At 41.6% G+C, this 288,358-nt stretch overlaps 1 protein-coding gene across 1 annotated transcript; it reads right to left on the bottom strand.

Moving 5' to 3' along the window:
• Positions 1 to 42,320: 42,320 nt before the first annotated feature.
• PLPP6 (phospholipid phosphatase 6) lies at positions 42,321 to 161,973 on the bottom strand. The gene is made up of 2 exons (XM_044072694.1): positions 160,357 to 161,973; positions 42,321 to 43,295 (listed from the first exon to the last, which is right to left on the bottom strand). The coding sequence occupies exons 1-2, from the start codon at positions 160,856 to 160,858 to the stop codon at positions 42,934 to 42,936; spliced, it is 864 nt and encodes a 287-aa protein (XP_043928629.1). The 5' UTR covers positions 160,859 to 161,973; the 3' UTR covers positions 42,321 to 42,933.
• Positions 161,974 to 288,358: the final 126,385 nt, after the last annotated feature.

Below are 288,358 nucleotides of genomic sequence, written 5' to 3' on the forward strand. Positions count from 1 at the left end.
CTCCTTCAGCCAAGCATGTCTTCTCAGTACAGAGACAGTGACATCTGCCCGGCAAGATGCTTCTAGGGTGTCAAAGCCACACTGCAAAGTATGCTTGCTGACGTGGCTTGCAGACTGCATAAGCATCTGCAATTCTTTATTTTCTGCACGGTCTGAAAATGTTGCCACTTTTTGTTTAATAAGTTCCATGATATGTTGCTGGTACTTCAGCATTTGAAACTGACAATTCAATGCCCTAATAGCAAGAGTTGCAGAAGTATATACTTCTTACACCATCTGTCCAAAGCTCTGGAATCCCTGTCCGAAGGGGTGGGATTTTTGGCTGTAGTAGCCTTGATACTTTTAGGCCCTGGGAAATGATCTTGGGGTCAGTAGTAGGATTCTTGAAAATAAACTTGTGAGAATCAGGTACTCTGTAGTACCTGTCTGGTTTCCTAAGGGCCGGAGGTAAAGTATCTGGAGTAAGACTGGATTCCATGAAAACATCATCCACAACATTCAGGACGGGGTATAGCTAAAGGCCTGTGCTGAGACAACTCTAAAAATGTTCCGAGTCTCTTTTTGGACTGAGGATAGTCTTGGCATTCCCAGTGGAAATGTTCTCGTAAGGTATGCAAGGTTTCACCAACAGAAAAATCCTCTAGAGGGGAAGCAGAGGGAATGGATTCCTCTGCATCTGAATCCTCATAAGCAGATAAGGGCATGTGTCTTCATAATAAGAAATTTCAGAATCATCGGACTCCCGGTCTGTAGAAGCTGAAGGGGAAGGGACTCTTTGCCTCTTAGCAGGGGAAGGCTGACTTCCCCTAATCAGTGTATTAAGCCATTCTAAGCATTTGTTTTTGTGGTTTGGAAGCAGGTGCATGCGCTTTGGTTGTCGGTTTTCTAGGCATAGTGAGTACTCTGGGCCTAGGAAACTCTGTAGTTTTGGTCAAAAAAGAAGTCATCGGTTTGAGTCGAACATCAGTTGAGCGAATAACTGCCTCAGAAGCCGGTGCCTGCTCAGCGGCTCTGGACCCATCCAAGGTAAAGACATTGGTAGGTCCCATAGTCGAAGAAGAGTCTCGCAGGATACTGAACTCCGAATGGGTCTCAGTAGAGGCCTGCAAATTCAATGAAGCAGGCATCAGGGGCTGCGAAAGTGCCTGAGTACAGGCGGACTTGGTGACTAGCTTAACAGAAGCTTCATCGGCAGTTTTGGACCTATGCGGTCTGTCACTGTCTTTATCTTTATGTTTTTTCAGAATATCGGTAGTCGGATGACTTAATGAAGGCAATTAAGAATATGGAGATCGAGAGCAAAACAATTTAGCAACAATGACAACCCGACGATGAATGGTTCAGGTGTTAAGGCACAAAACCAACATCGAGGGACGTCGTGGTCTGGGCCTAAACAGGTGATGCAGTAAGAATGAAAATCTCTGTGAGGTATTTGCTTCCCACAGGCAAGACAATTGTTAACTTTTTCTGACACTGGTTAGAGCAAGAAATAAGGATCCCCAAGGGGGACTTAGCTTTAGAAGACTTCAAGATTATTACATTTGTAAACGAAAATTCAGGTAGCGGCCGGCTGGCACTTGCGAACTTCTTCTGCTTCGGGCTCCTCGGCAAGAAAGACTGATGTAATGGCGTTGGCTGCCTGTTTTTATACCCCTGACAACCTGACATCAGTCCTGGAGTGAGAGCATCCGATGCAGAAATACTAAGTCTCTGGTATTCAGGCCGACAGGGTTACCTGCAGGCAGATAACCCAAGTGTGATGACTACAACAGTGAAACACAAAGAACATCCATAAATATCCATTCTAAAGACTTAAACCTTGGCTGTAATGTAAATAGGATATGCTGGACAGACATGTATGTATCCCAGAGACTACCCCTGCTCTGTGACAGGCTCCCTATCCATGTGAAGCAGAGTTCCTTCCTAACCCAATTCAAGTGTAACTTGGACAACTGGATGGGGAACAGGAAATTTGTCCCTCATTTGGCACTTATGTCTCTAATGGACACAGGCAGCCTGTAAATGGTTCATCTCCCAAGTCCCTCCATACACTCATCAAAGATACTAAAACTTGACAGAGATATGGGATGCATGGCTAGGCTTAAAACACCTCTTATGGTCATTAGCCTAGTACACATCTAGGAACCTAAGCATTGATGCTGGGCTGGGGGGGGTGGAGGTAGCCAAGTAGGCATGTCTGTCCTACACCAGAAGGTGGGGCACACACACACAGCATGGCCTCTCATATTCACCTCAGTCTACAGCTAAGGTGCATCAGCACAGAGGAAGTGCTAGACCAGCAGAAAACTTATGTCAAACAGACTTGTGAAGAATCATCTGCTATACTATCTCGTCTACCTACCTGGCAGAAAGCAGGACTTTCCTTGGAAGAGAGAGAGAAAGAAAGAGAGATCAACCTTGTGAAGGAACGTCAATGTTCCACTAGTATGGGACTTGCGGGGGGAAGGCATTGAGCTGACGGAGAGGGCTCGACTGTCAGCCAGTGGGGAGGGAAACTAAAGTGAAGAAGACTAAATTCCCTTCCAAGCCTACCCAAAGAGAAGGATTCTTTGTTCAGCAGAGGGATGACAGGGCTATGAGGAGTTGAAGCCTTTTTCAAGGTAGCCACTACAATGAAGTTCCCCACCGGGGTACTAGCTAGTTTTGTCTGGTCCTTGGGAGGTACGACAATCTGTCTGGCAACTACTGCATGAGAACTATCATGATAGGGCTCCTCCTTGCTGACTGAACCAAGTGGGTGACTGGACGGCATTCTCCAGTATCAGTTCAGATGAATAGGGCTCTCTGTGAACCATTAGGCTTTTAGAATATTTCCTTACCATAGCATTCCATGTTGGTGGTCCATCTCACCCTTCATTTTTATATATGGGTTCGAAGCAGATTCTCAGCTCCGACTCGGCCGATTTTCAAGCTCAAAGACTTCTGGTTGGCTCATGGTTAAGCAGGTATCCCATGGAGCACCAGTGCAATCCCCAGATCTTGTTTGCCGCTCACTAGCAAAAGAAAGAGATAGAAAGAAACCCTTAAACAACAAGCCAATACTAAAGGGTTGCCAACCAAGAAATGTATAATATTATCTCCAGATCTTCCAGGATGGGGGCAGGAGGGAAGGTTGGTAAAAATGAAGGGTAAGATGGTCTACCAACATGGAACGTTATGGTGAGTACATAATTAGAAGTTATGTACTCACCATAACGTTCCATCTCGTAACCTGTGGTATTCATTTGTTCTGTAACTGGTGGATGGATCGATGCCATCGATCGACAACCGATGGAATTTTGGCTCATGGCTCCAAGCTCCTCTCTCATGCTAGTGGGAAATAAGCGTATGAGATGAAGCGCGTGGCTGCTGCACAAATAAAATATCTATCTATCCTAATCCTGAAGGCTGCGGCGTAGAGATACTGACCGGGAATTGAACACCGTCACCCTCCTTGCCGGCCTTCCTGAAGCGCCTGATAAATAAAATAATAAATCCAGCGGGACAGAGAAACTTTAGAAACTTGAAAGAGAAACTTTGAATTTGCAAAAAAAAAAAAAACGATTGGTAACAGCTGGTCGGATTGTCCTGTTCAGAATATAAAATGCCTGTGAACATCTAGTGAATGTGTGAATGTAGCTTATTTTTTTTCATATCATATTTTTCAAAACAGGGAGGTTAATGGATGGGAGATGGTTGCTTGGATTATTGCTTTAGGAAGAAAAGAACGGGGAAGTAAGAAGAGACACGGTCGATGAAATCAGAATACGGACCAAGTAAGGAGGATACCAAGCTAGCTAGCTCTGCTCTGGCTGATTGGCTGGCTACCACTCTCTTGGCTGATGTATGTAAGAATGGGACTTGCAGAGAGGATGAACAAAAGAATTTGAGATCCACCGTAGCGGCCTGGAGGGAGGAAGGAGGAGCTGGGAAGGGTAGAGGGAGAGGGGGAGAAAAGAAGTGTTTTAGAAAAATTTGAAATTTTTTAAGAAGATTAAGGAGAAAGTATTAAGATTTATTTGACATGATAGGATTGGATGAAGTACTGCTGTGAGCGTGAGTGGAACTGTGAGAAGAAACTGCTTAGATCGAAAAAGTGACTAAAGGGAGGAACTGGCACCAAAGGGAAAAAGGGAGCGCCCAAGGAAGAAAGAAAGAACCGTTGAAGAATTCAGGCCTTGGATTCAGGCCTTGCCGAACGCTTCCATTTGCACCGTAAAGTGAAGAAATAAGGTTGGGCGATATGCCACCAAAATAGCCTTCCAAGTGGCGCCAGCAAAGCCCGGCGTCAGGAGGTCCAGGAGTTGGGAGATGGAATGCATATCAGATCAGCTTCAGATTGTCCAGGTCCGAGGAGGAATGCAGGATGGATAGGGACATCTCCGGAAGGGGAGAAGGAAGGTCAGAATAGAGAATGAAGAATGGAGAAAAGGGAGGGAACCAGATTCGTGCCGAGAGCCAGAATGGAGCAATGAGAATTATTACAGAACCCAGAGAGCAGGCTTTGGCCGAGAAGGGAGCTCTTGGGGTACCTCCGGATAGGCACGCAGAAACCCTGGGACACCCAGACACCAGAGCTTGGGGGGGGTACCTCCGGAGGAGGAGGTAGAGCCAAAAACGGGAGCTGCTGCGCCTTTGAGAGGGAAAAGAAAAAGATCGCATGTGAAGGGTCCGACTGCGCCGTGCTGCTTGCGCTACTTGAGACCCAGATTGGCCATGTAAGGTCAGAATGGTGCTGAGCACTGAGCTTGTCCGCTTAGGATGTTGGACTCTCGGAAAAAAGCAAAGACCTAAGATTGAAGATTATTGATTGTGTTGTCCCATGTCAGAGACTCTCACAAAATCTCGAATGTGATTGTTTTTGTTCCAGTTCCTTGTTGCTAGCAATGCTAACAGACTAAGAGTCCATCTCTCTCTGAATACGAAATTGTTGCAAGAAGGAAGAATCGCTCCACGGCCTTGGCAGGTCCGCCGGCTCTGCTCATCCCACCGTGGTACGAGGTCTCCGTGGCGACCGGTCCGAGGGGGAGAAGTCCAGGGCAGACGAGGTGGAGATCCGAGTGGTCACCAGGCCTTGGCAGGAAGAGCAAAGTAGGCTGGGGAGGAGGGATGGGATGATGCATGGGAGGAGACATCACTGTGGAGCCACAAGCCTTGCCACTGCAGATGGATGCAAGGAAGAAGCAATGAAGAAGTATGGGAGTAGCCACGAGCCATGAGAGAATGACCCCTCAGGACCAACTCCGAAAGAAATGGGCATGCCTCCAGCCAGAGCACTAAGAGTGCTCAGGTGGATGCCATGGACCCTAGGAGCCTCAGGACCAACTCCCTGGAACAGAACTTGAATGGAGAATGGCTCCCCTGAGGCTGGGCAGATTTAGAACTCTGTCCAGCCCAGAAGGAGGGAAAGAGAGCTTGTGTCTAGGCTGGCCTTTGGAAAATGAATTGTGATGTTGTGTGAAGGCAGAGTCAGGTAGTTGGAGCGGTAGCCGCAAAGGAAGCAAGAGGAGCAAGATGTGTAAGGCTAATGAAGAAGCCAACTGCTAGGGGCTGCAGGTGAAAGCAGTGGACAAGCCAGGGGTGAGTGACTGGCTCCCAGCCGCACCCGGTGAACACTCTGGGGCTATGGCTGAGGGCCCGGGGGCCGAACGTCCTTGAGGTCTATCGTGAGAACATCCAGAGATTTCTCCAGAAAGGGAGAAGAGATTACCAGAGTGACCATTAGGAATTTTTCTTTGGGGGATAGGGATCTTCACGAGAGAGGAGGTCTATCGAGAGGGTTCCAGTGATTTTCTCCCAGAAGGGGAGCCAGATTGAGAGGAGATCGATTTGTCTTCTTTGGGGAGATTATCTTTCTCTCTTTCTTTTGGCAGGATTCAAATTTCTCGGAACCACATCTTCTTCTGACCCTTTTCCTTTCCTAGGGCCTCTGGGGTGCAGAGAGAAGCGGATTCGGGGCAGAGACAGCGTCTTCCGTCCTTTAAGCTCGCCCGCAGCTCGGTCTTGCCAACAGAGCAACAACCAGGAGAGGGCAATTCAAGCGGCGCAAAAGACGCTTGAAGAGGGAGCTGAGAAAAGGACAGATGGGCCAGGTGGACCAGTTTGTAACTGACCTAAGAGTGGCCACCGGGGTGGAGTGCAGAACTCTGTCCTCCTCGAATGGACTCTTAGGGGATGCAGCGTGATTCCTAATAAGATCTCGGCATCCGGCTGTCCCAGGGGCGATGGTGGAAAAGCTGGCCCAGTGCAGAGGGAGGCGGGCGGCGGAACCGAACAAGGGCCGGGGGAGACGGTCTCCTCCTCCTCAGGACCCGTGAAAAAGCACAAGGGGACCGGAGCGAGGAGGAGGAGGACCAACAACGGAGCCGGGGCCGGGGGCTTGCTGGCGGGCGGGAAACAGAGGTCTCGTCCCGCGCGCTTAGGTGCTTCTCCTCCCCTCCCTCCATCCTCTCTCTCCTCCCCTCCAGAGGCTGAGAGCAGGAGGAGGTGGAGGGGGGAGGGGGGAACAACTGCTTATGTTAGGTAGTCCAATCTCACCTTCATTTTTACATATGGGACAGCGTCCATAGCACCTAATTCTTGGGTGGCTCATTGGAAGATACTCCTGAGCCCCCTGGTGCCAAAAGATGCTCTACCCCTAGAAGTCAAATCCAACTTATAATGAGTAATAAAGGTGTGAGGGGTAACCTACGTAGCTGCTGCATAGATTTGGCTTGGAAGTCTGCAGAGGTAGACAGAGACCTGGTAGAGTGAGCTTTGATCCTGTGGGGTAAGGGTCTCTCCTCCGAACTGTAGATGAAAGCTATGCAACTCGAAATCCAGTTAGACAATGTCACCTTAGAAACTGGCAAACCCAATCTGGAATCAGAAAAGGAAGCGAACAACTGGTCTGACTTCCGAATTTCTTTGGTCCGTTGCAAATAGAAACGTAGCTGTCTGTGAACATCTAACTGGTGAAAACGGTATTCCGCTGTATTGCTATGATTGGGAAAGAAGACTGGGAGTTCAATGGACTGATTCAATGTTGCAGAAGAACAAACTTTGGGGACAAACAAAGGATTGGTACGTAAAGAAACCCTGTCTTTATGAAAAATTAAATAAGGTGGTTTAATAGACAGAGCATGTAGCTCAGAAACACGTCTGGCTGATGTAATAGCTACCAAAAACACAGTCTTCCAAGACAAATACTTTAAGGAAGCTGAATGAGACGGTTCAAATGGAGGGGATGTTAGTTTGGACAGCACAAAATTTAAGTCCCAAGAAGCCACAGGTTCCTGTAAAGGTGGTCTCAGCTAGGTGGCTCCTCTCAAGAAGGTTTTATATAACTTATGCGACATAAGGCTAACATTTGGAGCTCCCAAATAAAAATGTGAAATAGCCACCAATTGTACTTTGATGGTGGCTGTGGCAGATCCCGGCTGAAAAATCTCCGAAAGGAATTCCAGAATTACGGGAATGGGAACGGTGTAAGGATCCACATTCATTTTCTGTGCCCAAATAGAAAACTTTTTCCACTTGCTGTCATACAGCCTTCTGGTTGATGGTTTGTGTGAGGATAAAATAATATGGGACACTGACGATGAAACATCATGAAGCCTGATTAGAGATGGAACTGGATTAGCCAAGCTGTCAATTTGAGGGTGTGGAGAGAGGGGTGTAACGAGCCTGACATGTGGGTCAGTAGATCTGGAACTGGGTCCAGGGTCCAAGGATCGCCCAGGAGAAGAGGCTCGACGAAGGGAAACCAGACCTGACAGGCCAGTAAGGAGCAATGAGGATCAACTTGCTTCCCAGTCGGTTGGCTTTCTGTATCACTTTGGGGATTAGAGGAAAGTGAGGGAAGGCATAGAGAACTCCCGTGGGCCAAGCGTGTCCCAGAGCATCTCTGGGTGCTTCCCACGGAGGGGGAATTAGGGAAAAATAGTTGCTACACTTGGCATTGACAGGACTGGCAAAAAGGTCGCAGCAAGGCTGTCCCCATTTTAAGAAAATCTGTTCCACTATTTCCCATTTCAGAGACCACTCGTGGGGTGGCAAGATTGCCCAGCTCAGCTTGTCGGCCATCACATTGATTGTCCCCGGAATGTGCATTGCCACCAGAAAACGCTGGGAAGAAATCGCCCATTCCCAAACTTGCATGGCTTCTCGACAGAGTGGGTAAGATCTGGTACTGCTCTGTTTGTTGATATACCACACAAATGACATGTCTGATTGTATCGCAATCGTCCCTGGAGGAAGAAGGTCCTGAAGTGCTTGAAATGCCAGAAGCACCGCTCTCATCTCCAGAATGTTGATATGCAGATGAGCCTCGTGTTCCTGCCATGTGCCATGGACCGTCCTGCCCAGATAATGCCCCCCCACCCGACATGAGAGCCATCCATGGTCACAGTGGCAGCAGGTTGGGCAGGCACAAATGGAGCTCCTGTGAACAAATTGTTGTGGGCTATCCACCAACGAAGGTCCTTTTTGCATGATTCTGTCAGCAGAATAGAGTGATTCAGCGGTAGGTATTGGAACGACCACTGGGAGAGTAGGAGCCACTGAAGTATTCTCATATGCAACCTGGCTAAAGGTATTAACAGAATGGTTGAGGCCATCGTTCAAAGAAGTAGAAGAATCCACTTTGCTTTGACCTTCCAAAGTGGGAGAAGTCGCTGAACTTGTGATACGAGGTTTTGTGCTCTTTTGACGGGAAGACGAACTGTCATATCCACTGTATCTACCTCTGCGCCTATGAAAATCACAGATTGCAAGGGCAGTAATGCAGATCTTTCCCAATTTATGAAGAACCCTAGTTGAGCACAAAGCTGGATGGTGATGTCCCTGTTTTGGAGAAGTAGATGCCTGGTGGGGGCGGTCAGGAGCCAGTCGTCCAAATGCGGAAACACCTGGAATCCCTGACGTCTCAGGTGAGCTGTCACTACTGCCATGCATTTGGTGAACACCCTGGGGGCTGTGGTGAGACCAAAAGGCAGAGCACGAAACTGATAATGGCTGGCTCCCAGCCGAAGTGTAGTCACCTCCTTGACGCCTTGTCCATTTTTATATGGTAGAAGGCGTCTTGGGAGATCTAGAGAGCACATCCAATAGTCTTTCCCTAACAAAGGGAGTATCGACTGCAGTGTTACCATCCAAAACGTGTCCTTTTTCACGGATTCGTTTAATCTGCTGAGATCCAATATTGGCCTCCAGTCTCTGGTTTGTTTTGGGACTAAAAAGAACCTGGAGTAAGTTCCGGATCCTCTCTGGTCTGTTGGCAAAGGCTGGATGGCTCTTTTCGAGAGCAACTTGTTGATCTCCACAGTTACCTGATCCCGTGTTTGGTTGGAACATCTGGGAACTTCTTGGGAACAAACGATGGAAGGGAAAAGGGTACAATATATCCTCCGGTAACGACTCTTTGTACCCACTTGTCTTGGGTTAAATTTAGCCAGACTTCTGGATACAAAGAGATGCGACCCCCAACTGGTCCCAGAGAAACGCAGTTGGGCCCCACATCAGGAGCACTGATAAGGCCGCTCTCGAAAGGAACCACGGCCTTGTTGGTATTGCGGACCGCCCCTGCCTCTAGGGCGACGTCTACCATTTCCTCCTCCTCTGCCTATAAAGGAGGATTCACTCTGTGTGTCTGGAAAGGCACTATGGGACTTTTTGAACCACATCTTATCTCCCCTTTGACCTTTGGGGTATGGTCGAGAGGGGACGGTAAAACGGACTCCCACGGCAGAGAGAGTCTTTCCTTCCTGTTCACACCGAGTGAGTGTATCTTTCACCTTAGAACCAAACAAGGAGGAACCATCAAATTGGGCATTGGTGAATGTGGACTTGAACAGCTCCGCAAAATTACACAAGCGCATCCAGGAGTGGCGCCCAAGGGCAACTCCTGAACCTGCTGCTCTGCTCGCTCCATCAGCCGCATGAGATATGAGGCGCATGGAGGAGTTAACTATGGAATTTAGGGTGGATAACTGAGCAGATATCCTATCTGGGACTCCCTCAGGACAAGCACCCTGTAAGGAATCTACTAACTCCTTGAGGAGATCCCTCTGCAACCTCGTGAAATGGGTAAGATTGTTCAGTGATCGAAGTGTAAGGGCCGGTGAACTAAAAATGTGCTTCCCAAATCTGTCCATCTGTCGAGACTCCTTGTTTGGTGGATGTACAGAGGAAGAAGTCTCCGCCAACTCCTTCTTCGTGGCTGCCGCCACCAACATGGCATCTACAGGAACGCCCTTAGCCAAGAGTTCTTTCCCAGGAGGGGCAGACAGGAACTTATTTGGTCTTCTAGGTACTGGCTCCATGGCATCGGGAGTATCCCACACCTTCTGACTAATGAGATCCATTAGTTCGTCGAAAGGTGGAGACACCCAAGAGGCAAAGGGTTGAGACCCGAAAGCCTTCAGGTACACTGACTCATCATCAGAAGGTTTGACAGTGGGCCAGTTGCACCTCTGTTTAAGGATATCTAGAATGTCCACAAAGGAGACATCAGAGGATGACTTGAGGGAATCCTCTGACTCATCGAGGTCAGTGTCCGATGTCAGAGACTCATCCTGGGAGTCAATATGCTTCCTCTTGCATACTCTCTTCCGCATGGGCTCCTCAAAAGGACCTTCTTGGGATGCCCCGGAAGAGTGGGGGCCACCAGCCGGTGGCTCCTGAGGCTGTGGGTCTCTGCTGTCTTCGGAAAGAGTAGGGACTGAGACCGAAGTGGGAGCCCTGTGGGGAATAGTGCTTGTACCACTGGCAGAGGCTGTAGATTGTGACAGCACACTCCTCATCACCTCAGAAGCAGATGTCTCTGGCTCCGAAGACTGTCCCCACTCTGAAGAGACAAAGGACAGTGCCAGAGCCATCGGCTCCGAGATAGATGCAGGGTCCGAGCTCACCCTGGCAGATGCACCAAGAGGATGGCTCGGAACCGACGAAGATCGATTCAAAACCTCCCCCTCGGCACTGACAGTAGAGCTTACGTCCCTGGAAACGACAGATGGAGCCAAATGTGTTGGAGCCGAACTCTGCTCCAATGCAACAGCAAGGGGAGCCGGAACCGAGGGTTCCCCCATTGGTAACAAGCACTCCTGCTTCAATAACCCAACATGTCTCAGAGGAGGAATCACGGATGGAGATAAGACTGGTTTGAGTGGCTCCGAGACCGACTGGGTCGGCGCCAACAAAAATGTAGGCAGGGCAGACGACTTGAGGAGTCTCAGTACTACCCTCTCCACATCTTCTTCAGAAAGACTCCTGGAAGACTTGTAAGATAAGGTTGGGGATCTCAACCTAGCAGGCACTGGAGATTTGACCATAACAGAGACCTGTCGGGACTCTACAGACTGGCTCTGAGAAGCAGAGTCAACTATTAGTAAGGATTCAGCAGTCGGCACCGAAGTAGCTGTGACCGACTCCGAAACTACAGTAATCTCCTTCAGCTCCAAAGACTAAGGAGTCGAGGAGGCAGGTTTTATTAATTTTGCAGATGGCTCCGAAACAGTAGCCGGTGCCGGAGAAGGCCTTTTTGCACCTTTAGATTTTGAGTCAGCTCTTGACTTGGAAGACTTAGATGAGGAAGCTGAAGAACCAGACAAAGCTTCCTCGAAGGTTGGCTTCAAAAGACCCCCCGGGTATCAGTTTGTTCTTTCTCTTCTGCAACACTCTAGGAGAGAAAGCATGACAAAACAAACATGATTCTTGCAAATGGATGGCTCCCAAACAGTAGAAACAGCTACTGTGGCCATTAGTCAAAGACATTTTCTGGGAGCACTTTATACATTTTTAAACCCAGAGAGTTTGTGCTCCTTGTATCCTTATACATTGAAATCCACAAGCAATCAAAAGGAAAGAGAAGAAGATGACTGAAGACTAGGTCCTCTAACTAAACCGGTTCTAGCCCTACAGACAAAAAAAAAAACACGAGGACTAGGTCCTCTGAGTTAAACGGGCCTAGCCTGGAGTAAGGTAGAAACCTAGATTTTCCACTAAACACTAGAGTCAGTCACACAGGAGAATATTTTAACAATTACAATGGAAGCAACAGGAGGACTAGATCCTCTAAGTTAAACGGGCCTAACCCTGTGAAGAACCAAGAAGGCAACACACACACACACACACACACACACACACACACACACACACACACACACACTTGCTCAAGGGTAGGGATTTAACAGAATATGAAATTACGACTTCAGCGGATCCCCACTAAAGACCACCAATCAACAAAAAAAGCTTGACAGGAATAATCAATAGGAGCCACTATTGATTAACAACGGCAAACTCACCAACTAATACTCTAGACAAGAAAAAAAAAAAAAGGCAAGCTCGTCTAACTACTGAATACAGGAAACTACTAAACTTGTCAACAAAGCCATAAAGCAGTTTAGGTAAATCCTAACTGAATAACAGGAAGAAGCGAAACCACTAAAACTAACGGTTTAGGGAAAGTGCAACTGTGCCTAACTACTGGTCCACAGGATACCACTAATAATGTGACACACCAACTACAAGACAATAGAGATAAATCCTATAATGCATAAATTCAATAATTATGCAAAGATACTAAATAATAAGAATTGAAAGGCAAAATCGCCAAACTAGCGGTTTTAGGTAAAGCGCAACTGCGCCTAACTACTGGTACACAGGATACCACTAAAAAGATCACACAACAACCACAATGCACTGAAGACAAGTCCTATAATGCATATATACAATAATTATGCAAAGATACTAAAATAATGAAAGTTTCAAAAACTTAGCCAGAGCCAAGAGAAGCACATCCGAACTCGTCGACACGGCAAATGAGAACACTTCAGCATGGATGGTGCTCAACTTGCCCCAATGTTAGCAGGGGAGGAGACTTGGGACCAGGCATGTTGTTTATCAGCAAGAACAGTTGTATAATTTTGCTACTATCCACCTCAACACAGATGCAACATCCATATCTAAATGACCTAACTAAATTTGGTCCAAGGTTTTTTAAATCAGGCAGAGGGCACAGAGAAAACTGGTAGGCAAGAGTCTGGAGGGCCAGAGATTCTCTAGAAATCATAAATCAGGAATAGAGTAGAAACAAGAAGTTATGTACTCACCATAACGTTCGATGTATGTAGTCCATCTTGCCTCACATTCTTACCCGTGGGTTCGGAGCCGAATATCGGCTCCGACTCGGCCGACTTTTCTAGCCCAAAGTCTTTTATTGGCTGGGTAAAATCAGGTATCCCATGGTGCACTGCTCCATATCCCCAGAACTAGTTTGCTGCGAAAACACATTCGTACCCCATGCATACACAACATCCAGGTAAAAGAATAAGCCAAGTAAGGGAACTCTGCAGATGAACAACCTAACCTCCAAATCCTCCAGGAAGAGGGAAGGTGGGAGGGTAAGTAAGAATGTGAGGTGAGATGGACTACATAAACTGAACGTTATGGTGAGTACATAACTTCTTGATGTTATGTAGTTCTATCTTGCCTACATTCTTACCCGTCGGACAGTGTCCCTAGCACCTACATCCTGGGTGGCTCATAGGAAAATACTCCTGAGAACTGTGGAGCCAAAGGACGACCTGCCCCTAGAAACCACGTCCAATTTGTAATGAGAAACAAATGTGTGAGGAGAAGCCCAAGTAGCTGCAGCACATATATCATCCATTGACAATCTGGCCTGATAGGCTGTAGATGTAGAAACAGCCAGAGTAGAGTGAGCCTTGACCGGAAATGGCAGATCTTTTCCTCCTGCGTGGTAGATGAAAAAGATACAACTAGATATCCATCTGGATAGGGTGACCTTGGAGACCGGGGACCCCATTCTGTTTCCCAAAAAGGAAACAAAAAGTTGATCAGACTTCTGGATATCTTTTGTTCGGTGTAGATAGAAGCATAATTGTCTGTGTACATCCAACTGATGAAATCTAAATTCTGCCTTGTTCGAAAAGTGAGGGAAGAACACAGGCAACTCAATGGATTGATTAAGATTAGACACGGAAGCCACTTTAGGAAGGAACAAAGGGTTTGGTCAAAGAGAGACCCTGTCCTTATGGAAGATTAAGTATGGAGGTTTGATGGAGAGGGCTTGAATTTCTGAAACTCGCCTTGCTGAAGTGTTTGCTGTTAAGAAGGCTGTTTTCAAGGTCAAGAATTTCAATTCACAGGTAGCTGCAGGCTCGAAAGGTGGTAAAGTAAGGGCTTGTAGAACAAAATTGAGATCCCAGGGCATGATTGGTTTGGAAACCGGGGGACGGAGCAATAGAGTACCCTTCAGGAAAGCCTTGCATAATCTATGAGCCATGAGACTAGGCTCATTAGCGACATGAAAATTAGAGATCGCTGCCAACTGAACTTTGATGGTAGCTGATGCGGAACCCTGATGGGAAAGCATAGACAAAAACTCCAAGGCTGAAGCGATTGGAGCTGTGTAAGGATCAATGCCTCGGGTATGCACCCAGATAGAAAACCTCTTCCACTTACTAGAATAAATCTTTCTAGTAGATGGCTTATGAGAGGACGATAATATATGACCCACTTCTGGTGAGAATTTATGAAGTCTAACTAACGATGGAAGTGGAGTAGCCAAGCTGTCAACCATAGGGTCATCAGGGAGGGGTGGAACTGTCCCGACATGTGTGTCAGTAAGTCTGGTTGAGGGTCCAGAATCCAAGGAGTGTCCACAACGTATTGCTGAAAAATGGGGAATCAGACTTGGCGAGGCCAGTGTGGAGCAATCAGAATCATTCTGCTTCCCAAGGATTGCACTTTCTGAATCACCTTTGACAGCAAAGGAAAAGTACAGTTTTGTACCTACCATAAATGTAGATGTCCGAACTGGATAGCATCTGCAGTCATAACAAATGGGTTGTCCTGTCGTCAGGCAGCCCTTCGGTCGGCCGGATTCCAAAGTCTGGGTCCGGCTTCGGCCGATGTCGCACTTCACCCGACGTCATCTCTGCTGGTCTTCGGGTATAAAGGCATCAGCCAACGCCATTTTCCTCAGTGTTTCTTGCCCCAGATGCCAATTGCCCTCTTGGAAAGCTAAATTTTGGATAAATGCCAATGTTTCCAAAATAGTAGAAGGCAAACACAAAATAAACATGTATGTACATATATACAAACAAATACACCATAAGAGACTCCCCCCCCCCAGCTAGCTATTAGGAGGGTAAATACCCTAGGAGTACCACAGAGGGGAAGGAGGGAGGGTAATCCTGACTGCAGATGCTATCCAGTTCGGACATCTACATTTATGGTAGGTACAAAACTGTACTATGTCCTTCATGGATGCATCTGCAGTCATAACAAATGGGTAGAATACCATAGCCAACTAGAGGAGGAGGAATAAAAATTATGGTGTAGTCAGGATCCCTTGCAGTACAGCAGTGGCAAACCCTGCTCGGGATCTAGAATATAGAGGTAAATTATAATGCTTGGCAAATGTATGCACGGAGGTCCAAGTAGCCGCCTCAATAATGTCCTTGGTTGCCACTCCTCTTAAGAAAGCTGTTGTAGTGGCTGTAGCCCTTGTAGAGTGAGGTCTTATGTTCTGTGGAATTGGTTTTCCATGGTAGGAGTAACAGAATCTTATGCAATTTCCTATCCATTTGGAGATTGTCTGTTTGGAAATTGCTTTTCCTTCCCTTCCTGTTGCATAGGCTACAAAGAGCTGGTCAGTTTTTCTATTACCTTTGGTTCTGTCCAGGTAGTAGCGTAATTGTCTATGTCCATCCAAGGTATGCATTATTCTTTCACCTCTGTTTTGTGGATTGGGAAAGAAGGTAGGTAGGTGGATTGCCTGGTTTAAAGACACTCTGGATACCACCTTATGCATAAATGTAGGATTAGTCCTCATGGACACCCTATCTTGATGGAAGATTAGGAAGGGTTGCACTGCCATTAAGGCCTGTAGTTCCGAAACCCTCCTTGCTGAAGTAATAGCCAGTAGGAAAGCAGTTTTCCATGACAGGTGTTGTAGATCTGCTGTTGCTGCTGGTTCAAACGGAGGGAGTGTCAACTTTTCTAGTACAAAATTCAAGTCCCATGCTGGTAATGGTGGTTTCCTAGGAGGTTTTACATTCTTGATCCCTCTGAGGAACTGCCTGAGTAGAGGATGTGAAAAGACAGGAGGATCAAAGCTGTATTCTGCTGAAATAGCTGATGCATGTATCTTGATGGAGGAATAGGACAGGCCTGTATGTAGAAGCTCTGCCAAGTACTCCAGAATGTTAGCAATATCTATGTTCGACACATCTTTTCCTCTTTCAGTACTCCAAATGACGAACCTTTTCCATTTTCCTGCATAGTTCCTTCTTGTTGAAGGTCTGCAGGCTTCAAGGATAATGTCTTTAACCCTTTGTGAAAGGTCTGGGTTAGTTACTGCTATGTGATGTTCCAGGCAGTCAGTTGCAAGGTTTTTAGGTTTGGATGTATGATGTTGTAGTTGTTCTGAGTTAACATCAGAGGCATCAGGGGTATTGACCACATTTTCTCCCGAGACATGCTCCTCAGCAATGGGTACCAGTGTTGTCTTGGCCAGTTCGGAGCTATCAGAATTATCCTTGGACGTTCCTCTTTGATTTTCAGTAGTACCTTGTGTATCAAGGGAAGAGGTGGAAATGCATATGCTGTTAGGCCTTTCCAGGTGAAGAGAGTCCACCTTCCATGCAAGTGGGTGGAATGTCCTTGTGCAGAATTTTTTGAGCTGGTGATTTTGTGGGGAAGCGAATAGATCTATTTGAGGCATTCCCCATTTCTTTGTGATGGCCTTGAAGATGTCCGGGTGTAGCATCCATTCGTGAGCATCCGAGGTGGTTCTGCTTAAAATGTCTGCTAGGGTGTTCTCTTTTCCCGGTAGAAATATTGCCTGTAACTGGATGTTGTAGCTGAGAGCCAGATTCCAAAGGTCCAAAGTCATTCTGCATAGGGGTAAGAATGAGTGCCTCCCTGTTTGTTGATGTACCACATGACTGTGGTGTTGTCTGTCCTTATCATCAAATGGCCTTCTTTGAGGAATGGTCTGAATTTTAGGATTGCCAGTTTTACTGCCAGCATTTCTTTTTGGTTTATGTGCAGGTGCAGCTGGTCCTGAGTCCACAGTCCTTATGCATTTGTCCAGCATGTGTGCCCCCCATCCTAGGTCTGAGGCGTCCGTTGTGATGGCTTGGTTTGCTCGAAAGTTGTGGAAGGGTAAGCCTGGGTTTGACTGGCATGCCCGAGCCCACCATAGGAACTCCTGTTTTAAGCATGGGATTAGTGGTATTTCTGTTTCTAAGCTGTGCCTGTGTTGAGACCATAAATTCTTTAGGTACCACTGTAACTTTCTCATATGCAGTCTGGCATGTGGGACCAAGATTATGCATGATGCCATGAAGCCCAAGGCCTGCAGAACTTTTCTTGCTGTTAGTTTGTTCTGCTTTGTTAATGCCAAGAAGGAAAGAGGGAGCTCTTTTTGTTTTTCTGCAGTTAGGAATGCCATTTGCTTTACTGTGTCCAATTCCGCGCCCAAGAAGGTTCTTGTCTGGGATGGTATCAGCCTTGACTTTTGTAAATTGACTGTGTATCTCAGGGCTTGTAGCAAGTAAATGACCCTTTGTAAATCTGTTGTCAGCTTGCTTTTGTTGTCCGCTTGTAACAGGCAGTCGTCCAGGTATGGATAAATTTGAATTCCCTGTACTCTGCAGTGAGCAATTACTGATGCCAGGCATTTTGTGAATACTCTGGGTGCAGTAGATAAGCCAAAGGGCAATGCTGAGAATTGATAATGCTCTGATCCTGCAAGAAATCTGAGGTATCTTCTGCAATTTGGTCGAATGGGGACGTGCAGGTATGCCTCCTTGAGATCTAGAGTTACCAGCCAACACTCCTTGCCCAGCATGGGAAGAAGTTGCTGTAGGGTCAGCATTTTGAATTTTGGGACGATGATGTATGTGTTTAAGATGGACAGGTCTAGAATAGGTCTCCAGTTTTTCTCTTTTCTTGGTACTAGGAAGAGTCTGGAGTAGAATCCTTTGCCCTGTTCTGTTATTGGTACTCTTTCCACAGCTCTCATCTTTATTAATTCCGCTATCTGGTGCAGGGCTTCTATTTTTTGATTTGGGGGCAGGTTTGGCATTCCTCTTTTTACTGGTAAAGTGTGGAAGTGGAACCGGTAGCCTTGGTCTATGGTTTACAAAATCCACTTGTCTTTTGTGATATAGTGCCAATTTTTCGAGAATAAGGCTAACTTTCCGCCTAATGGTGCTGCTATTTGCTCCCTGGTAGGCGGAGTCAGAGCCAAGTCACTGTGTTTGTCTTGTTGCAGTGGCAGTGGTTGTGTCAGTGCCTTGGTTATTGCCTTGCCACTGTCGTCCTCTGTAGGCACCTCCTCTGGATTGATTCCTGCCCCTAGAGCGTCTGTTCCTGCCCCTTTGTGATCTTGTGGAGTCAGGAAAGGACCAATTTTTGGCAGGCCAGTTCCTGCTAAACCTTGGGGGCTGAACCTGTAGGAAATCTTTAACTGTTTGTACAGATTTTGCCTTCTCTTCCATTTTCTTCATTACCTGCTGGGCAGGTTCCCCAAATAGACTGGCCTTATCCATAGGAGTATCCAATAGCTTAGCTTTAACATGATCCGGTAAGACCTGTTCTTTCAACCATGCATGCCTTCTTATCACTGTGCCCGGCATGGCTGATCTAAATGAAGCCTCCAGTGCATCATAGCCACATTTTAAAGAATGGTTACTAACCTGTTGGATGTTATTCACCATTTCTAATACATATTTCTTATCTACAGATTCATCAGAGGACAGCTTTTTAATTAACTGATCAAGCATAAACTCTTGGTATTGGATCATGTGAAACTGACAGTTTAAAGCTCTAGCTGAGAGAGTAGCAGAGGTGTAGACTTTTTTCCCCCATCTCTCTAAGGACATGGATTCCCTTTCAGAGGGAACAGGGTTTTTTGCTGTGGTCGGCGCTACTGCCTCAGGCCCCTGGGATATAGTGTCGGGGTCTGCAAGTGGGGCCTTGTATAGGTGGTGATGAGTGTCTGGCACCCTGTAAAATCTATCCGGTTTGGCAGGGGCTGGAGGTAAAGAATCAGGTGCAGTGCAGACATCATTAAATGCATCGTCCACAACAGACAGGACAGGAGGTATAGCTAAGGGCCTATGTTGTGGTAAGTGCAGGAAAGTCCTAAGCCTTTTTCTTGAATCTGAGAAATCTTGTCCCTGCCATTGGAATTGTTCTCTCATGGCATGTAAGGTTTCCCCAAAGGAGAATTCCTCTGGTGGAGAGGCAGCTGGAATGGATTCTTCAGCATCTGAATCTTCATAATTGGAAAAAGGAGCCTCTGGCTGGTCTGTAATGTCTGAGTCATCTGCAGAATCATCAGAGGACACAGGCTCGGGGGGGCTCTGTTCTAGGTCTCTTTTCTGGGGGCTGAGAGGCCCTGTCTGGGTGAGATTGGGATCCCCTAATTAAGGATATTAAATCTTCTGCCAGAGTAAGCATTTGTGAACTAGAAGTGGGCCTGAGTGAGGGTGGTTTAACAGGCACTGATTTAGCTGATTTGGCTGCTTTAGCCCTAGCAAAGGCCTTAATAGACATGGCTGCAGGAGGCCTAGCAGCACCACGTGCTGGGGTAGAGATATCCAAAGGGATGGTGTCTGATAAATCAGTAGGAACCACAGTTGTAGGCAAAATTTCTGAGGCTGATTCAGGTAAGGTAGCAGGAGCCTCAGTAGTAGTCATGGATTCGGCTGAAGTTTGACCAGTTTTCTCGGTTTCGGCCGAAACCGAGACACTCATGACTTGCTTAACAGTGGTTGCGGCCGAAACCCCGGACCACGAGTGTCGGTCTTTTTCTTTGCGTTTTTTAACAATTTGGGTAGTCGGAGGATCCGACGGCATAATGTACGCAAAATCTGAGCCGAAAAACTGTTCAGCAAACTCCGACCGACGCCCAAGCGTTCGTCAGTTGAATGAAGCACAGGCCGAACAGGCTGCTACGTCGTGGTCTGGGCCTAAGCAAGGCAAACAGTAAGAGTGGAATTCTTTATGAGGTATTTGTTTCCCACAAGTTAAACAGTTATTGACTTTTTCTGACATTGGCTGAGGCAAGAAAGAGTCCCCAACGGGGTACTTAGCTTTTTAGAAGTCTTCGAAGTAGTATTCGGTAGTAGTAATCTCTGGATCTGACCGACCGGCACTTGCGAACAGCTTCTGCTTCGGGCGCCACGTGGCAAGAAAGACTGAGGAAAATGGCGTCGGCTGATGCCTTTATACCCGAAGACCAGCAGAGATGACGTCGGGTGAAGTGCGACATCGGCCAAAGCCGGACCCAGACTTTGGAATCCGGCCGACCGAAGGGCTGCCTGACGACAGGACAACCCATTTGTTATGACTGCAGATGCATCCATGAAGGACATTGGAGGGAAAGTATAAAGCAGATCATAGGGCCAATCGTGAGCCAGAGCGTCCCTGGGTGATTCCCCCTGTGGCAGGATCAGCGTGAAGTAGCTGCTGCATTTTGCACTGAGGGGGCTGGCAAAAAGGTCGCAGCAAGGCTTACACCATCTGCTGAAGATTTGCTCTGCAACCAGGCGATTCAGGGACCACTCGTAAGGCATCAGAATAGCTCTGCTTAGCCTGTCCGCAATCACGTTGGACTTCCCCAGAAAGTGCGTTGCCACCAGAAATAGTTGGGAAGTTACTGCCCACTGCCACACTCGCATGGCCTCTCTGCACAGAGGGTAAGACCTGGTTCCCCCTTGCTTGTTTCGATACTACACTACTGACATGTTGTCGGAGTGTATTGCAATCGTCCCTAGAGGTAGAACACTCTGAAGTGCCTGCAACACGAGTAGCACTGCTCTCATCTCTAAGACATTTATATGCAGATGTATCTCTCTTGCCACATGCCTTGGACTGTCCTGCCAAGATAATGCCCCCCCACCCCATCTGGGAGGCGTCCGTGGTCACCGTGGCAACCGGGATGGGTGGAACGAAGGGCCTTCCCCCGTACAAGTTGTTGGTGCAAAGCCACCAACCGAGGTCCTGCTTGCATCTGTCCGTGAGCGAAATGGGGTGAGAAAGTGGAAAGCTTTGGAGAGACCATTGAACAAAGAGGAGCCATTGGAGAATTCTCATGTGCAATCTCGCTAGAGGGACCAACATGACAGTTGCTGCCATGGTCCCTAGGAGTTGGAGAACCCATCTTGCCTTCACTTTCCTCAGGGGCATCAGCATGTGTATCTATTGTTGTAAGACTCTGACCCTCTCCTGTGGTAAAAATGCTCGCATTCGAAAGGTGTCTAATTCTGCTCCTATAAAGGTGACACGCTGCGAGGACAATAAAGCAGATTTTTCCCAATTTACTGTTATATCTAACTGGTGACATAGAGTGATGGTAGCGTCCCTGGTTTGAACTAGTTGATGCCTGGTGGGGGCGGTAAGGAGCCAGTCGTCCAGATACGGAAACACCTGGAATCCCTGATGTCTCAAGTGAGCCATCACCACCGCCATACACTTGGTGAACACCCTGGGGGATGTGGTGAGACCAAAGGGCAGGGCTCGAAACTGGAAATAACTGGCTCCCAGCCGGAAGCGTAGGTGACTCCTGGATGCCCTGTCCATTTTCACATGGTAGTAAGCATCTTTGAGGTCAATGGAACACATCTATACCTCCTCTCCCAACAATGGGAGAATCGATTGTAGTGTGACCATACGGAACTTGGACTTCTGTACATAGTTATTCAGTTGGCTGAGATCTAATATGGGTCTCAGGTCTCCTGTTCTTTTTGACACCAAAAAGAATCTTGAGTAAGTCCCTAATCTGATTTGGTCTGAGGGGACACACTGGATGGCTCTTTTTCCTAGCAGCTTTGAAACCTCTGAGGCTGCTTGATCCCTTTGACTGGGTGGAACGTCTGGGATTTTTCTGAAGGAAGGGGGGGTCTGATGTAAACGGAATGAGATTACCTCCGGAAATTATCCATAATACCCATCGGTCCTGGGTGATGCTTTCCCAGGCTTTCGGATATAACGAACTTTGACCCGCGACTGGCTCCGGATAAGCACAGCCGGGAACTCCCTCAGGAACGAGAGTATGGAGAGCCACGAAAGGAATCACGGTCTCCCGAATTGCGGGGGCTCCCTCTGCCTCTAGGGCAGCGTCTCCCTGAGTAACCTCCCCCTCCTCTGCCTCTGGAGGGGGGCTCACCTTCTGCGGCAGGAAAAAACCTCTGTGATTTTTTTTTAACCACGCCCCCCCCCCCATTGAGCTTTGGGATAAGGCCTAGAGGGAAGGGAAAAATGGACCCCTATGGCAGACAGGGTCTTTCCCTCTTGCTCGCATCTGGTGAGGGTGTCTTTCACTTTGGTCCCAAACAAAGAAAAACCATCAAAGGGGGCATCAGTGAAGGAAGACTTAAAGGCCTCCGCAAAGTGACACATACGCAGCCAGGCTTGCCTTCTAAGGGAGACCCCTAAGCTTGCTGCCCTACTCGCTCCCTCGGCTGCATACGAAATGAGAAGCATGGATGAGTTGACAATGGAATTGAGGGTAGAGACCTGGGCGTTAACAGTCTGGGCCACTGCCTCAGGAACGTTACCCGCAAGAGTATCTCCTAACTCTTTGAGGAGATCTCTCTGGAGCAGAGTGAAGTGAGACAGGTAATTCAGTGACCATAAGGTAAAGGTTGCTGATGAGAGGGTACGCTTCCCATACCAGTCCATGGTCCTAGACTCCTTGTTAGGAGGATGGACGGAGGAAGAAGACTCTGCTACTTCCTTCTGAGTGGCTGCCGCCACCACCATGGCATCAACAGGGACTTCTTTAGACAGAAACTCTTTGCCCTGGGGGGCGGAAAGAAACTTGTTGGGACACCTGGGCATGGACTCCATGGAATCAGGGTTTTCCCACACTCTTCGACATATCAGATCAAGGAGCTCGAAGGGTGGAGACACCCAGGAGGCGAAGGGCTGAGCACCAAAAGCCTTAAGGAATATGGACTCCTCCTCGGAAGGGGCTTTGGATGGCCAGTCACCTCTGTTTCAGTATCTGCAGGATGTCGGAGAAGGAAACATCATCAGAGGATGACGTAGGGGACCCTTCCGATTCCTCGAGGTCAGTATCAGAGGTGAGGGACTCATCCTGGGAGTCTATGTGCTTCCTCTTGCTCGTTTTCTTTCTAGGGGGCTCCTCAGGTACAAACTTTGAGGGGTGCTCAGAAACTTGGGGACCACTCGCGGGGGTATCCCTAGGCCCTGGTGCTTCGCTGTCCATGGATATGCGGTAATCAGAGGCTCTCACCAAAGTGGTGGGGGACAGAGTGACCAACCCGCCTGATGTAGTTGACGATCTGGCCAGTGCAGTCCGCATAGCCTCGAAGGCAGGCCCCCCCCCCCGAGTCCAAGGAGCGACCAGCCTTCGAAGCCATGACGGGGGTCAGAGTTCCCTAAGCCGAGACGCCGAGAGGAAGATTCAGAACCGAAATAAGCCCAGAGATGTCCCCCTTGGGCCCGATCGAAGAATCCCGAGTCCCGAACCCCGAGGAAAGAGTCGACGGGGTCGGAGCCGATGTCCGTACCGATGGAGCCAAAGGGGCCATCGGAGCTGACATAGGAACATCACACGGCGCGGGACACTCCGGCTCCGAAGACAGAGATGTGCTCGCAGGAGGAATGATCGAAGATGGAGTCGGGAAAGGCTCCAGAGCCGAATGGGCTGGAGCCAAAAATAATTTTGCCAAAACCGGTGACTGTAAGAGCCTCTGGACCACCCTATCAACATCCACATCCGAAAGGGTCCTGGAGGATTTGGAGGACAGGGAGGAAGATCGAGATCTCCTCTCAGGAGAAACTGCTCTGAGACTGAGCGATCCTAACAGGTTCCAATATAACTGGAGCCGACGCCGGTTCTGCCAACACAGACACTTCCTGTGGCCCCGAGGACAGTGGAGCCGAGGAGGTCGATGCAATTTTAGAAACTTTCTCAGGAGGCTCCGATGAAGCAGACGGAACCGGAGATCTCTTTTTAGACTTCACAGATTTTGACTTACCACTGGGAGACGAATCCATAGCTTCTTCAAAAGAGGGTTTCAAGAGTCCCTTTAAAATAAGCTTATTCTTTCTCTCTTGGAGAACTCTAGGACTGAACGCATGACAAAAACTGCAGGACTCCTGTAGATGAACAGCTCCCAGGCAATAGACACAAATGGAATGCCTATCGGTGATGGACATTTTGTACCCACATTTAGAGCACTTTTTGAAACCCGAAGGTTTGTGCTCCTTGGAATCTTTGGACACTTTCACACTACAGCAAAAAAACAGACTGACAGAACTCACAGACGCTCACACCACAAAACGCAGGAACAAACAATTAACAGTGAACACACGCACGCACTAAAGAAGCAAGCCAAAAACCTCACAACAACCCGGTTTATGACCACAAAGAAGGGGATAGCCCAAACCTCTAAGTTAAATGGTTTAGACCGTACACACACACAAGGCAATAGGAGAAGGCCTAGGCCCTCTAACTGAAACGGGCCTAGCCCGAGGGAACCGTCAGCGGGATACCACACAAACAATCACGCGAACACAATCCCAATAACACTAGACAATAGCTATGAAAACAGCTTTTGATTATGAACCCAAAAACTTTTCTTGAAGACCAGGAAAAAAGGTACTTAGCCACAGCCAAGCGAGACCACGTCCGAGCTACACGAGCAGCAAACGAGATCTGGGGATATGGAGCAGTGCACCATGGGATACCTGCTTAGCCCAGCCAATAAAAGACTTCGAGCTAGAGAAGTCGGCCGAGTCGGAGCCAAACCCACTGGTAAGAATGTAGGCGAGATAGGACTACATAACATCCCCAGATTTGCTTTCTTACAGGAAATTTCAGGTTGCGCTGCTGCAGGTACAGGTTGCTTTTTAACTTCAGAAACTTTTTATTTACAATAGAAAGAACTGACCAACCAAGTTTAGACTAATGTGTAAACATTTATAAAATCTACAATGCACTCTACAACCAAAAAATTGATTAACAGAAGAGCCCCAGAGACCTCTGAATCCACAAACATCAGCAGTATTGCTGAATCACCAAAAAAAAAACAATATTGAAAAGAAACAAGAGTATGATGGATTAGACCAGATAAAATCACATTAGCTGGCAAATCTAGGAGACTCTGTTTCTGATTCCTTCCCTGCAAGAGGAGTAAAGATGCACTGATGAAGTTTCAAGAAGCTTACTTAGTTAAGTAGGTAGATGAATGACTGCTTCTGTTTTAAGAATGTTTGTTCACCTGCCCACGTCACTGAATTTCTTGAAACTTCAACAAGGCGTTTTTATTCCTCCTGTAGAGAGGGCATTAGAAAAAAGAGCCTCCTAGATCAGCTAAACTGATTTTATGTGTTCTAATCCTTTATACTCTTGTTAGTCCTGTCACCCTCCGGGTCACATATGGGATACCAGACCGGACTAAAGCTTTCTGGATTACCTTTGATTTGTCCATTGTTAGGAAAAGGGGAAACACAGCCAAAAACTATCTTTGATGGCAAAAATGACTGCAGAACAAGATGGGAGGGGGAAGCAGCAAAAGTCAGGCAGTAACAACTTCTCTGTAAAAGAATAAAACGACAGGCAGAACTACAGCAAATTATTATCTCTTAGAAGTCTAAGGCAATAATAAACAGAGCAAAAAAAAAGTACATAGAAAAGCATTTAGACTAATCGGTAGCTTGGAGCCATTCTTCTTCTAAGGTGTCCTGGGAAGTATAGCATTATGGGTAAAAGGGGAAGGGCCAAATAGCACCTCAACAGAATATTTCCAGGCTAAGTCTCACCAATCGTAGTGTAATAGTAATAAGGATGGAACTCCAATCCTAGATCATTACAGTTTTGAGGAGAAGCTTACTAACAGTCCCTCTGCATAAGTGAGCTTGCCAAAATAAAATACTCTGTACTGCGTAATCCCCACTTAACATTAAATTTTACACTCATTTGGTAACCTTTAAGATACCAATGGCTAACCACTTAACATGTGATGTGATATACAGCACATGATGAATATAAAAATGGCATCTAAATATTCTGAGTTAACTGCTCGAAGGGTGAAATACTCAGTTCTAGCCCATTTCTTTTCAACAGCTAACATTACAAACAGGAATATGGTGTGGAACAGTGTAATCTAGTTACACCAATCCTGTTTATAAGGTAAAGGGTTAATAATATTTTAAAAACAGTCTGAGATGAAATACATTTCTAGGGACCTTTGCTGATGAATGTCATACTTTTTTACATTAACACCAACAGCTTAGAAAAAAAGATTCATAAAATCAATGAATACGCTTATCAGACTTTTTAAGATGTGATGCTGTATTAAAATTATGTGCCACAATTCCCACAAAAAAAGACAAAACAACATTTAAAATTGCAGTAGTTTCCAAACCACAAACATTACAAATGGTATTCCAAATCAGCTTGTGAAGGATAGCAGAAGATACAGTATGTGAACTAGAATGCAAGGATGTTACCCATCATTTATTTCTAAAGGATGAGACACAGAAATGGAAGTCATGTGTGCCAGACCACAGAAGTCAACACAAGGTTCAGGGACACTTACACGCAGTGGTCCTGCTTTCAGTAGTAATCTCCAGTAAAAAAAAAAAAGTGATTTAAAAAGTTCTAAACAACAAATGGTTCAAGTTTTAAAGACACTTACACACAATGGTCCCACATTCAGCAATCTGCAGTAAAAATAACTTACTAGTTCTAAAGAACAAATCAAAGTTCTTGAGACCATAAACCAATATTAGTGTTGTGGTAGAACTGATATTAAACAGCATTCAAAAGAAAAAAAATGTATGTGACAAAAGCAGTGTATTACTGTATACTGACAATAAGTGAATTTACAGCAAGCACAGTTCAACATGAGAGATGTGGTTATTGCATTACACTAGTGAAAATTAATACATTCACAGAACCATAAATCATGAATGAATACACAAAATATAACTTAGTGTTGTCTACCAGTGAAATAATATATACATATTATATTACACTTATTTATATACCGGCAAAAGTAGAAATTTCAAGGAAAGGTCAAGACAACATAAAAAAGACAACTAAAACAAAACACCCACCAGGTAACACCATATGAACAATGAACAATCATTTTAAGATTTAAACTTCAGTGAAACTAAAACTAGAAAACTAAACAATGTGGAAAAGCAGATTAGGAGCACATCTGGCACTCAATTACATTTTCATTCCTAATATTTCTTGTTTAAAAACAACACAATTTAATTTTAATTGTGTGCAGCATTTGTAAGGCCATGCCTTTTACAACATATCACAGCACTGTATATGGACAGCAGTAATGTGTAACAAAGTCCTAAAAAGTATCACTAGCTGCAGAAACAATATACTGACATTTTCTAAAAATAATCTGTCTATACTTGCTGAGCTGGTGTGTTGTCCTTTTATTTTTGTACGTGTCATAAAATGATAAACCTAAAGAGCTGTATTCAGGAACAATTAGAGTAAACTGTTTCCTGATACACACATTGCTTGAGCCTGAAGTAAAGCACTGCATATATTAGTTAAAACAGCTTGTATCTCAGCATATGTCACAATGATTTTTTTTTCTATTGTTAAGTGTAATCCACAAGATGTTTGAATGTTTTCTGACAGACTCAAAAGAAATGACTATGGAATCAACTACACGAGAGTCAAACTTGAGCATTCAGATGTTTGTTTATACATTAAAAACAAATTAGCTTTACATCACTTTAAATAGAAAAGGCCATACATGCCAGTACGTACCTGTGAGCCATTATTGCTTATCCTTGCCACATGATATCACATGTAATTTTAATGATTTCTGACAGCAGCGTGCTCTGCATGCAAGTGGATAAACTTAGCTGGATTGCTTGGGATATTAGACAAAGGCTAGGTAGCAGAGGGCCTTCGTAAGAAAAGTTTGAAAGATTTGTGATGGCCTCATAAAACAGCAATCACAAAACTGCGGAAACATTTGAGTACAAAGCACATTTGAATGCTCACTCCTGCTGCTTATATACACCAACTCCAAGACTTCATTATCTCAAAAAAAAAGTGAAATTCCCAAAACAGCACAATCTCTCTCTTTAGTGCAACATTCAGCGATCACCAATAAGTGAATCGAGTTTGGCAGTGTTAAGTCTTGTACCAAAGTACAGCATATTCTAAACAGAACCATGACTTATCTCTCAATCAGGTGACATCATGAGGGAACACTAGTCATCAGGGTAATATTTAGGGTTACTGTACCATGACAAAAAGCAAAAACCCCAAAAGCAAAAAATAAAACAACAACCAGGAAAATGTATTGCACAAATCCGCTAAAACACTCTAGTGCTTCAGATCAAAAAGCCTTCAATGATTTGTGCAATAAATTTTCCTGGTGGTCTGGCCATTGTTTTATTTTTCTGATATTTAGGGTTATTTTATTCTTCAGAACCCTGCCCGGGATGGCGACTATTTCATAATACGATATATACTAGTCTCAAAGTTTTGTTTTATAAACTAAAGCATTCACGTGTTAATAAGTGATAAAGCATTAAAGATAATGCACAAAGGTGTTTCATTTTGTACTAACTATGCTTTTGTCAAATAAAGTGAGTAATTTCTAAAATACTTAGCTTGTACTTTAGTTTCTTAGCTTCTTTTCTGGAACTTAGATTAAGTGTGAGCTATGTTCTGTTAAAAAAAAAAAAACAGATTTAACTCTGTGGTGGATTAGAAAATCCACAAGCCCATTCATCATCTTGGATAGGAAGAATGTTGGCTATGCCACCTTACATGCGGAGATCATGCATCAGATACTCTCACAGCCAAGCAGCTCCATCTATACATCAAACCTGGTTCCCTGACTGCAATACCAGGTCTGTCATACAGGTGCAACAACTGCATCAGAGAAAATCAACCAGACTCAGCTTCCCCACCAAAACAATGGGCACATTTGGATGATAGTCAGAAAAGGTAATAAGAATCTGACACAGAATGTTATAGATTCTCAGCATTTCTTCTTGGCGTTTTCATACGGAAACTCCCTTTTATGCAATACCTCAAGGTTTTAAACTATACAGTGTTTCTTCCCCTTATGACATCATCGGAGGGTGCTACCAGACGATACAGAATGAAGTAATTTGACAGGTACTCAGCATACAGTTCGCACAAACAACAGAAGTTTTTTAAACTTAGTAAATATAGCTATACTGATGTAACTAAAGTAAAAATTATACATCATAGAATAATAAACCCTACTTTACAGGATGGCAGCACAATCACAATAAAAAGAAGTAGTAAAAAAATCTTTGCATATGACCTTTATGTTCAGCTCTGGGACTGGATCCTAAGATTTTACATCAAAACTCACCTAATGGACTAATTTATCTATTCACGTATAAAACAATAAGACAATGAGAATAAAGTATTGCAGCATGTAAATGTCATTTGTCACTGGTTAGTGTATTTTAGTTAATGTTCCACAATGGTGCTACAATGCAGATGCAGTATAAACTTTGAGGCAAGTGTGTAATTACTGCTGTACACAGCAAATGGTAATGGAGTTTGAATACATATATCAAAATATTTTACGGACACAAGGAATTATCTACTGTTAGTCCAGCAGTATTGTACTTCAAAAGAACTATGGATTGTTTATTTTATTTTTTTTTACGTATCAATGCATGAGTAATTTATTTTTAAAGGTTTGTAATGAGTAATCAAAGATGGAAGCAAAATGCATTTCTGTTAATCAAATTTTGTATCTTTGTAGTTTGAATAATGAACTTAATAGGAGGTCCACTGAGTTTTATTTTTGTATGTGCTCTTTACTTCTTTCCCTTCCCTTTGATTATGTTGGTAAAGTAATGAACTACTCGCATAGAAGTCCATTTTCCCTTTCCTTTTGTTTCTGTTGGTGAACTGACTACTTTTACATCACCCACGTCTTACCATGAAGGCATATGCAAAGACACCAGTTATGCTAACAAATTTATAGCCGATGTTATGTCTTAATTTGGGCTCTTATTTCATGTGTATTAAGTGATGAAAGTGCTTGAAACCAATAGCAGAATTGTTGTGAAGTACCTAGATATTTCAAACCACAAAATGTAAGACAATCAAAAAAAGTCTTCTTATGCATAGCTACATCAGACTCCAGCTAAATTTTTATGCAAGCCACTCTGCATAAAAAAAAAAAATCAGGTAAACATAATTCCGTTATCTACAGTTTTAGTAAAATCTAAAACACTATCTAACAGTACTCCACAGAGAAATGGGGAGTTCCTTATGCGTCTATTATTTCATCATGAAACGTCCTCTAAAAACCTGCAGTTACAAATGCAAGGAGGCTAGGTAACTGATAATCTGGGTATGCAACTTAATTTAGCTTCCAAGGAGCTAGCTGAGAAAAAAAAAAGTTGAAATGCCCCATGGACTGCCCACTGGCTTACCTTTATTTATAATACAGATGTGCATAAAGATGTGCTCCAGTGCTAAGGGTGATAATTACTGAAAAAAGCAGCCAAAGCAACTGGACAGAATCACAGATATCAACCATCATTAGACCACTGGCCATATTCAAACCACCTACTATTAAACAATGGTTCCACATTAAAATGTCAGTTTCAGAGCCTGAAGGGTCCTTTAGATCAGAAGGGTAGCAGCATCCTACTAAAGCAATCACAGGACACCTACATATAAAGCAGAGAGAAATGAGGCCCTAGCCTGGACTAGGAGGGAGACTAACATAGAAATGAAAAGACACCCAGTGAGTGGAAGAAGTAAGTGAGACAAATGGGAAGAGAGACTAGTGGAATACACTTAGAGAGAATGAGAAAGTACAGTTGTGTACACTTACCATAAATGTAGATGTTCGAGTGTGTTCTCTGCTGCAGTCATTACATTTGGGTAATCTGCTGGCAGGTTGCCCTCAGTCGGCCTGAATAACAAAGTCTTGGGTCCTGCGTCGGTTGCGGTCTCCTCTTCCATGACATTAGGGGTATAAAACATGCAGCCGACGCCATTTTATTCAGTTTTTCTTGCCCCAGATGTCAGGTGCCCCCCAAATGGGGAGAAAAAAAAAAAAAATATATATATATATATATATATATATATATATACACACACACACACACACACATATATACATATCTCAATAAACAGAAATATATGTAAATGCACTTTTAGCAACATAAACTTTACCTTCATCTAAAAGCAAATACACCACAAAGGCTTTAGTATATAGTGAAGGAAAGAAAAGGTATAGAAAAGGGGGATGGCGGGTGAGTAACCTGGACTGCAACAGTGAATAAACTCGAACATCTACATTTATGGTAAGTATACACAACTGTACTATGTTCTTCGCGTTTCACTGTTTTTGTCATTACATTTGGGTAGAATCCCAAAGTTATGGATCGGAGGATGGAAAGTACAGTTGTGTACCTTCCATAAATGTAGATGTTAGAGTGTATTCACTGTTGCAGTCATTACTCTAGGGTTATCCTGTTGGCAGGCTACCCTCGGTCGACCAGAATTCCAAAGTCTAGGTCCGGCATCAGTTGCTGTCGCCTCTTCCCTGACGTCAGTGCGCCAGGGGTATAAAAGATGCAGCCGACGCCATTTTATTCAGTTTTTCTTGCAACAGATGTCAGGTACCCCCAAATTGGTATGCTGAAAAATATGCCAATAAAAAAGCATGCACCAAAATAACATTTCCTTCATCTACAAGCAAATACACCAAATAGGTTGTATAGGATAGAGAAGTGCAGATAAGTCCCAGCAAAGAAAAGGGGGATGGTGGGTGGGTAACCAGGACTACAACAGTGAATACACTCGAACATCTACATTTATGGTAGGTACACAACTGTACTATGTTCATCGTGTTTCACTGTTGCAGTCATTACTCTTGGGTTGAATCCCAAAGCTGAGGAAGGGTGGCAGGGCAAAATAGGATTAGGAGAGGCTATGAGGCCCTGCAGGACTGCAGTGGCAAAGCCTGCTCTGGACTTAAGAGTAGAGAGGTAAGTGGTAGTGCTTTGTGAAGGTGTGCACTGAACTCCAAGTTGCAGCCTCTAAGATATCTTTGGTTGGTACTCCTCTGAGGAAGGCTGCTGAAGTGGCTGCTGCTCTGGTGGAATGCGGCCTAATGCCCTTAGGCACTGATTTGCCATGTTGAAAATAGCAGAAACTGATGCAATGGCCTATCCATTTTGAAATAGTCTGTTTTGAGATAGCCTTTCCTTGTGATCCTGCAGCATATGACACTAAAAGTTGCTCAGTCTTTCTGAAAGCTTTAGTTCTGTCCAAGTAGAAGCGCAACTGCCTGTGTATGTCCAAAGAATGCAGAATTTTCTCACCATTGTTCTGTGGATTAGGATAAAAGGTTGGTAAGTAAATGGTTTAGTTAAGGGCCACACTGGACACCACCTTAGGCATAAATGTAGGGTTTGTCCTCAGAGAAACTCTGTCTGGATGAAAAATGATGAAAGGTTCCACAGCCATGAGTGCTTGTAACTCCGAGACCTGCCTTGCAGAGGTTATTGCTAGGAGCAGAGCTGTTTTCCAGGATAAGAATTTTATGTCTACTGTTGATGCTAGCTCAAAAGGAGGCAGTGTGAGTTTTTCCAAAACACAATTGAGGTCCCAGGCCGGAATTGGTGCTCTCCTTGGAGGTCTAATGTTTTTGGCCCCTCTGAGGTACTGCCTTATTAAAGGATGAGAAAAAAGAGGTGGTTCCGTGTTGTAGTGGGCTGAAATGGCAGCGGCATGAATCTTAATTGATGAGAAGGAAAGGCCTTTGTTCAGCATCTCAGTTAGGTATTGCAAAATCTGAGGGATATTTGGTACACACGTGTCAATGCCTTGTTCCTGGTTCCAAGCACAGAATCTCTTCCATTTTTCTGCATAAGATTTTCTGGTGCTGGGCCTCCTGGCCTCCAAGATAACATCCATAACAGCTTTTGAAAGAGGAGTGTTCTGAATGGTTACATTATCCACTATGCTACTAGATAGGGGCCAGGGGTACTAGCTGCTAGTAGAAGGGTCTAGGGAACTACTAAAGGGGAGGTGAATACTGCACAACATGGCTAGGCTAATATACGCCTTCGGGCAGATAGCCCAGTACCAACCTATGAACCTATGCTGCCAGATTTAAGGTCCTGAGTTGGCTGTGCAGGATCGGATTGTTTTGTTGTGTCAGCAAGTGAAAAGTTTGAGGCAATATCCATGCTGGACCTTGAGACAAGCTCTTTAGGACTGGGTACCAGTGCTGGCATTGCCAGTCTGGTGCAATCAGTATCATTTTTGGCTTCTCTTGTCTGACCTTTAGGAGTACCCTGGGAAGGAGAGGCAGTGGGGGAAAGCCATATACAGTTAGATTTTTCCAGCTGAAGGATAGGGCTTCCACTTTCCATGCTTGCTTGTGATAAATCCTTGTGCAAAATCTCTGCAATTGGCAGTTGTGAGGGGAGGCAAATAGATCTATGTCTGGGCATCCCCATTTCCTTATTATCATGCTGGAGACTTGTGGATCCAGTTTCCATTCGTGGGGCTCCATGAGGTTTCTGCTTAGTTCGTCTGCCAGAGTATTTGTTTTTCCTGGCAGGAATTGTGCTTGCAGGTGAACTTCAAAAGCAAATGCTGTGTCCCATAAGGTCATTGCTTGTCTGCAGAGGGGGTAGGAATGTGTACATCCCTGCTTGTTTATGTATCACATGACCGTAGTGTTGTCTGTCTTTATCAGTAACTGTCCTGGATGAAGCAGGTCCTTGAAAGCTGTCAGAGCATTTTGAACAGCTAACATCTCTTTTTGGCTGATGTGAAGATGCATCTGGTTTGCAGGCCATGTGCCCTGAATACATTTCCCTGCCATATGGGCCCCCCAGGAATAATCCGATGCATAGTGTCTGTCTGGCTGTGGGTAATCTGAATGGCAGACCCTTGTTGTGGTGACAGGCCTCTGACCGCCATCGAAACTCCTGTTGCAGGCAGGGAATGAGTGCAACTACTGTCTCCAGGCTGTGGCAATGCTGAGTCCAAACACTTTCTAGATACCATTGTAGTTTCCTCATATGCAGTCTGGCATATGGAATTAGTAGAATGCAAGATGCAATGAAACCCAAGGCCTACAGGATTTTCCTTGCAGATAAGTGGGTTTTTGTTGCCAATTTCTTGAAGTGAGTAGTCAGTAGCTTTTGTTTGTCTGGTGTGAGATAAGCCATCTGGGCAGCTGTATTTAAGCTTGCACCCAGGAATATTATCTCCTTGAGAGGTCACTAGTTTTGATTTATTTTCGTTTACTGTGTACCCTAGGCCAATTAGTAATCTTTTTACAAACGCCAGATGCTTCAGAATAATGTCTTTATTCTCTGCTTGAATTAGGCAGTTGTCCAAGTAGGGATATATTTGAATTCCTTTTTGTCTGCAAAACACAATTACTGGTGCCAGGCATTTTGTGAAGACCCTGGGCGCAGTAGATGGCAGTGCAGAGAATTGGTAATGCATTGAGCCAGCTATGAATCTGAGGTATGTTCTGCAAGATTGTCTGACTGGGACATGCAGGTATGCCTCTTTTAGGTCCAAAGTTACGAGCCAAGCCTTCTTGCCCAGCATGGGCAGTAGCTGCTGTAGAGTTAACATCTTGAATTCTGGAACTTCCAGAAACGTATTTAGTATAGACAGGTCCAGTATTGGTCTCCAGGTTTTGTCCTTTCTGGGTACTAGAAAAAGTCTGGAGTAAAATCCTTGCCCCTGCTCCTGTTGTGGTACTTGCTGAATGGCCCTCATGTCCACGAGGGCTGTAATTTGTTTTTGAGCCTCTGCCCATTGATTGTGTGGCAGGTCTGGCATACCTTTTGACCTTGGTAGGGTGTGAAAATGGAACCTGTAGCCTTGGGACACTATGTTCAGGACCCATTTGTCTTGGGTAACCATTTTCCAATTTGATGAAAAAAGTGCTAGTTTTCCCCCTAAGGGGGCTGCCAAAAGAAAAGTGCTTGGATCTGGTACAGGAAAGTCATTGGGACTGTTTCCTGTAAGGTTGTGATTTGTCTTCTCCGCTTTTGGAGGTAGGAGCACCCCATTGTTTAGGCCTGTATGAGCCTTGGGGCTGAGATCTGCCTCTGGGATGCCTGTATCTGCCTCTTTGTGGTCTGTCTGACACTGGAAAGGACCAATCTTTAGACGGCCAGTTCCTGCTAAACCTGGGTGGCTGTACCTGTAAGAAATCCTTGACTGTCTGCATGGATTTTGCTTTATCCTCCATTTTTTTCAACACCTCTTCTGCTTTAGTACCAAACAAAGTATCATGCTGTAATGGTGCATCTAATAATTTTGCTTTAGCATGATCAGGCAGATTCTGTTCCTTTAGCCAAGCATGCCTCCTAATAACAGAACCTGTAACAGCGGCCCTGCAAGAGGCCTCCAGTGGATCATAACCACATTGCAAAGTATGCTTTCCCACTTATTCAGCTGCATACAATAAATCCTGCAATTCCTTGTTCTCTGAACATTCAGTATTTGTCAACAATTTCTGTTTAAGCAGAGACATTAAATATTGCTGATACTTAAGCATATGAAACTGACAATTTAAAGCCCTTACAGCCAGGGTAGCAGAAATGTAGACTTTTTTTCCCCCCATCTGTCTAGAGCCCTAGAATCCCTATCAGAGGGGACAGGGTTTTTTGCAGTGGAAGCTTTAACCCCTTTGGGGCCTTGAGATATAGTTTCTGGGTCAGCAGCGGGGTTTTTATATAGGAATTTATGAGAATCCAGGACCCTGTAGTATCTGTTTGGCTTAGCAGGTGCAGGGGGTAAAGAGTCAGGGGACAGGCCGGACTCTGAAAATACATCATCTACAATGTCCAGAACAGGTGGAATAGCAAGGGGTCTGTGCTGAGGAAGTAGCAGGAAGTCTCTGAGCCTTTTCTTAGATTCAGAATAATCTTGGCTCTCCAAGTGGAAATGCTCCCTCATGGTATGCAGGGTTTCCCCTAAAAAATAATCCTCAGGAGAAGAGGCTGAAGGAATGGATTCTTCAGCATCAGAATCCTCATAGGGAAGCATGGAGTAATCCTGTTCAGAAGAGGAAATAGAAACCTGATCAGAAGAATCATGTGTCTCTTGCCTAGGCCTCTTATAAGGAGGGGGATGTGAGCCCCTGATCAAACTAATTAGGTCTTCGGCCATTTTGAGCATCTGTTTTAGGCATGGAAGTCTGAGAAGGAGAATGCTGTACTTGTTTCTTTGTCTTTAGAGCTGCTTTAGTCTTTGTCTTTTAAGCGGAAGATGGCTTAATATATAGTTGTGTAGGTCTGAAGACACCCTCAGAAGCCGATGCCTGCTCAACGGCTCTGGACTCATCTGAGGGAATGATTTCCGAGTGTCCAATACCTTGAGTTTCCAGAGGCCTAGTCGGCTCCATGTAGGAGTCGGAAGCGGTCTGTGGCTCTGAGGTAGCGGGCGCCAGGGGCTGCGAAAGCGCCTCAATGAAAACCGGCGACTGGCCTAGCAGAGGCTTCGTCGTCGGTTTTGGACCTCGGATGCCTATCCTTTTCCTTGTCCTTGCGTTTTTTGTAAACTCCGGTTGTCGGCTGGTCCGACGGCATTATATAATTAAATCTTCGGCCAAAGTAATGAAATGCAAAATCGAACCGACGCTTGATAGTGCGTAGGGTTAAATCTAGCAATGCGTTGGTTAAATCTAGCACAAAACCGACAGCTAGCAACGTTGTGATCAGGGCCTAGGCAAGGAATACAGTAAGAGTGAAAATCCTTACGAGGTATTTGCTTCCCACAAGAAATACAATTGTTAACTTTTTCTGACATCAGTCTGGAGCAAGAAAAAAGTTTCCCCAATGGGGTACTTAGCTTTAATGAGGACTTCGGTTCTGAAATTCGGATTTGAAAATCTCAGGAGTCGGCCGACCGGCACTTGCGAACTGCTTTTGCTTCAGGCACCGCACGGCAAGACTGAAGAAAATGGCATCGGCTGCATCTTTTATACCCCTGGCGCACTGACGTCAGGGAAGAGGCTACAGCAACCGATGCCGGACCTAGACTTTGGAATTCTGGCCGACTGAGGGTAGCCTGCCAGCAGTATAACTCAACAGTAATGACTGCAACAGTGCAACATGATGAACATCTAAACTGCATTAGGAGCAGCTATAAGACCCTGCAGAACTGCAGTGGCAAAGCCTGCCCTGGATTTGGAGAAGACAGGCAAATAATAATGCTTGTGAAGGTATGAACAGAGCTCCAAGCAGTAGCCACCAGAATGTCTTTGGTTGGAACCCCTCTGAAAAAAGCTGCTGAGGTAGAGGCAGCCCTGGTGGAATGAGACCTATTCCCCTTGGGCACAGGTTGATCATGATGCAAATGCAGTGGCTTATCCACTTAGAAATAGTCTGCTTTGATACAGCCTTCCCCTCTGACCCTGCAGCAAATGCTACCAGTAGTTGCTCAGACTTTCTTAGAGATTTGGTCCTGTTTAAGTAGAGTCTTAGTTGCCCAATGAATGCAGAATCTACTCCCCCCTGTTCTGCGGATTTGGGTAAAATGTTAGCAGGTGAACTGTCTGGTTAAGAGCCACACTGGATACCACCTTAGGCATAAAAGAAGGATTGGTCCTGAGGGACACCCTGTCCGGGTAAAATGTAATAAAAGGCTCCACAGCTATGAGAGCCTGTAGTTCTGAAACCCTTCTTGCTGAAGTGACTGCCAAGAGAAAATCTGTTTTCCAAGATAGAAATGTTATATTCGCAGTAGCTGCTGGCTCAAAAAGAGGCAGGGTGAGTTTTTCCAGCACAAAATTGAGGTCCCATGCAGGAGTTGGTGATCTTCTGGGAGGCCTTAAATTTTTGGCCCCTCTAAGATACTGTTTAAGCAGAGGATGAGAAAAGAGGGGAGGCTCTGTGTTGTAATGAGCCGAGATGACAGAGGCATGGATTTTTATTGAAGAAAAAGATAGGCCCTTGTCAAGCATCTCAGTCAAATATTGCAAAATCTGAGGAATATTGGGCTTTGCTGTGTCTGTTCCTTGTGCTTGGTTCCAAGTACAGAATCTCTTCCATTTATCAGCATAAGATTTTCTAGTACTAGGCCTTCTGGCTTCCAAAATGACACCCATCACAGATTTACTGACAGGTGTTGTTTGAATAATTAAATGATCAGCCAAGCTGCAAGATTCAGAGTTTGGAGCTGTGTGTGCAGAATTTGATTGTTCTGCTGAGACAGTAGATGAGGTATTTGAGGTAAGTACCAAGGAGGAAGTCGAGACATATTCCTTAGAATTGGGTACCAGTGCTGGCGAGGCCAGTCCGGAGGAACTAGGATCATTTTTGGTTTTTCCTGTCCGACTTTTAGTAAGACCTTGGAGAGAAGAGGCAGAGGGGGAAAGGCATAGACTGAACTGAAGGATAGGGCATCCACTTTCCATGCTTTTTTGTGATGAGTTCTTGTGCAGAATTTGTCCAACTGATAATTTTGGGGAGAGGCAAATAGATCTATGTCTGGGCTCCCCCATTTCTGTGTGAACATGCTGAAGATTTGTGGATCCAGTTTCCATTTGTGCGGGTCCATAAGATTTCTGCTTAGGTCGTCTGCCAGAGTATTTTGTTTTCCTGGCAGGAATTGAACTTGAAGATGTATTTGGTAAGTCAAAGCCGTGTTCCACAATGCCATGGCTAGTCTGCAAAGGGGGTAGGAATGTGTACCCCCCTGCTTGTTTATGTACCACATAACCGTGGTGTTGTCCGTATTTATTAGTAGTTATCCTGGATGAAGTAAGTCCTTGAAGGCTGTCAGAGCATTCTGAATAGCTAGCATCTCTTTTTGGTTGATATGCAGATGCATTTGTTTTGGGCTCCATTTGCCCTGAATGCATCTCCCCGCCAGGTGGGCCCCCCAAGCATAGTCTGATGCGTCTGTAGTTAGGGTTTGGGTGGCAGGGGGTACAGTGAATGACAGTCCCTTGTTTTGGTGACATGTCTCTGCCCACCAAAGGAACTCCTGTTGTAGGCAGGGAATGAGAGGAATCATTGTTTCCAGACTGTGACAATGTTGACTCCATAAACTTTTTAGGTACCACTGAAGTTTCCTCATATGCAGTCTTGCATATGGAATTAGTAGAATGCAGGATGCCATGAACCCCAAAGCCTGCAAAATCTGTCTTGCAGATAACTGGGTTTTTGTTGTCATTTGTTTGAAGTATGCTGTCAGTTGCCTTTGTTTGTCTGGCGTAAGGTAAGCCATCTGGGCAGTTGTATTCAAGCTTACACCCAGGAATGTAATTATTTGAGAGGGTACCAGCTGGAATTTCTTTTCGTTTATTGTGCACCCTAGGCATGTTAGAAGCCTTTTTTTACAAACGCCAGATGTTGAAGAAGAATGTCCTTGTCCTCTGCTTGAATGATTCAGTCATCCAGATAAGGATACATTTGTATGCTTCTTTGTCTGCAGAATGAAATTACTGGTGCCAGGCACTTTGTAAAGACCCTGGGTGCAGTAGATAAGCCAAAGGGCAGTGCAAAGAATTGGAAATGCAAAAAACCTGCCTTGAAGCGGAGGTATCTTCTGCATGATTCCCTTATTGGGATATGCAGGTATGCCTCTTTTAAGTCTAGAGTCACTAACCAAGCATTCCTGCCCAGCATAGGCAGTAGCTGTTGTAAAGTCAGCATTTTGAATTTTGGAATGTCCCAGGAACGTGTTCAGAATCGATAAGTCCAGTATTTGACGCTAAGAATTGTCTTTTCTGGGTACCAGGAAAGGTCTCGAGTAAAAACCTTGTCCTTTTCCTTTGCTGGTACTGGTTGAATAGCCCCCATATCCATGAGGGACATAACTTGTTTCTGAGCCTCTGCCCACTGATTTTGTGGCAGATATGGCCATCCGTTTGGAATTGGCAATGTATGGAAATTAAATCTGTACCCCTGGGATACTATGTTTAATACCCACTTGTCCTGGGTAATTAACTGCCAATTTTGAGTTTAATACCCACTTGTCCTGGGTAATTAACTGCCAATTTTGAGCATGAAGTGCTAGTCCCCCCCCCCTCCAAGGGGGCTGCCAAAAGATAAGTGATTGGTGATGGTAGAGGAAAGTCATTGAGACTGCTTACTGTAGGGTTGTGCTTTGTTTCCTCCAGATTTGGAGGTGGAGGCACCCCATTGCTTTGACCTGTAAGAACCCTGTGATTGGTATCTGGAGCCTTTTGAGCACCTGGATTTGCCTTGAGTGGCTCTGTTGGACACAGGAAAGGACCCATTTGTAGTAGGCCAGTGCCTACTGAACCTGGATGGCTGCACTTGCAAGAAATCTTTTACAGTTTGCATAGATTTAGCTTTGTTTTCCATTTTCTTTAAAACCTTTTCTGCCTTATTACCAAACAGAGTATCATGCTGCAAGGGGGCATACAACAATTTAGCTTTAACATGATCAGGCAGATTTTGCTCCTTGAGCCAGGCATGCCTTCTAATCACAGATCCAGTAACTGCGGCCCTGCAAGAGGCCTCCAAGGAATCAAAACCATATTGCAAAGTATGCTTTCCAACCTGCTCTGCTGAATGCAATAATTCCTGTAACTCTATTTTCCACACAATCAGAAATCAACATCATTTTCTGTTTCAGTAAGCCCATAACATGCTGTTGATATTTAAGCATATGAAGCTGGCAGTTTAAGGCCCTGATTGCCAAGGTTGCAGACGTATACACCTTCTTTCCCCATCTATCCAGCGCCCTGGACTCTCTCTCAGAGGGGGTACGATTTTTGGCTGTAGAGGCCTTGGGACCCTGTGAAATAGTCTCAGGATCAGCAGCAGGATTTTTGAATAGAAATTTGTGGGAGTCAGGAACCCTGTAATACCTGTCTGGCTTACTAGGAGCCAGAGGTAGGGAATCAGGAGCCATGCTTGATTCCGAAAACACATCGACAATGTCTAATACAGGAGGCACTGCCAAAGGCCTATGCTGAGGAAGAAGGAAATCCCTAAGCCTCGTTTTTGATTCAGAGAAGTCCTGACTCTCCCAGTGAAAATGTTCCCTTAAAGTATGCAAAGTCTCTCCAAAAGGGTAATCCTCAGGAGGAGATGCAGATGGGATGGATTCTTCTGCATCAGAATCCTCATAGGGTGGAATAGAAAATTCCTGATCAGAATAAATGGAAACCTGATCTGAAGATTCATAATCAGCTCCTTGCCTAGGCCTCTTAGCAGGGGGGTTGGGAACCCCTGATCAAGGTAATTAAGTCCTCAGCCATTTTGATCATCTGTTTTTTAGGCATAGTGGCCTGAGCATGTGGCTCATGCGTCGGTTTTTTAGACATAGAAGATGCTTTTGAGGCCGGCGTCAGTTTAATATAAAAATGTTGAGGCCTGAAAACACCCTCAGAAGCCGGTGCCTGCTCAGTGGCTCTGGACCCATCCAAGGGAGAGACATCCACAGGTTCAATTCTCTGAGAATCTCGCGGCATACCGGACTCCAAATGGGTCTCGGTAGAGGCCTGCGACTCAAAAGTAGCGAGTATCAGGGGCTGCGAAAGCGCCTAAGTACCGGGGAACCGGCGACTGTCTTAGGAGAAGCTTCGTCGTCGGTTTTGGACCTCGACGGTCTGTCTCTGTCTTTTCTTTGCATTTTGTGTGAACTCCGGTAGTTGGATCGCTACCCGACAACATTTCAAGATAATTAAATCTTGATCCAAAATATTTAGAAGCAAAAATATACCGACGCTTAATAGTACGTTGGTTAAATCTAGCACAAAGCCAACAGCAAGGCACGTTATGATCTGGGCCTAGGCAAGGAATACAGTACAAATGAAAATCCTTATGAGGTATTTGCTTCCCACAAGTAATGAAATTATTAACTTTTACTGACATTGGTAAGGAGCAAGAAAAAGTTTCCCCAACGGGGTACTTAGCTTTAGTTTGAAGACTTTGGTTCTGAAACTCGAATGCGAAAATTTCAGGAGTCGGCCGACCGGCACTTGCGAACTGCTTCTGCTTCGGGCACCGCGTGGCAAGAAAGACTGAATAAAATGGTGTCGGACGCATGTTTTATACCTCTGACGACCTGATGTCATGGAAGAGGAGACAGCAACCGACACAGGATCCAAAACTTTGTTATTCAGGCCGACTGTGGGCAACCTGCCAGCAGATTACCCAAATATAATGACTGCAACAGTGAAACATGAAGAACATCAAGACAGAGAGTGCACAAGAGAGAGAGAAGCAACATTTTTTTTTAAATACATAAAAAGCAACTAAAACATCCTATGTTAAACAAGACAGATAGAACTTCATGGAAACCACCATGCCTTAACTATGAAATCGTTTTTTTTAATTAAACTGTGTCAGTCATCTCATGAGATTCTTTCTTGTTTTGAAATTTAAATCAATATGGCCTCTTTTACGATGAGCAGCTGTGCATTCCTTGTTCTATATTCTTACATGAAAGCACTGTAGCACACAACAGCATTATGATGATTTTAGTTCTAGGAAATATCTTCAGAGTAATATTTTTTTCTTTAGATTTTCTGTTTCATACAAGTGCACAGCAATAGTTCCAACAGGGAAAGTTATGTGATATTGAATGAAGGCACTCTTCTTTTGCTAACCATCATGTTATTAAACATTCTCAAAGTCTCGGCATGGAAAGCCGTTTAGTTCATGGGTGAACTGAGGTTCATTAAAAACAACATGCACTTTGACATCAAGTGATTTTTGCAATGTCCACATTAGCCAGTCACATAAACGTACTGCAGATTTAAGGAGATGTCAGCAACACAAGTAACAGATAACACAAGCACATGAAAGAGACCCGCAATTTTTCCAAAGTATGGCATAGCTGAAGCAGCTGCATTGATTGTAATCCAATATTAGTTAGCATGGAATGTTAAGATGAACATCAGGCACTACAGGTCTGTGTCATGGTTCAAAAAACAAATTAAGAGTACTTGGTGACAACCACAGATATTCAACTAGACTGTATTGCAGGTATCCGATGAAGAAACCACAAACCACATCTGTTACATTATGTCTTCCAAGCATCACTCTGGAGATCCCCAAAACAAATGCCCACAAAACAATCAGAATTCTTACAGGAATGGCAAGTACCAAGTGGTTAAGGAAGAATCTTGCACCCATTGCAGCCCTGGTTGCATGCCCTGATGGGAAGGAATACTTATCCACTGATAAGGTAACAAACATATCCATCTTGTTATGTGACGGACGTCGTCTGCGAACTAAGGCTTTCAGCACACCCACCAAGATCAGGTCCAGTATCAAAGCTAGGAAGAAAAAAGGTTAAAATCAGTCTCAAACTTATATTAACAAAAAAAAAAAAAAGATGCAACATGATACTGTCATAGTTGTAATAACATTTTCTTTTCATTAAGACAAGGAAAGCACATTTTTGCATCTTGTCTATAGGCACATCTATCAATCCATCCATCCATAACCCCTTTTCCCACTTTGCACAACATGAGGTCAGGGTGTCACTTCAACAGTGACAATCATCCACAGCCAAAGTTTACATCACTGGGTAGCTAGCCCTGCCACAGTAGTTCTTCCACAACACACACTCATATGCACAATCACACCTATGGCCAGATTAGTGTGTCCAATCCACCTACTGTATGTCTTTGGAAAGTGGAAGAAAACCGAAGCACCCGTAGGAAACCCACATTAACACAAGGAGGACAAGCAGACTCCACACAGAGGGCACCCCAGCAGGGACTCGAACCAGGGAACATCTTGTTGTGACGCAACAATGCTAGCTGCTGTTCATGTGTGCCACTGTGCTGGCCAAACAGGTGAACGATTTGCATAATACCAGCTCAATAGATGTCACACTCTGTCAGGTGGACTGCTTTCTCTTCTGTGTAACATAAAGCTGAATTCTCCAAACACTTTATTTTTAAATAATGCAGATTATGTTGAGCAATTAAGTTAATTTCAGTACAAATACACACACAAGTGCAACAATCTATTTACACAGCAACCCTTCCTTCAGGGTTGAAACAAATTTGTCATTCTAATGCCATATACCTTCAAATCAGTTCAAAGTCAACTACCAACAGAATACTGAAAAAAGAAACTGCAACAGGACAGTGTAACTGCTGTTCTTGCTTTAGTAGTTTCTAGCATATACTACTATCCACCCTGATATATAATACTCAGATGGGTGGTTCTCGGGGATTTAGACTTTGTTAACAGACCATCCATGTATCACATCTGCACAACTGATATTAGTTACAATGTCAGTGTCGTATGTTGCTAACAAATGCTTACTTTTCAGTTTTAGTACTGGCTCCATGATCAATCAATGGCTTAACAGATCTATTCTTTAATGTAGACAATAAAATCTAAATCACCAGATCTGCAAACAAAAGGTACAGCAGGGTGAGATATCTTCTTCTTTCGGCTTTTCCCGGTTAGGGGTCGCCACAGCGGATCACCTTGTCCGCACATTGATTGGCAGTGGAGTTTTACAGTGTCGAAGTTGGCCCCCAGCCCTCCCAACAGCACACAGAACACACACACCTACCACACCACAGAGGAGGTCCAATCCACCTGAAGCATGTCTTTGGGATGAGGACATGCAGACTCAGAACAGAAGCACCCCCAGCGAGGATTGAACTGAGAACCTCTTCTTGTGAGGCGCGCAATGCACACCACCGTGCACCGCCCCCACAGCAGGGTGAGATATAATTAACACTAATCACATTTTGAGAAAATAATCCAAAATTAAACGCTGGGATTCAGAAAGGCTTACTGCAATGGAGAAACCTGATATTGGAAGGTTTCCTCATCAAATTAAGCCTTTCAAATTCACAAACAGTTCTACCACTGAAGTATTCCTCTCACAGGGGCTTCAGCTCAGACAACACTCTCACAGGCAAAACCACATGCTAATGAGGTAGTGCCTAATACTAATTAGCCATGTGCAATTCCACAGAAATTTTAGGTCCAGAATTACTCAATTAAGCAAAATTTTTACTTTGGGAGGAAAAGTGAACACTATCAAAGGACAGTGGTCGTTGATTCACTGCTGTAAGTGTACATGTGATGCAGGTAAATAGAGCAGTCATGAGGGTTGGGTGTGTCAGTGAAGAGTGTGTATGCATGTCTGTAGGGGCATGGAGGAGGCTTAAAGAATGTGTGTGTGTGTGTGTGTGTGTGTGTGTGTGTGTGTGTGTGTGTGTGTGTGTGTGTGTGTGTGTGTGAGACTGTCTACTTGGATGGCTATATCAGGGAGGGGTGAGGTAGGGAACATCGAGTCTGGATGTGCAAGCGTTTTTGTGAGTGTTATAGTGTGTAAGGGGAGGGCTTGTTGCAGAGGACTGGATGCAGGTATGTGTGTGTGTCTACAGGGTGCTTCTGTTAACATGATACATGGGCCTCTCAGGAGAACACTGGTGCTGTCAGCTCTGACACAGCAATGCTCAATTCATACGCATGGTAAAGAGCCAGTAATGAAGTCTTTCTCATTGTATCTATATCCGCCTCTGAATCAGATTTTCTCACCGTTTAGCTAACATGTTCTGTGAAATTAGAAAAGATTGTGCGACTTTTTTTGAAACTTCGTGGCAGTCTTAAAATAAAGTTCATGTTGTACAACCAATACTGCACTTTGACACACTAGCATCTAGGATGTCGAAAAAACACACTCAACCCTTGAGGAAAAGGGAGAGATGACACTGAAGAGGATGCCAAATATTTGTTTGGGAACAAAATGGCTGATTAGCTGATAGCCAGCATGGGTCTTATGCACTGATACTAAAAAACAAATTGGAGTAATTTCTTAGCTGTGCTGGTCCTAGGCGATAGAAAAAAGATCTCTCTTTTACTGAGAAGCGTTCACACCTCCACCACTGAGCATCCAGCAAGGGAACTGTTTACTGGGGAGTTGAACAAATAAGTGGACAACTGGTAACTTCTATGTCCACTGCACATCTATGGTGTCTTGCCAAGTTTTCTTGCTAAAAGAGAACCTCCCTCCAACCACCTCCTGAAGCAGGTAAGAAGGGTGTCGAATAAATTATTCTGTCTTTTGTAGCGCGTGAAGGGCAGCAAGGGGGTACTGTAAATAAGGAGGACCTCCAAATCTGTTATAGCTACTTCACTGCCTAACTGTACTCCAGCTCCTGTTGTCAACTTTGCTAGGTCTTGTGAAAGCAAGTTTTACATTGGCTCCTTAGCAACTTAGAAAATGTATACTGAGGAAGATGAAACCTCACCCCAATGCTGAAACGGTTTGCCATCTTGCTTTCATGGTCTTTAACTGCCCAATAATTTGTTGGCCAAAAAAGGACTTCAGAAATGGGTACCCAGAAATGACACCCTTATAGCCTTGGTGTAAGGAATGAAGGATGAAAGTGTGTAGCAATGCCAGATCCTGCTCTCATCTGCCTCATTTGCAGAATAGGATGTACCATGACAATAAGGAGAAGCCACAGTGTTGGCAATGCCTGCATGAGCCTGGAGACTGTCTGACTTCACCTTCAGGTAGGTCACCTACTGTACATACAATTTCACCCAGGAGATCCCAGTGAAAATACAGCTTTAGATCCATATAGTTCAGTGATTAAAGGTCAGACTGGAGGACACATAAATGAGCTAACCAGCTTTCCTAAAGTCTTGGGCTGCTTTTCTGGAGAATGGAGTGTTTGTGTCTTCAGGGTGGGGTTCCTTGAACTGCAGCTGATAATACAATCTCTGTCTGGTCTTGGCATCTCAGCTCAGATTAACCATTCAAATAATAGACAACAATCTATCAGCCTTCTGGAAACTGGGGCCATGAGACAAGAATACTTCCAGTTCACTTTAATGAGATGCCAGATGGTATAAATTAGCAGTGCTACCACTCAGAGGACTGCTCTGTAATGCAACAGTACTGTTGCTTCCATTCTACACTGAGAAGTGACAGTACAAAAGGCTTTCTCCTTCTATAGTATACCATATAGACAACCTCTCCAGTCCTGGAGAAATCAGGAGGAGAAGCAGTGTAGCTTACCTCCTTCTCTTGAAGCTCTCCAAGGTACTGTCACATTGAGGCTCAGGTGAAATACGCCACCTCTCTTACAGGTATGTCCTAATTTTTTGAGTTACAGCTCCTTCATAGAGGATAATGGCCTCTCAAAGGATCCCAACTGTGTGTGGAGAGTATAACTGTTAGAAGATACTTTTCTGCTATTAATTCACTCTCAAGAGCCTTGTTTTTCAAAAGACTGCTGGCTTCAAAGAAACACTGACAATCCTGGTGCTGAGAAAGATGCCAAGACAGATAATGAATCAGTCAGGTGCATTTGTTTGCTGTAAGTCTGGAAGTCAAGATGTTCAAGAAAATATGTTTTGGCTTAAGGCCTCAAGCCTCAATATACATGGTGATTCCCAAGTGGACTCTTCTGCACAAAAAGGGCACCTTAACCACTAAAAACATTATTCTTAAGCTTAAAATGCAGGAATAAAAATACGAATTTCATTAAAAAAAACTAAAACGAAAAGTGAAGTAGTTTAGGTCCTCACAGCTCCAAGTAAGTTCTTAATGTAATGGGAAAGTACAACTGTGTACGAACTTGCCACAGTAAAAGATGTTCCAAGAGATTACTGCTGAAGTAGTCCTTACTACAGGGAACTTCAGCCTCAGAAGTCCTCATATCCATCCTGGCTTCCAAAGCTCAGTACACACCAAAGTTCTTGCAGATTTCCACCCCTTATGAATATCAGGTCATTCCCAGTACAATGCTGACATCTGCCAGAACCACTTTAGCACCTTTTTCTCCAGACCCTAAAGGTCCTAAGGATTTTAACCAATTTAACCAATCAGGGACATGTACCCTCTCCACGGATCAAAGACTTGGAGAAATAGGTTCCTCCAATGCTATCAAGACCTAACAAGGCCAGAGGGGAGAAGAGGGCATGCGTAATTACTCAGGGATTAAGTTAAGCCACCCCAGCCCAGGATGCCCAAGAACAAAACAAGGAATAATGGACTAGAACCAGTACTGCAACACGTGATCTATTCAAACATATACCATTATGGAAAGTTATTAGACAGTTGTACTATGTTCTTCATATAAATCCACTGTTGCAGTAATCTTTATTAGTGAGATAGTTCACACAGCTTGGAAGGCTACTGAGGTGGATAGATTGAATGGGCTATAAAATGCCTAGCAGAATGGCAAAGCAAGTACAGTCCTAGCTCTGGAAGTGAAGTCTAATCTATAATGCTTGGGAAAGGTTTGGACTGATGACTAAAATAGCTGGTGCTCTTAGAAAGGCTGCAGTGGCTGCTGTACCCATAGTTCTATGGGCTGTCACTGTTTTGCCACCCATTTTCTTTACATGATAAGATACATCAGAACAAAATGCAATGTGCCAGCAATTAAAAAGAAAACTGTTTGCTTGGAAAATAATTTTCCTTCTTTCTAGGATGCAAAGGATACAAGTAACTGACCAAAGGTTTTGATGTTTTTGGGTTTCTCTAAATAGTATTTCAGCTGTTTGGGGAGGGGGCAGCAGGCTCAAACATATCCTGCACCAGCTAGGAAATACAGCAAGCAGAATCCACTTACAAAGAACCACACTCGACCAAAGCTGAATGCATATAAATCCACTTCTATAACAAGGTTATGCTAAGCGCTTTCATCCATCCCTCGCAGACTTCATCAGAACACTTTAACTCCACTACTACTCTCTCTTTTATACCAATTTAAAACAGATTTGCAGTATTTAAAGGCATAGACTTCTTACGGAAATTCATGGTAGTACTATCTTATACTTATAAATGCTTTTGCTACCATATATCATAAAATAATAAAATAATAATATATATTATTTACAATAATGTTTAACCAAGATAGTTGGTAACTCTACAGCAACTCTACAAAAACTAAATACATATTATACATTTTATACATTTGATGACTGTAAATAGTGTATGATTGTATATTACTTAGAATATAATACTTCTAATCCTATGTACATTCTTCATAATATGTAGTATATAAAATCCCATATCTATTATGTAACCTACTAATATTTTATGTACAAAAGTATGATATTATTTAAAATTAAAATTAAAATAATGTATTAAACAATATATATCCTAAAAACTGGACTATGGACATACTACTTTCTATCAAATCTCATAATAAATAGCATATAATATAATAATGAATAATATTAATCATGGATATATTTGATTAATAATAGAAATTATGTAATAATTAATATAATGAATGTAGAATCATAATTATATACACATGTAAATTAATCACTTTAAAAACTGGTACAGTTTAAATGATATTTGCCTCCAATGTAATATATACAAATGAAAGGCATAAACTGGTAATAAACAATAATGAGAATAATGCAAAATTATTATTATCTCAATAATAAGAATGGCTTTATGCTAATGTAGTCATTGAGGCCTGGTTTCGTTGTGGCATCAGCTAGAATTTGCCAATTGCTCTCTCTACATGCCAGTTTGATTTTCCAGTCACCCCCCATTGGGTTTATATATTCTTTATCTATGATTAACATAACCTTGTTATAGAAGTGGATTTATATGTGGTCGTGAATTTTATGTTGTAACTGTCTCAATAAATAGTTTTACAGAGGAGCTGCGTATATCCTGCACCAGAGTTTCTAGTGCATAACTCAAGTTCCACGTAGGATCAACAGCTTTTACTGGTCTCAGATGAAGGACTCCCTTCAGGAAGTGTTTAACAGGCTGTAGGGTTGCAGAGATGGTTCTGCAGGCTAAAATGGCAGACAGATGTACCTTTGCAGTGGCATATCCCAGGTCAGAGGAGAACACCTGGTAGGATGTTAGGACTCTCATCCTTTCTGTGGCATCACAATGAAAACATCTTCCATTCATCAAAGTAGGATCGCCTTTTGGAAAGCTCCCTAGCCTCCTTAATTATGGACAGCAAATCTGCAGTGAACTGGTGCCTGAAGAACAAGGGAGTTAAATCACACAAGCTGTGAACCGCAGTGTCTTTAGATTCTGGTGTATCAAGGCTCTTTTATCTTGAGTTAGGAGGTCAGTTTGCAAAGGCATCACATGATGTTTCTATCTGGACATCTAAGTAAGAAGGGAGAACCAATATTGTACAAGCCAAAAAGGGTGTTATTACAAATACACCAGTCCTTCCTCCCTTGCTTTCTGGAAATACTGGAGAAAATGCATGCAAAAAGAGAAATGGCCATTTGAAGGAGGCAGGCATCCTTTTCCCAGTTTCTTTGTGCAGTGTCCTGGAGCAGAATTTCTTGAGCTGTCTGTTGACTGGAAAGACAAAAAACATGTACTTCTGGGACACCCTTGCTGTGAAAAATCTGAAGAAAAATTCAAGGTACAATAGTCATTTGTTGGTATCTATGAATGACTTCCTTAATTGGTCCACCAATGAGTTCAGCTAGGATGGAGTGCAGACTGCACTTAGCCCTTCAATACAAGATGACCACAACTCCAAAGCAGCTATGACCACATTGCTAAGGCATAAGAGCAAGTCCTTCCTTTTTTTGCTGTACACATTACATTAGTGTTATCAGCAAAGCCCATTTTTCTTGGTGTGTTTGAAGGATATGAGCACCTTAATCCTGGTCATCACATCCTTTACATATCCTTTACATATTCTTCGAGTCACATTTCAAACCTCTCACATTTTGAGGTCTTCTCAATATGCCCTCCAAGTTAGGAGTGCAGCACCTATTTAAGGTTTAATTCTGGGATTTGTTTTGAAGGCATGCGTTGCTTCATTCTGACCTGGTAGAACTGCCATTCTAGTTCTTTAGTGATACATACTGGCATTAAGGATTATAAAGCACTACTAAATTTGTTTCTAAATATTAAATCTCTGTAATACATGATGCATACATTCATAACCAATGGTTTCATATTGTGTTTAATATGATTTAAGTATTTAAATTGTAAATTGTGTTATTTTAGAAGACTGCGAAATTACTGTTCTTAAAATGTTTTTGCAACACTTTGGAGCTTTTCTCCCCGGGCTTTTAATGAAAATGGGCATCTACCCAGTCGGACATTTCCGGTAATCAAATGTTGTTACAAATAAATAGGCATCTGGTGCCTCTTTGGCATCCCGTCTGAAGTGATCTTTCATCCTACAAAGAGTTCCAAATGAGATATTCTCTGCAGATGAAGCACACTGCATTAGCAGAGTCTATGTCATGATGGTGGTGGTGGACTTCTGAAAGCAATATTCCATCCCCCCTTCTCTCTCTGAGGGAAACATCATTTCTTATACCTAAAAGATTCAACACAATTACCAGACATTTACGGTCAAGGGAGTTGACCCTGAAGAAGCACTCGAGATTAAAGCCCTATCAGGAGTGGGTATGAGACTCTTAAATTATTTTCCTGCCACAAAAACAAATTATTATAAAATGTCACAAGCATTTTCAAAAAGTTATTCATTTTAACAATAAACATACAGGGGGGTGTCTGTTCTGCAGTGGTATTTTCAGACTGTATTTAAGCTTTGTAAATGCTTTGCTATCCGCAATGATCATCTCTCAGAACCCATTGCTATAAAGTGCAATGCAATGTCACAGGCCAAGTTGAGAAGTCCCCCTCCCCATCAGATATCTCAGAATAAGGGCTATCAATGTGCTTCGTTATTAACAATATATTCAATATTTTAATCCAGGAATTCATTATTAAATGTTGGTCTCTGCAGCAATTTTAAAATGTTGTACCTTGACACATCACACATCCAAGCCAGCAGAAAGTACAGTTGTGTAAAATCTGTCCGTAACAGTAGATGACCTTACAGTATTCTTAACATAAGGGATCTCCTGCCAACGATAGCTCAACATCGACCAGTATACCAAAGCCTTTGGAATTTATAGACCTCATACATCACATTTACACTCCCAGTGCAAGACATAGGGCATAAAGATGGCATATAGGCATACATACCTCAGAATTGAAAAGCCCCAAGGGGAAGGAGGAACATATGCATCCAGAAGGAGAAAAGGAAAAAAATCCCTTGCCAGGAAGGCAAGAAGAAGAATACAGCAGAGCAGAAGGGGAAGGAGGGATGGAGTAAATACTGAAAAAGTGAACAGAAGGACATCTACTGCTATCCTAAGATTTTATACAACTGTACGGTGTCCTTCCAAATCACTGTTGCGGTATTCTTAACATAAGGGAGAGTACAAAAGCTCAACAGGAGACTTGGGAGAAGGAAGGTACAGAAGAGCCATTTAAAAACCCATGCAGGATATCTCTGGCAAAGCCAACTCTTGCCTTGGAAACAACATCCATTATATAATGCTGAGTAAATGTATGGACAGAAGTCAGAAGTCCAAGTAGCAGTCTCAAGGATGGAACTGGTATCTAATCCTTTGAAAAAGGCACTACAGGAGGCAGCAGCTCTAGTAGAATGAGCCTTTACAGAGATAGAAAGACATTTACCACAAAAGAAATAACAAAAAGAAATGGCTTTGAAGATCCAGGAAAATATGTTTGCTTAGAAACAGCCAAATCCAAAGATCTGGGATGAAAGTAAAAAAAAGTTGCTCAGATTTGCGAATGGTCTTAAGTTTTATCCAAATAATATCTAAGCTGCCTATGCAAATCAAAGATCAAAGGTGTGAAGAACCTTCTCACTAGCATATTGCGGAGAAGGGAAAAGACTGAGTAAGAGACAACTTATTAACCACCATGCGTTTATATCACATTATCGAAAGATGAAAATAGCGAACGCTATTTCATCAGCCCCAAAACATCTAAACATGAAAATATCGAACATTCAGAACAGCAACTTCTTCCCATGAAAAAAAAATCACTGCTCCGAAACACATACACAAAACACAAGCACAAACAAACAAACAGCAACCACACACATACACTTAAAATTCCTACATCTAACGCTACACTAAATTAAACATACACTACTATCTACCCACTTACCTTAACCCAAACCCTAACCCTAAGGATCCGTCACTATCGCACACTCACCTAACCCGTGCCCTAACACTAACTCACTTAAATCGCCCCTATCCCTAAAGTCTGTCACTATCTCACACACCTAACCCACCCCTAACCCTAACGTACAATCGCACACTTCCCTGAACCCAACCCGTAACTTTCCACCACAGCGCTAAGAGTAGTGAAGCCACAGAAATGGCTAACCGACTTCTTTCCCGAGGAAAGAATTTGCTGTTCTGCAGCTTCGCTATTCTTAGTGTTCGCTGAATAGTGTTCGATATCAGAACATTCTACGTTTTAATACTTCGATGTTCTGATATAGACCCAACCACCATGGACATAAAATGAAAGATTACAAGTGTGCGCTGCATAACGTCCATACAGTGTAAAGTGGATAATGCAAATGGCGTTTGCAGACAGATGTTAAGTGAAGCACAATATAAAGTATAGGGTGTTTGCTTAATGTTTGCACCATTTAACGTTCTGTGGGATAAAAACTATCCCAGAAGTTAAGCAGCACATACCTGTAATACAAAGAGACATTCTAAAAACTATCCCAGATGTTAAGCGGCACATACCTATAATACAAAGAGACATCCTGTCGCTATGAGAAACCAAGAAATGAGGAAAAGGGAGGGCAAGTAAATAGTCTGATTAACAGACAGCTCATTAACGACCATGGTCATAAATGAATGATTAGCACCAAGAGACACCTTGTTCCTATGAAAATCCAAGAAAGGAGGAATAGTCATAAGAGCAGAGAGTTCAGAGACTCTTTTAGCTGAAGTAAGGACCAAGAGAAAAATAGCCTTCCTGGTGCAATGTTGTAAGTAAGACAAAATTGCAAGCTCAAAAGGAGCCCAAGTCAATTTTTCAAGCACAAAACTGAGGTCCCAGGAAGGGGAAATAAACGTCTTAGAAGACCCAATATGAAGGACACCTTTAAGAAAATGTTTGACCTAAAAACTAGAGGCTAGAGGAGGAATGAAGGGTAGACCAGCAGAAACAGCTGAAAGGTAAACTTTAATTGAAGAATATGCCAACCCAACATGAAGCAATTCACACACATAAGACAGAATTAAAGGGATACCCACTGAAAAGGTATCCTGGTTATGAGAAAGGCATCAGACAGAAAATATCTTCCATTTGGACAAATATGATTTCCTGGCCTCCAGCAGAACCCTAAGCATGTCTTCAGGAAAGAGATGCCTAAAAGAAATCAAAATCGTATCACCCACAGAGTCAGTTAAGAGTGGACAGGTGAGGATGGATCAGAGGTGTCTTGTGTGAGAAGGCTTACATTAAGGCAACTTGTGGTGACTGTCCCTAGCTTAAGTGAAGAAGAAGGGCGAACCAATGCTGTCTGGGCAAAAAGGGAGTCACACTCAAGATTTTTGGGGAGTCTTGCTTGATCTTGAGCAGGACTCTTGGAATCAGAGGAAAGGGAGGGAAGGTGTAGAGAAACATCCCCTTCCAAGGATAGGATAGTGCGTCCACCTTTCAGGCCAGAGGGCTTGGGACTCTGGCACAGGAAAGAGGAAGTTGTCTGTTCAGAGGGGAGGCAAAAAGTTCTACTTTGTGGAGTATCCCATTGATGGACAATGTCCAGAAACACATCTCTGTAAAGTATCCATTTATGAGCCTGTGTACTGGACCTGCTGAAGGTGTCTGCCACTACATTTTGCTCTGAAGGAACATAGACAGCCTGAAGAGTCACTCAACACTGGACAGCAAGATCCTAGACCTGAAAAGCAAGTCTGCAAAGAAGGTAGGACTTTGTCCACCCTTGTTTGTTGATATACCACATCACTGCTGTATTGCCTGTGAAGACTGGAAGAAAGTGGGAATGGAAGGCCTAAACAGTGAAAAGGAGAGCTCATCTTCTTTATGTTGATGTGATCTGACCTCTGATAAGGAAACTAAAGACTCAGACCCCTCAGGGAACTAGAGGAGGCTCCCCATCTCCTGTCCAACTGGAGGTTGAAAAAAACTCCAGAGTTTAAAGAAAGCTGATGAATATACCACTGAAGTTCAAGTTTGAGGGATGGAAGGAAAGGAACTAAGAATTCCAATGGATGACAGCATTGAAGCCGCAGTGACTTGAGGAACCACTGTAGTTTTCTCATACAGAATCTGCCTACTGGCAACACAGGAATGGTGGAGGCAATGAATCCTAGAACTCTGAGAACTCTCTGGCTGTGACAAAAGACAGAAGAAGAGATGAAAAAGGTGATCAGAGAAAGAGCCTTCGGTGGAGGTAGGGATGATGGCATAGGAATGATCTGGATCCTGAAATTGAAGAAAAATATGATCTTAAGAAGGAACAAGATTGATTTCTGAAAGTGTATGGTGAACCCCAAATTTTGTAACAGACAAACTGTAAACTGGAGGCTCTGAAGTTCGACCTCAGAGGATAAAGTCTGAATGAGTAGGTCATCCAGACAAGGAAAAATCTGAACCCCCTCTCATCCTGCAAAAGGCAATGACAAGAACAAGGCATTTGGTGAATATTCTTGGGGCAAAATAGAGGCCAAAGGGCAAAGCAGAACTGAAAATGCAAGGCAGAGACTGAGAAATGTGAAGATTTCCTGAAAAGAGGATGACTGGGGATGTGAAGACAGACATCCCTGAGGTCCAGGAATACTAAGAAGGCCCGTGAAAGAAGAAGAGGGAACAGGGTTTGAAGGGACAACATTCAAAGGTAGGGGACCTTTAGACAAGTGTTGAGCTTGGAGAGACTTAGAATGGGTCTCCAAACTGCATTCCTTCCTGGGAACCAAAAACATCCTGAAATAAAACCCTTTCTCGTCTTGGGCAGGGTGTACAACAAGAAAGAAAGAAAGAAAGAAAGTTGTTCCACAGAAGGCTGAGGGATGCCCAGAAAAGGAGGAAGGGATTTTCAGACCATGAAATATCCCTGGCGGATGACTGATAAAACCCATGAGTCTTCTGCTAACCCAATGGGGAGGGACAGGGAAAAACAAACAGACAAGGGAACCTGGTTTAGGGAAAGGGGAAGCAAACTGTCAGATATACATGTTTTGTCTTGAAAAGGAGGGCTCTGAGAAGTAGGAGTCTGAGTAGACGTAGCAGGGGGGTACAAGTCTACAACTCTTTTTACCTTGGGGGGGGGGGACGAGACTGTCTGCGAACAAAAGCAAATTTGGAAAGATAATTCCTCTGGAATTTAGGGATACAAGAGACAGAAGTATGTTCCAATTCCTGCAAGTCCTTGCCTTTACCCTGGAGGGACGTAAAAAGTTCAACAGCAGCAGAACCAATTATCTAGCGGAGTATCCAACAATTTAGCCTCAATATCATGAGGTAAGCACTGGAGACAAAGCCAACAGTAACACCTCAAAACAGAACCAAATGCAGCAGCCCAAAGGAAGCATCAGTTGCATCACAACTACATTAACATAGTGACAAGCCACTTGAGAGGTAGAATCCACTTAAGAGAAGGCCAAGACCTTCCCTTCTGAATCAGGGAGGTCAGAAATTGCCTGAGAAGCTTGAGAAAAAAGGCTAAAACATACCTGGTCATAGGAGTCCGGTAATTAACAGCCTTAAAAGGAAGGGCTGCAGCAGTATATATCTTTTTGCCTACACGTTCTACGACTCTACTAATCTTATCTGAAGGAAGTAGTTTAGTGATGACAAAAGTCTATAAGATTTGTCAAAGACAGATACTACAGAAGGATCAGCAGAACATTTGCACAAAAACTTGTAATCAGCAGGCACCTTGTAAAATCGGTCAGGTTTGCTAGGGCTGGACGTTGAGAATCAGGGGCAACAGAGGACACTGAAAAAGTATCTAAGAGGGCAGCCAAGACCGAAGGTACAGTAGAGGGCTTGGAAGACTCCATCTAGAGGAGTTTATAAGATCTCTTTTGAATATCAGAAGCCTGAGAGCAGTCGGATTTGAAACATTCCATCATATGAAAAGTGCTTCTTTTTGTTTTTTCTTTTGAGGAAAGTCGGTCTGAAAAACCCTAGGAGGTTGGACCCTTGCTAGCACTCAACCAACATAGTAGGAATCGCCTCCCTGACAAGAATTTGTGGTATCCCCCTCAGTCCCTTAAACGTAATCAGCCAAGCCTTCCCTCAATGTCCAGAGTGGACATTTGCAAATCCTCTGAAAACATGAGAAGTAGGATCCATGCCGGCCTCTGACAGGGTCGTGGTAGAGGAGGAATCTGAGACAAAAACTGGATGACCCTCCAGGCTTTGACTAGCCTCGAGAAAGACATCCGGGGGAGGTGGGACAGCAGCCAAATCAGACCTGACTTTTTTTGGTCTTTTTCTTGGCAGGCAGCTGACCTTTAGGACGGAAAGACTCCACCATAACACCTTGCCCCAACAATTTAAGATGCTGGTTTTCCAGGTAGAAGAAAGATGACTACAAAGGGTCTTGGGGACAAACCCTTGGTAGATAGAACACTGCTTATGGTCGTGAGAAGCACTGAAACAGAAGAGACACTGCTCCCAACAATCTTTATTGGGAATCTGCCTCCCCCTGATATTTTCCCTTTCTGGATGACATGTAAACACATCAAAATAGAAATAAAAAAAGAGATAAGAAAAAGCCCTAACAGGGCACTTATTTTAAAATATGGCTTGGTAACCAGCACAGAAGAAGAAGAAGTGTTCAGACAGACAATCAGTGATGGCGCTTGGACTGACGGCAAAGATGTTCTGAGGTATATATGTCTGTATGTCACCTTTATGCTCTACACCTTGCGTAAGCAGCATAAGTATGACATACGACATCTACAAATTCCAAAGGCTTTGGTATACTGGCTGGACATTGGGCAACCCTTGGTAGGAGATGCCTTATATTAAGAATACTGCAACAGTGATATGGAAGTACATCAATGTTGCTAACAGTGTGTGTGCGGCCATGTGTGCATGTGTCTGTATGCATGATAAAAGTACCATAAAATGTTGAATATCTAGTTAGAAGCACAGTTCAGGTGGTTCAAAACAGCACTTTTTTTAATAGAATGCTACTTCTCCGTTTGCTATAAAGTGCAATGCACAGCTCTAGGAAACCCCCATGTCACAGTTCCTGCCAAAGAAGTATAGAGAGTATTTTGGAACAGAAATTTATTACCACAGGGATGGCTTACCAAAGATAGGCCAGGGGTGCAAAATGGGTATGTTGCCTTGACACTAAATAGTTTGCTGCTACCAAGACACAGCCTGTGCAACCCACTGTCTTTAAAAAGAAACAGGAAGATAAACTGATTGATTTACATTACATTATTCAGCAACTCTTAGCAAGAATGAATGACTGGTACACAAAGATTCTCTTTCTGAAAAATGATATTGGGTGGATGCGCACAGCTTGTAACTCTGAAATCCATCTTGCTGAAACAGTTGCCATTAAAGAGTCTTCCTGGGTAAGAGGCTTCAGGCTGTTAAAGCAAGCTGTTTTAAAAGAAGAGAATGTTAGTTCTACATAATTAAATAAAAGTCCTGTGAAGGAATGTGATAATTGAAAGAGGATGCAAGAGAAAAGTCCAGCTGAAGAAAGTTGAATAATGAAAAACAAAATTTTCTCAGCTGATGGATGGAGTTTTTTCCAGTAAGAACTTCCCAGATATTTATCTTGGGCCTGAGTATACTCCAAAATACAAGAGACTACAGCTGAAAATGGGTCTAGTCCTCTGTCTGAGGCCCATGCAGAGAAGCAATCCCATTTGTTACAATAATTTTTTGTACTACAATATCTCTGGACAGAAGTCAAGACTTGGACCATCCTGAATGGGTAAGAAGGGTTAATGGATGTCACAGGAACTAGAGAAATCATGTGGTTATCTAAAGGAAGAGAAGGACCAGGTGGCTGGCTGGATGAGTAAGACAACAGGCTCCTGCATGGTTTCAGGAGGAGAGGGCTATCAAACAGATGAGGCTAAACTATAAGGAACCAAATATGTCAGGGTAAGAAAGAGGTTAGCAGAATGGCTTTGGTTTTGTATACTTTGGCATTCTATTGGAAACTGGGGAAAAGGGTATAAAGACATTCCGAGTAATGCTTCTGAATAAGTGCATCCTTGGGAGATCCTCTAGACAGAAGAATAAGGAAAAAGTAAATGATGCATTTATAGCTGGACTACAACACAAAGAAGACATAGCAAGGATTCCTAGAGTAACTTAATTATGGTCAGAGCTATCGACAGACTGAAGGGGCCATTCACGTGGCATCAAAAGACAACTAAGCACATCTGTGACAGTAATGGTCTGAAAAATGGTTGGGGTAGCAATAAGAAGGCAACTGGAAATATGAGCCCTTTCTGAAAACACTCACTGCCTCCCAAAACAGACAGTAGGGGTGTGGCCCACCATGCTTACTTATATACCATACTACTGCTATTTTATCAAAGTGTATGACATCTGTACCAGTGTGTGTGAGTCCAGAAACATCAGGTAGGTGAGAATTGTGGTCCTTGTCTCTAATATACTGATGTGCAAACTGGCCTCTTAGGCTGACCAGGAGCCTCTCATTGTCAGCTCCAAATAGTGCCCTCCACCTCAGAGCAGAGGCATCCATGGTCAACGTCACCTTGTGCATGAGGGTCTAAACAGGTCTGCACAGAGACAAGTCGAAGATGACAGTCCACTAATGAAGATGGTCCTTACATTTCCTGGAAATCCTTACTGAACCATAAAGAGGTTTACATGTTGGATCCATTGTACTCAGAGAATACTGAATTAATCTCCTTAACAGTCTAACAAGAAAAACAACAAAGACTAATGAAGCCATCCAGCACTTGAAGTTAAACAGAGGCTCAGCCCAAACTACTGTTGATTACCTGTAGCTATGATGACAAGAATCTTTACTATTAACATGATATGCAAGGCAAGTCATGGGGCTTTAGAGTGCAGCCAATGATTGCCAAATACTAAGAAGGCATCATCTGAGACTTTGCAGGATTAACTGTTATGCCAAAGGATTAAAACAGAGAAAGAAATCCAAGGAGGCAAGCAAATTCTCCATGGATGAAGCTCTTAGGAGGCAGTCATCCAGATACAGAAAGGTCCTAGAATCCTGTAGCTGAACAGTTGCTGTGACTGCAGTCATGCATTTGTAAATAAAACAACAAATAGGCAACAGACCCAAAATACATTCACTTTATTAAACCATTTAGTGCCTTGGCATAGCCTTCAGAGGAGTCTTTAAAAATGTGAAAGCTAAAACACAAGTCTATAAAAACACTTCTAAAGCAATAAAAAAGTGTATCAATTAAATACTGAATCAAATTATATATTACCAATAACATTCCACATAGATCACCCCAATATAAATGTGTTATATTTCAAAACATGAACAGATTATCTTAAAATAAAAACATTTATATGATGAAAGTTACCCTAAGCACCGCACAAATCTGTTCAAGAATTATGGTTTTAACTCATTTATTACAATGGAGCTCTGGAAAATTGTACTTTTAACTCCGAATGGCTGCAACCGCAGCTTTTTGACAAAAATATTGTTATGGCCTCAGTTTCAGTCAAATGATCATTTTTCTTCAATCACAGGGATTACTAAAGGAAAGTATGTGGCAAACTGTTCAGCAAAAACAAAGCTTAAAGAGCTTGTGTTCATTCAATTCTATGTCTTAAACTGGATTTTAAAAGTCTTGATATACATAGTAAATATTATAGCAATAACCCACGCCTGGGTGAGGGTAATGCTGGATTTACCCACGGTTGGCGTGGTTTGGTCCCGAGGACGAAGCCCGAGGGACCAAACAAAGCCAACCGTGGGTAAATACAGCATTACCCACACCCAGAAGTGGGTTATTGCTATTATACCATGACATTATTTAAGAAAAGAAACTATTACTTTTCTTAAATAATGGCATAGTATAATGCCTGTTTACTGCCCTTCCGCAGATGTCTGGCATCCGGCAGTTCTGATGTACTGCGGCGCCTGCGCGGTACATCAGAGTTGTAAAAGCAACGGAGAAAGCAAGATCTCCGTTGCTTTTTACTGTTTTCGCTATGTTAAATGGGTTTAACATAGAGACAGTTTTAAAATAAGCAACGGAGATGTCCGTTGCTTATTTTAAACTGTCTCGCTATGTTAAACCCATTTAACATAGCTAACAAAAAAGCAACTGAGATCTTGCTTTCTCCGTTGCTTTTTTTTAAAACCTGTCTACGCTATGTTAAATGGGTTTAGCATAGCGAGACAGCTAAAATAAGCAACGGAGATCTCCGTTGCTTATTTTAAAGCTGTCTCGCTATGTTAAACCCATTTAACATAGTGAGACAGTGTTTTAAAAGTAGAGTTATACTAATGGAAAAAAGTCCGGGCGACTGGACCTTTTTCCATTAGTATAACTCGATTTACAATGTGCACGCTGGCCAATCAGCGTGCACGTTTTGGGGGATGTCATAGTATAATAATTGTGTACTACTTTGTAAACAACTTACAATACCTCAGTAACCTCTCAATGTACACACATACTGTCAGCATCACTGCGGATGGAAAAAGGTCCAACCAAGGGACTGGTAGTTACATGGTCAACATGCAAATGGTGCTCGTTCCAAGGGAAGCTTAGCTGCAACAGTCAGTAAAACATGAAAGTTCAATACTTTTTCCCCAAAAAAAAAAAAAAAAATCACAGTAGAAACACTTAAAACAGTTCCGAAAGTAAACTGGACACATTTTTTCCACAGAAAAAGTGGTTTTAAAACAACTTTTAATAACTTTTTACCCCCAAAGGTAAAAATGTGTGCTCTCATTTAAAAGTACATAAAATTAATGTGACTGTCAATAAAAACAGTTTTCCATATCTTTACAATAGTTGTTTTAGTCAGCAAAGTAGTTAAAACAACAAAAAAGTAATGTGGAAGGGTTTATCCCAAAGGGAACGTTATCTGCCAGCAATGGAAAAGAATCAGCTGACCGCTGATCCTCAAAAGCCCACAGAAGAGCATTTTCTCAGGTAGCTGGAAAGCTCTGAAGGGCTTGGTACCCAAATCTGCCTTTTAGTCAGCTCAACTCAGTTTGGGAGCATGTAACAAAGCCTGAAGCTTTGGAAGCTAGTTGGTTATTGCAACTTATGCAGGATATAACCCATATAGATAAAGCTACTGCAGCAGTGATCAATATAATCAATATTCTATTCAAAGAAACATCTGGAGGCATCACTAGGCTGCAGTTAGTTATACAACTCAGTAACACCATTATGACATTCTTTAAAATGTACTGACATAGGACTCTCCACTTTACGCAAAGTAACATCTCTCACATATTCTTGCAATCTATTTTTAAAAGCTTTCCGTTTCCCCTAATTAACTCACAGATGCGTTTAAGGCCATGCAAAGCATGGATCATTCAGTATTCATAGGTAATTATTAACTATATTTTTAACAGAACAAATATCAGATTTATACTCAAAAATAAATAAATAATCCTGTACAACACAGGATGTTATTTACACCCTTAAATCCACCAGTAACTACACTTCAACTAATATAGTGTGCCAGCATCAGCATGCATTTAGTCATATTCTTGTTTATTACATTACTACAGTATTCCTAGGTACTGCAGCTCGACAAAAAAACTGGAAAAGAAATTAAGTCAAGGACATTATTTAAAACACGTACAGATGCTTTCAAAATAATATAATTCTATAGAAGCAATATATGCTTAATATGCGAGGGTCAAATCTGCATCAGTCTCACCTAAACATGGCACTCTGCATAACCAAGGTATACCAGTGCTTTGTTTGCTGAAATGAAAGCTATAACAGATCTGTAACAGAAATGTTCATCCTTTATAAATGCAGGACTAAAGCCTTTATGGCCTCTCAGCACATAGAACCTTCCTGGAAATCTAGGAATTGTCTTCCTTTTCCACAATGCACAGCAAAGTCAAGTCTCAAGATCTCCTGTGGACAAACTGATAAGAGATAAACAATAATCATCAACAGTACAAAGGGAAGTAAACTCTTGACTAGCTACATCACAGACTACAGAAAAAAGGCTATTAAGTTATGGAGCCATGTACCTACCTCTTGCACATCTGTTGCATGGTAAGCACAAATTTGGTAAGAGGAATTCCATTACCCACAACAGCTGAAGAGAGTCCTAATTAATTTTCTTGGACTCGTATCTCTGTGGAAACATGCTCAGATAAGACTGACCCCAAATGAAGATCTGTCCATAGACAGTGAATCCTACTTTCAGTGGGTTACAAAATGTGGAGAGAGAAGGCAAGACAGTTGCACAAATATCCAAGACTGCACATCTGAAGAAGGCTAAATGTGTTTCACCTCCTCTACTGAAACGACTGAGGAACTTCACATAATTACTATCAGAAAAATGGATCCAATTATACAACTTCTTGGGCAGTCTACATTTGTAATCTTAAAAACAGTGGCACTCTTCCAAGGAATGGCAATAACGAAATCCAGATAAAATCCCTAGGAGTTGGAACCAAAACATTTTATTTCAAAATATAAAAACAGTACCAAAATAAGAACTTTCATCTCAAACATGTACTCTTGTGACTTCTTCAGAACTAAAATAAATTGTCATAGAAACCTGATATGTGTGTATGTGTGTGTGTGTGTGTGTGTGTGTGTGTGTGTGTGTGTGTGTGTGTGTGTGTGTGCATATATATATATATATATATATATATATATATATATATATATATATATATCTATATATATATATATATATATATATATGGTACTTGAGTATTAATGCAACCAGATTTTCGAGATTGTGAAAATCGCTTACTTCAACTGTACCGAGGGCATGAAACACAGAAAGGGGTTATACAAAGTCCTCATGACGAGAAAGTTTGCATTACCTTCAGGAAGGCAAACAATTGAAAAATTATCTGCCTGATTTGCATGCATTACAGACACACGGTTGATTTATCAGGGCTGCTATCATTTCAAGAAATGTAATTTGTAAGTACAGACTTCTCCACATTCTAAAAAGGGTGTTACAGCCAATTTTAAATTCTGTGCCTATACTGTGTGTTTCAAATTTCACAAACGAGCTTTTATTAATAGGAAAATGCAGAGTAGATGGGATGAAATACTTTACAATGAGCTTCTCTAGTTTCCTGGATTGTGTATTTACCAGACTTTTTCTTCCTTTTTTTTCTTTTTTAACATATATGTGGTTGGGCACACTGATGCCTCTCAAGTGTCCAGATGTATGAATCATGTTTTCAAGTGTTCCTTAGCAAAACTGATTTCCGAATCATCGAGTCTTAATGTCAGTAAATTATGCGGTTATGGTTAACCTTGTTTGATTTAGGCAGTGAACATGAAAGGAAACAAAAAAGGGAAGATTTTTGCCAGCTTTGGAAGCTGCTTGTGAGAATAGGTAATGTCAGCCGTGCTACTTCATATACGATTACATTGTGTAAGTGTCGACAGAAAGTACCTGTGTATGTATGCAACTTACTGTGTTCCTGAAACGTAACCAATACAAACTGGCAGTAGAAAAGACTTTGAAGATCACTTCTGAGTCTTACATGCAGTCGTTAAAGTTGAGGTACGTGAATTTTGCGACCCCAAAAATCTGGTTGAGATAATACCATGTATATATATATATATATATATATATATATATATATATATATATATATATATATATACATACATACACACACACACACACACACATATATATATATATATATATATATATAGAGAGAGAGAAAGAGAGATTTATACATTATATATATATATATGTATATACATATATATATATATATATATATATATATATATATATATATATATATACATATATATATATATATATATATATATATATATATATATATACACACACACACACACACACACACGCATATCTATATGTTATACACATTATATATATATATATATATATATATATATATATATATAGATATACATATTATATATATATATATATATATATATATATATATATATATATATATATACACACACACACACACACACATCTATATATATATATATATATATATATATATATATATATATATACACATATATATATATACACATATATCAATCTATATGTATCTATATATATCTATATGCATCTATATATATCTATATGTATGTATATATATATATATATATATATATATATATATATATAGCTATATATATTTCTATCTATAATCTATATATATATATATATATATATATATATATATATATATATATATATATATACATACACATATATGCACACACACATGTATATATACACATCAATTAATGCTAAATTAAAACCCTAGGATTCAATTAAAAATGTAATGAATCTCATTCATGAATTTAAAGTGATGTTACCCAAATTTAACAAAAGTACAGTTAAACAGGAGCCATAACTAGAACCCTACCGTCTTTCAAGGAAATGCAAAACTTATCAATTATAAAAAAATCCAAATATTCACATTTTGCACTACCAATATGTGTTTGTGACAATAGGAGGTAAAAGCCAGTAAATTTCTTCCTCAGTACCAAGAAGGTGATAATTTTGATAGTTTAAGTCAGATAGCAACTAGTAATTCATTGGCCATTTTGGGTCATTTCCTGTTTTTTCCAGCCCCCTGCTATAAAGCGCGCTTTGGCGGGCTTTTCTGGCATTAGATAACTTGGCATAGCTCCTCGTGGTCCCCTGCAGAGTTCCTAAGGCAGCAGAGAGCAGAAAAAGTGACCTTCTTGATTATAAGTATTTTTTAGCATTTTTTTATTGCTGTTTTCGAATTGTGCTTTTCGACCACTGTTTGTGCTTATATTGCTGTTATATTACCTGTTTTTCCTGTTTTTCTGTGCTTAAATTGTTGATTGCACTTCTTGGCTAAAGTTTTGCTTAAAAGTTAACAAACAGGCTAATACATTCAAGTGTACTAGCCTTTGATAGCAATTTAGTCGAATAACAAAGCATTTACTGTATTTTCTGTTGTTTGTTCAAAAAAAACTAAAAAACCCAAAAAAATACTTCTGCTTTCCTAACTTTCCTAGCTAGTTGTTCCAGAGACCAGATTTGCTGATCCCTGGGCTTTGTATTTGGTTCCTGTGTTCCTCCATTTTCTGTGTGGCCAGAGGGAAGTTTCTTTACTCACCAGTGAGAGTGGGGAGTACTGAGCTGCCTGTTTGTCCTCAGAGGAGTGGTTAGAGACAGCAACTTGTAATTCATTGGCCATTTTGGGTCATTTCCTGTTTTTTCCAGCCCCCTGCTATAAAGTGCGCTTTGGCGGGCTTTTCTGGCATTAGAGAACTTGGTATAGCTCCTCGTGGTCCCCTGCAGAGTTCCTAAGGCAGCAGAGAGCAGAAAAAGCGACTTTCTTGATTATAAGTATTTTTTAGCATTTTCTATTGCTGTTTTCGATTTATTGTGCTTTTCGACCACTGTTTGTGCTTATATTGCTGTTATATTACCTGTTTTTCCTGTTTTTCTGTGCTTAAACTGTTGATTGCACTTCTTGGCTAAAGTTTTGCTTAAAAGTTAACAAACAGGCTAATACACTCAAGGGTACTAGCCTTTGATAGCAATTTAGTTGAAAAACAAAGCATTTACTATAGTTTCTGTTGTTTGTTCAAAAAAAAACTAAAAAAAATACTTCTGCTTTCCTAACTTTCCTTGCTAGTTGTTCCAGAGACCAGATTTGCTGATCCCTGGGCTTTGTATTTGGTTCCTGTGTTCCTCCATTTTCTTGTGTGGCCAGAGGGAAGTTTCTTTACTCACCAGTGAGAGTGGGGAGTACTGAGCTGCCTGTTTGTCCTCAGAGGAGTGGTTAGAGACAGCAACTAGTAATTCATTGGCCATTTTGGGTCATTTCCTGTTTTTTCCAGCCCCCTGCTATAAAGCGCGCTTTGGCGGGCTTTTCTGGCATTAGAGAACTTGGCATAGCTCCTCGTGGTCCCCTGCAGAGTTCCTAAGGCAGCAAAGAGCAGAAAAAGCGACTTTCTTGATTATAAGTATTTTTTAGCATTTTTTATTTCGGTTTTCGATCTATTGTGCTTTTCGACCACTGTTTGTGCTTATATTGCTGTTATATTACCTGTTTTTCCTGTTTTTCTGTGCTTAAATTGTTGATTGCACTTCTTGGCTAAAGTTTTGCTTAAAAGTTAACAAACAGGCTAATACACTCAAGTGTACTAGCCTTTAATAGCAATTTAGTCGAATAACAAAGCATTTACTGTATTTTCTGTTGTTTGTTCAAAAAAAACTAAAAAAAAAAAATACTTCTGCTTTCCTAACTTTCCTAGCTAGTTGTTCCAGAGACCAGATTTGCTGATCCCTGGGCTTTGTATTTGGTTCCTGTGTTCCTCCATTTTCTGTGTGGCCAGAGGGAAGTTTCTTTACTCACCAGTGAGAGTGGGGAGTACTGAGCTGCCTGTTTCTCCTCAGAGGAGTGGTTAGAGACAGCAACTAGTAATTCATTGGCCATTTTGGGTCATTTCCTGCTTTTTTCAGCCCCCTGCTATAAAGCGCACGTTAGCGCGGAGTTGCTACAAGAGCACACAAGAGCAGCGGCGGTTAATCAAGGTTAAACTATTCGGGCTACCTAACGTCCACTCTTCAAATTTTCCCTTAAAACAGCCTTCCTTGAGCTGTACTACTGATCTAACCAGCGTATCCTATAACTAAAAAGTTCATCTCTACTTGATTCCCAAGTAGACTATTCTCTATCTGTAAAGCCTAGCACTTGCTCCTACAGTACTTTTCACCTTGATATAGCACTTTTATTATAGATAGTACCCCACCAGCCAAAAACCCCTTTCCCGATCACCCACATCCCTCGGAGTCTTTTTTTAAGTTTTTTTGTCTATTCCTTCTAGCATGTCGAGGGATCAGTTGCTAGTGTCCTCTCCTGATCAGCTGGTGAACCTGGGGATATTGAGGCAATGTTACAATTGCCTCATGTACACAGACAACCCTCTCCTTCTCCCACAAAACACAAATACATGCGAGAGATGCAACTATACAGCCAAACTGGAGGCTGAGCTCTCTCAACATAGGACTGGCAAGACCAGACAGGAGGAGAAGGTAACCACACACACCACATACCCAGTCTCACATAGTACTATCACAACTTCAAATCATACACATAAACACACAAAGACATACTTGGAGGCTCTGATCAAAAATCTACCAAAACAGCAGAGGCCACCAAAGCAGACACCCAAACAACTACCACCTCAGGACACAACACATGCAACACATAAACCACACAGTCAGTGTGCCAAACAGTCACAGCCCTTAAGGCCAAACACAATGCCAGACACACTCGTCATTGGTGACGCCATAGTCAGACACACTGACGTCCCGATCACCAGATTGAGTAAGGAGAGGATCACAGTAAGCTGCCTGTCGGGCGCTAGAATCCGCCACATAACGCAAGCACTCAGGTCCCTCAACAGCAGGTACAAGTACGACTCAGTCATTGTCCATGCTGGTGTAAACGACCTGAGATGTACCTCCTTGGACTACATGAAAAGAGACAATGAGGAGCTCTCTGATCATGTAGCCCAAGCAGGTATGACCCTGACCTTGAGCAGTATCCTACCTTCACCAAGAATGATGCCACAATACAGAGATAAGATGATCATCTTTAATAATTGGCTTAAACTCTGGTATCATTCAAAGGGGATCCAATGTCTGTCTGCCTGGGATGACATGCTGGACAAGCCACGCTGCTTCGCAAGGGACGGCTTGCACCTGTCACCCCTGGGCTTCCGGATATTGGCAAAGGCTCTTGCCACCCCATAGTGCCTTTTTTAGGCAAGGCTCAAATTCTAAACCTACCACCCTAGAACACAAAAAAGGAAAAAAACTAAGGGTAATGCTGCTCAATGCCAGAAGTCTCAACCTCAAGATGCACGCACTCGAGGCCCTTCTCAGTATGGAGAACATCGATGTCTGTGCTGTGACTGAAACCTGGTTCAAGGCTCCTGAGAGCACCCCAGCACTATCAGGTTTTACCTCATATCATGCGTTCCGGCCCCAAAATCCGGACAACACCAAGAAAGGAGGGGGGTGTCTATATTCATCAAGGACACCCACACCTCAAGGTTGGTGGCAACGCACGATGCATCGGAGACCATCCAGGTGCAATTAACCATAGGCAAGACTGCTCTGCAATTTGTAGCATGTTACAGGCCACCCTCTCAAACTCAGGAACCTCACATAGCTTTCCTGAAAACACTGGAGGGGATAAATGTATCTCCAAACACCATCATACTAGGTGACTTCAACTACCCTAATATAGACTGGGATCACTACTCAAGCCCAAACACTCTAGCCCAAAGGTTCCTGGAGTTCATAAACTCAAATGCCATGGAACAACTAGTCACCATCCCCACAAGAGGTGAAAACATACTTGATCTCATCATCATGAACATGGGATCACAATGTTCAACACCGGAAGTATACCCCTCACTGGTGAGATCAGATCACAAACTAATCTCACTGGAGGTCCTCATCCCACCCCCACCTGAGATAAAAAAGACCACAGTGAAGAACTTCTCAAAAGCCGACTTCACACTTCTAAAGACTAGTGTGGTCTCTTTTAAGGCCCCCGAGCCAGCGGTAAACATTACTCAAGCCACTGAATCACTTACAAATGCCTTCTACCAGCACCTACATGACTGCATGGATCAGGCAATCCCAAACAAAACAAAGACTCTCTGTACCAAAGGCAAGTGTCCAGTCTGGTGGACCCCAGCCATAAACAATTCTCTACAACAAAAGGAGGAAGCTACTACAAGATAGAGCAAAATCCTTAAAAGGTAAGACACCGTTGATCATTATAAGTAAAAAACTAAGAGCTCTCATAAAGTCATCAAAGGCAAATTTTGAGAGAAAAATAGCCAAGGACTCAAAAGACAATCATAAGGCCTTCTTTAGCTATGTTAGAAACCTGGGAGGAAACTCACAGATATGCTCAGAATTAGTTCAAAATTATGTGAAAATTACTGAACTTACAGACATTGCTAACATACTGGCTGACAGGTTCAGTGCAAACTCCCCCCCCCTCCCCCCCAAAAGGAGAGATATCTATACCAGAGGATTGTAGCCCCCCAAACATCTCCAACGCCCAGGTGAGAACTGCTCTCTCCAAGGCGAAAAACACAGCATCCATGGGACCGGATGGTGTCCCCGGCTGTGTGCTCCACGAACTCAATGAGGAATTAAACCCGCAGTTAGGACAGCTGTTTAATCTTAGCCTCACCTCAGGATACGTACCCAAGGAGTGGCGCACGGCAACTGTGGTCCCACTTCACAAAGGCGGTTCCTCCACCGACCCTGGAAACTACGGTCCCATCAGCTTGACAAGCCTGATCTGCAAAGCCATGGAGAGGATCATAATGGAACTCATAAATAAAGACATAGGGAACTTGCAGACTCTGGATCCAAACCAGTTTGGCTTTGTCACAGGCGGATCATGCCTTTTAAACTTGGTTGACTTTTTCGAAACAGTCACCAAAGCCATTGATAAGGGAAAGGCAGTCCATACAGCCTACCTCGACCTGGCAAAGGCTTTTGACACAATACCCCACTCAGGTATCATTGAAAAACTCATCAGCTTAAATGTAAACCCATACATCACAAGATGGGTTGCAAACTGGCTAAGTGACAGAACCCACAGGGTCAGAGTTGCTGGTGCCATGTCAGACTCAAAGCCTGTCACAAGTGGTGTCCCACAGGGCTCAGTCCTGGGCCCACTCTTGTTCGGCATCTACTTTTCTGAAGTACAAGCAAACACAGGAGGGTTATGGCTGACAAAGTTTGCAGATGACTGCAAACTGGGCGCCATAGTCGAAAACACATCTGACACAGATATCCTTCAGAAGGGTCTCACAGAAACGGATAACTGGTGCCAGAGCCATGGCCTAAAGTTAAACGCCAAGAAATGCAGTCATACCCTTCGGGAAAAACAAGGTTACCCCTAGCTACCATATAGGTGGCAATCCACTGAACACAGAAGAAGTTATCAGGGATCTGGGGACCCAGGTTGACAGTAACCTTTCGTTTGACACTCACGTTGCTAAAGTAGTTAGGAAGACCTTCTACATTGCCCACCTGATCATGAAGGGATTCACATCTAGATCAAGGGAGGTCATCGTCCCCCTGTACTCATCACTCATCAGACCAATGATTGAGTACAATGCCCCTTTCGGAATGTATCTGACCCGACACCTGCAGCAGCTGGAAAGGCCCCAAAAGTTCCTCACCAAAAGGATAAAGGGTCTCAAAAATATGTCTTATGCTGCCCGACTGAAATAACTCCAGCTCTATTCAGTCGCTTTCCGCTTGCTCAGAGGTGACCTGTGCCTGACATACAAGGCCATGTCAAACCCAGATTTGATGAACATGCTTCACCTCAAAAAATCTAGATCCCTCAGAACTACAAGGGCGGGAGACTTAAACCTTGACATGGTTATTAATAGGACGTGCTGGAGGGACAGATTTATCACCCAGAGACTCCCTATGCTGTGGAACAAAATCCCGGTACATGTGAGGCAGAGCACCTCGCTGGCCTTGTTCAAGAGAAATCTTGACCAATGGATGGGAGATCGCCGATATACCCCAGGGATTACCTCAGTGTCACTGCTTGACAGAGGCACAGCAAAATAATGGGCATAATTTTCTTCAAACTAAAGGGGTGGCGAAAGCCACAAAACTCTGGGCTAGGCTTATAAATGCCCTTGGGCAGATAGCCTAGTATGAACCTATGAACCTATGTTTGAAAGAGTGTGCAAACAGTATAATGTTGACCAAGGGCTCTGGGTACTGTTCCTCACCCCCTTACTCCATGGTAAAGCTGTAACTGTTGTTTCTAAATTGTGAAAAAAAGCAGCTACCACCACTTGGAAAACGAATATTTAATCCAACAGCTCAATAGAAACAATAAAGCAAAACAAGAAATGCAGAATTTGATGAGCGCTTTCAGACTGGCCCTTCATCAGATGAATTGCTTACATTCACACACTCATTTAAAGGGAGTAACAACCAATCTGTGCTCAATATTGAACCCGCCCTTTTTTAAGGCAGGTTTTAATAGAATGACATCATTAAGCCCTGGATATCCGAGTGCTGTGAGTTCTACTATCCATTTGGCCTCTTCATATTCAGTGTCATTCACTATATCACCACTTCGGATGTTGCTCAGCATAAGCCAAATCACCATAAATTTAAAATTATGTCCTTGATGACCAGATATGTGTCTATACAGGGCATTATGTTCATTTTCAACCTGATAGCTGACAAATGATTCAATATCCTCTGCTTAAGCATGCAGTTTGTTTTCCCTATGTAGCAACAACTGCATGTCTGACAAGTAGCAAGATGGACCACATTCGTGGTCCTACAGTTAGCTCTGGTGTTGAAAGGATATACCCTGCCTGTAGTAAGATGAACAAAATTAATGGCCTCATTGATATAATGGCATGCCCTACATGATCCACATGTTCTAGTACCTCTCCTCACCTCAATCTGCTGTTTGTCATGTCCGCCCTCATTACCCAGTAATCTTTCAAGGTTTTATTCCTCCTGAAGCCAAAAAGTACAGTTGTGTACCTACCATAAAAGTAGATGTTTGAGTGTATTCACTGTTGCAGTCATTACACTTGGATTATCCGCCGGCAGACTACCCGCAGTCGGCCCGAGTTCCGAAGTCTTGGTCCAGCGTCGGTTGCTGTCGCCTCTTTCCTGACGTCAGTGCGCCAGGGGTACAAAAGATGCAACCAACGCCATTTTCTTCAGTTTTACTTGCCCCAGGTGTCAGGTGCCCCCAGATAGGAAGGCTGGAAAAATAAAATTATGCCAAAAAGCATGCATGAACAAATATAAACATTTCTTTCATTTACAAGCAAATACACCACACAGGTTGTATAGGGTTGAGAAGTACAGAAAAGTCCCAGCAAAGTAAAGGGGGGTGGTGGGTGGGTAACCTGGACTGCAACAGTGAATACACTCGAACATCTACATTTATGGTAGGTACACAACTGTACTATGTTCATCATGTTTCACTGTTGCAGTCATTACACTTGGGTTGAATCCCAAAACAGAGATTGGGCGGCTGGGTCTAAATAGGATTTGGAGAGGCTACCAGGCCCTGCAGGACTGCAGTGGCAAAGCCTGCTCTGGATTTAGAGTAGAAAGGTAAGTGGTAGTGCTTGGTGAAAGTGTGCACTGAGCTCCAGGCTGCAGCTTCTAAAATGTCTTTGGTTGGTACTCCTCTGAGAAAGGCTGCTGAAGTGGCTGTTGCTCTGGTAGAATGTGGCCTAATGACCTTAGGCACTGATTTGCCATGTTGTGCATAACAGAAGCGGATGCAGTGTCCTATCCATTTTGAAATTGTCTGCTTTGTGATAGGTTTTCCTTGTGATCCTGAAGCATAGGCTACAAACAGTTGCTCAGTTTTTCGAAAAGTTTTTGTTTTGTCCAGGTAGAAGCGTAGCTGTCTGTGTATATCCAAAGCATGCAGAAGTCTCTCCCCTTTATTCTGGGGATTTGGGTAGAAAGTTGGTAAATAAATGGTTTGGTTCAGGGCCACACTGGAAACTACTTTTGGCATGAATGTTGGGTTTGTCCTGAGAGAAACCCTGTCCTGGTGAAAAATGATGAAAGGCTCCACAGCCATTAATGCCTGTAACTCTGAAACTCTTCTTGCTGAAGTCATTGCTAGGAGCAGAGCAGTTTTCCATGATAAGAATTTTATATCAGCTGTGCTGGCTGGTTCAAAAGGAGGCAGTGTGAGTTTTTCTAAAACAAAATTGAGATCCCAAGTTGGTACTGGTGCTCTCCTTGGGGATCTTATGTTTTTTGCCCCTCTGAGGTACTGTCTTAGTAGAGGATGTAAAAAAAATAAGAGGTTCCGTATTGTAATGAGCTGAAATGGCAGAGGCATGGATTTTAATTGATGAGAAAGACAGGCCTTTGTCCAGCATCTCAGTTAAGTATTGTAAAATCTGAGGTATATTTGGAACAAGTGGGTCGAGCCCTTGTGCCTGGTTCCAAGCGCAGAATCTCTTCCATTTTTCTTCATAAGATTTCCTAATGCTGGGCCTCCTGGCTTCTAAAATTACATCCATAACAGCTTTAGAGAGAGGTGCAGTCTGAGTGGCTACATTATCTGCCATGCTGCTAGACTTAAGGTTCTGAGTTGACTGTACAGAATCTGATTGTTTTGTTGAGTCAGAAGATGAGTAATTTGAGGTAAAGGCCAAGCTGGGCCCTGAGACAAGCTCTTTAGGATTGGGTACCAGTGCTGGCGTGGCCAGTCTGGGGCAGTCAGGGTCATTTTTGGCCTTTCTTGTCTGACTTTTAGGAGCACTTTGGAAAGAAGAGGCATTGGTGGGAAGGCTTAGATTGTCAGGGCTTTCCAGCTGAATGATAGAGCATCCACTTTCCATGCTTGAGAGTAATAAGTTCTTGTGCAGAATTTCTGTAGTTGGCAATTGTGAGGGGAGGCAAAAAGATCTATGTCTGGGCGTCCCCATTTCCTTGTTATCATGCTGTAACACCCGTGGATTCAGTTTCCATTTGTGAGGGTCCATGAGATTTCTGCTTAGTTCGTCTGTCGGTGTATTTTTTGTTCCTGGCAGGAATTGTGCCTGCAGATGTACCTGATAGGTTAGTGCTTTGTTCCACAAGGTCATGACTTGCCTGCATAGGGGGTAGGAATGTGTGCCCCCTTGCTTGTTTATGTACCACATAACTGTGGTATTGTCCGTCTTTATTAGTAATTGTCCTGGATGTAGTACATCCTTAAAAGCTGTCAGGGCATTCTGTGCTGCTAGCATCTCTTTCTGATTGATGTGAAGATGCATTTGTTCCTTGGGCCACGTGCCCTGAATACATTTCCCTGCCATATGTGCCCCCCCAGGCATAATCCGATGCATCCGTTGTTATTGTCTGTCTGGCTGTGGGTAAGGTGAAAGGCTGTCCCTTGTTGTGGTGACAGACCTGTGACCACCACCGAAACTCCTGTTGTAGGCAAAGAATTAAAGTTATGTTTGTCTCCAGGCTGTGACAATGTTGAGTCCAAACACTTTTTAGATACCATTGTAGTTTCCTCATATGCAGTCTTGCATATGGAATTAGTAGAATGCAGGATGCCATGAAGCCCAGGGCCTGCAGAATTTTTCTTGCAGGGAGCTGGGTCTTTGTTGCCATCAGTTGAAAGTATTGAGTCAGTTGCCTTTGTTTGTCTGGCGTGAGATAAGCCATCTGGGCAGTTGTATTTAAGCTTGCACCCAGGAATATTATCTCTTGAGAGGGCACTAGTTTTGATTTCTTTTCGTTTACTGTGTACCCTCGACAAATTAGTAATCTTTTTACAAACGCTAGATGCTTTAGTAGAACTTCCTTGCTCTCTGCTTGAATAAGGCAGTCATCCAAGTAGGGATATATTTGAATTTCTTTTTGTCTGCAAAATGCAATTACTGGTGCCAGGCATTCTGTGAAGACCCTGGGCGCAGTAGATAAGCCAAAGGGCAGTGCAGATAATTGGTAATGCATTGATCCTGCTATGAATCTGAGGTATCTTCTGCAAGTTTGTCTGATTGGGACATGCAGGTATGCCTCCTTGAGGTCCAAAGTAACTAGCCAAGCCTTCTTGCCCAGCATGGGTAGAAGCTGCTGTAGTGTTAACATTTTGAATTTTGGTACATCCAGGAAAGTGTTTAGGATTGACAGGTCCAGTATTGGTCTCCAGGCTTTGTCCTTTCTGGGTACTAAGAAAAGTCTTGAGTAAAATCCTTGCCCCTGTTCTTGCTGTGGCACTCTTTGAATAGCTCCCATGTCCATGAGAGCAGCAATTTGTTTTTGCGCCTCTGCCCATTGGTTTTGTGGCAGGTCTGGCATACCTCTTGATTTTGGAAGTGTGTGAAAGTGGAACCTGTAACCTTGAGAAACAATATTCAGTACCCATTTGTCTTGGGTGATTATGTGCCAATTTTTTGAGAAAAGTGCTAGCTTTCCACCTAGGGGTGCTGCCAAAAGGGAAGTGCTTGACATCTGTAGAGGGAAGTCATTTGGACTGTTTCCTATAAGGTTGTGATTTGTCTGCCCCACCTTTGGGGGCTGAAGCACCCCATTGTTTAGGTCTGTAGGAGCCTTGGGGCTGAGATCTGCCTCTTGGGCGTCTGTATCTGCCTCTTTGTGGCCTGTCTGACACTGAAAAGGACCAATTTTTTGAAGGCCAGTTTCTGCTAAACTTGGGTGGTTGAACCTGTAAAAAATCCTTTGCTGCCTGCATTGATTTTGCTTTATCCTCCATTTTCTTTAACACCTCTTCTGCCTTAACACCAAACAAAGTATCATGCTGTAGTGCAGCATCCACTAATTTAACTTTTACATGGTCAGGTAAACTTTGTTCTTTCAACCAAGCATGCCTTTGAATAACAGAGCCTGTAACTGCGGCTCTACAAGAAGACTCTAATGAATCAAAACCACATTGTAAAGTATGCTTTCCCACTTGTTCAGCTGCATGCAATAAAGCCTGCATTTCCTTACTGTCAAGACTTACTGAGATTAAAACCATTTTCTGCTTTAACAATGACATGAGATACTGTTGATATTTAAGCATGTGAAACTGGCAATTTAAAGTCCTTACACCTAAAGTAGCAGAAGTGTAAACTTTTTCCCCCATCTGTCCAGAGCTCTGGAATCTCTATCCGAGGGGACAGGATTTTTAGCAGTGGAAGCCTTAACCCCCCTTTAGGACCCTGAGAAATCGTTTCTGGTTCTGCAGCAGGGTTTTTGTAAAGAAATTTATGAGAGTCAGGGACCCTGTGGTACCTGTCTGGCTTGACTGGTGCAGGGGGTAAAGAATCAGGAGTCAGACTGGATTCAGAAAACACATCAACAACAATATCCAGCACAGGGGGAATAGCCAGGGGCCTGTGCTGGGGTAATAAAAGAAAGTCTCTGAGCCTTTTCTTGGATTCTGAGTAATCCTGGCTCTCCCAATGGAAATGCTCCCTCATGGTGTGCAGGGTTTCACCAAAAGAATAATCCTCAGGCGGAGAGACTGAAGGTATGGAATCTTCTGCATCAGAGTCCTCCTAGGGAGGGAGAGAGTATCCCTGGACAGAAGAGGAATCGGAGGAAATGGAAACCTGGTCAGAGGAATCATAGTCAGTGCCTTGCCTAGGCCTTTTGACAGGAGGGGGATGGGAACCCCTAAGTAATTAGGTCTTCGGCCATTTTAAGCATCTGTTTCTTAGGCATGGATGACTGTTCAGTAGAATGCTGTACTTGTTTCTTTGTCTTTAATGGTGTTTTTAACTTTACCTTGGCTGCTGTAGTGGGCTTAATTGAAAGCTGTGAAGGTCTGAAAACACCCTCAGAAGCCAATGCCTGCTCAGCGGCTCCGGAACCATCTGAGGGAATTACACTCGAACATCTACATTTATGGTAGGTACACAACTGTACTGTGTTCATCGTGTTTCACTGTTGCAGTCATTACTCTTGGGTTGAATCCCAAAGCTGAGGAAGGGTGGCTGAGCTAAATAGGATAAGGAGAGGCTATGAGGCCCTGCAGAACTGCAGTGGCAAAGCCTGCTCTGGACTTAGAGTAAAGAGGTAAGTGGTAGTGCTTTGTGAAGGTGTGCACTGAACTCCAAGTTGTAGCCCCTAAGATATCTCTGGTTGGTACTCCTCTGAGGAAGGCTGCTGAAGTGGCTGCTGCTCTGGTGGAATGAGGCCTAATGCCCTTAGGCACTGATTTGCCATGTTGAAAATAGCAGAAATGGATGCAATAACCTATCCATTTAGAAATAGTCTGTTTTGAGATCGCCTTTCCTTGTGATCCTGCAGCATATGACACTAAAAGATGCTCAGTCTTTCTGAATGCTTTAGTTCTGTCCAAGTAGAAGCGTAACTGCCTGTGTATGACCAAAGAATGCAGAATTTTCTCACCCTTGTTCTGTGGATTAGGATAAAAGTTTGGCAAGTGAATGGTTTGGTTAAAGGCCACACTGGACACCACCTTAAGCATAAATGTAGGGTTTGTCCTCAGAGAAACCCTGTCTGGATGAAAAATGATGAAACGTTCCACAGCCATGAGTGCCTGTAACTCCGTGACTCGCCTTGCAGAGGTTATTGCTAGGAACAGAGCTGTTTTCCAGGATAAGAATTTTATATCTGCTGTTGATGCTGGCTCGAAAGGAGGCAGTGTGAGTTTTTCCAAAACATAATTGAGGTCTCAGGCCGGAATTGGTGCTCTCCTTGGAGGCCTAATGTTTTTGGCCCCTCTGAGGTACTGCCTTATTAAAGGATAAGAAAAGATAGGTGGTTCCGTATTGTAATGGGCTGAAATGGCAGAGGCATGAATCTTAATTGATGAGAAGGAAAGGCCTTTGTTCAGCATCTCAGTTAGGTATTGGAAAATCTGAGGGATATTTGGTACACACGTGTCAATGCCTTGTTCCTGACCTTGGTAGGGTGTGAAAATGGAACCTGTAGCCTTGGGACACTATGTTCAGGACCCATTTGTCTCGGGTAACCATTTGCCAATTTGATAAAAAAAGTGTTAGTTTTCCCCCTAAGGGGGCTGCCAAAAGAAAAGTGCTTGGATCTGGTAGAGGAAAGTCATTGGGACTGTTTCCTGTAAGGTTGTGATTGGTCTTCTCCACTTTTGGAGGTAAGAGCACCTCATTGTTTAGGCCTGTATGAGCCTTGGGGCTGAGATCTGCCTCTGGGACGCCTGTATCTGCCTCTTTGTGGTCTGTCTGACACTGGAAAGGACCAATTTTTAGAGGGCCAGTTCCTGCACCTGTAAGAAATCCTTGACTGTCTGCATGGATTTTGCTTTATCCTCCATTTTTTCAACACCTCTTCTGCTTTAGTACCAAACAAAGTATCATGCTGTAATGGTGCATCTAATAATTTTGCTTTAACATGATCAGGCAGATTCTGTTCCTTTAACCAAGTATGCCTTCTAATAACAGAACCTGTAACAGCGGTCCTGCAAGAGGCCACCAGTGAATCATAACCACATTGCAAAGTATGCTTTCCCACTTGTTCAGCTGCATGCAATAAATCCTGCAATTCCTTGTCCTCTGAACCTTCAGTATTTGGCAACAGTTTCTGTTTAAGCAGTGACATTAAATATTGCTGATATTTAAGCATATGAAACTGACAATTTAAAGCCCTTACAGCCAGGGTAGCAGAAGTGTAGATTTTTTTCCCCCATCTGTCTAGAGCCCTAAAATCCCTATCAGAAGGGACAGGGTTTTTTGCAGTGGAAGCTTTAACCCCTTTGGGACCCTGAGATATAGTTTCTGGGTCTGCAGCGGAGTTTTTATATAGGAATTTATGAGAATCCGGGACCCTGTAGTACCTGTCTGGCTTAGCAGGTGCAGGGGGTAAAGAGTCAGGGGACAGGCCAGACTCTGAAAATACATCTACAATATCCAGGACAGGTGGAATAGCAAGGGGTCTGTGCTGAGGTAGTAGCAGAAAGTCTCTGAGCCTTTTCTTAGATTCAGAATAATCTTGGCTCTCGCAGTGGAAATGCTCCCTCATGGTATGCAGGGTTTCCCCAAAAAATAATCCTCAGGAGGAGAGGCTGAAGGAATGGATTCTTCAGCATCAGAATCCTCATAGGGAAGCATGGAGTAATCCTGTTCAGAAGAGGAATCAGAGGAAATAGATAGCTGATCAGAAGAATCATACCCTGTCTCTTGCCTAGGCCTCTTATCAGGAGGGGGATGGGAGCCCCTGATCAAAGTAATTAGGTCTTCGGCCATTTTGAGCATCTGTTTTTTAGGCATGGAAGTCTGAATAGGAGAATGCTGTACTTGTTTCTTTGTCTTTAGAGCTGCTTTAGTCTTTGAAGCTGAGGATGGCTTAATATATAGTTGTGTAGGTCTGAAGACACCCTCAGAAGCCGATGCCTGCTCAGCGGCTCCGGACCCATCTGAGGGAATGATTTCCGAGTGTCCAATACCTTGAGTTTCCAGAGACCCAGTCGGCTCCACATGGGAGTCGGAAGCGGCCTGTGGCTCTGAGGTAGCGGGCACCAGGGGCTGCGAAAGCGCCTCACTGAGAACCGGCGACTGGCCTAGCAGAGGCTTCGTCGTTGGTTTTGGACCTTGGATGCCTATCCTTTTCCTTGTCCTTGCGTTTTTTGTAAACTACGGTTGTCGGCTGGTCCGATGGCATTATATAATTAAATCTTCAGCCAAAGTAATGAAATGCAAAATCGAAATGACGCTAGATAGTGCGTTGGTTAAATCTAGCACAAAACCGACATCTAGCAACGTTGTGATCAGGGCCTAGGCAGGGAATACAGTAACAGTGAAAATCCTTATGAGGTATTTGCTTTCCACAAGAAATACAATTGTTAACTTTTTCTGACATCGGTTTGGAGCAAGAAAAACATTTCCCCAATGGGGTACTTAGCTTTAATGAAGACTTCGGTTCTGAAATTCAGATTTGAAAATCTCAGGAGTCGACCGACCAGCACTTGCTAACTGCTTTTGCTTCGGGCACTGCGCGACAAGAAAGACTGAAGAAAATGGCGTTGGCTGCATCTTTTATACCCCTGGCGCACGGACGTCAGGGAAGAGGCAAAAACAACCGATGCCGGACCTAGACTTTGGAATTCTGGCCGACTGAGGGTAGCCAGCCAGCAGGATAACCCAAGAGTAATGACTGCAACACTGAAACACGATGAACTTCTAAACAGTCACACAGTGTCAGATGTTTACCCTATCCAAGAAACAAGTGCCAGGGAACGTTGATACACGGTTCAGATAGTTTATTCCACAGAAGTTAAAAATCACAAAGAGTGTTCAGACCAGCAGTGTACTGTGTTAACGCTCTTAACATCAACACTTCAAATATGCGTTTTCGTCCTCACACATAGGACTTCATCAGACAATATGCTTCAATTCAAACACCTTTAAATAGAAAATGAATTGAATATAATTAAATTAATTACCACAGAACTTTCTCTATTAGTTCAAACAAACCAATCATTGTACATAATTCATAAATATTAATGCCCATCGTGTTAAAGTGCAGCAGTGCTTCATATTTTAAAATTATGTTTTAAAATATTCCTTTATTATCTATTCATTGTTAAAAACTAACATGAATTTAATATTTCAAATAGTTGAATACAATTTTCAAATATAAAATAAATATATATGCAATAAATAAATACTTAATTAAAATACAATAGTGGGAAAATAAGTAAAGGAAATAAAGGGAGGATTGGGACATATAAATGTGGCAGATGCCAACAATGCCCATATATTATGAATAAGGAGGAAAAATATATATAGAAAGCAGAAAGAGATGGTTAAAAAGTAGGAACTATTACAATTGTGAGAGCAAAGGGGTCGTTTATATTGCTATTTGTCAGAAATGTCAGTCGTTTTACGTGGGTAAAACAGAAAGATGTTTAAAACGAAGAATATATGAACATAATTATGACATTCTGAAAGCTAAAAACACTAATGCACTATATAAACATACCATGACATGTTCTGAATACAAGTTTGAATTTTATGTGTTGGATCAAATTAAGCCAGATATTAGGGGTGGCCTATGGGAGGAAATTTTGGAAAGTAGGGAACTGTGGTGGCAGGTCAACCTAGATTCCAACACTAAACCAGGGATTAATGACTTTCTAACAATTTCTCCTTTACTTAAAATAAGAGCTAATAAATTGTAGTGTAATTCTGGATATGGACACTAGATGGAACTATTTACCACACACACAAAGCCAGTTCCCAAGCATAACATAGGAAATTTTAAAGTTTGATGTATTTTAATTAAGTATTTATTTATTGCATATATATTTATTTTATATTTGAAAATTGTATTCAACTATTTGAAATATTAAATTCATGTTAGTTTTTAACAATGAATAGATAATAAAGGAATATTTTAAAACATAATTTTAAAATATGAAGCACTGCTGCACTTTAACACGATAGGCATTAATATTTATGAATTATGTACAATGATTGGTTTGTTTGAACTAATAGAGAAAGTTCTGTGGATAATTAATTTAATTATATTGAATTCATTTTCTATTTAAAGGTGTTTGAATTGAAGCATATTGTCTGATGAAGTCCTATGTGTGAGGACGAAAACGCATATTTGAAGTGTTGATGTTAAGAGCGTTAACACAGTACACTGCTGTTCTGAACACTCTTTGTGATTTTTAACTTCTGTGGAATAAACTATCTGAAGCGTGTATCAACGTTCCCTGGCACTTGTTTCTTGGATTTGCAGTTTTTTTAAATGTTTACCCTATGCCTAGGACAGATGAAGCCATAGACCAGCTGGGTATCTGACCACTATTGATCTTATCATGGGCTAGTGGGTAGGTGCTCTTGACTCCCAACACTAGACAGAGGTCAGCCTTTGTGACTCCTTTCGGCTTGTATGAGTTCACAAAAATGCATGTTGGGGTGAACAATGCCCCAGCGACTTTCCAAAGGATGGTAGATCGTATCCTAGCAGGAGATTATGCCCTTGTTTAGCTGGATGACATTGCCATCTACAGCCATTCCTGGCAAGAGCACCTTCAGCATGTCAGGGAGGTGCTGGGCAGACTGCAGTGGGCAGGGCTGTCCATTAAGCCCAGTAAGTGTCAGGTGGGTATGGCAGAGGTCTCCTACCTGGGACATAGAATGGGGAGTGGTAAGATCAGGCCAGAACCTGCCAAACTGAAGACATTCAGCCATGCCCTGCCCCTGTTACTAAAAAAATGGTGAAGGCATTCTTAGGGACAGTGGAATACTATAGAAAGTTTATCCCAGTTATAGTACCATAGCTGCTCCCCTCACAGACCTGACAAGGAAAAACAGGCCAGATAACGTAGTGTGCACCCCCAGCATGTGAGCAGGCATTCCAGAAGCTTAAAGGAGCTTTGGAAGGACTCCCTGTGTTAGCCAGTCCAGACTACAACGAAGAACTTGTGGTGCAGGTGGATGCTTCAAAGCATGGGGTGGGGGCTATACTTAGCCAGGTTTCCTCAGAGGAAGAAAAAGAGCACCCAGTGGAGCATCTCAGCCATAAACTCCAACCCAGGGAGGAATGCTATGCAGCTGTCGAAAAGGAATGTCTAGCCATTGTATGGGCATAGCAGAAACTTTAGAATTATCTGTATGGAAGGAAATTCACTGTACTTACAGACCACAATCCCCTAACATGGCTACACAGAGCCAGCCAGCAAAATGCCAAGTTATGAAGGTGAAGCTTAGGATTGCAGGCATATAACAAGACAGTACAACACCATAGTGGGGTCAAAGACGAAAAAATGCACAAACCACTAAGAAAATCGTCACACCAGCAGTATGCAGGCAATAAGAGCCAGTGAGCCCTAAAGTAACCCAATATGTGCTTTACATCAAGCCGACTCATCCAATTCAGTTCAAGGATGCTTTCTTTATTCAAACAAGTAAGTAGGTATAAGCGCTTTTGTTCCAAAAATTAAACCAGGAACTTCATCAGATACAAGAAAATTAAGGAAATAAACTGTTTTAAATAGGAACTCTTGCATGACATCACTTCCTGAAGTAATAAAAACCACTACCAAGTCTAAAACACTTCACATAAATGTGTCAGCACAAAACAGTATAGATATAAAAATACATAAAAACTGATTGTGCAAATATCAACACCCTAACTATATGTTATAGACATAAGAATAAATAGAAATGTATATAAATATGTATATATATAAAAATGCTTTTAAGGTGTTAAAAAATATATATATATATATATAATTACATACAAAAATATGTAAATAAAATTGTGCATACAGTTAAAAATCAAGATCAAATAAATAAATGTCATATACATACAAATATGAAAGACAATTTATGAAAAACATTTATGCTCCAAATCCATATCTAAAGGGAATTTTCACCTATCAAAAGCCCTCAATTTAAACAAACTGCTTATCGAAAGGCCATCATTTAAGCCTTGCCAATGGGTGGCATCAAGTCATAATTGCCATAAGCAACTCAGCTTTTTCGAGTAAATACCGTAGTGGAGTCAGCAATGCTAAAGTGGATGGGGTCTCAATACAGGGAATGGGGTAACATTCTCAGATAAGCTTATTTCTCTCAAGCCACGTTGTTCAAGGGTCACTTGAAAAACTAGCTTGAGTCATCAAAGGAGGGAGACATGTGACAAAAGGAGGAACTGCTGGCCATGCCAGGGAAAAGCAAGGCAGGAGATAAAGACTTGTGCCAGCACAGCTAGCTGAAATTTTATAAATAATTGCATGTCATTATGTATGTCAATAGTATATCAACCTGATCTGCACAGATGCTTGTGCTAAAAAATGTATTTGTGAGCTTGCTTATGTTAATTGTGTTAAAATGTATCCACAGTGCACACTGGTGAAATGAAGAGAAATGTGCACGTATTATGGTAACTGAATTACATGTATATGTTTCAATAAAGGACAGTGGGACAGCAATGGTTAACCAGGTGACTTATTTTAAGAAGAATAAGGGAAATGTAAATGAGCTGTTAAATCACTCAGTGGCAGCCTACAGTGCTGAGTAGGAAGGGACACACTGGATGTGGGCAAACGCCTTTGTTCATTAACTCAGTGAAAAGAGGAGAGGCCTCCAGGCACTGCCATAAACATTAAAATGTGTGCTGTAGCAGTCTAATAAATTCCTGTTTCAAACTTCAAAAGGAGATATTGTGGGAACCTAGAGTCAGGTGATCAGATGAGGGCACATTTTACATGGAGTAATCTCAGAATACAGAGTATTCTGTTTGGGGACTGACTAGAAAGACTGCTTACGCATTTCATCTTACCTTGCCCAAGTAACTAACTTAACTAGGGAACAGTAAAATTCTCAAGTTTAGTCAGGAATATAGTGAAGCTTAGTTTAGATATTGTTTTTTTTACTTGTCTGTGTCTGTCCTTCAATGTTCTCTTCAACAATTCCTGTGATTTGAATTCTGTGGTTTACTGTGAGTATATATTCAGTATTTTCATGTACTTACATTTAATACTTTTATTCTGACTGGTTCTTGTACAAAGTATCATACCTTTGAGAGTACTTATATTTAATTTGTGACACTGTGTGGGCCACTCCAGAAGGCCTAGCCAATTTGGTGAACTACTACCATTTTTATTAATGTACTGCACAAGTGCTGCAGTGGTAGCATTATTGCCTCACATCAAGAGGTTCTCCCGTTCGATTCTCGGCTGGAGTGCCTTCTGTGTGGAGTCTGCATGTCCTCCCCACGGTTGGGTTGGCGTTAGAAAGACATGTGTAAATGGGCGTGCCTTCGTTGAAGGTTGAACGTCGAGCTGGCACCTCGGTATTCGTGAAAATCTACTGGCAATTAGCGGACTGGAGTTACGCTGTGGCGACCCCTAACCGAAAAAAGCCGAAAGACACAACAATATAATTGGACACCCTTTGTTAAGGGCCTTAGAGTAGTTGACTGTAGAGTATCTGGTGGCAGTTAATCTACCTTATAGCCTGGGCCGAAGGGGGTATAGCTAGTAAACCTGTGACAGCCTTTCGCAGGTGTGTGTATGTGTGTGTGTGTGTGTGTGTGTGTGTGTGTGTGTGTGTGTGTGTGTGTGCTCATTTTAACGAATGTTTGTGTCAGCTACTTGGGGCAGTAGCATGAAGGACTGGGTTTACAGAAAGGGTGCTGGAGGACTTGGCTTGGACACTCGGCTGAGGACCTAACCCTACAGCTGTACAAGTGGGAGTCTTATTGGGGGGGGGGGGACTGTTACAACGTCAAAATCACAGAAGTCCGAACAATGTAATATCAAACCCAAATGTTCGAAATATGAAAATAGCGAAGCCACGGCAAACCAATTTTTTCCCAGGGAAAAAAATCGATGGGCCGTTTTTGGGGCTTTGCTATTTCTTCCACTGTGGTGCGATCTAGGAGGTGGTATATTTAGGTAGGGGGGTGTGGGGGGTGGGGGATTAGTTTAAGTGTTTTGTTTTTTTTTTTTTTTTGTACTGGAACAGCAATTTTTTTCCCTGGGAAAAAACATGTCTGTTCTATGTTTTCGTAATTCTTGGGTTTCGAATGTCATGGTTCGATATTACAACATTCAAACTCCTGTGAGCTCGACAATTATTGGGGACCTGGAAGGCGACAGATACAGAGGCATCCAGACCCCAGGCTGAGTATGTTCCCTATGTGCTCTTAAGTGAAACTGCACTTGATGCAGACAGGTCTGCATCTAAAAATACTGAGTGTATCCATTTCTATTCCAACTGTACATCCCTCTCCAGTGTCAGTGGTGAGGATTCAGGCTTGTTGATTACTGGCCCAGTGTTAGGACAACACTTAGTAGTGCAAATCAAGTACTGGTAGCAGTGGTTGGTGACACAGTCTTATTCTGTAAATGTCAATAAATTAATAAAGATATTTTAAGTATGTTTTAACGGCAATTAAATATACTTTTGGAATCTTCCTGTTCAAACTTCTTTTTAGAAGATAACAGGACCATTATCCTTGTGGACAGGACTCGTTCCGTTAACATAAAATATGAATTGTCAGTCTACATCCATACAGTGGAGGAGATACTCTTCCTAGTTAGAATACTCCAGAGAAAAAGAAAGGCATGGATTGGTTATTGTTGCTTTTCATCTATGTTAGAGAGAGAAGAGCAAGTAGGTTATTTCACTTAGATGCTTTAATACACAGAAGCACCTCATGATGGATATCAGCATCATAAAATAGAAACAAACTAGCTACAGACAGACCTTACATACATACATGCTTACATCTCAACAGCTTATTTATACAATTGTGCAAGCCAAGCTCTTGGATAGCTTCTTAAAAGGTACATACACACTGATCTACAGCCTCCCTCTTAAAAAGATTTCCCTTTGAAAAAACAATACCAGAGTTAGACATGCATTACTATATACATTAGAAACAAAGCACAATGTACATGTCCAAATTGTTTCATATCTGTTACAGGTTTTAGAGACGCAACCATATCTCATAACTAACAGTTTGGACCAAACTTAGCAACAGGGACAGTTTCCGGTGCACAACTCATATCAGGAACCTCTGGATTTGTCACAAGAACGGGAATGCCCTCTAGAACTTCCTCTGGAATTGGAACACCGGAAAACTCACTCAGACTGTGAGAAAGACTTTTTATCTCAATGTGCTGTGGTATAGGCTTGGACTCAAACTCTTCTGATTCTGCCTAAAGACTGCTACTTGTGATTCCACAATGTATGATCTCAGCTCTGGGCAAATATTCTTCAGGATTCCAATCCGATCATAACCTCTGGACGTTTTCATCCTTACCACTTCTTCTCATAATGGACTGAGTGGTTTGCTGGTTTTACCGTAGTAGGACTTGCGGGTTAAATGCTTCTTCAAAAGATTGGTTTTCCCTGACCTGTTGTTTTTGACACATGGAACCAATAACTGACTAGTGACTGGTAATGTAGTTCTAGTTTGTCTTGACAGAAGTCTCTGAGCAGGTGAACCAAGATGTTTATCACAAGGGACATTTCTGAGATTCAAGAGATTCAGGAAAACATCACTATTATCTCATTTTGACTTCTCTAGTAACAGTTTTGCACTTTGAACTGTACATTCTGCCAAACCATTTGACTGTGGGTACTCTGAACTACTTGTGACATGAGTAAAGACCCATTTTTCAGCAAATCTTTTGATAACTTTGTGCGGGCCACCATGCACTGCAAAATGACACTTCATCTTAGTAATAACTGTACTGGACCAATTGGAGTAAGAGTCTACTAATACCAAATAATGCTCACCATTCCACTCAAAGACATCTGTGGCTACTGACAACCAAGGTAGTTCCAGAATTTGGTTTAGCTGAAGTGTTTTTTTTCTGTTGATGTGGCTTGGTACTATTACACACAGAACAAGATGAAAGTGCTCTCTCAAGGTCTTGTGACACAGAAGGCCAAAATACTAGTCCTCTCGCCCTTCTTTTGGTAGAATCGGTTCCTGGGTGACCACGATGTAAGATAGTAATGTACTTTGGTTGCAAGGACTTTGGAACAATTACTTTCGGACCTTTCATAATGATACCATTGTCAGACAAATCTCATCTTTGTATGGAAAATAAGGTTGCACTTCTTGAGGTAAACTAGACTGCTTTGATGGCCATCCTTGTTTGATAAAGTGGTTAAGCCTTTGTAAAACTGTATGTGTGGCTGTGTGATCTCTCAGCTTATCAAGAAATGTGGAAGAAAACTTCCATGACTTCATAATCAAGGTTCTCATTCTCATGCTGTTCTGTAGTGTTTCTGGGTGATCTGGATAATGTACCAGCAAGATAAAGAAGTTTGCCTTTCTTGTAGGCAAGATTGAAATGACACTTTTGCAATCTCAGCATCATATGTTGCAGTAAGGCTGGAGCTGAATGCATAGGCTTTCATAAAACAGTTACTAGAGGTTGGTTGTCTGTTTCAATCTGGATAGGTCTACCATAAACATAATCATGGAACGTTGAACATGCAAACATAACTGCCAAAAGCGCTTTCTCAATCTGGGCATACTGCATTCCAGTTTGGGTGGTTAAGAGTTCTCAATGTGTAGGCAACAGGTTGATCCTCTTGTAGAATAACTGCACTAAGACCAAATTTCAAAGTATCACAGAAAAGAGTAACTGGTTTGTGAACTTCATAGTATCTCAGAGTTGGTGGACTAGCAATTATCTATTTCAGGACATCAAATGCTCTTTGTTGTTGCTCTAACCAAGCCCATGATACATCTTTACGTGTTAGCTCTCTAATCGGTGCTGAAAATTGTCTCAAGTCTGGAATGGACTTACCTAGGTAGTTGACCATGCCAAGAAAACTTTGCAGGGCTTGAACATGGTCTGGAGCTGGCATCTTGAGAATGGTTGTTTGCTTTGAAGGGTCTGGCCGTAAGCCTGTACTCATAAATAAATGACTAACATAAGTTACTTCTTGTAGCCTGAATTTGCATTTGTGTGGATTGAGCTTAAGAGTCACTTGACATGCCCTTTCTAGAACTTTTCTGAGGTTTCTGTCATGCTCTCCTCCACCATGACCTCCTACCAGTATGTCTACTATAACAGCATAAGGATACACAGAAAAAATTGCACTAATGCATGCAAAAAGACTTCACTTGCAGAATTTATTCCAAATGGCTTTCTCAAACATCTGTACCTGCCAAAAAGAGTACTGAAAGTAGTGAGCAGTGATGATTTTTTGTCAAGTTGAATTTGCCAAAATGAACTCTCTGCATCAAAGAAAGAAAAAACAGTAGCATTTGGCATCAAGGCTGCAACTTCTTCAACTCTGCACACTGGATGATGAGTTTTTTTCAGGGCATTGGATGTTGAGGTCTTTTCAGGCCTTTGTTCAAATCTCATGGATCAATACATATTCTGATGTCATCGGAGCATTTCTTATGAGCTACCACCATGGAAGATACCCATTCAGTTGGAGTTTCAACTAGACAAATCACACCTTGCTGCACCATTTTATGTAGCTCGGCTTTGATGCTGTCCTGCATGGCTATTGGATCTTTACGTGCTGGCCTGATAACTGGACTGACCTCTGGGTTTAACTTCATGGAGTACATTCATGGAGTACACAACTGAAAGTTTACCTAGTTTGTTTTTGAAAAGATCACCATAGGTGGAAAAAATGTACTGGGCGAAATGAGAGTAGTGGTCTTTGAAGCTGACTTAGATGACTTCTTGTTAAATGAAAGCAGTCCCATTTTCAAACGGTCTCTGAGCCCTAATAATGACTGGACGTGCCTCTTGACTAAATAAAATAGCAAGTCCTTCCAGCACAGAAGCATGAAAGCACTACTGAGCCTTCGGTTTGAATTTCTTCACCTCCATAAGCAACAAGCTTCACACACCTTGCCAAATCAAAACATTCACTATTACACACACTAGCAAATGTTTCTGCTGTCATAACATTCCACTTGGAACCAGTATGAACTTTGAGCTCTATGAACTTTGATCTCTATGAGTTTGCCAAATATCCGAACAGTACAAAATACTTAATTTTTTACCCTTAAATCTACTGCATTAACCGTTTCATTAAGCACTAACACACCGTCAACATAAAGTGTAGGCTTGCAGCTTTCTAATTGATCAACTCATTTCTTAAAATGTTCCCTTTTAATAAAAGAATACGGGTCTTTTGATTTACAAAACCTTTTGAAATCATTCCATTTATTGTGCTTGTGGTATTGTTGACCAAAAGCGAAACATTTTTCCCTTTTAGATTCATGACTTTCACCACAATTATGAGAGCTGGCAATGAAACTAGGTTGGGACCCATGCTTTGAGTTTGCTGACTCACTCATGCTTCACTGAGACTGTGTGAACTCTGGAATTTGCTGGAAAGTCCTGGGGTTTACCAGTGAGTGTTGCAGGGGCTACAGTTGCTGCCATGTGCTTAGGCCTGTTTCTTTTAACTACATGCCGCATACTATCAACATGAGTTCTATCACTGTGCGTTCTAGAGCTATTCTCATTTGTAAGCATATTTTTGTGCTTTTAGCTGACAAATCTCAATGCCTTATTCAAAGCTGAATCACTGTCACAAAGCAAAATCTTTCTCACAGCAGCATCATCTTTAATACAACACACAAGTCTGTCCTTTATCTACTCATTCCTTAAAATCACCAAATACGCACGTTATAGCTTTATTTCTTAGGTCGGTTATATATGTTGCAAAAGTTTCACCACGGTTTTGATCACTTGTGTAAAATAAGTGCCTTTCCATTGTAACATCTGCCTGGGGGTTACACATTTCTCTAAATTTACATTTTAAGCACTCTGGGTCCTCCCTTGACTTATACTGTACAACAATATGACAGTTTTCTCCCTCTATGGTTTAGATAGCAGGTCCATACACATGAACATTCTCTTCTTCTGACCCACCTAAATTAAATAGAATAAATGCCTTTGTACGGTCATCTTTATCAGAAAATGCAGCTTGTATGAAAATGTTGGACTCTTACTGAAACACTCTCCAGTTCTCAGTCCGTCTGGCATGACACAAAGTATGTACAAACACATTGAAAATATGGCCCTTGTAATTATGTATAAACAAACTGTTCTGCGAGCTTGTAATAACATTCAAATGCACAATAAAGTCTTTGAAATACTGTAGTTTGAGAAATATGCTCTGTAATGGCTGTATTTTTGTGAAATAACTTTACTGTAACACTGCACAAACATGCAAACACTTTATACACTTCTGATAACTTGGATATCTTTGTTAATACGAAATATACATGCTTTGAGAAAATGTGTCCGTTTCCCTTTATTTTGTTTTATGCAATTCGGACTTTATTTCAAACATTTTCCATACTAATTTGAATATTTTTTCAATATTGTACATATCAGTTTATGCGAATATCATTTAGAACGTTCTATATGCCTGATTTCATATTTTGCGAAAAAGAAATGGTGCTGAGCAAGTTTTAATATCTGAAATTCGTTTCTGACCTGTCTTGCGAAGTATGCACATTTTAGGCATGGTTCATCCTTTATATTCCACCAGTTCCAAGCAAGTGCCTTAAGTTGTTTTAGCCATGCCGCTTCTAATTTCATGCCTTTTAGATAAGCCGCTTCTGAAACCATGTCCTTTGAGACATGCCACTTCTGACACCATGTTGCTTGTCTCTCTCTACCACAGATGACAAGCAGGTGGGGTATTTCATTTAGATCCTTTAATACATAGAAAAATGTGAAGATGGATAGCAGCACCATAAAACACAAATGAACTAGCTAACAGACAAACCTTATATACATACATGCTTACATCTCAATAGCTTACTACAAAATGGCAGTCTACCCTGCATGTGCTCAGTACTTATACACTTGTGCAAGCCCTTGGATTGCTTCTTAAAGGTACATACACACACAATGATGTAGAGTTATGGCCTGTCACTGTGGCTACTTTAAAGGAAAACGCCATCCTCCCAATACAGTTTAACTCAATCCTTAGGTTGCTTTTCTCCCTATAATACTGTTCTATAAATTGTGTAACAGAAACCTGCTTGTACTTTTTAAAACGTTCATCTCCTTGCCTTGGAATCAAAGGAAGGGAAAGCCTGCCTACGTTTTTGTTAAGCTTAACTTCTCAAATAAGAAGAATTTGTCTCCACCTGCATGACATACCATAAACACAGATAAAAAAGAAGCTAAGTACTCACCACAAAGTACAGTTGTGTACACTTACCATAAATGTAGATGTTCGAATGTATTCACTGTTGCAGTCATCACATTTAGGTTATCTGCCTGCAGGTAGCCCTCAGCCAGCCTGAATACCAGAGTCTTCGGATTTCTGCATCAGATGCCGTCTCTTCTTCCATGACGTCAGGTTGTCAGGGGTATAAAACATGCAGCCAAAACCATTCCATCAGTTTTTCTTGCCCAAGATGTCAGGTGCCCCCACAATAGGAAGCAATTATATGGTATGGTACATCCCCAGCAAAAAGCAAATACACCAGAAAAAAATAAATATACAAAACAAGAAGGAAAGGTAGAGCCAAGAGAAGTCAGGGGGCTGGAGGGAGGGTAACCAGGACTGCAACAGTGAATACACTTGAACATCTACATTTATGGTAAGTGTACACAACTGTAGTATGTTCTTAGTGTTTCACTGTTGCAGTCATCACATTTGGGTTTATTCCCAAAGCTAAGGAAAGGAGGAGGAAGGTAAAGAGCATTAGAGCCAGCTATTAAGCCCTGCAAGACTGCAATGGCAAATCCAGCAATGAGAGGCATGTGGTAATGGTTGGTGAAGGTATGTACAGAGCTCCAGGTAGCAGCTTCTAGGATGTCCCTGGTAGGGACTCCTCTGAGAAAAGCTGCAGAGGTAGATGCAGCCCTGGTGGAATGTGATCTTATCCCCTTGTGGGGTAGGATTTCCATGGTGCTTGTAGCAGAAATGAATGCAATGGGCTATCCATTTGGAAATGGCTTGCTTTGAAATGGCCTTACCCTCTGCCCCTGCAGCAAAGCCAACTAGCAGCTGTTCAGATTTTCTGAGAGGCTTAGTCCTGTCCAAGTAAAATCTAAGTTGTCTGTGCACATCCAGAGAATGTAGTATTCGTTCACCTTTGTTTTGTGGATTAGGGAAAAAAGTAGGCAAATGAATGGACTGATTTAGGGCCACACTAGATACCACCTTGGGCATAAAGGAAGGATTAGTCCTGAAGGAAACCCTGTCAGCAAGGAAGATAATGAAGAGTTCCACTGCCACAAGGGCCTGTAATTCAGACGCTCTTCTTGCTGAAGTGATGGCTAGAAGGAAGGCTGTTTTCCAAGAAAGGAATTTCAACTCTGTGGTTGCAGCTGGCTCAAAGGAGAGGAGGAGTGAGCTTTTTCAACATAAAACGTTAAGGTCCCAGGCTGGAGTGGGAGCTCTCCTGGGGAAGTCTTAAATTTTTGGCCCCTCTAAGGAATTGTTTTAGCAAGGGGTGAGAGAAGAGGGGTGGCTCAGTATTATAATGTGCTGAAATAGCAGAGGCATGGATTTTAATTGACGAGAAGGATAGGCCCTTGTGGAGCATTTATGTTAAGTACTGTAGAATATGAGGTAAGCTGGGCACCGTAGTGCCCATCCCCTGAGCATGGCTCCAGAAACAGTATCTTTTCCACTTTTCAGCATAGGATTTTCTAGTACTAGGCTTCCTTGCCTCCAGAAACACCTGCTTACTGAGGGATGCTGGAGGAGAGCTCAAGGAATTAGCCAGGCTGCAAGGTTCAGGGTTTGAAGCTAAGGGTGCAGAATCTGGCCCACCTGCTGGGACAGCAGGGAAGGGGTCTGAGGTAGGTGCCATGGTTGCAGCAGTGTCATACTACGCAAGAGGGGGTACAGTGCTGGCATGGCCAGTCTGATGCAATCAGTATTGCCCTTGGTTTGTCCTGTTTGATCTTTAGTAGAACCTTCGAGAGGCGAGGCAGTGGGGGAAAGGCATAAACCGAGAGGCTGTCCCAAGTAAAGGACAGGGCATCCACTTTCCAAATTTGACTGTGATGAGTTCTTGTGCAGAATTTGTTTAATTGGTAGTTCTGAGGGGAGGAAAACAGGTCTACCTCTGGAGTCCCCCACTTTTTCCTCAAGAGGTTGAATATTTTGGGTTCTAGTTTCCATTTGTGTGGGTCCATGAGATTTCTGCTTAAGCAGACTGCCAGTGAATTTAGTTTGCCTGGCAGGAATTGAGCTTGTAGGTGTACTTGGTAGTTCAAGGCTGTGTTCCACAGAGCCATGGCTAGTCTGCAGAGAGGGTACGAGTGGGTTCCCCCCTGCTTGTTTATGTTCCCTTATTGGGACGTGCAGGTAAGCTTCCTTTAAGTCTAGGGTTGCCAGCCAGGCATCCTTGGCTAACATAGGAAGAAACTGTTGAAGAGTTAGCATTCTGAACTTTGGAACTACCAGAAAGGTGTTGAGAATAGAGAGGTCCAGGACAGGATGCCAGGAGTTGTGTTTTCTGGGTACCAGAAAAAGTCTTGAATAAAAACCTTGTCCCCTTTGATCTTCTGGGACAGGCTGAATAGCCCTGATACTGAGGAGAGAGAGAAAGAACCTGCTGTTGGGCCTCCATCCACTGATTTGGGGGTAGGTCTGTCCAACCATTTGGGGTTGGTAGTGTGCAGAAGTGGAACCATATCTTTGGGAGGCTATGTTCAAAACAATGTGAAGGAAAGGCACACAACCAAAGTGAAGGTTGCTCAAGACAATGTTGCCCACAATAAATCCAGTAAGTAATGTAGAAAAATTCAGGTCAATAAACGCTCAAACCTGTAGTTTATTTGTAAACCAAACGATACACAACTTGCGTCGACCTAGGTTTCGTCCGGCTCCCCGGACTTCATCAAAACACAAGTTACAACAAATTGAAGCCGCTTAAATATACATAATCAATTATATCATAGGTCAATTAAACAATTAGTCAATTATATCAAAAAAATGATGAAATGTATTAAAATTGCATATATATGCATAGACATATATCCAAATGTAATAAATAAATTATAAGTATATATCCACATTTAAATATGTGAAAGCATATATATAATATATAATGTAATATAATATTACATACCTACACATTAAAAATACCATCTCTACAATACCATCATATAAAGTGCAAGTGCATGTAAAAATATATACATTTAAAAATTATATACATTTAAAAATTGAAATGTGAAAAATGTAAAAAATATATAAAAAATAATATATATTTTTATATATATTTAAAATTTATACATATGTTGTTTAAAATTTAGAAATTATATATACATATATATGTAGACCACATAGAATAACACTTAATGTATTCAATATTGACTTGATGCAATATAATATTATATTATTACTTCCCTTTAATATTGCTAAGTCTCAAAATTGGTTTTATACTAACCATCTCATTTAACCCGGGATGTTGGTGAGCATTAAGTAAAATCTGCATCCTTAATTCCAAAATGTCCAAATTATATTTAATAATCTTACCCTGTGGATCATTAGTAAGATGTGAAACACCAAAAAACTTAAATTGATGATTTTTAAACTGTATTATATGTCTAGTTAATGCATTAGTGAGCTTGTTATTTTTAATATCTGACAAATGTTCCATAATGCGATTCCTCAAACGTCTACTGGTTTTACCAACATAAAAAGCTGCGCAGTGTTGACAAACTGCGATATATATAACATTGGTTGTGTAACAGTTTATATGTTCTTGTAACCTAATCTTACATTTATTAACTGTTACTGCTGTACCAGTGTTCAACATGTGAACACAAATGGAACACCTGCCACATTTATGATTTCCAACTTGTTTGTTCGTCCCATTAATTCCACATGAATTTACACTCTCAAACATTCCCTTTTCTATAAATATATGTAATGTTCCCTTAAATAATGTACCTAAGGTATCAATCAATCTTATAAGGTTCCAATTTTTAAAATTGAATGTAGTAATATAAAAGGTATTGTGTTAGAAATTAAACGTCCTTGATTTACTGATTATATTGTTTTCATTCTTTTTTTTTGTCTTTCACATCATTATATCATAGCTTTCCTTTTCAAATTTTATTTGGAGTCTGGATAACCTCTATTTAAAAATAAAGAGGAAATAAACTGTATTTTTATAACAAAGTCACTGACCATTCTGGCAGCCCTGACCATCTGTCCCTTCACAAAACTTTTTTTCTGGTGATCAGGTGCCAGCTGTCAAAGTGTAAGTAAGAAAAATTAGCAAACATTAGCAAAATAAAAGACAGAATGGATTTTATAAAGCTATATTGAATGACAATCAAAGTAAGGCTATGAGTGGAAACAATATAATCAGTAATAACGGACGTTTCAATTCTAACACAATACCTTTTTATATTACTACATTCAATGATATATCCTATGTTATGAAAACTATTTTAAGGAAAAATTGGAACCTTATAAGATTGGATAATACCTTAGGTACATTATTTAAGGGGAACATTACATATATTTATAGAAAGGACATGTCACTCTAGGGAATGTTTGAGAGTGTAAATTCATGTGGAATTAATGGGACGAACAAACAAGTTGGAAATCATAAATGTAGCAGGTGTTCCATTTGTGTTCACATGTTGAACACTGGTACAACAGTAACAGTTAATTAATGTAAGATTAGGTTACATGAACATATAAACTGTTACACAACCAATGTTATATATATATCGCAGTTTGTCAACACTGCAAAGCTTTTTATGTTGGTAAAACCAGTAGACGTTTGAGGAATCGCATTATGGAACATTTGTCAGATATTAAAAATAACAAGCTCACTAATGCATTAACTAGACATATAATACAATTTAAAATCATCAATTTAAGTTTTTTGGTGTTTCACATCTTACTAATGATCCACAAGGTAAGATTATTAAATATAATTTGGACATTTTGGAATTAAGGATGCAGATTTTACTTAATGCTCACCAACATCCCGGGTTAAATGAGATGGTTAGTATAAAACCAATTTTGAGACTTAGCAATATTATAGGGAAGTAATAATATAATATTATATCGCATCAAGTCAATATTGAATACATTAAGTGTTATTCTATGTGGTCTACATATATATATAATTTCTAAATTTTAAACTACATATATATAAATTTTAAATATATATAAAAATATATATTATTTTTTATATATTTTTTACATTTTTCACATTTCAATTTTTAAATGTATATAATTTTTAAATGTATATATTTTTACATGCGCTTGCACTTTATATAATGGTATTGTAGAGATGGTATTTTTAATGTGTAGGTATGTAATATTATATTACATTATATATTATATATATGCTTTCACATATTTAAATGTGGATATATACTTATAATTTATTTATTACATTTGGATATATGTCTATGCATATATACGCAATTTTAATACATTTCATCATTTTTTTGATATAATTGACTAATTGTTTAATTGACCTATGATATAATTGATTATGTATATTTAAGCGGCTTCAATTTGTTGTAACTTGTGTTTTGATGAAGTCCGGGGAGCCGGACGAAACCTAGGTCGACGCAAGTTGTGTATCGTTTGGTTTACAAATAAACTACAGGTTTGAGCGTTTATTGACCTGAATTTTTCTACATTACTTACTGGATTTATTGTGGGCAACATTGTCTTGAGCAACCTTCACTTTGGTTGTGTGCCTTTCCTTCACATTGTTTTGAGGTTTGATTGTCCGTGGTTCCAGGCTATGTTCAAAACCCATTTGTCCTGGGTAATGAGTTCCCAGTTTTCTGCATGCAGGGCGAGCTTTCCTCCTAAGGGAGCAGGTAGTTGAGCAGGGCTTGGAAGGGATAAGGTTAAGCCATTGTGCTATTTTTCCGTAGTGGGGTGGCTTACTACTCCCTGCTTTGGAAGTGGGAGCCCCCCACTGCTTAGGTCTGCACGTAGCCTGAGACTGTAGTCTGGGTGGTCTGCTGTTCTTGGGTTTGGACTGAAGGCCTGGAAAGGACCAGTTCTTTGAAGGCCAATGCCTACTGAATCTGGGAGGTTGTACCTGTAGGAAATCTTTAACAGTTTGCATAGATTTACCTTTTTCCTCCATCCTTTTGAGGACGACTTCTGCTTTGTTGCCAAAAAGGCGGTCTTAGTTTAAGGGAGCATCCAGTAATTTAGCTTTAACATGATCTGGCATGTTTTGTTTCTTAAGCCAAGCATGCCTTCTAAGTACAGACACAGTGACAGCAGCCCTGCAAGATGCTTTTAAAGCGTCAAAACCACATTGCAAAGTATATTTACCAACTTGTTCTGCAGAATGCATTAAATCTTGCAATTCTTTGTGTTCAGCACAGTCAGGAATCAACATAATTTTCTGTTTAAGTAGTCCCAAAATATGCTGCTGATACTTTAACATATGAAATTGGCAATTTAAAGCCCTAATGGCCAAAGTAGCAGAAGTGTATACCTTCTTCCCCATCTGTCTAAGGCTCTAGAACCTCTATCAGAAGGGATAGGATTTTTGGCAGCAGTAGCCTTAATGCCTTTTGGTCCTTGGGAAATCGTCTCTGGATCCGCAGAAGGATTCTTGAAGAGGAACTTGTGAGAGTCAGGTACTCTGTGGTACCGTTCAGGCTTTCTGGGAGCTGGAGGTAGAGTGTCTGGAGTAAGGCTAGATTCCAAGAAAGCATCATCTACAGTGTCCAGAACAGGAGGGGTAGCTAAAGGCCTGTGATGAGGCAGGAGTAAGAATTCCTTAAGTCTCTTTTTGGACTCGGAGTAATCCTGGCTTTCCCAGCGGAAATGCTCCCTAAGAGTATGCAAGGTTTCACCGAAAGAAAGATCTTCTGGAGGGGAAGCAGAGGGAATGGAATCCTCTGCATCAGAATCCTCATAAGTAAATAAGGGCAAATCCTGGTAATCAGAAGGAGCAGAAATATCAGATTCCTGATCAGAAGAATCAGAAAGAAAATCAGTTCTAGGTCTCTTAGAGGGGGAAGGCTGGCTTCTCCTAATTAAGGTAATAAGGTCTTCAGCCATTCTAAGCATTTGTTTTTGAGGCATATGGGCCTGAACCTGCGGTTTGGCCATCGGTTTTCTAGGCGTAGTGCGAGTTTTTGGCCTGGATGAAAGCAATTGCGTTGGTTTAATATGAATGTCTGTAGGCCTGAATACATCCACAGAAGCTGTGCCTGCACAGCGGCTCTGGACCCATCCAAGGTAGAGACATCTGCAGGTTCCATAGTCGAAGAAGCATCTCGCGGCATACCGGACTCCGAATGGGTCTCAGTAGAGGCCTGAGAATATGAAGTAGCGGGTATCAGGAGCTGCGAAGGCACCTCACTGAGTACCGGCGACTGGCTTAATGGAAGCATCGTCGGCAGTTTTGGACCTATGCAGTCTGTCTCTGTCTTCATCCTTACATTTTTTTGGAAGATCGGTAGTATGATGGCTTAACGAAGCCATTTTGGAGTACACAGATAGAGTACGAAAGTAATTGGCTGCAAAAAAAGCCCGACGACGAATAGTACGGGGGTTGAACAAGGCACAAAACCGACAGCGAGGAACGTCGTGGTCTGAGCCTAAACAGGGGATGCAGTACGAAAGAAAATCTCTACAAGGTGTTTGCTTTCCACAGGTAAGACAATTGTTAACTTTTACTGACAGCAGTTAGAGCAAAAAAAAGGATCCCCAACTTTTTTGAAGACTTTGGGTCTGAAACTCGCAAACGAAAATTTCAGGAGACGGCCGAACAGCACTTGTGAACTGCTTCTGCTTCAGGCAGCGCGCAGCAAGAAAGACTAATGTAATGGCGTCGGCTGCATATTTTATACCCCTGACGACCTGATACCATGGAAGAAGAGAGAGCATCTGACGCAGAAATCCGAAGACTCTGGTATTCAGGCCGGCTGAAGGCTACCTGCAGGCAGATAACTCAAATGTGATGACTGCAACAGTGAAACACAAAGAACATTGTTTCATCTATGTTGTCCATTTTATGTGATGACTGCAACAGTGAAACACGAAGAACATTGTTTCATCTATGTTGTCCATTTTCATTCTTCCTCAACTTATGGATTCAGATCTGATCCCTCGCATCTGACTCAGCCATAGCAAAAGCTCATGGCAACCAGAAATACTCTTGAGCTACTCCCTTACCCACAATGCACCGACCTCAAGTATCTCACATCATGTTTGCTAGTAAAAGCAGAAAGAAATATTGCAGTTACATACAGAGAAGACTATATTTGGAGCTATATACCAAGGATGTGGCATACTTAAAAAACACTCGCTCTTCCAGGATTATTTAGGATGGGGGTTGGTGGAGGGGAGTTGAGGAAGAATGAAAATGGGCAACACAGATAGAACGTTATGGTGAGTACATAACTTCTTTATCTGATGTCAAATTTCATTCTGTCCTCAACCTATAGGACAGAGTCCCCAGCTACCTAAATCCCAGGTGGACTCTAGGAAGGATATTCCTGAGCACCACTGAACCAAATTATACCCTACCCCTGGAGACCATATCCAATTTGTAATGAGTAACAAATGTATGGGGAATAGCCCAAGTTGCTGCTGCACAAATGCTGTCCATGGAAGCTCTAGACTACAGCCATGATCCTAGCTAAATAAGCTCATAATGGTTTTGATAAGGTAATGATTTATTTGTTATACAAGAAATACAATCAATCAGTCAGCTATCTGGCCATAGTTATTTTGGAAACAGGTTTTCCTAGTTTTTTTGTCAGAAAAAGAGACAAATAATTGCTCAGTCTTCCTAACAGTTTCTGTTCTGTGCAGGTAAAAATGTAACTGCGTGCAGACAGCCAATAAATGCAACGTGGATTCACCTTTGTTAGTAAATTTGGCGAAGAATACTGCAAAATTAATAGACAAACCACTTTAGAAAGACAGGAAGCGTTCGAAGACAAGGCTTGAATTTCTGAAATTCTTCTGGCAGAAGGAATGGCTACTAGAAAAATTGTTTACCAAGAAAGATACTCGTGGTTACATTTAGCTGTAGGATCAAAGTGAGGGGGAGTAAGTTGCTGCACCAGACTGGGGTCCCATGAGGGAGAAGAGTCCCTAAAACGAGGCCTCAGAAGAATGCCTTGGAAAATTGTTTTGCATAGACCGTGGGAGGCAACAGAAGCATCTTCAAATCCCATGTGAAAGGTATTATTGATAAACTCACCAAACTAGGCATCAATCCTTACATCACTAGGTGGGTTGCAAATTGGCTCACAGACAGGACCCACAGAGTGAAAGTCGCGGATTCCACGTCAGACTGTCGATCAGTCATGAGTGGAGTCCCATAGGGCTTGGTCCTGGGCCCTCTCCTGTTTGGCATCTACTTCTCAGAAGTCCAAGCCAACACAGACGGACTCTGGCAGACCAAGTTCGCTGATGACTGCAAGCTAGGAGTCATTATCAACTCCCCAAGTGATGCAGACATCCTGCAAAAGGGCTTCTCCGAGACCAACGACTGGTGTCAGAACCATGGCCTGAAGCTTAACGCCAAAAAATACATTATCATCCCCTTTGGCAAAATACTCAGTTCCCACGAATTACCACGTTGATGGGAGCCTACTGAACACTGAAGGGGCCATAAGAGATCTGGGCACCCAGGGTCAACAGCTACCTCACCTTCGACCACCACATTGCCACTGTGGTCAGAAAGTCCTTCTATGTGGCACATCTTACAACCAAAGGTTTCGCATCCAGGAAGAAAGAGGTCATCACCCCTTTCTACTCATCCCTCATTAGACCAATCATCGAATATAATGCCCCGTTTCGCATGTACCTGACCAGACGCCTACAACAGCTGGAGAGGCCACAAAAGTACCTCATAAAAATATCCTAGGCCTTAAACACATGTCCTGCGTGAACAGACTAAAGAAACTTCAGCTGTTCTCAATCTCTTATCGTCTACTTAGAGGTGATCTTTGCTTAACTTACAAAGCCATGTCCGACCTAGCCCTACTTGAAATGCTACACCTAAAGAAACCCCAATCCCCCATACCACATACTCCAGAGATCACAACCTCATTACCACAATTAACAGAACATGCTGGAGGGACAGATTCATCTCTCAAGGACTGCCCATACTTTGGAATAAGCTTCCCATTCATGTCAAGCACAGCACCTCTCTGGCCCTCTTCAAGAGAAATCTTAACGAGTGGATGGGTAACAGAAAGTTCACTTCAGGGATCATTCCAGTTGGCCTACTGGATATAGGCACTGTGAACTAACATCAGGTGGCACGGTGCCTGGACAATATTTTGGGGCTTGGCTTGTAAAGGCTCAAGAGCCATTAGCCTAGTACACATCTATGAATGATCTATGAACCTATGACATCTCTGCCAACTGGACTTTCACTGTGGAGGAGCTAGTTTCTTCTTTAAAGGATAAGGCTAACAATTCAAGGATAGTATGCAAAGGAGCTGAAAAGGGATCAACATTACTTTGATGGGCCCAATAAGCAACTCTTCTCCATTTACTGGAGTACAGTTTACATGTACATGGTTTATGGGAAAGTAAAGGTGTCTAATGGACTGGGGAAGATAGCATAGGCTGTCTGGCTAGTAATGGAGTTGAAGAAGCCAGGCAGTCAGCCTGAGGAACGGTACGTCTGGATGTAACATGCCTGCCGGATGAGACAGAAGGTCTGTAGTCAGCTCCAGAATCCACAGTTGGTGGAATGAAGCCAAAGGAAGGAGAACCCAATCTTCCAAGGCAAAATGTTGCAATGAGGATACCTTACTTGCAGAAAGCTGCCATGTTTAAGAGCAATTTGGAAATTAGCGGGATTGGTGGTTAGGCATAAAGCAGGCTGGTGAAGTAAAGCATCCCACTGCCTGATCCCCCCAAAGGGGGAGTCACAAAGTAGCTGCTGCACTTGTTTAGGAGGGAAGTGAAAAGATTGCAGCAAGGCTGACCCCACTGACAAAAAAATATTATTGGTCATGTTCTTGTTGAAAGACCATTCGTGAGGTAGAAGAATGCACCTGCTCAGCTTGTCTGCTATCACAATGGACTTCCCCGGAATGTGCATTGTGATGACAAAAACTGGTTGGATAAGATCACCCACTGCCACACTCTGAAAGCACCTGCTCAGCTTGTTTGCTATCACAATGGACTTCCCCGGAATGTGCACTGTGATGACAAAAACTGGTTGGATGAGATCACCCACTGCCACACTCTGAATGCACCTGCTCAGCTTGTCTGCTATCACAATGGACTTCCTGGCATGTGCATTGTGATGACAAAAACTGGTTGGATGAGACCACCCACAGCCACACTCAGTGCTTCATGACACAAGGGATAGGATCCAGTCCCTCCTTATTTTTCGATGTACCAAATTACTGACATGTTGTCCATTTGAATTATAATCGTCCTTGAAGGGAGAGCTTCTTGAAAGGCCTGCAAAGCTAAAAGCACTGCTTTCATCTCTAAGACATTAATATGCAAATTGACCTCTTCGGAGGACCAAACGCCTTGGACTGCTTTGCCCAGGTAATGCCCCCTACCCTAAATGGGAAGCACCTATGGCCACTACGGCCGTGGGCTGAGGGGGAATGGATGGATGGCCTTGGTTGAACCTGCTCTGATTGAATCCACACCTGAGATCTCTCTTGCAACTCTGAGTAATGCGTACCAGGGTTGACATATGTTGATAAGTACTGACCACTGCATGGCTAGCATCCACTGTAGAATCCTAACGTAAAATCTGGCTAAAGGTACTAGAGTTACTGCCATTGCCATTGATCCTAGAGCCTGAAGGACCATGCAGACTGAAACCTTGGTACTGCAGATTATTTTCCTGACCCGTGTTCTTAAGGTCTGAACTCTTGGAGGAGGCACAGAAGCCATCATTAACTTTGTACTGAACACTGCTCCAATAAATGCCAAATTCTGAGTATGTTCCAAATAAGACTTTTTGCAGTTTATGGTTATCCTCATATAAGGGTTGGAGGAGGCACAGAAGCCATCATTAACTTTGTACTGAACACTGCTCCAATAAATGCCAAATTCTGAGTATGTTCCAAATGAGACTTTTTGCAGTTTATGGTTATCCTCATATAAGGGCATGTCTGAAGAAAGTACAGTTTTGTACCTACCATTAATGTAGATGTCCGATAGGAATGCATCTGCAGTCCTTACAAATGGGTTGTCCTGTCGTCAGGCAGCCCTTCGGTCGGCCGGATTCCAAAGTCTGGGTCTGGCCTCGGCTGGTGTCGCACTTCACCCGACGTCATAGCTGCAGTTCTTCGGGTATAAAGGCATCAGCCGACGCCATTTTCCTCAGTGTTTCTTGCCCCAGATGCCAAGTGCCCTCTTGGAAGGCTAAATTTGGATAAATGCCAATGTTTCCAAATAGTAGAGAGCAAACACAAAAAATAAGCATGTATGTACATATATACAAACAAATACACCATAATAGATCCCCCCCAGCTAGCTATAAGATGGGCAAATACCCTAGGAGTACCACAGAGGGGAAGGCGGGTGGGTAATCCTGACTGCAGATGCATTCCTATCGGACATCTACATTTATGGTAGGTACAAAACTGTACTATGTCCTTCAAGGATGCATCTGCAGTCCTTACAAATGGGTAGAATACCATAGCCAAACTAGGGGAGGAGGAAAGGAGAGATTATGGTGTAGTTAGGATCCCTTGCATAACAGCAGTGGCAAAACCTGCTCAGGATCTAGAGTATAAAGGTAAGTTATAATGCTTGGCAAATGTATGCACTGAGGTCCAAGTAGCAGCCTCTATAATGTCCTTGGTAGCCACTCCTCGTAAGAAGGCTGTGGTAGTGGCTGTAGCCCTTGTAGAGTGAGGCCTGATGTTCTCTGGAGTTTTCTTTCCATGGTACGAGTAACAAAATCTAATGCAATTTCCTATCCACTTGGAGATTGTCTGTTTTGAAATTGCTTTTCCTTCCCTTCCTGTTGCATATGCTACCAGTAGCTGGTCAGTTTTTCTATTGCCCTTGGTCCTGTCCAGGTAGTAGCGTAACTGTCTATGTACATCCAAGGTATGCAACAGTCTTTCTCCCCTGTTCTGTGGGTTGGGGAAGAATGTAGGTAGGTGGATAGCCTGATTTAAAGATACTCTGGATACCACCTTAGGCATAAATGTAGGATTTGTTCTCATGAACACTCTGTCTTGATGGAAGATCAGGAAGAGTTGCACTGCCATTAATGCCTGTAGTTCAGATACCCTTCTTGCTGAAGTGATTGCCAGCAGGAAAGCAGTCTTCCATGATAAGTATTGTAATTCTGCTGTTGCTGCTGGTTCAAAAGGAGGAAATGTCAATTTTTCTAGCACAAAGTTCAAGTCCCATGCTGGCAATGGTGGTTTCCTAGGAGGTTTTACATTTTTAATTCCTCTCAGAAACTGCCTGAGCAGAGGATGCGAGAAGACAGGAGGATCCAAGCTGTATTCTGCTGAAATAGCTGATGCATGTATCTTGATGGAAGAATAGGACAGGCCTGTCTGGAAGAGCTCTGCCAAGTATTCCAGGATGTTGGCTATGTTTACCAGTGACACATCTTCTCCCTTTGCAGTACTCCAAATGAGATATCTTTTCCATTTTGCTGCATAATTTTTCCTTGTTGAGGGTCTGCGAGCCTCAAGGATAATGTCTTTAACCCTTTGTGATAAATTTAAGTTAATTGATCTTATGTAATGTTCCAGGCAGTCAGCTGCAGAGTTTTCAGGCTTGGATGCAGGATGTTGTAGTTGTTCTGTGTTAACAGCAATGGAGCCAGGGGTAGTGTCCATATTTGTTCCCGAGACATGCTCCTTAGTAATGGGTACCAATGTTGCCTTGGCCAGTCTGGAGCTATCAGAATGATCCTTAGACGGTCCTCTTTGATCTTCAATAGCACCTTGTGCATCAAAGGAAGTGGTGGGAATGCATATGCTGTCAGGTTTTTCCAACAGAAAGATAGGGAGTCCACCTTCCAAGCAAGCGGGTGGTACGTCCTTGTGCAGAATTTCTTTAGCTGGTGATTGCATGGGGATGCAAATAAGTCTATTTCTGGGAGTCCCCATTTTCTTGTAATGGCTTTGAAGATGTCCGGATGCAGCATCCATTCGTGGGCATCCGTGGTAGTCCTGCTTAATATGTCTGCTAGAATGTTTTCTTTTCCCGGTACACAAATTGCTTGTAACTGAATGTTGTAGCTCAGAGCCACATTCCATAGGTCCAGTGCCATCCGGCATAGAGGGTATGAATGTGTGCCTCCCTGTTTGTTGATGTACCACATAACTGTGGTGTTGTCTGTCCTTATCATCAACTGACCTCCTCGGAGAAATGGTCTGAATGTCTGGATTGCCAATTTTACTGCCAGCATTTCCTTTAGATTTATGTGTAGGTGCAGCTGGTCTTGAGTCCATAAGCCTTGTATGCACTTGTCCAGCATGTGGGCCCCCAACCGAGGTCTGAGGCGTCCGTCGTGATGGTTTGGCTTGGTTGAATGCTGTAGAAGGGCAATCCTGTGTTTGATTGACAGGCCTGAGCCCACCATAGGAACTCTTGCTTCAGGCATGGGATTATTGGAATTTTGGTTTCTAGGCTGTGCTTGTGTTGAGACCATAAATTCTTTAGGTACCACTGTAGCTTTCTCATATGCAGTCTGGCATGAGGGACCAGTGTTATGCAGGATGCCATGAAGCCCAGGGCTTGCAGTACTTTTCTTGCTGTTAGATGGTTCTGCTTTGTTAATGCCAAAAAGTAGAGAGGTAGTTGCTCTTGCTTTTCTGCAGTTAGGAATGCCATTTGCTTTGATGTGTCCAGCTCTGCACCCAAAAAGGTTATTCTTTGGGATGGTATCAGCCTTGACTTTTTTATATTGACTGTATATCCCAGGGCTTGTAGCAGGTAAATGACTCTTTGTAAGTCTTCTGTTAGCCTGTTTTTGTTGTCCGCTTGTATCAGGCAGTCGTCCAGGTAGGGGTAAATTTGGATTCCCTGAAGCCTGCAATGAGCAATTACTGATGCCAGGCATTTCGTGAACACTCTGGGCGCAGTAGATAAGCCAAAGGGCAATGCTGAGAATTGATAATGCTCTGATCCTGCAAGAAATCTGAGGTATCTTCTGCAATTTGGTCGTATGGGGACGTGCAGGTATGCCTCCTTGAGATCTAGAGTTACCAGCCAAGACTCCTTGCCCAGCATGGGAAGAAGCTGCTGTAGAGTCAGCATTTTGAATTTTGGAACAATGAGGAATGTGTTTAAAGCGGACAGGTCGAGAATAGGCCTCCATTTGTTTTCTTTTATTGGTACCAGGAAGAGTCTGGAGTAAAATCCCTTTCCTTGCTCCATAGATGGTACCTTTTCCACAGCTCTCATCCTTAATAATTGAGATATTTGTTTTAGAGCTTCTGTCTTTTGATTTGGCGGTAGGTTTGGCATTCCTCTCTTCCCTGGTAGAGTATGGAAGTGGAACCTGTAGCCTTGGTCTATTGTCTGTAAAATCCACTTGTCTCTTGTGATGTAATGCCAGTTTATTGATTATAAGGCTAGCTTTCCGCCTAAGGGTGCTTCTAGTTGTTCCCTGGTAGGCGGTGCCAGAGCCAAGTCACTGTGATTGTCCTGTTGCAGTGGTGGTGGCTGTGTCTGTGCCTCGCTGGTTGTTACCCTGCCACTGGCGTCCCCTGTAGGCACCCCTGGATTGGTTTCTGCCTCTTGATCGCCTATTCCTGCCTCTCTGTGCTTTAGAGGAGTCTGGAAAGGACCAATTTTTGGAGGGCCAATTCCTGCTAAACCTTGGAGGTTGAACCTGTAAGAAATCTTTCACTGTTTGTACAGATTTTGCCTTCTCCTCCATCTTCTTCAGTACCTGTTGTGCAGGAGAACCAAATAAATTGGCCTTGTCCATCGGAGCATCTAATAGTTTTGATTTGACATGGTCTGGTAAGGCCTGCTCTTTCAACCATGCATGCCTTCTGATAACTGTGCCAGTCATGGCTGATCTAAAGGAAGCCTCCAGTGCATCATAGCCGCATTTTAAAGAATGGTTACTAACTTGCTGAATGTTATGTACCATTTCCTGAACATACTTCCTATCAAAAGGTTCATCAGAGGACAGTTTTTTGGTTAACTGGTCAAGCATAAATTCTTGATATTGGATCATATGAAATTGACAGTTCAAGGCCCTAGCTGACAGAGTAGCAGAAGTGTAAACTTTTTTACCCATCTCTCTAAGGACCTGGATTCCCTTTCAGAGGGGAGGGGATTTTTAGCAGAGGTAGTTGCTACAGCCTTAGGCCCCTGGGAGATAGTCTCGGGATCTGCAAAAGGAGCCTTGTATAAATGGTGATATGTGTCCGGGACCCTGTAGTACCTATCGGGCTTAGCAGGGGCCGGAGGTAATGAATCAGGAGCAGTACAGGCATCATTAAATGCATCATCTACAACAGAAAGAACTGGAGGTATAGCTAAAGGCCTATGTTGTGGTAAATGCAAAAAGGTTCTAAGCCTTTTCCTGGAGTCTGAAAAATCTTGGCCTTGCCACTGAAATTGTTCCCTCATAGCATGCAAGGTTTCCCCAAAGGAAACTTCCTCAGGTGGAGAGGCAGAAGGGATGGACTCTTCAGCATCAGAGTCTTCGTAAGGGGAGTAAGGAGCCTCTGGAGGGTCTGTATTGTCTGAATCATCAGAGGAATCATCTGTGGACACTGGCTCAGGGGGCTCTGCTCTAGGCCTCTTCTCTGGAGGTGGCTGAGAGGCCCTGTCTGGATGAGATTGGGATCCCCGGATTAAAGAAATAAGATCCTCTGCCAAGGAAAGCATTTGGGAACTGGAGCTGGGCCTGTGAGAGGGGGTCTTAACAGGCACAGTTTTTGTAGCTTTAGCTGCTTTAGCCCTGGCAAAGGCCTTAATGGACATGGCTGCTGGAGGCCTAGTGGCTCCACGTGCAGGAGTTGAGATATCCAAGGGAATAGTGTCAGATAATTCCTGAGAAACCGCAACCGCAGGTTGGATTTCAGAAGCCGATTCCACCAGGTTTGAAGAGGCCTCGGTAGAAGGCATGTTTTCGGCTGAAGGAAGAACCGCTTGCTCGGTTTCAGCCGAAACCAAGACACTCGCGGTTGGCTTAACCGCGGTTTCGGCTGAAACCGCGGACCGCGAGTGTCGGTCCTTTTCCTTGCGTTTTTTGGATATTTGTGAAGTCAGAGGATCCGATGGCATAATATAAGCAAAGTCAGGGCCAAAAAACTGCTCAGCAAATTCCGACCGACGTCTAAGCGTCCGTCGGTTAAAAGAAGCACAGGCTAGACAAGCTGCGACGTCGTGGTCTGGGCCTAAACAAGGTAAGCAGTAAGAGTGGAAATCTTTATGAGGTATTTGTTTCCCACAAGTTAAACAATTATTCACTTTTTCTGACATCGGCTGAGGCAAGAAAGAGTCCCCAACGGGGTACTTAGCTTTTTAGAAGTCTTCGAAGTAGTATTCGGTAGTAGGAATCTCTGGTTCTGACCGACCGGCACTTGCGAACAGCTTCTGCTTCGGGCGCCACGCGGCAAGAAAGACTGAGGAAAATGGCGTCGGCTGATGCCTTTATACCCGAAGAACTGCAGCTATGACGTCGGGTGAAGTGCGACACCAGCCGAGGCCAGACCCAGACTTTGGAATCCGGCCGACCGAAGGGCTGCCTGACGACAGGACAACCCATTTGTAAGGACTGCAGATGCATCCTTGAAGGACATCCTGATCTCTTGCCTCTGTTACTTGATGCGTAGTCAGGGAAGTAATGGGCCAGTCGTCTGAATATGGAAACACCATGCAGTCTCAAGTGAGCTGCTACTACTGCCATACATTTGGTGAACACCCTGGGGGCTGTGGTGAGACTAAAGGGCAGAACTCTGAATTGGTAATGACTGGCTCCTGCCAGAAGTGCAACTACCTTCTGGATTGCCTGTCCATCTTTATGTGATAGTACATGCATCCTGAAGATCTAACAAGCAAATCCAATTGCCCTTTCCCAGAAATGGGAGAATGGACTGAACTGTGACTATCCTAAACTTGGTGCATCAAACTGATTTGTTTAAGTTGCTGAGATCCAAGACTGGTCTCCAATCTTCTTTGGCACTAAAAAGAATCTTGAGTAAGGTCAACATTCTACCTGGTCTGGTGGGACCTCTTGGATGACTCTTTTTATCTAGCAACTTTTGCATCTGAAGTGTTGATTGTTCCCTCTGACTGGGTGGAACATCGGGGATTTTTCTTGAAATTGGAAGTGAAAGGGAAAATGGCATTATATAACCTCTGGAAATGATCCTCTGCATCCAGACATCTGTAGTTATCACTAGCCAGGCTCTCTGGTGCAGAGTTAAATGACCCCTGGTTGCCTTCAGAGGGGAACAATCAGGCCTCCTTTCAAGAGCACCCAAAGAATCCATCAAAAAACGAATCTCTAGACCCTTGTTTTTGTGGGCCACCTCTGCTGCAAGGGCAGCATCTACCACTGGGGTTCCCCCTCTACTCCTGGGCGGCCCTCCTCCATGTGTGCACTGGAAAGGACGCTGGGACTTCTTGAACCACATTTTCCCAGTACCTTGTTGATTCCTTGAGAAGGATCTTTAAGGCCTGGAAAAACATATACCCACGGCAGACAGGATGTTTCTGTCCTTTTCACACCTGGATAACGTCTTTAACTTTGGGGCCAAACAAAAAGGTACCATCAAGGAAGCTTTGACGAACGAAGACTTGAAGGGCTCCATAAAATCACATAAGCGCATCCAGGCGTGCCTCCTTATGGAAACGCAAGAACCTGCTGCCCTTGAGGTTCCTTTGGTCACATGCAAAATTAGCCTCATAGAAGAATTGGAAAGGGATTGCAGGGTACACAACTGAGAAATCACAGACACCTGTACCTCATCAAAAATGGATCCTCAAAGGGTATTAGAGAGTTCCTTAATTAAGTCTATGTAACCTGGTGAAATGTGCCAAATAGTTCAGAGACCTTAAGGCAAAAGTTGCTGAAGCAGGGCCACACTTCCCAAACTTATACATCGCCCAATACTCCTTGGTTGGTGGAAGGAATGTGGAACTCTCTTCGGAGAGTTCTTTTTTAGTGGCCACCACCACGACCATAGCATCAATGGGCACCACTTTTTTCCAAAACTGTTTTGGAGCTGCCGTGATTTTGTCTGGCCTCCTGGGGATTGGTTCAATGGTGTCTGTGGCTTTCCATACCCATGGAGTGATCAACTCTATGAGCTCATCATGGCAGAGTCACCCAGGAGGTAGACAGGCTGGTTCCAAACACCTCCAGGAATACAGACTGGAAATCAGGCTAGTTAGGCTGATGGGTCTATAACTCCTGCATTGATGGACGCTCCACGCTTGTGCAGAGGGATGACGGTGGCCATCCTCCACTCAGCTGGGACGAAACTAGTACTCAGGTTTAGGTTGAATAGGGTGTCTAATGGTGCTGCGAGTTCCTGGTTGAGTTGATGCAGTATGCATCCTGAGATGTTACTGGGTTAAATTCAGTAAGCAGCTCATTTACAGAGTAAGACCTTTATCCTCCACTGTACCTTCCAGTTCAAATTTCAGGCCTTGTCTGGATTTGAACCCAGGACCTCTTGCACCCTAAGCAAGAATCATACCCCTAGAGCAACAAGCCACCTAGTTTCTTGTAAAGTATCAACATGTTTACCATTTTCAACCCCACCCCCCGTGATATGTGTTTCATTGTGGTTTTATTCTATATTTTTATATATTCCTTGCAAGCCCCTTTGCGCACCGCTGCTCTACGTTTCCACATTGTGATAGTGCAACTATATATATTAAATGTTAATTTTATATTTTGTACATTTTTTTTATGCCAATAGCTATATATTTAGCCATTGGCATATATTAACATTATAATACATGTGTTTGGTCGACTGTCTTAGCTCCGATTTTATGTTTGCAAAAATGTAGACCGTTTTCTACGGTTTACATTTCTGCATGCTTATACTACACCTGCCCCACTTCCTGAATCACATACCTTCATTTGCATACTACACTGCTGCACATGGGGTAATTAGCAGACATGGCTCATGAGTTGTGCTGGCATAGCGTACGCAGGCAGTGCACATGGAAATAGTTTGTACCTGAATCGCTCGGTGGCCATATTTGGTGTTAGAATGCCGACACTACGCCTGCACCTGGCGCAAGCTTCATGAATCCTGGACACACACACACACACACACACACACACACACACACACACACACACACACACACACACACACACACAGGGCAGAAGTGCAGAAAGAGACAGGTGGCAGCCTCTAGATTGTCTTTGGTTGGTACTCCTCTGAGAAAGGCTGCTGAAGTAGCTGCAGCTCTGGTGGAATGAGACCCAATGCCCTTGGGCACAGGTTTACTATGGTGTAAGTAGCAGAAACGGATGCAGAGGCTTATCCTCTTTGAAATTGTCTGCTTTGAAATAGCCTTTCCTTCTGATCCTGCAGCATATGACACTAGTAATTGCTCAGTTTTTCTTAGAGCTTTAGTCCTGCTCAAGTAGAATTTTAGCTGTCTGTGTACGTCCAAAGAATGCAGAATTCTCTCCCCTTTATTCTGCAGATTTGGATAAAAAGTTGGCAGACGAATTGTTTGGTTAAGAGCCACACTGGAAACCACCTTAGGCATAAAAGTAGGATTTGTCCTCAGAGATGCCCTGTCTGGGTGAAATATGATAAAAGGCTCTACAGCCATGAGGGCCTGTAGCTCTGAAACTCTTCTTGCTGTAGTAATTGCTAGTAGCAGAGCTATCTTCCACGATACGAACTTTATATCAGCGGTAGCAACTGGTTCAAATGGAGGCAGGGTGAGTTTTTCCAACACACCAACACATAATTGAGGTCCCATGCAGGTAATGGTGATCTTCTAGGAGGTCTTAAATTTTTGGCTCCTCTAAGATGTTGCTTTAGTAAAGGATGAGAAAAGATTGGTCGCTCTGTATTGTAATGAGCCGAAATGGCAGAGGCATGGATTTTGATTGATGAGAAAGATAGGCCTTTGTCAAGCATCTCAGTTAAGTATTGCAATATCTGAGGAATATGTGGTTCTGCTGTATCTGTTCCTTGTGCTTGATTCCAAGCACAGAATCTCTTCCATTTGTCAGCATAAGATTTTCTAATACTAGGCCTTCTGGCTTCCAAAATGACATCCATCACATCTTTACTGAGAGGTGACGTTTGTATGATTACATGATTAGCCATGCTGCCAGGTTCAGAGTCTGTAGTTGATTGTGCAGGATCTGATTGTTTTGCTGGGACAGTAGTTGTGGTCTTTGAGGCAAAGTCCAAGTTGGGTATTGAGACAAGTTCCTTAGGATTGGGTACCAGTATTGGCGGGGCCAGTCCGGGGCAATTAATATCATCTTTGGCTTCTCTTGTCTGACTTTTAGGAGGACCTTGGGTAGAAGAGGCAGAGGAGGAAAGGTGTAAACTGATAGGTTTTTTCCAACTGAAGGATAGGGCGTCCACTTTTCATGCTTGTCTGTGATAAGTCCTTGTGCAGAATCTTTTTAGTTGGTAATTGACAGGGGAGGCAAATAGATCTATGTCCGGGCATCCCCATTTCCTTGTTATCGTGCTGAAGACTTGTGGATCCAGCTTCCACTCGTGTGGATCCATGAGGTTTCTGCTTAGTTCGTCTGCCAGAGTATTTTCCTTTCCTGGCAGGAATTATGCCTGCAGATGTACTTGGTAAGTCAAAGCTGTGTCCCACAAGGTCATGGCTAGTCTGCAAAGGGGGTAAGAATGTGTGCCCCCCTGCTTGTTTATATACCACATGACCGTGGTGTTGCCTGTCTTTATCAGTAGTTGTTCCGGATGAAGTAGGTCCTTGAAGGCTGTCAGGGCCTTTTGAGCAGCTAACATCTCTTTTTGATTGATATGTAGATGCATTTGGTTTGAGGACCATGTGCCCTGAATGCATCTTCCTGCCATGTGGGCTCCCCAGACATAGTCTGATGCATCCGTTGTTAGTGTCTGCCTGGCTGGAGGTAATGTGAATGGCTGTCCCTTGTTCTGGTGACAAGCCTTTGCCCACCATCAAAACTCCTGTTGCAGGCAGGGGATGAGAGTAACTATTGTTTCCAGGCTGTGGCAATGTTGAGTCCAAACACTTTTTAGGTACCATTGAAGTTTCCTCATATGCAGTCTTGCGTATGGAATTAGTAGGTTGCAGGATGCCATGAAGCCCAAAGCCTGCAGAATTTTTCTTGCAGATAACTGGACCTGTGTTGCCAACAGTTTGAAACAGGTAGTCAGTTGCCTTTGTTTGTCTGGCGTGAGATAAGCCATCTGGATAGTTGTTTTTAAGCTTGCACCCAGGAATATTATCTCTTGAGAGGGTACTAGTTTTGATTTCTGTTCGTTGACTTTGTACCCTAGGCATGGTAGTAATCTCTTTACAAACGCCAGATGCTGTAGAAGAGTGTCCTTGTTCTCTGCTTGAATGAGGCAGTCGTCTAAGTAAGGATATATTTGTATTCGTCTTTGTCTGCAGTACGCAATTACTGGTGCCAGGCACTTTGTGAAGACCCTGGGCACAGTAGATAAGCCAAAGGGCAGTGTAGAGAATTGGTAGTGCATTCAGCCAGCTTTGAATCTGAGGTATCTTCTGCATGTTTGTCTGATTGGGACATGCAGGTATGCCTCTTTTAGATCTAAAGTCACAAGCCAAGCCTTCTTGCCCAACATGGGCAGAAGCTGCCGTAGAGTCAACATTTTGAATTTTGGAATATCCAGATATGTGTTTAGAATAGATAGGTCGAGTATTGGTCTCCAGGCTTTGTCCTTTCTGGGTACCAAGAACAGCCTTGAATAGAATCCTTGTCCCTATTCTTGCTCTGGTACTTGTTGAATGGCCCTCATGTCCATGAGGGATGAGACTTTTTTTTGTGCCTCTGCCCATTGATGTTTTGGCAGGTCTGGCCAACCGTTTGCCCTTGGCAGGGTATGGAAGTGAAACTTGTAGCCTTGTGACACTATGTTTAAGACCCATTTATCCTGGGTTATTATGTGCCAGTTTTGAGAAAAAAGTGCTAGTTTTCCCCCTAAAGGTGCTGCCAAAAGATAAGTGCTTGGCGCAGGCAAGGGGAAGTCATTGGGACTGTTTCCTGTATGGCTGTGATTTGTCTTCTCCAGTTTTGGAGGTAGAAGCACCCCATTGTTTAGACCTGTACGAACCTTGGGGCTGGGATCTGCCTCTAGGGTGTCTGTATCTGCCCCTTTGTGGCCTGTCTGACACTGGAAAGGACCAATTCTTTGTAGGCCAGTGTCTGCTAAATCTTGGTGGCTGTACCTGTAAGAAATCCTTGACTGTTTGCATAGATTTAGGTTTGTCCTCCATTTTCTTTAACACCTCTTCTGCTTTAACACCAAACAAAGCATCATGCTGTAATGGAGCATCTACTAATTTTGCTTTAACATGATCAGGTAGATTTTGTTCCTTTAACCAAGCATGCTTCCTAATGACAGAACCTGTAACTGCGGCCCTGCATGAGGCCTCCAGAGAATCAAAACTACATTGCAAAGTATGCTTTCCAGCTTGTTCAACTGCATGCAATAAACCCTGCATTTCTTTGTTTTCTGCACATTCAGAATTTATCAACATTTTCTGTTTAAGCAGTGACATAATATATTGCTGATATTTGAGCATATGAAACTGACAATTTAAAGCCCTTATAGCCAAGGTAGCAGAAGTGCAAATCTTTTTTCCCCATCTGTCCAGTGCCCTAGAATCCCTGTCAGAGGGAGTAGGGTTTTTTGCAGTGGACGCCTTGACCCCTTTGGGACCCTGTGAGATAGTTTCTGGGTCAGCAGCAGGGTTTTTGAAAAGGAATTTATGAGAGTCAGGAACCCTGTAGTACCTGTCAGGCTTAACCGGAGCTGGAGGTAAGGAGTCAGGGGTCAGATTGGACTCTGAAAATACATCATCTACAATGTCTAACACAGGTGGAATAGCTAGGGGCCTGTGTTGTGGTAGTAAAAGGAAGTCTCCGAGCCTTTTCTTAGATTCTGAATAATCTTGGCTCTCCCAGTGGAAATGCTCCCTCATGGTATGTAAAGTTTCCCCAAAAGAATAATCCTCAGCAGGAGAGACTGAAGGGATAGATTCTTCAGCATCAGAATCCTCATAGGGAGGAAGAAAGTATTCCTGATCAGAAGAGGAATCAGATGAAATGGAATCCTGATCTGAAGATTCATATTCTGTCTCTTGCCTAGGCCTCTTATCAGGAGGGGGATGGGAACCTCTGATCAAAGTAATTAGGTCTTCGGCCATTTTGAGCATCTGTTTTTTTAGACATTGAGGCCTGTCCATGAGGCTGTTGTACTTGTTTCTTTGTCTTTAAAGGTGTTTTAGTCTTTGCCTTTGAAGCTGAAGTCATTTTAACATATCATTGAGTAGGTCTGAAAACACCCTCAGAAGCCGATGCCTGCTCAGCGGCTCCGGACCCATCTGAGGGAATAGTTTCCAAAGGTCCAATACCTTGACTTTCCAGCGGCCTGGTCAACTCCACGTGGGTGTCGGTAGCGGCCTGCGAGTCTAAGGTAGCGGTCGTCAGGGGCTGCGAAGGCACCTCACTGAGAACCGGCGACTGGCTTAGAAGAAGCCTCGTCGTCGGTTTTGGACCTCGGATGCCTGTCCTTTTCTTTGCGTTTCTTGTGAATTCCGGTAGACGGATGGCTATCTGACGACATTGTATAGTTAAATCTTCTGCCAAAACAGTGAAATGCAAAATCGTTCCGACGCTTAATAGTGCGTTGGTTAAATCTAACACAAAACCGACAACTAGCAACGTTGTGGTCAGGGCCTTGGCAAGGAATACAGTAAGAATGAAAGTCCTTATGAGGTATTTGCTTCCCACAAGAAATGCAATTATTAACTTTTTCTGACATCGGTCTGGAGCAAGAAAAAAGTTTCCCCAACGGGGTACTTAGCTTTTAGTGCAGACTTCGGATCTGAAATTCGAACACGAAAATCTCAGGAGTCGGCCGACCGGCACTTGCGAACTGCTTTTGCTTCGGGCACCGCGTGGCAAGAAAGACTGAAGAAAACGGCGTCGGCTGCATCTTTTACACCCGTAGCGCACTGAAGTCAGGGAGGAGGAGACAGCAACCGACGCCAGACCTAGACTTTGGAATTCAGTCTGAATGAGGGTAGCCTGCCAGCAGGATAACCCAACTATAATGACTGCAACAGTGAAACATGAAGAACATCTTCTGTGGAGGTTCAGAGGCAAAAGTTGGGACCAGAGAAGGCCGTTTAGAGGTCTTGCCCTTATCCTTCCTGGATGAATGCCACCTAGCAGAGGAGGAAGAACTGGCTAGGTTTTCCTCGAAGGAAGCCTTCAACATGCCTTTCAAAATCAGCTTATTCTTCCGTTGCTGGAGTACTCTAGGGCTGAAAGAATGGCAGAAAAGGCAAGTTTGTTGTAGATGTATGGCCCCTAAGCAGTACACACAGATGGTATTGTCTATCTGTGATGGACATTTTTTGCGAACATTTAATACACTTTATAAAGCCTGACTGTTTGTGTTCTTTAGGCTCCTTAGACATAATGGCATCAGAGGAAAACTAACACACACACACAACAAGAGAGGAACTAGATCCTAACTAAGCAGATCTAGCCCTACCACCCACAAAATAAAAAAGAAAAAAGGGGGTTACTAGGTTCTCTAACTTAAACAAACCTAGTGCAAGAAAAGAAACCGGGACAAACTAGAACCTCTAAGTTACATGGTCTAGCCAAGAAAAAAACACACACGAACAGCCAACAGGCCAGAGAGATTTTTTAAAAACGACAATAAAGTCAAATCCGGTTAAAGATACAAATCGGTAATCACAATAAAGACTGTCAGCAATACACTATGACAGAAAAACTTCACTAGAAGCAAAAAACTCCCAATAAGCAGCAATAATAATAAAAAAGAATCACTTAGCCACGGCCAACCAAAAGAAGCTTCCAACTGAAGACGAGGCAAACGAGATTTGGGGAATGTGCTCATGCACCATGGGATACCTCCTAGCCATGAGCCAATTAGAAGTTTTCAGGCTTTCTAGCCGAGTCGGAGCTGAGGATCGGCTCCGAACCCACACGTAATAATGGAGGCGAGATAGGACTACATGACACAAAGAATGTATGTCTTACCATAATGTTCCATCTGAAATGTTGATCTTCTTCCAGTCATCACTGATGGAACTGTTGGGTTCGGTTCCGAGTCCTCGGAACCGAGTCGGCCTTATACCAAGCTTGCGTGCACCAAAAACTCTTGAGCTAAGCTGCTACCCACAATGCCCTTCACTCAGTTACCTCAGATAGAGTTTGCCTGCAACATATAGAAGAAAACAGAAAGTCAGAGACCATCTCTGTGCAGAAACCCTGAGACACCACAAAGACCCAGAAGATCCACCAGGAGCCTTTGGTGTGGGTCAGTGGGAGGGTGTGATGGCTGGAAGAAGATCAACAACTCAGATGGAACGTTATGGTAAGACATAACTTCATCTGAAGTTATTAATCTTCTTCCTAGTCATCACTGATGGGACAGAATCCCAAGCTACTTGGAGAACATGGGTGGCCCTTATGGAAGAACATTCCTGAGAACCACTGAGCCAAAGGCCGCTCTTCCCCTGGAGTTCAGATCCACTTTGTAATTCTTGATAAAGGTATGGGGTTTAGCCCAAATGGCAGATGCACAGATGTCATCCATGGAGGCCCTAGAGTGGAAGTCAACCGATGCTGCAACAGCCCTAGTTGAGTCAGCTTTGATTTAACCAGGCTTAGATTAATTCGTAATTGAATATATGAAGCTAATGCAATCCCTGAGCCATTTTGACAAAATAACTTTCGATACAGCACCTCCCTTTCTAGGGCCCGCAAAGGAAATGACTTAGTTCCGTCCAGCTAGAAACGTAACCGTCTATGAACATCCAATGAATGTAGGCAGTATTCTCCCTTGTTTAAATAATTTGGAAAGAATACAGGGAGCTCAATGGACTGGTTAATAGAAAAGTCAGAAACCACCTTGGGAAGAAAGGATGAGTTAGTACGAAGTGATACTCTGTCCTTATGGAAGGTCAGATAAGGGCTCTTGATACATAAGACTTGCAACTCAGATATTTGCCTGGCTGAAGTGACCACCGCCAGAAATAAGGATTTCCATGACAGGATTTTAGATCACATGTCGCAGCAGGCTCAGAGAGGGGTAGAGGAAAAAGACTGAAGAACCCAGGAGAGATTCCATGCCTCCACCGGCTGCCTGATGGGAGGTGTGCTGTGGAAAATTCCCTTGAGGAATGTCTTGCAAAGTCGAGTGGAAATAAGCAGGACTCCATCTGAACCATTATGGAAGTTGGAAACAGCTGCTAAATTGACTCAAATGGTGGAAACTGATGCACCACTGTCGAACAGCTCAGCAAGGTAATGAAGAATAAAAGATACAGGAGCTGAGAATGGATCTAGCTTCCGATTATGTGACCAAATAAAGAATCTTTTCCATTTGTCCCTGTAAAGTTTTCTGGTGGATGGTTTACGGGAGGCCAAGATAATATCACGGACAGATGAACAAAGGGTTTCCTGCCTGGCAACTAATGGAAGTGGAGAAACCAGGCCGTCAGCTTGAGAGTGGACAGATTCGGGGGAGTCAGCCCTTGTGGGTGAGATATGAGGTCCTGGCAAGTGCCTAGGAACCAAGGAGGTTGTAACAGATGAGGTCGGAGGAAGGGAAACCACACTTGACGAGGCCAGAATGGGGCAATGAGGATCACTTTGCTTCTCAACTGAATAGCTTTCCTTAGAAAAAAGGGGATCAGATGAATCGTAGGATAAGCATAAAGGAGACCCATGGGCCAATCATGAATCAAATTGTCTCTCAGTGACTCCCCGTGAGGGGGAAATAAAGTAGCTGCTGCATTTTGTGTTTGAGGGCGAGGCGAAAAGATTGCAACATGGCTGGCCCTAACGGCTGAAGATATCTGCTGTCACACTCGGATTGAGAGACCACTCGTGAGGATGGAGGATGCATCTGCTTAGTCTGTCCGCAATCATGTCGGAGCTCCCCGGGATACACATTGCGATCAGAAAGCGGTTGGAAGCTATCTCCCAATGCCAGATTCTCATGGCTTCGCGACACAGGGTGTAGCATTTGGTCCCTCCCTGTTTGTTTATGTGTGTATATATATATATATATATATATATATATATATATATATATATATATATATATATATATATATATATATATATATATATATATAAATTAAATGGTGGGTGGGTGCTGCCATTGAGACATTGCGAAATTTGAAAATCTACTATTACAGGTAAACAGAACTTACATACGTGTACTACATTCATTATTCTCACTTGCTCAGAGGCATGTGGGTAGAATCCCAAAACTTACTCCACTAGGGTGGGGGAAGAACAAAGCCACATAAGCCCCCGGAGAATGGTTCTCACAAAGCCTGCTCTGGAACTTCAGAAAGAATCCAGTCTGTAGTGCTCTGTAAAGGTATGAAGAGAGGACCAGGTTGCTGCCTCTAGAGTCCACTCCTTTCCAATATGCTACCGAAGAGGATAAGTTTCAGGTGGAAGATACCTTAACCTTGCCTGGAGTAGATTTAAAATGGGGGGAGTTAAAAAAAACATAGGCGAAAACAATCAATGAGCAATCGTTTGTTTAGAGACAGGTCGATCCTTCCGCCCTGGAATAGGGAATAAACAGTTGTTCATTTTTATGTCCTTTAAATAAAAGCAAATCAAAATTGCGCGCGCGCGCACACACACACACACACACATTATTTATATATATATATATATATATATATATATATATATATATATATATATATATATATATACATACATACATCCATACATCCATACATACACACACACACACACACATTTTTTTTACATTTATAAAATGCATGCATGTAGCACAATATATACCTGAGCTGCTGCCTGCGCACATCCAAGGTATGCAGACTCTTCTCTCTCTTGTTTTTAGGTTTCAGAAAGGAAACTGGGAGAATGATGGCTTGATTCAGGGTAAAATTAAAATTCCAAAACAATTTTTGACATAACAGATGGATTAGTTTATAAAATAACTTTGTCCTTGTGGAAAATCAGATAAGTAACCAAAAGCATTTAAAACGAAGAACTAAATACTAGTATAAAGACAATCTAAAACCAGAACTTAGTAAGAGGAAATAATTAATAAACAATAATGAGCACTTTCATGCCAAAACATAACATCAGGAACTTCAGCCAAATCCTATACATAACTAGCAACAACCAATCAAGTTAAACAATTTATCAATCATGCAAATAACGATACCATTGAAAATGCATATAAAACAATTCCCTCCCTCCATTAGGCAGTTAATTAATACTAAAAAATTAATATAATAGTCACTTTTGTCTACATTTTTGACTATATCACCAGTATACTCAATAAATATTATTCAAATCAATATATTATAAAACTTAATTCATTTAAAAATCTGAAAGCTTAAATACTTAACAATGCATCTTAATATTTCATAACCCTATCCTTAAGGATGCTAAACAATGAAAGGAAATCATTAAAACCAGGTTTGTTGCAAGCATTAAGATGCAATTGTTGCATTAATTCCTATAGCTCACACAAACTGTCAAAATCCCCACCTCTCACATTACTAACAACTCGATCAATCACAAAGAAGATGAATCTTTTAAATTCAGTGCATTTTTATTGAATGCCTACACATAGAATTATTATGTTTACACCTTTCCTTAGAATCTTTTAATATTGGTAGTTGTCCTTGGGCAATTCCATTAAAAGGGAGAACCAACTTTGCCTGGGCCAAAGAGAGTCACTACAATGGTCTCTAGCAATTCTTTCTACATCTTCAGTGCATAAAGGAACATTCCTGCCCAAGGAAACAAAAATGTATCTATCCTCCAAACTTGGCTGCAAGGATGCCTCAATCAGAATTTTTCTGTTTTGAAAGGGTTAAACGGATATATCTGACGCATCTATTTGGTCCCCACATCTGGACAAAATCCTAAAACACCTCTGTCCTGAGTTTCTACTCAGGAGAGTCTGTTCGGGATCTGCTTAGTCTATCTGCAACCTATGTTTTGCTTTCACAGGATGTACAAGCCCTAAAATGTCAGAGAATAATGTAAGGCTAGCTTCCAGGCCATCACTGCCAACTGGCAAAAAGAGTATGACTTTGTACTCTCTTGTTTGTGGAGGTCCCATATGACTGTGGTGATGTCTATTACCAATAAAAGGGACCTGGAGACAACAACGGCTGGGTTGAGCGAAACTCTGGGGGAAGGGGAATGGAAGGAGGTACAGAAGGAAGAGGCATGATGCCCTGCATCTCAGCATAGTCATTCTTTAACAGGGGAAGGATAATTTTTTGGGGAAAAAAATCTTATGTTTTGGAAGCATTATCCTCCTGCCATTTCCTCTCAAAACCCGACTCATTAGGCTGGGATTGTTGTTTGTTTTGCCCTATAAAGCTGGATAGCTTGTTAGAGAGAACCTGGGAATATGAAATGTTTTAGATATCCCATGCATAAATTTATCTCCGTTATCTTATTCTTTGAGACTCTTGGTAGTAGCAGCAGGACCAAACACAAATTCATAACTTAAAAGGAGCATTCTCATTTTTTTTAATCTTCAGAAAAATTCTGGTTATGTAACCAAAAACACCTTCTCAATATAACAGAAGAGAATGTATTTCTAGAAACTGTGTCCATATCCTCCAAGGTACTCCGCAAAGCATGTTTCGAAACATGTATCACATGAGAAACAATCTCATTCACATAACAGGAAAGATTCAGCAAAGTCATCTAAACTTTAAGCATATTGCAAAATAAACAATATCAACGTAAAGCCCTGATAAGTTGAAATTCTAAAGAGTAAACTACTAGACTGAGCCAATTTTTTCCTTGTGTATCTAACCTCTTGCCAGGAGTGGCCTTAGATCAACTGGTGCCCTAGGCAAAAGGGCTCCATGGCGCCCCCCCCACCACACCATCTGGTGCCCCCATCCTAATCTACCTACACCAAATAAATACTGGAAAAGTGCCCCTACTAGAACGGAGCCCTAGGCGGCCGCCTAGTTGGCCTATGCCTAAGGCCGGCCATGCCTCTTGCATATTTTATCTGGGGGCTGTAGGGTTAAAGATGGCAGCTGGGGAAACCATAGCAGCTGCCAAAGGAAAAAAGAGAGTTCCAAGATCAGAGAATACCTTGTACTGCCTCATACCCTTTTTTAGAAACTAGTTCACTAGCCAAACGGGTTTCACATGCAATTTTATAGACATTTTCTAAGGCTGGTAACAGAGGAAAAACAGCTGAAACATTTGGAATTACATCCCAAATAAAATCATAAACTGTGCCAGTCTCTGACATAGCTAAGATTGCTTCCAATCAAATACATCTCTAATCCTAGCTAGTATCTCTGGAAAGGTGAACACAGGTTTGGGTTTTTGAACCTGATCACATTCGTAAGAATCAAACTGGACAGACTTAGAGAGTTCACTACAGTCTGCATCAGAGTTCCAAACAAAATCTGCAGTCACAGACTATTCTCTGGAGGAGGCAGACCCACAGTCATTCTGACTAGGAGCAAGTCTCCAGGATTAGCTGACTTTTAGCTGAAGAAACCACATCAATCCTACACATGGTAATAGTCTGAGCAGTTTCTGCTTCTTTCTACTGTGAACTACACTAGTGGACAAAACATCTACTGACAAAGTATTATGTTCTGGCAAGGGGTCACTTACTATGGACCTCTCCTGCAATAAAGGGTTTGGTTCTCCCATACCTGAAGGATGTCTTTGACCCCCAAACCATGGAGGGTTGTGACATACATGAGACAGTGATGGGGGAAAAAGGTGCGTGGTCTGCAGGCCTACTTTGGGCAACAACAGATTCACAAACTGTGTTTTCATTGGAGTTTTTTTAGTAGCAACTGGATTTGATGGATAGGTAGCTGTATCAGGATCAAGTCAGGGTAAAAAACACATGTCAGAATAATGCACTGACACTCTTAAAAACTAAGGGTTGCAATAATGGAAAAGATAAACTACATCCCCATACATAAACAGGACTAAACTACTTAAAATGTATTCAAAACAGTTTAAAACATTCTAAGCCATGTTCTACAATCCAACCTGTGTAGTGTAGTAATCAGCAGCATAAAACACAGTCACAGTACCAAATAAAATTCACTTGTCCAAATAGTGCCAAGAATCAAATACATGCCCTTAAATCCAGTAGAAAACTTTAAAACAGCAAAAGTAACCATTTACTTAGTGATTCCCATAACAAAAGTGGAAAAAAGTCCACAAAAAATGCAAACAAAGTAATCTGCAGTAAAACTGAGATTTAAAAATAAAAATGGCTACAGCGGTGTTTAAATAACTATAAAATTATCATACAAATGAAGAAAAAGTGAAAAAATTCAATACTTTTTTGTTAGAACTTTAAATGATAGAGAAGCAACAGGTATAATTAAATTGTGACTCTATATACACCAAAAAGTCCCTAGTGTCAAGTGATACCACAGTGCAAGTCATAAAACACTTCAGAAAAGCACCATAACTGCTTAAAAGTAGTAGCAGGCATACAAGCAACAAAGCAGTAAATTAGAATTCCCACAGGAATTAACAGGATTAGGTAAACAGCAAGTAAATCAAAATAAAAACAAAAAAAAGATAAGTCGCTGGCATGTAGTGAAACAGAAGCAGAAAAGCCACAAGTCAGAAGGACAGGAGGCCCAAGTAAAGTATGCTAAAGGGGTGGGACAATACTGTTCCAGAAGAAAATTTCTCTAGAAGAGCAGAAGCAGTTTAAACCAAATTTGCCAAGTCCAGTAAGAGGATATAAGAAGGAGTTCTGTTTTCTGGAGTCTAACTTTCTGAATGATCTTCACGGTTTGTGTCTTTCGGCTTTTTCCTGGTTAGGGGTCGCCACAGCGGAACTTCGGTCCGCTAATGATTGGTAGAAGATTTTTACGTGCCGAGTTACCAGCTCTGACGCACAACCTTCAACGAAGGTACGCCCCTTCACACGTCTCCACACAGAAGAGGCTTTAGCTGAGAATCGAACGGACGTCTTGCTGTGACTCGACAATGCTACCGCAGCACCACCACCGCTGTGTCTGAATGATCTTCACTATCACAAGAAATTGGGAAAAGTGTAAAATAGCTGAGGTGGGCTACCTGCTGATGATGTTATCTTGGACAGAAATCAGGCAAAAACAGCTGAAGATGCAAAGGGATTGCAATAAGGCTTGCCCCATAACTGAACCAACCAATCTTTAGGTCACACTGCAGCTGACGAACAAATAAAATTCAGTGGCTTAGGGTCTCCACAAGCAGCGGGCATATTTTGGAACAGAACTGGTCAAAAAAAGTACTTGGAATAAATACATCAACACCAGACTCTCAAATAATTTCAACAAAGGGCTGTACTTAAATGTAATAGCAGATCAGAATGAGCAGATCTGTCCTTGGAATCAGAAGGATTAAATCCATTGGGTATTAGGAGAGCACAGCACATAGTACCACAGGTCCTCCCCATCTCATAATGCACTACAGAGCGCTTCCTCTCCAGATCTGCAATACACTGTGCAAAGCATACAAAAATACAGTTCTGTCTCTACACTAACTTATCATGGACCTGCTCATCCAGCTATATTGTTACGGCAAGTACACAATTGCATTTGGCATAAGGATGTCCATCCTTGGTCAAAGCAGGACAATGTCACAAGGCAATCCTCACTGACCCATTCCATCATGCGAACTTTTAGTTATGTACTCACCATAACTTCAGATGTTTGGGATCCATCTCGCCTACATTCTGACTGATGGGTTCGGAGCCAATCCCTCGGCTCCGACTCGGCACGCTTATGCTATAGAGCGAGGCCTCTAATTGGCTGAGCTATCTTTATCCCAGGATGCACCACCACTAATCCCCCAGATCTTGTTTGTCCGCATTCATGCACACATGCACAACTTGTTTATATAACATTGTTAGATGTTTCAAGATGAAACAACAGGATTCGGACCTTCTGATATCCTCTGATCTCCAAGGAAGGGGGAAGGAGGGTGGGTTATTAGGAATGTAGGTGAGATGGATCCCAAACATCTGAAGTTATGGTGAGTACATAACTAAAAGATGTTATGTGATCCTATCTCGCCTACATTCTGACTGATGGGACAGCGTCCCTAGCACCTAAATCCCGGGTGGCTCATTGGAAAACACTCCTGAGCACTGTGGAACCAAATGAAGCTCACCCTCTAGATGCCACATCTAATTTGTAGTGGGAAATGAAGGTGTGCGGGGAAGACCATGTAGCCGCAGCACAAATGTCACCAATAGCAAGCTTAGAATGAAATGCTACTGAAGTAGCCATAGCCCTTGTAGAATGAGCCTTGACAGAGGTGGTAAGCTCTTTGTTAGAATAAATATAAGCTTGAGTAATACAGTCCCTGATCCATTTGGCAATAGTGACCTTTGTGACAGCGTTGCCCAATTTGTTTTCTGCAAAGGATACAAACAACTGATCTGTTTTCCTTGTTTGTTTGGTCCTATCTAAATAAAAACGTAACTGTCTGTGGACATCTAGTGTGTGTAATATAAACTCCGCTTTATTAGAGTATTTTGGGAAAAAAACTGGAAGCTCTAACGATTGTTGCAAGCATAAAGTAGAACAAACTTTAGGAACAAAAGAAGGATTTGGTCTGAGGGATACTCTGTCTGTATGAAAAACCAAGTACGGGGGTTTTACTGACAAAGCTTGAAGCTCTGAAACCCTTCTGGCTGAAGTAATCGCCACTAGAAAGGCTGTCTTCCATGATAGAAACTTTAGATCACAGGTAGCTGCCGGTTCAAAGGGAAGAAGTCAAGGCACGCAACACTATATCGAGATCCCATGGAGGTGCAGGATGAGAAATCGGAGGTCTTAATAGAGCAGCACCTTTCAAGAAGGTCTTACACAATCTGTTGCTCATTAAAGGTGGGTCTATGGATTCATGAAAATTAGAAATTGCTGCCAATTGTACTTTGATGGTAGAAACTGAAGAGCCTTGATTGAAAAGAGAGGTCAGAAATTTTAGTACTTCTGTCACGGAAGTAGAAATGGGGTCCAGGCCCCGGAGTTGAGCCCAAATAGCAAACCTTTTCCATTTGCTAGAATACAGTTTCTTTGTAGCAGACTTGTGGGCTGAAGATAATATGTGCACAACATCTGGATCCAGTGTATGACTCCTGACTATCGTCGGAAGAGGAGGAGCCAGGCCGTCAATTTTAAGGTGTGTAGGGACTGGTGTAATAGTCCCGACTGATGAATCAGTAGGTCTGGGACCTGGTCCAGGAACCATGGACCTTCCAGAGCATGTTTCCGAAGATAGGGAAACCACACTTGACGAGGCCAGTAAGGAGCAATTAAGATCATCTTGCTCCCTGAGAGATGCCTTTTGAATCACCCTGGGGAGGAGAGGAACTGGAGGAAAGGCATAAAGCAGGCCGGTGGGCCAAGGATGGACTAATGCGTCCATGGGGCTGTTCCCCGGAGCCGGGGTTAGGGAGAAAAATTCTTTGCACTTCGCATTCAGAGGAGTCGCTAAGAGGTCGCAACACGGAACTCCCCATTCGCTGAAAATCTGCCTTGCAACTGTCATATTCAGAGACCATTCGTGAGGAGAGAGGATGGTTCTGCTCAATCTGTCGGCTATGACATTGGACTTGCCCGGTACGTGAGTAGCCACTAGGAAGCGTTTGGTCGAGACTGCCCATTCCCAAACTCTCATGGCTTCTCTGCAAAGAGGATAGGATCTGGTCCCTCCCTGTTTGTTCAGGTACCAGACAACTGACATGTTGTCTGAGTGAACAGCAATTACGCCCTGAGGGAGATAATCGTGAAGGGCTTGAAGGGACAGGAGTACTGCCCTCATTTCTAGGATGTTGATATGAAGAGGAGTCTCTTCCGGGTGCCATTTGCCTTGGACTGACCTGCCCAGGGAATGCCCCCCCCCCACCCCATCTGGGAGGCATCCGTGGTCAAAGTGGCCGGAGGAGGAAGAACAAAGGGTCGTCCCTGATCCAAATTGGAGGACACTAGCCACCAGCGAAGGTCCCGTTTGCAAGATTCCGTGATCCATATGAGGTGATTGAGAGGGAGTTCCTGAAAGGACCACTGAGTTGAAAGAAGCCACTGGAGGATTCTCATGTGCAACCTTGCCAAGGGAACTAGCAGAACCGTGGCCGACATGGATCCCAATAGCTGCAGGACCATTCTGGCTGGGGCTTTGGACCTGGGGAGTAAGGCTCGAACTTGATTTTGAATGGTTTGAATTCTGTCTGCAGGTAGATAGACCCGCATCTGGTTTGAATCTCTCTCTACCCCTATGAATCTTATTCTTTGAGATGGCCGCAACACAGACTTTGGCCAATTGAAGGTGATTCCAAGGGAATTGCCCAGTGATATAGTGGCTTGTAGGCTCCGCAGAAGTAGATGCTTGGAGGTGGCAGTTAGGAGCCAGTCATCTAGGTACGGAAACACCTGGAATCCTAGACTTCTCAGGTGAGCAGTCACTACTGCCAAGCATTTGGTGAACACCCTGGGGGCTGTGGTGAGACCAAAGGGCAGCACACGGAACTGAAAATGACTGCCTCCTAGGCTGAAGCGCAGATGTCTCCTGGGCGTTTGATGTATCCTGATATGATAATACTCGTCCTTGAGATCTATGGAGCACATCCAAACACCCTTCTCCAACAATGGGAGAATGGTTTGTAGAGTGACCATTCAGAACTTGGACTTCCTGACTGAACGGTTTAGGATGCTTAGGTCCAAAATGGGCCTCAAGTCCCTGGTCTTTTTTGGCACCAAAGAGAATCTTGAGTAAGTCCCTAATCCGATCTGGTCTGCGGGGACCGGTTGGATGACTCCTTTTTGCAGCAGCTTTGAAATTTCTGAGGCTGCGGTATCCCGTTGACTGGGTGGCGGGTCCAGGATTTTTTTGGACTGAGGGGGGGGTGAGAGAATGGGATGGAGTAACCTCCGGCGATAATCCGAAGCACCCATCAGTCCTGAGTGATCCCTTTCCAGGCCTTCAGGTGCTTCGAGAAACGACCCCCGACTGGCTCCGGAGCAGCACAGCCGGGCAATCCCTCAGGGACTATGAAAAGCTGAAGAGCCACGAAAGGGCTCGCGGTCTCCAGTGTTGCGAGGGCCTCTGCCGCTTCTGGGACGGCGTCTTCCGGATGAATTTCCCCCTCCTCTGCCTCTGGAGGGGGAACCTTCCTGCTGAGAGGGGTAAGACTTCTGAGATCTACGGAACCACATTTTCCCTCCTCTTTAGCCTTGGGATAAGGCCGAAAGGGAGTGGAAAATCGTGCCCTCACGGTAGTCAGAGTCTTACCCTCCTGTTCACAGCGGGTAAGTGTGTCTTTTACCTTGGGTCCAAACAGGGAGGACCCATCAAAGGGGGCGTTGGCAAATGAAGACTTAAAGGCCTCCGCGAAATGACACAGGCGGAGCCAGGCTTGTCTCCGTAGAGCAATGCCTGTACCCGCCGCTCTACTTGCCCCTTCGGCTGCATACGAAATGAGCCTCATGGACGAGTTCGAAATGGACAACATTGTAGCCAGCTGAGATCCAACTGTCTGGTCCAGCTCCTCAGGCAGGTTACCCAAGAGGGTATCGGATAGCTCCTTAATCAGATCCCTCTGAAATCTCGTAAAGTGCATCAGGTAATTCAAAGACCTCAGTGTAAAGGCCGCTGAACTAAGGGTGCGCTTACTGTACCGATCCATGCTCCTAGACTCCTTATTAGGAGGATGAACGGACGTAGAAGCCTCTGCTACATCTTGCTGGGTAGCAGATGCCACCACCATAGCATCTACAGCCACACCTTTCGTAAGGAACTCTCTATCCAGGGCCGAGAAATTTGTTCGGACGAGCGGGCACCGGTTCCACAGAGTCTGGGTGTTCCCACGCCCTTCGACAGATCAAATCCAAGAGCTCGTCGAAGGGCGGAGACACCCAGGAGGCGGAGGGCTGAGCCCCGAAGGCCTTCAGGAACACCGACTCATCAGCAGAGGGAGGTTTGGACTGCCAGCCGCCTCGTTGTTTTAGGGCTTCCAGGATGTCTGCGAAGGAGACATCATCCGAGGACGACTTGGGGAACCCCTCTGCAGCATCGAAATCAGTGTCAGATGTCAGAGACTCATCAGGAGAGTCAACGTGCTTCCTCTTGCACGTTCTCTTCCTGGGAGGTTCTTCCGAAGAGGCTTCAGAAGGACCTCCAGGAGGGGGAGAAACCCCAGCGGGGGTAACCTGAGGCCCAGGGGCTCCGCTGTCTACGGACAGGGGGACTGCCAACGACCCAGTCTCCAAATGTAGGGAAGGAGCTGGGGAAACTGTGGAGGCAGCCAAGGAAGATTTGGCTAAAGCACTCCTCATAGCCCTGAAGGCGGGACCACCAGAATCCTGGGAGGGTCCCCCTCCGTGGACACGACAGTGGACGGTACTCCTGGCGCTGACGCACCAAGAGGGAGACTTGGGACCGAAAGCATCAATCCCGAAGCCTCCCCCCCAGGGCCGAAGGAAGAAGTCCGTGCACTGAACTCCGACCCAAGAGCCGGAGTCGGAGTCGGAGCAAGGGTCAGGCCCAACCCTAACACCTCCACTGGTTCCACCAGCACCTGCTCCAACGGTGCCGAAGCTGTTGGAGGAGGAAATACAGTAGGGGAGTGGACCATCGGCTCCGAAGCCAAGGAGACTGGAAGAGTCGAAGGAGCACCCTGTCGATGTCCGAATCAGACATCTTGGATGATCTCGAGGATACCGATCGGGCCCGAACCGATTTCTCCATCGGCTCCGAAGGGCTCGGGGACCGGCTCCGAAATGACTCGACAATTATCGGCTCCGAGGAAACTTTCAAGGAAATTTCCCTCGGTGCCGATAAGGACTTCGGCTCCGAGGGGGAAGAGTCTGAGCCGATAACCCTTATCGGCTACAATATCAGTGGAGCCGATGAGGGTGACCCACCTCTCGATGCCCCAGACCTCGGCTCCGAAACCAGAGGGGTCAAGGCTGGAGGCATCGAGGCAGACCGTTCCGACCTCAGCTCCGAAGTCCGTGGAGCCGATGGAGAAGTCTGCTTAGTTTTCTTAGCGGTCGGTTCCGACTGACTGGTCGGAGCCGACGCTTTCCTCTTTTTAGAAGGAGACGGAGAGGAAGATAAAGCCTCCTCAAAGGAAGGCTTGATTAATCCTTTGAGGATTAATTTGTTTTTCCTCTCCTGGAGGACTCTGGAAGAGAACGCATGGCATACACTGCATGATTCTTGCAGATGTTTAGCACCTAGACAATAGATGCACGAGGAGTGGTCGTCCGTTATGGACATTTTGAAGCCACACCTCGTGCACTTTTTAAACCGAGAGGGTTTATGTTCTTAAAATACAGATAACCACAACTAAACAAACCAAGGGTTTGACACACAAGAAAAAAATATATATACCACTAGATTAGTGTTAAATATTTAAACTAAAGAACTTTTTTTTTTTTTTTTTTTTTTAAACAAGACTGTTCAAAGAGAAAGAGAAAGGGAAAAAAAGAGGGTCAAGACCCTCTAACTTAAACGGGTACTTGACCCACACACAACCACTAAGGTAGTAGAAAGCACAGGGGAAGGCCCCTCTAACTTAAACGGGAACCTTCTCTGACAGGAAAAAACGCGAAAATCTCAACCAAATTTCACAAAAACACTCGTACACAAAGAATAGCCTTTAAAACAGCTTTTGGGTTTAAATGAAGCAAATACTGACAGGAAAAAGCCTAATAAATAGTACTTAGCCCAGCCAATGTTGAGACCACGTCCAAGCTCTGTAAGCGGCAAACGAGATCTGGGGGATTAGTGGTGGTGCATCCTGGGATAAAGATAGCTCAGCCAATTAGAGGCCTCGCTCTATAGCATAAGCGTGCCGAGTCGGAGCCGAACCCATCAGTCAGAATGTAGGCGAGATAGGATCACATAACATCATAACCTTTATAACAGTGGCTCAAAAGTAAGACCTGGATCTGAGATCACTACCAACTAAAGCGACTCACAAAACATGCTACAACCATTTGTTATTGCAATATCTGTCAAATGTTTTACCTTTTGTGCTTACATTCATACTTATCAATCTTACTTGTAAATTGGAGGTTTTAGAATTCCACTAAAAATGGACTTTCTCATATGGACCACCTGGTTATCAAATGCAAATAAGTAAACAATGGGGTTTGGAGGAAGTATGAATATTTGTGCATGGGTTTGAGAGTTGGAGTTAGGATTGGGGATATGGGAGGGTATAGGTGTTGTACGTTAGTGTGGTAGTGTGTTTATTTTAGGGTCAGTGCCAGGGTTAGGTAAGGGGATAGAAACAGTACTGTTAGTGTGTGTTTTTGGATGTTTGTGTGTCTCAGTGTGTCTTGTGTCTTGTCTGGAGGCAGCACTACAGAAAGTATTTTTTTTTTTTTTTTTAGGGAAGGTGTAGAGTTACGGTTTAGCGCACATTTCTAAGACGGTATAGGGGGCAGGAGTCTGCACTTTACCTTACAAGAACACCTGCCTGTAGCACTGCCACCATTCAGACAAATTTGAAGATAGTGTTATGGGGATGGGGGGTTAGTGTGAAGACTGGGAGAGGAAATAGTTTTCCCTTTCTAAATCTTTCATACGTCAGTTTTTAGGACATTTAATATTCTGTAACTTCCAAACATCTTAATGCCGGTACTTGTGTGTGTGTGTGTGTGTGTGTGTGTGTGTGTGTGTGTGTGTATATATACACGTATACATATCAATAAACAAATATCTGTATATATATATATATATATATATATATATATATATATATATATATATATATATATATATATATACATACATATATATGTATATATATATATGTATATATATATATATATATATATATATATATAAAACAAAGACATATACAATATATGTAGATAGGTATGAATAGCATGAAATCCTCAAGAGGTAGCAACTGCTCTTACAGAATGAACACCTGCAAGTAATGGAAAGGTAATTAAGACAACTGAATGTTAGTCTGTTACTTTACAGATTATGGAAACAAGACTTTATTGCCTTTCTTTAAAAAAAAAAAAGTTGCAAAATCTTTAAAATAGACATTATAGCCTCAACTTATGGTGACTAGGTTTAGACTTGTGAAGATACATTCAACATTCTTCAAATACTTAGTGAATAAAACTTGAAGGCAAATACAGAGATTGAGGTGATGGTCTGTTGCAGCTTTGGGCATAAAAATGGCTCTGTATATAATGAAATAAGTTTCTAAGGTGGGTAATGTAACCAGTTTGTTTGTGTCTTTTGGCTTTTTCCCGGTTAGGGGTCGCCACAGCGGAACTCCGGTCCGTTAATGATTGGTAGAAGATTTTTACGTGCCGAGTTACCAGCTCTGACGCACAACCTTCAACGAAGGTACGCCCCTTCACGCATGTCTCCACACAGAAGACGCTTTAGCTGAGAATCGAACGGACAACGTGTCTTGCTGTGAGTCGACAACGCTACTGCAGCACCACCACCGCAGCTGTATATTTAAATAAACAGCACTTTTAGTAGTCTGGGTTTTGCATTTTAAAAGGTGAGTAAGGTAACACTTACTATGGGCTAGATTGCATTGCAACTTTAATTGACAGAACTCTCTGCTTTCCTGCTGCTATCTGGGGCTCCCTCATGGAGTATGCTTTCATTAGGATTTAACCTGGAAAGGGTGGCTGTGGAACGCCATGACTTGATACTGTTTGCTGTCATCATCCATCCATCAATCATTCCTCAGTAATCTCTTTTTTTTTTTTTACTTATTTTCTTTTATGAGTACTCCCTAGCATACTACAATGTTGTCAATGTTCTGCTCATCCTGCCCAGATCCAGCTGCAGAGGAGGACAGAGACAATGATCAGACTACAATTCTTCCCATAACACTCTTGAAGATACAAGGTGTCAGCACTTATGACGATGAATAAGAACACCAAAGTCAGAAGCAGCAACTACAGTTCTTCAGCCTTGCTCTGACTATGTAGCCATTCTACTACAACTTATGTTACAACTTCAGTACATTGCTGGCACCCGTGGCTGCTGCAAACCACTGCTTCCACTGCATGAATGTTCTCCCTTCCATTTACACTTCTGACCAGGGCTTTCATTGAAGGTAATCATCAACACAGACTTATACACGCTATCTTGTCTGGTCCACCCACCCCCTCAAAAAAAATAAAAAAATAAAAAAAATAGCCACAGTAGTTTATTAATTAAGGCTAACCCTTAGATATTCCCCTTGTATAAAAGTGTTCACCTTGTAGTCTTGTCTTTATTATTTGGTGATGGTTCTTCACTCTATTGCTATGAAAACCCTTAGTATGAAATTGCCACAGGAGTGTTCCTGGCTCACTAGGTTAGGACTGACAATTTCTAGAGAGGACCACATGTACAGTGAGAGAAACCTTCTGCACTCACCCTTCATTATGATCAGTCACTTTTCTCCCAACCTCATCCCATTATCACCCACTCCAACATCGTTTCCCTTGTAATTATCTGAACCACCCCACCTTTTCTCCTAATCCACTCAACCGTTCACCTATTCAAAACAGACTTTTTGTCATCTCCCACCTCCTTCCCCTACTCTCTTCCTAATACTGCTCTAAACCATTCTTTCTACCATCCATTGCCTTTTCTGCTCTCATTAACCTTATTCCTCTTTCTATCTAATTATCTAATACTCAAAATCTGTCTTACAACATCCCATTTTTCCTCTCTCCATTTAACAATCTCTACTTTCTATTTCGTCAAAACTTTCATCAGACTTCATTTTTGCTCCATTTTCTCTACACTTCTACAAAAATCACCATCTCTTCTTCACTCCAAATTCTTCCTTACTATTACAAAAAAAATAGGGTAGTGGTTAGAGCACTCGCTTTGCGAGCAGTCATTCTGGGTTCAATCCTCACTGCAGCAAATTCACATTTCTCGGTGGGAAGTTGGCATAATTGTTAAGTTGTCTACCTTACAAACACAAGGTGCACTGTTTGATTCTCGCATGGGGTAATTGGTTAGGCTTAAATGACCCAAAACACCTGTCTTCCAACCCCACCCTTACTAGCCAAGTTTCATCTTTTTTGTTTCTTTTCTCAAAATAAATACAACCTCACTAAATTCCCCAACAAAGCTCAACTGTAGCACTTCTTAACCTCTATGCAAACATCTCAGTAAATATAAACTATCAAATGTCTACCTAACTGGCTCAATAACCATCTTCCCATTCAGGCTACCCACCTATACCATAATACATACCACATACAAGAAAGTTATTGTCCTCTCTGACCTATACAATACTAACTGGTCAGGAAAACATCATCATCAGACCCCCTCCTACAGTACGAATATGTTTAACATTTTGACAAGATACTAAACGAAAACATGACTCCAAGCCAAGTCCCATCCCAGGCTTAGCTTTTCAATAACACTCTCGAAAGCTAGAGCTATATCATGTAGACACTAGACAGCTAATAATAATATAACGCATCACAAAACTTCTCTTCACTATAACACAGGCATTTATAGAAAATTGAAATAAAGGAATATAAAGCTCTCAAAAAGACACTGCTTACTCTGGAAATATTAATTCCATAAACTCTAATCCTACTACAGGCACTGATGAACTGCTGCGAGTATAACAAGTTTATTAGCACCTCTGTCCTACCACAACTGACGCACAGTAGCCATTCAACAAGACATTCAAAGACCTCCACCAATTTCAACTCTACCTCTAACTAGTCACCCTTGACTTACAGTGCATTCACGTCAATTAGGAAAAGGTAATTTCAATGAGTCTCAATACCACAAAACAAAAATGTTGAAAACAACTTTTAGCGAAATAACCAGTCTTTTGTAGGAGGCAACTCTCTTTGCACCCCCCATGAGCAGCACCCCAAAATCCTCCAAACTAATAGTTCCACTGGTACACAACAGTGGGAGGAAAAAATCAAAGTCAATGAGTGCTGCAAGCAATTTCTTCTAAAACTAATTTGAAATGTCAGAAGTCACTAGAACTCCTGTGTATCTGTCATCTCTCCCACACTTCCAACTTGTTCCAACTTTTCATTTTGACGGCGTCACAGCTAATGAAGTTCAGAAAGATTTAAAGACACTGGGCATCAAATCCAACTCTAACCACAACAGTATCTATCCTTCCTTCCTTTTCCTTGTGGCTCACCCTTTCCCTAAACCTCTTGCTAATATTGTTAACCTGTCCCTTCTCAACTGGCAACATTCCCTCTCATTTCAAACATTGTCTCATAATTCTTATTTTATGTACCTTCTATCCCCTTGATTTCCACCCCCATTTTTCATCCTCTGCCCAAAACATAAAGCCATTGAAAAAAACTTCTACATAAACACATGTATTGAACAGCTCAGTCAATTTGGTCTTTTATCTGGCTCACAGCATGAATTCAGGCAAGATCCCACTCATCTGCTGTAAATACTGCAACTCATAATATTTTAACATTAATGGAAAAGGATTCTCTCACTGGCTCCATATTTACTGACCTTAGCAGGGCTTTCAACAGCATCATCAACAAATCCTTCTTGGCAAATTAAGAATGTTCAGCTTTAGTTACAATGTCATTTTCTGGTTGAACAATTACCAGCTCAATACATCCTTTAAAGATCCAATAACACAGTACAATCAGAAATGAGGAAACATTTGCTCCTGGGTGCTTGCCTATAATTGGTTCTTGGATCAATTTATTTTTCCTTATTTACCAGTCATATTAATTCTAATATTCCAGCACCAAATATCACCTTTTACAGAGATATATAATACAGAGCCTGTACCTCTTTTCTTCATTACAAAATTCTCCACAAAAATATGTCTCGCCTCTTTAACAATGGTTATCTAACAATCTATTAAAAGTCACCTTATCCAAACTGAAACCATGATATTCTGCACTAAAAAACTATTCACTTCCAAAACCATTAAATCTTCTGCAAATACACTGTTAAACATAGTCCATCATTATGATTATCAAGGTCTAACATTGGTTCTCTTGCATGGTTCCATGCAACTCCCACTGTAATTTGGAGCTTTTCAGTCTGGTCATGGTTAAGCAGGATCCACAGACCAGTTCTCTCACAAGGTCAACAAAGATACACAAACAAAGATATATAAATAAAACGCTTTACATACTTTTAAGGAAGACAAGGACAAAGATTCTGCACCCTGGTGAAAATCTGACATGATCATCATGTGGACCTTGATGGAAAAATGATCAAGCCCAGAATCAAAACTCTAGGCTAGATAATCCAGAGCAGACAGAAGTGTAGCAATGGATTTAGTCCTCTGGGAGTGGTTCTTCTGAAAGAAAGTGGATGCATATTTCTAGAAGTCATATATGATTTTTTTTTTTGAAAAAGCAATTGTCTGTATCATTCTGGAAGAAAACAGAGGGCTTACTAGTTAACAAAGGATGTGCAGAAACCAAGTACTTAACCAAACAGAGTGAAGGTCTGGATAAGGTTTATCATGTGATGGCACAAAAGGGTATTGAGTTGCCAGACCTACAAATGTCTCTTGAATGGATTTATCTGCCAGTGCTTGCAGTGACTGATATATCCCATCCAGCAGCTCTCATGAGAAGTCAATTGCATGTAACAGGCTGTTTTATGTCCCTCAAAAAGTAAAGGACAAAAGGAATTCCCTGTGTGGTCCATCATCCTGGACTCCTTACCTGGATGGGATGGTTTACAGGACACTGTGAGGGACAGCCTTTTTAAGATCAGTTACTACAAATGTGTCTGGTGTGTCTGGTTTAGGAGTATCTGACAGAAAGTTTGATTTCTGGGGAACCTGAGGATCTCATCCAGTTTCATGGGCACTGAAATCAGTATGTCAGCCTTTCCCCATGCTACACTGGTAGTTGCCTTTCCACAATAAGATTACTAGCTGGACCAAAACACTTTCTAGTATTTCTTATGGGGAGGAAATTTGAGATTGTTGCCACCCCCCTACCTCATAATTTTAAATACTACCCCCCTACCTCATAATTTTAAATACTACCCCAAAATCTAAGGTCATCTAGGGATGATAAGGACTCCCCACTTTCTTTGTAACTGACATTTATCTGGTGGAGGTGATGTTGCAGGGTAACACTTCCTCTTGCTCCTTCACTTTCTTTAAAATCTTTGTGTACGGAGGGAGATACAAAAAGGAAGAACTTTTCTTTTTGACAGCAAATGTAGTCGAATGCTGCAAGGAACATTGAGACCCTCTCTTCTGATGTATGATAACAGGGTGTGCAGAGACTTCATAAAAAGACTTCTATATTATTGTTGCTGCCATGTGGGCAACAAGGGAGATCATTGGCATCTGATGAAATAAAGAATGCATGCTTGGCATCAAGGTCGACATTGCCTGTTGGCTTCACATCTGGAACTCCAGAACTGCCTGCTGTGGAACAAAGCATACAGGCAACAACTTAACTCTAAAAGGGTAGGCAAAGCCTTGCCAGTGGTGTAGAGTAATAAAACCCTGACTAAAATGCAGGTCATCAAAATTCAATTAGCAGCTTGGTTGCTTGATTGCACAGGCAAGGGAGGATAGATGTGACTATCCTGGAATTGAAGGTTAGCAAGGATGGCGGTAGGTCTCTCAAATCCTGACACAGCTTGGGACATGCAGAGGCTGCTAGGATGGTGGGGCAGGCTCATAAGAAGAAGTATCCACTCAAGGGTTCAGAATGGATACATCTCCTTTGCCATGCATCATTGTCCACTCACTCTGCAGTGAAGCCATCAAACAGAGGGGAGGAATTAGAACTGTAAATTAAACCATAACAGCTCCTTTCTCAATTAGTAGTGGTAATAGCTCTTCAGTTAATTTCCCCTGCCAGTTTCTGATAGTTGCCACTTCGAGATCTGTGAAGTCCATGTTGAGGTATGTATTACTGAACATCTTTTATGTGTACTAAAGCACACACCTGACACCGGGAATAGTTGAAACAAAGTGGACCCTCCTAGAGGGGCAATGCTGTCACAGATGCCAAATAAACACCAACATAGAAGGCACTACTGCAAAAAAGCAAAAATAAACATAGAAAGAAAGAGCATGCAGTGCAGTGCCATAGCCTCCAGCCCTGATCTCGACCATCTGTGTACACACCATAGGCAGCTATGCTGCTGTATTGGAGGGCAATGATGCTGATTCATCAATGTCAGGCTATACAGCACTTGCAAAGGCATCACAGTCCATAGTATTGATAAAGGCTAAAGTACTAGCACCAATGGCAGAAGGGTTGATGCCTACAATCTCAAAAACTAGTGCCAATAAAACAAAGCTAGCAGAAAAGAAGGTTTATATTCAGGAGTAAAAAAGGAAACATCTGAAGCAAGCTTTTCTCAAAAGAACCAGAAAACAGTCTCTTAAATTCTCTCAAACAGGTACCTGCACACTTGTCATAATGAAACTCAACAGAAGTGGTTGAGAAGCTCGTGTGAGATTCATTGTTTGACAAACTTCTCTAAATGCTGAACTAAAAATGTTATGCTATTTGATCACCTGCACAGTAGACACAAATTATACAGCCATGTTCTGAAACAAATTCTTATCTTCTCCAGTTTGCACACCAGATAGGAAGGCTGAGGATGCTTGTATGTTTGGAGTAGCTTTATGTTTCTTTGGTCTCTTATGATTCTTAGGAGTTTCTAAACTGATAATGGACATTGATCATTTCAGATCACAGGAAGGGGCTCAATTTTTTTTTCAGAAAAGGATATTTTCATGAAAAGTCTTGGCTGGCTTTTACTTTTCCTTAGAGTTTTGTCTGTAAAAGTCTCGCAAACAAAAACTAGTAACTAGGTGTTGAGCCCTGGCTATGCTGTCTATGAGAAGAGCACATGCTTATGCTAGATTTCAGGGATAATGCTCTTAATGAAGAATTCCATCTAATATTATACTGAAAATATCCTTAAATAAATGCCAGAATGAATTTTTGTGGCAGTGTTAGACAACAACATACATCAAAAGCGTGTTGGATTTTTATATGCACCAAAAACATTAAGACAACGATGTCACCCCATCAGTGAAAGAAATCAGTGAAATAGGACATTTGTCACAGTCAATTATCACTTATGTTAGTGATTTGGCAGTGATATCTATGCAAGTGAATTGTTACAAATCAAATGTATTTTTTTAGTTTCATAGCAAACATGCAGCTTAAAATTAATTATAGAAAATTAAAAAAAAAAAAAACTTGCTATCCAGGTATCATATAACTGATTTGTTTGCAGTTAAAAGCATTCTCTAGAGTCTCCTTGCTCCTTTATCTGTTTAAAACTTACATTTAGTGGCTACAGCTAGTAGCTGTAATAGTTTCCTACCCCTTCTACCTATAGTTGTCTTGTTCTTATACTTAGTGACTTTGCAGTTGCCCGCCCATACTGTATATTTGATCTGGGACACTCCACCCGGTCTAGTGTCATTAGTTCATTCTAGCTAACAGAGAACATTTGTGAAGGCCAACCCACTTAGATTCTTAACCTTGAATTATCTTGTTCCTGCTTTCTCCTTTTACACTTTACTAAAAAAAAAAAAAAAAAAAAATTCTAAACTTGTTTCCCCCCTTTCCTGTAACGAGTCTAGTCTAGATACAGAATTGCTGTAGCCAAGACTGTTTGTAAGCTCTTGAGCCCCCAAAGCCTTTCTGTGTTGGATGGAAGCCTTCTATCTTATCAGTGGGAGTGGTAAGCACTAGGTAACCTATCTACTACACAAGCAGTGTTTTTTTGGGCCCAGAAATTGGCCATTTGGGCAGTTTTTCCATCTCTCTCAACTTTCTGATTTAAAAGCCCACATTTGCACTTGTATCCCCCTTTCCTGTAACTAGTCTAGTCCAGATACAGATTTGCTGTGTCCAAGACTGTAAGCTTTTTAGCCCCCCAAGCCTTTCTGTTTTGGAGGGAAGCCTTCTAGCTTATCAGTGGGAGTGGTAAGCACTAGGTAGCCTATCTACCACAAGAGGAGTGTTTCCTGGCCCAGAAATTGTAGTTTATTGGCAGTTTGTACAGTTTTTCCATCTCTCTCAATTTTCCGGTTTAAAAGCCAGCATTTGCTCTTGTCTCCTGCCTTTCCTGTAACTAGTCTAGTCCAGATACAGACTTGCTGTATCCAGGACTGTTTGAAAGCTTCTGAGTGGTGCCAGAGTCTGCTCTTCAATTTTTCCCTTAGATTTACTAGTTCTCTCCTCTCCTGTACTTATACTAGCTTATTAGTCTAGCACTTTACCAGACTTCTTGCAGCAATTATTGTAGCACACTAGTGCTACCAGCACTAAACATTCAAGGAAACGGATCTAGTACTTATTATCAATGCCCACCCCTCCAGGCATGGCTAAAGGTCAGTTCCCTGTGCTTTCTCCTATTAACCTGGTGACCTTGGGCATCCTGAGGCAATGTAACAGCTACCTCATGTACACAGACAACCCTCTCCTCTTACCGTCCAACACTCAGACTTGCGAGAGATGCACTTGTATATCCAAATTGGAAGCCACGCACTCTCCAGCTAAGACCGGAATAGTTGGTCAAGAGGAGAAGGTCAACACTTGCACCACACCACATGGAACACATAGCCCTCAGGAACACACGCCAGCACTACCTTCACATAAAAACACAAACCACACACCCACCTTCACGGAGACTCTCAATAAACATCTACCCAAGCAGCAGAGACCTCCAAGGCAGAAATGCACTCGACCACCACAACACAACACTAATCACGAGACACATAACTCTCCTAAACAGTGTGCCACTCAACCAAAGCCCCTAAGGCAAAACAGCATGCCCAACACACTAGTCATAGGTGACTCGATAGTGAGGCACACTGATGTCCCACTCGCTAGGTTGAATAAGGAGAAAGTAACAGTCAGCTGCCTGTCAGGTGCCAGGATCCAACACAAAATGCACGCAATCAGGTCGCTCAACAGTACAAATATGACTCTGTCATTGTACATGTGGGTGTGAATGACCTGAGATGTATCTTCCTGGACTACATGAAGAGAGACATGGAGGAGCTCTCTGATTATGTAGCCCAGGTGGGTATGACCCAAGCCCTGAGCAGCATCCTACCATCACCCAGAATGATAACACAGTACAAGCAGAAAAAGATTATTTCAACAACTGGCTAAGTTTCTGGTGTCATTCTAAGGGAATCCAGTATCTGTCTGCCTAGGATGACATGACTGACAGACCTCGATGCTTTGCCAGAGATGGCCTGCATCTGTCACCCCTGGGCTTCCACCTCCACACTGGTAGCCCAACATAACACATCAGAGATACTTCAGGTGCAGCTAACATTGGGTAAGACAGCGATTAAGATCGTAGCCTGCTATAGGTCCCCCCAACCATGTTTCAAGATTCGCACTCCATGTTCCTAAGCACCCTATATTAGGGTCCAACCTAACACTCTCTTACTAGACGATTTCAACTACCCCTCTTTTAACTGGGTAAAGTACTCATATACCAATACACTTGCCCAACGTCTCCTGGATTTCATTAATTCCAATGCTTTGGACCAGCTCGTTCTTACCCCCACTAGAGGTAGCAACATCCTTGACCTGGTCATTACTAACATGGGCAACCATTGCTCTACACCAGTAATCAGCTCCTTCCTGGTTAGATCAGACCACAAACTAATGACCTTGGAAATCCACATCTCTCCCACTCACCCCAGCAAAGGCAACCACCATGAAAAACTTCTCCAAAGCTTACTTTGGGATCCTAAAAACAGAGATGGCTAGCTTCACAGCACCCATGCAAATGGAGAATAATTGCATGACCTCAGAATCATACACCAATGCACTGTACAAACACATACATAAATGCATGGATCTTGCCATACCCAATAGAACCAAAACACTCTCCTCCAAAAAAACGAAGCCAATTTGGTGGTCCCCTGCCATAAACAAACTCTACAACAGAAGGAGGAAGCTGATCCAGAATAAGATGAAGTTCCAAGACTGGAAAAATTCCCTTATCTGCCTAAACAAAAAGTTGAGAATCCTCATCAAATCTTCTAAAGCTAGGTATGAAAACAGAATTGCAGCAGATAGTAAAGACAACCACAAGGCCTTCCCTAGTTATGTAAAGAATTTCCACGGCAATACCCAGATTTGCTCTGAGCTACTGCACAATGGTACCTCCTATACAGAGCCAACAGATATTGCCAGTACACTGGCCGACAGATTCAGTGCCAACTTTACCCCCCCAAAGGACCAATCACAATACCAGAAGATTGCCAGGCACTCAGCATTACTGCTGCACACGTTAAAACAGCAATGTCCAAGGCTAAGACTACAGCTTCTATCAGACCTGGCAATATCCCTGGTTGTGTTCTACATGAACTACAGCATGAACTGGCACCTCACCTGTGTGCCGTGTACAATCACAGCCTCACCTCAGGCTTTGTCCCCACAAAATGGTGCACTGCTACACAGTCATCCCTCTCCACAAAGGAGGAGCAACTACTGACCCTGGGAACTATCACCCTATTAGCCTGACGAGTCTGATATTTAAAGCTAGGGGATGCATCATCATGGACCTAATAAACAAGGATATAGGGAATCACCAAACTCTGGATCCCACACAGTTTGGTTTTGTAAAGGGTAGATCATGCCTCCTCAACTTGGTCGACATCTTTGAGTCGGTGACCAGAGCTGTGGATGAAGGCAAGGTAGTTCATACAGTCTACCTTGATCTGACCAAGGCTTTTGATACCATTCCCCAATCAGGAATCTCAGAAAAACTCACTAAGCTTGACATCAATCCCTATATCATTAGGTGGGTTGCAAACTGGCTCACAGAGAGCTACTGTCACACTGTGGGTTCTGACTCCAAGTCAGACTGCCAATTAGTCACGAGTGGAGTCCCACAGGGTTCGGTCCTGGGTCCTCTCCCATTTGGTATCTACTTCTCTGAAGTCCAGGCCAACACGAAGGGATTCTGGCTGACAAAGTTCATAGGTTTACAGATGTGTACTAGGATAATGGCCCTGGAGCCTTTACAAGCCTAGCCCACAGGATTACCCTGGCATTGTGCCACCTGACCTTAGTTCCCGGTGCCTCTGTTGAGTAAAGCCACTGTAGTGATCCCGGGGTGAATTTTCTATTTCCCATCCACTCATCAAGATTTCTCTTAAGAGGGCCAGTGAGGTGTTCTGCTTGACATGTATGGAAAGTCTGTTCCATAACATGGGCAGTCTCTGGGTTATGAACCTGTCCCTCCAGCATGTTCTGTTGATTGTGGTAATGAGGTTGAGGGAGGTTGAGGTCTCTGGAGTGTGTGGTGTGGGGGGAATGGGATGTCTTTAGATGTAGCATTTCTAACACAGCTGGGTCAGACATGGCTTTGTAAGTCATAGGTTCATAGGCTGGTACTATGCTATCAGCCCTAGGGCCTATACAAGCCTAGCCATAACAATTCCCTGGCTATTTCTTCCCACACTATTTACTTCCCTGGACCCCTGTCTAGCAGGGTGACTGACATCATCCCTGGGGTGAATTTCCTCACATCCAATAGTCAAGGTTCCTTTTGAAGAGGACCAAAGAGGCACTCTGCTTGACATGTATGGGCAATCTATTCCAGAGTCTGGGGAGTCTCTGGGTCAGGAACCTATCCCTCCAGCATGTTTTGCTTATTGTGATGACAAGGTTTAGATCCCTGGAGCGTGTGGCTCTGAGGGATTGGGATTTCTTAAGTGTAGCATGTCCAACAGCTCTGGGTTTGACATGGCCTTGTATGTTAAGCAAAGATCGCCTCTGAGTAGACTATATGCGACAGAGTATAGCTGGAGTTTTTTAAGGCGGTCAGCGTAGGGCATCTGCTTTAGACCTGCGATTCTTTTAGTGAGGTATTTCTGTGGCCTTTACAGTTGTTGCAGATGTCTTGAGAGGTACATACCAAACGGGGCATTGTATTCTATAATGGGTCTAATGAGGGATGAGTACAGTGGGACAATGACCTCCTTTTTTCTGGATGAAAAGCCCTTAGTGATGAGGTGTGCCACATAGAAGGATTTCCTGACTGTTGTGGCGATGTGGTTATCAAAGGTGAGACAACTGTCCACCTGTGTCCCTAAGTCTCTTATCAAACTTTCGGTGTTTAAGAGTACTGCCACCTATATGGTAATTCACGGATACATGTTTTTTCCCAAAGGGGATAACTATACATTTCTTGGCATTGAGCTTGAACCCATGGCTCTGGCACCAAGCATCTGTTTCTGTAAGGCCCTTTTGTAGAGTATCCACATCATTTGGGGATTCAATAATGGCTCCCAGTTTGCAGTCATCTGCAGACTTTGTTATCCAGAGTCCCTTAGTGTTGGCCTGTACTTCAGAGAAGTAGATGCCAAACAAGAGCGGCCCCAGGACTGAACCCTGAGGTACTCCACTTGTGTGGAGCTGGATTTGGAGTCGGCTACTTTTACAGTGTGGGTTCTATCAGTAAGCCAGTTAGCAACCCATTGGGTGACGTAGGGATTAATGCCCAGCTTAGTAAGTTTATATATGATTCCAGAGTGGGGGATGGTGTCAAAGGCCTTGGCAAGGTCTAGATAGGCTGTGTGGACCACCTTACCCTTGTCCATGGCTCTGGAGACTGATTCAAAGAAGTCAATCAAGTTCAGGAGACAAGATCGGCCCTTCACGAACCCAAACTGGGTGGGGTCCAGTGTTTGAAGGTTGCCAATGTCTTTGTTTATAAGTTCCATGATAATACGCTCCGTGGCCTTGCAGATAAGGCTTGTCAGACTGATGGGACGGTAGTTTCCGGGATCCAAGGTGGATCCCCCCTTGTGGAGTGAGATAACTGTAGCTGTGTGCCACTCAGTGGGCACGAAACCTGAGGTGAGGCTATGATTAAACATGACACTTGGGTGAGGTGCCAGTTCATATTGTAGTTCATGTAGTACACAGCCCGGGATGTCATCTTGTCCCATGGATGCTGTATTCTTAGCTTTGGAGAGTGACAGTTCATATTGTAGTTCATGTAGTACACAGCCCGGGATGTCATCTGGTCCCATGGATGCTGTATTCTTAGCTTTGGAGAGTGCGTGTTTTACCTGTGTGGCCGTTATTACCGGAATTTGGCAATCTTCCGGTATTGAGATGGGCCATTTAGGGGGTGAGATGGGGGTGAAGTTGGCACTAAATCGATCTGCCAGGATATTGGCAATATCCTTGGGATCAGTATATTTAATGCCATTCTGTTGGAGCTCAGAGCAGATCTGAGCATTGCCATTTAGATTCTTCACATAGTTATAGAATGCCTTGTTGTTGTCTTTGGAATCTTTGGCAATTTTATTTTCATAACTAGCTTTGGAGGATTTTATGAGGGATGTCAGTTTCTTACTGAGGCTGGTAAGGAAGTTTTTTGCATCTTGGGATTTTCCTCTTTTCTGCAACAGTTTCTTCCTTTTGTTGTAAAGTTTGTTTATGGCAGGGGACCACCAGATTGGCTTCTTTTTTTTGGATGAGAGCATCTTGGTTCTATTTGGGATGGCACGATTTATGCATGAGTGGATGTGCTCGTACAGTGCCTTAGTGTAGGATTCAGCAGTTGAACTTTTAGCTCCCGTCTGCATGGGTGTCATGAAGTTTGTCACTTCTGACTTGAGTAGCATGAAGTTGGCTTTGGAGAAGTTTTTTATGGAGGTTTCCTTACTGGGGCGTGGGATGTGGATGTTAAGGGTGATTAGCTTATGGTCAGACGCGACTAACGAGAGGGTGACCATAGGTGTGGAGCATCGATTTCCCATGTTGGTAATGACCAGGTCTAGGATATTGGAGCCCCTGGTGGGACTATGGATTAGTTGATCCAGGGCGTTGGCAGACTACTGCAAGTTGGGAGCTATTATTAACTCCCCAAGTGATGTTGACATCCTACAGAATAGCCTCACAGTGACCAACAGCTGGTGTCAGAACCATGGCCTTAAGCTCAATGCCAAAAAATGTGTCGTCATCCCCTTTGGGAAAAACCCGGTTCCCATGAATTACTGCACTGATGGTAGTCCACTGAACACAGAAGGCATTATAAGAGATCTGGGAACACAGGTTGACAGCAACCTCCCTTTTGATCACCACATTGCCACTGTGGTCAGAAAGTCCTTCTATGTGGCACAACTCCTATGTGGCACAACTCATTACTAAAGGTTTTGTATCTAGGAAGAAAGGTCATTGTCTCCCTCTACTCTTCCCTCATAAGGCCAGTCATTGAGTACAATGCCCCATTTGGCATTTACCTAACTAGACACCTGCAGCGACTAGAGAGGCTGCAAAAGTACCTCACAAAGAGGATCTAAGGTCTTAAACACTTGTCCTATATGGAAAGACTAAAAAAACTCCAACTATTCTCCGTCTCATATCGCCCACTTAGAGGCGATCTCTGCTTGACTTACAAAGCAATGTCTGACCCAGCTCTGTTAAAAATGTTACATCTAAAGGAATCCCAATCCCTCTGCACCACACGCTCCACAGAGACCTCAACCTCATTACCACAATTAACACAACATGCTGGAGGGACAGGTTCATAACCCAGAAGCTGTCCATGCTATAGAACAGACTTCCCAAACATGTCAAGCAGATCACCTCGCTGACCCTCTTCAAGGGAAATCTTGATGAGTGGATGGGAAACAGAAAATTCACCCCCGGAATAACTCCAGTGGCTCTACTCGACGGAGGCACTGGGAACTAAGGTCAGGTGGCACTATGCCAGGGTAATCCTATGGCTAGGCTTGTAAAGGCCCCAGGGCCATTAGCCTAGTACACACCTATGAACCATGATGGGAGGAACCAAATTCAGGACACGATAAAGGAGTTCATAAAATCAAATTTTAAGGTCTATGGTAAGATGTACAATAAACTCTCAAGCAACCAGCAAAAAAAAAAATAAAAAATTTGAAGAAATACAGTACAATTTTCATGTATTGCACTTTTTGTTTTTGTTTTCCCCCCGCAGAAACATACCTGATGTTTTTAGAGTTTTAAAAAGGAAGACAGGAATAAATTCCCTCTCTCTCCAACCTAAGAACAAGTCAAACCAAACAAAGAGTATAATCTACAGTATTAGTCAGGCCTATTTTTAATAGTAACTCTCAAACAACCAGAAACTGCAGTTATCCGGCATCTACCAATCCCCATGGGTGATGGTTAACGGAGAGTTTACTGTACTTACATGGTGATTACTTAAAAAATGCAAATATGACAAGTTGCATAAAGCCAACTAGGACTGTTGAGTAGCATAAAAGTGATATTTTTTTATCGTTTCTTTCTTTATTTCTTTCTTTTCCCTATTACAGATCCTTTAATTTCAGTACAAGAGATTTTGATAAATCAATAGAAGTATTTACTACAGTCTCTTGGTTGGTTAATGCAACAACCAATACCACATTTATAACCTTTGTGATAAACCTGCCTCACAATATGCAAGCTGAAACCATGTACTAGGTCATCAATTCATATTGTATACTACTTGTGGTCATCTTGTCTTGTTGTAACATGCAATGTGGGCTAAGTCTGGAATTGGTAATATATGTTGAACATGCATACATAAATACATACATACATAAGATACATTCATTATCTTTAGTAAGATTTGATGGGGATAGTGACACCTCTGGATGGTCTGCGGGAAAAGCATGTACAAAAGGTCTGGGGATACAACTGTATGCAAACTCAAGCCTTTTCTAAACAAACTAATGATGTTATATATACTCAATGATTTTATGAGCCATTTAGGAAAAATTTTTTTGCATATTATCCCTTTAGAATAGCTATTCTTTAAAAAAAATTAACAGTTTATATTACCCTTAACTGGAAGGATAGATCTCTACTCACTTTGGATGGATTTAAACAACTTGCTACCAAACACTTACTTGCCCACAAATATCTGAAATACACCCAAAGACTTAGCACTTTACTGAATATTGGGATACTTTATTTGATATTCCTTTAGCTTAATCTTGGTTAACTTATCTATTTTGTTGGGCATAAGGCACATCTGTAAATAGTTATTTGTTGTACATAAGTCTATATTACTTTCACTGTTTTGGTTGTGTATTATCTTGTTCCCATTATGTACTGCATTATTAAAAATTGTTAATAAAAAGATTTAAAAAAATATTAGCATAATTTACTGGTTACAGCATTCCAGAAAACATTCCATGATAATAGGCTATTTCCTGTATGTCAGTTATATTTGTAACATTTTAACATCTCTCACGTGGTTCACTTTAAATGAGAATTACCAAATGGGCCAGTACCAAAGTGCTGTAGACAGGGATGAGCATGTGAATCCCTAACAAAAGTTAACTGAAATTCATCATTAAAAAAGAACAGAAAAGCCCTTGTTGCGGTTTATAAAACCCTAAAACAGAGCTAGATTTCAATAAAGAGTCATAGATAAAGATTATAGAATGAACAGTTTGAAAACTCTATAACAATTAAAAATATTGGTATTACAGAAAAGGACATGTATCAAGCATGCTTCTCTTCAGAACACATAAATGCAAATAAAAATGTGATTTGCATTGCATACAACTCCTCATAGGCTGTTGATTATGGGGTTTAAACAGAATTTAGTTTGCACCATGAGAACAAACAAGCTGAATTAATGCAGGTATGCTTTCCCTCTAATATTTAATTCACATCAATAGAATACAAAGCTGATAAGTCTCTGTTTCAGTATTTTGGTTCCATACTCTGTTAAGTATGTTATTGGATTGCAATAATAGAACAGGAGATGAAAAGCAAAAATAATGTTCATTTTGCAACAATGTCTACTAAATAATTTACAGTTTCTTCCTCTACCCACATCTCCTTTAGTTGAATGGTGGGAACAGTATGTCAGTTGTCTGTTAACTTTTGTGAACAATCCAAATAGAGCTATTGAGTGCATGATTAGTATTTACCACATCTTTTATTCATTATTCATTTAACATTTGTTTACTGGGAAAGTTCGACTTGGAACAAAGCCCCGGGGAGAAACACTCCAGATGCATGTCTTTGTGACGTGGGAGGAAAATGGAGCACCTGGAAGAAACCTACACGAACGCAGGGAGGACATGCAGACTCTGCACAGAGTCTTACTTACTTGTCTAACTGACAGCATAGAGGTTTAGGGCTATGAGCTGTTAAAAACCCACTTTTTGTGGTGCAGGGTTTGATTACTTTAGCCACCATGTTTACTGTATGATTTGAGCAAGTCACTTAACCAGCTAATGCTCTTGGGTTGAGTCTGAAAAACTGCATGCAGATCAGTACTCTACCCTGGTTATCAAATACAAAACCTTCTCTGGTGATGGGCTTTATCTGTCTTTCTTTAATTTTCCACTTATCGTTGCATTGTGCTGTTACAATATATGGCTATAATTTTCTAAGATGTAAAATTAAATAAAGATGATGATGAAAAAGACATCATGCCTGCCAAGTTCAAAGGTCAACATAATAGCAGAAAACTAGTAAATCAATGGCTTCATATCACAGCTAAGGCAGTGGATGCCCCTCTATCAGTGATTAGTCAATTAAGTGAAACAGAACAAGACAACAGTGAAGATTGGGTGAAGAAAGATGAAGGCTGCCAGCCTATAGAATTCTGGAGATAATTCACCAGAAAATTCTGTCATCTGTAAATATTAATGTAAACCACAGGCTTGTTGTCTTAAATGTTAAAATAGCGTTACATGTGGCACTGAAAAAAATGTAACAACAGTGCACCCTACTGACCAAGTAAAGCAGGTTGTGACTCTTCGATATAAACACGGCCGGTCTAGATGAAGGAATTCTTGCTATTGTTTTAAGGCCAGAGTTAAAGGCCAGAATATGCATGCATAAATGTCCTTAATGGCTTTACTTCCTGACCTGGTGTGATCTTACTAAAGAATGTAGCCTGTTAGCCTGGGAACCCCAGGAAAGTGTGAAGAATGATGTAATGTGAATCAGGACTGTAACATCAAGTTAAACAGAGAGAATCAGAGAGCATTAAGCATTTTTGTCTTGACCATCCAACTCATCAGCACAGTCTTGCTCTATATGTAAGTTTATCTTAGACTTGTGTTTTCTCAGTCTATTCTAAGTGTTTTTCTGTGATGTCAGAACTGTACTACTGAATTATTTTAAGTTTCTCTCTGTGATCTCTGAACTCTTGACTAGCACTGTGTAGTAAAAAGTATTGCCTTGTGTTTTGACTATTTATTAAATATTTTTAAACCTTTTCAACTGTGGCTGCTTTTGTAGAGATAATTTAAGCTCTTTAGAGTACTTGCATGCCTTTGGTAAAATTGTACAAAACCACTCCAATAGCTTTCTCTCTGGGCTATAATACCAATTGGATAATGATATTGCACAGTAATAATTGGGCACCCTTTTAAGGGCCTCTGAGCAGCTGATAAATATTAGTGATTGGTGGCAGCTGGTACTACTGTATAGTCTGGGGAAAAAGGGGCACAGCTGGAGAACCGCTGTGCCAGCCTTCCCCAGGAGTGTCTGTATTGTTGTATAAACTCTTCTCAAAGTGTGTGTGTGTGTGTGTGTGTGTGTGTGTGTGGGTGTGTGTGAGCTACTTGAGCAGGGACACGAAGCACTGGTTGGACAGAGAGGGTGCTGGAGGTTTTAGCTTGCCCACTAGGCTGAAATCTGGATCTATAGCTGTGCCAGTGGGGAGTCTCATTGGGGACGTGGAGAGCAAAGTAGCAAACTGCCCCGGACTGACTGTGATCTCTGTGTGCTCTTAAGGGAAATTGCACTTTACTGTGTTCATTTGTTATCCTTTCCTCCTACATGAGACACCCCTCACTGGTGTTAGTGGTGAGGATTGAGGCTCCTTGATTGCTAGGCCAGGGCGTGGGCATCACAACAACTATCTTCAGGACCACTATAAGCCGATATTAAACAGCATAAAACTATACATCAAAGAGCAACACATCCTCAAAACGCATGAAAGCAGGTATTAATTAGGAGCTCTTACTATTTCTTTTATTCAAACACCTATGGAAAGTAGAAGTGATATCCCCCACTACGGCAAGTAGAAAAAAATAAGTAAAAACATTAAAAAATCAAAATAAAAAAATGAAAAGTAAAAAGGACATATACATGGTAGTCATAGACAACTAAAAGCAATTGGATAAAGAAGAAATGAAAGTAGAAAAAGAACAGAACCTGCATTAAAACCAGTACATAAGCAATATAATCTGATACATGAAAAAGCATGTATACATATTTATAGAGAAAAAGCATGTATACATATCAACAGAGAAATCAATCTGATAAAATCAACAAAACAGCTACCAGCTTGTGAAGAGGAACACGGTTTGACCATGTCGCTGCTGAAGCTGATGATCTTGGTTTGAGAAAGAACCTACAACAGTATTAGTATAGCAATGCTAAAGCTGATGATCTTGGTTTGAGAAAGAACCTACAACAGTATTAGTACAGCAAAAAAGGATAGCAGTGAAACAGTCTCTGACCTGAGTTTTTTTTTCCTTTCTTAGAGGAAGGCTGAGGTGGGGGGGGGGGAGGGGGCTCTGCAACACTGCCAATACCTATTGGGCTTGAGGTAAACAGCAATGCATGATATATGAATGAAAGCAAACATCACAGGTGTATATGATGAAAACAAGTAAAAGTTATGTGGTTGATCGTCTGAGTTTGAAGAAGGAAAAGGGTATTCCATGTCCATGTGAACAAAACTGACAGGACATCAATACAAGCATCAGCAACTCTTGACAGAATACAGTAAAGTAATAAAAGAGCCTCTTGAAAAGCACATCAAATTATGCATGCAGTGGTGCTATGGGTGGATGGAAATCCCAAAAATAAAGTTAAAAAAACATATAAAATCCTTTAGAGTTTTCTGTGCAACTTCCATAATTAACATTAGCTGTTAATAAAAATGAGAAATGCCCATATACACACACACATATGCACAAATATATATATATATATATATATATATATATATATATATATGAGTGTGTGTGTGTGTGTGTGTGTATATATATATATATATATATATACATACACACACATACATACACACACACACACACACACACATATATATACATATCCATACAGAATACTTTTTATTAGTATAATGTCAAAATACATAGCAGCATAGCTTACTTGTTGAGAAATGCAGAACTATTTTGAGTACAAAACAGAAGCAGAATGCATCATGTTAAAAATTAGGCCCATGTCCAAATATTTAATCTCTAACAAGTGACATTCTCTATAAGGAACCTTTTAAAATTCAGTCACTACCAAAATCAATGTATATAATCGACAATAAAAAGAGCACATAACTGAGGATGTTAAGTTGTCAATCTCGCCTTCATTTTTGCTGGATGGGTTCGGAGCCGAACCTTGGCTCCGACTCGGCCTATTACTAAAGCTCGAGAGCTATTTTTACCGGCTCGAGGCTATGCTATGTCCCGTAATGCTAGGCATGATATACCCAGATCTCATTTTCTGCTTCAGCTACAAGGTTGCGTATTTTTGCCGGCTCAGGTTGTATTAATATTTTTCTTGGTTTTAGTCAGCTTTTTGGGGTTAAAATATTAGCAATAGTGTTTTTTAGTTACTACCCTTTAGATCCCTGTTTAGGATTCCCTCTTAGGTAGTTTTTGATACTGTTTTTTTTTTCCCCTCACCTAATAGTTAGGCCCTTGGCCAATCCTCTTCCATTCTTATTTGTCTGTGTTTGTGCCTTGTTAGATTGCATTAAAAAGTGTGGGGTTTTGTTATATTTTTTCCTAGTCTGTTACAACTATTTTGTGCGAGTGCGTGTTTGACTGATTGTGACTAGACAGTCATCCCTTTTTCAGGAAGTCTAAAGACACTAACGTCTCGGGCTTCAAGAAATGTGACTCGTGCTGTCAGAAGATGTCACTGACAGACAGTCACACTTCTTGTGTATATTGCTTGGGCCCTCTGCACCTGCAGGACTCTTGTTCTGTCTGCCATGCGTTCAGTCCAAGAGTCCTGCAGGAACGCAGAAATAAACTTATTTTGAGAGGCTTGTTAAAGCCTGAAGGTTCCCCGGCTAAGCCTTCGTCGGGTAAACCTTCTAAGCCCGCCAAACCATTGGCTCCATGTTCGGAGCCGTCGCCAAGCGGTGCTACTACTACCACTGCATTCTAGGCCTCAGTCGGCTCCGACTCTGATGTCGAAGCCATCTTCAAGCAAGAAGCGTTCCAGGTATCCTTCCCTGGAATTGGTCCAATCGGCTCCGAAGTCTCCCTTGTTATCGGAGTGGAGTCACAGGTTCCATTCCTCTTGGTCTTCTAGGCTGTCAGACCATGACCTCGAGAGGGTGGTTAGCAGACTACTTAAGTCGCAGGCACTGGCCCAAATGTTGCATAGCCCTCCTCATCAGGCAGTGGCTTTCACTACTCCCTCTTCGATTCCTCCTCCAACTCTTCCTGTGAGTTCGGAGCCGGAGATCATAGGGGTTGGGACCGTCGGAGCAGATACCACCCATTTCGGCTCCCTCGTCGGCTCCGATCTCTTCCTTGGTTCCATCCTTGGAGGGTTCCAGGTGCCGGGACTCTCTCGTTGGCTCCGAGGGGGCGAGTGGCATCGGACCCTTGTTCGACCCCGTTCTCCCTCTCGGAGCTTCGGCGCAGGTGAGTTCGGCCCCGACATCGGCCTCGGAGCCGTCCCTCTCAGTGCCGGGAGGAGTCCTTGTCTCTTCGGAGCGGAGACCCCCTTCCCTGCCTGATAGGGGCACCTTTGAGGTCATGAGGAGTGTGCTGGCCCCTGTGCCTGCTCCACGGTCGGCTCCTCCCTCTATGGTGCCTGCTTCAGTCTCTACCAGCTCTCTCAATCCCGAGCGTGGAGAACTGACGCTACAGGTAGCCCCATTGGGCGTATCCTCCTCTTCTGAGGCCTCTCCTGATCCTTCAGGGGAGCCCCGTCGAAAGAGAAAATGCAAGAGGAAGCATATAGACTCCCCTGAGTCAGTCACATCGGACACTGACTTGGATGACTCAGAAGGGTCCCCAAGGTTCCCCTCTGAGGATGTCTCATTTTCTGACATCCTGGAGATTCTTAAACAGAGGGGAAACTGGTCTGCCCTTAACCCTTCTGAGGACGAGTCGGTGTACCTGGATGCGTTTGGTTCTCACCCTTCCACCTCCTGGGTGTCTCCGCCTTTTGACCCGCTCATGGATGTGGTGGCTCGAAAGGTATGGACGGCTCAGGATACTATGGAACCAACTCCCGGAGGCCTACAAAATTTATTACAGCCCCTTCTGACAAGCAGTTTCTAACTAAGGGCATCCCTGTTGATGCCATGGTGGTGGCGGCGGCCACTAAAAAGGAGTTGGCTGACCCTTCAGTATCTGTCCATCCTCCTAATAAGGAATCTTGGACTATGGACAGGTATGGCAAGCGGATGCTTTCCTCAGCAACTTTTGCTATGTGTTCGCTGAATTATTTGTGCCATTTCACCCGTCTCCAGAGAGACCTTCTCAAGGAATTGGGTGATACCTTACAGGACCCATCAGCTGCGGGGTCTCAGGAAAAGATGAACTCCCAGCTGGGGATCCTAAACTCTATTGTAAACTCCTACATGCGGCTCATTTCCTATGCAGCCGATGGAGCGAGTAGGGCTGCAGGCACGGGCGTCGCTCTAAGGAGACACGCCTGGATGCGGCTTTGCAACTTTGCTGACCCCTTCAAGGCGTCCTTCACTAACACCCCCTTTGATGGTTCTGCCTTGCTTGGACCTCAAGTGAAGGATATATCTACCAGGTGCAAGCAGGAAGGCAAGACTCTCTGCCGTAGGAGTCCGTTTTTCTACCCCTTCTAGACCATACCACTAAGGGTCAGAAATGTGGGAAAATGTGGTTCCGCAAACCTCAGGGAGTACTGCCTGACGCACGTGGTGAGCTTCCCTCTAGAGGCAGAGGAGGGAACAATAATAGACGCCGCCCGAGGGGCAGGGGGGGTCCGCAGAATCAGGGTAGCAGAGAATCCTTCTCTGACAAACCCTTCCAGCACCCCTGAGGAGCTGCCAGACTGTCCACCTTCGGAGGCAGTCGGGGGAAGACTATCACTGTACCCAGAAGCCTAGCATTCCCTCACGCAAGACATTTGGGTATGGTCAATCATATCCGAGGGTTACAAAATTCCCTTTATTCATACCCCACAACCGCCAAAAGGGCCCCTTCCAGACGTTCCACCCGGTCTGAGGGATCAAGCAGCACTAGAAATTTCAAAGCTGCTTCAAAAAAGAGCCATCCAGCCAGTCCCAGCAGACCAGTAAGGATCCGGAGTCTACTCAAAGTTCTTTTTGGTAACAAAAAAGACAGGGGACTGGAGACCTATTTTGGATCTCAGCAGACTGAATAAGTCTGTTCAAAGAACGAAATTCCGGATGGTCACGCTTCAGTCCATTCTACCCTTCCTGGGTCAGGACAATTGGATGTGCTCTATAGACCTTCAGGATGCGTACTATCATATCAAAATGAACAGGCGCTCCACGAGGTTTCTCCGCTTCCAGCTGGGAGCCGGTCACTACCAATTCAGAGCCCTGCCCTTTGGCCTCACCACAGTCCCCAGGGTGTTTACCAAATGCATGGCAGTGGTTGCGGCTCACCTGCGACGAAAAGGATTCCAGGTGTTTCCATACTTAGATGACTGGCTCCTTACTGCCACCACCAAGCATCAGCTACTTCATTCCAGAGATTATACCCTCCAAATTTACAATGAGCTAGGTATCTCTATAAACTCCAAAAAGTCTGCCTTGTCGCCTTGTCAGTCTATTACCTTCATAGGCACCGTTTTAAACACTGTGGAACTGTCAGCAAAACTGCCTGTACAAAGGATTTCAGACATTCGAGGTCATGTTCAAATCCTTCGACAGCAGAGTCCAGGCCAGATTCGTACTAAAAACCCTAGGTCTCATGGCAGCAGCTGTCACATTACTCCCCCTAGCTCGCTTTCACATGCAGATCCTGCAATGGATGCTGTTTTCCCAGTGGTCCTTTCAACAGCTTCCAATGTCACACAGCATTCTAATCACTCAGTCATGCAAAAGACACCTTTCGTGGAGGATGGTCTCCCCTCAGGTTCTTCAGGGCAGACCCTTTGTCCTTCCTCCTCCTGTGGCTACTGTGACAACGGATGCCTCCCTGATCGGGTGGGGGGGGGAATTTTCAGGGCAGGACAGTCCAGGGCACATGGCAGCCTTTCGAAAGCCACCTGCGCATAAATGTCTTGCAAATGAGAGTGGTGCGTTTAGCGTTGCAGGCCCTTCAAGACTCTCTACCCACCGGGACTATTGCAATTCAGACAGACAATATGTCGTGGTGTGGTACATCAACAAGCAGGGCAGAACCAGGTCCTACCCCCTATGTCGAGAAGCACTCAGACTGTGGCAGTGGGCGATCTCTTCTCAACGGTTTCTGGTAGCAACGCATATCCCCAGGAAGTTCAACGTCATAGCGGACAGGCTGAGCAGAGCCACTCTCATTACCCACGAGTGGTCTCTCGACCAGCTAGTAGTGGAAAACATCTTCAGGAGGTGGGGTCAGCCTTGCTGCGATCTTTTTGCAACCCCTCAAAACAGCAAGTGCCCAGACTTCTTCACCCTCTTCCCTCTCCCAGGTCTTCCCCCCAGAGAAGATCTAGTCCACGATTGGCCCCGGGGTCTTCTGTATGCTTTTCCCCCATTTCCCTTAATTTCTCAGCTAATCCAGAAAGCAACTGTTTTGAGATCCAGAATGATCCTTGTTGCCCCTTACTGGCCTCGACAAACTTGGTTCCCATTCCTGCAATGTCATCTATTAGATCAACCCTGGCATCTGGACCCAGCGCCAAATCTTCTGACACATCAGTCGGGCGGGCTGCATCGATCTTTCCAATCTCTCAACCTCACAGCTTGGTTGCTCCACTTCCAACCCTAGCCAGGCTTCCCTCAATCTCTCATTCAGTTCGTGACATCATCCTCGCTTCACACAAGTCTACTACCAGAAAGACTTATGCTAGCAAATGGAAGCGTTTCTCTGTTTGGGCAGAGGAGAAACAAGTTGACCCTTTTACAGCCCCTGTCCATACAGTCAGAGTTTTTGGCAGAACTTTTTCAAATGGGAACTTCTTCAGCCACCATCACAGTTCAGTTGGCAGCCATTGCGAATTTTCACGTTGGATTGTCAGAGACCAGCATTATGTCAGACAAGCTTTGTAAAGCCTTTCTAAAAGGAACCCTCTTAATTAGGCCCCCCGGTAAAAGATCCTCCCCCACCATGGGACCTAAATTTGGTGCTGTCGTCTTTAATTCTCCCTCCCTTTGAACCTGCGGGCTTCCTGTTCATTAAAGTTGCTCTCTTGGAAAACTCTGTTTTAGTAGCCATCACTTCAGCGAGAAGGGTATCAGAACTTCAAGCCCTTTGTGTTCGCCCTCCTTACCTTGTTTTTCACAAAGATAGAGTGTCACTTAGGACTAATCCGTCCTTTTTACCCAAAGTACTCTCTGAAAAAAATCTGAATCAGACCATCGATCTTCCTGTTTTCTTCCCACTTTATACCAATAGGTCCGAACGGAAGTTACATTGTCTAGACATTCACCATCAATTACGCTTCTACCTGGATAGAACCAAGCAGAAGAGGAAATGAGAACAGCTATTCCTGTCTTACGCAGAAGGGAAACAAGGCCTGCCAGTTTCCAAAGTAACCTTGTCCAGGTGGTTGACCTCTGTTATTATGTTGATTTACCAATTGAGGCATAAAGAGCTCATTCAACCAGAGCATTAGCCTCTTCAGTAGCTTTTCAGGCAAGATTGCCGATGGATTCCATTTGTGCAGCGGCCACATGGGCCTCTCCTCATACCTTCATTTCTCATTACAAGCTGGACATGACCTCTAGAAGTAGGGCTGATTTTGGTTCCACTGTACTCAAGAGTTTGTTCCACTGAGCCACCCAGAACTAAGGTGCTAGGGACGCTGTCCCATCCAGCAAGAATGAAGGCGAGACTGACAACTCAAAATTGAGAAGTTAAGTACTTACCATAACGTTCCATGTTAGTTGTCTTCTTCTCGCCTTCTTTCTTGCTCCAACCCTCCATCCCCCTAGCCTGGCAAGACCAAGAGTATCCTCCGAGATCTGTTTATCATGAGAGTATCTCCTTAGCTACCTCTTTCCCCTTCTTGGTAACTCTTATAAAAGAGTTTTGTATACCTAGATGTATAGAGGTAGATTATTATATAAATTCTCAGTCATGGTAGGGACATGTATGTCCACAGTGTTAGCTATCAAACGAGATCTAGGTATATCACGCCTAGCATTATGGGACATAGCATAGCCTCGAGCCGGTAAAAATAGCTCTCGAGCTTTAGTAATAGGCCGAGTCGGAGCCTAGGTACGGCTCGGAACCCATCCAGCAAGAAAGAAGGCGAGAAGAAGATAACCAACATGGAACGTTATGGTAAGTACATAACTTCTCAATATACAAACCCTCTCAGAGCTGTGACTGCAGTCAGCAAAGTGAGTCCAAAAAAGCATGAGATATTTTGTTTAACATATGGAAAAAAATCAAGAAAAACTCACATTCTGATGTCAAGAATAGCTATACATCAGATATTTTATGGAAATGTCAAGCTTTAATACGTTTAGGATCTGGGATATTTTAAAATGTATGCATACTTTCCAAATTACTAAAAAGTCTTTCGGCTTTTCCCAGTTATGGATCGCCACAGCGGAACTCCCGTCCGCTAATGATTGGCAGTGGATTTTCACGGTGCCGAGTTTATCACAGAAACTGTAACACTTTCTAAACGCCAGCGAAAAAGCAGTGAATTATGCTATTTATGCTTTTCTACCTCAGAGTTTTCTGCTACCTCCTAAATAATGCGTTTTTTTCCCCAAAAAACAATGACAATTACATTAATAAAATGTTATTCCACTGTTCGACAAATAAAACAGATCCTCGTCTTCCATACATAACTGCGTACACCAACCGAGGGAACTATTCCTCTAACCATTTTAGGTTTAGTAATCTATTCTGCAAATTACACTTCCGACGGCTATGCCTATTACTAACTGCTGTCAAATAGTCTGAAGGTGGAAAGGTCACAAGCCAGAGGTTTCAGGAACAAGAACATTCTTCTCGGTACACTGCGCAACTAAACACTTAAGCTGTCTAGCCTCTATAGAAATACAGTCACGATTTCTGTATATTTTGTTTACAAAGTTTTAAAATGTGTGCTGCATGACTTATGAAATCTAAAATTCAGACCACTTACCAAATAGAAGGTTTAACATCACTTCTTGTCCTGCCGAACTGTCACTCTTGAAAAGACAGTAAACGGTGCAAGCTATCCAGGGGATACCATGCCCAGAGATCTCCAATAGTTTCATAATGGGTCTCACACTGCCCCAGGATGAATTCTCTCCGGCACAAACCCCAAGCTTTTTGGACATCCATAGATCGACTGCAAGTAAGGAGCTTGCAAAAATACCAATGAATGAAGGGTTCAGTTTTATACAGTCCTGTTCTGGCAACTGCTGCCCACTCGATCCAGAACTAGGACCCGAAAAAGAACCGGAGTGATCTCTGCCGCGGTGAGAAGGACTCTCGGAAGACCGCAGCCGTGCTGGGGACGAGCTTGGATCGGACCCTTGTCGCTGCAGAGTGGTCCCCGGTCCCACTGGAGGCCTACTGAGGGACCCAAAGTCAAACCGTCCGCTACCACTTGCGGTCCTAGCATCCCGAGGTGCCCGAGGGCTTTGTGACTGCCCAGGCATCCCTTACCACAAGCGTCTCAATAAGCAGTGTTACACAGTAACTTTATTAATAAAATTAAAACAGTCTTTGTCTTATTAAGATAGTAACAAGTATCCTCACGGCTTCCTAGTTTACTGTTCGCAAAGATTCATGGGTGCTATAATTTGTCAGACAAAAGCCTGCGGCATGCGGAAAAAAAAAATCTTTAACCGAAATGTGATTGCTGTTGTTGCGCCAGCCAATGCCTTACAACAGGTTACCTGGCATGTTGCATTTACCAGGAGCGTTTTACAAAAGGTCATCTGTCACTTTACGTTGTAAAAATATATATTTATGTGCTGCATTTATGTGTTAAGGAGCCACCGTACATCTCAACCACAGTGCAATAAATCTGGATAAGACAGGCCGAAAATCATGGACAATTTATAAATATCGCTTTTAAATATAGGCAGTTGTTAGAATAGCAAGTTTTGCTTTCGCATGCATTTTCTGAAGGATATGAACTTGAAACCCAAACATTTGTCATGTACTGATTTCCATTCCGAATGATTTTTTTCCCTAGAAAACCACATATTTAATGAAGAGCAGATGAGATTCTGGGAAAATCTGGATATCTGAGAGGTCTGGACCCATGCTAAATTCAGCCATGCTGTCCAAATTAATGTTTGAGAAAAACAAGTTTGCATTCTAAACGGACAATATTTTAAAACATAAATGTTTTTATTTATGGTGCCTATATTAACTATTTTCAACAAGTAATGTTTATACAAATGAGTTTGTAAGAGCGTGCGTTTGAGAGGCAGTGGTGGCCTATCATTCAAGTATTCACTCATTTTCTAATACCCGCATTATGTCATTTAAATGACATCCCGAGAAACCAAAAGGCATAATGGCTCCAGGCTTGACAGGACAGGTCTATCCATCTGTGTGTCGCAGGAAGGGAAATAGTAATACACATTCATACGCTGGTGTACAAGCCTGACCTTTTTTGGCAGTAATGCAGAACTTTTGTTACAAATATATAAATGATTTTATGGATTCAGACTTTAAACATGCAAAATCAAACTTGATCATTGGCAAGGAAAGAGTGTATGCATTTTTTTCCACAGTGCAAGAAGCACATTACTCAGACTGATTAACAGATTTAGATGAAAATTAACGCAGCTTGTAGTGCTGATGTTCATTATGAGGAATGATGATGAACTGAATTGTACAAATGTATGAGTCAGTAGCTGCAGGTGGGTATCACACAACTGTCTGACCCTGACAGAAGTAAAAAAAGAATAAAGCTGTGTCAGTTAGGGGAAGCTGACGAAAAGTACAATTGTGTAAGTAAACTTACTGTAACTGTAGATCTGCCAGTAATCATTTCTTCACTAGACATAGCTATATGGGCTGTGCGCTTTAAAGGACAAAATAGCCATTGGATACTACGGTGGACCCATTCCAAAGATTCAAGGGCACCTTCCACACACCCAAACCGTTACTCAGTTCGAGTTGAGCAGAAAAAAAGAGTAGTTTGGGTGCCACTCTTTTCAGAACTTTCATGCCAACTGTGAGAGCGGAGCTAAAGCATTGAAAAGATCAGTACCAGGAAAGTAAAATGTAAATCCTCATCCTGCCAACAAAGATATACAAAAATAAGGAGGGTGGAGGGAGGCAGTGGCTAATGCAGCAGTGATCATTCAGACATCTACTGTTGTGGTAAGTTTACTTAAGACAGCTGTATTCTGTTCATCATTATGCACACTGCTGCTGAGTAGATTACCATCATTTAGACTGACTGGGAGGAGGAAGAATATAGATCCATAGCCCCTGGAAGAATGGTCCTAGTAAAGCCTGTCCTAGGCCCTAAGAAGGAATCTAGTTTGTTTTGCTTTCTAAAGGTATGCATAGAGGACTAAATTACTGCTTCAATAATACTTCCAAAATGTCAAAGATGATGCCAAAACCCTGGTAGATTGAGCTTTGACTCTGCCTGAAAATGCCTTGTTGTGGTGGTCATAACAAAATATAACAGTATGGAGACAGCCTCTTGGGTGTAGTCTGCTTTGACATAAGTTGCTCTTTTTCTCTTTTCTTCTCAAGTTTAATTAGAGTTCCCAAAAGACTGTGTTTTGTCAAGATAGTGTGTGTGTTGTCTGTTGAAATTCAAGGTAGGAAGTGTCCTTCCTCCCACATTTTCTAAAAGACTGTGTTTTGTCAAGATAGTGTCTGTGTTGTCTGTTGAAATTCAAGGTAGGAAGTGTCCTTCCTCCCACATTTTGTAGCTTCTGGAAAAATGACAGAGAGATGGATAGCGTGGCTTAAATTAAACTTGGATAGTCGTTTAGGCATGAATGTAGGATTAGTTCTCAAGGAAACCCTGTCTTTGTGGAAAATGAAATAAGGATGACCCATCATAAGTGCTTTCAACTCAGATACTCTTCATGCAGAGATTAGAATAATCAATAATACTGTTTTTCATGTTGGGAACCTTAGGTCAACTTTATGAGTGGGTTCAAATAGAGCAAGAGTATGTTTATCCAAGACAGAATTAAGATCCCAGGAAGGAGCCATTTGTTTTCTGAGGCGTGGTATGCAGCTTCTCTTTTAAAATATTTTCTCATGAGTTTGCATTGAAGTAGGAGGATCCATGGGCAAACATGCTGAAATGACCAACAAATAAACCTTGATGGAGTAAGACAACCCAGTGATGGAAGAGTAAGACAACCCAGATGATAGTAACTCACACAAATAATGTAGAATAAGAGAAACACCATCCCTGATAGGGCTCCTGTCTTAGCACCAACTAGAAAATCCTTTCCATTTACTAATATATGACTTTCTAGTAAAACATTTTCTTACCTCCTTTAAAATCCACAGCATCCATCCATCCACACCCCCTTTTCCCAATTTTGCATATAAGGTCAGGATATCACTTCAACAGTGACAAACATCTTGAACCAAGAGTCACGTGTCCTCAGAAAATCAGTGCTTAAAAGGTTTCAAGATTTTATAATCCAGGAAGTTAGTTGTAGTTGTTTGTAGCTGTGGAGTATTAAACACCTGTGGAATTGTGTGAGTAAATCTAGTCTGTAAGGAAGCTTGTGATAATGGTCCCTGGCTATTTCCAAAAGAAGGCAGAAGCAGTGTTGTGTGGGCCAGACGGGAGTCAACACAATAATCTTTTGTGAGTCCTTCTGAAGTATCAGGATGACCCTGGATATTAGAGGAAAGTGGAGAAAAGCATACAGGACCATTTTTGTTCAAGGAAAAAAAAAAAAAAAAACACCCATCGTCCAGGCCACCTTGACTGCAATCCTGGAGCTGAAGTTTGCCAACTGATTGCTGTGAGTGGAGGCAAAAAATTATCTTTGAGGTGTTCCCCACAGCTTGCTCAATTCCTTGTATAAACCCATTTGATTAATTTTCCATTCACAAAGGACTGTCAAGGTTCTCCTCAGCTAGTATGCCACACAGTTTTGCTCTGATGGTATATAAGATGCCTGTAGAACAAGACTGGGCGAAAAGCGATATCACAGACTACCATGACTAGCCTGTACAGATGAAAAGAGTTAGTTCCTCCCTATTTATGTATCACATCACTATGGTGTTGTCTATAAACACTTGTAGTGGTCTTGGGGACCAAAATGTTTGACAGAGTTGAGACCATTTATAAGAGCCAAAATCTATTTTACATTTTTGTGTTTTGGTCTCTTTGTTATGTTACAGAATGCAATCCAATTTTATACCCATAGAAACTGCTCCCCAAAAAAAGTCTGAGGTTCCTGTTGTTGCAGATCATGCTAGTGTTGGAAGACCTGGATTTTGATAAATTTTATATGTCCACAAAAAAAAAAAAAAAAAAAAAGTCTCCTTTTCAAGAATCCCAAATCTGGCATCTGGAATATCAGGGGATGTTGATGTTAGCACTACACAGATTTTTGGAACTATTACATTTTTCTCATATGGAGTATTCCCTAAAGTGTCGTGAGAATCATAGAAACCTTGAGACCCAGCATTATGAGAAATTCCCTTATTGAGAAAGTAGTGTAAAATGCAAAACTCAGGAATAGAACTACCCCAGGATTCACTAATCCTCCATGTAAGACTAGATTAGTCTTACACGGAAGAGCCAGTCTAAGAGTAAGATGGCAGCGCGCCATGCATATTAATGAGGGCGCGCTGCCTCAACTCTAAGGCTAACACAGAGCGTGTATGAGTGCAGGGGGCGTGTCGGACTGCCGAGCAGTCCAAAAATCCACCCCCTGCAAGTCTGACACTTGGGAAATGTCTACTTACATGAGCGAGTCTGCTCAAATGTGTACATACCCAACACTACACTCCCCCTCATTCTAAACCCCTGTACAATTATAAAATGTAATTTTTTTTTATTATTTCTGATATAGCTGCCCGTATTTGCGCAGGTTTGCCCATTGCTTAGCTACAGTTAGCAGTTTAGACGCCGAAGAGGATAATAAGAAACTTATATGCAAATTAAGTGAAATAGCGATAGCGCAGTGGTAGAGCCTTCGCACAAAGAGGAGGCATTCCCGGTTCGCGTCCCACCACTCCCCCTTCTATTTTCTGTTGGAAATCTGTATATAAAAATAATTCCTGACATTTATCATTTACATTTTTGTAAAAAGCATTGAAATGGCCTATGTAGTAGTGAACGAATTTTATATGTATATATATATATATATATTTTTCATTGATTATATATATATATAAAAGAAGGTGAAATGGTTATGCATACTGATGGATGCATAAGTAACGTATCTTAAGCAATGTGAAGCACTGCTAAGCAAAGTTTACCAGTATTAAGCATATTTAAATGTAATTGCTCGTAGCTTAGCACTGCGTTAACTAATGCAATGGCTTTGTGCGTAGCTGTGCATCACGCCAACTAGCGCAAACAGAACATGTTTGTGCGGAGTTGCGCTCCGTGCTAACCAGCGCAACATCGGGCAACGTAGGGCAAAGTTGGCTAAACACAGCCACACCTCCTAGCCAGTCTGGCCAGTAGTAAAATAAAAAGCAATGGCAGGGCTCTAACCCAGGATACTGTGCACCATAATCACAGTACTGAACCACTAAGCCATGACAGCATTTGACAACCATGCACTTTCAACACACACATACATATCAATGGAAGTTTACCCATTGTTAAGCAGGTGTGCCTTCAGCTGAGTTTTTTCAAAACTGGCCAATCACAAATAAGTGCGGTAAATGAGGCATATTTAAGCTCCATAGGTGGGAATACTTGGCATAACTGGTTGTAGCTCCCATCTGCAGGCAGCATGGCTGGTGCTGAAGAGGGCTCTCGATTTCGAGCGCAACGTTGGGGCATTGAGGAGTCAAAAGTAATGGTTTGGCTCCTTGTCCATAATTATGAGGATAGACTCCTGCGGGGCTAGTACCAGGGCACCCAATACAAAGCGGAAGCCTGGAACCATCTAGCTCATGAACTCACCAGTGCCACAGGTGTCCCTCGGACTGGTGAGCAGGTCAGACACCACCACTCAGACCTGAAGAGACGCAAGGAGGATCAACTGGACCAGTGGATCCAGGAGGCCCGTGGGATGGAAAATGCCCCACTACTGAGTAAGTAGCCATGGAATTAAGTATGTAAGAATTGCTATTCTAGTCTATACTATGGATAGGTATGTCTCAATATCACTTCATTTACTTCACAGTTGCAGGTGTCCGAGCTGCGAGCCAGCAAGCCTATGCAGATAGGCTGCTAAGGCTGTGCCACCAGGCAGGTTAGTAATTATTCTGCATGTACTGTTATATAAAATAAATGAGAGAGCCTGAAAAAAAGTGTTTTAACCCAATAAATAAAGGTATAGTAATTCTTTAATAATTATTCTGCATGTACTGTTATATAAATAAAATAAATGAGAGAGCCTCTAGAAAAGTGTTTTAAGTCTTTAATAAAGGTATAATTCCTGGAGTTTGTCTGTGTCATTTTCTTTGATATGTTGTTGTACTCTTGCAATATATTAATAGTACTGATGTATTAAGCGCTGTTAACTCACACTTGGGTAGGCCCATATAAAGTGGATGAAGGGAGTGCCAGTAGCTTTTTAAGCGTATTTACAGTCCTCAACTGTTGGTTCATGCCCAGCATGTACAGGTTAATCTGGCACATGAGTAGCTTGGTATTGTGTTCCCCAGAAATGTCAGTGTGCTGCCAGAAATGTAGGGAGCTGTTAACATATAACTGATAATTTCACCTGAACATATCTAGATAATTATAGGAAAGTAGAGCTGTCAGTGTACCATCTCAGCAGTAGTGTGTCTGAGCAACTCACAAAATATGTAGCAGTAACATCTGCATCCCGGACAGTTTGTATGTCAGATACAGCTCATATATATATATATATATATATATATATATATATATATATATATATATATAAAAATCTAGCAAAACCCATTTCACAATTTAAGGACAATTGGGTAGTGTAGAGGACATATAACTGCAGTTAATAGGAGTGTAGTGTAAACTAGAAGGATATATAAGTTGTTAATGGAGCTATCTTTTTCCACCCTACTGTATGTGCATAAAAAATGCAATTCCACACCTCAATGGGTATGTCTAATCTCAAAACATTTATTGGGACATATGTCCTATTGGTTTATAAATATCTGCATTTATTTTGATGCATGTGCCCTGTTCAAATACCACAATATTGGTGGTCTGTTGCCATCAATTAAACCTGCATGCTGTTGTAATGTCTACTGTTGTTCTATATATGCATGTGTTATGCTTGCTGTTCAACTGTTGGAACTATGGTGTGTTGGGTTAATGGGAATACTTCTGCATGCTGTTATAACTAATTGTGAATGCTGTTGACTGTTACTAACCCATATTTTCATTAAATCCTCCAAAACATAGAACGTACGGGAAGGCCGGTCCCAGCAGACCCACCTGTCCCACCTCAGCTGGTGATGGCACCTGCAGGTCCGCTGCCCAGCCTGGGACCTCCTCCATTGGCCCTGTGCCACCTTCGGGTGGAAGCACTGCAGGAGATGGGGCTCATCCCCCCCGTGCAAGCATGGACAGAGGAGGGCCACCTATCACCCTACAAACTGTCCAGGCTGTGGTGCATAGGGAGATTGAGCGTTCTCTCACTGATCTTCTACGCCAGCTTGAGGCATGAGTGGTGCGACTCACGGGTGAGCCTGCTCCTCCTACGCAGCCCCCAGCACAGCCACCCTCTGGGCTGTGAAGGTGCAGTGGTGACTGCCCATGGGTGGGATCTCAGTTCCACTGTTGCCATCTGTGGGCATATGGGCTTGTGATTTCCAAACATCCTTCCCCGTCACTGGTGTTCACCCACTACATGTGTTGTATTCTGCCCCTGTATACATCTTGTTTGTCTTGTCTGTTTACCTCCCCAACCTACCTCCCCAAATATACCTACTTCCCCTACCCCACATTCCACTCTTACCTGAAAAAAAAAAAAAAAAAGGGCATTCCGCTCCCAAAAAAAAATTACGCCCCATACATAGCTGCCCATTTTGCACACATGTCCGCTGGACACATAAAATGTAATTTAATTGGCAGTACAACATACTTTGTTGTCCTCATCCCTCTCTCAGGGGTGGAAGGTTTCATATTTCCCTTCAAATTTATTGCATATGCACAGCTGTTGCTGTTAAAGAAATGGGCAGCTATGGACCTTCCCTATACCTGTCCTGCACATCCCGAGCTGTTTTCCCTACTGTCTTTCCCACTTTGTGCCCCTTTTTCACCACTTTCCTATCTCCTCATTTTCTTTTCTTTCAAAGAAATGAGCGCGGGGGTTAGCTGGAGTAAGCACTTTTAAGCAGTAGTTAGCGGGTTTGCGCGAGTGTGCGCTTTGATAAGCATTGCACAAACCCGCTTACAGCTGCTTAAAAGTGCCTTAGCCACTCTGTATGTGAGGGCCCTTGTTCTGCTCAGCAGCAAAATAAAACACCTCTGTCAGTCTCGAACCGAGGACCTTGTACACACTACACTGCATGAAGTACCACTAAGCCACGGTAGATATACAACAAGTTGGTGCTGAATTAAATATATCATGCATCAGAGTGAATGTAAAGGAAAAATAGGAATGCCATAACACACAACTTGTTCTGTGGATCTGTACCAGCAGTTGTGGAATTGCATTACATGACTGTGATAAGAGAAGCAGCCATTCTAGCAGGGAATAATGTTACAGCAGCACTTTACAACCCCCACACAGTATCATAGCAGGACAAACACTGGCATATCTGATTAGGGCAGAGGCCATACCTCCCAACTGTGCCTAATTTTCAGGGATGTTCCTGATTTTGAAACATATTTTAGCTGTGTCCCTCTAAATCCCTTTGAAAAGTACTGACACTAGCCAGAAAGGAGATGAATTACACTTAATGAGTAATGACAATAAGTAAGAGTTAGACACTGCTTGTACTTCAGAAAAGGTGTATTAATCCATATGCTCTGGTTCTCTCAAAGTCTCAACTTAATGGCACTAATATTTTAAAGGTGTACTTCACTTTTACCTACTTTTCCCTGAGTCTGTTCAAATATGTACCTGAGCATTTGAGAGTCCTGGCAGAGGCAGAAACACACAGGTATATCAGCTTTTCTGTTGTTACACACTGTGCAAATAACTTTGGAAGGTGTTCCAGAAGCATACCCTTATGTAGGAGTACAACACTGAAATACAAAAGGATGTAGCCATGTACTGGTAGCAACCAGCTGTAGCAATGCCATTGTTCCAGTGCTGAAAAGACCAGTATGCTGCACAGACAAAGAATAACAGGCTAATCTCTGGCTATCATGTGGATAGGTCCACAGTTGGGAGCTACGCAGACAGACTACTTGTCTTGATAAACTAACAGGTAGACAACAACCCTTTAGGTCCAGCAAGATAAAATTCACACAATAATACATAATGCTGTCTGTACTTCTGCACCCCATACCCAAATTTAGAATATACCTGTGTGTTCAGGGTCTACCAAGGATGTAGGTAGGCATACTCAGTACTGACATTTGTCCAGTTTTCTTGAGCAGCCTGTGCTAATGTCAACACTAAAAAAGCACAAACTGTTCAGAAGTGAGTAAATTAATATTCACAGTATAGCAGTTCACAAACAATTCATGTGCCAAAGGAATACATCTCAATAACTAGTTTTGTATGGCAGTTAATTGTACAAGTAGAAAAGAAAGTACATTCTCCCATGTATCTTGGGTTAGCATTTTGAGGGTTGAGTACAATTCTACACTGACAAGTGTGTACTGGAAGCAGCAACATTCAGGTCTGAGTACAACATTTAAATCACTGGCTACACCCCTTGCTTCAGATATAAGAACTATACCTACCTTCTGCCTTAAGCAACGATGTCCACAGCAAACAAGCATGATCCCCATCTTGGAAATCTGAAAGGGCCATACCTACCTGAGTTAGCAATTTATAGCATTGGGTTGCTATGATAGTGATTACTGCAATTACCACATAGCAGGCTGCATGCAATTAGCAAATGGTGGCCACCAATTGGTGCAGATGCCATCACATGTGCAAATACCTATAAAAGCAGGCTGTAATTGCTGCCAACAAACTCAATCACTCTATTGCAGAGACTGACAGAGAGAGACAGTGAAAAGCAAAAGGAAAAAGACAAAGAAATAATACCAACTCATACAAAGGAAAGGTATGTAACAGATATATATTTACTGGCATGTAGTAGATGTTTTTGAAGAGTACTCTACATAATGTGAACCATTCATATGTGGCAGCAGTATGTATCTATGCACAGATGTCCTGCTTAACTACTGCCATGGACAATTCAGTGTGTACCTGTGGGCAGTGGGACATAACTGAAATGTGTAGCTCAGCAGTAAATGTCAAACATCTGATCCATGTTATCTGTGTTCTGTACAGTAGTGTGGCCAATGGCTGTTTGGGGGATTAGTGCAAACATTTATATAAACATGGGTGTGACAGAGTAACACATGCATGATAGTCATATTAAATTGTAGCTTCGCATTGGCAACTGCTATACCAGGCTAGTATGCTAATCTAGTATTTGGAGCTATATATACCCCCTCTAATGTTACTGTGTGTTCACATGTGACACCTGTTCATGTTGCAGCAAGGCCCAACAGTTCAGCTGTGAGGTCCAGGGACTTACAACAGTGTGGACCTTGTGGGTGTATGGCACACACATATGGAGAGATATATATGTGTCATATATATATTAATATCTGTATATGTGCATAGAGCAAGGGACATATTGCAACTGTTTGTGAAGGGTGGACATATATATGTTGGTGAAGGTTGTTATGTGCATATTTGTATGTAGGTTTTAGTGTGTGACAAACAAGACAGCATACAGTGCTGGTATAGGACATGTGGTGGTTAAACACTGTGGGTGTTTTGTTCAGTTTGCAATGTTGCAGCCAGTGAGGCCTGCTAAAGCTACCTGGGCTGTGAACACTTTCAATGCATTTCTCACAAGACTGTGTGATATTATTACATTACTGTATGCCTCATATCCTTTGTATTATTGCTATTTCCACCATGAAAGGTGGACTGTATATGTGCCTTTATATATATATATATATATATATATATATATATATATATATATATATATATATATATATATGAACACCAATGGATGTGTATATGTATATATATATATATATATATATATATATATATATATATATATATATATATATATATATTTATATATATATAGAGAGAGAGAGAGTCATATATACTCATACACACCCACATCTACTTGTTGCAATAGATTCCATGTAAAGTTGACTGAGTGTGATAGTCAATGTGCTGGTGAATATGTCAAAGATGTGTATTTGTGGAATAGCTTAGTGGGAAACTGTTTCTGTTATGGTATTATGGGTCCTTGCTTTGATCCCAGCAAAAGCGGTGTATGCTGTTGCTAGGCAGATAAAGCACTACGGCATACAGTCTGATGTAGTCATTTGGTATTAACTGGGGTGTGTCATTGGAGGCTAAAGCACTACATGTATGCTTATTGATTGGTACTGATGTTGATTCCAAATCTTGTATGTACTGTAGTACTACTTGAAGCTCTGGGCCTAAACAGCAAAGTATGGTGCATGTCCACATTGCTTGGAACCACTGTTTTGTGTGGTCCCTGTAGTCATCACAGATTACATTCCTCAAGCTTAAGGTTTTGTAAGTACTGACACACAGTACTGTATGTTACACACGTAAAGCTTATCTGGGTTGCCATACCTTTGTGTCTTCTAATTATGTCTGATGTGTTTGTGGGTATGCCTGTAACATGTCCTCTGTCATATGTGTGTTACAACATATAACTGCGTATCTAGCAACATTTATAGTTTACTACAGCAGTATGCCACCTATATTCACAATTGTGCACATATTTTGGCCAAGGGTTTGCCATCAACAAGTTGTCTGGTATAATGGTAATACTGTAACTGGACCTTGCAAACATTGCGTTGGATGACATATTTCTTTATGCATCAGCTTGATCTATATCTGTTGTGGCTAGGTGGTGCATTGTGTTGCATATATTGTGCCAGGTACTCTTGTATAGTCTTATATACTGATTTTATTTTGTTGCTGTGCAGAACATGGTTTATTATATAGTTGTGGGGTGAGCACTGATAAGTGGTAGTGAAAGTGTTTAATCTCAGTCAGCTAATAGGTTGCTATATATGGCAGTTCAGTGATATCTGTACTGTATAATGTTAAATGTGCCATATGACTTGCTCATACATATTTTTTCTTTATGTCTTCCAGGGATCATGGCACACTGTTGAAATCCTAGCTACAGTAGTGCTGAAGATGAGATTCTTACCAGCTGTATGATTCAGCACTACAGCCTACTATTCTCCATAACCAGCCAAGACCAGCAGGAGCATACTGCAATGTGGCAAGATGTTGTCCGGAGGGTAAACGAGGTAGGCCTGCATAACCGGACATATGAGCAGGTACGCCACCACTGCAGTGATCTACTTAGACATGTCTGTCAGCGTGCTTCTGATGTATGGAGACAACAGCTTGCAACAGGTGGTGGGGTTAACATCCATCCCCCCTCACCAGAGTGGAGGAGCTGCTCCTGAGCCTGGTGGCACCTGCCCAACAACAACAGCAGCAGCAGACATTTACCATGATGGAGGTTGGAGCCATCCAGCAAGAACACATGGAGCATGCAGGTAACATGGCATATCTGTAGACTACTGTTACCTCTATTGGTAGGTCATGCATATGTGAGATGTGTACTGTGTAGTTAGAAGATGTGGAGCCTGTTGTTGTGCAATACTGATCATTTGGAACATAATCTGTAGGCCTGTGAATGTAAACTGTTGTTCTACTGTAAGATTGCAAACCCACAGTAGCATTGCCACAGTTGTCGCCACTGACAAACTGTCTCATATCTATGTAGGTCCCTCTGGTGTGACAGCAAGGCAGCGGACAGATGCTGGTGAGTGTGTTCTACATTTATTATTGCAAATAAAAAGTGCATGTCATAGTTAAGTTGTAGGCCATGTACACATGTAACACACCTACCCGTAATGCATGCTGTGCATGTTTGCTGTGAGAACATGCACATCTCACTAATGTGATTAGCTGCCTCAAACACATGCAATACGCAGACCATCTCAAACAAATGTGGCTACACTGTAGTGACCATTGGATAGGCAGAGTCGATACACAACATGCACATAACATACACAACTATGTCATACACAGAACATGTTAACATGCTACACATGAAGGATTCACAAACCTTCTGTAAAGTCACACTCCAGTATCCCAAATGTCATACACACAGTACACATAATATACCTGAGGGGTAGAGGCCTATCATGGGGCAGTGAAACACTCTGCAACACACAACATATTCATGTTAGGGAATGCTCCTTATTGGCCTCCTTACAAACCCATGTAACAACTGGTTGTGAAATGGTGAATGTAGCCATGGTAGTGCAGTTCCGGTACAGCATGATAGGTGCTGGTTTGGGACACATTTGTAGCCTTGAGTGACCACATGATGCTTCATGATGATGGCTTATGGTACTACATCCCATCCAGTTATTGTAACCACAGTACTACACATAGCTTTCATTGCTGTACACCTCAGTGTTGTATGTGTGCAAACATATGCACCTCTAAACAATATGCATACCAAACACCATTTGCACAACTGACACATATATGTATTGTGATGCTATTGAGTGGCTAGGTCATATGACACACATTGGGTATGTGTGATGTTTAAATTTGCAGTTGTGCTTTAGCATGCCATGTCATGGATGACACTGGCATGTCCACAATATGATCTACACTCACCATAACTACTGTACATTGGGTACATGGACCAATGGTATTCTATCAGTTATACATGCACCACTGATCTTGTGTGTATACACATCATGCATGAGCTAAAACTGTGTCCACAATTATTTGCTAAAGACACAGAGGCTCTAATCAGAATTGGATATCTATGTGACACACAGATACACATCCAGCCATGGTATGTAGACTTGTGAGTGATGGTGCACAGTACATTACAGAGTTTTGAATACTTGCACAGCAATGTTGTGTCCATGTATGCATTGCGTTCCAGGGGAGGCCAATCATCGAACAACAAAACACATGCATCAAAGCCATGTATACTGTTAGTAACAAGGACTGTCTACACTTGCACTGCATGCCGTTGAGCAACACATGTCCTGCATGCTGACATGTGTGATATGACTGTTTTGCTTGTGATACTGTACCCCACCATCAACTGCCATTGAGTAGGTTCTGAGATTGCTGGTGGTGTGTGTGTGTGTGTGTGTGTCTGTGTGTGTGTCTATCTGCTTTACTGAGGAGTGTATTTGTGTGTGTCTATCTGCTTTACTGAGGAGTGTATTTGTGTGTGTGCATGTGGTCTGACATCATGTACAGGTCTTAAAGTGTGTTTCCTGTTTTCCTCTCACAGGTGCTGAGGTGGGGCTGGTTCAGTGCAGCAGGGAACCTGATGTCACTGACACAGATAGTGATAATGAGGATAGGTGTGTTGCGGCACAGGCAGGTTTGTCAGGGTCTGTTGTTGGGCCACCAATTGACATTACACAAGTCTCCGCCCCATCCATGCACACAGTCATACTGCCTGTACATCCATCATCACCAGTGCCCTTAGCAGAGGGACAGTGTACAGTCAGCACTGGCCAGGACAGTGTGGTATCTATGGCACATGCATCAGGACACAGCAGCCATAGCCAGATGTCTGGAATGGTACCACATAGGCAGATGCCCAGGGGTTCTCGTCAGAGCACTGCTGGTCATCATGCCCCTGGCAGACGTGCCACAACTCTTACAACCTCACGCATGTTCCAGGCTGTCATGGAGGCACAGGCACGTATGGAGCGGTACACCAGACAGGGACTAAGGGCACAGAGAGCTCATAACACCTCTGTAAATGACAGTATCCGTGACCTAGCAGGTGCCATACGTAATTACACTGAGGTCATTGATAGGCTTTGGGGTGAGACATTAGATGTTCTCCACAATGTCATGTCCATGTGTCAGGACAGTGCGGGATGGTTGAGATGTCGATGTGGACGTATGCCAGCAACATCATCAGTTGGCAGTCACCGTGGACGTCCATCAAGTCATAGCCACTCCCATAGTGCCAGTACCAGCCCCAGCAATGTTGGGGGGGCTGTCCATAGACCGTCCTAGAAGACCATGTGCACGTGGCTCTGGCCAGTCCCAGCAGAGACCTGGATCCAGTGGACATATGTCAACCTTTGAGGATAGTACCCAGTCTGGATTAGTACCTGATACTGTCTGTAACACCCCTGCCAGGCACAGGTCCCATATCCATGGCCAGAGACGGTGATCTGTAAAGCCTGCCAGGTACAATCTGTAGCTGTTCCACAAATCCCCGTATATGGCAGCCACATGGTGAAACTGTGTGCATGCAGACACACACACATAAACCAGACACCTAGGGCAAACACACACCCGCACACATTACATCCACACTGGCCCATAACAGTACTCTTGGCCCTCACACACACACACTCACACACACATGTCGATTGTATGGCTCAATGGGGGCCTCTGGCAAACCAACAACACACCCTGTGCATATGATGAAACCTGTGCCACCTCCTGTCATCTGTAACACTGATGCAGGAACAGGCTAACATGGTGCTGATGCACAGGGTGACTTTATTACAGTATAGCAGTGTTTTAATGTGTAGCGTGTTGTCAGCAGTAAAGTGTAATGATATCCTTGAAGGTGTAGCTGAGCAGGCATGATGCATTAAAGCTATAATTATCAATGTATTATTGTTTACACCAGTGTTTATTCCAATTATGTATTGTCTGCCCATGTTCCACTTGGCTGATGTGTGTAGTTTTGTCAGCATGTGTTATAGAGTGGACAGTAAGTGTGGGATGTGTACACCACAGATTTGCAGGTGTACATTTGTGAACATGGTTGAGGTGCACTGTCTACATGTACATGCATATTGGACACATGGGCAGGGTGACATGCCCTGTATTAGACAGTGTAAACACTCCATAGTTTCTGTTGGTGGCCAGTATGCATTGTACTACACACATTTTGGAACTTGAGTACACGTGTTTATGACACGGTTTGACACTGTGCTGTGGGTGATACTGTTGTTACTGTCTGTCATTGGTTTGCATTCTGGTAGTATACATAACCTCAACAGCCTGCCCATAAACAATTGTTAGATGATGGCTTGACAGCTGACACACAGATGTAGGACACACAGTAACATTTGCAGCCTTCAAGTACTATTCTATGCCAGTAACAAGTGGTATTCACCTGCACTCAGTCCTGGGTCCACTCCTTTTTGGCATATAGCTTTCTTAGGTACAAGCAAACACAGTAGGGATATGTCTGGCCACGTTTGGCAATGCAAACTGTGGGCTATAATGCATTCTCCAGATGACACACACATCTTCCAAAAGGGTGTCATACAGACAGATACCTGCTGTCAAACCCATGCTGTAAAGCTATAAGCCAAATAAAGCATAGTCTTCCACTTTTACAAAACACACAGTAAGATGATGTCCGGTTCGATTCTCAGCTAGAGCGTCTTCTGCGTGGAGACATGTGTGAATGGGCGTACCTTCGTTGAAGGTTGTGCATCAGGGCTGTTAACTTGGCACGTAAAAAATCAACTACCAATCATTAGTGGACCGGAGTTCCGTTGTGGTGACCCCTAACTCGGAAAAGCCGAAAGACACAACAAGTATCCCCAGAGTACCACATAGTTAGTAACCCCCAAAATGTGGAACAGGTACCGATGTATACATAGAGCCATGTGTTAAGTCATCTCTCCTTTGATAATCACATTTCCAAAGGGTTTTGGAAATCCCTCTGTGGATCACATAAGCAATAAGGGGTCTGCATGCATATCCACAAAGGCTGTTGCACACCTATAATAAATAGCCATCTTTGACAGACTTTGCTGCTTTTGAACAGGTTTCAAATATACCTCAGGCATAAACTCTCGCTCACACTATTCAATAGAAACCGTAATGAGTGCATGTGAAATGGATGACACAGGCCAGGGATCACTGCAGTGGCTAGGCTTGTCACAAACATACAGATGTGACCTAAGGTCTGGAAAGTGGCAGCACACTTTGGCAAAGATAACAGATGTGTGCATGGAGAAAGCAGGGTTCCCGCCTATGAAATAATTATGGTCACATGTATGTATATGTATTTGCCACACAGCTACCCGACATGTGTAATGCACATACTGTTGTCATTGTGATATGTCATACAGTAGTAAAAGCAAAACCCATGACACATTGACCAACAGTGTCACAGACGTGGAGCACACACACAGTTACCAAGTGCAGGATTCAAACCCCTACCTAACTACTTTATGATATTACAGCAGTACACATTTACATGATGCCCTATACACATTACTGAGAGTTCTCCTTTCCACAGGTATATTTGTAGGATGGTGACATCATCAGACTTGACAAAGATGAGTATACCACTTTTAAGATGTTTCAGTAGTCTTCAAAAAGGTTACTCCTCTCCAAAGAGACACACATGCTCTCATACAGTTGGCAAATGCAGGATTCAAACCCCTACTTAACTACCTTATGATACTAGAGTAGTATGCATTTACACGACACGCTATACACATTACTGGGAGTTTTCCTTTCCACAGGTATATTTGTAGGATGGTGACATCATCAGACTTGACAAAGATGAGTATACCACTTTTAAGGTGTTTCAGTAGTCTTCAAAAAGGTTGCTCCTCTCCAAGAAAACACACACACACACACACACACACACACACTCTCATACAGTTGGCAAGTGCAAGATTCAAACCCCTACCAAATTACTTTATGATACTAGAGTAGTACACATTTACACGACACGCTATACATATTACAGGGAGTTCATTTTTCCACAGGTATATTTGTAGGATGGTGACGTCATCAGACTTGACAAAATGGGTTACATTAGGTGACATTATGTGGGCTACATAGAAGGAATTTCTAAATACTTTGGCAATGTGATCATCAAAGGAGAGTTTACTATCTACCTGGGTCCCCAGTTCCATAATTACATTCTCCTTACATACTAGATTACCACCTATGTGGTAATTTGTGGGTACTTTGTTTTATCCAAAGGGGATGACTATGCATTATTTGGCATTCTGCTTGAGGGCATTGTTTTGACACCAGGTATCTGTCTCTGTAAGACCCTTCCGGAGGATGTCTGTGTCAGCCGTAGAGCCAATTATGGACCACAGTTAGCAGTCATCTGCAAACTTGGTCAGCCATACTCCTCCCGTGCTTGCCTGTACCTCTGAGCAATATCTACTGAACAGGTGGGGTCCCAGGACCAAGACCTGTGGGATGCCACTTGTAACTGGTTTAGAGTCAGACATGGCACCCGCAACTCTGACCATGTGTGTTTGATCTGTGAGCTAGTTGGCCACCCGTCCTGTGACATAGGGGTTAATGTTCAAGTTGGTAAGCTTGTCCATGATGCCAGAATGGGGAATGGTGTCAAAGGCCTTAGTGAGGTCCAAGTGGGCTGTGTGGACTACTTTCACCTCCATCTATGTCCTTGGTAACTGTTTCAAAGAAGTCAACTAGGTTTAGGAGGCAGGATCTGCCTTTAACAAAGCCAAATTGGGTAGAGTCCAGTGTCTGGAGCTTCTCAATGTCTCTGTTTATGGGTTCCATGATAATTTGCTCCATAGCTTTGCAGACCAGGCTGAGTAGGCCTATAGGGCAATAGTTTCCAGGTTCTGTTGTGACACCACCTTTGTGGAGCTGGATGACTGTTGCTGTATGCCATTCTTTGGGTACATAGCCTGTGGTAAGGTTGAGTCTGGACAGTGAATGTAGGTGAGGGTGTAGTTCCTTTTGGCGCTGGTGTAAGACGCAGCCTGGGACACCATCCAGTCCCATTGATGCTGTGTTCTTAGCTTTGGAGAGGGTTGTTTTTACCTGCATGTCCATGAAGTCTGGGGCTCTGCATTCTTTTGGGATGGATACAGGCCCTTTTGGGGGTGAGGGGGGGGTGAAGTTTGCACTGAACTTGTCCGCCAGGATGTGGGCAATGTCGGTTCAGTGTATTTTTTGCCATTTTGCAGTAGCTGACAGCATATTTGAGAGTTGCCACTTAAATGTTTGGTATAGGTAACGAAGGCTTTGTGGTTGTTATTCTTAGATTCCTTGGCAATTTGTCTTTAGAAACTGGCCTTGGATTATTTTATGAGCGATCATTGTTTCTTCCTAATAATGATCAGTGATGCCTTTCCTTTTGTGAAGTTTGCTGTATCATGTGTTAGTTTCCTCCTTCTGTTGTATAGCTTATTTATGGGCAACGACCACCAGATTGGTTTCTTCTTTTTGGAGGAGTGCATCTTGGTTTTATTTGGGATGTCTCGATCCATGCATCCCTGTAGATCTTCATAGGATGCACTTGTAAATGATTCGGCAGATTGTATACCATTATCCTATAGCAAGAGGGCTTTGGAACTTTCCACTTTGGTCATGGGAAGAGTGCAGTTTGCTTTTGAAAATGTCTTCACAGTGGTTTCATTGACTGGGGGGGGCGGGATATGGATGTCCAGTGTGATTACTTTATGGTCTGATATTACCAGCGAAGGGTTTATCTCTGGTGTGGAACACTGGTACCCCATGTTGGTGATGTCAGGTCCAGTATGTTGTCACCTGTAGTGGGCGTTGTGACCAGCTGTTCCAGGGCGTTTGAGTTTTTAAACTCTAGGAAGCATTGGGCAAAGGACATTGTACATGAGTAATTCTCCCAGTCATTGTTTGGGTAGTTGTAATCTCCTCATATAATGGTGTTTGGTAGTACCTTTATATTTTCCAGTGTTCTCAAGAATACTGAGTGAGGTTCCTGAGACAAGGTAGGTGATCTGTAACAGGATACAATCTGATAAGCAGCTATGCCCAGTGTTAGTTGCACTTGCATGGGTTCCAAGGCCTCATGCTGTGCCACTAACCTGAAGGTGTGGATATCCATAAGGTAAATGGATACACCCCTTCCTTTTGTATTTCACTCTGGGTTTTGGGGCCGAAGATCAGAGGGATTGTGTGTGTTTTACATGGAGCATGTCCAACAGCTCTGTGTTTGACATAGCTTTGTATGTTAGGCAGAGATCACCTCTGAGTAGGCGATATGCTAGAGAGTACAGCTGGAGCATTTTCTGATGGTCTGTGTATGGCATGTATTTCAGGCCACTAATCCTCTTTGTTAGGTATTTCTGCAGGCTTTCCAGTTGTTGTAGACGTCTTGTGAGGTACATAGCAAAAGGGGCATTGTACTGTATTATGGATCTAGTGAGTGGTAAGTAGTGGGGAACAATGTCCTCTTGTATTCTGCATGAGACAACTTTTGTGATGATATGTGCCACGTAGAAGGATTTCCTGACTACTGTGGGGATGTGATTATCACAGGTGTGTCCACTGTCCACCTATGACCCAAGGTCTCTTATCACACTTTCAGTGTTAAGTATACTACTGCCTATGTTGTAGTTCATGGCTACAGAGTTTTTACCAAAGGGGATGACAATGCACTTTTTGGCATTGAGCTTGAGGCCATGGCTTTGACATCTGGCATCTGTCTCAGTGAAGCCCTTTTGTAGGATGTCCACATCTTTAGTTGTTTCAATTATGGCTCCTAGTTTGCAGTCATCTGGAAACTTCATTAGCCAAAGACCTTCCATGTTAACGTTTACTTCAGGGAAGCAGATACCAAACAGGACAAGACCCAGGACTGAACCCTGTGATACTGCACTCATCACTGGTCCAAAGTCGTACTTGGAGTCTGCTACTTTCACAGCGTGTGTTCTGTCAGTGAGCCAGTTGGCAACCCATCTTGTGACATACTGATTTATACCTAGTTTAGTGGGTTGTCTATAATTTCAGAGTGGGAGATGGTGTTTAAAGCCGTGGCAAGATCTGCGTAGGCTGTGTAAACCACCTTACCCTTGTCTACGGTTCTGGTGACTGCTTCAATGACGTCTATCAGGTTTAGGAGACATGATCTGCCTTTTACAAACCCAACATGGTTGTGGTCCGAGTTTGGAGATTACCAATGTCTTTTTTATAAGTTATACGATGATACATTCCATGGCCTTGCAGAGCAGGCTCATCAGGCTAATGGGGCTCTAGTTCCTGGGGTCCATGATGGCTCCCTCCTTGTGTAGTGGGATAACCATTGCTGTGCACCATTCAGCAGGCACAAAGCCTGAGGTGAGGCTATGACTGAACATGGTACGTAGGTGTGGTGCCTGTTCATTCTGTAGTTTGTGTAGAACACAGCCTGGGATGTTATCTGGTCCCATGGATGCTGTGTTCCTGGCTTTGGAGAGTGTTTTTTACCTGTGCAGCCGTGATGACAACTTTGCAGTCTTCCGTTATAGAGATGTGCTCTTTCATGGGTGAGAGGGGGGTAAAGTTAGCACTGATCCTATAGTGCCATTGTGCTGTAACTCAGAGCAGATCTGAGTGTTGCTATTGAGATTCTTGACATAGCTATAGAATGCTTTCTGGTTGTCTTTAGAATCAGTGTTGATTTTGTTTTCATAACTAGCTTTGGAGGATTTTATCAGGGATCACAGCTTCTTACTGAAGTTGACCATGGAGCTCCTCCACTCATGGGATTTTGCCCTCTTTTGCAACAGTTTCTTCCATCTGTTGTGCAGTTTGTTTATGGCAGGGAAACACCAGATTGGCTTCCTTTTCTTGGAGGATAGCATCTTGGTTCTGTTTGGGTAGCACGATGCATGCAGTCATGTAAGTGCTTATAAAGTGCAATTGTGAAGGATTCAGTAGTCGTAAATGTATTGTCCATCTGCATGGGTGTCCTGCAGTTCGGCGCTTCTTTTTTTAAGAAGCATGAAGTTGGCATTGGAGACATTTTTTAACATGGTTTCCTTAATGGGGGTGTGGGTCCAGAATGTGGATATGTAGGGTAATTAGCTTATGGTCAGATGGGATAAATGAGGCGCTGACTTCAGGTGTGGAACACCGGTCACGCAGGACAAACCAAACCCAATAACCAACACAAATAACCACAAAGTGAGCTAAATGCTACTCATTGCCAGAAGTCTCAGCCTCTAGATGCACACACTCAAGGCACTTCTCATTATGGAGAATGTTGATATCTGTGCAGTAACAGAAACCTAGTTCAAGGCTCCAGACAGCACACCAGCACTACCAGGATACTACTCATTCCATACATTCCAGCATCAGAACCTGAATCATAGCACATAGGGTGAGGATGTATCCATATTCATCAAGGATACCTACACCTCTATCTACAGGATATGTACCCATAGAATGTTGCACAGCAACTTTCTTCACACTCCACAGGGGTGGGGCCACAAAAACCCCTTGGCATTCATGCTCTATGAGCTTGACGAGTGTGTTCTGCAAGGCATTGGAGCCAATCATAATGGAAGTCAACAATACAGAGATTGGGAACCTTCACATAGTTGAGCACACCCAGTTTGGCTTCGTCAAATGCAGACCATGCCTCCTGTACTTGGAGGATTTCTTTGACAGTTACCCAGGCTACAGATGATTGAAATGAGCTCAACACAGCCTACATATACCTCGCTAAGGCCTTTGACATCATTTCTCAGTCAGCTATCATAGATGAACTCACCAACCTGGCCATGAATCCATACATCACAAGATGGATTGCAAACTGGCTCACAGATAGATCCCACACATTATGAGTTGCTGGCTACATGTCAGACTCTACACCGGTAACAACTGGTGTCCCCCAGGGTTCAGTCCTGGGGTCCCTCCTGTTGGGTATAGACATCTCAAATGTACATGCCAACACAGGAGGGTTGTGGTTGACTAAGTTTGCTGGAAACTGTAAAGTGTTTGCCATAATAGCTTCCCCCAGAAGACAGACATATTCTCCAGAAGGGATTCTATGAGACAGATGTATGGTGTCAGAATCATGGCCTCAAGCGCACTGTGGAGGAATGCATAGTGATCCTCTTTGTTGAAAAAAAAATACCCACAAACTACCACATAGGTGTTACCCCCTTAAAAATGACAAGGTGATAAGGGATCTGGGGACAATAGTAGATAGTCATCTTTCCTTTGACAGCCATGTTGTCAAAGTGATTGGGAGATCCTATGTGGCCCACCTAATCAACAAAGGGTTTGCATCAGGATCCAAAGAGGTAGTGTTGGCGCTCTACTCTTACATCATCAGATCCATCATTGAGTACAGTGCACCATTTTGGATGTACTCGACTTAGCATATCCAGCAGCTTTAGAGACCACATAGGTACCTCACCAAGATGATTACTGGCCTCAAACAGTTGTGTTATGCAACCCAACTGGTAAAACTAAATCTGTTCTTCGTTGCGTACCGCCTACTCAGAGGCACACTCTGCCTAACATACAGAGCCATGTCCAACACATAACTGTTGAACATGCTCCATCTACAGATAACAACATTGAGTCACCCTACACATTCCAGGGATATGAACCTCATCACAACGATGAATACAACATGCTGGTGGGATAGAGTACCATCCCAGACACTTGCCTTACTGTGGAACAGAGTCCCAATGTACATCAGACAGAACCCCTTGCTGACACTCTTCAATTGGAACCTTGATGAGTGGATGGTAAACAGACAATTCATGCCAGGCATCACATCAGCTGCCCCACTAGAAAGGGGCTTAGGGTACTAACTATTAAAACTAGGCCTTGGGAGACTACCCAATGGTGTGGTGAAAGCTGCACAACTTGCGTAGGCTGATATATGCCTTCGTAGAGATAGTCTACTACATACCTATGAATCTATGTGACAGGTACATGTCTACAGATAGTAGATGTGTACTTCATTGTACAGTCATGTTGTACAGCAGGCACATGGACCACATACACTGTAATGCTTACAGATACTGATGGCTATGTACAGTGGGAGAGATGTGCACCTCATGTCTTTTGTGCCATTGGGATGTGTGCTGGGTGAGACAGTCCTGGATGGCTCCCTGTCATGGTCACCCTCTTACACACATCTCTGCCCATCCATCTTTGGCTTATTATACTGTGTTCCCCCTACATATATATATATATATATATATATATATATATATATATATATATATATATATATATATATATATATATAGGTACATAGGTAGGTAATAGGCTATCTGCCTGAAGGCATATATTAGTATGGCCAGAGTGTGCAGCTATCACCACCCATGGAGTTAGTTCCCTAGGCCTCTGTGTAGTAGAGCTGATGAAGTGATCCACGGTGTGACAGTTCAGTTTCACATACACTCATCAAGGCTCCTCTGGAAGAGTGTCAGTGAGGGACTCGGCTTAATGTCGGTTGGGAGCCTGTTCCAAAGCAAGGGAAGTCTGTGAGTTAGTAATGTATCCCTCCAACATGTTCTATTTAATGTTGTGATGATGATATCCCTAGAGCATGTGGTACAGTGAGCTTGGGTTTACTTCAGATAGCGCATGTACATCAGTTCTGCATTGGACATGGACCTGTCTGTCGGGCAGAGATCTCCTGAGTATACAGTATGTAACAGAGTACAGATTGAGATAATTCAGTCTTGTTGCATGGGGCAACTGTTTGAGGCCAGTAATCCTCTTGTTGAGGTACTTCAGCGGTCTTTCCAGCTGCTGAAGGTGCCTAGTCAGATTCATCGCAAGTGTGTTGTGGTACTCTCTGACGGGTCTGATGACTGATGAGTAGAGGGAACCTCCTTTGACCTACATGCAAAGATTTTGGCAGTTTGTGGGAACACATAGCATAATTTTCTAACCACTTTGTTAATGTGTTTCTGGAAGTAGATATGACTATCCACATGTGTTCATAGATCCCTTATTATCACCTCCATATTTAGGGTGTTGGCACCTATGTGGTATTTGTATGACTGTAGCTCGGGGCCATAATTTTGACACCACATCTGTCTGACTGAGACCCTTTTTAAGGATGTCTCTGTTGTACCAAACATCGATTTTGACAACTTTTTTGCAGTCATCCACAAACTTTGCTAAACATAGCCCTCGTGTGTTTGACTGTATTTTTGAAAAGTATACACCAGACAGGAGGGGTCCCAGGACTGAGCCATGGGGGACAGCAGTTGCTTCCAGCTTGAACAGGAGACCACAGTTCTTACCTTGTGGGATCTATCAGTGCCCCAGTTGGCAATCCATCAGATGACATAACATATTTATGCACAGGTTGTTGATTTTGTGGATACGACTTGTGTCTGGGATGTTGGAAAAGGGCTTTACAAGGTCTATGTGGGACGTGTGTAGCTCATTTCATTGATGTATGTCCTGGGTGACTGCCTTGAAAACAGTCTAGCATGTTTGGGAACCATGATGTGCCCCTGACCAAACCAAAATGGGTAGGGTTGGGTGTTTGTAGGCTCCCAATAGCTGTGTTTATGAGTTCCATCATGATGGACTCCATGGCCTTGCAGATCAGGCTTAATAGGCTTATAAGACAATAGTTCCCATGGTCTGTTGTGCACCAACACTTGTGGAGTGTGCCAAACGTTGCTGTAACCCATTCAACAGTTTCATATCCTGTACAGAGGTTGAGTCTCAACAGTCTGTTCAGGTGCAGGGTCTGTTTATATTGGAGTTCACATATGACACAGCTAGGGACACCATGTCATCCCATAGACACCGTGTTTTTAGGTTTGGAAAGAGCTGTTTAACCATTGTATGTGTGATTTCTGGGTTTTCACAATCTCCAGGTATGATAATGGGCCCTTTTGTCAGTGAGGGCGGGGTAAATATGTATGAACCTGTCTGACAAGATGTTGGCAATGTCAGTCATGTACATGTATTCATTTACACTTTACACTGACTCAGAACATATATGAGTTTACATTGATATTTATGACATAGAGAAAGAAAGCTTCATGATTCTCTATGGACTCTTTGACAATATTTTGCCAGAACATGGATTGGATAATGTTAGGAGTACTCATTGTTTATTGATGATACTGATCGGAGATTTATTGATCTTCTTTGAATTTTCACTTTCTTTGAACAACTTAAGTACTTGTAGTACATAGTTTGATTATGACAGGAGTCCAATATATTATATGGGTCTGTTTTCATATAACTGTGTGCACAAGGCAGGATTGGTGAATAGTGACAAGTTTCTGGGGTAAGAACTGCAACTGCCAGATATGTGTGGCCCACTGCTGTACTCAGACATGGCCTAAGTGTGTGAGCATGCCCAGTATAGTATGACCTTTCAGTATGTTGTTGACTGACATTTGCTTCGTTTATTTAAGTGTGTGAGCATGCCCAGTATGACCTTTCAGTATGTTGAGCATGCCCAGTATGGACATATATACAATATGTGTGTGAAAAATCAAGTTGGTTTTTACTTCAGGGCTCAACTTTTGTGTTGTACATCAACAGGAAGCACGCTGTGCCTGCAGGGCTTCCATGAGTCACTTTGCATAGACTTATCAACATTTCTACATACGGGGGGACAGTTATTATTTGTACACTTCTACCTGGGGGGGCACACCTGATTGTTACTGTGGGTGTACATGGGATGAGGGATTCACCTGACACTTATACACATTTGCTAGGCCTGCACTGCTATGTCAGGTACTCCATTTCAGTCTGTACTGTTGCCTATCGTACTGGCTTGAGGCATACTACTGTACTACAGATCTTAGCTTCCAATTTCACTATATTAGTGTGTGACTTCATAGCCTACCCAACCCACATCACACTGCCTGGCCTGCTGTTACCTGTCTGCATAGGCCTGGGGGGAAGTTCAGAGGGCATGATACAGCATTTGTTTGTGTTTGCATTAGTCTACAATTTTCCTGCTGTGTCTGTGCCAGTGAAATGCTGTCATGGCTTAGTAGTTCAGTACTGTGATTATAGTGCACAGTATCCTGAGTTCGAGCCCTGTCACTGCTTTTTATTTTCCTGATGGGCATACCAGACTGCTTAAGGAACAGTAAAGCAGGTGTGAGCGTGTTTACCTGACTTTGCTCAACTTTGCCCAACATTGCCCAAAATTGCTCAACGTTTCCTGACATTGTTCTAGTTAACCTGGTGCGCAGCTCCGCACAATTGTGTTTAAATATGCTAAATAGTGGTAAAATGTGCTTAGCACTGCTTTATCTTGCTGAAAATAGGGAAATCATGCCTCAGATGGTGCTGCAGGGCTGCCTATGTCGGATGCACATAGTACACTCCCTAGACATTTTTGAAAGCAGGTAGTGTCAAGTTAGGCATCCCTTTTATTGTATGTCGAGTCAGAGAGAGGTGTCATTTCCAGGGTTCCTACTGAGTCAGTGTATGTGCTATGCGTTGCCTCTTTGCCAAGGCCAAGGCATACTGGGCACGCCTCCTTTTGCCTACTGGGGCAGGCTCAGGTTGTTCCTCCTCCTGTGCAGGCCTTGGCAATGGTGGGGGGCTGTTTAGCCCTGCCCCATGCTGTTCCTGCTGCAGCTGTTTTCGCAGGATCATATTGTGTAGCATGGCATATACCATGAAAATTTGGGTACATGTAGTTGGTGAGTACTGCAAGGCTCCACCAGATGTGTCCAGGCGCCGGAACCGTGACTTGAGCATCCCAAACACACGCTCAGTAATGTTTCTTGTTTGTGTGTTTGCCTCATTATGGAGTTCTTGTTCGGGTGTGTGTGCATTTCTGATGGGTATCATCAGCCACGGCCCCAGTGGGTATCCAGCATCCCCCACTAGGTGACCGTCAGGGATGTCCCCATTGGCAAATCTCTGATACAGCTGCATCAGATGCCAGATGTGGGAATCGTGATAGCTTCCAGGGCAGCCAGCACACACATTCATTATTATGCCCTGGGCATCGCACATGACCTGGCAGTTGATGGAGTGGAAGCCCTTGCGGTTGATGTAGACCCTACCCCGCTCACCGGGTGGTGCTTTGATGTGTATGTGTGTGCAGTCTATTGCACCCACTACCTCAGGGTATTCTGCTATTTGGTGGAAAAGACGTATATGGCTGGCCAGTGCCTCATGGGAATTGGGAAAATATACGTGGTCACCGACATGTGCTGACATGGCATCCAGGAACTGGTGCAGTACCCTGGATGCTGATGCCTGTGAAACCCCCATCATATCACCAGTTGGTCTCTGGAAGATACCTGTAGCTAGTATTCATAGGCCAACACATACCTTGGTATCCACTGGGATGGGTTCCCCTCTGTTGGTTCTGTGTGTGAAGTGCGGCCGGCACAGCTCAACAATTTTCTGCAGGAGGTCTCTGTCCACTCTATAGCACTCCACTATCTCCAGCTTATGTAGCCCCTGGTAGGTTACCCTGGGTCTGTACACTCTTCTCCGTCTCCTCACTGTGGGTTGCTCATCAGCATTCACAACATCACCACCTCAGCACTCAGCATCTTGCACATGTTGGTTTATGACAGCAATAGCAGCCCCTAACATTTTGTCTGACTTAAGCTTTTTAAGGTTTCACTCTTTGTATACTGCAGTGTTGCAGAGTTCTTGGGAAAAACAGGGTAGACTGCTGTTTGCAGAGTTTAAAGTGCTGGGCTGGGCTGTGATAGTCTACTGCCTGTGTAATTGGCTGATTCTGATATATTTTACCTGGCAGCTCTGCTAGTTCTCTTTGGTTAACTTCCTACTACTTCTTTTCCTTCCTTTTCCCTTTCTGTTTCCACAAGTAGCAACACCGCACAAACAAGCGCACATGCGCGCACACGGTGTAAGCACGTTTGCAAGAAATTTCCGAAATATCCACGGCGTACACCTTTGGTTTCTTGTTTTCAGCTAGGACAACTGTAGACATGCCTCTTGCTATCCTAAGCAACTCAGGGCAAACACAAGCCACTGTGCTCCAGTAAGCTTACAGTCTTTCAGACATACCCCCTCATGATGTCACCTATCTTCTACTCTACTACCCCCCTACTCCTACACTTACACTCTAGGGACATGGCTCACATGCCGGGGAAAATTAGGATTCACTATCCTTTTCCTCATTTGCATAGGATTGCCTACTAATGCTTTGTTACATCTCTTTCACTGAGCTTCCCTCCCCCCCATTAGCAACCACTACTCAGTGGCCATGTTGTTTTCAGCCTGCCATTCACCTGCATAGAAGAACAAGCTTTTTAGTGAAAATGCCCATTTTTGGCTATTTTTAAATTTTTTTCATTTTATTTAAAGCGCCACACGTTTGCGCGGCGCTGAGCTATGCTTAAACATCAGAGATCTGGGGAAAAAATGGATTTGAAGGATTTACAACATTTGCAAATGCCAATGGCCTTATATTTGGCCATTGGCATGTTTCCCCAACTAGATACATCCTTTATTTGGAGCTGTCATAGCTCCGTTTAGTTATTTGCAGAACGGTACTCCGTTACCAATGGAGTACATTTCTGCAAATAACACTACTCTTACACGGACAGTTTAGTGTTTCCTGGGTCACAAATTTACCTCATTTGCATAGCTTTCAGCTGCAAATGAGGTAATATGCATACCATAACACTGTCCATGCAAGAGTAGCTTTAGAAGCTCTCATGCACGCCCCTGCCGGCTGTTGCTGGATCGCTCGGCAGACATATTGGCTGTCTGCCGTCTTACACTAATCTTAGACTCCGTGCAAGCCTTCGTAAATCCGACCCCTAGACACAGATCTGTTCTCACCTATGAAAGAAAAGTTCTTTGAACTGAGGTATTTTGGAGAAACTCAAGTAAAACAATCCAGTGAGCAGGAGTCAAAAAAGACTTTTTCATGTTCTCCTGAAACGTCTGTCTGTGGAGGAGATCCCTCACCCAAGTGAGAGAGTCCTGACCCTTTGAAAAAGATTCTGCAAAGATAAGCAAGTTGTATAAATAATGAAAAATGTGAATACTTTTCATAGGTTCATAGGAGGTTACTATGCCATTGGCCATCGGACCTTTATAAACCTAGCCATGTTATACCCTCATTCCCTTATCAACCAAGTTGTATGGTCTATATTTGCAGTGTGAGACTATGGTCAGTACTGACATAGGAGGCACCCTCATAGTAAATTTACAGTCTTCCATCCATTTGTCTAAGTTACACTTAAATTGGGTAATTGAGAAGCTCTGTTTTACGTGAATTGGGAGTTTGTTTCAGAGGAGTGGCAATCTCTGGGGGGCATTTCTGTCTCTCCAGGATGTCCTGTTAATGTCACAGCTTAGGTTTAGATCCCTAGAGTAAGTGAATCTTGACCCATTTGATTTGCAGCATTTCCATTATGACAGGGTCCGAGACTGCTCTGTGAGTCAGGCACAAGTTGCCTCTCAGCAGCCTATCAGATATGGAGTACAGTAACAGGGCCTTCAGTCTGTACATGTAGGTCATGTGTTGAAGGCCCAGAATTTTATTGGTGAGAAACCTCTGCGGTCTCTCCAGCTGCTGCTGGTGTCTGGTGAGGTACATATAGAAGGGAGCATTGTACTCTATTATTGGTGTGATGAGGGATGAGTCCATGGCAGTTATAACATCCTTAGCTCTGAATATGATGCCCTTACTTATGAGATGTGCAATGTAGAAGGCCTTCCTTACCACTGTGGAAACATGGCGATCAAAGTTAAGGTTGTTATTAACCTGTGTACCTAAATCTCTCACCACAGGGTTTGAACTAAGGGGGTACTGTTAATATTGTAGTTTGCAGGGACTGCAATGATAATGCATTTTTTTTGCATTTAGTTTACGTCAGTGGCTTTGGCACCAACCATTTGTCTGTGTAAGCTCTTTCAGTCTACCGTAGTCTCTCACAGGAGATAACCTCAATTTAAGCAGGAAAACTAAGCACAAAGTGCAGCAACCAATAACTCATCAAAAAGGCACTGCAGGGGAACCAGGCTTGACTCCTGATAATCAAAATTAAACTTTATTATAAAAACAGAAATATTTAAATAAATTGCTGTCTTCATGTTTCACAGACTTCATCAGATGAATTACATCACAGGAGATACATACTTTGTGAATATACTTGGAGGATTGGTTATGCCAAAGGGTAATGTACAGAACTGATAGTGTGATCTAGACATAGTAAACCTTAGGAAACATTTGAAATCTCTCTTCCCCTTGCTCTCTCTCTCTCTCTCTCTCTCTATATATATATATATATATATATATATATATATATATATATATATATATATATATAGAATGAGAATTAATATGTTGTGAAGGGACAACCTTTTGAACTTGGGTACTATCACAAACAGGTTTAGAAAGGAAACATCCAGAACTGGTCTTCATGGATTTTCTTTCTGTGGCACCAGAAACATTCTTAAAAAGCCAAAGAAGCATTCTTAAAAAAAAAAAAAAACTTCTAGCTGAAAAGGGGGATTCCTTTAATCACCCCCCTGTGTCAGTAGATGATGAGTGGTGGGGAAAAAGTGGAGTTTGATCTGGTGGATGAGGGAGAATTTGTTGAAAGGAGGGACAGATCTCCTTGTCAACAGTAAACTTGATGGATTACTTTCAGAACCCATCTGTCAGAAACTGTCAGTTGCTAAAGAGAGAAAGGAGGTTCAGACTTTTTGGAAGGATTAATGGTTTGCTGGGGGTGGAAATTGAGAGGGGAATCTTGTAAATAATCATTCAAACTTATTAGGCTGTCCCTTGTTCTGGAGGGGGGGGTCCTTCTTTATTTTTATAGCCTACATGCCATTGTTACTCACTTGACAGACTTGGAGATGAAAGACTGAAAAATCTGAGAAATTACTTGAGTCAGCTTACCTTTCTCATCAAAATTTTTAAAGACCTCTGTAGCAAAAGATCCAAAAACTGTCACTCTCTGTCTATAAAATAATTCAAAATTTCAGCTTTAAGAGAGTCTGGAAGATTTTGAGTACATAACCAAATAAACCTTCTTGTAACAATTCCAGTGGCAAAAGCTTAAAACTGGCAATAGCAAAATCATAGGCACATTTCAAACAAAATACAGTTCACCTGCTGAGAAGTCCAATCCTTTAATGTAAAATACAAATGATGAGCGCTTTTGTCTGCATAAAAACAAACTTCATCAGATAAAATCCCACTAAAACTGACATATTTTATAAAAAGTGCTTAACCAATGAAAATTTTACATTAATAATTCAATTAATCAATAAAATTCTTAAAATCCTGGCATTCTAATTTTAAAGAAACAGACATATTGGTTTGTTATATATGTATATATACACACACTTCAAACAAAACAAAATGATAGTGCACCCTGAAAAAACTTTTTTAAAAATTATTATAAATGGTCTGCATACATTTGTAGCATAATAGTTTAATAATTTATATATAGTTCTTTCATCTGGTGTGTTTGGAAATGTATCTACCCTCTTTAAAGTATGTTTGCCTTTCCTATTAAAATGGCTTTGATATTTATATATTCATTTAAGCCTGGAAAAATGTTAGATTTTAATCTTAACTGCCATCTGACTTCCTTCTGCAGTAAAATATTTTTAGCATCTCCTCCTCTAGTTTCCAGGTTAACAATATCTATGATGCCAAATTTGAAGGATGGAACAGGTTGACACATGGTGGTGTGTTTATATAAGGCACTTGTTTCCTTTAATTTTTATGTCATTCTTATGTTCATAACATGGGCAGTGACAACAGGTTGCAAAATTGGACTACTGTGTTCAACCCATTGTTCAAAGTAATACTGTTGGAAGTATTGATAGAAGAACATTGGGCACATCTACCACATGGGTGAGTACCTAAATTTTTATAGGAATAGTCTCTTCCTTCCAAAGTTCTTTTGAAATTATTACCTACCCGATGAATAAAGGTAGGTTGGTTCCTATAACTTCAATAATTTCAGAATTGGTTTTTAAAATAGACCAATTTTCTTGTAAGATTTTTTGAAAATGGAAGAAAAGTTGTTGTGTTGAATAGAACAGGATCCCGAAAATTCATAGGGTCTGTCTTCTGATGTTTCCATATTCACAATGGGGTGACCAAGTAATGGTTTGAAACGTGTACCCCACCCTTGGTATACTTCCGTCAATATATTTTCTACTAAAACCTTAGGATATTCACTGAACATTTTACCCAGTTTAATGAATTCTTGTTTAAGATCTTCTAAATGGGATGTCATCCTAGCCACTCTGACAGCTTGCCCTTTTATAATGCTTTTTTTCTGAAAATGAGGGTGTTGACTGTCAAAGTGGAGAAAGCTGTTACACCAGGTTGGTTTTCTATATACCTGGGATTTGAAGCCACTCGGGGTTTTGGAGAGTGTGATGTCTAAGTAGTTAATACATTCCGTACTGACTTGGTGAGTGAAAGACAACCAGGAGGTGCTTTGATTGACATAAAACATAAATTGATCCAACTCATCTTGTGTCCCATCCCAAATCACAAAAATATCGCCCAGAAATCTAAAATAAGCTTTAATTTTGGCAGAGAATGCACTCAAAATATATGAGGTTTCCCATTCTGTAAATGGGGGCACAAGCTGCCCCCATCGCCCACCCCCACTGCTTATAGAGAACCCCTTCAAAATTGATGAAATTGTTGTCTAAAACTGTTTCCATTAGTTCCAACAATAAAGATTTCCTGTCTGATGTTAATTCCGAGTGTTTGTGAATACTAATTTCAAAAAATTCAAAACCCTCCTTTCTGGGGATACATGTAAATAAGTCTTTCACATCAATAGTGATGAATAGACTATCCTTGATCCATAACCCATTGTGAATTCTTCCCAAAAAATCCCATGAGTCCTTTATAAGGTGTTTATGTTTTTTTGCAATATTTTTGAAATTCTGATCAATAAATACTGCCAAATTTATGTTTTATATCAATCAAAGCACCTCCTGGTTGTCTTTCACTCACCAAGTCAGTACGGAATGTATTAACTACTTAGACATCACACTAAACCAATTCTGAAATTGAACCAACCTACCTTTATTCATCGGTAGGTAATAATTTCAAAGAACTTTGGAAGGAAGAGACTATTCCTATAAAAATTGGTACTCACCCATGTGGTAGATGTGCCCAATGTTCTTCTATCAATACTTCCAACAGTATTACTTTGAACAATGGGTTGAACACAGTAGTCCAATTTTGCAGGGGTGTTACACCTCCATGGTGGTGTATTTGGCAACCTGTTGTCACTGCCCATGTTATTAAACTGAAAGAAAGGATTAAGAATGACATAAAAATTAAAAAGGAAACAAGTGCCTTATATAAACACACCACCATGTGTCAACCTGTTCCATCTTTCAAATTTGGCATCATAGATATTGTTAACCTGGAAACTAGAGGAGGAGATGCTAAAAATATTTTACTGCAGAAGGAAGTCAGATGGCAGTTAAGATTAAAATCTAACATTTTTCCAGGCTTAAATGAATATATAAATATCAAAGCCATTTTAATAGGAAAGGCAAACATACTTTAAAGAGGGTAGATACATTTCCAAACACACCAGATGAAAGAACTATATATAAATTATTAAACTACATCTATGCTATAATGTATGCAGACCATTTCCTTGTATAATAATAATTTTTTAAAAAAATTTTTTAGGGTGTATTATCATTTTGTTTTGTTTGAAGTGTGTGTATATATACATATAACAACCAACATGTCTTTGTTTCTTTAAAATTAGAATGCCAGGATTTTAAGAATTTGATTGATTAATTGCATTATTAATGTAAAATTTTCATTGGTTAAGCACTTTTTATAAAACATGTCAGTTTTAGTGGGATTTTATCTGATGAAGTTTGTTTTTATGCAGACGAAAGCGCTCATCATTTGTATTTTACATTAAAGGATTGGACTTCTCAGCAGGTGAACTGTGCTTTGTTACTAGTTTATTCTCCTCAGTTTTGTGACATTTCAAACAAAAGATAAGTCATTTGAGACCCAAAAGCAATTAGGTTACACAAATAAGCATTTTCCTATGAAGAAGAAACAGGTGCCATAGTAGTCCTCATGTTTTCAAAAGATACATGCCTCAACTATAACGTGAGCTTGACAGCTGATAATTCTAAAAAAAAGAGTTGCAGAAGAATACACTTTTCGCACAAATGTGCCAAAAGTGTTCTCACTCTTGTCAGAAGGAGATGGATTGGTATTAACCAGATTTTAGCAGTAGCTGGGTTCATCAGGGAAATGACTGTTGGGTCTGATCTGGGATTAGTATATAACACTTATAAGACTGTGGAACTTTATGCACTATCTGCTTTTTTGGGGGGAAGAAATCTGTTTTTCAGGCAAGTTACAGGCTGTGACAAAAACATCCTCCAATGCTGCAAGAAAAGGAGGAATTGGAGTAGGTTCACAAAAAAGCCAGTTGTAATAAATCATAATACTTCTTCAGGGACAGTGTAATGTAATTGAGTTTTCATTGAAACAACTTATTAATTCTGGAAATAGTTTAAAAAAAAGAGAATCCTTCAAAGCGATTGGCAGAAACCACAATCTTCTCAGAATCTGAATAATAAATCTGAGGCAAAAAGAGAAAATGTCCATTCACAATAATGTCATGGTTGAAAAATCTTGAACTTTTTCAGAAAATGAAGAATCAATTTTCTCCTACTAGAAACAATTGAAATGGGGAGAGGGCAAGTTCCTCAACTAAACCCTGAGCTAAGCCCAATAAATCACTCCTGTCCAAAGTGACTGAGACAGGAGGATATAAATGTCCAAGTTGTTGCTTCTTTTTGACAGGAACTTCTGAAGATGCAAACCCACCTTTGTCATGAAAAACTTTTCTATGTATAGACATAGCAGTCTGGCTAGAGACAGGGGAATTCTTTGCTCCTCTCAAGACCAACAAAAGTGTTTTTTTTTCCTTGCCCAACAGCACCCCAACAGCTGCAGAGGATGTAACTAACCCCCTCGTCCATGGTGGCTGAATGGACTACACCAGAGGGAGCCAAGAAAAAGATAAATGGCCTGAAGAACCTGAAATGGCCACAGCAAAGTCTCCCATCTTCTGTTGAGGCACTTTAGCAGTCTGCTTTGGTGATGAAGGCTGTTTATCAATTTTCATCTTTTTGTGACTGGAAGAAGGAAGAACTGAAGAACTGATAAGCTGTTCTATAGTAAATCAAAAAAGAAGACTGGCTCCCAGAGAAGCCAGGCAGCAGTAGCTGTTACAACAGGTAAGTAGTAAAAAAGTCACTTTTCTCAAAAAAATTGTGAAAAGTAGTTTAAACACTTACCCATCATGAAAAAATAAAGTAACACAATGTTTACCAAGGAAAAAGTAGTCTTAAATTAGTTTTAACAACTTTTTCCCACAAAAGTCAAAAATAATACTTTTGTTTAAAAATTACTAAAAGTCAAGTGACAATCAAAAAAAAAAACTTTTTGTAGTACAAACTTAAACGTTTCACAGAAAAAGATTACTTTCTATCATAAAATTAAAACATGGAAGTATTTTTTTCCCTGAATGGACCCTGTCTGCTCAGCAATAGAAAGTATTAGCTGTTGATCCTCAGAAGCCCACCAGAGAAGCACTGTTAGGTGTCATGAAAGCTCTGAAGGGCTTGACACCTACACCACATTTTCTGCAGCTCATCTTGAGCAGATAATGGTTTGCACTTGTGACATCCCACCACTGGCCTAGTAATCAAGGAGCCTCAATCCTCACCACCGGTACCAGTGGGGGACGTCACATGTTAATTGATTGGCAGTGGTGGGATATCCACATATTAAAATTCAGTGGTGTGGATATTGAATTCCTGTAGCTTGTAAACAGTGGTCACTAGGGAAGGTGTTTGTACTCTCAATCAACCACACAGTGAACATTCAGAGTTTGACATCACAATAGTTTATTTATTTTTTGATAGCTTAGTCAGGGAGAGCAGGCAAGGATGTCAGCAGAGGAGTATGGCAAACTGACTAGGAGCCAGTTGGCTGAGATGTGCCAAGCTAAAGGACTGGGACATACCAACCTGACTAAAGCAGAAATGATTGCAGCCTTAGGCACAGCTGCATCACAGACCAGCAACCAGGAGGACAACAATGCTGGCCTTGGAGATGCACAACTCTCATAAAATGGACAATTCTACTTTTCCACAGAAGACTTAAAAATCCATCTTGAGTTAAAGAGACTTGAACTGAAGGCCAAATGTTTGGAAATAGAAGCAGCAGAGAGACTGAGACGTCTGGAGGCTGAGAAAAATGAGAAACTGTGACATCTGAAAGCTAAGAAGAATGAGAGGTAGAGGCAACATGAGAAGGAGATGCTGACTCTTCGCCAGGGTTGTGAAGGTAATGGGGAAGGGAGTAACCAAACCCCAGAAGCAACAAAGGTCATTAAATTTCTTCCATAATTTACAGAGTGGAATAATTTTGATAGTTTCATTCATATGTTTGAAAGGGTATGTAAACAGTATAATGTTGACCAAGGGCTCTGGGTGTGGTTCCTGACCCTCTTACTCAATGGTAAAGCTTTAACTGCTGTTTCTAAATTGTCTGATGCTGATTGCTTAAATTATAATACTGTTAAAAATTGTCTGTTAGAGTTTTTTTAACACCTGAAGCTTATAGAAAAAAGTTTCATGAGCACAGATGCAAGGCAAATGAAAGTGTGTGGGAATATATTGCTGAACTAAGCACTTATTTTCATAGGTGGGTGAGTTGGTGTCAGATCACCACTTTTGAAGGGCTGGCAGACGTTTTTGTGAGGGAACAAGCCCTTAGCACTTTGCCTGAGGAAATTAGATTCTGGTTAGCTGATAGGCAATGCAATACTGCCAATGAGTTGGGAAAAGATGGAGACCTATACCTAGCAAGCAGGGCATCACTGCACAGGAAAGGAATACCCAGTGCTGCTCATGGGTCTATGGCAACCCATGGTAGCTAGCCTAAACCACCCCAACAGAGTCTGCCAATAGCAGGGGAAGCCACTATTCCAGGTACATGTCCAGGACCAAGGGTATAATGTTTTAAATGCAACCAGTGGGGCCATGTATCATATAGATGTCCATTAAGGTAAGGTGGGGAACAAAAGGGAGAGCCAGTAAATGGGAATGCCAGCAGTAGTTTGTCTGGAGACAACAAGGGTACCAAACTACCATAAGAGGTTATATCCTATCTTAGTAAATGGGAAACAGGCCACTGCTAAGAGAGACACAGCCTCTGACATAACCATTGTGAAGCCTGCAATGGTTAAAGAGGAGCACTACTTGCTTGGGCAGTCTACTCCAGTCAAAGCTTTAGGAGGGACCCCATTTCAAATACCTTTGGCTAGGGTTCACCTTGGCTGGAAGGGTGGAAAAGGAAGCCAGCTAGTAGGTGTGTTTGAGGATATTCCTGCAAATGCCCTGATAGGGAATGATTTTGATAATGCAGTACCTTGTGTGTCTGCAGTGACATGCAGTCAGGCTTGGAGACAAGCATGTGGGTCTGGTAGCCTGGAGAGATGCAAACAGACCACAGACTTGAAGTCAGGACTGGTGTGGTGGTTACTTCAGAGAGGGAGCTACGCTGTAGCAGTGAGACTGAAGGTGAGCTACAAGCTACTTTAAGGTACTGATGTTCCCTTGGACAGAGCGATTGCAAGGGCAGAGGTGAGTAGTAGTACTGAGGCTGACAGTGAGGCACCACTGTCAGAGGATGGCAGACTTCCTGGGGATGGGGAGCCGGGAAGAGTTACAAAAAGACAATTGAGGCAGACTCAGTTCTCAGACCCTACATTACAAGGCCTGAGGAAGGTAGCCAGTAAGGTGCCTAATTGTCAAGGAAAAGGGCAGTCTGTATATTTTGACAAAGGGTTACTGCACAGAGAGTGGATCCCTGAGGGAGGGATAGAGAGTGAGAGAATATAGCAGTTGGTAGTGCCCAGACCCTACTGTCTGGCACTTCTAGCCATAGCCCACGACATTCCCTTTGCAAGTCATATGGACATAAAGAGTACAAGGAGACATATTATGCAGAACTTTTATTGGCCTGGGATTTCCAAAGATGTAACAGGGTACTGCAGGACCTGTGAGCAGTGCCAAAAGGTAGGTAAGGCAGGAGACAAGGTCATGGCTCCTTTGTTGCCTTTGCCTGTGATAGAGAAGCCATTTCACAGGGTAGCAATGGATATTATGGGGCTTCTGAGTACCCCAAGTTACACAGGGAAGAAGTATGTCCTAGTGGTAGTAGATTATGCTACCAGATACACTGAGGTAGTGGCATTGTCCTCCACTGAGGCAGAAAAAGTGGTAAATGCTTTGTTATAGATTTTCAGCAGGGTAGATTTCCCAAAAGAAATACTGACTGACAAAGGTACTAATTTTACATCAGGCCTGCTGGCTTGTCTGTGGAAATACTGTGGGGTGAAGAACCTAAAGACCACCCCCTACAATCCCCAGATCAATGGTCCTGTTGAGAGGTTAAACTCTACACTCAAGACTATTCTACAGGCATTTGCAGACAGTTTAAGAGGGAGTGGGACAAAGGTGCCCCAGGAATCCACAGGTTTTTCACCCTTTGAGTTGCTGTATGGGCATAGGGTGAGGGGACCTCTAGATTTGATTCAAGATGAGTGGGAGGGTGAATGTAAATCCCACAACGAATATATTGTGGCATATATCCTAAACCTCAGGACAAGGCTTAGGGGACTCATGGGCTTGACCGAGGAGAACCTGGCAGATGCCCAACAGCAGAAAAGGTCTGGTAAGACAGGAATGCTTGGGCTAGAGCGTATGCTGTGGGGCAGCAGGTAATGGACACAGTAAACTGCAGGCAGCTTAGGAGGGACCTTTCAAAGTGGTAAGGAAGGTCAGTAATGTTAATTACATGTTAGAACTGCTAGGCAAGAGGTAGGGGCACAAATTGTACCATGTTAACATGATGAAACCTTACCATGATAGAGAGGTCCTTGTGCTGTGTATTTACAGTACAAGGCAGGAGGAGACTGAGGGGGATCACTGGCTACAGAGAGCCAGCCAGCCAAATCTCAAATTGTACCATGTTAACATGATGAAACCTTACCATGATAGAGAGGTCCTTGTGCTGAGTATTTGCAGTAGAAGGCAGGAGGAGACTGAGAAGGATCTCTGGCTACAGAGAGCCAGCCAGCCAAATCTCAAATTGTACCATGTTAACATGATGAAACCTTACCATGATAGAGAGGTCCTTGTGCTGAGTATTTACAGTACAAGGCAGGAGGAGACTGAAGGGGATCTCTGGCTACAGAGAGCCAGCCAGCCAAATCTCAAATTACTATGGTAGAGCCAAGGGTTTCAGGCATATTATAGGACAGTGCAGCACTGTATTGGGGTCAGGAATGCCAAGCCAGCTGGAATCTCAAGACAGGGTATGGTGTAGTGTATTCCCAGTTAGGCTCACCCTCTCAAACAACATTTCTCAAGGGTCACTTGAAAAACTAGATTGAGTCTTCAGGGGGAGGGTGTTACAAAAAGAAGATACTGCCAGCCCAGCTATCTGGAATTATGTTAAATAATTGTATGTCATTTGAATAGTAATATGATTTATATAGAAGTGTGAAAGAGGGAGATACTACTAGCACAGCTGTTTGGAATTTTGTAAATGATTATGTGTCATTTGTGAATGTCAACATGATTCATATACTTGTGTTACAAATGTCTTAGTAACTGTATGTCATATAAAATGGTTTGTACAAATATGTGCACTGAAGATATATGTTGTAGAATACTCAGCTTAAAGATGTATCCACAGTGTACCCTACTGGAAAAAAACAGAAATGTATATAAACTATTGCAACTGGTTTTAACAGTGGGAACTGGCACATGGAAGGTTCACTTGAAAAACTTCAGAAAAAATTGTTAAAATTACATTATTTTATAACCACATAATAAAAGAGATGTTATCTTTCAGTTTCAGTGCAACAGGAGGCATAATTTCTAGAACTGGAAGTTTTTAGTATTGCCTTTTAATGTGGAGGAATGTAAATTATTTTACAACTTCCACCATTTGCCAAAAAATCTAAGTTCTATATGTTTCCACAGGTAGATGCTAAATGCTACTAGCTGGGGGGGGGGGGGGGTTCACCTGGGAAAGTCAGATGACAAGAAGTGATGTCATGCTGTAAGTATCCCAGCAGTAATATTTGAAATATTAATTTAAGAACTCTCTGAGAGATTGTGAATTTTGTATTTTGTCTTTGACCTAACAGCATCAGCTGGAAAATCCATTCACCACATCTGCCTGCTTCTTTTTCTGTAAGTAAGTTAACTAGGATACAGTCATTTCTTTTAGATATAGTCAGGAATATAGCTGAGCTTAATTTAGATGGTTTCTTTATTTATTTGAGATTGTCCTGCAATGTTGTTTTAAATATTTAATGTGATTTTGAACTCTGAAATAACTGTTATTGTTTACTGAGTATTTTCTTGTTCTTTTATTATTTATTATAAAATATATTTGACCCTTTCAATTGTGGTTGGTCTGTCTAGAGATATTTAAGCTCTTAGGGTACTTGCATATCTATGTGGTGACACTATGCAGGCCACTCCTAATAGCCTTGCTCTTGGTCAAACTACAGTTTGGATTATAGTAACATTACACAGTAAGATTGGACACCCTTTGCTAAGGGCCTTAAAGTAGCTGATAGGTAGTGGCTGGTGGCAGTGAAGACTACCTTATAGTCTGGGCAGAAGGGGGCATAGCTAGTAAACCTATGCCAGCCTTTCCCAGTTGTGTGTGTGTGTGTGTATGTGTGTGTGTGTGTGTGTGTGTGTGTGTGTGTGTGTGTGTGTGTGTGTGTGTGTGTGTGTGTGTGTGTGTGTATGTATAAATCAAACCTCAAAGTGTGTGTGTGTGTGTGTGTGTGTGTGTGTGTGTGTGTGTGTCAGCTACTTGGGCAGGGACACAAAGCACTGGTTGGACAGAGAGGATGCTGGAGGTCTTGGCTTGGCCACTCAGCTGAGATCTCAATTCTGTAGCTGTGCCAGTGGGGAGTCTTACTGGGGATCTGGAGAAAGGGGGTGAAACCAGCCCCAGACTGACTGTGGTCTTTGTGTGTTCCTAAGGGAAGTTGCATTTTACTGTGTGATTACTTGTCATCCTCCCATTGTGTATGTCCTCCACTGTTGCCAGTGGTGAGGATTGATGCTCCTTGATTACGGGGCCATTGGTGGGGTGTCACAGCACTCATGGAAGGTGCCCATGAAACGTTGGAAGCTGGCTGGTGGTTGTATTGTATGGCTGTTATTTCTTAAGCAGGATACATCCCATAATGCTAAGGCTACAGCAGCCTAATTGTAATGATGAAGATTACAACAAACCATGCACATTGTGAGTTTTATTTAGAGAATAATATTTTTGATACAGTGTTTTTATTAATCCAAACATCTAATCTAATATATGTAATATATATAATATAATATATAGATATATATATAGGAGTACTGTGAATGACCAAACTGCCATAATATTGAATGCATAATGCTAATAAAATAAGTTTGATCAGCCACAATACCAAAAACAAAAAACACTGAACACAAAAATTTTGAGTGAGGAAAACTATTTCCTCTCCCTATATTAACCCCCCATAACACTAGCCTCAATTTTTTTCTGAAGAAAAGAGGAGATCCTCATAGTCTGGAATAGGAAGCAGTTGATTTTTGTGTGTGAGTGTGTATGTACTGCAGGTGGAAATGGCAATTTAGGTAGAAGTAATAACAAATCCCTAGGTATTTGAATGGAGTGTTATTTTCAGTAGTGTTATTCTAATGGTCAAGGAATTGTTGAGATCTGGAGATAGAAGTGAGCTTTTGGCTAGTGCCAAAAACATTGTTTTGTTTTAGAGGAGATAATCATTAATTAAGCAATAATTGTTTATCATTGACCCATTGAACAAAGGCATGAAAATCATCCAGAAGTTTCAATTCAAGACAGGAGAGAGAATGGTTTGAGTGTATTAAGACCATGTAACTAGCATAATGCAGGAGTGACAGATGAGGTAAGCCAAGAATGAGTTTGTTAATATAGGTAGAAAATAGGAAAGCAGCAAATAGATCCTTGGGGTGCCTTTTAGCAGAGGGATTGATGTAGAGGCTGATGAGCTGAAATTTGTTAAGAAGTCGTGTTTATAGAGGCAGTTTTTGAAATGGGACATTGTGTCATCACTAATGCCTATTTCAGTTAGATAGTCTTGGAGAACTGAGTGACTGACAATATTCAAGGGTCTAGTGAGGTCAATAAAAATAGTTCAGTATTTAGGCCTTTCTCCATGCCAAGCAGAATGTTTTTCACTGATTGTTCAGATAACTGTGGATGTACTATAGCCAGATCAAAAGTCATGATGGTTTTGAGGAAGAATGTAGTATTGAAGACGAAAGTGGTATTGGATAATGTACTAAGCTGCAAGAAAAGTAATTTTTCCAGAATTATGTCTGCCATGCGGAGGACAAAAATAGGCTAGAAGTCAGAGGGATTGGAGGAGTTGAGTGTATTAGGGAGATGTTTTACAATGGTTTGAAAATAAAACCCACCTTTATTTGATACAAGTATGATCAGATCTGATGAAGTCCCAGGATTTAGGGATGAAAATGCTTAATACTTATAGATGTTTTGAGAATATTACAAAGCTATGACTGCTAACCATAATGATAACATTAAATTCATTGTTTTTTTCAAGTGGAGGTTATAATTTTGCAATAATCATAATGAAACAATGTTAAAACAAATAGATTCCATAGTTTAACACATGGCAATGGTGTCACTACCATTTGGAAATAAAATATGCATAAATTCTGAGATACCTCTAAGACACCATCAATTTACTTTGATGTAACTCTTTGAGAAACTCTGATGGAAAATTCCAAGTTTTCATTAATGGAGATAATATATTAGGAAGAAACATTATCTTAGTTATGCTACATTTTTTATTTTGAGAGAATCATTTATTTCACCATATATCTGAATGGGAATCCATAACAGTTTTAATATGGCATTATGCAGAATATGGCATTATGCAGATTAACACAAATGCTGAAGAACATTGAACATCTGAGCATTTTATATGCTTAGTTGACCATTGTCCTTTAAAACAATGATCCCATTAATTCTTTTATAATAACTGATTCCAAAAGACTTACTAAAGGATGTCATTTAAATGTGTTAAATTTAAGGTTTCAGCAGAACCAGAATGACATTATTTATTTAAATAATTCTAAGAAAGCAAAACATGACGGGTTTGGAATAATTATTAATATATTGCTAGCACAGAATAGAACTACAAATGAGGAAAACCAGATAAAATACATTTCATTTCTAAAAAAGAATTTTTGATCAAGTTGAGCAAGGTGTTTGATAGACAAGATAAAATGCAAGGGGAAAGCAGGCAACCTCGCCTATTTCAACATTTCAGATATATTTTGTTATGTAAAGGAGACAAGTTTGATCAAGCTACAGATATTTTAATATAATTTCTTAAGGGTATCATTGAAGTTAAGTGAAATGTTTATTTTCCTAAAAACTGAGTAGAAAAAAGACTAGCAAAGCTTATTATCACCAAAAAAATAAGTCAACAAAAATTTGGTAATTGCATAAAAAAAGTACCAGTGTGGAAACACAGCAGTCACAGTTCAAAATATCCAAAAGTAAAGTAGGCAGCAAACAGCAGGCACCAGGTACAATAAATCCAATTGTGAAAATACAGCAGTCACAAGTTAAAATATCCAAAGATAAAGTAGGCAGAAAACAGCAGGTAGCAGGTAAAATAAATCCACGTTTAATACATATACAAACTGGTAAGCACTTTCACTATGGAATAATAGATTCTTCAGACCCTAATAAGTTAGCATCTTCACTGAACATTTATATAACAATGTCATAATGCACAAACCAATCAGAAGCTAAAACCAGTAAAACAATTAGATAGTTAAAGCTGAGTTAAAGTTTTGCAAAAAAAAAAAAATCAGTATTTTACGAGTTTATGATATCCCGAAATCTAAATAATCATATTTATTTTATCATCAGAATTTTGCAAGGAACTAAGGTGATATCTGGAGGTAATTATTAAGATAATGAATATATTTATTATGCTTTGGTGTCATAAACATAAATACACAAGTCTATGAAAGAGGAAAGGTAAACTCTGAGTAACTGACACACAAGTAACATACTTTGCTTCATTTAAAAAATATTTGTAAAGGTCAGTTGGCAACCCAACTCTACCACAATCATTCCTTGACTTAAATTCCTTATCACCTTCCTTAATTTCTGCCAAAGATGAATTCAGTATATTATTATCCAATTACTTTGCTGGAATATTGCTGGAATATTACTTTTACTTCTTAATATTTCTTCTTCTGTGGCATCAATCAAATCTATATTTATAATATTAAACTGCTTTTAGACACATTTAACAGTTATTTTATATACAAAGTTTTATTCTCAGTATCATCATTAGTATCAGCCTATCCACAATATCAATATTAGCATTCTTAACAAATGTTAAAGTTTTGAAGGAAGATGATAACCGATTTAACTTCAATTTTTCCTTCAAAAATGATAACCTTTAAATCAATAACTTCTTTTAACAGTTATGAAGGATTTCAATGAACAGCATATGAATTTGTATCATTAATAACTACCAGAGGTAAAAACATATTGGACCTGGTCATCACCAACATGGGCGACAGGTGTTCCACACCAGAGGTCCACCCATCACTGGTTAGATCAGACCATAAACTAATCACTCTGGATGTCCACACAAGTTTCACAGCCCCCACGCTAAATGATAACGCTGCCCAAGATGCAGAAACCTTTACAAATGTACTCTATGAGCACCTACAAGGATGCATGGATCATGCCATCCCTAGCTAAACCAAGACTCACTCCCCTAAGAGAAGGAAACCAGTCTGGTGGACCCTTGCCATAAACAGGCTATACAATAGAAGGAGGAAACTAGTTCAGAAAAAAAGCAAATCCCAAGAAGAAAAGTCATCCCTGATCAGTATCAGTAAGAAACTAAGGTCCCTCATAAAATCCTCCAAGGCTAACTTCGAAAGAAAAATAGCCAAGGATTTGAAAGATAACCACAAAGCCTTCTTTAGCTATGTCAATAATCTAAGTGGCAACTCGCAGATATGCTCTGAGCTAGTGCAAAATAGCACAAAATATACTGAACCCACTGATATTGCCAACATCCTGGCAGATAGATTCAGTGCAAACTTCACCCCCCTCTCACCCCCAAAAGGGCCCACAACAATACCAGAAAAGTGTAGTGTCCCAGATATCACAGACACACAGGTGAAAACAGCCCTTTCAAAAGCCAAAAGCACAGCATCAATGGGGCCAGATGGTGTCCCAGGCTGCGTCTTGCATGAACTACAGACCGAACTAACCCCCCACCTAAACACACTGTTCAACTTCAGCCTCTCCACAGGCTACATGCCCATAAAATGGCGCACAACAACGGCTATTCCACTTCACAAAGGAGGGGCCACAACTGACCCTGGTAACTATCGCCCCATAAGCCTGACTAGCCTGGTCTGCAAAGCTATGGAGCCCATCATCATGGAACTCATTAACAAAGGCATTGGAAACCTCCAAACACTTGACCCGACCCATTTCAGCTTTGTTAAGGGCAGATCATGCCTACTAAACCTGGTTGACTTTTTCGAGACAGTCACCAAGGCCATAGATGAGGGGAAGGTAGCTTTTGACACCATTCCCCACTCGGGAATTATAGAAAAACTCACCAGCCTGAACATAAACCCCTACGTCATGAGATGGGTTGCCAACTGGCTTACAGACAGAACTCACATGGTAAGAATAGTGGGCTCCAGGTCTGACTCTAAACCAGTCACAAGTGGTGTCCCACAAGGCTCGGTCCTGGGACCCCTACTGTTCGGCATATACTTCTCAGAAGTACAGGCAAACACAGGAGGACTATGGCTAACCAGGTTCGCCAATGACTGCAAATTGAGAGCCATAATTGACTCACCAGCTGACACAGTCATTCTCCAAAACGGCCTTACTGAGATGGACACCTGGTGTCAAAGTCATCGTCTCAAGCTAAATGCCAAAAAATGCATAGTCATCCCATTTGGGAAAAACAAAACACCCATGAATTACCACATCGGTGGCAGCCCCCTTAATACAGAAGAGGAAATAAGAAATCTGGGGACCCAGGTAGATAGTAATATCTCCTTTGACAATCATATTGCCAAAGTAGTTAGGAAATCCTTCTATTATAGCCCATCTAATTACTAAAGGGTTTGCATCTAGAAATAAAGAGGTTATAGTGCCCCTCTACTCGTCACTCATCAGAACCATTATAGAGTACAATGCCGCATTTGAGATGTTCCTCACAAGTCACTTCCAACAGCTGGAAAGACCACAAAAGTACCTCACCAAGAGGATTACTGGTCTCAAACATATGTCCTATGCAGCCCAACTGGAAAATCTCCAGCTGTACTCAGTGGCATATCGCTTACTCAGAGGTGATCTCTGCCTGACTTACAAAGCCATGTCCTACTCAGAATTGATGGACATGCTCCACCTAAAGAAATCCAAGTCACTGTGAGTCACTCACTCTAGTGAGCTAAACCTTGCCACAACAATAAATAGAACATGCTGGAGGGATAGATTCCTGTCACAGAGACTCCCCATGCTTTAGAACAAAATTACTAACTACATTAGGCAGAGCCCCTCACTAACTCTCTTCAAGAGAAACCTTGACGAGTGGATGGGTAACAGAAAATACACCCATGGGATCACTTCATTGGCTCTTCTTGACAGAAGCTCAGTTAATTAATCAATGGGGTGGCGAAAGCTGACACACCCTGGCTAGGCTTTTAAATGCCTTCAGGCAGATAGCCTAGTACCTACCTATGAATCTATGAACCTATGAACTGTGTTTGAACTAAATAGCTCTAAAAGATCAATTATAGCTTTGCATTCTAAATTCCAACTCCTCTGCAATTTCAATGTCTAAGCAAAAAGGCTGACATTTAAAATACATTTAAAAGTTTCCTATACAATGGCAATAATTAGTTGTGAGTTAGAATGTGCGTGTTCCAGGATATTTTGAAATTTCTTTGTCCTTATCTGGGTAGTTTGCCAATTTTAAAAATATAAGGGAGACAGTTTCTAAGGGACAAGAGACTCTTGATAAAGCTAAATTGCTAACTTTAAATATCTAAGTCCATTCACAATGATCAGAAAACAAGGTAGTAAGACAGACCATAAACCAATATATTCCCATGAAAATATTTTAAGTTATACACTTCATCAGTTGTACTCCCTCGATTATAACTTTTTCAATAATGTATAAATTAAACAATATCTACAAATTCAGATGACCACAAATCAACTAATCTAAAACTTCCAGTGAAAACAACTATATTCCTAGCTTTTGGAAATTTCTATTAATTATTCAAACTGGAATCTCAAATTTTCAAGTTCTTTCCAAAAATAAATATTGTTTGGCAATTGAGATTACCAACTTTGCTTCATTCATATCATGCCATTATTTCTTTAGGTATATATCTTTAAACTATTCACTCAATAGTAAAAATGTATATGCATTCACTTTTTATCAAAAATTCACTTTCCCAGTACATACATAGTTTTACAGGCATGGTTATATGAAAAAAAATAAATAATTTTAAAAATGCCGACTTTAAATTCCCTTCATATAAGTTTATTGAAAGTAATAACTCTACCACAAATTTAGAAGCATTAAATCTTTTAGGAAAACATAGAAACATAACTGAATATTATTTAATAATCACTAAAATAGAGAAAAATAATTCTAATTTTTAATCCAAACTCACCTCAAAATGTGAAACTCTAAATTTTAATAGTTACTAAAATAGAGAAAATAATCCTAATTTTTAATCCAAACTCACACAAAAACATAAAACTCTATCAAAATAAAAATTCCCTTTCACTTCTTTCTTTCCACAAAACTTATTCAAACACATTTGAGAATATTGTATCTTACTGAAAGAAAGAAATGGATGAATAAAAATAGTTTTATAAAAATCTGGATCTAATCCAAAATAAATAAAAATAATTCAACAAAAGATATTATAATGTGTATTCCTCACCCTAACTAACTTGGTTGGGCAGTTCACAACAATTCTTTCTGGCTTGGGTCCTGGGATCATATGGTCATGCCCTAGAATACATCAATGGTGGAATAAATCTCACCAAAATTTTCAGCAGTTAATAGGCACATAAATAAATTGCACAGACTCACTTTGAATCCTATGTTTAGAACCTCAGTTACAAATACAGCAACTTAAATTGTTGTGTTTAATAATTCTGGTAACTAAGAAAATAATTTTATTAGTTTGGAACTAAGTCTTACCAGAAAAATCAGCAGTATCATTAAAGTATCAGTGTCATTGTTTTCATATTATAATAATCTTGAGCAAATAGATAATTAAAATGGAAAATGCGCTTGTAGTGTTGAGTGGGTAGGGAATGAATTATTGCTAATTGTTTGTTAAATCTTTCTTCATAGTTAAAGCTACTTAAATTTTAAGAATAATAAAAATAAAATAAAAAAAATATCTTCTTACTCCAGTTGGATACCTCATTGAGAATTTAACATTCTTGTACTTAAGCCATTTAAATAAGACCAAATAAGTCTTTCTTCTACTGAATCACTGAAGAAAAGATGTCATCAAAGCATATGACTGATTCTTTAATTTTAACTGTTCTTTTTACCCTTGTCATTTTTATCACCTAATGCGTTATTAAAATGTTATTAATGGTGACAATGATAGTTCTTGGCTTGATATACGGCAGTAGTGGCTTGGCTGTCAAATATCTGTGTACCCTTTCTATTTTTCCAAATATATCAAAATTAGCAACGGAGTTTTAAACCAATCAGCCTAAAATATATTATCCCCTTTTTCTGCGTCTTAACATATGCCAAAAATTATTGTATTATTACATCTGACACAATTTTCTGTCATCTAACTTTTCTTTCATTATATTATCTTCTCTCTTAATACTGAATATTATGTCAGATACAATAGCAGTATTTTCTCAAGCAAAAATGTTTTATAGTTTTAATCAATGCAGCTATAATACCTATATAATGTATTTTTAAGTTGATTTGAAGTTGACCAATTTCTGCTGTGTACTGTGCATTGACATTGCAATATCTGATGAATGTTAACAGTGCTGTTAACTACTTCAGCACATTATTCATATTCAGGATATAACCTGTTTTAATGTCAGATCACCATATTTTTGAAGTTATAAACATTTCTGACTCAGTGGAAGAGAAGATGACGAAAGTGTTTATCAGTTGTTAAGCTTAGTGGACTCTACTTTCCAATCCCTTTTGTTGAGGTTATAAACAGATTTTGTAACTTTCAGATTAGTGCAAAGAATTACATTCCTGGTTCTTGTCTGTTACAAGTATAGGAAAGCTGTAAAGCAGTGCAATATGCATTATAATTTTAGGCCTTTTTATATTTGAATTACAAGAAGTAAATTGTCATCCTGTACTTTTGCTGTATTCATGTTTTTTGTTAAGAGTCTAGATTTTTTCAGCAGTCCTGATACAAAACTCCTTCTTCAAAATTGTAAATACACTTTCTAATTTGGTATAGGATAAATGACACCCCAAAGAAATTTGATAAGAAAATCTTGCTTTTATAACCATGTAATCCCTTCAAAAGATGTTCATCTTCAATGCTTTTTTTTTTTTTTTGTCCACAGAAGTCTGGATCTGAATAAATGTCTTACAGTTCCATCTTTTACTGATTTCTTCATAGGGTTATTCATTCCTTGAATCGAGCAGGAATCAGATATCATGTTACCTGGTGCAAACAAGTTTGACAGATTTTGCTTTGTGCCTTAGCAACACAGTTATCTGTATTCAAATACAGAGAATGACTCAGCTACAGCTGTCAGAGTATTTTTTTATTAATTTTTATTTTTATTTTACATTTGTTGACCGGGCTGGTCTAACTGGATACATGTCCATTTTCAGATGAGGCCTGGGGAGAAAACCTCCAACACACACACAATACAATATAGAATGTTGCAACAGTCCAAGCTTAACACAGCTGTTGTTAATAAAAATGCAATACTCATAGTGAACATAACGCAAACAGTAAAGGTAATGTACATAAAAGATGTTACTATATACATATATACATAGATTTAATTTGCAATATTATGGTCTCTTTGGTTTGTTAAGGATAAGTCTCTAGTTAGTACAGAAGAGTTAAAGGTGAAGAGTGTTCATTAGTATAAAGAAAAAGAGTTAGTCAGGGTTAGTACAGGGGCATAACCAATGTGTACTGAGAAATAGTTTTAGTTTCTGTTTAAAAAGTGTTATTGAGGACAAAGATAAGAGTTCAGTGGGTAGTAGGTTCCAGTGCCTTCCAACAGTATTAGAGAACAGAGAGTCTCCTGCCAAGTTGTTGGATCTGCTAGTACAAATAAGTAGTTTATTTGAGGAGCGTAAATTTTTAAAATTGTTGTAAGGGGTAATGAGGCTAGAAAGTATTGGAGTATTGGTGGGTTGATACAGGGTCTTATAGGCAATAGTAAGCTGGTGAAATTGAAGCTGATTTTGAAACTCTATCCATCTCTAGGTTAAGACAATGATGAGTTCTAAAAGGAGAGCCAGTGGCAAATCTAGCAATATTATTATATGAGATTGCCAGTTTGTTGAGGTTGTTTTTTGAAAGATTAGTGTATATAGGTGAAGCATAGAGTAAAGTGGAGATTAAGTGAGTTCAGGCTATAGCGGTCCTGGCTAATGGTGTAAGAAAGAGCTTGATTCTATAGAGGGACCCGCTTTTTTTGTTGACTGTTTTTATTGTGTTGTTAATATACGTATCAAAGTTAAGGTTGCTATCTATTGTTATTCCTAAGAGTTTAGTGGTTGGGTCAGGAGATATGAGAGTACCATTATTAGATACAAGTGTGAAATATGCTGGGGTGGACTTTTGGGTTGGAGTGAAAAGTAAAAGTTTAGTTTTTGGGGGGGTTTAGGAGGAGGCAGCAGTTTAAAAAAACATTGTTCTACTGTAGTAAATGCTTTTTGGGTAAGGGACTGAAGTTCAGATAGAGAAGTGGCTGAACAAATTATTGTGGAGTCGTCTGCATATTGAATACAGGTGGCTTGAGGAATTGCCGAGTGTAGGTCATTAATAAAAATGGAAAAGAGGAGTGGGCCTAATATGGAGCCCTGAGGAACATCGAGGGAAATGGGGAGTTGTGTAGATAATTATCCCATAGCACAGCCTGCTGTTTATTGTCTAAATAAAATTCAAACCATTTTATGGCTAGAGGTTCAAGTGAAAGGGAGTTTAGTATATTTAAAAGTAGCTGGTGAGTAACCATATTGAAAGCTTTAAATAAATCAGTAAAGATTGCAGAGGAAAGAATATTGTTGTTACGGTTTTTGTTAATGCAGTCTGTAAAGGATAACAGGGTAGTGGTAGTACTGTAGAATGGTCTAAATCCATGTTGACAGTTGGCAAATAAGTTATTTTGGATTACGTGGTTAAATAGTTGCTTATGGATGCATTTTTCCATTATTTTTGGCAGTGGAGAGAGTAATGCTATAGGACGATAGTTTGAAAAGTCGTTAGAGTTCCCACCTTTATGTAGGGGGAATAATGTGAGAGATTTTCCAGATAGTTGGGATGGTTCCTTCACTTATGGTTCTGTTAATCAGTATGGAAATGGAATAGGCTATGGCTTTAGCCATAGAGTGAAACTGTAAGAGTGTAATGTCATGTGGCACTGCTTCATTAAGATCATTACTGACAGTGAGAAAGAGAGCGAGAGAGAGAGAGAGTAAGGTACTTGGATATTTTTGTCAAAAGATTTTTTCTTCTGCATTTCTTGTTATCAAGGCCATGAATTAGCTGATCTATATGATACCGAAGCAGTCTGGTATTGTGGAAGAAACAGGTGACTTAAATAAATACATGCAGATGTCTCTGTTTAAAACAAATTGCAGACAAAGTTGATTCCATGATAGTGTGGTTATGAAGCTCTCAGTGCCTGCTTTTTGTTATGCTGCTTCTAGAAATTTCATTAGCAGATATGCATTGTTAAGGAACCATTTCTTATTGTTGTTAACAATATAAAAGTCAAGATGCTGAATGCTTCAATTTACAAGGTTTTCTTTTTGGAGTACCTTCTTAGCAAGTTCTGCAATTTCTTGGGGGGAAATACTAAAATTATATGGCCTAGTAAACATTTTTACTGTTCAGATGCTAAATATGACATACCTTACCCCTCAAAACTTTATATTTTATAGAAGCAAATTTGGCAACACCAAGCAAACAAGAAACAGCTTCAGAGTTGAACATCTTTTGCTATTGGCATGACTACTAATTCTGTGATTGAGGGACAACAAATCCTTTTCATCTGGCTCCCAGCTGTCACTGCCCTTACAATGATGTAGACTTTATAGAAGCTTTAACTACATAGCATTTTCAAGTGAGTCCCTAGAGAATTGTCCTTCTCCAAAAAGTAGAATATTAAGCTGAAATGCATAATCTATTCTTATCATTTCCTCTTCTGATTACCTGCATGTTCTCTGTTTACAAAAGATTGATTTTCAGACATTTTCCTGCACAGAAACCAGAAAGACTCCATAGGTTCAGAAACAGTACAAATGAATGTATTTATTTATTTATTTATCTATTTAACATCTGTTTACTGGAAAAGTCTGACTTGGAACAAAGCCAGTTTTCAACAGAGGTCAGGGCAGAAATGCTCCATATAAAAGTCTTGTGGTTAACCTTTTTTGGTACTGACCTAGATTTCCAAAGAGGTTTAAAAAGACAGTTGCTCTCAGTATTGTACCATATGTTAAAAATCAGTAAAAGCCTTGACATATATAATAAGAGAATTTATATATCAGATAACTTAGGTATTAGAGCTATTACATGCCAGATTCACATGGTACAGTTCCAGTAAAATCCTGAATCAAATAAATAACATAAAAATCCTGAATCAAATAAATGACATAACTCAAGGTACTGCTGATGCTTCTCTCAGAAAAGCACTTACAGATGACAAAGTTGGCACATAATTTATAAACTAGTGATGATACTGTGGATTAAAACTTTAGGCCTCCTGCTACTGTTTTTATCCTGAAATGTCAGGATGTTTTGAGAGTTAGAGTAAAAGGATGTAATTGCTGAAACAGACATTTCATCCTCTCATTCTTAAGTTCTACATACATTTTCCCCACAAAATATTGGTTTCTCTACTAATAACAGACAAGACAGCAGTAATTAAGGCAGAAGACCATCTTAAGTCAGGAACAAGCCAGAATATCCAAGTCACATCATCATTAGCAGCAATAACATGTGGTTTCTTAACAACTATTGGTAGTTCTTATTATCATCTTTTTCAGGCTGTCTTTCCACTCCAGTCTATGGGTGGGAGAGACAGATGCGTCACATAAGTAGTTTTAATGGAAAGTATAATATAATTTTGTGCAGCTGTAGCCTAGGACCCATCCCACAATACTTATAGATTTCCCAGGCTCTGCCTTTGATGAAACATCTACTATACAAACACTACAATAACTTGTTTGAACAGGGAAATGGGTTTTATTCAAGATATTTGCTAGTGCAAAAATAAATTGCAATTCATTTGATACATAACAATTGCTGACTATTGTAAAACATCCTAGTATGAGATTTGTTTGACTTTAGCCATGTCAGTAGGTCAGCTTGTGGCACAGTCACATTTGATGTCAGGAAGATTAGAGGACTATGGGTTCTATCTTTACATCAGCTGCTTGGATTTGAGTTTTGATATTGACACTATAGTGCAGCATGGGAAGGGGGCCTTGAGGAATGCACGATTGAAAAGGGTCTTCTGGATAAGATGATAAACCAAGGTCTCATCTACCTTTGTTGATGATAACTCATGCAGATGTAAAATATCTCATGACATTAACTAAAAAGAAAAGAAAGGGGAATTTTCCCCATGAGTTAGTGTAATTAACTCTAGTCAGTATGAATACTACCTCTTTTCTCCCCTGAAAATAGCCCATGCCTAATGTGACAATATTTATCAATATAAGTAAATAAATATATAATTAAACCAGAGAGTCAGATTACATTTCACAAGCTGAAACCAATTCACCAGTACAAACAAGTTCAAGATATTGATACTACAATGATTTCCTCTATTGATGTATTATGTATTCATGGTAACAATGGACTTGCAGAATGCTTGTACACATCTCATCTCACTTGCCAGTTATTAAGATTGCATAACCTGCAAAATCATTTCATTGTCAGTACACATCTATACAATTTAACCTTTTTACTGTGTCCATGGTGATTATCAAGTTTATTTTTTTTCCTTGTTGTCAAGGAGGTCCAGCAGGTCAGAGCATTTTTACAGTGAGCCCTCAGAGAAAACCTAGAGATGTAAAAGACTTAGTTAGCAAGAAATTCATGGTATGATCATAACAATTACATGGACATAAATGAGTGAATATCTAGGAATATACTCATACCAGTAGTAATTAAATGAGAATTAGAAGAAATTCATATATACAATATTTGCACAGCGTCAGTATACTTTGGTCTTCTATTTATCATTTATAAAATTTGAGACAAGAAAAACAGCATCAGCACTGAAGTATCTACATCATTATAGTGACCTTAAGTGTGAGTTCATGTAGTGGTATGTTCAACGAACAGTGAATCTATAGCAGAAAATGGAATACTCTACTTGTTAAATGCAGACAGATACCAGAGGTGCAAGCATACAGTGCATATACTAGAGTAGTAAACAACAGTTTTAAATGTGATGCAAGGACCTGCCAGAAAAAGATCTGATGTGGCAAAAGCAAGCAATAAGAACCTGATCAACTAATAAGGTGCAGCCAGTTGATACAGATATGTTGCATCAAACAACACAAAAGAAGTCTAATATAACTTACAATAATGAATTAACATTCATTGACATTTTACAGACATAGTAAAATCCAAGTGACTCTAAATCAAGCTCTGAATTAGGACTCATCAGCTCAGCAATGCAGATGGATTAAGCCTTAAATGTGGTACCAGTGACCCAGGTTAGGATAAAGGCCTAGATTCTGGAGAAGATGACCATGAGAAGATAATAATGAGTGATGATGTGTCTTTTACATCTTACTGGGGAGGGAATTTTTACAGCAGACACCTTTTGGTGGAGGCCAGGAGGTGAGGTTGTCATGCTAATATATCTTTGAACAGCATGTACTTTGGAGGACAGCTTAGACACAAATGTGAGAATCTGTGCATGTAGTGTGTATTCATAAATATCTGCAATATGTACATTGTATGTGTATATCATAATCTGTGCATGGAAATGCATATTTGGTATCTCCAATGAAGGGAGACCTTTAGCCAGCAACCAGTTCTCACTCATACTACCTGAAGGGAAATTCAGATGGAGAGCTGGGGTTCCTAGATATTGATTTGTTGAAGGAGGCAGGAAGTAAAACTTAACAATAACTAAAATTAATAGATTATAATGAATCATGCTATAACATAAGCAATTTATACTTAACTTTTTAATTTCATCATTTAAATATTCTGTAACTTTATTCAGTGTAGTTTAACTTTTCTAAGTCACATGAAAAGAAAAAGTCAAGCAAATATTCAAGTAGATACCAAAGCACTTCATTTTATCAACAAAATCAACATTTTTCTCAATTATATCTGGAACAGCCCAAGAATATATCACATCATATCTACTGTTACATGAAACAAATCCTTCTTTATAATGGTCTACTATGGTAAATCACTAATACATTGTACAAAACTATGGGTATTTCATACATTCATTGTCCAAAGGTTCATAGGTTCAGAGATTTATAGGTAGATACTAGGCTATTGGCCCTAGGGCCTATATAAGCCCAGCCAAAAAGGTACCCTGGCTTTCTCCCCCAAGAAAATTATTTTCCTGTGCCCCTGTCGAGCAGAGCCACAGAAGAGATCCCTGGGGTGAATTTCCTATTTCCCATCCAATCATCAAGATTTTTCTTGAAGAGTGCTAATGAGGAGCTCTGTTTGACATAGATAGGTAGTCTGTTCCAGACTATGGGAAAACATATAACATGTAACATTCTGTTGTCACTCTGAACTGAAAATTGAAGGTTCCCATTGTTGTTGTCTTTCTGGGTCAATACATATAAAATACATGTTTCCCAGCTTTTCAGATTGTAGGAACCACACCCTCTTTATCATCCTTTTCCCCTTTATAGAATCTTTTTGAACTAACACATTGTGATCAGTGGTGCTATGTCTAATTATGTCATGTTATTTTCAAATATTCTGTGCTTACTTTAATAACACCTGACCAACTCTCAGTATCTGGTTATTACTATGTATATACACTTAACCCTTAATGAAGCTCAAACTAAAGTTTGGGGGTGGTGCTTGAACTCATGTGACCAAGAGCTCTGCAAGAGGACTAGAACTCTAAGCTAAGCACCATGGTCACCAAGACAAAATAAAAAATAGTGCTACCAAAGTAGTGTACTTTCTTCCATCACCCACTATTATGCTGGTTATAGGGACACTTGAGACTTGTGGGCAACAAGCTTGAGATCTCTTACGTAAGCCGTATACACAAGCAGCTCATTCTTCGACCAAAGCATCTACGTTTAAATACACACAGGATCAGCAGCCATTAAATGTACAGCTCCAGATAGCTTATTTATACCACTTCTCAGGTTACATAGGCATCAGCTGAAACTTATACTTCTTGGATAATAGATGCTTAGTGACACCAAAAAGCTACATTATGCAACTAGTAGGAAATATGTTAGCTGAAAAAGAACACTTCTCACAACTATTAGATATTCTGGTCTTGTAACTTTACATATCATTTTTGGATAATCTGGCCTTGTAACTTTGTGTATAATTTTTGACTTAAATTAATGTCAACTATTCAAAATGCATTAAGTGCACATTTAGCTGTATGTGCCTTTATGTGGATTTTGTGGGATACTCCCAAAGTCAAATAGATGTATTCTACTACATGCATATGAATTGCACAAGTATTGGCTATTGCAAAATTGTGGATATCTAGGAAATGGAAGTCAGCACAAGAACTCACCATCTTTCATTCACATTTCTTGAAAATCTAGATTAGATTGTTTATTAACACCTATTGATCAAAATAGCCTGAATGGTTGCTCCCATGATTGTGCTGCTAAACCATATAACACCTCGTACCTCTGGAGGTTCTGCCATCTGGATATTAGTACTTAAAATCAAAACATTGCCATTTTAGGTGTTTATGTTACTCTGTTTTTTGTGTGTTTTAGTACCAAAAGTTTGGGAAACTTAGGAAGATTAAATATTAGCTCTTATTCACAGAGATGAATGTTTTAGCATTTATTGTTTATAAGACTTGTGAATAAACTGTAGCTCAATTTCTCTGTTTTTATTACTTTTTATTTTGAAAACCGCCCATATTTTCAGACCTTTTTTATTTTACTTGTTTATATAATTGGTTTATACCTGCTGTTGCTCAGATCATGTCACTATTCTTACTCATTAGATAGTCTGACCTTGAATTTGCAATATTTTTTATATATTTTGTGCTAAAGTATCTTTCAAAGTCCTTAGATTTTTCATTGCTTAATTTTCCTAAGGGAGTCCATTTGATTAAAAATCCTTATAATAATATTCCCTTCAAAACTTTATAGTTTGAACAATGTAGTAGTGTTAGCTTCAGGGTACAGTTCAGTAAAGTAACTTTGTGACCACACTTTGCTCTGAGTTTGCCACATCAGGGAAATGAGAGTTTTCAGTGTAATGTGATGATGCTGGAACTAACTGTGTTGCACAAGGTGATGCATTGTACCACCCCTCTTCATGGGGTGCGGGGGTTATGGGTAGTTAAACTACAGAGAGAATATGATGCTTTTAGTGCTCTGTGCTGTTTGGTGAAATCCTGTATCAGTTAATTGCCAACCTTTGCCAGATTTAGAGTCGATTGACCATAACTCTTAAAACTGATATTATTATCAACAAAAATAACTCAGACAACACAGTATACTCAGTTCAAAATTAACACAGTGAGATGTTATGGGCCCAGGATCATGAAACCTCACACGACCATTCTACTTGACCCATTCATCTGGGTTCTTGATAACCACTATGTGGCATCTGAATCTACATTCTCCTTCTGGGCAATGGATTCTGGAAATTATACTCTAAATGATTTATTTAAAAAAAACTGAAAACTACCAATCATTATCTCTGACTTTGTAACCCCAGTGGTCCAAAGGAATGAAACCTTGACTGAAACCCAGTGGACTTATGTTTAAATAGAAACAGATGTGATGAATAGGGAGGATGAGAATGGGATGACATTGCTGGCTTCCCATCCCAGGGAGGAGCAATTCTGGTTCATTGCTTGGGGGACACCTAGAGGGAGCAATAGGTGTTACACCTGCAAAGCATGAGCATGCTCACACATACTACCAAGCAGGTCTTGCACAGATATGCCCGCAGCTGAGAAAGACAGCAACTGTGGATTTTGAGGGAGCTGTTGTAGGGGTTAGGAACTCCAATGGGGAGCAGAGACATTTGCTGGGTTCAGCAGACTTTTCCACCTTCTAACTTCTGTAACCACAGAATGAGCTGATATATGAGGCTTTGCAGTCAGGGAAAAATTTGGCCAAAGGGCTCTCTCCTGGGCTGGTAGGTTCCTAGTTTCACCTGGGAAATGCATGAACAGATCAGTGAGGTGAAGGAAGGAAGACCCTTTTAGGTAAGACCCAGTGGAAGGGGAGGGAAACATTTTTAATCCTTCACCTTTTCCCCATGAGACTGTGAACATAATTATTTTATAACTGATATCTAAATTTATTCATTACCAGCATCTTCTGCTGGGCATCTTCTAATATCCTAAAGAAAAAAGTAGTATTACCTGATTTCAGTGTTGACTGGCTATCAATTTCTTTTGACACCCAGCCCAGGGAGTAAACCTCTATGGACTCACCCAACTAATCACTGCCCCTACTCATCCCAATAATAAAAACAGCAAGGGAACCTACTTGACAGGATATTTACATCCATGCTAAACAAAATCTCCTCATCAGATGCCATCTCTGACTGCCTTAGTGACTACCTCCCTATATATCTCATCAAACAGCATAGCAACATCCCCAAAATACAACATTTTAACATGGCCCTCTCAGGCTTTAACAAATAAACTTTAATCTCCTACTTTAAAATGTTCAACTGGAATTACCTAAAATACATATCCCTAGATAATGCTATAGCACACTTCAGTAGTACCTTTTCAAACATCCTATATGAGCTAGCCCCAGATAGAAAAAAATGTGTTAAAGGAAACCATGGCCCATAGCTGTCTTGAAATATAGAAGACTTCATGCGATAAAGAGACTGGGCTTGGTAAACTTAAGGAAAAAAATAAAAATCAGCCAAACATACAGGGAAATTAGGTATCAAACCTAGGCCCACATTAGGCTAGATTAAAATAAAAAATATAATTCACAAACCTAAAAAACAAAAACTATAGGAATCCCAAAATGTTCTGGTCCCCTATTAGCCAGCTACTTAATCCCAGATGAACTATACCACCTTCACCCCATAACTACATCTACCAACTCCAATGAAATTCCCAGTGCTTTTAACTCTCACTTTATTCAGTAAATTGCTACCTTACTTAAAAACTCAGCTCAAAAGAAAAGTCAGATTCCAGACTAAGCTACCAATCCACCCTATAAACTAACATTTCCACAGTCTCCACTGCCATTATCAAAAAATATTGCAAAAATGAAAGCTTACCTCTAGAGAATACCTAAAAATTGCAGCTGAGGCCATAGCCTATCTAATACAAATTCACATCAATCATTCCATCAGTAAATCATGTGTCCCCTCCTCTGAAGAAATGCTGCATTCTACTTCTGCACAAGGGTGGCAGTTCCTTAGAAATCACCAACTCAAGACCAATTGCCATCCTCTGCTGTCTGTCCAAAATCCTTGAGAAATGTATCCAGTCACAGCTCCTATACTGTATCCCATATAACACACACATCCCACCATCACAGCTTGGGTTTGCAGCACAGCACCTCTACTGCCACCTAAGTTTTATCAACACTGTGATGATTGGGAAGAGATGGGCGAAGGCTGCCAGCCTAGTCAAATATAATTTGATATCTAATTCTGACATTTGTAAATAAATGTAAAATACAGGCATGTTTTCTTGATAATAAATGTAAAATACAGGCAGGTTTCTTGAGTGTAAAGAAAACACTGTAAAATGTGAACTTCAAGATTGTTACAGCATTGCCCCCTTGCTGTAAAGAAAAGCTAAGTCAAGCCTTTCAAATTTGTCTTTTGAAATTGAAATGATTTTATGACATTCTTTGATCTTTAAAGTTGTTTCTGGTCAGGCTGGCTGAAGACATTCTGTCTATTGTGTTAACTAAGGACTAATTGCTAGAGTGTATATGTGAAATGCCTTTTAGTGTTGTATTCTCCTGTGCAGGTGTTAGCTTGTTAAATAATGTAAATGGAGTTTCTATTAGCCTGGGAACTCAGAGCAGGTATCAAGATGATGCAATATGAATACTGGGAAAACCTAAGTGTCAAAAATGATGTAATCTAGGGAGGACCCAGAGATATGTTTGTTGGTAATGTTTCAATACTATTTCTCACAAGAGACCAGAAAGCATTTTGATCTTGGATATCCACTTATCAGCACTCTGCCTTGTGCTCACATGTACGTTTTAGCACTGTGATGTCTTGTAGGAATAGTTAAAGCTAGTAAAGATTAATTAGGTATTTTTCTTTGAAATCAGACCTGTCCTACTGTATTATTTTAAGTTTCTGTGTGATCTGTGAAGTCTTAGATATCTCTGTGGTGTGGAAGTTTTGTCTTGTGTTTTTATTATTTATTATTAAATATTTTTAAAACCTTCTACCTGTGGCTGATTTGTGTAGAGATAAGCTCTAGACTACATTGCATATTTATAGAGGTTATTGTAATAGGCCACTCTAAAGTAAGCCTTGACTGTTTGTCATACTACCATTGGATATTAATATTGCACAGTAATAACTGAACACCCTTTTAAGGGCCTTTTAGTAGCTGATATTATTAACTGGATGGTGGCGGTAATTACTACCGTATAGTCTGGGTAAAGGGGCACAGTTGGAGAATCTTTGTCAGCCTTTCCCAGAAGTGTCTGTGAAGTTGTATAAATACTTATCTCAAAGTGTGTGTGTGTTGTGTCAGCTACTTGGTAGGGACACTAAGCACTGGTTGGACAGAGAGGGTACTGGAAGTTTTAGAGTGCCCATTTGGGCTGAGACCTGGACCCTATAGCTGTGCCAGTGGGGAGTCTTACTGGGGACCTGGTGAGCAATGGAGCAACCAGCCCCATACTGACTGTGATCTCTTTGTGCACTTAAGGGAAATTGTACTTTACTGTGTGTATTAGTTATCCTTTTCTCTTCTATGAGACAACCTCCCTGGTGGTAGTGGTGAGGATTGAGGCTCCTTGATTGCTGGTCCAGGGCATGGTCGTCACAAGTCTTTGGCAGTGGTGGGATCTACTTCACATGCTAATTGGCTTGTAGTGGTGTGGGTAGAGCGAATTCCTGTAGCTTAAATACAATGATCTCTAAAAGTGTTTTGTACTCTAAAACAGCCACGCAGTGTATACTCAGAGTTCGGATCACAATTGTTTTATTTCTTTTGTTAGCTTAGTGTTAGTCAGGGTGAGCAGGCAGCATATCAGCAGAAGAATATGGAAAGCTGACAAGGAGCCAGCTGGCGGAGATGTGTCAGGCTAGGGGACTGGTGCATGGAAACTTGACTAAAGCAGACCTGATTGTAGCCTTGCTTACAGCTGCATCAGAAAACTGCAGCCTGGAGGACAATTAGACTGACAGTGGAGATACAATATCCTCGGAGAATGGACAGCTCAATCTTTCTGCAATGGACTTAAAAATCCAGCTGGCGCTAAGGAGACTTGAGTTGGAGGCCAGGCATATGGAACTGGAAGCAGCCTAGAGAACGAGGAGCCTAGAAGCTGAAGAACAGCAATGGCAGAGAAAGCATGAGAGGGAAATGCTGACTTTTCACCAGAGTCATGGAGGTAATGGGGAAGGGGGTAACTGGACCCCAGAAGCACAAAAGGTCAGTAAATTTCTTCCACAGTTTAAAGAGGAGGATAATTTTGATAGCTTCATTCATATGTTTGAGCGGGTATGTAAACAGTATGAAGTTGACTAAGGGCTCTGGGTATGGTTCCTGAACCCCTTACTCCATGTTAAAGCTTTAACTTCTTTAGCAAAAATGTATGACACTGACTGTTTTGATTATACTGTTGTAAAAAGACATTTATTAGAATGTTTTAAGCTAACACCTGAAATGTATAGGAAAAAGTTTTGTTAGCATAGATGCAAGACAGATGAAAATGTATGTGAATATGTTGCTGAACTGAGCACTTATTTTCATAGCTGGGTGAGTGAATGTCAGGTCATCACTTTTGAAGGGCTGGCAGACCTATTGGTAAAGGAACAAGCCCTTAGCACTTTGCCTGAGGACATGAGGATCTGGTTAGCTGATAAACAGTGTGCTACTTCAGAGGAGTTGGGGAAGAAGAGAGACCTATACCTAGCAAGCAGGGCCTCCCTGCACAGGAAAGGGACCCCCAGTACTGCTCATGGGACTGACTAAAGGAACCCGTGGTGGGCAGAACATACTGCCCTAACAGAAACCGCCAGTAGCAGGGAAAGCCACTAGTCCAGGTACATGTCCAGGAGCTAGGGTTAAATGTTTTGAATGCAACCAGTGAGGTCATGTGGCATACAGATGTCCATGGAGGCAAGGTGGGGAACCAAAGGCAAGGGAGCCAGTAAGTGGTAAAGACAAAATGCCAGTAGTAGGTTGTCTTGAGACAACAGGGGTATGGAACTACCATCCTGAAGATGTCCTGAGAGGGAAGGATTTGGATGAGGCAGTACTATGTACTTTTGCAGTTACATGCAGTGAGGCTAGGAGACAAGCATGTGGGTCTGGTAACCTGGGGAGACCCAGACAGACTGCACACTTGCAGCCAGGACTGCTGAGGTGGTTACTTCAGGGAGTGCGCTACGCTGTAGCAGTGAGACTGAATGTAAGCCACAGCTGCTTGTGGGTACTGATGTTCCTTTGGACAGGGTAACTGCAAAGGTAAAGGTGAGTAGTAGTAGCCAGGCTGACAGTGAGGCACCGCTGTCAGAGGATGCCAGACTTCCTGTGGAAGGGGAGCTGGGAAGGGTTACAAGGAGGGAATTGAGACAGGCTTAGCTCTCAGACCCTACATTGCAAGGCCTGAGGCAGGTAGCTAGGGTGGCACCTGATTCTCAAAGGAAGGGGGAATCTGTATACTGGAACAAAGGGTTACTGTACAGAGAGTGGACCCCTGAAGGAGGGCTAGAAGGTGAGAGAGTACAGCAGTTGGTAGTGCCTAGAGCTTACCATCTGGCACTTCTTGCCATAGCCCATGATATTCCCTTTGCAGGTCATATGGGCATAAAACATACAAAGAGGCATATTATGCAAAACTTCTATTGGACTGGAATTTCCAGAGACAAAACAGAGTACTGCAGGACCTGTGAGCAGTGCCAAAAGGTAGGCAAGGCAGGAGACAAGGTGAGAGCTCCTTTGATGCCTTTGCCTGTGATTGAAGAGCCATTTCAGAGGGTAGCTATGGATATTGTGGGTCCTCTGAGTATCCCAATTTCCACAGGGAAAAAGTATATTCTAGTGATTGGAGATTATGCTACACGATACCCTGAGACAGTGGCTTTGTCTTCCATTGAGGCAGAGAAGTTGGCAAATGCTTTGCTAGAGATTTTCAGCAGGGTAGGTTTCCCAAAGGAAATACTGTCTGACAGAGGTGCCAATTTTATGTCAGACCTGCTGGCTTGTCTGTGGAAGTCTTGTGGGGTGAAACACATGAAGACCACCCCCTATCATCCCCAGACTAATGATCTTGTTGAGAGGTTAAACTCTACAATCAAGTCCATGTTACGGGCATTTGCAGATCAGTTTAAGAGGGAGTGGGACAAATGTTTGCCCCATCTGTTGTTTGCTTACAGAGAGGTTCCCCAGGAATCCACAGGTTTTTTACCCTTTGAGTTGCTGTATGGGCATAGGGTGAGGGGACCTCTAGATTTAATTCGAGATGAGTGGGAAGATGAGTGTGAGTCTCACAAGGAGTCTGTTGTGGCATATGTCCTGAACCTCAGGACAAGGCTTAGGGAACTCATGGGTCTGGCCCAGGAGAACCTGGCAGAAGCCCAACAACAAAAAACGTTGTGGTATGACAGGAATGCTCGAGTTAGAGAGTATGCTGTAGGGCAGCAGGTGAAGGGTCTCATTCCTGTCAGACACAGCAAGTTTCAAGAAGCTTGGGAGGGACCCTACAAGGTGGTAAGAAAGGTATGTAATGTTAACTACATGGCGGAAATGTTAGGCAGACGGCAGGGACACAAATTGTACCATGTTAACATGATGAAACCTTACCATGATAGGGAGGCCCTTGTGCTGAGCATTTACAGTGGATTGCAGGAGGAGTCTGAGGGAGATCTGGGGACTGATCTCCTCAGTGAGGCTCAGGCTGACTCCTCGGTAGAAGGTGTAGCAATGTCCCAGCAGCTATATCCTACCCAAGTTCGAGAAATCCGAGCAGTGTTGCAGGAGTTTGGGGGCATGTTCACCGGGAAACCAGGGAGCACCCACCTGGTGCAGCACCAGGTGGATACAGGACCCCAAAGGAACATTAGGCAGGCCCTTTATAGGGTGCCTGAGAGAGTCAAACAGACTCTGAAGGAAGAGGTACAGGAGATGTTGGAACTAGGGGTGATTCAAGAGTCCAACAGTCCCTGGGCCTCACCAGTTGTGTTGGTGCCAAAGAAGGATGACAGCAACATGTTCAGTGTGGATTACAGGAAATTAAATAGTCACACAGAGTCAGATGCTTACCCCATTCCTAGGACAGATAAGGCCCTAGAGCAGTTGGGTGGGGCTAAGTATCTTACAACTGTTGATCTTACCAAGGGTTACTGGCAGGTGCCCTTGACTCCCAGTGCTAGTGAGAAGTCAGCCTTTGTGACTCCTTTTGGCTTGTATGAGTTCACAAAGATGCCCCTTGGGATGAAGAATGCCCCACAACTTTCCAGAGGCTGGTAGATCATATCTTAGCAGGAGGGTTTTCCCTTGCTTACATGGATGATATTGCTATCTGCAGCCATTCCTGGCAAGAGCATCTTCAGCATGTCAGGGAGGTGCTGGGCAGACTACAGAGGGCAGGGTTAACCATTAAGCTGAGCAAATGTCAGGTGGGTATGGCAGATGTCTCCTACCTAGGACATAGAGTGGGGAGTTGTAAGATAAGGCCAGAACCTGCAAAAGTGGAAGCTATTCAGGCATGGCCTGCACTTGTTACCAAAAGCAGGTGAGGGCATTCTTAGGGACAGCAGGGTACTACAGAAAGTTCATTCCCAATTATAGTATCTGTTAAATAAAATTAAGAATTCAATACACAGGAGGTTCAGATTCAAAAGTTTACTAGTGTACACCAGGAGGCAAAAAACGTACAAGTACAGAATTTTGTCTGACATGAAACAGGAAGCACACAATTTTATATAGGTTTAACATTCAAGCTATGCCCACCTTACTGACGTGATATGTCACAGGGCATCTACATCACTTTAGCTTACAAGCCTCTATTCTTTTAATCTGCTGATGCAGTATATTTTAAAAAACTTTTCCTCTAGATACAATACGGCCTTGCTATCCAGCTGGTCAGTCATAATGTCTTTCTGTAAAGTTACTTGTTCAAGGTTTCATATCAGTTCGAATACAATAGCAGCTTCAGTCTTTTAATGCATGTCTTTGTTCTCTGTTATACTTTCTCACACAGCTGCGTGCTATCTAAGTAACACATATACAAGGCCAGATCATCCCAACAGAAAAGAGCAGAAGATTTCATTATTTCACACATTTAATTTCCTGACCCAGCAGATAATCACTTATGAAAAGCATAAACATTAAAACTTGCTAAGCTAGCATTCTGCCAGGGTCAGAGATCAGCTTTTGCTTCAAGCCACACTGCAGTTTCAAAACTACTTCACATTTAGACATGAATTAATTTTACTACTATATGATTAATAGAATAAAATGCATTATATACTACTTTGCTTTTAAACTAGCATTTCTCATGTATTTAAATACACATTTTTCTAACATTTCCCCCCCTATTAATACTTTTTATTCTATTTTGAAGTATGCATAGTGTCATTTCATCTCCTAGCCTTTTCCACTCAGGACTTTCAGCTAGGTGAGTCATTTAATCTATACTTCAGAAAAAGCATCATCTGAAATCAATCTTTCAGTTTCAATATCTTGGTAGAAAGTTTCAGTAACAGATACATCAACAAAATCTTTGATTAATGTTTTCATGCAGGGAATTCCACAGCAAACACATGCTCCTATTAGGAGTATACCCACAGAAATGGCAATTAGAATATTCATTAGGATGGAACCCCACCCCCCAAATAGATTCTGGAAAAAGTCCGTCAGTGGGTTTGGGCCTGGTTCAGTCATGGCTGATACTTGCTGAATTACCTCTAGGTGGTTATCTATCTCATGACGATTGTCAGAAATAAAAGCACAGCATTCTTCTTTGATAAGCACGCACGTACCACCTCTCACCGCTAGGGTGAAGTCAAGAGCCATCCGATTTTGTAGCACAACAGTTCTCATTGCATTTAGTTCATCAGTCACCAGTTCTAGGGCAGAAAAAGTTGCATTACTCATTACTTCGAGAAGTTTCGATAACTTCCTCAGCTCCCAGATCGAATTGACTGCTCCATAGGCTGGGAATATTCCTGCCCAGGATATAACACTGTCACTCAAGTCCATATGAGTCAATTCGCTTTTGTCTTTTACTGAATTATGGTCTTTCCAACCAGCTTCGATCTTCCCAACTGGATTCACAGGTTTCTTAACTGGACCTTCGGATTTTCGAGCTGTTTCTCTTATGTTTCGTATCTTACCCAAAGGTAATTCTGCAGTATGTCTTATTGCCGGAACCAAGTAACCCAAAAAACAACTGCCGGACCAATTCTCAGGTAACCATTTATATGCCTTTTTCCCACAAATAAAATAACAGTTTTCTACTTTAGTACTAATACGCATCAGCCCTGCATGAAACATTTTCTGATCTATAACTGACAATTGTTTAAACAAAACTGGATTTTTTTTAATGTCACTCATAGTTGTTTTCAATGAGTTTAAATATGAGTCATAATTAGTATTACAAAAAGTATTGCCATTGCTATTCTTAATATAACATCGGTAAGATATGGTTATATTACAATTGCTCCAGCCCACCTGGAGAGTGTCATTTTTGTAGAAACATACAACTCCTTTTGTGTGACAGGTAAAAATAAAGCTATTTTGTCCTGTGATCTCACAGTTCCTGTGTCGAAAAGTAAATTCTCCCAAGTCTCATTTATCCCCAAAGGGACAGCGGACATTATCAGTCCTCCATATGCTGTTGGTATAGCTGTACAAACCCAGCAATTTGAAATGTTCATAGTCTCTGCATACACACGTTTCATGGCTAGGTATGTGTTAAAATTTGGATGCCAGTCTATAGACGTTTCATCACGCCTTCCCACTTTCACTTGTGTGGTTGTGTGCAGGATAAACCACAGCAAGAGGAAAATTGTCACGATTACAGTTAATAAATGTACACACAACAAAATGATTATGCAACATCTCTGGGGTTGATCTAAACTTCTATTCGCTTTGTTTTTGGCCATCTCGGTCTGGTTGTGTATCAGTCACAAAGTTTTTATCAAGTTGAAAGTTCTTTACCAGTTTACAATGCGTCAAATGAACCCAGGACGTCCTCTCAGCCACTCTAACTGCAGTAGGCATTGCCAACAGAACCTGGTACGGTCCCTCCCACTTTGGACTCGCCCAATTCTTCCTTTTCGTCACTTTCACCCAAACGTATGTCCCAGGAACCAAGACTGCTTCCACTGGTCTGGTCTGTTCCTTATCTGAAAAAGAGTTAAACTGCAAAACAGATTTATTTGTTAACAGTTTCCTCATATAACTAGCTAATGAACTGTCAGCTTCTTGCTCTGCAGGCATGAGAGCTTTCCACTGAGGCACATAATATGCTCTCCCAAAAACCATTTCAGAGGGAGTGAAACCCTTTACATTTGGAACCGTTCTCATACTCGGCAGTGCTAAAGGCAGACAGTATATCCAATTCTTTTGGGTCTCCTCTACTAGCTTCCTAAGTTTATTATTTAGGGTACCATAGTACCTTTCCACCAGTCCTGCTGACTGTGGGTGGTAAGCACAATGGTTCTTCAAGGAGATACCAAAAAATCTCCCAAGCTGGTGAATCGTTTGAATCACAAAATGTGTGCCATTGTCGCTATAAATCCTTTCCGGAATGCCAAATCTAGGGATTACGTCTTTTACCAGGGCTTTTGCCACTGTTGCTGTATCCAGGTTTTTAGTTGGAAAAGCTTCTACCCATTTAGAAAACATATCTACAATAACTAAACAAATCTTTTTCCCTTCACATTTATTCAATTCTATGAAATCCATACAAATAGTATGGAACGGGTATGGTGGTATAGGAAAACTTCCTTGCTTGGTTTTAAATGCCCCTTGTGCGTGATGCTTGTTACAAGTATGACAAGCTGCACAAAATTGTTTTGTGTAATTTGTGTATCCGTATATTTGGAATATTCGATTCACTAACTGTACCATCCCCCCTGTTGAGACATGTTACTTCCCATGGCTCAACAAAGCTGCATATCTAAATAAATTAGATGGCAATATCGGTTTTCTTTCTTTGGAAATGTACAGTCCATTCTCAAGAATTGCACCTCGTTTTACCCATTTTTGTTTTTCTGCTTTCATAGTAAGTGTCTGCATTGTTTTTTACATGTCTAAATCTAAAATCTCAGAGGGTTGTAATTCCTCATTTAAAAGTAAAGTTTCTGAGTCTGAGGCTGCTTGCTTTGCAGCTGCATCAGCTCGTGCATTGCCTTTCGAAATCTTATCCTGCTGTTTTGTATGAGCTACACATTTACAAATAGCTACTTTGGTAGGTAACTGAATAGATTCTAATAACTCCAAAATAAATTGCGCATGATTAATAGGTTTTCCACTGGATGTTATCATTCCTCTATTTTTCCATTGTTGTGCAAATACATGTACTGTAGAAAAAGCATACTGACTATCAATATAGATGTTCACACTTTTATTTTTTGCTAAAGTACATGCCCTTGTCAAAGCTATCAATTCTGCTGCTTGTGCAGATAAGTTGTGTGGTAAGGATTGAGCTTCTAAAATTTCAGTGTCTGTAACTACTGCATACCCCACCAGATTCTTCCCTGTAGGACCCCTTCTGCATGAGCCGTCCACGTAATATGTCACCTCGGCATTATCCAAGGGCATATCTGTAAGATCTTGTCTAGGTAAAGCTAACTGTTCATTTTCCTGCAGGCAGCTGTGTGGTGTGCCCTCCACAGGAGTTGGAAGTAATGTCGATGGATTCAATGTCGTACATCGTTCAGTTGTCATATGAGGTTGGCTCAGCAGTATAGTCATACATGAAAGATGTCTAGCAGGAGAAAGGAATGCTACTTTCTCTTGCAGTAAAATTATTGCAACTGCATGAGGCACTTTCAATGTGAGAGGGTGGAATAACACCACTGAGGCCGAAGCCTGTACTGCCATTGCGGCTGCAACTACTGCTTGTACACAGTGAGGCAAAGATCGCGCCACTGGGTCTAACTGTGATGAATAGTAGGCTATGGGGCATTGCTTGTCCCCATGTTGTTGAGTCAATACTGACGTCATATACCCTTGCTTACAATCTACGGTCTGAAAGAACCGTTTGTGATAATTTGGAAGTCCTAAAACTAATGAAGAAGCTATTAACTGTTTCAACCTGCAGAAAGCCGTTTCTGCTTCGGTTGTCCATTGTAAAATGTCTTGTGCTGCCATTGGTGTCTTATATATCAAGTCAGTCAGTGGAGCAGATTCCAAAGCATAATTTGGTATCCAGCTCCGACAAAAATTAGTTGTACCTAAGAAAGACATCATCTCTTTCTTGGTCGTTGGCTTGGGTGCTTGCAAAATCGCTATTTTTCTTTCCTCATCTAGTATTCTACCTTCATTGGATATTACATATCCAAAGTATCTAACTTGTTTTCTCCAAAGTTGTAACTTACTTTTGTTTACTTTGTGTCCTTGTGTTGCTAAAAATTTCAACAATGCTACAGTATCCTCCCTGCACTGTTGCTGAGTGGGTGCTGCTAGCAAGATGTCATCTACGTAAAGTAGAATTTGACTACCTCCTGGTGGGGTAAATCCTGCCAGGTTGCTAGCCATTTCTTGTGCAAATATTGTTGGGCCCTCACAATATCCCTGTGGTAGTCGAGTATACGTATACCTCTTACCCTGAAATGTAAATGCAAACCAATATTGACTATCAGGATGTATAGGTATTGAAAAGAAAGCATTGCTAATATCTACCACAGAGAAATACTTCTGTTGCGGTTCTAAATCATTTAACAAAGTATGTGGGTCTGGCACCGTGGGTGCTCTAGGTATTACTGCATTGTTTACAGCTTGTAAATCTTGTACCATACACCATTCCCCATTCGCTTTTTTAACAGGAAATAGGGGTGTATTACATGGTGAATCAGGAGATTCTACCAGTACTCCCTCTTTGAGTAATGCTGCTATTATAGGCTTAATTCCTATTTCTGCATCCTTTCTCAAAGAGTATTGTCTTTTCTGTGGTCTAAAAGCTGACTTTGGGGTAATTGTAACTGGTCCTGCTGTTCGAATAAGTCCTACATCTGACTTGCCTGTTGACCAGAGAGTTGTTGGAATTTCACATAAGGCCTTTTCTTCTTCTTCTAATAAAAATGCTAATCAGCTGTCCTCACTAGATTGCAAGTGTACAGCTGGATGTGTCTGTGTCAACCAATTCAATTTTTGTTTTTGTATCCCTTGTTCTGACAGTTCTAAATCAGTCTGTTTCTCCCATCTTGTTACTTTTTCTCCTAAATCTGCCCATTTAACACCTTTGTTCTTTGTCAAGCTGACATGTGGCAACTGATTTGATCTATACAATGCAAGGAATTCTTGAGGTAATGAACAGCTAACTACACTGTTCCCCTCAGCATCCCAGTACAAAGTACGCAAAACCAATCTAGTTGCATGATTTCTAAACAATTCTTGCTCATATTCTCTATCAGGTCCTGGCGTATTACAGTAGTATAGAGTACAGTGTAACAAATGCTGTCGATCAGTGTCAAGGGAGGGGGCTTTACTGATGGCTATGTTCATCAGCTCCTCGGTTACTGCCCCTGGACCAGTCATGACTAGGTCCTGGCTGTACCAGTAAAAAGTTTCACCCTCCGGTCGCACTACAAAGGTATCCATTTGTCTCTGTGCCTCCATACCTTGTACAGTTGGAACTACTGCTATGCCAAATATCTGCATAAGGTCCCTGCCCAATAGGTTTACTGGACACTTTGCAGAAACAACTATTTTACTTCTCTGGGTCATACCTGAAACAGGGTCAGTTATTGCTATATCATGTGAAAGTGGTTCCCTGTATAGCTGTACATTTGCGGCTTTTACTAGTATATAATCAGGTGATTCGGATTGTTCTGGTAACTTGGAGGGGTGTATCAAAGTCCGTGATGCTCCTGAGTCACACAGGAATTTGACTTTCCTTCTCTCCACCAGAAGTGTAACTTCCGGTTTCGTATCTGCCACGTAGAGCTCTAAGCTCAATAATGCTAAGTCCAAAATTTCACTTTCTTCATCCTCCATATCTACTTGCACTTCCTCTACTCCCTCTATCACATTTACATTTGTTTTCTGTTGATTAAGTTTTCCTGATGATTTCTGACTTTTATTTGATGTATCCTCACTATCATATAGTCAGTCTTCATCTCCCTTATCTTCTGTGATTACCTTTTTGTTTTGCCTACAATCCCTTGCTAGATGTCCTTTTTTCCCGCACTTGAAGCATTCACCTTTCTTTTTCCTCTCTTCAAAATCTTCTGATCGTTTGTCAGACTGTTTGTTTCCCTGGGCATTCTTCTTGCCCTTTTTACCTGACTGTAATACAAATACTTCAGCTTCGTCTTCAGCAGTGAAGACTTGTGCCTTCTTTTTCTTTTTACTATTAAAATGTCTCTCAGCATGTCTAGCGTATTCGAGTAAGGCTTGTAGCCTCCCTGTTCGATGATCTATCATGTGCTTCGTAATGAAGCTACTAATAGGTACAATGCAACCTTTTAAAAATGCATTTTTTAATTGTTGTTCATACGGGGAATCAGTTGTTTGGTTCTCAGGAACCGACATACCGCTATGATTATTAAAACATTCTAATAATCTAGCATAATATCCATCTATTGTCTCATTTTCCTGTTGTATGCATTGATTAAAGCAAGTCCAGTCTGCTCTGGGTTTCCATTTCTCAGAGATTCGGTCTGTCAGACCTTTCACTCTGTTGTCTAACTCTGCGTCACTATGTGGGAGTGGTCTAAGCTCTGCATTACGAGGATTCCAGGTGCCACAAACCATGTGCCAATCCGGACCTATAATTTGTCTTACTACTTTTTCTACTTCTTCCCCATTCAAGTGGTAACTTAACCTCATGCCTTGTAAATCTTCTAAAAATTTTGTAAAATTAACTTTCGGATGGGGGATTCCCTCAGTAGCCTTCCGGATGTCTTCCGGTGTCCATGGTCTATATACTAAGAGTGTTGGATCCTGCCCTTCCTGTCCTGCCTGAGGATTTGTATAAGTGGGCATATTTCTTCCTCACTCTCATCCTGTAGATTTCTCTCTATTTGGTATGATTCTGTGTCCCTATGTGTTTTACGTGTTCGGGACCTAGTCTCAATAGGATCTCTAACAAATGGTTGTGGTCTTGCTGAAACTTCAGGATAACGCGGAGGTGGACCAGCCTGTCCACTCGCTTCATATCCTGAAAAGGGTAAGGAAGGGGGTAAGGGAGGAGGAAGAGGAGCTGTCACTATTACCAAGTTATTATCCTCTTTGTCTAAAAATAATGTTTTTTAATTTTTAAGCTTCTGTTCTCTACGATTTGCTTCCTCAATTCACCTGTGTGCTTGAGGTATGCCTAGTTGGAGTTGCTTTTTTGCCTGACCTCCTGCATCAGATTTAAGCTGTTTAAGGAGTTTAACTAGTGAATGTTTATCTAGTTTACCATCAAATTCATATTTATTAACCCATTTCGTATAATACCTAACGTTATCAGAATGTTGTAATTGCATGTATTTTGCGTCTTCGTTAGGCGGATCTCGCGAGGTTTTAGTGCACTGATTACCCATGTCAAAGAAAATGTTACGTAACCCTTTTTTTATCACGTGATATCAAGTTCTTAGTTCCTGTTCACAGTTTATCTAGAATAACTGTCTACCTTATTGTGTTACCCTGATCTATGACCAAATATACAGTACTTCCTTTTGTCCCTGATCTGCAAAACAAATCTTGACAACAATATACTGTAACCTAGTCCCTGATCTAAAACAGAAAAAAGGCAAATTCTTCCTACCTGAGCCTCTGGTATTGAAAATCGTTCAAGTTCCGCTTTTCAGCCACAGATCAGAAAGTGGCCAGCCTCTTTACACGACAACTCTTTACACGACAATTCAGTCGGAGGTCTTTTCACTCAAGAAGAACCATTTTGGTAACTTCTCCTGCGCAGTATTCGACCACCGATATGCTGTGATCTGCAGCTTACCAAGGGAATTCCAGTCCGAAGGACCAAACTGTTAAATAAAATTAAGAATTCAATACACAGGAGGTTCAGATTCAAAAGTTTACTAGTGTACACCAGGAGGCAAAAAACGTACAAGTACAGAATTTTGTCTGACATGAAACAGGAAGCACACAATTTTATATAGGTTTAATATTCAAGCTATGCCCACCTTACTGACATGATATGTCACAGGGCATCTACATCACTTTAGCTTACAAGCCTCTATTCTTTTAATCTGCTGATGCAGTATATTTTAAAAAACTTTTCCTCTAGATACAATACGGCCTTGCTATCCAGCTGGTCAGTCATAATGTCTTTCTGTAAAGTTACTTGTTCAAGGTTTCATATCAGTTCGAATACAATAGCAGCTTCAGTCTTTTAATGCATGTCTTTGTTCTCTGTTATACTTTCTCACACAGCTGTGTGCTATCTAAGTAACACATATACAAGGCCAGATCATCCCAACAGGAAAGAGCAGAAGATTTCATTATTTCACACATTTAATTTCCTGACCCAGCAGATAATCACTTATGAAACGCATAAACATTAAAACTTGCTAAGCTAGCATTCTGCCAGGGTCAGAGATCAGCTTTTGCTTCAAGCCACACTGCAGTTTCAAAACTACTTCACATTTAGACATGAATTAATTTTACTACTATATGATTAATAGAATAAAATGCATTATATACTACTTTGCTTTTAAACTAGAATTTCTCATGTATTTAAATACACATTTTTCTAACAGTATCATAACTGTTCCCCTCACAGACCTGCCAAGGAAGAACAGGCCAGATAAGGTAATGTGGACCCCAGCATGTGAGCAGGCATTTCAGAAGCTTAAATAAGCTTTGGGAGGACCCCCTGTGTTAGCCAGTCCAGACTACAGCAAAGACTTTGTTGTGCAGGTGGATGCTTCAAACTATGGGGTGGGGGCTGTACTTAGGCAGATTTTATCTGAGGGAGAAGAGCACCCAGTTATTTGTCTCAGTCATAGGCTCCAACCCAGGGAGGAATGCTATGCAGCGGTAGAAAAGGAATGTCTAGCAATAGTGTGGGCACTAGCAATAGTGTGGGCACTACAAAAACTTCAGCCTTATCTGTATGGAAGAAAATTCACTGTGATGACAGATCACAACCCTCTAACATGGTTAAACAGAGCCAGTCAGCAAAATGCCAAGTTGCTAAGATGGAGTCTGGGGTTGCAAGCATATGATATGTCAGTGCAGCACTGCAGTGGGAATAGCAATGCCAATGCAGGCGGGTTCTCAAGACAGGGAATGAGGTGAGGTACACACAGATAGACCTGATACTCTCAAGCAATGTTTCTCAAGGGGCACTTGACAAATTTGCTTGAGTTCCCCAGGGGGGAACAGATGTGACAAGTGGGGAGAGATGGGCTAAAGCTGCCAGCCTAGTCAAATAGAATTTGATATCTAATTCTGGCATTTTTAAATAAATGTAAAATACAGGCATGTTTTCTTGATAATAAATGTAAAATGCAGGCAGGTTTCTTGAGTGTAACGAAAACACTGTAACATGTGAATTTCAAGATTGTTACAGCATTGCCCCCTTGCTGTAAAGAAAAAACTAAGTCAAGCCTTTCAAATTTGTCATTTGAAATTGAAATGATTTTATGACATTCTTTGATCTTTAAAGTTGTTTCTGGTCAGGCTGGCTGAAGACATTCTGTCTATTGTGTTGACTAAGGACTAATTGCTAGAGTGTATATGTGAAATGCCTTTTAGTGTTGTATTCTCCTGTGCAGGTGTTAGCTTGCTAAATAATGTAAATGGAGTTTCTATTAGTCTGGGAACTCAGAGCAGGTGTCAAGATGATGCAATATAAATACTGGGAAAACCTAAGTGTCAAAAATGATATAACCTGGGGAGGACCCAGAGACATGTTTGTTGGTAATGTTTCAATACTATTTCTCACAAGAGACCAGAAAGCATTTTGATCTTGGATATCCACTTATCAGCACTTTGCCTTATGCTCACATGTAAGTTTTAGCACTGTGATGTCTTGGAGGAATAGTTAAAGCTAGTAAAGATTAATTACATATTTTTCTTTGAAATCAGACCTGTCCTACTGTATTATTTTAGGTTTCTGTGTGATATGTGAACTCTTAGATATCTCTGTGGTGTAGTAGTTTTGTCTTGTGTTTTAATTATTTATTATTAAATATTTTTAAAACCTTCTACCTGTGGCAGATTTGTGTAGAGATAAGCTCTAGACTACATTGCATATTTATAGAGGTTATTTTAATAGGCCTCTCTAAAGTAAGCCTTGACTGTTTGTCATACTACCATTGGATATTAATATTGCACAGTAATAATTGGACACCCTTTTAAGGACCTTTTAGTAGCTGATGTTATTAACTGGGTGGTGGCAGTAATTACTACCATATAGTCTGGGTAAAGGGGCACAGTTGGAGAATCTGTGTCAGCCTTTCCCTGGAGTGTCCATGAAGTTGTATAAATGCTTATCTCGAAGTGTGTATGTGTTGTGTCAGCTACTTGGCAGGGACACAAAGCACTGGTTGGACAGAGAGGGTACTGGAGGTTTTAGCGTGCCCAGTTAGGCTGAGACCTGGACCCTGTAGCTGTGCCAGTGGGGAGTCTTATTGGGGACCTGGTGAGCAATGGAGCAACCAGCCCCAGACTGACTGTGATCTCTGTGTGCACTTAAGGGAAATTTTTCTTTACTGTGTGTATTAGTTATCCTTTCCTCTTCTCGGAGATGACCTCCCTGGTGTAAGTGGTGAGGATTGAGGCTCCTTGATTGCTGGGCCAGGGCACGGTTGTCACAAACACAAAAAGAAATGAGGAAAAAATTATTATCAACCATTTTTTTCCTAACCTCTTCAAAGCCTTTGATACTGTTTTGCACTCCATTCCCCTACATAAATTCTGTGCTTTAGGTCTCAGTGACAGATCTCTCATTGGTTCCATAATCACCTCTCTATTAGATCCAATGCTGTCAAATATTTATTTATTTATTTTACATTTGTTAACCGGGTAGAGTCAGGCTGGGCAAGTAGACCATTTTCAGTGGAGTCCCAGGGAGAAAAGCTCCATAACAATAGTAGAAAAAGATTACAAAAAATTTTCAGTGGAGTCCCAGGGAGAAAAGCTCCATAACAATAGTAGAAAAAGATTACAAAAAATTTAAAAAGATTTGCAAACAATGTACATAAAAAGTTTAAGGGTTGTCAACAATCACAATTTACAAAAAGGGAATGTAAAAACAGAAAACATTACATTTCCTAAGCCTTATTACAGACAGTAATAGGAAACTCATTAGATATATAACTAAATTAAACCACTGTGGCATTTTCATTTGGTAGAACTAAAATAGGGAGAAGATAGCAGAAAGGAAATATTTGATTGATGACATGAGAAACTAACCAGGAATATTACAGGAGCATAGTCATTGTTGAGTAAAGTATTCCTTTAGGAGCTGTTTGGAGCTGTGACTATCAGTGTTTTCTATAATATTCTGGATAATAGGTTCCACTCTTTGGCTACTTTGAAGGAAAAAAGAGAGTCACCAAAGTAATTATGGACTTAGTTACCTAAAATATAAGATTACCAGATGATCTAAGGGTCCTGGGGTTGGTATTTAGTTGCACTAGGTTGGAGAGTGCAGGGCGGTTTTCAGGTTTGTGGATAATGTGAGCAGTGGTGAGCTGATTGAGCAATAACAGATTGTTTAATTTAAGCAAGTGTAGTTTTTGCAGAGTAAAGCAATGAAGGGTCCTGTTGGGTATATTAGTAGCAAATGTTATTTTATTATAGCAAGACTCAAGTAGATGTAAATCAGACTTGCACAGGTTAGTGAAAATTTGAGAATAGTAGAGAAGAGTAGATAGGAGGTGGGATCTGGCTATGGCTAGTCTGGCATTTTTAGAAAGGTAAGGTTTAGCCCTATATATAGCACCAAGTTAGATGTGAACTTTCTTAATTGTGAGTGATATGTGTTTGTTGAATGTTAGGTTATTGTCTATTGTGACACCAAGTAGTTTTGTTTGGTTAACTAGTTCTGTTATAGTGCCATTAGTGGAGTAGATGGAGAGAGAAGGTCGTTTTGCTTTGGATTTCCTGTTGGAGAAGATCATTAATTTTGTTTTGTTTGGGTTTAGGATGAGTTGAAGTTCATTTAGGTAATTTTCAATATCTAGAAATGACTTTTGCAGTTTATCTTGGAGTTCTTGGGGTGTGGGAGCAGAGCAAATAAGAGTAGCGTTGTCAGCATATTGAATAATAGAAGCAGATGTAGTGGCAGTGTTTTGCCTATTTGTGAATATAATAAAAAGGATGGAACCCTGAGGAACCCCAATGGAGACTGGGTAGGAGTGTGGAGAGTTTATTATCCCATTTAGTTGCCTATTGTCGATTAGTAAGGTAGCTAAAGAACCAGTTGAGAGCTGTAGAGTTGAGGTTGAAGGAGGACTAGAGTGTTGAGTAGTAGTTGGGGGGATACCATATCAAAAGCTTTGGACATATCAAGGAATATAGTACAGACTAGTTGTCCATTATTTGTGAGGCAGTTGATGTAGTTATTGAAACTTATGAGGGCTGTGGAGAGACTGTGTTTTGGATGGAAGCTGTGCTGTGAACTAGATAAGAGGTTATTTGCAGTGAGGTGGTCTAGGAGCTGCTTGTGGATACATTTCTCTAAGATTTTGAAATAGCTCAACAGTATCTCCTCTTTTCTTTCAGTCTCTTCAGGCATCCCACTAGGTTCCATACTTGTACCCATTCGGTTCAACATCTTTATCAACAACTTGAACAAAGCATGTAAAAATACCTGCTTAATACAATGCAGTAACAATTCCACCATAATCCAACCAGATAACAACCTTGGAAATATACAAAAAGCTACCCAGGAAGCCTTCCCTTCTACACAAAACTGAACCCAAATAAATCTAAACCAATTCTTTTTACCCCAAAACATCTTTTTGGACAATAACTCCTCTCTCTCTCTTTCTCCCTCTCTATTAGATCCTCCAATACCACCAAAATTGAATTTGTCCCACATACCAAATGCTTAGGCACCTATATTGACAAAGACCAAGAATTTGACTGACAACTTCAACAAATAATAACTAAACCACAGCAAAAACTAGGTTCACTTTATAGAGCCAAAGTATGCATGTCCATTAATACAAGAAAGCAGACTGCCTCCACTCTTCTCCCTGCTCCTCACTACTCCATACTCTGTTCCAGCTCTACATAACTTGCAAGCAGCCCAGCTAAACAAACTTGAACAATGTATAACAAATTAGCAACATTTGTTACAAATCGCACACAAAGAGCCCACCATTGTACTGCCCTTAGAGAATTTCACTGGTTACAATTACCTCACCACCTGACTTACTCTCATCTCCCTTTTATACGTAATCTAATCTATAAATCAAATATCTACCCTTCTCTAAACAATCTTATTCAACTATACAGCCCATAAAGGTCACTATCCTCCACTGGCAAACTCCTTCCAAGTGTACCAAAATCAAATAATACTGCTGACAACTCTTTATACTCCCATCATATAGGCAAAAATTGGAAGTCATTTCCCCTAGAAATTAAACAAGAGCACACCCTAAAAACATTTAAAAACTACTGAAATCTCACCTTCTCAACTCATGGCTGTGTAATTGTTTAGAACCAGGCTAACTCTCCTACCACACAAACATTTCTCCATATCATCCTCCACCCACTGTCTACCTCACCCTATATATTCTATAACTACAGCCTCCCATGTGTACCCCAAACAACTTCTCTTATCAATGAAATCACTCTACCTCTACTAGAATCTCCTTTCACCCACTATATCCCATGTATTACTGCTCCTCCTTTCCCCTTTTCTTTTTTCTCTCTCTCTTGGTGCATGCAAATGATGCTTCCTCATTGTAATCATGTCTGTAACAAGCTGTATCTTATAACTGTATACAGTTTATATCTTGTATTTCTACTCATAAGAAATGAAGCTTTTCTCCACAAGCCTGTACTGAAAGTGGGTCATGTCCCCAGTCAGGCCTTCCTGATAAACAAAAGTAATAAATAAATAATAGAAATTTGTTTTTCTTTGTTACACTTACAACTGCAAGAATTAAATACTGTGGAACAATACGGACCCTGCCTAAGGTTTAGTGGTCCTTTGACATCAGTGATAATGTAGTTATGTGACAGCTACCCTACATTCTGGTTATAAATATAATTTTTTTTTTCATTTTGTTTTCTTCTTATGGAACTTCTTGACTGATAACTATTTTAATTGCCAAGACTCACATTGATGAGTCCTAGATTGTGAATACTCAATAACCAAAATCTGGATTTACATATATAAGTCTGAGACTGCCATTTTTTGGAATGTTCCCTTTTCTCCAAGGTATGACAATCTCAGACTTGGTATATATAGGTTCAGGAAGTGAGCAAGCCTTGACCTGCTGTAAAAGCCAGTTTAAAAGAGAAAAGTAATATTTGTCCTTTATAGTTTTTGCTTTTTTGGGCAGTGGGGAGTGGAATTCAAGACTTGGCATTGCAAGATCCGACAAACATTTGACTTTGCAACTCTGTTTATATATATGTGTGTGCTTTAGTTCTTGCAGGAAGTTTATATCTCTACCTTTGTGTTTGGTTTTCTTTTCTGTCTTCCTTTTACCACTACCTTATTTCCACAGTTGCTACAAGTACTGCATCTTTCAGTCACAAACAACAACAGCCAGCTTAAATGTTAATACTGCTTTCTGCTCCTTTCTGTTCTTCTTAGCACTGTGATCATCTAATAAAGTAACATAACTTCTCAACAGCTGTTATTCCCTGGACAAATTGCTCACAGTCTTGAAAAAATAAGTTATGTCTTACCATAACGTTCCATCTGTATTGTTGATCCTCGTCCACTCATTACGTATGGGTTACGGCTCCGATATCGGTACCGAGCTGGCCATATACCAAGCTCGCGCCAGCGATAAACTCTCCAGCTAAGCAATCTCTTACCCATAATCCCCCTCTCCCTGTTACCTCAGATTGAGTTTGCAAGTCAGAAAAAGGTAGAGGCTATCTCTGGTCAAATGACCTAAAGAGAAGGATGGTGAGATCCACTAGAAGCCATAGGAGGGGGAAGGAGGGAGGGTCAGATGAGTGAGGATCAACAATACAGATGGAATGTTATGGTAAGACATAACTTCTTTATCTGATATTGTTAATCCTCGTCCACTTCCTTATGTATGGGACAGAGTCCCCAGCTACCTCTATTCCTGGGAGGCTTTCATGGAAGGACATTCCTGAGCACCATAGAACCAAAAGATGCTCTTCCCCTGGAGGCCAAGTCCAACTTGTAATGATTGATGAAGGTATGAGGAGTGGCCCAAGTTGCAGCTGCACAGATGTCATGTAAAGAAGCTCATGTAAAGAAGCTCTGGCATGGAAGGCAGCAGAAGTTGCCACTGACCTTGTTGAATGAGCCTTGATGGTAGTTAGCAAAGAAGTATTGTGTACCGAATAAATATGGATCACAGTGTCTTTTAACCATCTAGCCAATGTGACCTTAGCAACAGCACATCCTAATCTAGATCCAGAAAAAGCCAAGAATAACTGATCTGATTTATGGAAAGATTTTGTCCTTTGCAAATAGAAACGGAGTTGTCTGTGTACGTCTAGGGTATGTAGGCAGTACTCTTCCTCATTAGAATGATCAGGAAAAAACACTGGCAATTCAATGGTCTGATTAATAGACAATTCAGAAATGACTTTTGGCAAGAAGGAAGAGTTAGTTCTTAAGGATACCCTGCCTGGATGAAAAATCAAGTATGGACTCTTTGTACATAGGGCCTGAAGCTCAGAGATCCGTCTGGCAGAAGTAATAGCAACCAAAAACAAGGTCTTCCATGACAGATATTTGAGGTTGCATGAAGCAGCTGGTTCAAAAGGGGGCAATGTCAGAGCTTGAAGAACCAAAGATAAATCCCAAGGTTGAATAGTTTCTCTGAAAGGGGGTTTCAGATGATTCACACCTTTTATGAAGTCTTTACATAACTTGTGAGACACGAGGGATGAGTCTTGGACATTCTCGTGGAAATTAGAGATCGCAGCCAAATGTACTCTAATGGTAGATGCTGACAGCCCTGATTGAAATAGGGTGATTAGATATTCGAGTACCATCGACACCAGTGCTGAAAAGGAATCAATTTCCTTATCTTTCAGCCAACAGGTAAATCTTTTCCATTTGCCTAGATAAGTCATTCTAGTGGAAGGCTTATGAGATGCAATAAGAATGTCCCGTACTTGTGAGGGAAGATAATTTTGCCTGGCAATCAAGGGAATTGGAGAATCCAAGCTGTGAGCTTCAGACTGTGCAGGTTGGGGTGAATCAGATTCTGTGGATGAGAGATCAACTCCGAGGTTGGATGAAGAATCCATGGTTGATCTAACAGGTGAGGCCACAGAAAGGGGAACCAATTCTGACAAGGCCAATATGAAGCAATAAGGATCACTTTGCTCTTCAATCGACGGGCTTTCTTTAGAAACTGGGGAATGAGGGGAGTGGGTGGGAAGGCATAAAGAAGACCCGAGGGCCAATCATGAACTAGAGCATCCCTGGGTGACTGTCCCAGAGGGGAATCAGGGCAAAGTAGTTGCTGCATTTGAAGTTGGTCGGGGATGCAAAGAGGTCGCAGCATGGATGGCCCCAACGGTGGAAGATCTCCGCCACTATGAGAGGATTCAGGGACCACTCGTGAGGTTGAAAAATGCACCTACTGAGTCTGTCTGCTATCATGTTGGAACTCCCGGGAATGTGCATTGCTAGCAGAAAGCGGTTGGTAGCCATCGCCCATTGCCATATCCTCATGGCCTCTCGACAAAGGGGGTAGGATTTGGTTCTGCCCTGTTTGTTGATGTACCAGACTACCGCCGTGTTGTCTGATTGTATCGCAATTGTCCCTGATGGCAGCAAGGGATGGAATGCCTGCAACGCCAGAAGCACCACTCTCAGCTCTAAAACATGTATATGCAGATGGGCCTCCACTTCGGACCAAGTGCCTTGGACTGTCTGACCCTGACATAGTCCTCCCCACCTCATCAGGGAGGTGTCCGTGGTCACTGTAGCCTTGGGCTGCTGAGGGGAGTAGGGGCAAGACCATTGTGATGGGTTGTGGTTCAACCACCACTTTAGATCTTGTTTGCATCTCTGAGTTATGTGAATCTTGGCTGAAAGGGGAAGCTGGAAAGGATACCATTGGGTGAGCAGTAGCCATTGTAGAAGCCTCATGTGAAACTTGGCTAAGGGGACAATGGTGATGCAAGCTGCCATGGAGCCCAACAGCTGCAGGACTGAGTGAGCTGTGGACTTTTCCATTGAGAGAACTTGTAACAGTTGCTGTCTTATTCTTGATATTCTGTGTTCCGGAATGCAGTTTTTGAATCCAAAATGACCCCTATGAATTCTGTGGACTGAGAAAGGGTGAGATCGGAGTTCTGCCAGTTTATTGTTATGCCCAACTTTTCAATAGTATTGAGAGAGTATGCCAGGGCTTCCTCCAGTAGGTGTCTGGTGGGGGCGGAGAGGAGCCAGTCATCTAGATATGGAAAAACCTGAAAACCTTGAAGTCGCAGGTGAGCTGTGACAACTGCCATGCACTTTGTAAACACTCTGGTGGCTGTAGAGAGTCCAATGGGCAACACTCTGAACTGGTAATGACTGGCTCCCACACAGAAGCACAGGAATCTTCGTGATGGTCTGTCTACCTTTATGTGGTAGTATGCATCCTGAAGATCTATCGAGCACATCCAATCATCTTTTTCCAAGAGAGGAATGATAGACTATAGTGACCATCTGAAATTTTTGCACACACAAATTTGTTTTGCATACTGAGATCCAAAATTGGTCTCCAGTCCCCGGTTTTCTTTGGCACCAAAAATAGCCTCGAGTAGAATCCGGATCCTATCTGGTCTGTTGGGACTACTTGGATGACTCTTTTGTTTAGCAACTTTGTAATCTCTAGAGTTGCTTCTTCCCTTTGACAAGGTGGAACATCGGGAAATCTTGATGGAGGGACAGGACAAAGTTTGAAGGGGATCTTGTAACCTCTGGTTATTATCCTTTGTACCCAATAATCATTGGTAATGGTTAGCCAGGCAGAAGGGTAAAAAGAGAAACGTCCCCCAACCACTTCCAGAGGAAAGGGGCTCGGCCACTCTTCAGGAGCGCTGGTAGGATTGCCCGGAGAAGAAATCTCTGGAACCCTGATTACGCGGACCCCCTCTGCCCCAAAAGGGGCATCTTCCTTGTGAGTTTCCCCTCTGCCCCTAGGAGAAAAATCGGCCTGTGTGTCACGGAAAGGACCCTGAGGTTTTTCTGTACCACATATTCCCGCTCTTTTGGTTTTTGGAGAAAACACGTTGGGGGGAAGAATAATGGACACCTACGGCAGACAGGGTCTTACCATCCTGTTCACCCCTGGCCAGTGTAGTTTTGACTTTGGGTCCAAACAAGGAGGAGGACTCGATGGGAGCATTGAGAAAGGAAGCCTTGAAAGGTTCTGCAAAATTACATAAGCGCATCCAGGCATGTTGTCTCAAAACAATCCCTGAACTCGCTGCTCTAGCCGCTCCTTCTGATGCGTGGGACACCAAGCGCATGGAGGAGTTTGAAATCGATTCAATAGTGGCCAGCTGAGAGGCCACTTTGTCACGGACCTCATCAGACACGGCACCTGCCAAAGTTTCAGAGAGCTCAGATACTAGGTCTCGTTGAAGCCTGGTGAAGTGTGCCATATAATTCAGGGACCTGATGGCAAAGGTTACTGATGCAAAGGTGTGATTCCCTATCCTATCCAATGCCCTGGACTCTTTGTTGGGCGGATGGACAGTCTGGCTCTCCTCTTCTGCCAGGTCTTTCTTAGTTGCGGCTGCCACCACCAGAGCATCTACAGGGAGAGCTTTAGACCAATGTGGTTCAGATGCAGGGGGGGGGACAAGATTTTGTCTGGCCTCTGAGAAATGGCCTCAGCAGTATCAGGGGTCTTCTATGCATGCTGCACAATGAGCCGGACCAGTTTGTCTGCAGGTGGGGTAACCCAGGAGGTAGGGGGCTGGGCGCGAAAAGCCTGCAGGAACACAGACTCCTCAGAAGTTGGGATAGAGGACTGCCATTCACCTCTCTGTTTAAGGATTTCTAGGATATCACCAAAGGATATGTCAGAAGGTGAATGAGAGGACCCTTCCCCATCATCAAAGTCTGTGTCTTCAGTGAGAGACTCCTCAGTGGAGTCCATATGTTTCCTCTTGCATGAGGATTTCTGATGAACTTCCTCAGAGGGAGACGCTGGGGAAGACAACACCGAGGGGGTATCCTGTGGGAGTATATCCTGAGACCTCTGCACCCAGTGTCCACTAAAAGCAACCTGTGTACATAGTGGTCCAGAGGAGGACGGTGAGATAGTAAGCACAGTATCAGCGGTAGACGCCAAGGCCTTCTTCATGACTTGGAAGGCAGGTCCACTAGAAGAGGGGTGAGTGCCCAACGGAGAAGTCACCTCTCCCCTAAGTCATCTAGCCTGCCAACTGGGAGTCCCAGGATGGCTGAGAAAAGTCAAATCCTGGGTCGTAGTAAAATTTTTCTGCCACAAAGGCAACTGCGGCTCCTTAGAGAGAGATCCATAAAGGGAACCATAGAGGGGGAAGACTGTGCTACGTCAGTAGATTTCAAGGGAGAAGGATAGGTCTTGAGAGGTGGAATTCCTCTGGCCAAAAGCACTTGATCCACAAGTCGCAATACATCATGTTGGGAGAGGCTTCTGGTAGATCTCACAGAAACAGCTGAGGGGGAAAGAGGTCTATCGAGAGATGATCTCAGTAGACTGCACCAAAAACAATGGTGCTGTAACAGACTGCACTACAAGTGTCTGCACCGAGGAAGTTATCTGTGCCGATGTAATGGTCTGCACCGACGAAAAGGTCGGTGCTGAAGTAGTTGTCGGTGCCAAGGTTGGAACCGATAAAATAGTAAACAAGGACTGAGCTGTGAGGTCGGTGCTGGTGAAGAAGTCTGAACCGAGGGGCCCCTCAGTTCCAATACAGCATAGGACATCGGTGCCATAGACATAGGTGGTGCAGAGGACTTTTTCGGAGCCGAAGATCTAGGCGCCGAAGGTGTCAGATCCGAGAGGGTCAGATCCAAAGCAGAAATCTTTGCTTTCTTTCTTGGTTGATGAGAGTCCCCAGCCGGGGACGAAGGAAGAGATTTAGCCTTAGAAGCATCCTTAGACTTCTTTTTATGGGATCTTGGAGGGGTTGAGGCCTCCAACCCAGAAATAGCCTCTGAAAAGGGAGACTTTAGTAACTCTTTCAGCAAAAGTTTATTTTTCCTCTCTATCAGTGTCCTGTTTGAAAAATTCTTACAAATCCCACAGGGTGGGTCAACAGTTAAGTGAGGCACACCTAAACAGAAAACACACAAAGAATGTGCATCTGAAGTAGGTAGTTTATGTCCACAATCATAACATCTTTTAAAACCAGTACTACCTTTTTTATCTGTCATGTTAAAAAAAAGGCAAATACCAACAATAATACAAAAACACAAAATTACTCGAAGGAAAGAAAGAAAAGGCTATCTACCAACTATGGTAATCAACTGATACATTACATTAGATAAAAAGGGTGAAAGTGACTAAAGAATTTTTAGAAAACTGAAAGAAAAAGGAGTCGCTAAATGGGATAAGATAAGAGAAATCAGAAAATCAACTTTTCTGAGAGAAAAGTCCTTATTTTGAAATAAAAGGACAAAAAAAGGTTTCACTTAGCTCAAGAGCAACAGCCTGACACAACCTGATGGTGACGTGGCAAATGAAATCTGAGGTAACAGGGAGAGGGGGATTATGGGCAAGAGAATGCTTAGCTCAAGAGTTTATTGCTGGTGTGAGCTTGGTATATGGCCGGCCATATCGGAACCGTAACTCATACATAAGGAAGTGGACGAGGATTAACAATATCAGATCTAATATTCTCTTTAAAACAGTAAAAAACGTTAATCGAATGTGAGTCAAATTAATTCTACAGGGTGCTGAATTTTGCCTTAAACTATATTTGTTAGCACAAACTATCAACTCTGTAGCTACATCAATACTGAACTTCTCAACATCTTAGGGATAGAACTGGTGAGAAAGCCAAAAATTGTGTGGATGGGGCAAAGGCCTAAAAATGGGGGCAGATTTTAAAAACTGGTCTTATAAACTTAGAAAGTTCTTAGAATAACAGGTTTTGCATTAGCATTTATTTTCTGAAGGATATGTATGAAGTCTTAAAATGTCTGTCCTTATTTTGTGACTGTAATTCTCAAGGATTTTCATAAAGCCTCACATTTTATGAGGAATGCCCCCAAAATAAGAGACAAAAATGTGGATGTAAAGTCAATTTATTAGAAGCTCGGTCTCTTACATAGGATAAACCATTTGTTCTCCAGGACATCCTCATAACAAATGTATCATCTCCCCCAGTTTCTTCTGCAAAAGTTCATTCAAGTTTGACTCTTTTTTTTTTCCCAGCTCAGGCATTTGTGTCTGTCTCCCCCTCTCAACTTAAAAAGTTTAAGAAGTGTCTTCTCCAATCACATCTACATAGCAAATGGTGTGTGTGTGTGTGTGTGTGTGTGTGTGTGTGTGTGTGTGTGTGTGTGTGTGTGTGTGTGTGTGTGTGTGTATGTGTGTGTGTCTCTCTTTCTGCTTCAAAAATGAATTCAAGTGCGCTTTTTTTGAGAACTATCCTGAACTATATTGAAAACCTTTGTCAACGCTATATGGCATGAATTCCTATAAAACTGGTGAAAAAGAAATTTAAACATTTGTTAGTGAAAGAGCTCTTCAAATCAAAAGACCTAAAATTATGTATATCATGTATTTTTAGAATTTAGTGAACTATGCTTCCCACAAATCTGCTTATTTTACTGATCTATTCATTGCTATTATCTGGCATTATTTGTTAGTCTCTAAACTGATGCACAGTTCACTCATGCACTAATAGCAATGTTTATTAGAAGTTAAAGATTCTACTCTGCAATAAAATTCAGGTCTTTTGTTTCCTTTTTCAGTCTTCAGAAATGCAAAACTAATCAAAGTTTGTGCTACAATAACATTTAGCATGCTCAGTTTAGAATTCATATCATTTCACCTTGATGGTCTTTAGGAGACCTGTATGATAAATCCATGCATCTAGCAGACTGATCGATACATGTCCACAGTAATGCGATTTATTTTTTTTCAGATCTATTTAGTTAATGTCTTGCTATTAAACTTTTTTTTTTTTTTTTTTTACTTTCCGATGCTGTTACTTATTTCCCATCTGTAACCTTTACTATATACTAGCCAACTTTGTTTTTGCTACTTGAATAAGCCTATAAGTTTGTCTTTAAATTTTACATTTACAAAAACATTAGATAATGTACAAATATACACAGTTGGGGGTCTGTGTCAAAAATTAAGTAATTTCATTACATTTTCAAATATTTACAAATTAATAAATTAATAGATGAAGTGGGAGAATCTAACACAGATGACATTGTGTTTTCTGCATCTTAGCAAACATAAATTATGAAAGCTACTTTATTAGAAGTAGATGCAAGATATATAACTTTGAAATGTTTGATTGTATTCCAGGCTGCATCTAGAATGAATAGTACATATGTCTGACTGACACATAAGTAAAAACAGATCTAATTATAATCTTAGTAAAGAATTGGTAAACCAGTATATGCAAAATTAAGTTTCTATAGCTTTTAGAGGGAAAAAGGTTTGTCATATTTAAGAAAGGAATAAGTATGGGGTCTTGCATCTATGTGTGACAAACTCACTAGATGAGAGGCATTCCTAAATCACATGAAGATATTCAGGCTAGTTTTGATGCCTACAGCTAGCATGTATTAGGGATGTTGTTTTCATTGTTATTGGAGCATTTTTAGCAAGTTGAAATGGTTTGCAAAAGCAGTATATTTAATAGTTTCATTACACTACATTTCTGAAGTATTATTTAACATGCACCACTGATGTAAAGAGAAAACCCTAACTATGACCAGGTGACCCAACTTTGATTAACAATTTGGGCACTTGGTGGCATAGGAATGTAGGATGCATATGCCTGTTCTGGGGTGGGGAGCATGCTGGGCATCTCTTTATGAAGGGCTACAGAAAGACACCAAACAAAGAAGTTAATACCTCCCTATAGGCCTGTGGTAGGGCATGTAGTCAAGACTACGCCCGATTGCCTGTCCATCCTCATATGATGATGTCAACATGCATGGCAGGGATGAAGAAACAACCATGAGATGCAGGATAATGATTCCTTCCTACACCTTCTTAATCCTGCTACCTGGCAAACATCATATAATATGAACCTGTACAAAGAGATAAAGGACTCCATGCTCAGGTGCTCTCCAAGAGACTCTCGTGTTGTGGGTCACACCCAGGTGATGCCAGTATAAGAACTGTGGAGATCAGGGACTATAAGAAAAGGAAGGCTTGAAGTCTGCATCAGCAGCAGCAGTCCTAAAAAAATGATTAAAAAAGAAGCGATAAAGGATTCGGGGATTGCTTGGAAGTATATGGTGCAAATCAGTTAATAATCTACTTCAGACCATCTTTCCAAAATCACTGTTATCTGGCACTATTAAGACCACAAAGAATTCTATTGAGCCTTCAGAAATTTGCAAACCTAAAAAACAAAACTATAGTAACCCCAAAATGTTCTAGTCCCCCATTAACCAGCTACTTAATTCCAGATGAACTATACAACCTTCCCCCATAACTACATCTACCAACCTCACTGAAATTGCCAATGCTTTTAACTCTCACTTTATTCAGTCAAAACTCACCTCAAAACAAAAGTCAGATTCCAGACTAAGCTACCAGTCTACCCTATAAACTAATATTTCAACAGTCTCCACTGCCATTGCCCATGTCAGAACAGAAATAGAAAGAAAAAAATGGACTGAAATCAATGATTAGGTTCATAGGTTCATAGGTAGGTACTAGACTATCGGCCCAAGGGCCTACGTAAGCCTAGCCAACAAGGTTCCCTGGCTTACGCCACCCAAGAAAGTTATTTTCCTGTGCCAGTATCGAGCAGAGACACAGAAGTGATCCCCGGGATTCATTTCCTATTTCCCATACACTCATCAAGATTTTTCTTGAAGAGTGCTAATGAAGAACTTTGCTTGACATAGATGGGTAGCCTGTTCCAGAGTATGGGAAGTCTCTGGGACAGGAATCTATCCCTCCAGCATGTCCTGTTTATTGTGGTGACAAGGTTTAGGTGCCTAGAGTGTGTAGCTCGGAGGTATTGGGATTTCTTTAGGTGTAGCATGTCCAACAGCTCTGGGTTTGACATAGCTTTATATGTTAGGCAGAGATCACCTCAGATTAGGCGATATGCTATGGAGAAAAGTTGGAATTTTTTGAGGCGGTCGGTGTAGGGCATTTGTTTGAGTCCAGTAATCCTCTTTGTGAGGTACTTCTGTGGCCTTTCCAGCTGCTGCAGATGTCTTGTGAGGTACATTCCAAAATGGGCATTGTACTCTATAATGGGTCTAATGAGTGTAGAGTAGAGGGGAACAATGACCTCTTTTTTCCTGGATGTGAACATTTTTATGATGAGGTGTACCACGTAGAAGGACTTCCTGACTACTGTGGCGATGTGACTGTCAAAGGAGAGACTACTGTTCACCTGGGTCCCAAGGTCTCTTATCACACATTCGGTGTTAAGTAGATTGCTGCCTATGTGGTAGTTCATGGGTAAAGAGTTTTTACCAAAGGGGATGACACTGCACTTTTTGGCACTGAGCTTGAGGCCATGGCTCTGACAGCAGGCATCTGTCTCAGTGAGGCCGTTCTGTAGGATGTCCACATTATTTGGGGACTTGACTATGGCTCCTAGTTTGCAATCATCTGCCAACTTTGTTAGCCAGAGGCCTTCTGTGTTTGCCTGTACTTCAGAGAAGTAGATACCAAACAGGAGAGGTCCCAGGATGGAACCCTGTGGTACTCCACTTGTCACTGCTTTCAGGTCAGATTTGGAGTCTGCAACTTTTACAGTGTGGGTTCTGTTAGTGAGCCAGTTGGAAACCCATCTTGTGACATAGGGATTTATACCTAGTTTAGTGAGTTTAGCTATAATTCTGGAATGGGGGATGGTGTCAAAAGCCTTGGTGAGGTCAAGATGTGTGAACCACCTTACCCTCATCTACGGCTTTGGCGACTGCCTCAAAGAAGTCAATCAGGTTCAGGAGGCATTATCTGCCTTTCACAAACCCGAACTGGGTGGGATCCAGAGTTTGGAGGTTACCAATGTCTTTCTTTATGAGTTCCATGATGATACGTTCCATGGCCTTGCAGACCAGGCTCATCAGGCTAATAGGTCAATAGTTCCCGGGATCAGTGGTGGCTCCCCTTTTGTTGAGTGGGATAACTGTTGCTGTGCACCATTCACTGGGCACAAAACCTGATGTGAGGCTATTATTGAACATGGTGCTTAAGTGGGGAGCCAGTTCATTCTAAAGTTTGTGTAAAACGCAGCCTGGGATGTTGCCCGGTCCCATGGATGCTGTGTTTTTGGCTTTAGAGAGTGCAGCTTTTACCTGCGTAGTTGTGAATACAGGGACTCTGTAGATATGGCAATTAAAAACTACAATACTAAAAGGATGGTCTGAGGAAAATAGATAACTTGCTTTACCTGTACAGCCATACTTTACCTTCCATGGTGTCATTATATTAAAAGACCAGTGTCGAAAAGTAACATTATACTTCCACTTCTGAGAGGACAGATGGAGTCCTGGATATATGATGCATGTTGTGGTAGTCTGAAATGCAAACAAGAAGACAGAGATGTCATGTTTTGGCCCCAGATGTCCACTCAAATTGAAGAAATGGTTGGTCAAGTCTTGTTTCATATGTAATATGCTACAAAAAGCTTAGCTTTGAGAGAAAATTATTCCATCTTAGATATCAAACCATATTTGAGTAAAAATTGTAAGCTGATCTGTTCCAGTGTCAGAAATATACAATATTTACTTATGGATTGACTACTGTAAAAAATATCTTGGGATATCCAAGCTAAAATTGTTAGTAGCCAAGAATGTGAACAGTGGTATAAAAGGAATGTTTGTGAAACACTGAATACTAGAGGCTATTTTCATCAATGGCCAATAATTTAAGAACTTTGGGTTCCATACAGAGATTTGCCTTGGAAAGGGAATTCTTTCATATTACTACAAGCTCAAGATAGCTGTAAGCTAATGGATAAATTAAGAGCGTCATACAGGCAGGTAAAATAATTCAAGAAAAAATATGCTTTAGATGACAAGGCACATTATCACTCTGTACTATTGGAACACTGAACATTCTTCCACAACCAGTGGGTTATTGCCTGTGCAGACTTTGGTGGGACATGGACCAAAATTCAAAATATTTATTTTATTTTTATTTTGTTTTACATTTGATTAGCAGGGCAGTGCATCGCTACCTCTTCAGTGTTGCCACAGCTATAACAAACACCTGGATCAAGCAACAACAAAAATATAACCAGTGCATATCAAAAGATGACTATAATAAGCCTACATGAAAAACAATCTTCATCTAGGCAAAATTGTAGGACTGTTTTACTCATTGGGCAAAAATATCTGTCAACAGCTGTGGGCAGTAGAGGCACTACATTCAAACATTGTTCAACCACTGTAGGGTGTTCTGTTTGGACTGAATGGACACCATTAATATGAAGCAATCCAAACAAGACTATAGGATTCTCCAAAACCATTCTAAGAAGGAGAATGAGGATGGAGAGAACAAAAAGACACTCTGTTGGAGTGATGACATGACAAAAAACTGTGATGGAAGATATGTCCCATACACCTTAGACTGTGGATCTGTTACATGGTCCCAAACTTTTCCTATTCAAGACCCTACATCTTCTAATCAAGACAACTACTCTTTTTGCCAGTTATGCCCTCCAGCCATATGCAGCAGGCTTCTACTTTACATAACTCACTTCCAGACAAACTAAATCCCTTTTACTAAAATTCAACAATGCTAGTGCCAACTTTTCCATGCCTCAGACTTTTTAAATTTTCTAAAAAAATGCAAAACCCCATAACCATATATTCAGTCTTTCCTTAACTACCACTACTGTACCATCTGTATTCAGATATTCTTAGATCATTCCCCTGCCTGAAGTTCCTTCTCCCAAAGAAATGAAAGACTATAGACCCATTTCTGTCCTCTGCCTCATTACTAAAATATTTGAAAAGTGGATTTATTGACAACTATTTATGCATATTAACAGCTATGGCTAGCTATGTGATATGCAACATGGATTTTGCAATGCCTTTTAGTATGTTTCCAGCCCTGGTAACTGCCAAAGACACCATTTATAATGACATGAAAGAACCTCACAGCTTTGTAATCTATTTGTAGATATAACTGGGGCTTTTGAAACTGTTGGTAATGGCATTCTTCTCAAAATCTTGAGAGACTAAATTTTGGAAAAAGTAGAATTCTCTAGTTTTAGTATTACCTACATAACAGATCCTTTCAGGTTAACTACAACAACTCCCTATCCTCCCCCAGACTACTCATCACTGGAATTCCATAGGGATCAGTGCTCGGGCCCTGTTCTATTTTTACTGTTTGTCAATGGCTTTCACATTGAACTCCCAAAGCTTAATCTGGTAGTGTATACCAATGACATACTGTTCTTGCAATCAAATAATATGCATAGTGAAGTTAAAAGCTGTAGGAAGATTTCACTCAACTTTGCAACTGATCACTCTATATAACAACCTATTAGTAAAAACTAATCTCATGATATTCTCAACTCCTAAAAAAATTACTCACTATTCCTCCTGTTCATCTAACAGGTCTCAGTAGTATTGCCATCCCAGGATGCTTTTTGACTGAAATATAAGTCATTTGCTCCTCTTGTTTCCAGAATCCATCTAACGATATTCAGTGTCTCACTTTTGCGAATACAAAATGATCGATACATAAGTGTCAAACTCCAAATACAGCGAAGGACTGCAAACGTGAAAACCACAACATCGAATGTATTCCTGGAAGCAACAGCACCACATAGGTAAGGAAAACTGTCAGAAAAAATATGTATTAATATATATGTTTAGTGCTTATTAGAAGCTAAAAGAGTTAACACATTTCATTCTATTTTATGTACAGCTTAATTCTGTATGAAATTATAAGATGCTTTTTCAAACTGCAGTATGCTTTCTGAAATTGCAAGATGCACTCTGACCTAGTATTTGCTAGCACAGCAAAATTCATGTTATGCCTTTTGGAAATGTACTGAGAAGCAGGTGATTATCTGCTAGGTCAGGAAAATGAATGAATAGTGAATGAATAGAACAATACTGTTTTCTATAATGTGATTGAATATGAACAATCAGCTCTGTTCGTGTTATGAGAACATGCAGAAAAGAAGAGATATATAAAACAAAAGACTGCTTGAAGAATCTGTACTTGCTTTGTGCTCGAATTAGCTATAGTACCTTGAATGGTAACATAACATAGTGGGAAGTTGTATCTAACCGGTGGTCATCAAAGCCACTTTGTATTTCTTAGGAAGTTTTTCATAAAATTGATAGTGCAAGCAGAAAATCATGGACAAACAGCTGCTATGAAGTAATGATGTTAGAACTTGTGATCTGTTACATCAGCTTGGTAGGCAATGTCTTGTTAGAAAATGTATAAAGATGATCTTACTTCCTGATTTTAGTTAGGCAAACTCTGTATTAGCACGTTTTTGTCTCCTTGCTGCAAGATTAAAGTGCCTTAACCTGAACCTGCCGTGTATTGATCTTTTTGAAGTTTATTTTTCCTTTCCTTATTTTTCCTCTGCTCTGAAAGACCTCCAACTGAATTGTTGTTCAAAAGAGGCCAGCCACTGTTTCTGATCTGCAATTGGAGGACGAGTCAATGGTTCCATCAGTGAGACAGTCAATCACGGAGGCTCAGGTAAGGAGGAATTTACCTTTTCTCTGTTTCAGATCAGGGACTTGTTACAGTATTTGTTTTTGTCAGGGAGATTTTTTTATAAATCAGGGACAAAAAAGATTGCTGTCTTGTCATAGATCAGGGAAACAGGATAGGTAGGAAATTATTCTCGATAAACTGTGAAAAAGAGAAATCGTGGTACCACGTGATAAGAAGGGTTACGTAACAATTTCTAACTAAGTTAAGACAACATGGGAAATAAGTGCACAAAAAGATCCTGAGATCCGCCATTAACCGAAGACGCAAAATATATGCAATTACAACATGCTGACAACGTCAGGTACTAAACAAAATGGGTTAATAAATACAAATTTGATGGAAAATTAGACAAACCTTCACTTATCAAACTTGTCAAACAGCTTAAAACAGACACAAAAGGTCAGGTGAAAAAGCAACGCCAATTAGGCATTCCCCAGGCACACAGGTGGCTTGAAGAAGCAAAGCACAGGGAACAAAAGATTAAAAATTCAAAAGCAATATTTTTAGACAAAGAAGACAATAACCTAGTAATAGCATCGGCCCCTCTGTCCTCTCCGCTTCCCTTACCAGAATATGAAGCGAGTGGACAAGCTGATCCACCTCCGCTTTACCCAACAGTCCCTGCGAAATCAAAACCATTTGTCAGAGATCCTGTTGAGACTAGGTTTCAAACACGTAAAACAAGAGGGGATATGGAGTTATATCAAATAAATGGAAATTCACAGGCTATGAGCGAAGAAGAGATATATCCGCTCATAGAAGTACCAAATCCTCAGGCAGGACAGGAAGGGCAGGACCCAACTATCCTGGTATATAGACCGTGGACACCGGAAGACATCCGGAAAGCCACAGAGGGAATTCCCCATCCGAAAGTTAATTTTAGAAAATTCTTAGAAGACTTACAGGGCATGAGGTTAAGTTACCATTTAAATGGAGAGGAAGTAGAGAAAGTAGTCAGACAAATCGTAGGTCCAGATTGGCACATGATCAGTGGCAACTGGAATCCCCGTGACACGGAACATAAGCCACTCCCACATAGCTATGCAGAACTGGATAACAGAGTGAAAGGTCTGACAGACCGAATCTCTGAGAAATGGAAGCCTAGGGCTGACTGGACTTGCATTAATCAATGCATCCAACAGGAAGATGAAACTGTTGATAGATATTATGCTAGATTATTAGAGTGTTTTAATAACCATTGTGGAATGCAGGTACCTGAAGACCAAACACATGATTCCCCATATGAGCAACAACTAAAGAATGCATTTTTGAAGGGTAGTATTGCACCCATAAGTAGTTTTATTACAAAGCACATGGTAGATCACCGTACAAGTAGATTACAGTCATTACTTGAATATGCGAGACATGCCGAAAGGCATTTTAATAGCAAAAAGAAAAAGAAAACCCAAGTATTTGCAGTAGAAGACAGAGCGGAAGTCTTTGTAGTACAGTCCGGGAAGAAGGGCAAGAAAAATGCCCAGGGAAACAAACAATCTGATAAGCAATCAGAGGAGTTTGAAGAGAGAAAGAAAAGGGGTGAATGTTTTAAATGCTGGAAAAAGGGACATTTGGCAAGGGATTGCAGGCAAAACAAAAAGGTAGCCATGGAAGATGAGGAGGGTGAGGACTGACTATATGATAGTCAAGAATCACTAGAAGGGAATAACCAAGAAAAGACAAATGCAAATGTGACAGAGGGAGTAGAGAATGTGATAGAAGAAATAGTGGAAGTACAAGAAATCACCAATGGTGAAGAAAGTGAAATTTTAGACTTGGCATTATTGAGCCTAGAGCTCTATTTAGCAGACACAAAACCGGAAGTTACACTTCTGGTAGAGGGGAGGGAAGTTAAATTCCTGTGTGACTCAGGGGCTTCACGGACCCTGATACATCCTTCCAAACTACCAGAAAATTCAGAATCACTCGATTATATATTAGTGAAAGCAGCTAATGGACAGCTGTATCGGCAGCCACTCTCCCATAGCATAGCAATAACTGACCCTGTTTCAGGGATGACCCAAAAGAGCAAAATTGTTGTTTCTGCAAAATGCCCAGTAAACCTTTTAGGCAGAGACCTTATGCAGATATTTGGCATAGCAAGTAGTTCCAACTATGCAGGGTATGGAAGCACAGCGACAAATGGATACTTTTGTGGTGCGACCGGAGGGTGAAACATTTTATTGGTACAGCCAGGACTTGGTTACGACTGGTCCAGGGGCAGTAACTGAAGAACTGATGAACGTAGCCATCAGTAAGTCCCCCTCCCTTGACACTGATAAACAGCATTTGTTGCATTGTACTCTATATTACTGTAGCACACCAGGACCTGATAAAGAATATGAGCAAGAACTGTTTAGAAACCATGCTAACAGATTAGTATTGCGTAATCTGTACTGGGACACAGAAGGGAACAGTGTAGTTAGCTGTTCATTGCCCCAGGAATTCCTAGCACTTTATAAATCTAATCGACTACCACATGTTAGTTTAACTAAAGACAAGAATGTGAAGTGGGGAGACCTAGGAGAAAAAGTCACAAGGTGGGAAAAACAGACAGAATTAAAACTGTCAGAACAGGGAGTACAAAAGCAGAAGTTGAATTGGATAACACAGACACACCCAGCTGTGCACTTGCAGGCAAGTGAGGACAGCTGAGTAGCACTCTTACTAGAGGAAGAAGAAAAAGCCTTACGAGGCATACCAGAGACTCTCTGGTCAACAGGGAAATCAGATGTAGGACTTATTCGTACAGCAGGACCAGTTACTATCACGCCAAAATCAGCATTTAGACCTCAAAAGAGACAGTATCCCTTAAGAAAGGATGCAGAAGTAGGAATCAAACCTATAATAGCAGCCTTACTTAAGGAAGGAGTATTGATAGAATCTCCCGATTCGCCATGTAATACACCCTTATTTCCTGTTAGGAAAGCAAATGGAGAATGGCGTATGGTCCAAGATTTACAAGCTGTAAATGATGCAGTAATACCTAGAGCACCTACGGTGCCAGATCCACACACCTTATTAAATGATTTAAAGCCTCAACAGAAGTATTTTTCTGTGGTAGATATTAGCAATGCGTTTTTCTCAATACCGATACACCCTGACAGCCAACATTGGTTTGCATGTACATTTCACGGGAAAAGGTATACATACACACGACTACCACAGGGATATTGTGAGAGCCCAACAATATTTGCACAGGAAATGGCAAGTAACTTGGCGGGATTTATCCCACCGAGAGGCAGCCAGATTTTACTTTATGTAGATGACATTCTGCTGGCAGCCCCCACCCAGCAAGAATGCAGAGAAGATACCGTAGCATTACTACAATTTATAGCCACTCAAGGACACAAAGTAAACAAAAACAAACTGCAGCTTTGGAAAAAGCAGGTTAAATACCTGGGATATGTAATATCCAAAGAAGGCAGAATATTAGATGAAGACAGGAAAATAGCAATCTTACAAGCACCCAAACCGACTACCAAAAAGGAAATGATGTCCTTCCTAGGTACGACCAATTTTTTCGGAGTTGGATTCCAAACTATGCCTTGGAGTCTGCTCCACTGACCAACTTAATATACAAGAAACCTATAGCAGCACAAGATTTATTACAATGGACACCAGAAGCAGAATCAGCTTTCTGCAAACTGAAGCAATTAATAGCATCTTCATTAGTTTTAGGATTACCGAACTATCATAAACGATTTTTCCAAACTGTAGATTGTAAGCAAGGCTATATGACATCGGTGTTAACACAGCAACATGGGGACAAGCAACACCCCATAGCTTACTATTCATCACAGCTAGACACAGTGGCGCGATCCTTGCCCCACTGTGTACAAGCAGTAGTCGCAGCTGCAATGGCAGTACAGGCTTCAGCCTCGGTAGTGTTATTCCACCCTCTCCCATTGAGAGTGCCTCATGCAGTCGCGATTATTTTACTGCAAGAAAAAGTAGCATATCTTTCTCCTGCTAGACATCTTTCCTGTATGACTATACTGTTGAGCCAACCTCATATGACAATTGAACGATGCACAACTTTGAATCCGTCAACCTTGCTCCCAACCCCTGCAGATGACAAACCACACTGCTGCCTGCAGGATATTGAGCAAAAGACACTACCTAGAAAAGATCTCACGGATGTTCCCTTAGATGATGCCGAGGTGACATACTATGTGGATGGCTCATGCAAAAAGGGTCCTACAGGACAGAATCTAGTAGGGTATGCAGTAGTTTCTGATACTGAGATTTTAGAAGCAAAGCCTTTACCACACAATTTGTCTGCACAAGCAGCAGAATTGATTGCCTTGACACGAGCATGTACCTTAGCAAAGGGTAAATGTGTAAATATTTTTACTGACAGCCAGTACGCTTTTTCTACTGTACATGTTTTTGCGCAACAGTGGAAAAATAGAGGAATGATAACATCTACTGGCAAACCGATTAATCATGCGCAGTTTATTTTAGAATTATTAGAATCTATTCAGTTACCTCAGAAAGTAGCTATTTGTAAATGCGTAGCTCATACCAAGCAACAGGATAGGATTTCAAAAGGTAATGCGAGAGCTGACACAGTTGCAAAACAGGCAGCTACAGCTTCAGAAGTATTTCTTTTGAGTGAGGAATTACAACCTTCTGAGATTTTAGATTTAGAAATGTTAAAAACAATGCAGACACTTACTATGAAAATAAAGAAACAAAAATGGGGAGAAACGAGGAGTAATTCTTGAGAAAGGGCTGTACATCTCCAAAGAAGGAAAACCAATTTTGCCGTCTAACTTGTTTAGATATGCAGCTTTGTTGAGCCATGGGCAGTGCCATGTCTCAACAGGGGGGATGGTACAGTTAGTGAATCGAGTGTTTACAACGTATGGATTTACAAACTACACAAAAAATGTTTGTGCAGCATGCCATGTTTGTAACAGGCATCATGCACAGGGGGCACTGAAGCCTAAGCAAGGGAGTTTCCCTACACCACCGTACCCATTCCATACTATTTGTATGGATTTCATAGAACTAAACAAATGCGAGAATAAAAAGTACTGTCTTGTCATTATAGATATGTTTTCCAAATGGGTGGAAGCTTTTCCGACCAAAAATCCAGATGCAGCTACTGTTGCAAAAGTCCTCGTTAAAGAAATTATTCCTAGATTTGGCATACCGGAAAAGATCTTTAGTGACAATGGCACACATTTTGTAAATCAAACCATACAACAGTTGAGCCATTATTTCGGAATTTCCTTGAAAAACCATTGTGCATACCACCCCCAATCTGCAGGATTAGTAGAAAGGCATAATGGGGTTTTGAAAAACAAACTTAGGAAAATGATTAGTGAGACACAGAAGAACTGGGTGCACTGTCTGCCTCTGGCATTGTTGAGCATGAGAACTGTTCCAAATGCAAAGGGGTTAACTCCTTTTGAAATACTGTTTGGGAGGGCATATTATATACCTCAGTGGAAACCTCTCATGCCTGCAGACCAGGAGGCTGACAGTTCACTTGCAGAGTATATGAGGCGACTTTTGAATAACAAACAACTTCTTCAGTTAAATTCTGTTTCAGATAAAGAACAGACCAGACCATCGGAAGCAATAGTACAACCAGGGTCGTGGATCTGGGTGAAGGTTGTGAAGAAAAGAAATTGGAGTTCTCCAAAGTGGGAGGGACCATTCCAAGTTTTGCTGGCAACACCCACTGCGGTCAAGATAGCTGAACGTGTGTCCTGGATCCATTTGACACACTGCAAACTGGTCAAGAACTTTGAAGTGGACAAAAACCTTGTTACTGTTATACAACGAGAACAAAATGATCAGGTATAGAGTAAATAGGGATGCAGAGCAACCTCAGAAAAATTGCATGATCATCCTGTTAGCTATACTGGCAACAATGATCTTTTTGCTGTGGCCTTTCCTTTTTTCAGCCACACGAGTTGAACTGAACAAACTTGATGCGTTACTTATTGACTGGCATCCAATCTTTAACACTTACCAAGCAATTAAATATGTGTATGCTGAGACTTTTGATGTTTCGAACTGCTGGATTCGCACAGCTATACCAACAGCATACAGGGGATTATTAATGACTGCTCTCCCCCTAGGGGTCAATGAGACCTGGGAAAATTTGATTTTTGATACTACACCTGTAAAATCACAAGACAAAATAGCATTGTACCTACCTGTTACACAAAAAGGAATTATATGTTTTTATAAAAATGACACTATTCAGGTGGGTTGGAGCAATTGCAATGTGACTGTTTCTTATAAATGTTATATCAAGGCTAATAAGGCAGAAACTATTTATGATACAAACTATGACTCATATCTTGAGAAAATGCAAAAAACTGTTAGTGAAATACAGCATAATCCTGTTCTTTTGAAGCAACTTTCTATCATTAATAAGAAAATGTTTCATGCAGGGCAAGCATATATCAATAGTAAAGTAGAGAATTGTTATTTTGTTTGTGGGAAAAAGGCATACAAATGGCTACCTGAGAATTGGTCCGGCAGTTGTTTTTTCGGTTACCTGGTTCCAACCATACGACACACTGCAGCTTTGCCTCGAGGGAAAATTCGAAACGTCAGAGAGGTCAGCAGTAAACCTGGAAATCCAATCAAGAGACCCAAGAATCCAGTGGGACGAATCGAAGCAGGATGGAGAAACCATAATTCCGTGAAGAACAAAGATAAACTGACACACATGGACTTGAGTGACACTATTATATCATGGGCAGGCATAGCCCCTGCATATGGTGCAGTAAAATTGATTTGGGAGCTGAGAAAACTGTCCAAACTTCTCAAAGTTATGAGCAATGCAACTTTTTCTGCTTTTGAATTAATGACTGATGAACTAAATGCTATGAGAACTGTGGTGCTTCAAAACCGCATGGCTCTTGACTTCACCCTAGCGGTGAGAGGTGGTACGTGCGCTTTAATCAAAGAAGAATGCTATTCGTATATTCCTGACAACCAGCATGAGATAAACGACCATCTTGAGGTGATCCAGCAAGTGTCGGCCATGACCAAACCAGGCCCAAACCCTCTGACGGACTTTTTCCAGAATTTGTTTGGGGGGTGGGGTTCCATCCTAATGAACATCCTGATTGCCATTTGTGTGGGGTTACTCCTATTAGGAGCATGCATCTGTTGTGGTATTCCCTGCATGAAAAAATTAATCAAAGATTTTATAGACATGTCAGTTTCTGAGACTTTATATCAAAGTACTGAAATTGAAGAATTATTGAAAAGTGAAATGCTTTCATAAGTCTAAACTAAATGACTCTCTTAACTGCAAATCCAAAATGGAAGAGGTTAGGAGAATAAGCAAATTGTTTATGCTTTTGAAAATAGAATAAAAAGTATTAACAGGGGGGAAATGTCAGAAAAAATATGTATTAATATATATGTTTAGTGCTTATTAGAAGCTAAAATAGTTAACACATTTCATTCTCTTTTATGTACAGCTTAATTCTGTATTAAATTATAAGATGCTTTTTCAAACTGCAGTATGCTTTCTGAAATTGCAAGCTGCACCCTGACCTAGTATTTGCAAGCACAGTAAAATTCATGTTATGCCTTTTGGAAATGTACTGAGAAGCAGGTGATTAATTGCTAGGTCAGGAAAATGAATGAATAGTGAATGAATAGAACAATACTGTTTTCTATAATGTGATTGAATATGAACAATCAGCTCTGTTCGTGTTATGAGAACATGCAGAAAAGAAGAGATATATAAAACAAAAGACTGCTTGAAGAATCTGTACTTGCTTTGTGCTCGAATTAGCTATAGTACCTTGAATGGTAACATAACATAGTGGGAAGTTGTATCTAACTGGTGGTCATCAAGGCCATGTTGTTTTTCTTAGGAAGTTTTTCATAAAATTGATAGTGCAAGCAGAAAATCATGGACAAACAGCTGCTATGAAGTAATGATGTTAGAGCTTGTGATCTGTTACATCAGCTTGGTAGGCAATGTCTTGTTAGAAAATGTATAAAGATGATCTTACTTCCTGATTTTAGTTAGACAAACTCTGTATTAGCACATTTTTGTCTCCTTGCTGCAAGATTAAAGTGCCTTAACCTGAACCTGCCGAGTATTGATCTTTTTGAAATTTATTTTTCCTTTGACAAAAACCCAGCGTAACAAACCTAAAGCAAAACACTATTTAAAACGTTTTTGCAGGGGGTCAAGCCCCCCTGTACCCCCCACACTCCCCCTACTTAAATATACCAACTCTGAGACAGCACTACAGTGGGAAAAATAATTTATTTCCTCAAACCCACGATCACCCTGCTGGCCAAAAAAGTTTATTTGACATTCCAGATTTGCTGTTTTCACTCTTCGCTGTATTTGGTGTTCGACACTTATGTGTCGATCAATTTGTATTCGTGAAACCGAGCTTTCGTGATTTTAATATAGATCTGACAACAGTTACATCTTAGGCAGTGGATACAGCAGATGCTACATAATAATCTGATAGCCTTTTTTGATGAAGAAAGTTGGTTCCCACTTCCCAGGGACCTTGTTTTTTTTGTAATCTGTATATATTACTTGAGATACAGAACATTTGGTAACACAGATCATTCTCACCAATCAAGCAGACTGATTTTTTCTCCTCTCTGAGTTTGTGTGACAAAAAAATGCAAAATTATATAATAGTTCTTTGCCAGTTGTCCAGTATATGAGAAGTCTCATGGTATCTGCCATCATCCCTCTCTTTCTGTGGATGAGACAGTACAGCTTGAACATTCATCTGCCTAATCCTTCCCTTCATGAAGGAAGGTACAGAAAGGATTATGCTAAAGATCTAGCTGCAAGAATGAGGCAGCTGCAGTGGGCCATGGGTATTTTTCTGCCATCTCTTCTGTGTATGTAAATGTGTGAGAAATCCTTGTTGGCCTGAATCTGGTAGATTGTAAACAAAAAAAAGGATTAAAAACATTAATCTCAACAGAGAGAAAACAACTTCTTTACTAGCAAATTTAAGCATCCAGGTTATTTGACCGTAAGCAGGCAGACCAGATAATCTTACACAGGTTAATAGGTGTTTACTAGGCTAATGACCACAAGGGCTTTTTTAAACTTAGCCATACATCCCAAATAACAGTAATCGCTGTCACACTATTTAAGTAGTGATGGACTCAAACCACCTAGCTGTCCACTTGCACCACTGATACACACATTATCAGCAGCCAGCACCACAGAAGAATACACATTTCTGTTTAATCCCTTTCTCCAAGGCTTCTTCAAGGTTTGGAATGACAAGAGCTTGGGAAAACATTTGTACACTACTAAATGTTTGGAAATAATGTTCATTATAAACAGAGCTCTGTATCAGTCATACAGAAATTCATTTACAGTGAAATAAGATAACACACTTAATATAATGCAGAAGGCAATTATATCATAAAACCATTGAAAAAATAATTTATGTCACATCAACAAAGTTGCTTGTATTCAAACTTCAAAGGGTAAAGCTAGTAACTGGTCAATAAAGGAAAATACTATCACTAACATTTTGCAGCATTTGTCTTAAAAAGCTTGTAAAAAATATAAAACAAGCTGGGCACTCAGCATGCTTCACAATACATCAAGCATTTATTAAGTCTAGTAACTGGTCAATATAAGAACTATCATCATGGATATTCTTAGCTGAAAATTGCAGTGAAAACATAAAAATATTGATAAACATTCAATAATCATTTTACTTGTTGTTGCCAAGTGTTGGCTAGTTACTGGAACTATTATTTCTAAATATGATCACTTGAGGCAGCATAACACCATGTGAAATCTACAACAGAAACTTAATTAAAACTGAGTGAACTATATTTATTTATTTTATTGTGTACTTGATTAACGAGGTGAGTGGGTTTCTCTACTGGATGTTATTCCACTACAAATCAGGACAAGGAAATATAGAATCTTACATATTTGAAAACATATTTTAAGGAGACTCATCTAATCGAAAGTAGAAGGAGAACTGATTTCAAGACAAGGAGGCAAAATGAAAATTTGTCTGAAAATGCCTCTGAACACACCAATGGAAAACAACTAAGTATATTAAGTAAGAGGATACAAAGAACAAAACTGCCTCAAATGGAATTTGCACAGGGGTTATTCCCACTTAGACCCAAACAGGGTTGATTAAAACCAAACTAATTTAACTAAACTCACATCGATACTGGAGTGCCTAATTAACTTCCACTGACAAATCTGTAAATGCGACAATGAAAAACAAGATGAGGAATTCCAAAGTCTTGTGTTAATATGTGTGCAACACAAGACAGGTGCCTCGTACAAATCGGCTATTATAAGTGAAGATGCAAACAGCTATTTAACAGTTTCAGGATCAGATTTAGAAAACTCTCCCTCATCATTGTAAGGAAATTTGCATGATGAGTGGTCATGAGCTGGTTGTGAGAGATTCAGAAAAAGTTGCTGCAAGCCTGGAAGGCCAAGCAACATGGCTGGGTATGATATATGCTAATATTGATATAATGACATGATAATGAGCAACATTATTGCAATAAACATCTGAGTGCATGCAATGGGGCAAAGTAAGATGGCAGAGGGATTTGCAAACATCTAAATGCTGCACAGTTTGACTGTAACTGCTGCATATTTGAACACTGATGAATATGTTTGTGCTGAAATTTAGGGAATCTTGAAAGAATGTTAAATGTTGTCACAGCATAAAAAAATGTGTATTATTAATAGGCTCTTACAGTCACTGCTTTGCTGCTGCAGTCACCAAGTTATCCAACCATTCTTAATGTTTAATAGATTCCATGACGTTGACATTGCAGACTTGTACCATATAGAAAGGGACACTATGCAAGGCAATGTGGACATGTATGAGCCTTGTCTGCAGCTTTGTACGAGTTGTGGAGTTCCTGTACCAGTGAATACTAAAGTACGTGTGGCTTTATATATATTAGCTAGAGGGATCTTTCAGTGACCTGCTATGGACCCATTTGAGGTATCTCTGGCACCTGCCTCAAGAATACTCCATCAGTTTCTCAATGTCATGCTTCAGCATTTGGGGAAGCATATGTGGGTTTTCATATAACATAGAAAAGACAGCCAACACCATTCAGGATTTTGATGATCTAACCCTTTTTCCTGAGGTTCTGAAGGGCTATGGTATATACCCACACTGAAATAAAAGATGCAGTTTATGAACTGGGAAAGAGTTATGTGAACCATAAAGGGTATCACTCAATCAATTGCCAGGCGATCTTTAATGTACAGATAGTTATCCCAAGTTCCACATTATGGCACTTCTATGACCTCTATCAACATTTTATGAATGGTGACCTCCCACAGGGCCATAATTTTTGATAATGTTGGATATGCTTTGAACCCTGGCTTATGACATCCATAAGAAATCCTCAAAACTCAAACAGAGTAGAAGAACAAACATGCCAATCACAAAACAGAGCATGTAACTGAGTTGCTGAAGCTTTCACTGTCTAGATTCATCCTTTAACCCCTGCAGTATGACCCTGGCAAGTGAGCAAAATAGTGTTTGTGTGCGTACAATGTTATACAATATCATACTTAGGAGGACACATGCAGAAGCAGTATTTCCCAGCACAGCAGTCAATGGAAGCTTTTTCAGATAAGTAGTCAGTGGAGGAGTTAGGAGTAGACAGATAGAAACGAGCACAGAATGCCAGCTTCAGAACATAGTACATAAGCGAGAAAAGTGAATACAATACAATACAGTAGAAGTGTTGCAAGCTAACTGAACACCAGGCCTGTGCTTAGCCATGTGTAGGCTTGCCACCCTATACATCAGACATAGGCAACCCAAACAACAATGCACACAGGGAAAAGCATAGTTATCATAATTTTTATAGTTGGGAAGAGAGCATATGGGTGGTTGTCTTTCATAGGGACATATGTGAGTGCTGAGAATTATTAAAGTAAAACATGCTGGTGTGTCTATTTGTGTGTGTGTGTGTGTGTGTGTGTGTGTGTGTGTGTGTGTGTGTGTGTGTGTGTGTATGGACCAGGGGGTGTTAATCTATTAGGTTTTGTGATGGGCCAATGTCAGTTGAAGTTTGTGTCTGTGATGTACTCGAAGTTGTGCTAGTTGGAGTGCAGGTCTGCTGAGACACAGCCTCAGCAGTTGTTGTGGCACTAAGGCTTGATATACTGGATGGGCCAGATCTTGCATAGCAAAGGTTTGAGCATCCTGTGAATGCATTCACCCATGGGAGGTGGCTCTACCAGGTGTTGCAATGACACTGTCTAGATGAAGGTATGCTGCATGACCAAAAATGATATATGCAGTGAGATGTGCCACAGCCACAACTGCCACAACAGAGCCATCAATGCCTTGTTAGAGTATGCTCAACAAAGTATTACGTTTGAAAGTAATTCTGCTACAAATATGTAACATAAATAAGGTATAAAATAAAGCTTGCTTAAATGTAGAAATAGAGTTTAGCAATATGTGATTAGCATTCATACTAAATGACTGTGGCTTGAAAAACAAGGAATTTGCTTAATGGACATATTTTTCTACAGAATCAGCAAAAATGTATGCATTTCACACTGTCAGCAAGGAAGTTGACCTCTTGGACTTAGCAATGCATTTTACATTGTCAGTAAAAAAGCTAATCTGGTTCCTTAAAGACTGGACAACAGGAAAACAATCTGCACGTGTTTTTATCCTATGACATTGTTAAGCAAGGAAGTTTGAATGAACAGGCCTTCATCAAGTTAGCATTTGCACAAGATATTTCCTTAAAAGACAATACCAGCATTATTTCTCTACAGGATGAAAACATATTTTTCTGCAAACACCAGCAAACAGATGCTCTCATACAAAGATCAAAATAGAATACCAAGGAAAAAAACAGTATGTAAAACCACTATAAAAGAGACTATAATAGATAACACTGTTAGAGATATCTGTGTAGGAACACACAATTGTTCCAAGGTAATATTGTATCTCTCACATCATCTGTGCTATTTGAGAAGTAAAGTAGTACAGTGTAACTAAAGCTACAACAGTAGTATGTGTGGTTTGTTATAAAAAGTTATTGGTTACTGTTTTTAAAGTGACAGAGTTTGGTGCTGCATCAGTGTACACTCTGTAAGTTTCTGTGGGCAACAGACTGTGAATGCAATTCTAACTAGACTTTTATTTCAGCAGAATCCAGCCAGCAAGATCTTAGCATCTTAAGAAGTCTTCGGATCCATCACAGTAAGCAGCATTCTTCATAATTAATTTTTCAATGGCGAGCTAGCCTGCACTCAAAAACAGAGGGAGTGGTAAGGCCTGCAGAGGGTCACTTCAGTCAAATTGCAGTAACTAACATTTGTACAAATGTGTAAATCCTAAACAGAAGTATTCCAGTTTATGTAGCTTGCAGCAATAACATTTTTCAGACATCTGAATCCAGATTGGGCCTGCAGTGCAGGAAAGTCACAGTGCCATAAATTCTCCAAGAAAAGGTGGACATCTACTTTTCACAGCAGCTCGCTGCCTGCTGTGTTTCACCAGCTTCTTGAGTGACTCCAAAAAATTTTCAGCCATCTGCAACAACAGCCTGACCACCTGTTTTCTTGTTAACTGGTAAGATCTTTTTCTGTGTCACATTTTTAGCATGGGATTCAAGCAAGCGTAAGCCAAGCTTTACTCTTAATGTAGCAGAACAACCAGATAAAATATGGAGTAAATTGCAATGTTGGTATACACAGCACATTAGTAAATGTAAAACCCTATTAGGGCAAGTTGACATACAGGCATTATGTAAGTGGATTGTAACATTTGATTGTTATCTGCAACAAAAAAATGAAGTATATCATATTAAATGTTTATTCTGTGAATCAACAGAAACTGTATTTTGTGTGCCATGCTATAAAGTATTGCATGACATTGCTAAATAAATAGACTGTGAAGACAGACCTTTTCATGATAAAGAATTAACTAAGGTTAAAGTGTTTTCATTATATCCAGATGTAAAGCAGCTATGTCCTGTTAGTACATTAATCTCTGAATTACAACAATAGTCACATCTGTTATTAACAGAATCCCCTGTAGATCCTGTGACACCCTTTAAAAATGATGTACAAGAGTGGAATGATGCCACGACTATACATACAGATGATGACAGAAACAAGGCTTATTAAAAACAGAAGAATTTAATACATTCTTAGAAGACAAACAAGGTGAGTTTAAAATGTTCAGGAATGACATCCAAGACCTCTGTCAAAAGTGCATAGGAGCCCTGCAATCAACAGAGGATTCTAATAACAGGTACAATACATCCCTTAAACAATTACAGGCAGAAATTACAGACCTTAAGCAGTGTTTCAAGGAAAAAGAAGAAGAATTAGATGAATTAAGAGAGACTAACCTACAAAATACTGTTTTGATATCCCAGCTTAAGGAGGAGTTAAAAAACACAAAACCAGTCCAAATTATAGAACAGGGAGATGGTGGGTGGGAGGGTGGCCTAATGGTTAAGGTATTTGCCTTACAAACACAAGGTGCAGGGTTTGAGTCTCACAAGGGATAATTGTCTAGGCTTACAATGGCTCGCAAGGGCAGTTAGCCTAGTACGAACCTATGGAACCACTACAATTTTATATACACAGTCTAGGTTATTACAGAGTTTACCACAGTGGAATGATAAAAAAGGCATATTTTATAACATGCTTGCATTTTAAGAATGGGTGGCATATACAGCAGGATTTGGTATATGGACCGATACAGTACTTAGATGTTTCTGGATTTTGATTCCCAAATGTTTTAAAACTTTCATTCAGTTAAAGCAAGATGTTTATCAGTTAAACACTAAAGTAGGATGTATGATGTATGACAGCCATTCTAATGGCATTTACATAAGGGCAACCGCTCACAGCTAACTTATTAGATAATTTCAAAATTACTATTACAGATAAATTAATGGAACAAAGTGAACATTTTAGGATTGCCTTTCAAATCATATATCAAAAATCAGACAGAGACATAGGAAAAAGAGAAATACAAAAACAGCTAATACATTGCTTCTTCGATCAAGTCAAAGGGGATATTAAATGTATCTGTGAAGAACATTCTGATACCCTCACTGATTTGGTACAAAACTTAATGAGGGGACAGACTATGGCCAATGATGGGACATTATACTCACAGCATATCTTTGCATTTGAAGATGATAGTGAGACATTTGAAGTAATTGGTGAAGCAAAAAACAGGGGAAGGCAACAGTGGTGTGACCAACCTCCAGCAGAAAGGGCTGCATCTGCACCACCACCTCCTGCATCTATGTCTATAGCACCAAGATCAGGCACAGGTAATGAACAAAAGGCACTAACATGCTTCTTTTGTAAAAAAAAAAATAGGACAAGTTAGGAAAAATAGTGATCATTACAAAGCCTGTTGTAAAAAGAAGGAAGAACAGGGGGTGTTTCCAAAAACAGTGCCAAAAATTTACAAGAAAAGTCAGAAAAGCAAGATTATGTACAAAAATCTTACAGTATTGGTAAAAACAGCTATAAGAGCCATCAGTATACAGGAAAAGGGGAAGTATACCCTGTAGATTTTCAAGCAGTTTCACCTGTAAATCTGAAACATTTAATAGAACAAGCAGAGGGAATAGCTAGGCAACAGTTAAGAAAAGAGATTGAAAAGCCTGGACATGTAGATCACTCAGACACAGAGGAAGATGACAAACAAAAACATGAGGTATGTCATATTGCATTTGACAATAAATTAGAGGATGAGTGGATTTTTTTACAATAGGGATGTGTCCCCCCTACTGTGGTATATTTCCTGACTACTTTTAAAAAGGGTCTAGATGGACGACCACTGATTGATATCTGGGTAGAGGGGTCACTATGGAAGAATGTCTTATTAGACACAGGAGCAGAAGTATCTGTCACAGAGTTACCTGTGAATCCTATAAAAAGGTTTGCATTTCAGCATTTAATGGCACAGGATGCTGTGCAGCGAGTAGCCAAAATGTGGGCATAAAGTTTAGCCAAGAGGGATAGACATGGAAGGGTGCATTTTTAATGCCTCCATCTTGCTCAACTACCATTATTGGCATGGACATTCTAGGGCCTTTGGGCATAGTAATTAATTTACCTAATGGAATTCTGTGGATAGGAGACAAGCAAAAAGAAGAGGATGAGCAAAGTACAGGTTGCTACGCAAACTCTCTACCTGACAAACCTGAAAAACCTACAGGCTATGTAAATAAAGACAGTGAGGATAAGTGGCAGGATTTACAACAGCAATTTAGATTTCTTTCTGAGTGCTACCTTAGCTTAGCATGTCAATTTTGTAGAAGTAAATGATGTTACAAGCAATGAAAGCTGTGAGTTCAAGTCTCCTAGGGATTTGCACATCACTGTTTCTTTCATTGTACAAATGTGTGACATGCAGTTACAGTGGGTTTCCCTGAAGGCTTCTCTCTCACTGCTCTTGTAGCTTAGCATGTAAATAAAGTTCCTCTGATATTACAGATTTTGAAATTCAAGTCCACTACTGGTTGTCTATAGGCATATCATTTTTATAGTGGGGTGGTTGTTTCATGGTCTTTGCAGAGGAAAAGTGCACAAACTCTGGAGATGTTATACCTGATTTTTTTCTCAGTATTTGGACTTTTCTCTCCACACCCTCTTTCTCACTATACTTCTCTTATATACATTTATTTTTTTTGTTTTTGTTTTGAATCATTTATTTTACATTGATATGCAGTAACATCCAGACCAGCAACCCTGCGCCATCCAAGCCTGTTGTGCCACCACCACCAGCAACTACTACACCACACACAGTGATTTCACCTACTGCCACAGTCCACTCCACTCCCTCTCACAGCACCAAGAGAAGCCACTGCCACCAGTCCACCTCAGGAAGGTGCTGTAATAACACTAACAATAAGCAGACTTCCTATCAGCAACTCATGGAATCAAGACCCTGCCCCACAATGGCATTTACATCAGAGCTAGGACCCAGGGATAAGGAAGCCCAGACTGGGGAATGTTCTCCCACTTGATTGTGGCTAGTAGGGAATAAAGCCATGCACACACACTGTGCAAAACATCTGCTCCTAATAAAAATTAAAGTAATAAGCATATTACTCACCCAAGTGTAATCACTAATGAATTCTTAGGATGAAAAAATGACCCTGCTTGTTGTCCAGATTATTCAAACATCCTCAAAACCTCTGGTAACATCCATGCAACAGTTTCTAAAATAAATAGTCACCTGTGAAGATACTTATACTACTCCTTTAACCTCTTCCCTCATCTTCTCATTAGGTCCTTTAATCATTGGTCTAGCTTCTCCAAGACCAGTGTGAAAAGAGGCATCCTTGGCTCAGTCTCCATCCCATGTCCAACATACCACTTAATCCTCACTTTATACTTATGCTGATCTTCAGGGCACTATATAGTACTCTAGGGCATGTAAAAGGTGCCCTTGTGCACTATCCACTCAAGTATTCTAAACATAAACTCCCAAGTGACTTGCTTAAAAGCTAAATCCATTAATATTAATATGGGCTTCCTACCTCACTTCTTACTCCAGCTCTACAAACCTTAAGAACAGCCTCCAACAATCAATTGAAGACCTTTTAATGAAGACCACCAGTTCATTCCCTAATTAACTTGATATCCTCACTTCCAGTCTAACAATTAAGGCTCTGCCTATAAACTTTGCATCTGCATTACATGATTATATTGACCTATAATTCGCAAAGTCCTCCATGTTACTGTTCCTACTTCACAGTACTACTATTTCCACCTTCTGTTGGACTTTGGAGACCATTCCATCCTCTTTTATGTCTTTAAGTAGTTAGCAAGACTAGCTCCCACCCCTATTCTTACAATTTTTAAAAAATTGACTGGAAGGCCATTTGCCCCACCTTGCCCTGCTACCTTCATGTACCTGTGTGTGACTACCACTTCCCCTATTCTTCTTTATTTGTGAAATCTTTTCCTCTTCTTATTCATTAGGACAAGTTTATTTCATTATTCAAGTACACTACCCTCTGAAGCTCTCTATCTGACACAAACTTGAGAAAAAATCCATAGCCTCCTCTATATTTTCTCTTTTCCCCACAATCATCTTTCCCCTTCTTCACTCATATAATCCAACAATGTTTTTTTCTGTTCAAGTTCCATGTTAGTAACTTTACATTTGTTTATCTTCTAGTCCACAGACTCCTCATCTTTCTAGTTTTAGTTTTGTCTGGCTTTCCTCTTGTTCATTTGGTTCTTTCCCCTTCTGAATTTCTTTGCACAACGCACTTGAAATCTGTGTTCTCTTACTTGTGATACAGTTATGAGATTTCATTAACCTGTTGTCTAAGCTCTTAAACTTGATCCTTTTTTGTCTATTTAACAAACTGTCGTAGCTCATAATTTCAGATGTCCAAACTTCCTTAACCCCATCCTATTCCCTTTAACCTATCTTCCCTTTATCGTCTCAGTTTGTCAGTCACTGTGCTTGACATCTCCTGCACCCATCATGCTTGCTCTGTCTCACTACTTATTCAGATTATCTCTCTATTTACAGTATTCCCTAATGATCTGGTTATTGATCATACCTTCTAGCACATGTTCTGAAATCCCTCTCTCCATAATAGTTAAGAACACTGGTTAAATATCATGGTTTTGCACTTTCAGTTCTACATTCATTGTCAAAATTGCAAGTGTTTTGAAAAAAATATATAGATTATAATAAACCTTTTTGAAATTTTAGTTTATTTAATTGCTTTTCCTTTATGACCACTATCGCAAAAGCAACAGTAAATATAGCAATACCTTACATACACCAGCAAAACACTCAAATGACTTAAAGGCAAACATTTGCCTTTAGAATAGCAGCTATTTTCTTGCATTATGTTTTCACTAACAAATCATTGCATATGTTCATTTTCAGTGTCAGCTGTTCTGCCTGTGAGACATAGCTGATAACTTGTCTTAATAAGATATAATGCCCTCCCATTGCTACAGTTATCATGGAAATATAGTAACTTATATACCAGTTTAAGTATTGAAGCACTGGGGGCTAAGTCTCTCATAGATTCATAGGTTCATAGGTAGGTACTAGGCTATTGGCCCTAGGGCGTATACAAGCCTAGCCAAAAAGGTACCCTGGCTTTTGCCACCCAAGAAAATTATTTTCATGTGCCCCTGTTAAGTAGAGCCACAGAAGTGATCCCCGGGGTGAGTTTCCTATTATCCATCCAATCATCAAGATTTCGAATGTTGAAAATATTGAATGCTCTAAAGAGAGAAAATGCCAGAACTTGAAGTTTTTTTAATTGAGATTGGAGTACAGTGAAGATCAGAACATTTGCCCTTTCCTCACAGTAATGTAATCTCGGAGTTGGAATATATATTTAGCGGGGGGTGTGGGGGGCAATAAGGAGTTTGAGTTCCAGCATTTTCGCTCTTTAGAGCGTTCAACATTTTCAACATTCGAACATATGATATAGACCCAATTAATTAAGGTCCTATCATCCATGCAGTCAGCTGGTACATCATACACCCTTGTTCTTTTATGAGTAGATCCAGTCTGTGAGGAAGCTTGTGGTAACTGCCCTGGTCAATTCCAAAAGGAGGGAGAACCAAGGTTGCCTGGGCAAGAAGGGAGTCTCCACAATGACCTTGGGAGCTTCCTTCTGAATCTTCAGAAGTACCCTGGATATTAGTGAAAGGAGTAGAAAAGCTACAGGAACATTCCTTTTCAAGGAAAAAGGCATCCTTCTTCCAGGCCTTTTTGCATAGAGTCCTGGAACAGAATCTTGTCAGCTAATTGTTCAGGGAGGAGAGACAGATGTCTATTTGAGGAACTCCCCACAGATGGATCAAATCCCAGAAGACACTCTGATCTCGTTTCCATTCAGGAGGGTCTGTCCTGGCCCTGCTCGGTTTGTCTGCCACACAGTTTTGACCAAAACCACAAAAAAGTGACGAACAGCAGGGTAAAGCAAGAAATTGTTTTAAGAGCATTGTACAGATTAAATTAAAGATTAAGTGCTTTTGTGGAAGTTCTTGACACACAGTTTTACTTTAAAGGAATGTAGGATGCCTGTAGAGTGAGAATGTGCTGTGAAGCTATAACCCAAGCTAACATGGTTAGTCTGCAAAAGAGGTACCTCGTTCCTTTTACTTGCTCATGTACCACATGACTGTGGTATTGTCTGAAACTACTTGAAGTCCCAGAGACCAAAGATGGTTCAGAGAGTTGAGTGCCTTGATCAGGACAAGCATGCCTTTGATATTTCTGTGCTTGCATTTGTCCATGGTGTCCCACATCTCCTGAATTTTCATCTCTCCTGAAACTGCTCCCCAAGCAAAGTCTGAGGCATCTGCGGTAACTGACTGCTTTAGAGCAGGGAGGGAGAAGGGGAGACCTGGATTTAAAAACATCTGTTGTCTCTATCAAAAGACTGCTGTTTTGATAAACCTCAGCACTGAGGCTTGAAAAGGTAAAGGGGTTGATGCTGAGTCAAAGATTTCAGATACCACTGTATCTTTCTCAAGTGACGTCTTGACAGGGTATCATGAGAATCAGATGCCATGAAACCAAAAATCTTGAGGTATTCCCTAGCAGTGGCCGAAGTCTAAGTGGGAAAAACTTTAGAAACAGATATAGATAATGATCTAATTTTTCCTTTGGTAGAAAATCTCTTTGAACTGAGATATTTAGCTGTCATCCCAGGAACACAATCCTCTGGGAAGGAGTCAAGATTTTTGAATATTCTCTTGGAATCCCATCTTGTTTAAGAGATCTCTCACTGGAGAGATAGAGATACTGACAGTCTGGAAAAGACTGTACAAAGATAAGCAAGTCATCTAAATATGAAAAAATGTGCATACCATATAGCCTGCAATGAGATACAAGTGGAGCTCAACACTTTATGAACACTCCTGGTGCAGTGGATATTTCAAAAGGTAAGGTAGACATCTGATGATCTGATCCAGAAACAAAAAGCCTTAAGAAACACCTGAAGTTTAGATGAATAGGGATGTGATAAGAATCTTTTAAGTCTAGTGTTGCCAGGAAACTTGAAAGAGGAAGAAGAGGTAACATGTTATGAAGTCACTTCATTTTGAATTTTGGTGCCATCAAAAACAGGTTTAGGAAAGAAAAGTCCAGAACTAGTTTCCAAAAATGTTCTTTCTTTGGTACCAAGAACATCCTTGACTATAAACCATTCCCACCTGGGAAGGAGGAACTGGTTTTATCACAAATTAGGACAGCATGTGATGAAGAACCGGTGGCAACAGAGTCTGATCTGGAGTATGAGTAAGGACCCCTTGAAAAGGGAGAATTTTCCCACACTGTCATCTGTGGCCTTAATAAACAATTTTCAGAACCCATTTGTCTGCAACAATCTGTTGCCAAACAGAAAAATGGAGATTCAGACTGAAAAAAAAGGCCAGGGTGGAAGGGCTTCACAAGGTCTTTTGAACAGTCACTCAGACTTGTTGGACTGTCCTTGGATCTGAGAGGTTTGAGACTTTTTTGGAACACCCTTGACATTTTTTTCTTAAACATCTGTTTACCTGTATTTTGCTGACAGCATTTATGCTGTTTTTGCCAAAACTGGATGAGGAGAAAGAAAATCCCTTGCACAATTTGGAAGAGGAGGGCTGAAAATCTTAAGAGATTTCCTGGATCAGCTTGCCCTTTCATTGCACTTTTTGATCAGCTCTGCAGTGCAAGGACCAAACACTAAATATCTATACAAGAGAAAATTTAAAATCTCATTTTTATCATCTGGAGCTTCTGATAATGTTGCCATGCAACCTCCTCAAAGCAGTACCAGTGGCCATAGCCCTGGAAGACATATCCGCATGCACTGTAAACCATGTAAACTGTGAGTAATGAACTGTGCAACAGAAGAAACAAACGTTATTTAAAACAGATTGTTTTCACACAAAAACTACAATTTGTGAGAACAAACTTTAACATATAAACCTGACATTTCAAAATTCTGAAAATCAAAGGTGCAGATTACCATACACTTTTTCCTCATATCTTAGCAAAAACAGTGGGATAAGAATTAACCAAACGCTTAGCAGCAGTGGGGTCAACTGAAGTTATAGCTGTCGGGTCAGATTTAAGAATACTGTGTAAAAATTTAGAAGACAGAGGAACGTAATACAGCCTACCTGCATTAGGGCAGCTGTCTGACTTATCAAGAAAACTGCAGGAAGTAACACACACACACATCTTCTAAAGCAGACAGAGCAGGATGAACGGATGTAGGTACTGGAAAATTCTTCTCTAACAACTCATAGTATTTTCTGTGGGACTGAGAAACCTCACTGTTCTCCCAAAGAAAATGCTGGCACATTCTAGCAATAGTCTCAGAGAAAGAGAAACACCCACAGGGAGAATCAGAAAATGAGGTCTCCCCTAAGGCTGAATCAGAAATCATTGCAAAAAAAATATATGCCTGCATCTTCCTGTTCAGATCCAGAGTCTTAAATTTCTTCAAGAAAAGTGGCCCCCTCTTTCCTCAACCAGAAAATACTCTGCAAGGGTAAACAGCCTGAATTAAAATGTGAACCAGACCCAGTAAACTATCCAAAGAAAATTGAGGAGGAGTAGATACATGCATTTTTTTTTTCTTTCTTTCTTTATTTTTGACAGGAAAACTAAGGCCAGCCATGATGCTAATGGCAGCAGCAGCTTCCCCAGGGATGGGCACAGCATTCTGATACAACAGGGATACCTTCCCTGTTCCCTCTCCTGGGACCAACAAAAGTGGCTCTCCCATGCCCACTGATGGGACCCAAACAACCGCAGAGAGCATGGCTAATCCCCCAGTCCATAGTGGCTGTAGGTGCTACACCAGAGGAATCCAGGGTAAAACGGGAGTGGTCTGAAGTACAACAAATGGGCCACAGCAGAGTCACCCACCCATGGCTGAGGAAAATTGCTAGCCTTCTGTGGTGGCTAGGCTGTTTTGCTTATTTATTATTATTATTTTTTTTTTTTTGCTGGAAGAAGGACCAACTGTGGAACCAGTAGTCTATTCTGTGATCAAGCTGAAAATGGTGACTCTTTCCTGAGGAACACAAGAAGCAACGGCCAGTGAACAGTCCATAAAATCTATTTTTTTTTTTGACAGAAAAAACATAGTAAAAAGCACTTTAAAAAAAACTATGCCAGCCCCACAAAACTAAAATAAACACAATTACTCCATAGAAAGTGTTTTCAGTTACTCAAACTGACAGAAAAAAAAAGAGCTCATTGTTTAAATGTTACCATCTTGAAACTGTTAAACATTCCTCCTAGCTTTAAAATAGCTTTCCTTAAGAGGGAAGTAAAGCATCAACAAAAATAGTTTTTCTGCCAGAAAGGGAACTTATCTGCCCAGTAAAGGAAACCACAAGCTGACCATCAATCCTCAAAAGCCTCAGGAGGAGTGTACCTTTCAGCAGCAGTAAAACTCCGGAGGGCTTCACTCCCAACCTTATCTTTTAGTCAGTTCAGCTCAATTCGAGCTGTCTGACAGTTTGAGATGTGGAAGGTGCCCTGAAGCTTTGGAAAGTGGCCAGCTGTTATATCCTTGGCAGGATACTCCAGTTATAATCAATACCATAAGCATCAAATCTGTCTCCCAGAATGAATGCAGAGGGAAGTTAGCCACCATCATAACTGTTCCTTGTAAAGGTTAGTTATGATAATAAGGGTTAAAAGAAGTTGAGAACCCCAAGACCATAATGCCTTTAGTAGCAACTGGAAAATCTTTATGTGGAAGCAAGTGAACTGAACCATTAGAACAGATGAAGCCATTAGTTCCATAACCCTGAAGACTAGGACAGCTGCATGACAGTTGGAGTAGAAGAGAATGTGGATGGCACTCCGTAATATCCTTCTGAAGAGAGTACTGACGTCATTGTCTACAGGGGACATCAATGAAATGAATGGTTTAAAGTATGGTGAAGAATTGAATACTAGTGGTTATGTATATGCCCAAGGACACAGTTGAATAAAATAGTCTCTGACAGACTAATGATTGCATTCTTGGGGCAACTAGGAGCTAGCTGTCTAGATAAAGGAAGACTCTGAGACACTGTTGTCACAGTTGTGCTATTAACTATGGCTATGCACTTGGTGAACACCCAAGGTGGCTATGGTTAGACAAAAGGCCAAGACCCTAAACAGGAAGTGACTAACTCACAGAAAGAAAAGTGAAGGATTCACCAGGATGCTTTGGCTATTTTGATGTGGAAATAAGTGTCCTGGAGATCTATACAGCACATCCAATCATTTGCCTGTAGGCAAGGTGAAATCTACTGCACTGTGATCATCCCGAACAGAGTATTGTTCACATAACTGTTCAAATGACCTCAGGTCCAGAATAAACCAGAGGTCATGGTTTTTCTTCAGAACCAAATAGAATTGAGTAAAATCCTAACCCTGTCTGATATGGGGGTCTCTTGGGTGGCTCTTTTTCATATCAAATAGAATTTCTCTTTGGGCTATCTTTAAGCTAATGGGGTTTAACATCTGGAATGATGTCACAGCTGGTGTTTCATCTTCAAGGAAATCTTAAGTGGGCATCCTTGTCAACACAATTAAATAGAAAAGTCACAATGTTTGTGCATCAGAAACTATCATTTGATACTGTATATAGTAAGAAAGTTGCACCCATTTCTAGGGGTTCATAATTTACATTTGCTGTGGAAAGTGGAGCAATACACTTTAATCCTGTTTGCTTCCCATCTTGTCTCTTCATCCACCAAAATGCTATTTGTCTACCTAGTTTGCCTACCTTTATTTCTGCTAAAAGAGACTGTCTCTCATGGCCCTTTTTTTCTCTCCATTTTTCTCTCCGTGTATCTATTAGATGTAGTCTGATAATACTATGGCCTGGACTCCGAGAGGATTGGATTGGATTAATATACTGTGCCAAGCAGTTACCTTGCTCCAAGTCCAAAGTCTAGGTGTCTGCAAACCCTCATTCAGTTTATAATAATAGGAATACTAGTCCCAGAAGGGGAATCAAGCTTTTATGCCAAAACAGTTTTAATAACCAGAGAAGTCACTCTCTAATGTCAATTTGCAATTTGATGAAGCAACAGCTTCACTTCTATGAGAGACTTGGTACTGCAGGATGGGATGAAAGACTGCAAGTTTGGCTTACTGGTGGAGCTACTATGCAGTGTGACTTATAGGTTCATAGGTGATTACTAAGCTAATGACCACAAGGGCCTTTTTACGTCTAGCCATGCATCAACAATCTCTGACAAGTTCTCGTACCCTTGATAAGTGTAAGCAGTGGTTTGGGAAATGAAGCATCTGTAAGCAGGGACATTAGAAATGAACTATTTACAGGCTTCCTTTGTCCATTAGAGACATAGTTGCCAAACCAGGGTTGAATTTCCTGTTCCCCATCCAATTTTCCAAGTTACACTTATTAGGTCAGGGAAGAACTCTGCTTCACATGGATGGGGAGCCTGTTCCACAGAAGGGGTAATCTCTCGGATACAGACCTGTATCTCCAAGAGGTTCTGTTTACATCACAGGCAAGTAATAAGCCTTTAGAATGGGTAATTCTGGTGCTGTTTATTTTGCAGATATGCATAAGGTCCATTAAAGTGATGTCTGGCAATACCTAGTATGCTATGCATAGATCTCCTCTCAACAACCTGTAATAGACAGAATACAGGAATAGGGTTTTGAAGCAGTCTGCATATGACCTGTTACTTATTCACTGTATTTTTGGTGTGGAACTTCTGTGGACATTGCAATTGTTGGATATGCCTGGTTAGGTACATGCCACAGGGAGCATTGTACTCAGTGAGAGATCTAATGAATGTTGAAAACAGTGGAACAATGACTTCCTTGGACCAAGATTATGGTTTGTTTATAAGTTGCAAAACGCAGAATGATTTCTTCACCACTGTAGAGACATGATGGTCAATGGCTAGATTACTATCTATGTGTGTCCTTAAGTCCCTGACTACTGGGTCACCTCTTAGGGGTGTGCTATCAATATGATAGTTCCCTGGGGAGGATGACTTCCCAAAGGTTACTATTATGTATTTCAGGGCATTTAGTTTTAGTCCATGGCTCTGACACCAATTATTTGCCTGTGTCAGCCTTCTTGGAGAACATTTGTGTTGGTGGGTGATTCAATGACAGTTCCTAATTTGCAGTCATCTGCAAATTTAGTTAGCCAGAAGCCATTGAGAAGGCCTTGACTTTAGTGAATTAAATGCCAAAAAGGAGCGGTCTCAGGACCAGTCCCTGAGGGACTCAACTTGTGAGTGACTTCATTGTAGAGGTGGACTCCAAATTCTATCTTCCTGGGTCTTGTCTGTGAGACAGTTAGCTATCCCCTGAGTGACATAAGGGTTTGTACCTAACCTCTTGAGTTTGTTGACAATGCCTGAGTGGGGTATTGTGTTAAATGCATTGGCCAGATAAACGTAGGCTCTGTGAACCATTCTGCCCTCATCCATTGCTTTGGTGACCTTCTCAAAGAATTCTACCAGGTTGAGTAGGCATGACCTGCCCTTGATGAAATCAAATTGGGTAGGATCCAGTGTCTGGAGGTTTCTTATGTCATTATTGATCATTTCCATGATAATTCTTTCCATGGCTTTGCATATAAGACTAGTGAAACATATGGGTCTGCAGTTTCCAGGGTTTGTAGGTGGTCCATCTTTGTACAGAAGGATGATAGTTGCTGTTCTCCATTCATGAGACATGAAGCCTGTTTGGAGGCTACAGTTAAACAACAATTCCAGAGGATCTGATAGGTCATGTTTCATGCTATTTAGAAAGGCACCCTGAATATTGTCTGTATCCACTGATGCAGTGTATTTGGCCCTAGAGAGAGCATTAAGGACCTATTTCCTAGTGATAGCAGGGGAAGTTATATTTGATGGCATTTCCTGAGGGAAGATTGAAGGGGAGAGGTGGGTAAAGCTGGACCTGAATTTGTTGGCCATTAGGTTTGCTATGTCTTCTGATTCAGTTTAGGTGGCCCCATTAGCAATGAGCTCTGCACACAATTGTGTATTGTCTTTGAGGATGCGGACATAGCTAAAGATTGCCGTGTGGTTGTCCTTAGCCTGGAAGGCTAAATTTGAATTTGGTAGAATTTATTTGTCCCCTGAGTTGTTTGTTTAGATTGAAAAGATTGCTTTTATCCTGCTGGGTGCTGAACCCCCAATTTTTGCCATGATTTTCTTCTTCTGTTATACAGCAAATTGATGTCATGATTCCACTAAAGTGGCTTGTTTTTGTATTAGTTCTGTACTTCTTCCTGGTGGGTACAGCTGCCTCTATGCAGCTATTACCTTGCTTGTATAGGGTTTCTGTGAACAGCTCCACATAGGCTGCAATGTTCTCAGGGTTTATGGGGGCTTGAAATTTTGCCAGTTTGTCACTTAATAATATTAAGTTAGCTGTTGAGTAGTTGCTGAATATTCCAGTGTTGGCTGGGGTTCCAAGTTTTATTTTTATTTTAAAGGAGAATGTTTTCTGGTCTGACCTTAACACATACGACATTACACTAGGATGTGTGCAGCACTCTCCCATATTAGTGAGGACATTGTTGCACCCCTGGTTGGTGTATTGATGATCTGGTCCAGGAAATTTGTGTTTACAAAATCCATGAATCTCTGGGCCCATACGTTTGGTGTCATATATGATTCCCAGTTAATAGTAGGGTAACTAAAGTTGTTCATGAATGTGGTATTGGGTGGACAGTGAGTGTTTCTAACAAGTTTAAATACATGGTATGGGTTTCCTGAGTCATTGAGGGGGACATATAACTTGCAAGGAAGTGATATGGGATTTTGCCTATGGCGATTTGAACATGGAGAAGCTCATGTTTCTTGTTCTGTTTGACCGGACTTGATGTATATTTATTTTTGATGTAAATCGAAACACCTCCACCTTTAGTTCCTGTCTTTGTAGTAGCTGTTCTAACTGTGTGGAAGGTATTATAACCTTGCACTGTCAGTATGTTCTCCATGGCTTTAAACCATGTCTCAATGACTGCACAATAATAGGCTTTTTTCACTGATGAAGGTACTTTAGCCAAAACTGGTTTGCAAATAAAAAGCTATGTATTCCATTTAGCTTTTTTTGTTGTTTTTTATTTCAAGTGACTAGGTTCACATTATATGCTGGCCAAATGTTGTTTCAATGACTGCACAGACATCAGCATTATGTAGGGTGAAGAGAGCTTCTAGGGAGTGGAGTTTTTTGTTAAGACTCCTAGAACTGAGCAGTAACACCTTTAGATTTTCTTGGATTTGATTTGCTGTGTCAGAAGTACTTTCAGTTTGGCAATGTCTAAAAAAATCACTATGGGGCAAGACAATATTTTAGCTAATATTCAAAAGTTTAGAGGAGAGAGGTACAGACTATCCCTGACAAAGCAGCGTGGTCTGCTGACCATCTCCTTCTATGCTGACAAATACCCCCTTAAAATGACACCAGAAACTATGGCGGTTATTAGTCAGTCATCTTTTATTCTTATTGCGGCATCATCCTTGGAGAAGGCAAAATGATGCTCAGTACAAGCCTCATATTCCAAGAGCTCCATGATGTCTCTCTTCATTTAGTCTAGGGAGGTACATCTCAGATCATATACAACCACACGGACTATGACTGTGCGATACTGGTACTTATGGTCCAATGACCTGAGTGCATGTATAATGTGGTGACTACTGGACCCTGATAAGTAGGTTACTGTGACTTCCTCCTTACTCAGCTTGGTGAGAGGGACATCAGTGTGTCTCATAATAGAATCTCCAATGACCAGGAGTTTGGATTGTGTGGTGGCTTACCTTATGGGGTTAGAAGTAGAGGCCCCATGAGATGTGACTGTATGTGTTGTGGGCATCATTTTGAAAGACTGCATTTGGAGCTGCTGAGGATATTTGCCATGTGTACCCCATCTAGGAGGTTTTTGGGGTTTAAAAAGGTTACATTTAAGTTCTTCGGCATATGTGGATCTATGTGTCTGCTTTGAATTGTATGTAGTGGGTGCAGTGTGTGTACTACTGACTTCATGGTCCTGCAGCTCTGCATGTATATCAACAATGGTACTGCAAGCAAGTGTTTGAAGTGCATATGCTAATATAAAGTTGCAACTGTGTTGTCAGATGGCTTCGGTGAGGGATGAGTACTGTGATTCATCAACATACAATTTTCAGAAACTTGTTAAATGCTCCTGTCATGGTGGGACTCCATTACATTTAGCATATTGACATTGTGAGGTACTGTATAGGGTGTACTCTTTCCCCTAGCATGATATAATTCCCAATAGCAGGGCTGTAATTTGGAATCAAGGTAACATTGTTGTATTGTGGAAGCTCTCCAAAATGCCACCCTGTTCCTTTTGGAATCTAGTCCTCTTTTACTAAAGGTTAACTTGTGTATGCTTATAAAAACTGCCATTAACCAACATACCCATAACCACCCTTACAGAAATCGTAACCTACACTTAACCCAGAAATTTTCAAGACAAAATCTCCTACCTAACTACATAAAATCATGTATCAAAAATATATGATGATAGCACTTGGAAAATAACTTTCATGTACACAAAAGAATTAAGTACATCAAACCCCAGTTTCCTCAACCCATTATAACAAAGTAAAAAAAAAACAATAGCAGAAAAATGATTATATACTGCTCATGGGGACATTCATTTTTGAAAAAATACAGTCTTTGTGTACTGCACTTTTAGCCTTACAGCAATAATTATAATTCTGTACTAGGAAGAAAACAAATGGTTACTTGTTTGGATATGCACACACTGCTAACTCATTAACTTGCATAAAATCTGTTCATACCTTACTGACAAACTTCTATATTTCTCTTTTCTTTTCTTCCTTTGACATCCTCTTCCCTCTTCTTGACTGGAATGCCAAACTTCCAGTCATGGCATGGTACAAATAGACTCTAACACAAAATCAGAAACTGTCCATTTGTAAAGGAGGTCACAGCAATAACTTCCCTTCCAACTTAATTTTTACTTAGTTGAATGATGACTTCATTCACTCTCTTGGGACCATGGGAGGCTCCATCATGTCCACTTGGTGATAGTTTCTGATTTACCATGCATCTTATTTTGGTTATTGTATGAGTTTTCTTGATTTGCTTCTTTTCTCCTTATGCTCTCAGATATAACTTTCTGTTTGACTTCCCGACTGCATCTTTTCAGCTGTCCTGCGGTCTCCATTTTGTTTTGCTTCACACTGGATCAGTTTCATTCTGCATCAGTGGGCTATGTCCTCCCTTTGAAGGAATCTGCACTAATTTCTTACTACTCTCTAGCATAGTTGGACTGAGATTTGCTTGTTGATCTTCCTCTCCACCCTCACACGTGTGGTTTATCTCTATTTTTGAGTTTTACGGGTGCTAAAGCTCAGTAAATAAAATGTCAGTCACCTCTCATGCTCACCTTCTGATCCATTTACACTTACTGCCTTGTACCTGAGGCAGCCGCCACTGGGCACTGCCACAGATTGATGACATGTAGAACACAATAATCTCTTCTAGGAATCTATGACCCACCCTTCCATGCCAGGTTATTTTAGCAATTACAAGGTGTATCAATCTAGCAGTGGTTCCTATCTGTTTTGAGCTCTATATCGATGGGGAAAACTTTGATCTCTTATGAAAAAAACACTTCTGAGAAATCCTTTGCTACCTTCTTCGAACAGTTAACAGTTGAAACTTATTGCACTGTGCCTACCATATCAACCATTCTTTATTATTTTATTTTTATTTTATTTTACATTTGTTTACCAGGAAAGTCCAACTGGACACAGGTCCATTTTCAGTGGAGGCCCACGGAGAAAAACTCCAGATTAAATACATATATCGATCAGGAAGAAATACACAACACATAGACCATGGATATCAAGAACACATATCAGTCAGAAGATAAATGCTCAGACCATAATATCATATAGTACATAGTAAAACAATATACAGTCCTGACTATAATATTGATGGAATTACTATGGAAATTACACTTAGAAGCGGCTTTAGTCCTGAAATTATACCATTATGTGTCATGTGATCTGCTGTGGGCCTAACCTTCTTAAAACCCTATCTACATGGTCAGGCTGAACACCTTAACCACCTCAATCTTTAATTAATATGTGAATTCAGTCTTGAATAAATTTCAAAATACCTTGTCTTTTTACCCATTCACTGTTGTCAGTGGTCCAGATATTATACCTACAGTATCTGTTTTTCATATCTTGTATTTTTCCGGACATTGATTCTTGCAGCTCTGCCCACTGCTCTTCTCCTCTTGTCTTTTAATAGTATTTTATAATTTTTGTAACCTTATACTGTGCTACCCTATGTTCTTAATTGTGTAATCTTTTGCTTTAACTTGGAAAACTCATGCCACACTGCCTTCAGTTCAGACGTGATAGAGTCCAGCATGGTAAGTATTTGCTCTAATCTCTTATCTAGCACATCTTCTTTAATGAACCTTAGCTGGTGTGCGGGGAGTGCCTTCTGTGTGGAGTCTGCATGTCCTCCCCGTGGTTGGGTGGGCATTCGAAAGACATGCATAAATGGGCGTGCCTTCGCTGAAGGTTGAATGTCGAGCTGGCACCTCGGTGTTCATGAAAATCTACTGCCAATCATTAGCAGACCGGAGTTCCGTTGTGGCAATCCCTAACCGGGAAAAGCCGAAAGACAACAACAACAACTTGTCACCCAAGGCTTGTTAGTTTTAGCAGCATCTTAATGCAGTTTTTGTGTTATCTCATTAAAAATTCACTTCAGAATGCTAATCTTGTTATCCAGAATGCAGAGTTTGTACTTTAAGCTATATTGTCCATTATGGCACCATCTACCCCCCAACAACTGAAAAGGTATTATGGACAAATGGATTTCAACATGGGTTATATGTTTTAGTGTTTAAAGAAGACATACTGTTTCATTTTAGCTTGTAAACTAGTATGTACAGAAGACAAATGGCACACTATGGTATAATATATCTGTATCTAAAAAAAAAAAAAGCTGGAGCCTAGAATGGCAGCCTCAGTTCAGTGCTGTCTAGTATTCTGTTTGTTTTTCTTATTTGTCCTGTTGTTTGGTGTTCAACTGTACTTAAGTATACTTGTGAAGAATTGTTAAATATTCGGCAATTCATTTCATGCAATTTGACACCAGATTTTTCACAATTAAG

This window comes from Protopterus annectens, chromosome 5.part0 (genome assembly GCF_019279795.1).
Source record: "Protopterus annectens isolate FY-2018-M chromosome 5.part0, PAN1.0, whole genome shotgun sequence".
In the NCBI taxonomy this organism is placed as follows: Eukaryota; Metazoa; Chordata; order Ceratodontiformes; family Protopteridae; genus Protopterus; species Protopterus annectens.

Bases quoted from the DNA above. Each gene is read 5' to 3' on its own strand.
- PLPP6 (XM_044072694.1), bottom strand. From the start codon at position 160,858: ATGCCTGGGCAGTCACAAAGCCCTCGGGCACCTCGGGATGCTAGGACC. The intron at 43,296-160,356 runs GTAAGTGGTCTG...TTTTCTTCCTAG, and splicing joins GATGTTAAACCTTCTATTTG to CTTTGATACTGGACCTGATC.